Source organism: Scyliorhinus torazame, chromosome 10, assembly GCF_047496885.1.
Source record: "Scyliorhinus torazame isolate Kashiwa2021f chromosome 10, sScyTor2.1, whole genome shotgun sequence".
NCBI lineage: Eukaryota > Metazoa > Chordata > Chondrichthyes > Carcharhiniformes > Scyliorhinidae > Scyliorhinus > Scyliorhinus torazame.
In genome coordinates, this window is record NC_092716.1 from 126,236,158 (window position 1) to 126,521,569 (window position 285,412).

The 285,412-nt window shown below is 52.8% G+C and overlaps 1 protein-coding gene across 1 annotated transcript; it reads left to right on the forward strand.

Annotated features, from left to right (window-relative positions):
* The first annotated feature begins 59,123 nt into the window (after window positions 1–59,123).
* Window positions 59,124–191,811, forward strand: LOC140430248 (uncharacterized). Its single transcript, XM_072517675.1, has 8 exons — window positions 59,124–60,074; window positions 62,291–62,529; window positions 67,675–69,085; window positions 69,495–69,629; window positions 74,401–74,494; window positions 76,450–76,850; window positions 78,011–78,141; window positions 187,808–191,811. Exons 3-8 carry the CDS (start codon window positions 68,139–68,141, stop codon window positions 188,647–188,649), a joined length of 2,550 nt encoding a protein of 849 aa, XP_072373776.1. The 5' UTR covers window positions 59,124–60,074; window positions 62,291–62,529; window positions 67,675–68,138; the 3' UTR covers window positions 188,650–191,811.
* The last annotated feature ends 93,601 nt before the right edge of the window (window positions 191,812–285,412 follow it).

Genomic DNA, 285,412 nt, shown 5'->3' on the forward strand with positions numbered 1-285,412 from the left:
CCTTTCGGTGATGCCTAAATGCCCCAAAATCCTGAGTGTAATTTGAAGAGCCACCTCAAACAGGCGCAGTTGGTAGAAACTCACCACTGTCATTAATCCGATCTGGGGCCGTGGTAATTTCCATGGTTGGTACCAGCTTCCTGGCTGATGTTGAATAAACCAGTATAAAAGAGTACAAAAGTTAAATTTACACTTTGGGCGCAATTCTCCGGAAAGATTTCTAAGTGTGTTAGCAAGCAGGAATTGCCGCGAGCTTCCCGTCGCTCGGCCCAACGAGGCCAGCAACGCTTTTCAATGTTAATTGGTCCACTTAATGAGGTCCCACTGGCTTCTCAGCGCAAATGAAGGCTCGCCAGCTGATTTGCCAGCACCGTGCTCACCAGTCCCCCGCTAACAAGGTTGTGCCGCATTTAAGCTGCACTTGCTCAGCCAACACCAGTCAACTTGCAACTATGGTGCCGAGGAGATTGGCCCCAAGATTCGGCGATGCAGACCTGGGGAGGCTCCTGGATGCAATGGAGGTAAGGAGGGATGTCCTGTCCCCTCAAGGATCCGGAGGGTGAGCCACAGGGCAGGCAGTGCTGCCTGGGACGTGGTGGCAGCAGCTGTAAACTCTGGGAGAGTGACCAGGAGGACTGGCCACCAGTGCCAAAAAAAGGTCAACGCCTTTCCCTGGGCAGCACGAGTGAGTAGGCGCTAACACCTCCCCAAAGACCTTTCCGCCCCCACATGAACATCCACCCCCCCCCCAACTCTCCATGCTGCCCGGAACACTCCCTTCACCCCCCCCCCCCCCACTTCAACACCCCCCAACTCTTCCTTCCCACATCCCCCTCCCACCACTGTGAACCACACATGTGAAGAGGGATTCCCGAAGCTGATGGAGACATTAGTGTGCGGTCAGGGCATTCAAAGGACAGGGACACTCCAGCAGATCCATAGACGATTGGAGGAATCCCAGAGGCTACGGGCCCAGGTAATGTCGCCAGCAATGCATGGCACCGAGGCCAGCACTGCTGGGGTGGCAACCGCAGTGGAGAGCCTGGTGCACAATGTCAGCACCATTAGTAAAAGTGTCCAAGGCGTCGCGCAGTCAGTGACAGTCATAGCTGAGGGTCTCGGCAGAATGTCCAACTCGCTGGGGGACCCAGTACCAGTCTGACTTTCATGAGGTTCTGCGGGGCATGCCCTGCTCTCGGGTGGGCATTGTCGAGCCACTGCAGAGCATAGCCCAATCTCTGAGGAGCATCCCCGAGGATGCAATGGTGTTGCCACCAGGGCTGGCAGAGCCAGATGATGCAGGGACAGCCGGGGCTCAAACCAGCTGCCACTCTGTCCCAAGTGAACCCCAGGGCCCTATGGGCACTGACTGGGAGAAGAGGGCACTGGGTGCCAACCCGGACCCGTCCCATGGAGTGGCGACGGTGGGCACTAGTTCCTCTGAGTTCCACCTTCTGATGAAGTCAGAATTGTGCGAAAGGGACAGGACGGCATGGCCGTCAAGTGAGCCGGGGCCATCCGGCCTCAGAGCCCCCAGAGGATGCCCGCCAGTGGCATCGAAGGCCACGGGATGAGGAAGATTATTCTTGGGTAGGGTGTGTGGACAGTCTGGGTCATATTGACATCAAAAAGGAGGAGATATTGGATCTTTTAAAAGATATTAAGGTAGATAGGTCTCCTGGGCCGGATGGATTTACCCCATTGACCTGAGGGAATCAAGGGAGGAAATTGCTGGGGCCTTGACTGACATCTTTGTATCCTCATTGGCGAAGGTGATATCCCAGACGAGTGAAGAATAGCTAATGTGGTACCGCTGTTTAAGAAAGGTAGCAGGGATAATCTTTGCACTGTTCGGGTTCCCCGTTTACATACATAGTGATAGGGGGTCCTCCATTATGAGCGACGAACTACGTCAATTCCTGCTCAGCAAGGGCATCGCCTCGAGCAGGACGACCAGTTACAACCCCCTGGGTAACGGAGAGGTAGAGAGGAGAATGGAACGGTATGGAAGAACGTCCTACTGGCCCTATGGTCCAGGAATCTCCCAGTCTCCCACTGGCAGGAAGTCCTCCCGGATGCCCTCCACTCCATCCGGCCACTGCTTTGTACCACAACCAACCAAACACCTCACAAACGTCTCCTTGTCTTCCCCAAGATTTCCTCCTCTGGGACCTCACTCCCGATCTGGCTGGCAGCTCCCGGACCCATCCTGCTCCGAAAACACATGCGGGCACACAAGGCGGACCCGCTGGTCGAGAGGGTCCATCTTCTCCACACTAACCCCCAGTACCCCGACGGCCGACAAGATACGGTCTCCCTACGAGACCTGGCGCCCGCCGGAGCCCCACGCACACCCCAGCCACCAGTCCCACCCTCCCTCCCACCAGTGCATCTTACAGGAGGATCGGTCCTTCCGCCGGCCCCGTCTAGGCCCCCCCACCCACCGATGCACCCCGCAGAAGCTCCCTTCCCAGGTCAACCATTTTCCCCACCGTCTAGGGGTGTCGAAGCTGCCACAGAGATCGAGGCCACTCCCCCGGAGTCACAGATGCCCGAGCCTCCACCGGAGACACCACCGAAGCTTCGATGATCACAGAGGACCACCAGGGCCCCCGATCGACTAATTGCTTCATTTTAAAGTGTATAGTTAATTATGAATCATAAATTGTAGATAGTAAATAGAATTGTAAATAGTTACAAAACGATGTACGGAGGTATTACGGTACCTCCATAACTATCATTTCTACCACGTTACCTTGTTGTAATATCAGGCCACCACCCCCGCCGGACACTTTTTTAACAGGGGGTGAATGTGATAGTCTGTGTAGAGGTATTACGTGCCTGGTAATGCTGGAACACCATGGGTAGATATTGTATGTTTCCTATTGGTCAAGCTGTATGGTAGCTCTGCCCTGCAAGGCGGGGTATAAGAGCCCGTGCCGCCCCAGCAGCCTTCATTCTGTACCTGAGCTGCAGGGGAAACATCTAGCTTATTGAAGCCTTCAGTTGGACTACAACCTCGCTTTAGTGGTCATTGATCGTGCATCAGGTTGTATGCCAGGCGTGATAGGGGAAGATCAGACGCGGTTTGTGAAAGGGAGGCAGTTAACGGTGAATATTAGAAGGATTTTAAAGGTGATTATGATGCCCTCCGAGTGAAGGGAGGTAGCACGGTAGCACAGTGGTTATTACAGTTGCTTCACAGCTCCAGGGTCCCAGGTTCGATTCCCGGCTGGGTCACTGTCTGTGTGGAGTCTTCACGTTCTCCCCGTGTCTGCGTGGGTTTCCTCCGGGTGCTCCGGTTTCCACCCACAGTTCAGAGATGTGTAGGTTCGGTGGATTGGCCATACTAAATTGCCCTTAGTGTCCAAAAAAAGATTAGGTGGGGTTACGGGGATAGGTTGGAAGTCTAGGCTTAAGTGGGGTGCTCTTTCCAAGGCCCAGTGCAGACTCGATGGGCCGAATGGCCTCCTTCTGCACTGTAAATTCTATGAGTGAATTTCTATGAGGTGGAGGTGGTGGTCGCCATGGATGCGGAGAAGGCCTTTGATAGGGTGGAGTGAAAGTACCTGTGGGAGGGCCTGGGGCGGTTGGGTTTGGGCAGGGTTTTGTGGACTGGGTCCGGCTGCTGTACCAGGCTCCGGTAGCGAGCGTGCGGACAAACCGAGTGAGCTTGGATTACTTTAGACTGCACCAGGGGGCGAGGCACGGATGCCCACTCTCCCCACTGTTGCTTGCCTTGGCCATAGAGTCACTGGCGGTGCCACTGAGAGCGTCAAAGGGCTGACGGGTAGTGAGGGGGAGGGGGGGCTTGGTGGAGCACAGGGTTTTGTTATATGTGGACGACCTACTCATGTTTATTTCTGACCCGCTGGGGGGGGGTGATTAATCATAATAATAATAATCGCTTATTGTCACAAGTAGGCTTCAGTGAAGTTACTGTAAAAAGCAACGGTCTCGGCACTGATCCCTGCGGAACACCACTAGTCACAGCCCTCCAATCAGAAAAGCACCCTTCCATTGCTACTCTCTGCCTTCTATGCTCTAGCCAGTTCTGTATCTTGCCAGTTCACCTCTGATCTCGTGTGACTTCACCTTTTGTACCAGTCTGTCATGAGGGACCTTTTCAAAGGCCTTACTGAAGTCCATATCGACAACATCCACTGCCCTACCTGCATCAATCATCTTTGTGACCTCCTCGGAAAACTCTATCAAGTTAGTGAGACACAACCTCCCCTTCACAAAACCGTGCTGCCTCCCGCTAATACGTCCACTTGCTTCCAAATGGGAGTAGATCCTGTCTCGAAGAATTCTCTCTCGTAATTTCCCTACCACTGACGTAAGGCTCACCAGCCAGTAGTTCCCTGGATTATCCTTGCTCCCCTTCTTAAACAAAGGAACAACATTGGCTACTCTCCAGTCCTCCGGGACATCACCTGAAGACAGTGAGGATCCAAAGATTTCTGTCAAGGCCTCAGAAATTTTGTCTCTTGCCACCTTCAGCATTCTGGGGTAGATCCCATTAGGCCCTGGGGACTTATCCACCTTAATATTTTTCAAGACGCCCAACACCTCTTCTTTTTGGATCTCAATGTGACCCAGGCTATCTACACACCCTTCTCCAGACTCAACATCCACCAATTCCTTCTCTTTGGCGAATACTGATGCAAAATATTCATTTAGTACCTCGCCCATTTCCTCTGGCTCCACACATAGATTCCCTCCCCTGTCCTTCAGTGGGCCAACCCTTTCCCTGGCTACCCTCGTGTTTTTTATGTATGTGTAAAAAGCCTTGGGATTTTCCTTAACCCTATTTGCCAATGACTTTTCGTGACCGCTTTTAGCCCTCCTGACTCCTTGCTTAAGTTCCTTCCTACTTTTCTTATATTCCACACAGACTTTGTCTGTTCCCAGCCTTCTAGCCCTGACAAATGCCTTCTTTTTCTTTTTGACGAGGCCTACGATATCTCTCGTTATTCAAGGTTCCCAAAATTTGTCATATTTATCCTTTTTCCTCACAGGAACATGCCAGTCCTGAATTCCTTTCAACTGACATTTGAAAATCCTCCCACATGTCAGATGTTGATTTACCGTCAAACATTTGCCTCCAGTCTAGGTTCTTCAGTTCCTGCCTAATATTGTTACAATTAGCCTTACCCCAATTTAGCAGATTTGCCCTAGAACCACTCTTATCCTTGTCCACCAGCACTTTAAAACTTACTGAATTGTGGTCACATGGGATGGGATTTATCTCAGGTTACTGAGGGAAGGGAGAGAGGAAATAGCTGGGGCCTTAACAGATATCTTTGCAGCATTCTTGAACACAAGCGAGGTACCAGAGGACTGGAGAATTGCTAATGTTGTCTTCTTGTTTAAGAAGGGTAGCAGGGATAATTCAGTTAATTATAGACCGGTGAGTCTGACATCAGTGGTAGGGAAGCTGCTGGAGAAGATACTGAGGGATAGGATCTATTCCCATTTGGAAGAAAATGGGCTTATCTGTGATAGGCAACATGGTTTTGTGCAGGGAAGGTCATGTCTTACCAACTTAATAGAATTCTTTGAGGAAGTGACAACGTTAATTGATGAGGGAAGGGCTGTAAATGTCATATACATGGACTTCAGTAAGGCATTTGATAAGGTTCCCCATGGTAGGCTGATGGAGAAAGTGAAGTCTCATGGGGTCCAGGGTGTACGAGCTAGATGGATAAAGAACTGGCTGGGCAACAGGAGAAAGAGAGTAGTGGTGGAAGGAAGTGTCTCAAAATGGAGAAGGGTGACTAGTGGTGTTCCACAGGGATCCGTTGTTTGTGATATACATAAATGATCTGGAGGAAAGTATAGGTGGTCTGATTAGCAAGTTTGAAGATGAGACTAAGATTGGTGGAGTAGCAGATAGTGAAGGGGACTGTCAGAGAATACAGCAGAATGTAGATAGATTGGAGAGTTGAGCGGAGTATTGGCAGATGGAGTTCAATCCCGGCAAATGCGAGGTAATGCATTTTGGAAGATCCAATTCAAGAGCGAACTATACGGTAAATGAAAAAGCCCTGGGGAAAATTGATGTACAGTGAGATCATAGATTATCACAGATTATCATAGAATTTACAGTGCAGAAGGAGGCCATTCGGCCCATCGAGTCTGACCCGGCTCTTGGAAAGAGCACCCTACCCAAGGTCAACACCTCCACCCTATCCCCATAACGCAGTAACCCCACCCAACACGAGGGACAATTTTGGACACGAAGGGCAATTTATCATGGCCAATCCACCTAACCTGCACATCTTTGGATCTGGGTGTTCAGGTCCATTGTACCCTGAAGGTGGTTGCGCAAGTCGATGGAGTGGTCAAGAAGGCATACGGCATGCTTTCCTTCATTGGAAGGGGTATTGAGTACAAGAGTGGCAGGTCATGTTACAGTTTCATAGATTATCATAGAATTTACAAAGCAGAAGGAGGCCATTCAGCCCATCGAGTCTGCACCGGCTCTTTGAAAGAGCACCCTACCCAAGGTCAACACCGCCACCCTATCCCCATAACCCAGTAACCCCACCCAACACTAAGGGCAATTTTGGACACTAAGGGTAATTTATCATGGCCAATCCACCTAACCCGCACATCTTTGGACTGTGGGAGGAAACCGGAGCACCCGGAGGAAACCCACGCAGACACGGGGAGAACGTGCAGACTCCGCACAGACAGTGACCCAAGCCAGAATCGAACCTGGGACCCTGGAGCTGTGAAGCAATTGTGCTATCCACAAGGCTACCGTGCTGCCGTATAGGACTTTGGTTCGGCCACATTTGGAATACTTCGTACAGTTCTGGTTGCCACATTACCAAAAGGATGTGGATGCTTTGGAGAAGGTGCAGAGGAGGTTCACCAGGATGTTGCCTGGTATGGACGGAGCTAGCTATGAAGAGAGGTTGAGTAGATTAGGATTATTTTCATTAGAAAGACGGAGGTTGAGAGGGGACCTCAGTGAGGTCTACAAAATCATGAGAGGTATAGACAGGGTGGATAGCAAGAAGCTTTTTCCCAGAGTGGGGGACTCAATTACTAGGAGTCACGAGTTCAAGGTGAGAGGGGAAAGTTTAAGGGAGATATGTGTGGAAAGCTCTTTACGCAGAGGGCGGTGGGTGCCTGGAACGCATTGCCGGCGGAGGTGGTAGAGGCAGGCACGATAGCGTCATTTAAAGATGTATCTAGACAGATACATGAATGGGCAGGGAGCAGAGGGATACAGATCCTTAGGAAATAGGCGACAGTTTTAGATAGAGGATCTGGATCGGCGCAGGCTTGGAGGGCCGAAGGGCCTGGTCTTGTGCTGTAATTTTTCTTTGTTCTTTCTTTGTTTTTGTTTCCGAAATACTCCCCTACTGAAACTTCTATCACCTGGCTGGGCTCATTCCCAATACCAGTCCAGTACAGCCCCTTCCCTAGTTGGACTATCTCCATATTATCTTAAGAAGCCCTCCTCGATGCTCCTTACAAACTCAGCCCCGACCAAGCCCCCAGCACTAAGTGAGTCCCAGTCAATATTGGGGAAGTTGAAGTCTCTCATCACAACAACCCTGTTGCTTTAACTCCTTTGCAAAATCTGTCTACCTATCTGCTCCTCTATCTCCCGCTGGCTGTTGGAAGGCCTGTAGTAAACCCCCAACATTGTGACTGCACCTGATCTCTACCCATATAGATCCATATACCCATTCCTGGGGCGAAATTCTCCGTTATCGGCGGAAAGTCCGCCGATCGGCGCAAAAAACGGCGCAAATCCGACTTGCGTTGGAAAAACGGGTCGATAGTCTCCGGCCCGAAATGGGCTAGCAGCGACGTAACGGGATTTGCGCTTGCGCAGTGGTTCACGCCATGCAGCGTCATACGCGCTGCACGGCGTGACGGCACATAAGGCCGCGAAGCTCCCCCCCCACCCGACCGGAACACCCGACCGCAACACCCGACTGGATGGCTGGCCGTCGCTTCACGTTTCGAGTCACGCGATGTGGAGGCACTCCTGGACGCGGTGGAGCAGAGGAGGGACGCCCTGTATCCCGGGCACGGCCGCAGAGTTGCCCCACGCCACAGCCGGCGTCTGTGGAGGGAAGTGGCAGAGGCCGTCACCGCTGTGGCCCTGACACCACGGACAGGCACCCAGTGCCACAAGAAGGTGAACGACCTCGTCAGAGCAGGCAGGGTGAGCCTCCCCATATCCCCCCTCCCCCATATCCCCCCACCCCCATATCCACCCCTCCCCATATCCACCCCTCCCCATATCCCCCTCCCCCATATCCCCCTCCCCCATATCCCCCTCCCCCATATCCCCCTCCCCCATATCCCCCCTCCCCCATATCCCCCCTCCCCCATATCCCACCCTCCCCCATATCCCCCCTCCCCCATATCCCCCCTCCCCCATATCCCCCCACCCCCATATCCACCCCTCCCCCATATCCACCCCTCCCCCATATCCCCCTCCCCCATATCCCCCCCTCCCCCATATCCCCCCTCCCCCATATCCCCCCTCCCCCATATCCCCCCCTCCCCCATATCCCCCCTCCCCCATATCCCCCCTCCCCATATCCCCCCTCCCACATATCCCCCCTCCCCCATATCCCCCCTCCCCCATATCCCCCATATCCCCCCTCCCCCATATCCCCCCTCCCCCATATCCCCCCTCCCCATATCCCCCCTTCCCCATATCCCCCCCTCCCCCATATTCCCCCCTCCCCCATATTCCCCCCTCCCCCATATTCCCCCCCTCCCCCATATTCCCCCCTCCCCCATATTCCCCCCCTCCCCATATTCCCCCCTCCCCCATATTCCCCCCTCCCCCATATTCCCCCCTCCCCCATATTCCCCCCTCCCCCATATTCCCCCCTCCCCCATATCCCCCTCCCCCATATCCCCCCTCCCCCATATCCCCCCTCCCCCATATCCCCCCATCCCCAAGTGAATCCAGCCCTAACCTTAACCTCTGCAATGCACGCGCAACCGATGGCGTGCATTCATATACCTGCCTAACAGTGTTGCCTTTTACCCCTGCCCCCCCACCCACAGGAGAAGCGCGCAAACAATAGGGAGCATGTGAGGACTGGAGGAGGGCCCGCTGATGAGAGGCCACTGACCGTACACGAGGAAAGGGCCCTGGAACTGGCTGGTGGACCTGAGGACCGGGAGGTTGCTGATGCAGAGGTCGGGGGCGTACTAGCGAGGGAGCCACCGACAGCCTGTCCCCATATCCCCCCTCCCCTATATCCCTATATCACCTGATCACTGCCTGATGTCTAACCATGCATGCTTCATTGTGTATCGCAGGACCAAACGTCCAGGCACCCATCCCCGCAGATGCAGACCGCCCGCAGGATGCCCCTCGCACACCACGGGAGACGGAGAGACCCGGACCCTCCAGCATGCGACGCCCGCAGGATGCCCCTCGCACACCACGGGAGACGGAGAGACCCGGACCCTCCAGCATGCGACGCCCGCAGGATACCCCTCGGAGACCACGGGAGACGGAGAGACCCGGACCCTCCAGCATGCGACGCCCGCAGGATGCCCCTCGGAGACCACGGGAGACGGAGAGACCCGGACCCTCCAGCATGCGACGCCCGCAGGATGCCCCTCGCACACCACGGGAGACGGAGAGACCTGGACCCTCCAGCATGCGACGCCCGCAGGATGCCCCTCGGAGACCACGGGAGACGGAGAGACCCGGACCCTCCAGCATGCGACGCCCGCAGGATGCCCCTCGCACACCACGGGAGACGGAGAGATCCGGACCCTCCAGCATGCGACGCCCGCAGGATGCCCCTCGGAGACCACGGGAGACGGAGATACCCGGACCCTCCAGCATGCGACACCCACAGGATGCCCCTCGGAGACCACAGGAGACGGAGAGACCCGGACCCTCCAGCATGCGACGCCCGCAGGATGCCCCTCGCACACCACGGGAGACGGAGAGACCCGGACCCTCCAGCATGCGACGCCCGCAGGATGCCCCTCCCACACCACGGGAGACGGAGAGACCTGGAGCAACAGGGAGACGACACCCCCGTCACGTGCGGGAGCGACCACCCAGCGATGAGGGGGGCAGCCACAGGCCCCCGTCACATCCGAGCCAGGACACCCCTACCCGGGACACCCCTACCCGGGACACCCCTACCCGGGACACCCCTACCCGGGACAGCACTATCCAGGACACCCCTACCCGGGACAGCACTACCCAGGAAGACGAAATACCGGACAGTGACTCAGAGTGGATGGGTGGAGACGAACCCCCACCCCAAAGTGCCATGGACTCCGAGTGGGACGAAGAGCACGACACAACACCACTGCTGTCACCAACACCCTCCACCATCGCAGAAACACTCACCACGGTTGGGCACTTTAGTGATGAGGCGTCTGGTACACTCACTGGTGCGCACAACACAGCCGTCCCGGTACAGCAGGTGGAGGTAGGAGCAGCAGAGGGACCGGGCGGTCGGAGGGCAGCCCAGCCCAAGCGAACATCTGCCGCCCAGATGGATCCCGGGTTCCTGCAGTTACCACACCCACACATAGATCCGATGCAACCACCGACCCGGAGACGAGCGAAGAGGGTGACGGGCGGCTTGCGGCGGCTGCGGTCGCAGGTGGAGGAGTCCACCCACGTCCAGGAGCTGGGAGTGGTGCCGGTCATGCGTGCCACCCAGGCTGACACCGCACGGGTGGCGTCCGCGGTGGAGGCAATGGGTGCGACGGTGTCAGACATGGGGAACGGTTTGCGAGGCCTGGGGCTTTCCGTGCAGGCGGCGTCTGTGGCCCAGGAAATGGCTGCCCTCTCACAGGAGGCCATGAGCCAGTGCCAGCGCAAGATGGCAGAGGCGCTCAACGCCATAGCCTTGTCTCAGCAGGCCATGGCCCAGTCTCTGCAGGCCATGGCCCAGTCTCTGCAGGCCATGGCCCAGTCTCAGCAGGCCATGGCCCAGTCTCAGCAGGCCATGGCCCAGTCTCTGCAGGCCATCGCTGAGGGCATCGGCGCCAGTGGCCATGTGCGAGCCGGCGTCGCACTGTCACAGACAGGGTTTGCCAACCCTCTGGGCTCCATGGCTGCAAACCTGCAGACCCCTGTCGATACCAGCACGGGCCTCCAGGACTGGCAGCGCCAGATGTCGGGGGGGCGTCGGATGGCCAGTCCGTTCGCATCCCCCACCCATGTAGAGGCCTGGGGGCCATCGGGCACCCCGAGGGAGGAGGAGGTGGTGTGGTCCGTCCCGGCTCCTTCTGTAGGGGAGGTCCCGGTACACCGCGACACCTCGGACTCCCCCCCCCCCCCCCCCCCTTCCGTCCCAGGTGCATCGGGTGGGCAACGGGCAGGACAGGCTGGCAGCTCGCCATCCCAGTCGCCCGGGCCGCAGCCTGGCCCATCTAGGCCAGGACGCCCCAGGAAACGGCCGCCAAAGGGATCCAGTGTCAGAGGGCAGGAATCACAGGAGTCCACCTCCAGTTCTGCTGTACCGTCTGGGGAACCACGTAGACGTAGTCAAAGGGCCCGTAAGGCCAAACAATTAGACACTGAGTAAGTTGGCACGGGTGCAGGGCACAGATGAGTTTTAGGGGCTAGGGCACGTGCATGAACTCCTTTGGTTATTAAAGTCAATGTTACACCTACCGAAGCTGCCTTTGTGCTCTGTCCAAAGTGTGCGGGGGTGTCATGTACGTTGAGCGCAAGTGTGTGTGTGAGGGGTGGTCTTACCTCAGCCCCAGGTGAGTCTGCCCCCTTCCCCCTGGGCCGCCATCAACATCCCCCGGGCAGAGGACGAGACCGTGCGCTGCAGTGTCACAGCCGCATGCAGGGATGGTCCGGGTGGATGGTGGTACTGTGGCCATGGGTCAGACATAGTCCAACGATGTAGAGCCAGGAGCTCATCGCAGGGCGGGTTGTCATCATCCTCCATGGCCTGCGATAGACACGCGTCCACCCGCAACTGTGTGAGCCCGGCCCGTTGTGCCGCAGGTGGATCGGCAATGGGGGGGGGGATGTTGTGCATGCGGGTGGGGTGGGTGGGGTTGGGGAGGGGGGTGAGGGTGCTGGGTGGGTGGATGGGTGGTGGGTGTGGGTGGTCGGCTGTTGCCATGGTGTGCGGTCTGTGGCCATACTACCCGATTCCCACGCCCATCTAGTCAGTGAAGCGGGCGTCTATCAGTCTGTCCCGTGCCCGCTGGGCCAGCCGGTAACGGTGGACAGCCACCCGCCTGTGTCTACCCCGTCTGCCCTGACCATTGTCCCCATCCCCCTCATCTGGGGAGGACTGGGCCTCTTCCTGCTGCTCCTCCACTCCGCCCTCCTCTGCCTGCGGCACATCGCCCCTCTGCTGGGCTATGTTGTGCAGGACGCAGCACACCACAATGATGCGGTCGACCCTATCTGACCGATACTGGAGGGCGCCCCCAGAGAGGTCCAGGCACCTGAAACGCATCTTCAGCACACCAAAGCACCTCTCGATCACTCCCCTTGTCGCTACATGGGCATCATTGTAGCGGTTCTCCGCCTCATTGCGTGGCCTCCGTATAGGCGTCATCAGCCACGATCGCAATGGGTAGCCCCTGTCGCCCAGCAACCAGCCCCTCAGCCGGGGATGGCGTCCCTCGTACATGCCGGGGATGGATGACCGCGACAACACGAATGAGTCGTGTACACTGCCTGGGTGACGGGCGCAGACGTGCAGGATCATCATGCGGTGGTCGCAGACCACCTGTACGTTCATCGTACAGGTCCCCTTCCTATTAGTGAACACGGCCCTGTTATCTGCAGGTGGCCGCACGGCGACGTGCATCCCATCGATCGCGCCCTGGACCATGGGGGAACCCGGCCACGGCAGAGAAGCCCACGGCCCGGGGCATCTTGGCTGGCCCGGGTCCACGGGGAAGCGGATGTAGCGGTGCGCCATGGCATATAGGGCATCTGTCACTGCCCGGATGCACCGGTGCACCGATGTCTGCGATATGCCGGACAGGTCCCCACTCGGTGCCTGGAATGACCCCGTTGCATAAAGGTTCAGGGGCCACCGTTACCTTGATGGACACGGGGAGAGGGTGTCCCCCCGCCAGTGCCACGCGGTGACAGGTGTGCCAGCAGGTGGCAGATGTGTGCCACGGTTTCCCGGCTCATCCGGAGTCTCCTCCTGCATTCCCGGTCCGTGAGGTCCTGGTATGACTGCCGGGGCCGGTACACACGGGGCGCCCCTTGGGGTGGCCTCCGTTGCCGTGGGGCCGCGACGTCCTCCTCCCCCCTCCTCGTCCTGTCGGTCAGGTGTCCCTCCAGCCTGGGCGGATGCCGCCTGCCCCTCTGCGGCAGCCTGCGCCGCCTCTCTGGCACGCTCCTCCTCCTCCTCCTCCTCATCCAGGGCAACATAGTCATGAGTGGCTGCCACCACGGCGGCCAACATCGCTGGATGATCTGAAAAACATGACGGCCTGGTGGGGGGGGAGGGGGAACGACGACATGTCATCATTGCCCATATCCCCTCCTTCCCCCAGCCAGGTGGCATGGGACCGCATGGGTCCAACTGTTGGACGCTGGCACCTGGCCAGGTGGACCAACTCACTTGCCCTCCCATCCCCCTCCTCGGCACAGACCCCCCCCTAACCCCCCAACCTCCACCCCAGCACGGACCCCCCCCCAACCTCCACCCCAGCACGGACCCCCCCCCCCCAACCTCCACCCCAGCACGGACCCCCCCCCCCCAACCTCCACCCCGGCACAGCACGGACCCCCCCCCAACCTCCACCCCAGCACGGACCGCCCCCCAACCTCCACCCCGGCACGAACCCCCCCCCCAACCTCCACCCCGGCATGGACCCCCCCCAACCTCCACCCCAGCACGGACCCCCCCCCCAACCTCCACCCCGGCACGGCACGGACCCCCCCCCAACCTCCACCCCAGCACGGACCCCCTCCCCAACCTCCACCCCGGCACGGCACGGACCCCCCCCCCCCAACCTCCACCCCAGCACGGACCCCCCCCCCAACCTCCACCCCCGGCACGGACCCCCCCCCCCCAACCTCCACCCCGGCACGGACGCCCCCCAACCTCCACCCCAGCACGGACCCCCCCCAACCTCCACCCCGGCACGGCACGGGTCCCCCCCAACCTCCACCCCCAGCACGGACGCCCCCCCCCAACCTCCACCCCAGCACGGACCCCCCCCCAACCTCCACCCCAGCACGGACCGCCCCCCAACCTCCACCCCGGCACGAACCCCCCCCCCAACCTCCACCCCCGGCATGGACCCCCCCCCCAACCTCCACCCCAGCACGGACCCCCCCCAACCTCCACCCCGGCCACGGCACGGACCCCCCCCCAACCTCCACCCCAGCACGGACCCCCTCCCCAACCTCCACCCCGGCACGGCACGGACCCCCCCCCCCCAACCTCCACCCCAGCACGGACCCCCCCCCCCAACCTCCACCCCGGCACGGACCCCCCCCCCCAACCTCCACCCCGGCACGGACCCCCCCCCAACCTCCACCCCAGCACGGACCCCCCCCAACCTCCACCCCGGCACGGCACGGGTCCCCCCCAACCTCCACCCCAGCACGGACGCCCCCCCCCAACCTCCACCCCCAGCACGGACCCCCCCCCAACCTCCACCCCGGCACGGACCCCCCCCCCCCCCCCCCAACCTCCACCCCAGCAAGGACCCCCCCCCAACCTCCACCCCGGCACGGCACGGACCCCCTCCAACCTCCACCGCAGCACGGACCCCCCCCAACCTCCACCCCAGCACGGACCCCCCCCAACCTCCACCCCGGCACGGACCCCCTCCCGCACTCCCCCGGAGCCCAGCCTACTCTAACCACCCCCCCCCCCCCCCCCGCACACACACACACACACAACCCGAGACACATCTCTCCTCACGCATTCAGACTGCGGCCACGCCATCGCCTGCCCAGAGCCAACCCCCCCAGGCCGTCACTCACCTCCACGCTGGTCGGCGTGAGCCTGGAGCACCGGGTCACGCCGATGAAAAGGAGGTTTGATTCACGTCGACGTGAACGGTCGTCACGTCGACGGGACTTCGGCCCATCCGGAAGGGAGAATATCGGCAGGCCGAAAATCGGCTGCCTTGCGCAGACCCGTGACATTCTCCGCGGCAGCGGCGCCATTAACGCCCCGCCGACTTTTCTCCCTTCGGAGACTTCGGCAACCGGCGGGGGCGGGATTCACGGCGGCCAACGGCCATTCTCCGACCCTCTGGGGGGTCGGAGAATGACGCCCCAGATCTCTACCCATATAGCCTCGCTGCCCTCTGAGGTGTCCTCCCGCAATACAGCTCTGATATTCTCCCTAATCAATTGCGCAACTCCTCCACCCCTTTACATTCCCCTCTATCCCACCTGAAACATCTAAATCCTGGAACGTTTAGCTGCCAATCCTGTCCTTCCCTCAACCAGGTCTCTGTAATGGCAACAACATCATAGTTCCAAGTACTAATCCAAGCTCTAAGTTCATCTGCCTTACCTGTTATACTTCTTGCATTAAACATATGCACTTCAGGCCACCAGTCCCACTGTTTTCAGGAACATCTCCCTGTCTGCTCTTCCTCAGAGCCATACTGGCCATACTAGACAGGGCAGCGTTTGCAAGGAGCATCCAGGATGGCTTCTTAAAACAATATGTAGATAGTCCAACTAGGGAAGGGGCTGTACTGGACCTGGTATTGGGAAATGAACCAGGCCAGGTGGTAGGAGTTTCAGTAGGGGAGCATTTCGGGAACAGTGACCACAATTCAGTAAGTAAGTTTTAAAGCGCTGGTGGACAAGGATAAGAGTGGTCCTAGGGTGAATGTGCTAAATTGGGGAAGGCTAATTATAACAATATTAGGCAGGAACTGAAGAACCTAGATTGGGGCGGATGTTTGAGGGTAAATCAACATCTGACATGTGGGAGGCTTTCAAGTGTCAGTTGAAAGAAATTCAGGACCGGCATGTTCCTGTGAGGAAGAAGGATAAATATGACAAATTTTGGGAACCTTGGATAACGAGAGATATTGTAGGCCTCGTCAAAAAGGAAAAGGAGGCATTTGTCAGGGCTAGAATAATGGCAACAGACGAAGTCTGTGTGGAATGTAAGGAAAATAGGAAGGAACTTAAGCAAGGAGTCAGCAGGGCTAAAAGTGGTCACGAAAAGTCATTGGCAAATAGGGTTAAGGAAAATCCCAAGGCTTTTTACACGTACATAAAAAACATGAGGGTAGCCAGGGAAAGGGTTGGCCCACTGAAGGACAGGGGAGGGAATCTATGTGTGGAGCCAGAGGAAATGGGCGAGGTACGAAATGAATACTTTGCATCAGTATTCACCAAAGAGAAGGAATTGGTGGATGTTGAGTCTGGAGAAGGGTGTGTAGATAGCCTGGGTCACATTGAGATCCAAAAAGACGTCTTGAAAAATATTAAGGTAGGTAAGTCCCCAGGGCCTGATGGAATCTACCCCGGAATACTGAAGGAGGCGTGAGAGGAAATTGCTGAGGCCTTGACAGAAATCTTTGGATCCTCACTGTCTTCACGTGATGTCCCGGAGGACTGGAGAATAGCCAATGTTGTTCCTCTGTTGAAGAAGGGTAGCAAGGATAATCCAGGGAACTACAGGCCGGTGAACCTTACGTCAGTGGTAGGGAAATTACTGGAGAGAATTCTTCGAGACAGGATCTACTCCCATTTGGAAGCAAATGGACGTATTAGGGAGAGGCAGCACGGTTTTGTGAAGGGGAGGTCGTGTCTCACTAACTTGATAGAGTTTTTCGAAGAGGTCACAAAGATGATTGATGCAGGTAGGGCAGTGGATGTTGTCTGTATGGACTTCAGTAAGGCCTTTGAGAAGGTCCCTCATGTACAAAAGGTGAAGTCATACGGGATCAGTGGTGAGCTGGCAAGGTGGATACAGAACTGGCTAGGTCATAGAAGGCAGAGAGTAGCAATGGAAGGATGCTTTTCTAATTGGAGGGCTGTGAATAGTGGTGTTCCGCAGGGATCAGTGCTGGGACCTTTGCTGTTTGTAGTATATATAAATGATTTGGAGGAAAATGTAACTGGTCTGATTAGTAAGTTTGCAGACAACACAAAAGGTTGGTGGAATTGCGGATAGCGATGAGGACTGTCAGAGGATACAGCAGGATTTAGATTGTTTGGAGACTTGGGCAGAGAGATGGCAGATGGAGTTTAATCCGGACAAATGTGAGGTGATGCATTTTGGAAGGTCTAATGCAGGTAGGGAATATACAGTGAATGGTAGAACCCTCAAGAGTATTGACAGTCAGAGAGATCTATGTGTACAGGTCCACAGGTCACTGAAAGGGGCAACACAAGTGGAAAAGGTAGTCAAGAAGGCATACGGCATTGGCCGGGGCATTGAATATAAGAATTGGCTAGTCATGTTGCAGCTGTTTCGAACCTTAGTTAGGCCACGCTTGGAGTATAGTGTTCAATTCTGGTCGCCACACTACCAGAAGGATGTGGAGGCTTTAGAGAGGGTGCAGAAGAGATTTACCAGATTGTTACCTGGTATGCAGGGCATTAGCTATGAGGAGTGGTTGAAAAAACTCGGTTTGTTCTCACTGGAACGAAGGAGGTTGAGGGGTGACCTGATAGAGATCTACAAAATTATGAGGGGCACAGACAGAGTGGATAGTGAGAGGCTTTTCCCCAGGGTAGAGGGGTCAATTACTAGGGGGCATAGGTTTGAGGTGCGAGTGGCAAGGTTTAGAGTAGATGTACAAGGCAAGTTTTTTACACAGAGGGTAGTAGGTGCCTGGAACTCGGTGCCGGAGGAGGTGGTGGAAGCAGGGATGATAGTGACATTTAAGGGGCATCTTGACAAATACATGAATAGGATGGGAATAGAGGGATACGGACCCAGGAAGTGTAGAAGATTGTAGTTTAGTCGGGCAGCATGGTTGGCACCGGCTTGGAGGGCCGAAGGGCCTGTTCCTGTGCTGTACATTTCTTTCTTGTTTGTTCTTTGTTTTGTTTGTTCTTTATTACAACCCTCGAGGTCCTTTCTTTTAACTTTCTGCCTAGCTCTCTGAACTCCTGCTGCAGGACCTCATCCCCCTTTCTGACTATGTCGTTAGTACCAATATGTACCACGACCTCTGCCTGTTTGCCCTCCCCCTTCAGGATGCCCTCTACCCGTTCTGAGACATCCTGGACCCTGGCACCAGGGAGGCAACATACCATCCTGGAGTCTCTTTCATGTCCACAGAAGTGCCTATCTGTGCCCCTGACTATAGGGTCCCCAATGACTATTGCTCTTCTGCGCTTTGACCCTCCCTGCTGAATATCACAGCCAGGTGTGGTTCCACTGCTCTGGCTGCTGCTGTTTTTTCCTGATAGGCTATTCCCCCCAACAGTATCCAAAACTCACGGTGCCGAACACAGTGACGGACCCGGGCGCGTGGGGGTGGGGGCGGGGGGGGGGGGGGGGGGGGGATTTGTAGTGGTAAGCGGAACCCTGGAAGGGGCCGTGGTAGTCTTGGTAAATGTATACATCGTGAACTGGATCGACACAGAGTTGATGAAACAAACAATGACCAAGACACCCACCGACTCATGGGGGATAACTTTAACTGTCTGCAGGACCCGATGTAATGGACAAAGCCAATCCCAGGACAGGAAACGTGTCAGGTATGGGATGGGAATTTAACGCCTTCATGGAGCAGATGGGGTGGTAGACCCGCAGAGGTTCAATCACCCGAGAGAAAAATAATCCTTCTTCTCCCATGTGTACAAGGCCTACTCGCTTATAGAATTCGTTGTCACAGGGAATACGGTGCTTCCAAGGGTAACAAAGATGGAATACTCCACGATTGTAATCTCCGACCACGCATCACACTACATGATGTCACAACATCCTAGGTCAGTTCGCGCGCGGTCAATTCCAGCCCCCCTCAACCCGGGGTCCCAAAGTAAGTAAATTAACGAATATTTCTTATAAACCTGTCGAGACAATGGCCCTAGACTGCTCCAATGGGATGCAGACACCAGGGGCGACATTCTCCGACCCCCCGCCGGGTCGGAGAATCGCCGGGGGCTGGCGTGAATCCCGCCCCCGCCGGTTGCCGAAGTCTCCGGCACCGGATATTCGGCGGGGGCGGGAAACGCGCCGCGCCGGTTGGCGGCCCCCCCGCCCCCCGCGATTCTCCGGCCTGGATGGGCCGAAGTCCCGCCGCTAAAATGCCTGTCCCGCCGGCGTAGATTAAACCATCTACCTTACCGGCGGGACAAGGCGGCGCGGGTGGGCTCCGGGATCCTGGGGGGGGGGTGCGGTGCGATCTGGCCCCGGGGGGTGCCCCCACGGTGGCCTGGCCCGCGATCGGGGCCCGCCGATCCACGGGCGGGCCTATGCCGTGGGGGCACTCTTTCCCTTCCGCCTTCGCCACGGTCTCCACCATGGCGGAGGCGGAAGAGACTCCCTCCACTGCGCATGCGCGGGAATGCCGTCAGCGGCCGCTAACGATCCCACGCATGCGCCGCCCGGAGATGTCATTTCCGCGCCAGCTGGCGGGGCACCAAAGGCCTTTTCCGCCAGCTGGCGGGGCGGAAATTCGTCCGGCGCGGGCCTAGCCCCTTAAGGTTGGGGCTCGGCCCCCCAAGATGTGGAGCATTCCGCACCTTTGGGGCGGCGCGATGCCCGACTGATTTGCGCCGTTTTGGGTGCCAGTCGGCGGACATCGCGCCGATAACGGAGAATTTCGCCCCTGGTCCAAATTGCCTGCATTTGGCCCATTTCCCTCTATACCCATCTTTCCCATATAACTGTCTAACTATTTTAAAAGACAAAATTGTACCTGCCACTACTACTGCCTCTGTCAGCTCATTCCAGACACTCACCGCCCTCTCTGTGAAACAATTTTCCCTCTGGACCCTTTTGTATCTCTCCCCTCTCACCTTAAACCTATGCCCTCTAGTTTTAGACTCCCCTCCCTTTTGGAAAATATGTTGACTATCTACCTTATCTATGCCCCTCATTATTTTATAGACCTCTATAAGATCACCCCTAAGCCTCCTTTACTCCAAGGAAAAAAGTCCCAGTCAATCCAGTCTCTCATAATTCAAACCATCCTCGTAAATCTGTTCAGCACTCTTTCTAGTTTAATAATTTTGTTCTGAGTCAGAGCTCAGAAACTCCAAAGTGTATTATGGAGTTCACCTGACCTACAACCTTTATGTTGCATTTGGCTAGGAAAAGCACAAGAGCCTTCCCTTGAGGTATGATTCATCAGTCTCCCTGGACACTTTAAACAAAACAAGGTTTATTCTAAGAATATAGTTAACGTACATATATGTATATAAACACACAGCAAGAATTTTTATCAATTACAAATATAGAAACACTACACAGCTACAGTAATCTATGTATAACACCTTATGAATTCCCTCTTAATTGTTCCAATTCAATAACAAAATCCAATAAACCAAACCCCTATTCAAAGGCATGGTCCAGCACACTGAATTCTCACTTCAGGAACAGCTTTTAAAATGAAAAGAGAAAGACAGGGAAAAAAACACTTCTTTCTTCCTCTGCAGTTCAAAACAGTCCAAAATGAAACTGAAACCCAAACACCTCACAGTCACAGCCCAGCTCCACCCACAGAATGACATCTCTGAAGCCATGTGATAAGAGAAAACCCTTTCTAAAAGGGACATTCACATGACAATACCCTTTCTATAATAGGGTGGCAGGGAAAAGAGTGGCAGAGCTTTAGTGATAGGGAACTCAATGGTAAGGGGATTAGTCAGGCATTTTTGCAGCCGCAAATGAGACTCCAGGATGGTGTGTTGCCTCCCTGGTGCAAGGGTCAAGGCTGCCTCGGAGCGGCTACATGGCATTCTGCAGGGGGAGGGTGAACAGCCAGATAAAAATCGGGATGAGGTCCTACAAGCTGAATTTAGGGAGTCCGGAGTAAAATTAAAAAAGTAGGACCTCGACTTCCGGTAGCGGCTATGAAGGAGTAGGTCGCACATTTGGTGGCTCCCGCTCGGGTCGGACCTTCGGTCGACGGAGCTGCTGATGCAGTTTATTCAGGAGGGCTTCGCCAAGCAGAAACAGGAATGCTTGGACCCAATTAAAGAATCGATTGCGCATCTGGAACTTAGATTGGATGCCCAAGACCGGGCGATCCAGAAAGTATAGAAGGCGTTGGCTGAGCAGGAGAAAACTGCGGTAAAGTTGCAAGTGGGGATGCTGAGAGACCAGCAGAAAAGGCTCCTGGAGAAGGTGGAGGACCTAGCGAATAGGTCCCGCCGGCAGAGCCTGAGAATCGTCTGTCTCCAGGAGGGGTCCGAAGGAGCGGACGCTGGGGCATACATAGCAGGCATGTTCAAGAAGTTACTGTGGGTTGGGACGTTCTACCGACCCTTGGAGGTGGACAAGGCTCACAGAGCGCTCGCGAGGAAGTCGCGTGTAGAGGACCCCCCCCCCCCCGAGGGCAATGGTGGTGAGATTCCATAGGTACTTGGACAAGGAGCGTATCTTATGGTGGGCCAGGCAGAAAGGGAGTTGTAAATGGGAGAACAGTATCCTGCGGATCTATCAGGATCTGAGCACGTACGTAGCCAGGAGAAGGGCAGGGTTCAATCAGATAAAGTCGACCCTTTTAAAGAAAAAGGTGAAGTTTGGACTGCTGTATCCGGCCCGTCTTTGGGTCACGTATGAGGAGCAACATTTTTACTTTGAGTCGCCCGAGGAAGCGATGGACTTCGCTAGAAGGAAAGGACTGGTGGCGGACTGAGGTCTTTGAACTTTGCTGCAGCGCTCATGTTAAAAAAGTTTCTTGTTTTTTGGACGTTATCTGTAATACCTTCTGCATTGATTTGGGGCCTGTTGCAGAGCTGAGTGAGTTAAAGTTTACATTTGCACTGATGGGGGATGGAGGTGTGTTTGTTAGATGTTGGATCTTCCATTTGATCTTTTATTTGTTTTTCATGTTTTTTTTCAGGCAATTGTGTTGGGACTGCTTTTCTTTTGAATACGTGTGTCTGAGCGGGGGAGGGGGGAACAATTGGTGGGAGAATGTCTGGCACCATGGGCGGGGGTCACCAAGCTAGCTGGGCGGGCTAGCTCACGGAAGCGCAGTGAGGGGTGAGCAGATGTTATGCTTGTTGAAGGGGTTGGTTTACATAGTGCTGTTACTAGGGGGGGGAGGGAGAGAAAATGTTCTGCTGACGGAGGAGGTCAGGGGCGCAGGCTGCCTTGGGGCGGGCCGGCGGATGCGTGGGGCGCGAGCTGGAGACTGGCCCAAGAAAGGTGAAGGCTGATCGGCGAAGGGGCCCCCCAATTGGGCTGATCACATGGAATGTGAGAGGACTAAATGGGCCGGTTAAGATGGCACGTGTGTTCGCCCATTTGAGAGGACTGAAGGTGGACTTGGCAATGTTACAGGAGACGCACCTTTGAATAACTGATCAGATTAGATTCAGGAAGGGATGGGGCGGACAGGTTGTTCACTCGGGGCTGGACTCGAAGACTAGAGGGGTCGTGATCCTGATTAATAAGCGAGTTGTATTTGAGGCGGGAAGAATAGTTTCAGATGGGAAGGCCAGTGGGAAGCTGGAGGGGTTGCCGGTGGTGCTAGTGAATGTGTACGCGCCAAATTGGGGTGATGTGGAGTTTACAAAGAGGATGTTGTTGAAGATCCTGGACCTGGATTCGCATAAGTTGTCATGGGAGGGGACTTTAACACAGTTATTGACCCTGGGTTAGACCGGTCGAGCTCAAGGACGGACTGGGTGCCAGCAATGGCGAAGGAGCTAAAGGGGTTTATGGAGCAGATGGGGGTGGGTGGACCCATGGAGATTTGGGCAGCCGAGAGTGAAGGAATTCTCCCTCGACTCACACGTGCAGAAAGTGTACTCCCAGATTGGTTTTTAAATTTTGAACAGAGCTCTACTGAGGGGGGTAGTGGATATGGGGTATTCGGTGATCACAATCTCAGGTCTTGCACCGCATTGGGTTGACTTACAGGTTAGCAAGGAGAGTAGCCAGCGTCCGCACTGGAGGCTGGACGTGGGACTTTTAGCTGACGGAGAGGTGTGCGGGCGGCTGAGGAAATGTCTTCAGAACTACCTGGAAGTCAACGGCACGGGTGAAGTTTCAGTGGCGGCGGTCTGGGAGGTATTTAAGGCGGTGAGTAGAGGGGAGCTGATCTCGATACGGGTCCATTGGGCGAAGGCAGACAGAGCAGAGACGGACCGACTGATAAAGGAGATATTGCAGGTTGACAGGAGGTATGCGGAGACCCCAGTGGAAGGGCTTTTAAGGGAGCAACAGAGTTTGGCTTGTTAACTACAGGGTGGGCAGTGGAGCAGCTGAGGAACGCGAAGGGGTCGATTTATGAACATGGGGAGAAGGCCAGCAGAATGCTTGCGCAGCAGCTTAGAAAGAGGGAGGCAGCCAGGGAAATAGGGAAAGTAAAGGACGGAGACGAGAACCTGGTCGCAGATTTAGCAGGGGTGAATAAGGCGTTCAAGGAGTTTTACAGTAGGCTGTATGAGTCGCAACCCCCAGCTGGCCGGAGGGGGTGAGGCACTTTTTAGGGGGGCTGAATTTCCCGAAGGTGGACGGGGGTTGGTAGAAGGGCTGGGGGCCCCGATCGGGTTGGAGGAAATAGCAGAGGGTCTGAAGGCCATGCAGTCGGGTAAAGCCCCGGGGCCGGATGGGTACCCAGTGGAGTTCTATAAAAGGTTCTCTGGGATATTGAGGCCGCTGTTGATGAGGACATTCAATGAGGCAAGGGAACGTGGGGTGCTTCCCCCGACGATGTCACAGGCCACGATCTCATTGATCCTGAAGCGGGACAAGGACCCGGAGCTATGTGGGTCCTACAGGCCGATATCCCTATTGAATGTGGACGCCAAACTGCTGGCCAAATCTTATCCTCTAGGATTGAAGACCGTGTTCCGGACTTGATTGGGGAGGACCAGACAGGATTTGTTAAGGGTAGGCAGTTTGCGGCCAATGTAAGAAGGTTGTTAAATGTGATTATGGTGCCCCCAGAAGGCAGGGATGTGGAGGTAGTGGTCGCAATGGACGCACAGAAGGCTTTAGATCGGGTGGAATGGGAATATCTGTGGGAGGTACTGGGACGGTTCGGATTTGGGCGGGGCTTTATTGACTGGGTCAGGCTGTTGTATCAAGCTCCGGTCGCGAGCGTACGGATGAACAGGTAACCATCGGACTATTTCAGGCTGCATCGGGAGACGAGACAGGGATGCCCCCTCTCCCCACTACTGTTTGCGTTAGCCATAGAGCCGCTGGCAATTGCGCTGAGAGACTCAAGGGGCTGGTTCGTGGGGGGGAGTGGAACACAGAGTCTCGCTTTTCGTAGATAACCTGCTCCTGCATGTTTCGGACCCACTAGAATGGATGGAAGAAATTATGAGGATTTGAGGGGAATTTGGCTGGTTTTCGGGGTATAAACTAAATATGGGGAAAAGTGATATGTTTGCGATCCAGGTAAGGGGGTAGGAGAGCGATTGGGGGAGCTGCCGTTTAGGGTGGTAGGGGGAAGCTTTCGATACCTAGGCATCCAGGTGGCACGGGAATGGGAACGGCTACACAAGTTAAATTTGGCCTGATCAGTAGACCAAATGAAGGATGATTTTCGGAGGTGGGACGCGCTCCCATTGTCACGAGCTGGGAGGGTGCAGTGAAAATGACAGTCCTCCCGAGATTCCTGTTTGTATTTCAATGTCTCCCCATCTTTATTCCACGGTCCTTCTTTAAACGGGTCAATAAGTGATCACTGGCTTTGTATGGGCGGGTAAGACCTCGCGAGTAAAAAAGGAGATGCTTGAGCGGAGCCGGGGGAGGGCGGGCTAGCGCTGCCGAACTTTAGTAATTATTATTGGGCGGTGAATATAGCCATGATCAGGAAGTGGGTGGTGGAGGGAGTGTCAGTATGGGAGCATGTGGAGGTGGCATCATGCAAGGGCACCAGTTTGGGGGCATTGGTAATGGTGCCTCTGCCGTTCCCGCCGGCATGGTACTCCACCAGCCCTATGGTGGTGGCGGCGGCCCTGAGGGTCAGGGGGCAATGGAGGAGACATGTGGGAGTGGAGGGAGCTTCGGTGTGGTCGCCAATCTGTAATAATCACCGGTTTGCCCCAGGAAGGCTGGATGGAGGTTTCCAGAGATGGAAGAGAGCAGGGATTAAGAAGATGGGGGATATGTTTATGGAGGGGAGCTTTTCTAGACTGGGGGAGCTGGAGGAGAAATTTGGATTGGCATGGGGAATGAGTTTAGGTACCTGTAGGTGTGGGACTTCCTACGCAGGCAGGTTTCAACCTTCCCGCTCCTACTACCAAGGGGGATTCAGGACAGGGTAGTTTCTAGGGTGTAGGTGGGAGAAGGGAGGGTTTCTGACATTTACAAGGAACTCATGGGGTCAGAGGAGACGCAGAGTTAAAACGCAAGTGGGAAGAGGAGTTAGGAGGACAGATAGAGGATGGTCTCTGGGCGGACGCGTTGAGTAGAGTCAACGTGTCCACAACATGTGCCAGGCTCAGCCTGATACAATTTAAGGTCGTTCACCGGGCCCACATGACAGTGGCCCGGATGAGCAGGTTCTTTGGGGTAGAAGATAGGTGTGCAAGGTGTGCGGGAGGACTAGTGAACCATGTCCATATGTTCTGGGCATGCCCGAAGCTTAGGGGATTCTGGCAGGGGTTTGCGGAGGTCATGTCCAAGGTGTTAAAACAAGGGTGGCACCAAGTCCAGAGGTGCCAATTTTCGGGGTGTCAGAAGACCCGGGAATCCAGGAGGAGAAAGAGGCAAACGTTCTGGCCTTTGCTTCCCTGGTAGCCCGGGGACGGATATTATTAGCTTGGAGAGACTCAAAGCCCCCGAAGACGGAGACCTGGCTAACTGACATGGCTAGCTTTCTCTGTTTGGAGAAAATCAAGTTCGTCTTGAGAGGATCACTGTTCGGGTTCGCCCGGAGGTGGCAGCCGTTCGTCGACTACTTTGGGGAAAATTAACCGTGAGCAGAAGGGGATGGGTAGTTTGGGGGTTAGCTTAGTTTAGAGTAGGGGGTTCGAAAGGTGGGACCTGTAAGGGAGGAAGACGGCTTTTGCACTATGTTTATAAATTCATGTACATTGTTTATTTTGTTGTTGTAAAACCATAAATATCTCAATAAAATGTTTATTAAAAAAAAGTAGGACCTCGAAGGTAGTAATCTCAGGATTGCTGCCTGTGCCACATGCTAGTCACAGTAGGAATGTCAGGATAGATAAGATGAATATGTGGCTTGAGGGATGGTGGAAGAGGGAGGGATTCAAATTCCTGGGACATTCAAACTGGTTCTGGGGGAGGTGGGATCAGTACAAATTGGATTTTTCAACCAATATGACTGGAACCAATGTCCTCGGGGGAGTATTTGCCAGTGCTGTTAGGGAGGGTTTTTACTAATATGGCAGGGAGATGGGAACTGATGCAGGAGGTCGGAGGGAAGTAAGGTAGAAACAGAAACAAATGGTGGTAAAGGGAAAAGTGGAAGGCAGAGAAACCAAAGACAAAAATCAAAAGGGGCCACATTACATCATAATTCTAAAACGGCAATAAATGTAAAGAAAACAAGCCTGAAGGCACATTTGTTATGAGGTTGATGAATTAACTGCACTGACAATCATTGACGGATATGATGTAGTTGGGATCACGGAGACCTGGCTCCAGGGTGATCAAGGATGGGAACTCAAAACTCAGGGGTGTTCAATATTCAGGAAAGATAGAAGGAAAGGAAAGGGAGGTGGGGTAACATTGCTGGTTAACAAGGAGATTAGCGCAATAGTAAGGAAGGACATTAGCCTGGACAATGTGGGGTCTGTATGGGTGGAGCTGCGGAACACCAAAGGGCAAGAAACCTTAGTGGGAGTTGTGTACAGACTACCAAACAGTAGTTGTGAGGTTGGGGATGGAATCAAACAGGAATTTAGAGATGCGTGTAGTAAGGGTACAGCAGTTATTCTGGGTGACTTCAATCTGCATATTGATTGGGCTAATCAAACTAGTAGCAATGCAATGGAGGAGAATTTCCTGGAATGGAAAAGGGATAGTTTTCTCGACCGATATGGCGAGGGGCAGCACGGTAGCATTGTGGATAGCACAATTGCTTCACAGCTCCAGGGTCCCAGGTTCGATTCCGGCTTGGGTCACTGTCTGTGTGCAGTCTGCACATCCTCCCCGTGTGTGCGTGGGTTTCCTCCGGGTTCCTCCCACAGTCCAAAGATGTGCACGTTAGGTGGATTGGCCATGATAAATTGCCCTTAGTGTCCAAAATTGCCCTTAGTGTTGGGTGGGGTTACTGGGTTATGGGGTTTGGGTGGAGGTGTTGACCTTGGGTAGGGTGCTCTTTCCAAGAGCCGGTGCAGACTCGATGGGCTGAATGGCCTCCTTCTGCACTGTAAATGCTATGAATCAACTCAAGAGAAGGCCATCCTAGGCTGGGTATTTTGCAATGAGAGAGGATTAATTAGCCATGTTGTGGTGCAAGATCCATTAGGGAAGAGTGACCATAATATGGTAGAATTCTTCATTAAGATGGAGAGTGACACAGTGCAGTCTGAGACTAGGGTCCTGAACTTAAAGAAAGCTAACTTTGATGGTATGAGACATGCATTGGCTAAGAGAAGCTGGCAAAGGATACTTAAGGGGTTTACGGTGGATAGGCAATGACAGACATTTAAAGAAGACATGGATGAACTTCAAAAATTGTACATCCCTATCTGGCTCAAGAGTAAGACGGGTAAGGTGGCTCAACCATGGCTAACAAGGGAAATCAGGGATAGCGTTAAAGCCGAAAGGGAGGCATATAAATTGGCCAGAAAAAGCAGCAAGCCTGAGGACTGGGAGAGATTTAAAATTCAGCACTGGAGGACAAAGGGTTCAATTCAGAAGGGGAAAATAGAATACTAGAATAAGCTTTCAGAAAACATAAAAACTGACTGCAAAAGCTTTCATAGATATGTGAAGAGAAAAAGACTGGTGAAGACAAATGTAGGTCCTTACAGTGAGAATCAGGTGAATTCATAATGGGCAACGAAGAGATGGCGGACCAGTTGAACAAATACTTTGGGTCTATCTTCACTAAGGAGGACACAAATAACCTTCCGGTAATCTGAGGGGATAGAAGGTCTAGCATGAAGGAGGAACTGAAGGAAATCGTTGTTAATCAGGAAATTGTATTAGGGAAATTGATGAGATTAAAACCCGACACGTCCCCAGGGCCTGATGCTCTGCATCCCAGAGTAATTAAAGAAGTGGCCCAAGAAAATATTGAGCTCATTGGATTGGATTGGATTTGTTTACAGTGAAAAGTAGTTATCTGCGAGCAGCTAGAACAGATCATTTAGTACATGAAAAAAGAAAAGACATAATAGGGCAACACAGGGTACACAATGTAAATACTTTGACACCGGCATCGGGTGAAGCATACAGGAGTGTAGTATTAATCAGGTCAGTCCATAAAAGGGTTGTTTTGGAGTCTGGTAAGAAGCTGTTTTTGAATCTGTTTGTGCGTGTTCTCAGACTTTTATATCTCCTGCCCGATAGAAGAAGTTGGAAAAGTGAATTTTACCAGAATGTTGCCTGGTATGGAGGGCATAAGCTATGAGGAGCGATTGAATAAACTCGGTTTGTTCTCACTGGAACGAAGGAGGTTGAGGGGCGACCTGATAGAGGTATACAAAATTATGAGGGGCATAGACAGAGTGGATAGTCAGAGGCTTTTCCCCAGGGTAGAGGGGTCAATTACTAGGGGGCATAGGTTTAAGGTGAGAGGGGCAAAGTTTAGAGTAGATGTACGAGGCAAGTTTTTTACGCAGAGGGTAGTGGGTGCCTGGAACTCACTACCGGAGGAGGTAGTGGAGGCAGGGACGATAGGGACATTTAAGGGGCATCTTGACAAATATATGAATAGGATGGGAATAGAAGGATACGGACCCAGGAAGTGTAGAAGATTGTAGTTTAGTCGGGCAGTATGGTCGGCACGGGCTTGGAGGGCCGAAGGGCCTGTTCCTGTGCTGTACATTTCTTTGTTCTTTGTTCTTTGTTCTTTGAATAAGCCGGATGGAAGGGGTCTTTGATTATGCTGCCTGCTTTCGCAAGGCAGCGGGAGGTGTAGATGGAGTCAATGGATGGGAGGTAGGTTTGTGTGATGGACTGGGCTGTGTTCACGACTTTCTGAAGTTTCTTGCGGTCTTGGGCCGAGCAGTTGCCATACCAGGCTGTGATGCAGCCAGATATGATGCTTTCTATGGTGCATCTGTAAAGGTTGGTAAGAGTCAGTGTGGACATGCCGAATTTCCTTAGTTTTCTGAGAAAGTATAGGTGTTGTTGTGCTTTCTTGGTGGTCACGTTGACATGGGTGAACCAGGACAGAATTTTGGTGATGTGCACTCCTAGGAATTTGAAGTCATCTCCACCTCGGACCCATTGATGCAGACAGGGGTGTGTAGAGTACTTTGCATTCTGAAGTCAGTGACCAGCTCTTTAGTTTTGCTGGCTGTTATGGGCCAGGGTTTACAAACTCCAAAGTATATTATGAAGTTCACCTGACCTACAACCTTTATGTTGAATTTGGCTAGGATGAGATGTCTTTATGTTTTGATTAAAGTGTCTGGGAAGACTGATGAATCACACCTGAAGGGTTACATCCTCAAAAAATTCCAGAAGATTTGTCAAACATGATTTCCCTTTGGTGAATCCATGCTGACTTGGACCGATTCTGTCCCCACTTTCCAAATGCTCAATTATTTCATCCTTAATAATTGACTCCAGCATTTTCCCCACCACCGATGTCAAGCTAACCAATCAATCACCGGATGGTAGCCATTGAGGCACGTTGCCTGGTTTTTCTTTGGCACCGGGATGACGGTGGTCTTCTTGGTGATCACTTTACAGCATTCAAGAGAATCTGGAAGAGTTCTAATGAATCGGAAGGTAACTAATGTAACCCTACTTTTTTTAAAAAGGGGGAGAGAAAACGGGGAATTATAGATTGGTTAGCTTGACATCGGTGGTGGGGAAAATGCTGGAGTCAATTATTGAGGATGAAATAATTGAGCATTTGGAAAGTGGGGACAGAATCGGTCCAAGTCAGCATGGATTCACCAAAGGGAAATCATGTTTGACAAATCTTCTGGAATTTTTTGAGGATGTAACCAGTAGAGTGGACAAGGGTGAACCAGTGGATGTTGTGTATCTGGACTTTCAAACGGCTTTTGACAAGGTCCCAGACAAGAGATTAGTGAGCAAAATTAAAGGGATCACGGTATTGGGTGTAATGCACTAGCAGAATAGTGAATTGGTTGACAGATAGGAAGCAGAGAGTGGGAATAAACGGGTCCTTTTCAGAGTGGGAGGCAGTGACAAGTGGGGTATCGCAGGGTTCTGATTTAGCACAGTGGGCTAAATGGCTGGCTTGCAATGCAGAACAATGCCAGCAGCGCGGGTTCAATTCCCGTACCAGCCTCCCCGAACAGGCACCGGAATGTGGCGACTAGGGGCTTTTCACAGTAACTTAATTGAAGCCTACTTGTGACAAGAAGCGATTATTGTCAGCTGATCTCAGTATACATTATTGATATGTCTCACAACACCAGGTTAAAGTCCAACAGGTTTGTTTCAAAGCACTAGCTTTCGGAGCCCAGCTCCTTCCTCACTCACCTGATGAAGGAGCAGCGCTCCGAAAGCTAGGGATTCGAAACAAACCTGTTGGACTTTAACCTGATATTGTAAGACTTCTTACTGTGCCCACCCTAGTCCAACACCAGCATCTCCACATCATTAATGATTTGGACAAAGGAATTGAATGCAATATCTCCAAATGTGCAGACAACAGTAAACTGGATGGCAGTGTGTGCTGTGAGGAGGATGCAAAGAGGCTGAAGGGTGAGTTGGACAGGCTGGCTGAGTGGGAAAATACTTGGCAAATGCTATATAATGTGGGTAAATGTGAGGTTATCCACTTTGGTGGCAAAAAACAGGAAGGCAGGTTATTATTTGAATAGTGGTATTTTAGGAAAAGGGGAAGTGCAACGAGACCTGGTGTCATGGTGGAACAGCCGCTGAAAGTTGACATTCAGATACAGCAGGCAGTGAGGAAAGTTAATTGGCCATGCTGGCCTTCATAGTGAGAGGATTTGAGTATAGGAGTAGGGATGCCTTGCTGCAGTTATACAGTGCCTTGGTGAGACTACTCCTTGAGTATTGTGTGCAGTTTTGATCTCCTAGTTTGAGGAAGGACATTCTTGCTATTGAGGGTGTACAGTGAAGGTTCATCAGACTAATTCCCGGGATGACAGGACTGACATACGAAGAAAGACTGGATCACTGGGCTTGTACTCACTGGAGTTTAAAGAGTGAGAGGGGACATCATCGAAACATATAAAATCCTGATGGGACTGGACAGGCTAGATCAGTGTTTTTCAAAGTGGAAGTCGCGACTCGAGGGCGGGTCGTTAGATGATGTAATATGGGTCGCCGAAAGGTCTCCAAAAATCGTCTGACCTTTTTCCCCATTTTGTCCCTGGGTGAATTCTGGCTACAGTGCAGTGTGTGGTGACATGAGGCTGAGGTAGAGGTCAGGTGCCGTGGACATTCTGCCTCTCTGGGTCACTGTTACAGTCACCGCTGTAGTGATCTCTGTAATATCTTTTTTTTAAAAAATAATTTTTATTAAAGGTTTTCATGAAATATCAGTAACAAAATGAGAAAGAAAAAAAGAACCCAACAGGGTTAAGTACAAAAACAAAACACAATCTCAAAAAAGCAACCCCCCAAACCCCTCCCCCCTGTACCTAAATAATAAATTAACATTAACACCCCGACTTAACACAACAGGTGTATACACCCCCTCAGACCCTCCAGTATAAATAACATAAACAAAAATAAAGTAAACACCTCCCCCCCCCACACCCCCGAGCTGCTGCTGCCATTGACCAATGTCTATCGTTCTGCCAGAAAGTCTAAGAACGGTTGCCACCGCCTAAAGAACCCTTGTAACGACCCTCTCAAGGCGAATTTCACCCTCTCCAATTTAATGAATCCTGCCATATCGCTGATCCAGGATTCCACGCTTGGGGGCCTCGTATCTTTCCACTGAAGGAGAATCCTTCGCCGGGCTACCAGGAACGCAAAGGCGAGAATTCCGGCCTCTTTCGCCTCCTGCACTCCCGGCTCCTCTGCCACCCCAAATATTGCGAGCCCCCAGCCCGGTTTGATCCTGGATCCTACCACCCTCGACACCGTCCTCGCTACGCCCTTCCAAAATTCCTCCAGCGCTGGGCATGCCCAGAACATATGGGTGTGATTTGCTGGGCTCCCTGAGCACCTAACACACCTGTCCTCACCCCCAAAGAACCTGCTCATCCTTGTCCCGGTCATGTGTGCCCTGTGCAGCACCTTAAACTGTATGAGGCTGAGCCTCGCGCATAAAGAGGAAGAGTTCACCCTCCCTAGGGCATCTGCCCACGTCCCCTCTTCGATCTCCTCTCCCAACTCCTCCTCCCACTTACCTTTCAACTCCACCACCGAGGCCTCCTCCTCCTCCTGCATCACCTGGTAAGTTTCCGAGATCTTCCCCACTCCCACCCACCCCCCCGAGAGCACCCTGTCCTGTACTGTGTGTGGCAGTAGCCGTGGGAATTCCACCACCTGCCGTCTGGCAAACGCCCTTACCTGTAAGTACCTGAAGGTGTTGATCTCTGTAATATCAATATACATGATCAATATATGTCATGCTAGTACAAGCAATTGAACACTAGCTGTTTCACTATCAGGACCAATATTAATAGCCTTCCTGCTCTTTCGGTGAGTGCAGAGAGAACAGACATAGGAAAGCTAGAGAGAGAGGTTATTAGTTATCATTGTATTGTATAATTTAATTAGTTATCTCTACACTTGTTTCTTTGTTTTACTAGTTGAGTATTAAGAAAAAAGAACTCACAATATTTATTTATATTACTCAATAAATTTGTTCATCTTTATAAGAAGACTACTTCTCATTTCAACAACTCGGCTGGTTTAAAAGAATATATATATTACACAAAATAATATAACAACCGACACAGCCTCCAGCAGCCACTCCCGTTTCTACAACAGCTGATCATCCAGGTTAGTCAGCAGAGTTTAAAAGAAAAAAAATCAATTATCTTTTTTCGATGCCTGCATCTCCCAATCCACAAGTACCCCAGTCAGTAACTCATAGCCGGAGTTGTTCCTTATACAGGATCTAGCTCTAGCAGATATTTCCTGTGTGTCCTATGGGGATCTCCTCACCTTTCAATTGCTCCATTGTCACAAAGTGTTTGTCCCATTCTAAACTCAGCTCTGGGGTGACAGGTGTGGGTTTGGGAACTCCATCCCACCCAATCAGGGGGGAAATGCATCCGCTCAAGTACAGCTCACAGGAAGCAGGGAGTCAATGATTACACAAAGAGACCGACTTCAGGGTTATCATTTTCAATCCGTTGCATGTTTAATGTCTGTCATCAGCAATTAATCTTGAATTTCTATTACAATCAACGTTGTCAGTGTTGGTTCAATTTCTGCGACAGTTAATCTTGTTGATGTCTGTTGAGTTTCAGTTACTCTTAACCTTTTTAATCAGATCTATGTTTAAAGTTGCGCTGTGTGTGCATAAGGGGTTTGATCTATATTTAAAATGGGGAGCCACTCTTTGCTCAATTTCTGAGATCAGTCGCTCTCTCAGTGAGACTGACTTTGTAATCAATGCAAGACTCGTCCCTTCCCCATCAGTCCAAAATCTAGAGGTTTCAAGATTTCCCTGATTCCCCCTTCAAAAACCTCAGGAGACTGCAATCAAAATTCCCGCACACAGATCTGTGAAGAGACTTTTTCCCCAGGATAGAGGGGTCAATTACTAGGGGGCATAGGTTTGAGGTGCGAGGGGCAAGGTTTAGAGCAGATGTACGAGGCAAGTTTTTTACGCAGAGGGTAGTGGGTGCCTGGAACTCACTACCGGAGGAGGTGGTGGAAACAGAGACGATAGTGACATTTAAGGGGCATCTTCACAAATACATGAATAGGATGGGAATAACATAGAACAACATAGAATATACAGTGCAAAGGGATACGGACCCCGGAAGTGTGGAAGATTTTAGTTCAGGCGGGCAGCATGGTCGGCGCAGGCATGGAGGGCCGATGAGCCTGTTCCTGTGCTGTACTTTTCTTTGTTCTTTGTTCAGAGATTTAGAACATAGAACGATACAGCGCAGTACAGGCCCTTCGGCCCACGATGTTGAACAGAAACAAAAGCCATCTAACCTACACTATGCCATTATCATCCATATGTTTATCCAATAAACTTTTAAATGCCCTCAATGTTGGCGAGTTCACCACTGTAGCAGGTAGGGCATTCCACGGCCTCACCACTCTTTGCGTAAAGAACCTACTTCTGACCTCTGTCCTATATCTATTACCCCTCAGTTTAAAGCTATGTCCCCTCGTGCCAGCCATTTCCATCCGCGGGAGAAGGCTCTCACTGTCCACCCTATCTAACCCCCTGATCATTTTGTATGCCTCTATTAAGTCTCCTCTTAACCTCCTTCTCTCCAACGAAAACAACCTTTCCTCATAAGATTTTCCCTCCATGCCAGTTAATTTTTATTACAAGTTCTTTAGATTTCCAAATAACAACAAAAATAGTAAATATATTTTCATTTCCTTTTTTGCATTTAATAATACAAAATTTTCAACAATGAATGTGATGTTTTAAAAAGTAACTATGGAAAATAGTTAACTGTGGGGCAGCACGGTCGCATAGTGTTTATCACAGTTGCTTCACAGCTCCAGGGTCCCATATTCGATTCCCAGCTTGGGCCACTGTCTGTGCGGAGTCTTCACGTTCTCCCCATGTCTGCGTGGCTTCCTCCGGGTGCTCTGGTTTCCTCCCACAGTCCAAAGATATGCAGGTTAGGCCATGCTAAATTGCCCTTAGTGTCCAAAAAGGTTGGATGGGGTTACTGGGTTAAGGGGATAGGGTGGAAGTGTGGACTTGGGTAGGGTGCTCTTTCCAAGGGCCGGTGCAGACTCGATGGGCCGAATGGCCTCCTTCTGCACTGTAAATTCCATGAAAAAAAGTCTATTGTGAACGTGGTGTAGGTCGTGAAGGCGGCCTTTGTGTACAAATGGATCGCCTGGAAAAACGTTTGAAAATATAGTGGGCGCGATGCGGGAAGAATGTTTTCGATATTGGGGACGTCCAGACCAGGGGTCACAGCCTCAGAATAAGGGGTAAGCCATTCAGGACTGAGATGAGAAAGAACTTCTCTCAGAGAGTTGTGAACTTGTGAAATTCTCTACCACAGAAAGCTGTTGGGGCCAGTTTGTTGGATATATTCAAGAGGGAGCTGGACGTGGCCCTTGCCGCTAAAGGGATCAAGGAGTATGGAGAAAAAGCGGGAGTGGGATACTCAATTTTTGTGATCAGCATTGATCATATTGAATGGTCGTGGAGGACCGAATGGTCTACTCCTTCACCTATTTACAATGTTTCTAGTTTCTATGTTTTTCTTGTTCTTTGCTGCCGATGTAGCTCTTTGTAGCCAGCAGCCTCCTAATGGTATCTTCAACCAGAACCTGCAGACTTTAGAATGCTCTCTAAATCAACAGGCAGAGAGAGAGAGAGAGGGAGAGAGTTGTAAAACTGCCTCATGCCTGGTTGTATTCACAGAACAGACACAAAATGGAATTCTTCAAAAGACCCGCCTTTGTTCTGGAACATAGAACATAGAACAGTACAGCACAGAACAGGCCCTTCGGCCCTTGATGTTGTGCGGAGCATTGTCCGAAACCAAGATCAAGCTATCCCACTCCCTGTCATTCTGGTGTGCTCCATGTGCCTATCCAATAACCGCTTGAAAGTTCCTAAAGTGTCCGACTCCACTATCACAGCAGGCAGTCGATTCCACACCCTAACCACTCTCTGAGTAAAGAACCTACCTCGGACATACCTCCTATATCTCCCACCATTAACCTTATAGTTATACCCCCTTGTAACAGCTACATCCACCTGAGGAAACAGTCTCTGAACGTCCACTCTATCTATCCCCCTCGTCCACTCTATCTATCCCCCTTATCATCTTATAAACCTCTACTAAGTCGCCTCTCATCCTCCTTTGCTCCAAAGAGAAAAGCCCTAGCTCCCTCAACCTTTCCTCATATGACCTATCCTGCAAACCAGGCAGCATCCTAGTAAGTCTCCTTTGCACCCTTTCCAATGCTTCCACATCCTTCCTATAGTGAGGTGACCAGAACTGCACACACACTCCAAATGTGGTCCCACCAGGGTCATGTACGGTTGCAGCATAACCCCGCGGCTCTTAAACTCAAGTTTATGTCAATAAATGCTAACACACTATAGGCCTTCTTCACAGCTCTATCCACTTGAGTGGCAACCTTCAGAGATCTGTGGACATGAACCCCAAGATCTCTCTGTTCTTCCACATTCCTCAGAACCCTGCCGTTGACCCTATAATCCGCATTCAAATCTTTTCTTCCAAAATGATTCACCTCGCACTTATCAGGGTTAAACTCCATTTGCCATTTTTCAGCCCAGCTCTGCATCCTATCAATGTCTCTTTGCAGCCTAGAACAGCCCTTCCCCTCATCCACTACTCCACTAATCTTGGTGTCATCAACAAATTTACTGACCCACCCTTCCCCCCCCATCTCCAAGTCATTGATAAAAATCACAAATAGCAGAGGACCCAGCACTGATCCCTGTGGTACACCGCTGGTAACTGGTCTCCAGTCTGCAAATTTTCCATCCACCACCACCCTCTGTCTTCTATGTGATAGCCAGTTACTTATCCAATTGGCCAAATTTCCCTCTATCCCAAAGCTCCTTACTTTCTTCATAAGCCGACCATGGGGAACCTTATCAAACGCCTTACTAAAATCCATGTATACGACATCGACTGCTCGACCTTCATCGACACACTTAATTACCTCCTCAAAGAATTCAATCAAATTTGTGAGGCAAGACCTACCCTTCACGAATCCGTGTTGACTATCCCGGATTAAGCTGCATCTTTCCAAATGGTCATAAATCCTAGCCTTCAGGACCTTTTCCATTATCTTCACGACCACCGAAGTAAGACTAACCGGCCTATAATTACCAGGGTCATTTCTATTCCCTTTCTTGAACAGAGGAACAACGTTCGCCACTCTCCAGTCCTCTGCCACTATCCCCGTGGACAATGAGGACCCAAAGATCAAAGCCAAAGGCTCTGCAATTTCATCCCTTGCCTCCCAAAGAATCCTTGGATATATCCCATCTGGCCCAGGGGGCTTGTCGACCCTAAGGTTTTTCGAAATTGCTAATACATCCTTCCTCAGAACATCTACCTCCTCGAGCCTACCCGCCTGTATCACACTCTTTCTAACTGGCTCCACCAATCACAGGCACCAATAGGAGAAGGCTGCAAACTGTACATTTCCATTTGGCTGCTTGCCAAGTCTATCAAATTAACCTCACCGGTTCTACCACAGAACCTAATGGGGATGTCTTGGTCTGGTCCATCACGGAAGGGATGTTTGAACTCCCCCTAAAATCGGTAGGTTAAACAGAAATCCCAGATGGTGTAACAATGTTGCAGCAGTTAACCAGAAGACTAGATCAAAACAGGCAGCAGGACAGGGAAGACAGGACAGACAAAATGTCTCACAACAGTATCTTAACATACCTCCCCCCCACTTCTAAAAGAATGGAATGGCAGGACATGGATGTTTCATTCCGAGGTATGCAAGACACATAACCCCCATACATACCTGTCTAAACTAGCCCCAATACAATCTCCTGCCCATGTTTCTGCATTAATATCAATTTGGCTTTTACACACATGATAAAGTATTTGAAAACATATTGGGCGGGATTCTCCGAGCCAACGCCGGGTCGGAGAATTCAGGGGATGTGGGAAATTCCCTCCACGCCGCTCAGACGCCGGGACGCGATTCTCCACTGAAAGACTCCCCCACGGCGATTCTCCGCGGTCGACCAGCTGAACTCCCACCGAGTCACTCCGGGGTGGGTCCAACCTGGTACCACCCGGCGGGAGCTCGGACCAGCGGCCACGGTGGACATCCTGGTGGTGGGGGTCGGGGGGAACTGACTCCGGGGGGTGCCTCCATGGGGTCCAGGCCCGCGATCTGGGGCTTCCGATCGGCGGGCGCCCACGATCTGGAGGGGGCCTCTACCTCCTTACGCCCGGGTCCACTGTAGATCTCCGGCAAGTTGCGCTGCGCCAGCACGAAGACGGCAACCACGCAAATGCGCCGGCACGGAGATGATCGTCGCTTGCATGCGCAGACCAACGCCGGCTGTGCAGGGCCGCCTTCTGGCGCCGGAGCGGCATGCAGCACTCCGGCGCTGTGCTGACCCCCTGAGGACCGCTGAATTGCTGGGCCAGGAGTCCCATTGACGCCGGCATACACTACTCTGATGGTTTCGCCAGCGTCAACACTTGGCCGGGATTTTGGAGAATCCCGGACATTATCACTTGCAGAAAATATATATACAATCTTTACAGCAATCTATTCTAATAATGACTCTGACAAAAACATTTGCATTCTGAGGTTTAAATCTCTCTGCAAATGCAATGAGTCAGCAGTCCATAAATGTCTAGGGCGGCCAGCACCGATTCACCCTCCAACATGGCCATCGACTTCCCAGACACTCCTTGGAGTTCCGTGCACCATAACAGGGTTGCATGCCCCTCAGTTACCAACTGAGCCAATCTTTGTGGTTAAAGTCGAGAGAGATGGCTTTGTTGGTTCAAAATGTTGGAGGTCCTCACCATGGGTCATAAACAGAGTGCCCCCTAGTGCTTCCCTACAACCTCGTTCATACTCCTTTGGCACCTGCTCCAGACCTGTCTCTTGCTGTCCCTCAAGTAACACAAACAAGCCTCCCTGATTGTCTGGTGAATTACTGCACTAACTCGGATGGTTTCCGACAACAATACTGCGAGTAGAGTGGTCAATGTTGAATGAAGTATTGGGTTTACTCGTAACCAATATATTCTCTTTAACCCCACCAGCCTTACATTCTCGCTTGCCTTTCATAGGGCCACCGTCAGCAACAAGGGCCGTTGAGAGGTCGGTCCCCTCAAATTTGATTGACCCGACAGGCACTATTCTCAGGGTGGCAACTTTTACTTCCTTATCAGAGTTTTCGTAACCACCACCTGCTTCCCCATCATCAGAATCAGAGCATGGGACATTGCTGACTCCATGAGCAGTTTGGATATTCCTCCCCTCTGTGGTTGCAGAACCACCACAGGATTTTCCAACCACCTTCCCCATAACTCTCAAAAAGGATTGATGGCCAACTACCTCACCTGGCTATCAACTTCTGCTACCTCGAAGAGGAGTGGCAACCCTTGAAAAAGATGTGGGTCGACCAGCCACTCACTTGGGGTCACACCCTAGTCCCTACCATCCTCATCCTGACTAACTAATCATAGAATTTACAATGCAGAAGGAGGCCATTTGGCCCATCGAGTCTGCACTGGCCCTTAGGAAAGGGCACCCCATTTAGCCCATGCCTCCACCCTATTCCCGTAACCTAGCAACCCCACCTGACACTAAGGGCAATTTAGCAGTGGCCAATCCACCTAACCTGCACATCTTTGGACTGTGGGAGGAAACCGGAGCACCCGGAGGAAACCCACGCACACACGGGGAGAACGTGCAGACTCCGCACAGCCAGTGACCCAAGCCGGAATCAAACCTGGGACCCTGAAGCTGTGAAGCAATTGTGCCAACTACTGTGCTACTGTGCTGCCCAAATGCTGTGCAGTCAAGTATACTTTCCTTCAGACTCTCTGTAGCCATGGGTAAGGCTACAACCTTCACTCCCATTAAATAATTTCCCAAAACTAAGTTTATTCCTTCTACTGGGAATTCTTTAACCTCACCAACAACTACTGTACCTTACACAAAGTCACATTCCAGCTGCACTTTATACGATGTAATTGGGATACAACTTCCACCCATCCCATTCACTAATACCTCAGATTTCGCTGAGCTCTCTGGAGAAAAAATTCAAATTGTTCTCCAGCACAAGAGTTTGAGTAGCCCCTGTGCCTCTTAAAATCGTTACGGGTGAGGCTACTGTCGAAGAAAATGGGGTGACTTTCCCCTTGGACACAAAACCTCATCACTACACTGGCTCCCACTGCAGTGTTTACCTTGGGTCTCCTGTGTCTAGTTAACTCTAATGTCCACACCGAAAAGTTTCATTTTCAAACCTTTCTTAGAATCTTCCTTCCAAACCCCCACAAGGGCCATGGGCTTTCCCTGCAACTTCTATCATGCCGACTGAATGTGTCCCACCTTGCGACATTGGTAACACCTAGACTTCCAAGTTTCACTTCCACCCCGGTACCTTCCTTCCTGGTCCGAGGAAGAAATCTCACAGCCCTCCCAGCTATCCATTCTTTACCTTGGCTGCCTGCCTTCCTCTCACAATCCTTTTCAAAATTATGGGGCTAATGCAACAAAGGTTTAAAGTTATGGATTAGCTCATAATTGTCAGCAAGGGGTGCAGTTTATGAGCTTGTAGAGAAGGCAGGACAGCTCCTGAGGGAGATTGTCCAGGTGCGGGACATGGCAGGGAAGTTGGTTGTAGCTTCAGATCAGATTAACAAGGTCTTTGAGGAATTCTGGGAGGCGTTGTACAGGTCAGAGCCACCTGGGGGAGGCCGGGAGATGCAGGAATTTCTAGATGGGCTGGAGTAGTAATCCAGTAACCCCATCTCACCTAAGGGCAATTCAGCATGGCCAATCCACCTAACCTGCACATCTTTGGATTGTGGGAGAAAACCGGAGCACCCGGAGGAAACCCACGCAGACTCGTGGAGAACGTGCAGACTTCACAGAGACAGTGACCCAAGCTGGAAATATAACCTGTGACCCTGTGCTAACCACTGTGCTACCGTGCCGCCCCAGCGGGGACCTCCTCCCAGTTGGTCAGGCGTGCTGCCTCCCAGTGGCCAGAATGGAGGAGAGTTTGTGTAGGGGGTCGGGATTGAAGGCGCTCGCAATAACGCCACTCCCGACGGCCCCGGGGAAATACTGAGGGAGTTCAGTAGAAATAGCTTCATTGAGAATTTGAAGGCAGTTTCGTCAGCACTTAGAACATAGAACATAGAAAATACAGCACAGAACAGGCCCTTCGGCCCACGATGTTGTGCCGAACCTTTGTCCTAGATTAATCATAGATTATCATTGAATTTACAGTGCAGAAGGATGCCATTCGGCCCCCTGAGTCTGCACCTGCTCTTGGAAAGAGCACCCTACCCAAACTCAACACCTCCACCCAACACCAAGGACAATTTTGGACACTAAGGGCAATTTATCATGGCCAATCCACCTACCCTGCACATCTTTGGACTGTGGGAGGAAACCGGAGCACCCGGAGGAAACCCACTCAGACACGGGGAGGACGTGCAGACTCCGCACAGACAGTGACCCAAGCCGGAATCGAACCTGGGACCCTGGAGCTGTGAAGCAATTGTGCTATCCACAATGCTACCGTGCTGCCCTTAAGAACAAATAAATCTACACTATATCATTTTACCGTAATCCATGTACCTATCCAATAGCTGCTTGAAGGTCCCTAATGTTTCCGACTCAACTACTTCCACAGGCAGTGCATTCCATGCCCCCACTACTCTCTGGGTAAAGAACCTACCTCTGATATCCCTCCTATATCTTCCACCTTTCACCTTAAATTTATGTCCCCTTGTAATGGTTTGTTCCACCCAGGGAAAAAGTCTCTGACTGTCTACTCTATCTATTCCCCTGATCATCTTATAAACCTCTATCAAGTCGCCCCTCATCCTTCTCCGTTCTAATGAGAAAAGGTCTAGCACCCTCAACCTTTCCTCGTAAGACCTACTCTCCATTCCAGGTAACATCCTGGTAAATCTTCTTTGCACCTTTTCCAAAACTTCCACATCCTTCCTAAAATGAGGTGACCAGAACTGTACACTGTACTCCAAATGTGGCCTTACCAAAGTTTTGTACAGCTGCATCATCACCTCACGGCTCTTAAATTCAATCCCTCTGTTAATGAACACGAGCACACCATAGGCCTTCTTCACAGCTCTATCCACTTGAATGGCAACTTTCAAAGATGTATGAACATAGACCCCAAGATCTCTCTGCTCCTCCACATTGCCAAGAACTCTACCGTTAACCCTGTATTCCGTATTCATATTTGTCCTTCCAAAATGGACAACCTCACACTTTTCAGGGTTAAACTCCATCTGCCACTTCTCAGCCCAGCTCTGCATCCTATCTATGTCTCTTTGCAGCCGACAACAACCCTCCTTCCAACCACAACTCCACCAATCTTCGTATCGTCTGCAAATTTACTGACCCACCCTTCAACTCCCTCATCCAAGTCATGAATGAAAATCACAAACAGCAGAGGACCCAGAACTGATCCCTGCGGTACACCACTGGTAACTGGGATCCAGGCTGAATATTTGTCATCCACCACCACTCTCTGACTTCTAACGGTTAGCCAGCTCGTTATCCAACTGGCCAAATTTCCCACTATCCCATGCCTCCTTACTTTCTGCAGAAGCCTACCATGGGGAACCTTATCAAATGCCTTACTAAAATCTATGTACACTACATGTGGATGTAGTGGTGCTTTACCTTCATCCACATGCTTGGTCACCTCCTCAAAGAATTCAATAAGATTTGTAAGGCAAGACCTACCCCTCACAAATCCGTGCTGACTATCCCTAATCAAGCAGTGTCTTTCCAGATGCTCAGAAATCCTATCCTTCAGTACCCTTTCCATTACTTTGCCTACCACCGAAGTAAGACTAACTGGCCTGTAATTCCCAGGGTTATCGCTAGTCCCTTTTTTGAACAGGGGCACGACATTCGCCACTCTCCAATCCCCTGGTACCACCCCTGTTGACAGTGAGGACGAAAAGATCATTGCCAATGGCTCTGCAATTTCATCTCTTGATTCCCATAGAATCCTTGGATATATCCCGTCAGGCCCGGAGGACTTGTCTATCCTCAAGTTTTTCAAAATGCCCAACACATCTTCCTTCCTAACAAGTATTTCCTCGAACGACCAGGCTGTTTCACACTGTCCTCTCCAACAATATCGCCCCTCTCATTTGTAAATACAGAAGAAAAGTACTCGTTCAAGACCTCTCCTATCTCTTCAGACTCAATACACAATCTCCCGCTACTGTCCTTGATTGGACCTACCCTCGCTATAGTCATTCTCATATTTCTCACATATGTGTAAAAGGCGTTGGGGTTTTCCTTGATCCTACCTGCCAAAGATTGTTCATGCCCTCTCTTAGCTCTCCTAATCCCTTTCTTCAGTTCCCTCCTGGCTATCTTGTATCCCTCCAATGCCCTGTCTGAACCTTGTTTCCTCAGTCTTACATAAGTCTCCTTTTTCCTCTTAACAAGACATTCAATCTCTCTTGTCAACCATGGTTCCCTCACTCGACCATCTCTTCCCTGCCTGACAGGGACATACATATCAAGGACATGTAGTAGCTGTTCCTTGAACAAGTTCCACATTTCACTTGTGTCCTTCCCTGACAGCCTATGTTCCCAACTTATGCACTTCAATTCTTGTCTGACAACATTGTATTTACCCTTCCCCCAAATGTAAACCTTGCCCTGTTGCACGCACCTATCCCTCTCCATTACTAAAGTGAAAGTCACAGAATTGTGGTCACTATCTCCAAAATGCTCCCCCACTAACAAATCTATCACTTGCCCTGGTTCATTACCAGGTACTAAATCCAATATTGCCCCTCCTCTGGTCGGACAATCTACATACTGTGTTAGAAAAGCTTCCTGGACGCACTGCACAAACACCACCCTAACCAAACTATTTGATCTAAAGAGTTTCCACTCAATATTTGGGAAGTTAAAGTCACCCATGACTACTACCCTGTGACTTCTGCACCTTTCCAAAATCTGTTTCCCAATCTGTTCCTCCACATCTCTGCTACTATTGGGGGGCCTATAGAAAACTCCCAACAAGGTGACTGCTCCTTTCCTATTTCTGACTTCAACCCATACTACCTCAGTAGGCAGATCCTCCTCGAACTGCCTTTCTGCAGCTGTTATACTATCTCTAATTAACAATGCCACCCCCCCACCTCTTTTACCACCCTCCCTAATCTTATTGAAACATCTATAACCAGGGACCTCCAACAACCATTTCTGCCCCTCTTCTATCCAAGTTTCCGTGACGGCCACCACATCGTAGTCCCAAGTACCGATCCATGCCTTAAGTTCACCCAACTTATTCCTGATGCTTCTTGCGTTGAAGTATACACACTTCAACTCATCTCCGTGCCTGCAAGTCCTCTCCTTTGTCAGTGTTGCCTTCTCCACTGCCTCACTACACGCTTTGGCGTCCTGAATATCGGCTACCTTAGTTGCTGGACTACAAATCCGGTTCCCGTTCCCCTGCCAAATTAGGGTTGGGGGCAGGGTCAAGGGAAATGCCGATTCAGGGGAACCCCAGATTTGAGCCAGGGAAGTGGGATGGAAATTTTCCAGGGAAAAGATGGGAGGAGAAAGGAATTAGGACGCTAAAAGATTTGTTTCTTTGGGGTCGGTTTGCAGGATTGAGAGAGCGAAGTGTGGGGTGGAGCAGGGGGAAATGTTTAGATACATGCAGGTTCGAGACTTTGCCAGAAAGGAAACACAGAGTTTCCCAGTAGAGCCGGCTTCCGCATTGCCGGAGGAGGTGCTGGCGACAAGGGGACTGGAGAAGGGGGTAGTGTCAGCGGTTTACGGGGCTATTTTGGAAGAGGAGAAGGCGCCACTGGAAAGGATCAAAGCAAAGTGGGAGGAAGAGTTGGGAGAGGGTATGGAGGAGGGGGTTCTGGTGTGAGACAGTCCGGAGGGTGAACGCCGCCACCTCGTGCGCGGGGTTGGGGCTGATGCAGCTGAAGATGGTTTATAGAGCACACCTTACGAGGGCGAGGATGAGCCGATTCTTTGAGGGGGTAGAAGATGTGTGTGAACGTTGCAGGGGGCGCACTGCGAATCACATTCATATGTTTTGGCCCTGTCCAAAACTGGAGGATTACTGGAAGGAAGTTTTTAGGGTAATCTTAAAAGTGGTGCATGTGAAATTGGACCCGGGCGCTCAGGAGGCCATATTCGGGGCATCGGACCAGCCGGGGCTTGAGAGATGGTGCAGGAGGGAGGGGTTCAGATTTTTGGGACATTGGAACCGGTTCTGGGGGCGGTGGGACCATTACAAATCGGATGGTCCACACCTGGGCAGGACTGGAAACAATGTCCGCGGGGGTGCTTTTGCTAACACTGTTGGGGAGGTTTTAAACAAATGTGGCAGGGGGATGGGAACCAGATTAGGAAGTTAGAGGTCAGTAAAGAGGCAGCAACTAAAGCCAGTAAGGTACTAGATAATAAACTCAATGTGACTAAGGGGAAGAGTAGACAGGGAAGAGATGATGAACGCAAAGGGACAGGTGGTCTGAGGTACATTTGTTTTAATGCGAGAAGTGTAGCAGGTAAGGCAGATGAACTTAGGGCTTGGGTTAGTACCTGGGAATATGATGTTATTGGTATTACTGAGACTTGGGTGAGGGAAGGTCAAGACTGGCAACTAAATATCCCAGGGTATAGATGCTTCAGGAGGGATAGAGAGGGAGGTAAAAGGGGTGGAGGAGTTGCATTACTGGTCAGAGATGATATCACAGGAGGGCACGATGGAGGATTCGGGCACTGAGGCACTATGGGTAGAGCTAAGAAATAGGAAGGGTGCAGTAACGTTGTTGGGACTTTAACACAGGCCTCCCAAAAGCGAGCGTGAAGTAGAGGTACAAATATGTAGACAGATTATAGAAAAATGTAGGAGCAATAAGGTGGTCGTGATGGGAGACTTTAACTTCCCCAACATTGAATGGGACTCATGTAGTGTTGGAGGCGTAGATGGAGCAGAATTTGTAAGGAGCATCCAGGAGAGTTTTTTTAGAGCAGTATGTAAATAGTCCAATTCGGGAAGGGGCCATACTGGACCTTGTATTGGGGAATGATCCCGGTCAGGTGGTTGAAGTTTCAGTCGGTGATTACTTTGGGAATAGCGATCACAATTCCGTAAGTTTTAGAATACTCATGGACAAAGACGAGAGTGGTCCTAAAGGAAGAATGCTAAATTGGGGAAAGGCCAAGTATAACAAAATTCGGCAGGAGATAGGGAATGTGGATTGGGAGCAGCTGTTTAAGGGTAAATCCACATTTGAAATGTGGGAGTCTTTTGAGGAAAGGTTGATTAGAGTGCAGCAAGGTAGCATTGTGGATAGCACAATTGCTTCACAGCTCCAGGGTCCCAGGTTCGATTCCGGCTTGGGTCACTGTCTGTGCGGAGTCTGCACATCCTCCCCATGTGTGCGTGGGTTTCATCCGAGTGCTCCGGTTTCCTCCCACAGTCCAAAGATGTGCAGGTTAGTTGGATTGGCCATGATAAATTGCCCTTAGTGTCCAAAATTGCCCTTAGTGTTGGGTGGGATTACTGGGTTATGGGGATAGGGTGGAAGTGTTGACCTTGGGTAGGGTGCTCTTTCCAAGAGCCGGTGCAGACTCGATGGGCTGAATGGCCTCCTTCTGCACTGTAAATTCTATGATCTATGATCTCTGTCCCTGTGAAAATGAGGGATAGAAATGGCAAGATTAGGGAACCATGGATGACGGGTGGAATTGTGAGATTAGCTAATATGAAAAAAGAAGCATAGATAAGATCTAGGCGACTTAAAACTGATGAAGCTTTGGAGGAATAGCGGGGAAGTAGGACAAATCTCAAACGCGCAATAAAGAGGACTAAAAGGGGTCCTGAAATATCTTTGGCAAACAGGGTTAAGGAAAACCCCAAAGCCTTTTATTCGTATATAAGGAGCAAGAGGGTAACTAGAGAAAGGATTGGCCCACTCAAAGACAAAAGAGGGAATTTATGCGTGGAGTCAGAGGAAATGGGTGAGATTCTTAATGAGTACTTTGCATCGGTATTCATCAAGGAGAGGGACATGACGGATGTTGAGGCTAGGGATGGATGTTTAAATACTCTAGGTCAAGTCGGCATAAGGAAGGGGGAAGTTTTGGGTATTCCAGAAGGCATTAAGGTGGACAAGTCCCCAGGTCCGGATGGGATCTATCCCAGGTTACTGAGGGAAACGAGGGACGAAATAGCTGGGGCCTCAACAGATATCTTTGCAGCATCCTTGAGCACGGTTGAGGTCCCGGAGGACTGGAAAATTGCTAATGTTGTCCCTTTGTTTAAAAAGGGTAGCAGGGATAATCCAGGGAATTATAGACCTGTGATCTTGACGTCAGTGGTAGGCAAACTGTTGGAGAAGGTACTGAGGGATAGGATCTATTCACACTTGGAAGAAAATAGACTTATCAGTGATAGGCAGCATGATTTTGTGCAGGGAAAGTCATGTCTTACAAACCTAATAGAATTCTTTGAGGAAGTGACAACGTTAATTGATGAGGGAAGGGCTGTAGATGTCATATACATGGACTTCAGTAAGGCGTTTGATAAAGTTTCCCATGGCAGGTTGATGGAAAAAGTAAGGTCATATGGGGTTCAGGGTGTACTAGCTAGATGGATAAAGAACTGGCTGGGTAACTGGAGACAGAGAGTAGTGGTGGAAGGGAGTGTCTCAAAATGGAGAAAAGTGACTAGTGGGATCTGTGCTCGGACCACTGTTGTTTGTGATATACATAAATGATCTGGACAAAGTTATAGCTGGTCCGATTAGCAAGTTTGCAGATGATACTAAGATTGGTGGAGTTGCAGATAGCGAGGAGGACTGTCAGAGAATACAGCAAAATATAGATAGATTGGAGGGTTGGGCAGAGAAATGGCAGATGGAGTTCAATCCAGGCAAATGTGAGGTGATGCATTTTGGAAGATCTAATTCAAGAGCAGACTATACGGTCAATGGAAGAGTCCTGGGGAAAATTGATGTACAGAGAGATCTGGGAGTTCAGGTCCATTGTACCCTGAAGGTGGCAACGCAGGTCGTTAGAGTGGTCAAGAAGGCATACAGCATGCTTGCCTTCATCGGACAGGGTATTGAGTACAGGAGTCGGCAGGTCATGTTACAGTTATATAGGACTTTGGTTAGGCCACATTTGGAATACTGCGTGCAGTTCTGGTCGCCACATTACCAGAAGGATGTGGATGCTTTAGAGAGGGTGCAGAGGAGGTTCACCAGGATGTTGCCTGGTATGGAGGGTGCTAGCTATGAAGAAAGGTTGAGTGGATTAGGATTGTTTTCGTTGGAAAGACGGAGGTTGAGGGAGACCTGATTGAGGTCTACAAAATTATGAGAGGTATGGACAGGGTGTGAAAAAGGAGAATAAAAATATTTTTAAAATAAATAAATAATCGTCAGCCATAATTGCTACTTGCCTAGCAGTCTTCAACATGGGTTCTTACTATTGAAGGTAAGGAATTCTTAAACTCCTCTAAGTGAATGACCTCTCTAGAGCCTCATAGGAATTCGCAACTCCCAATGTTCTCTTCAAATTCTGGAATTTCCACCTATATGCTTTGGAAACCAATTTGTATGCATCCAGAATGGCCCTTTTTACTGTCATAATCCCTAGACTCCTGCTCTGACAAGGCAGCATAAACTTCCTGTGCCCTCCCTGTCAACTTACACTACACTTCTCTTTTGGCCACTCCAATTTCTGGTGCGGTGTGCCCCCTGTGGCTAACTTTTGGTTGGTTCAATTGGCTCTGTTTTATAACCTTTGCTCTCGAGTCGCCAGGTATCTTTGTGATACCGCCATGATGTTCAAGTTCAAGTAATGATCAATAACTCAATACACCGATTAGTAAGATTCAAATCAAAGCACATTTATTATACACAGTAATCGCTACTCATGCACAAATTTTACTTCTAAGCTACTTCTACAACTAACAGGCCTATACTTAGCTTCGGACTGGCCCACCGGGTCAGGGGAACAAGTGGCCTTTTGTTCGGGTTCTGAGTCTGCGAGACTCAAAGTTGGGACGGATTGGTAGCTAGTAGCGCCTATCTCGTAGCGAGCGGTGACTTCAGACTTACTGGATATCGGCGACAGCTGCACCGGTCACTGTCAAGGGTTGGTTCACGTTGCTGAGTGAGCCGGTCAAGAAGAACGATTTGAACTTGGGGGCTTAACTTTATAGTCCCCAGGGGCTCCCCGCCTTTCGGGGCGGACCCTGTACCTGGTTCCAAGTGATTGGACTTCGTTCCAATCGCTTGGTTCGATTTCTCCAATACTGGAGCGGTTCCCTGATCGATGGGCGGTCTTGAGGTGTCCGTTAATCTCTTTTGTGTTGGCTCCTGCTGGCGCCGGGGAGTCTGGCTTGGCTTTGTTTATCCCAAATGTTTCGATTGTTCCCGGGGATCGCTTATTAGTATGTAGATGGCTGCTACATTATTATGCAGATGGCTGCTTGTATCGATGCTGTCTGGGCTTTTGCAGAATTTAATACACAGTAACTTGCACCTGCTAGTTTCTGCCTGTGTTGGCTGAATTTCCCTTCAGCCTTTGCTGTTTTCCATTTTAAATCGGGACTTGGCCAACCCAGGTGGCTACACCCCGCCAGCCGGCCAATGGAGTTTCCCATTATGGCCACCCCCATGCCATCAGGAACTCCGCGGGCACAAATGCACTGCTGGCGAATCGGAGGATCCCGCTGACAGAGAATCCCACCCATGGTCTACAGTTTCTAGATGACTGCTGTGTCATTATTTATAAACCTCTCTCGATCTCTTCAATTCTGCTTGTGTTTGTTTGACAGAAACAAACTCCATTCCGTGTCACTGAGGTTCAGTGTCAATTCTGACCATCGGAATTGGGAGCCAGACTAAAGCAGTGGAATTTTAAAGAAACTTCTGTCCGTTATATAGAGAGATTTTAAATAAACTGTCTGTTGTATTCAGAGAGAGATTCCCCTGAAAATGAAATGAAATGAAATGAAATGAAAATGAACCTCACCCTGATGTGAGTGTGTGTGTGTTAGTGAAGTGAGCCAGCTCTCAGGAGTGGGTATGGGGTAGAATCGGACCCTGCTTTAGTTGGTGATGTGAATTATGGACAGATCCTCTTCAGGTGACGGGTGTTTGACTAATAACATGGGTAATGTTAGTACTCTCCTATCTGGGAGGACAACTATCCTGAGTATGGTGAGGGAGTGGGGTTGAGTCTCTACAGACCTGAGTTCCCTCAGCCCATCATACTGCAATGTAATAATGGTGTGATATGTTCACCTTGCACTCTTCCAAGATTCATTTCATTTTCTGGGAAAGATCTTGAATCATCATCAAATGTTTGGCTATTTTGGAATATGGTAGCCATCACAAAGGAGAAAGTGCTAGAGAAACTAAGAGGTCTAAAAATTGATAAATCTCCGGGCCCAGATGGACTACATCCTAGAGTTCTAAAGGAGATAGCTGAAGAAATAGTGGAGGCGTTAGTTATGATCTTTCAAAAGTCACTGGAGTCCGGGAAAGTCCCAGAGGATTGGAAAATCGCTGTTGTAACCCCCCTGTTCAAGAAGGGAACAAGGAAAAAGATGGAAAATTATAGGCCAATTAGCCTAACCTCGGTTGTTGGCAAGATTCTAGAATCCATTGTTAAGGATGAGATTTCTAAATTCTTGGAAGTGCAGGGTCAGATTAGGACAAGTCAGCATGGATTTAGTAAGGGAAGGTCGTGCCTGACAAACCTGTTAGAGTTCTTTGAAGAGATAACAAATAGGTTAGACCAAGGAGAGCCAATGGATGTTATCTATCTTGACTTCCAAAAGGCCTTTGATAAGGTGCCTCACGGGAGACTGCTGAGTAAAATAAGGGCCCATGGTATTCGAGGCAAGGTACTAAAATGGATTGACGATTGGCTGTCGGGCAGAAGGCAGAGAGTTGGGATAAAAGGTTCTTTTTCGGAATGGCAACCGGTGATGAGTGGTGTCCTGCAGGGTTCAGTGTTGGGTCCACAGCTGTTCTCTTTATATGTTAACGATCTAGATGACGGGACTGGGGACATTCTGGCTAAGTTTGCCGATGATACAAAGATAGGTGGAGGGGCAGGTAGTATGGAGGAGGTGGGGAGGCTGCAGAAAGATTTAGACAGTTTAGGAGAGTGGTCCAAGAAATGGCTGATGAAATTCAATGTGGGCAAGTGCGAGGTCTTGCACTTTGGAAAAAAGAATAGAGGCATGGACTATTTTCTAAACGGTGACAAAATTCATAATGCTGAAGTGCAAAGGGACTTGGGAGTCCTAGTCCAGGATTCTCTAAAGGTAAACTTGCAGGTTGAGTCTGTAATTAAGAAAGCAAATGTCATTCATCTCAAGAGGCTTGGAATATAAAAGCAAGGATGTACTTCTGAAGCTTTATAAAGCATTAGTTAGGCCCCATTTAGAATACTGTGAGCAATTTTGGGCCCCACAGCTCAGGAAGGACATACTGGCACTGGAGCGGGTCCAGCGGAGATTCACACGGATGATCCCAGGAATGGTAGGCCTAACATACGATGAACGTCTGAGGATCCTGGGATTATATTCATTGGAGTTTAGGAGGTTGAGGGGAGATCTAATAGAAACTTACAAGATAATGAATGGCTTAGATAGGGTGGATGTAGGGAAGTTGTTTCCATTAGCAGGGGAGAATAGGACCCGGGGGCACAGCCTTAGAATAAAAGGGAGTCACTTTAGAACAGAGATGAGGAGAAATTTCTTCAGCCAGAGAGTGGTGGGTCTGTGGAATTCATTGCCACAGAGGGCGGTGGAGGCCGGGACGTTGAGTGTCTTTAAGACAGAAGTTGATAAATTCTTGATTTCTCGAGGAATTAAGGGCTATGGAGAGAGAGAGCGGGTAAATGGAGTTGAAATCAGCCATGATTATGGCGGAGTGGACTCGATGGGCCGAATGGCCTTACTTCCACTCCTATGTCTTATGGTCTTATTTTGGTTGATTCAAAAGTTTGGTGCAAGCTGAATATCGTGCTGTTGTTTACCTGCTTTATCATGCTTCTGTGTAGATTTATAACTCAAAATAATTACACATTTTAGCTTAAATCAAACTACCTGATTTGTCACTTCATCTATCAATGTTCCTTTGTGACTTTCCTCTCCCATTCACATTACAGACTGTGTCGACTCACTTAGTGTTATCAACTAACTACCTCTGGCCACCCCTTCATCAAAGTCATCAATCAATATAACGAAAAGCTGAGTCTCCAGTCCGGATCCTTAGGGATCACCGCTGGGCACATCCTGACAATCAGAGAACATTCTCTTTACCCCGACTCTTTGTCTCCAATCTCCCAAACAAATTATCAACTCATGTCACAGGGTCTCTCCAATTCCACACACGTTCATCTTGGTGAATGTCCCCCTGTGCAGAGCATTATCAAAAACCTTCTGGAAGTCCATATAGACAAAACTTCATAGACCCTGTCCAGCTTGTTAATGATCTCCTCAAATTGTTTTATTAAATTGATCATGTCAGTTGCAATGATTTACTGCACAAGGATATAACAACTGGTGTAACCACCCAGAGAACACAGTGAACAGAAACTCATATGAAATAGGAGCAACAGTTGGCCATTCGGCCCCTACTGCATGTTAACTCATTCAATATGATCGAGCTTAATCTTCGACATCAATCCCACCTTCCCACACTATTTCCATATCCCTTATTCCCTCAACATCCAAAAATCCATCAATCTGGGCCTTGAGTCTATTCAATGACTGAACATCTCCCTGGGGGAGGGAATTCCAAAGATTCACAACGCTTTCAGTGAAGACATTTCTCATCTCAATCCTTATCGACTGACCTCCAATTCTGAAGCTTGAATGATAGCTCGAAACAAGCCTTCCGCAGCAACAAACTTCCGAGTGTCAGCGAGCGAGTGATATTTCCATTGCTACAGTCGGTGCAGTTTCCTTTCCTTCACTCAAACTGGCTGTGCTGTCACCTGCCTCAAATTGAGCCTGTTTGGAAATGGCTTTGATGTCTGATCTGTCTGGGATGTGCAGTGTGAGGCAAAAGCTTGTGCTGTGATCACACAGTTTGATCCAGTCCAGTTAAAGGGTCTTGATTAAACAGAGCTTGGGCTTCATTTCGGTGCCAATGCCTAATTGTGTTGGAATCCAATAACAGATTTCCACTCAGTTACATCCCAGAGAACAGGGATAAAGGGGGATTGTTATGACATCGTAGGTAAGTGCATGGTCAGTTCCAGCCCCTCAGACCCCAGAGTCTCAACATAAGTGAATGAACCAATAATTCATGTTTTCCTGAGATCTTTAACTCTCAGCTGCTCTAATGAGTTACATACATCAGATTTATAAGTAAACATTAAAAAACTGTTTATTAACAATAAGAGGAACAGATGAATATATAAAGGAATAACAGAACAATGGCCCACCAATCTACCTATTTCCACCAAGACACACAAAAGACATACACATGGTAAGGGTAGGAAAGGATCAAAATAGACAGGGATTAAAGGGAAAGGTGAAATTACTTGTTGCTGCTGCGATTGTGGCCTCTGGGGAATAGATTCATTCATGGGAGTTAGGGCAGCACGGTAGCACAAGTGGCTAGCACTGTGGCTTCACAGCGCCAGGGTCCCAGGTTTGATTCCCGGCTTGGGTCACTGTCTGTGCAGAGTCTGCACGTTCTCCCCGTGTCTGTGTGGGTTTCTTCCGGGTGCTCCGGTTTCCTCCCACAGTCCAAAGATGTGTAGGTTAGGTGGATTGGCCATGCTAAATTGCCCTTAGTGTCCAAAAAAAAGGTTAGGAGGGGTTATTGAGTTACGGGAATAGGGTGGAAGTGAGGGCTCAAGTGGGTCTGTGCAGACTCAATGGGCCAAATGGCCTCCTTCTGCACTCTATGTTCTATGGAACTGTTGGTGCGGTTCCATCCTTCAACTACCGGATGGTGTTTCACACGGCAGTTCCAGGTTGGTGCAATTCTGCGCTTCTACCACCAGAGGGAACTTTACACACGATTCAGGTCATGCACTTCTGCCCTACCACCTGATGGAGCTTTTGCCTCCTTGAGATATTATTGGGCTTTAAATATGAGCGTTTTCAGACTTTTGGTTTGCCTGATTTCTGTGTACCAAATTATGGCTGCATATTAAAGAATGCTCTCAGTACAAGCTCTTCCCAGCATTCTAGACAGAGGATTAAAAGGTTACAGACCCTGTGAGTGACTGTTTGTATTCTTACTCCAGAAGCTCTCCATAAACTTGGGTGCTGTCTGTCTTTGCACTAGGTGTGCCTTCACAGAACTTGGAGGTTTTAGATATTGCCTGGCCGAGGGGGAGAGAGCCTTCCAGCTGCAACTTGACTGAATCCTTTTCAGAACTGACAAAATAGCCCTGGCTTTTCCTGCTCAAGATGTTTCTGAAAAGCTTCACCACTCCCAGACAACCAAAAGAGGTGGCCGAGAAGTCTACATTCACTGATTGGCTGCTTTCCAAGTCTATCAAATCGACATCAGAGGTTCTGCCACATAACCCAAAAGGGACGTCTTGGCCTGGTCCATTTGATCAAGGGGTGTTTCAGTGTGCTCAAAATCTGTAGTTTAAACAGAAATCTCAGTTTTGCAGAAGCTAGCAAGAAATTTGTGGATTAAAGACAGTCAGGACAGGAACTGTAAAAGGAAAACACAGAGCAGCCAAAGGTTTCACAACTGTATCCTAACAGGATGGATAGGGAAGGGATTGTCTGTATCCTAACAATGATGTTGCACTGTTGTAAACATTTGCAGCAATAGATGGAGACCATTTAGCCCCTCAAACCCGCTCCCAATTTAATTCTATGATGGCTGATCCATATCTCAAATCCATTTCTCCGTCCTTTGATTGTGATCCCTGTGGTGAGCCACGTATGGCTACGTAAGGTTGTTGTATATATGTTCACTATTGTTCTACTGTTCTATTAGTATTGTTATCTCCACTGTTGTGTATACTTATTGTTATTGCTGTTCTGTTATTGGTTGTTGTACTGTTGGAATGTTGTTATTGGTACTGCTGTTGGCTCCGCCTGTGGCTCCGCCCAGCTGTGCAGGTATAAAGCCTGTTGACCTGGGTCAGCCCTGCAGTGCGGGAGCTACAGGTCGGCACATATTTAGTTTATTAAAGCATCGGTTCACTGCTTCTCAGTGTCTCGTCTGAATTGATGTCTATCAATCCCCTGATAAATTTAGGAACATGGGAACTAAAGTCAAAGCCCCATCCCCCACTTGATTTCTGTTAACTCTCTACTTTCTCGTGCCCCAAGTCCCAAATATTCTTTAACCATTGCCTTCATATCTGCCCCAAGCACGTTTCTCCTCCCCGATCGGGCGTTTTGAAATAGAAATCTTTTGAGTCAAACGTGACCCTTAATTTCGCTGGATACACAATCCCAAATTGTACTCTTCGATTAAACAGGACCGTCTTCGCCTTATTGAAAGCTGACCATTGTTTTGTCCGTGCCAGTGTCCTGGTAAATGCTTACCATGAAGCCGTCCCAGTTGATGTTCGAGCTTTCTTGGTTCATTCCAGGACTCGCTCCTGTCTCTGAAAACTATGGAACCGAATCGAGGTTGCTCAATTGGTCGCGGTGTCTGCCTCAAGGCCTGTGTACCCTGCAAGCCCCGCACAGCAAATACCTCATCACTGCTTAGCAATTGGTAAAACCTCACAGCAAAGTATTCGGTCGGCCATGTGCCCTCAACTCCCTCAGGAAGACCCACCAGCCACAGGTTCATGCATCTGGACCTACTTTCTAAATCATCCAGCTTTGTCATGAAGCCCTTGTTTCTGTCTCTGACCATCCCCATTTCAGCCAACAAGGGCGCAAGTGTGTCTTTCTTCGGGGATAAGGCCTCCTCCACATTTTCCTACTTCTCCAGCTGTGCGCTGTTGTTTTGTTCAGCTGCAACCTTACTGGGTCCAAAGCTTCTTCCACCGTGGCTTTAAATGAAGTCTTCAATTCCTGACCATGTTTCTTGAAGTGCTCATCCATTTCTCCACCAAAGTTATTTAACCCTCTGGCTACCACGCCGCCATTATGTCGAGGGTGATAGGCATGGCCGCTTCATCTGCCACCTTTGATGCTTCGTTGTTCAGGCACGAAGTTTGTAATTTCGACATCGCACTCTTTACGGTCAATTTCACTTCCGGGAAAGCCCGCCGTTTTTTAATTCTTCCGATTGGGCAGAGAAGCACAAAGTGCCAGAACCTGTACGGGAGCCACCTCAGTTCATGCCGCTGCACCAGAAGTCCTTTCTGAGTTCACCTTATCCATGAGACCCACCTCCTGTTCTCTCAACCCTATTCTCACTAAATTACTGATCACCCAAATTCTCACCCTGGCCTCCATGTTAGCTCATATTGTTCAGGGTTCTCTCTCTTCAGATGCTGCCCCTCTCTCCTTCAAATCTGCTCTATCACCCCTCTCCTCAGAAAAAGACCTTAATCCCTTTCTGCTTGCAAACCGACCAGCCAACCTCCATTTGCTCTCCAAAGTCCTTGGACATGTTGTCAACACCCAAATAATGGAAGGTGACATGGGGTGAGGGCTCAAATATTAAGCCCAGAAACAGATTCAAACTCCAAGTTACAGTCACTTCCCCAATCACAGAGTCAATCTTTTATTCCTTCTCTCCCGTGTCCCTCTCTCTCCCGTGTCCCTCTCCCTCCCGTGTCCCTCTCCCTCCCGTGTCCCGCTCTCCCCATGTCCCTCTCCTTCCCATTTCCCTCTCTCCCGTGTCCCTCTCTCTCCCGTGTACCTCTTCTTCCCGTGTCCCTCTCCTTCCCGTGTCCCTCTCCTTCCTGTGTCCCTCTCCTTCCCGTGTCCCTCTCCCTCCCGTGTCCCTCTCCCGTGTCCCTCTCTGTGTCCCTCTCCTTCCCGTGTCCCTCTCCTTCCCGTGTCCCTCTCCTTCCCGTGTCCCTCTCTCTCACGTGTCCCTCTCCCTCCCGTGTCCCTCTCCTTCCCGTGTACCTCTTCTTCCCGTGTCCCTCTCCTTCCTGTGTCCCTCTCCTTCCCGTGTCCCTCTCACTCCCGTGTCCCTCTCCTTCCCGTGTCCCTCTCCCTCCCGTGTCCCTCTCCCTCACGTGTCCCTCTCCCTCCCGTGTCCCTCTCCTCCCCGTGTCCCTCTCCTCCCCGTGTCCCTCTCCTTCCTGTGTCCCTCTCCCTCCCGTGTCCCTCTCCCTCCCGTGTCCCTCTCCCTCCCGTGTCCCTCTCCCTCCCGTGTCCCTCTCCTTCCCGTGTCCCTCTCCTTCCCGTGTCCCTCTCACTCCCGTGTCCCTCTCCTTCCTGTGTCCCTCTCCCTCACGTGTCCCTCTCCCTCATGTGTCCCTCTCCCTCCCGTGTCCCTCTCCCTCCCGTGTCCCTCTCCCTCCCGTGTCCCTCTCCTCCCCGTGTCCCTCTCCTTCCCGTGTCCCTCTCTCTCACGTGTCCCTCTCCCTCCCGTGTCCCTCTCCTTCCCGTGTCCCTCTCCTCCCCGTGTCCCTCTCCTTCCCGTGTCCCTCTCTCTCACGTGTCCCTCTCCCTCCCGTGTCCCTCTCCTTCCCGTGTCCCTCTCTCTCCCGTGTCCCTCTCCTTCCCGTGTCCCTCTCTCTCCCGTGTCCCTCTCACTCCCGTGTCCCTCTCCTTCCCGTGTCCCTCTCCTTCCCGTGTCCCTCTCCCTCCCGTGTCCCTCTCCCTCACGTGTCCCTCTCCCTCACGTGTCCCTCTCCCTCCCGTGTCCCTCTCCTTCCCGTGTCCCTCTCCCTCCCGTGTCCCTCTCCCTCCCGTGTCCCTCTCCCTCCCGTGTCCCTCTCCCTCCCGTGTCCCTCTCCCTCCCGTGTCCCTCTCCTTCCCGTGTCCCTCTCCCTCCCGTGGTCCTCTCTCTCCCGTGTCCCTCTCTGTGTCCTTCTCCTTCCCGTGTCCCTCTCTCTCACGTGTCCCTCTCCTTCCCGTGTCCCTCTCTCTCCCGTGTACCTCTCCTTCCCGTGTCCCTCTCCTTCCCGTGTCCCTCTCCTTCCCGTGTCCCTCTCCTTCCCGTGTCCCTCTCTCTCTCCCGTGTCCCTCTCCTTCTCGTGTCCCTCTCCCTCCCGTGTCCCTCTCCTTCCCGTGTCCCTCTCTCTCCCGTGTCCCTCTCCTTCCCGTGTCCCTCTCCTTCCCGTGTCCCTCTCCTTCCCGTGTCCCTCTCCTTCCCGTGTCCCTCTCCTTCCCGTGTCCCTCTCCTTCCCGTGTCCCTCTCCTTCCCGTGTCCCTCTCCTTCCCGTGTCCCTCTCCTTCCCGTGTCCCTCTCACTCCCGTGTCCCTCTCACTCCCGTGTCCCTCTCACTCCCGTGTCCCTCTCACTCCCGTGTCCCTCTCACTCCCGTGTCCCTCTCACTCCCGTGTCCCTCTCCTTCCCGTGTCCCTCTCCCTCCCGTGTCCCTCTCCTCCCCGTGTCCCTCTCCTCCCCGTGTCCCTCTCTCCTGTACACGTGCTGATCCCACCACTGGGCGTCATCACTGCCTTGGATACGGTGGTCTTGCTCTTCTGATCTCCGAGGTTTCACATGCCACACTGATGTTGTTAGTTTGAAAGCCTCCCAGGATGAAGAATGTTATTCCCACACCAGAAATCTCTGTCAAATGTTTACCGGGGGAACTGAGACAGAAGCTGCAATAAGTGAGGTTTTATTCAGATGGGACAATGACAAGTTGAAATTCCAACGAAAGAGAAAATGCTGGAAAATCCCAGCAGGTCTGGCAGCATCTGTAGGGAGAGAAAGGAGCAAACGTTTCGCGTCCAATGACTCTTGTCAAAGCTCTTGTTTAAATCCCCACCTGATCTGCTGATCAAAGTCGCCTCTGTTTCACGGTCAGTTTGCCAAGCTTCAGGAAACTCCTGTCACTCCAGAAATATTTGGATTGGCTGTGAGAGACGACAATCAGAGAGAGTCCACCCACTCTGCCCATTCTCTCCTCTTCCTCTTTCACAGCTGCTTCACATCCTGTAGGGACTGCAAACCAAGTGAGGAGATGGTGAGTGAAGGAGCAGAATTTGTAATAATTACATTGCACAATATCCACACGAATGTTCAGGCAGTCTGACTATCCTGTGGGGATCAGGTGTGGAAATGCTCCTTATGCTGTGTGAGAAGCTGCAGCTGAGAGACCTGGTTACTCGCTGCTTTGTGCTGAGCTGACTGATTGACTGTGTTGGATATTGAGTGTGTTTATTGGAAGCATTTCCCTTCTGATTTACAGCTGAGATTTGTTGATGGGTCATTACTGAATATGAGAAGGTGAGGTGTAATTATCTGGGAGGGGCAGAGACACATTTATTCAAATGTCTTTGTCAAAGATTTTATCTGAAGGCGTCGGCCTTTCCCAAAAGCCTGGGCTTGGATTTGATACCCAGTGCTGTGAGCTGAATTTGGGTTGTGCAGTCTTGAGTGAGGGCAGTGTGGTAAACCACTGTTGTACTTACATTAGAGGATGTACGGCAGAACAGTCCACCTGTAGTCCCTGCCTGCTGGCTCCGCCCAGGAGGCGGGTATAAATATGCGTGTCCTCAAGCTTGCAGCCATTTCGCCAGCTGCTGTGGGAGGCCACACATCTGATACCAATAAAGCCTCAGTTTGGATTCAACTTTTGTCTTTAGTCAAATTGATCGTGCCTCAATTTATTGGTATCAGTTTCGAAGGATGGACCTCCGTATTAAACCGGATCGCCTGCAGCTGGATCCGCACTCAAGCGACGCCATAAAGGACTTCCAGCACTGGCTAGCTTGCTTCGAAGCGTATATCAACGCGGCGCCGACGCCTGTTCCGGAGGCTCAGAAGATCCAGATCTTTTATTCCAGGCTGAGCTCCAAAGTCTTCCCACTAATCCAGGATGCGCCGAACTACGCCAAAGCCATGACTCGACTCAAGGACAGTTACGAGCAGAAGACAGACACGCTCTTCGGCAGGCACGCGCTCGCAACTCGTTCTCAACTACGTGGTGAGTCCATAGAAGACTTCTGGAGGGCCCAAATCCCACTAGTCCGGGACTGACTGCCAGGATGTTACAGATAAGGAACACTCAGACCTCCTTATGCGGGACGCTGTTGTGACGGGAATCGGGTCAGATATCACATGTCAGCGGCTCCTAGAAGGGGCCACGCGTGACCTCGCAGAGACTAAAACGCTAGCGCTCTCCATGACAGTCGGCCTGCGCAACGTCCAGTCCTACGCCCCCAACCGCCCGGCCTACCCCTCCTGCGCTTCATGGACCTCACAGGCAGCTGCCCCAGCGGCTGCCCACCCAATACGCCTGCGCTACACTCCAGCCAGCAAACCCCGGGGGGCCCCGATGCTACTTTTGCGGGCAGCAAAAGCACCCCCGCCAACTCTGCCCGGCCCGCGCTGCCCTTTGTAAAGCCTGCGGGAAGAAGGGCCACTTCGCCGCGGTGTGCCAGGCCCGCTCAGTGGCCGTGACCGCCCCCACCCCTCCCTCCAGTCACGGACCATGTGCGCCGCCATAGAACATAGAACATAGAATGATACAGCGCAGTACCGGCCCTTCGGCCCACGATGTTGCACCGAAACAAAAGCCATCTAACCTACACTATGCCATTATCATCCATATGTTTATCCAATAAACTTTTAAATGCCCTCAATGGCGAGTTCACTACTGTAGCAGGTAGGGCATTCCACGGCCTCACTACTCTTTGCGTAAAGAACCGACCTCTGACCTCTGTCCTATATCTATTACCCCTCAGTTTAAAGCTATGTCCCCTCATGCCAGCCATTTCCATCCGCGGGAGAAGGCTCTCACTGTCCACCCTATCTAACCCCCTGATCATTTTGTATGCCTCTATTAAGTCTCCTCTTAACCTTCTTCTCTCCAACGAAAACAACCTCAAGTCCATCAGCCTTTCCTCATAAGATTTTCCCTCCATACCAGGCATCATCCTGGTAAATCTCCTCTGCACCCGCTCCAAAGCCTCCACGTCCTTCCTATAATGCGGTGACCAGAACTGTACGCAATACTCCAAATGCGGCCGTACCAGAGTTCTGTACAGCTGCAACATGACCTCCTGACTCCGGAACTCAATCCCTCTACCAATAAAGGCCAACACTCCATAGGCCTTCTTCACAACCCTATCAACCTGGTGGCAACTTTCAGGGATCTATGTACATGGACACCTAGATCCCTCTGCTCATCCACACTTCCAAGAACTTTACCATTCGCCAAATATTCCGCATTCCTGTTATTCCTTCCAAAGTGAATCACCTCACAATTCTCTACATTAAACTCCATTTGCCACCTCTCAGCCCAGCTCTGCAGCTTATCTATATCCCTCTGTAACCTGCTACATCCTTCCACACTATCGACAACACCACCGACTTTAGTATCGTCTGCAAATATACTCACCCACCCTTCTGCGCCTTCCTCTAGGTCATTGATAAAAATGACAAACAGCAACGGCCCCAGAACAGATCCTTGTGGTACTCCACTTGTAACTGAACTCCATTCTGAACATTTCCCATCAACCACCACCCTCTGTCTTCTTTCAGCTAGCCAATTTATGATCCACATCTCTAAATCACCCTCAATCCCCAGCCTCCGTATTTTCTGCAATAGCCTACCATGGGGAACCTTATCAAACGCTTTGTTGAAATCCATATACACCACATTAACTGCTCTACCCTCGTCTACTTGTTCAGTCACCTTCTCAAAGAACTTGATAAGGTTTGTGAGGCATGACCTACCCTTCACAAAGCCATGCTGACTATCCCTGATCATATTATTCCTATCTAGATGATTATAAATCTTGTCTCTTATAATCCCCTCCAAGACTTTACCCACTACAGACGTGAGGCTCACCGGTCTATAGTTGCCGGGGTTGTCTCTGCTCCCCTTTTTGAACAAAGGGACCACATTTGCTATCCTCCAGTCCTCTGGCACTATTCCTGTAGCCAATGATGACATAAAAATCAAAGCCAAAGGTCCAGCAATCTCTTCCCTGGCCTCCCAGAGAATCCTAGGATAAATCCCATCAGGACCCGGGGACTTATCTATTTTCAGCCTGTCCAGAATTGCCAACACCTCTTCCCTACGTACCTCAATGCCATCTTCCCCTCCGCGCAACTCGAGCGTTTCATGGGCGCCGCCATCTTGCTCCACCCCCACAACGTGCGTTTCATGAGTGCCGCCATTTTGTAACCCCCAAGGTCTTCGGGCGCCGCCATCTTGTCTACCCCTCAGCACATGGACACCACCAGCGTTCCAGGATCTGAACTCAACGGCCGCCCCATCACCCGACGACCAACCAAGGCTCGTCTCCATGTCACTCGACCAGTCTCGCCCACATAACCTGGCCAATGCATCCACCAGAGTGAAAGTCGACGGCCATGTGACCTCTTCCCTGCTGGACTCCGGAATCACCGAGAGCTTTATACACCCGGATACGGTAAGGCACTGCTCCCTCACGATACACCCCGCCAGTCAAAAAATCTTCCTGGCCTCCGGATCCCACTGCGTTGCGATCCGGGGGTACTGTACGGTCACGCTCACGGTCCAGGGCGTAGATTTCCATGGCTTCTGCCTCTACGTTCTCCCTAACCTCTGCGCTGCACTCATCCTCGGCCTGGACTTCCAGTGCAACCTCCAGAGCCTAACCCTTAAATTCGGCGGACCCTTACCACCCCTTACTGTGTGCAGTCTCGCGACCCTAGAGGTCGACCCACCTTCCCTCTTTGCCAATCTAACTCCAGATTGCAAACCCGTTGCCACCAGGAGCAGACGGTACAGCACCCATGATAAGACCTTCATCAGGTCCAAAGTCCAGCGGTTGCTTCGGGAAGGCATCATTGAGGCCAGCAACAGCCCCAGGAGAGCTCAAATGGTAGTGGTTAAATCTGGGGAGAAACGCCGAATGGTCATGGACTACAGCCAGTCCATCAACAGGTACACGCAGCTCGACGCGTACCCCCTCCCACGCATATCTGACATGGTTAACCAGATTGCACAGTACCGGGTCTTCGCAACGGTGGACCTGAAATCCGCCTACCACCAGCTCACCATCTGTAAATCGGACCGTCCATACACCGCCTTCGAGGCAGACGGCTGTCGATATCACTTCCTTAGGGTCCCCTTTGGCGTCACTAACGGGGTCTCAGTCGTCCAAAGGGAGATGGACCGAATGGTCGACCGGTACGGTTTGAGGGCCACGTTTCCGTACCTAGACAATGTCACCATCTGCGGCCATGATCAGCAGGACCACGACGCGAACCTTGCTAAATTTCTCCACACCGCTACTCTCCTAAACCTCACTTGCAACAAGGAGAAGTGTGTGTTCAGCACAAACCGCTTAGCCATCCTCGACTATGTGGTCCAGAACGGAGTTCTGGGGCCCGATCCCGACCGCATGCGCCCCCTCATGGTGCTCCCCACTGCCCCAAGGCCCTCAAACGTTGCCTAGGGTTCTTTTCATATTACGCGCAGTGGGTCCCAAACTATGCGGACAAGGCCCGCCCACTCATACAGTCCACCCACTTTCCCCTGATGGCTGAGGCCCAACAGGCCTTCGCCCGGATCAGAGCTGATATTGCCAAAGCCGGGATGCATGCAGGAGACGAGACACTGCCCATCCAAGTAGAAAGCGACGCATCAGACGTCGCCCTTGCCGCCACCCTCAATCCGGCAGACAGGCCCGTGGCATTCTTTTCCCGCCCCCTCCATGCCTCTGAAATTCGGCACTCATCCGTCGAAAAAGAGGCCCAGGCTATCGTTGAAGCTGTGCGGCATTGGAGGCATTACCTGGCCGGCAGGAGATTCATTCTCCTCACTGACCACAGCGGGGCAAGATCAAAAATGATAAAATCTTGCGGTGGAGAATCGAGCTCTCCACCTATAATTACGAGCTTCTGTATCGCCCTGGCAAACTCAATGAGCCCCCAGACGCCCTATCCCGAGGTACATGTGCCAGCGCACGGGTAGACCGACTCCGGACCCTGCACAACAGCCTTTGTCACCCAGGGGTCACACAGTTGTATCACTTAATTAAGGCACAAAATTTGCCCTACTCCGTCGAGGAAGTAAGGACAATCACCAGGGACTGCCAGGTCTGTGCGGAGTGCAAGCCGCACTTCTACCGGCCGGACCGCACACGCCTGCTGAAGGCCTCCCACCCCTTTGAACGCCTCAGCGTGGACTTCACCCCCTCCACCGATCGTCACACACATTTCCTCAGTGTGATCGATGAATACACCCGGTTCCCCTTCGCCTGCTCTTGCCCCGACGTGACATCTGCCACCATCATTAAAGCCCTCAGTTCGATCTTCACTCTGTTCAGTTTCCCCGCCTACATCCACAGTGACAGGGGATCCTCATTCATGAGTGATGAGCTGCATCAGTTCCTGCTCAGCAGGGGTATCGCCTCCAGCAGAACAACAAGCTACAACCCCCAGGGAAATGGACAGGTAGAAAGGGAGAATGGGACGGTATGGAGGGCCGTCCAGCTGGCCCTACGGTCATGAAATCTCCCGGCCTCCCGCTGGCAAGAGGTCCTCCCGAATGCACTACATTCCATTCGCTCATTACTCTGCACTGCTACTAACAGTACACCGCATGAACGTCTTTTTGCCTTCCCCAGGAAGTCCACATCCGGGTGTCGCTCCCGACTTGAAATGAAATGGAAATGAAAATCGCTTATTGTCACAAGTAGGCTTCAAATGAAGTAACTGTGAAAAGCCCCTAGTCGCCACATTCCGGCACCTGTTCGGGGAGGCTGGTACGGGAATTGAACCGTGCTGCTGGCCTGCCTTGGTCTGCATTAAAAGCCAATTATTTAGCCCAGTGTGCTAAACCAGCCCCTTGTGACTTGGCTCACAGCTTCGGGAACCGTGCCTCTCCGTAAACATGTGTGACTCCACAAGGCGGACCCATTGGTAGAGAGGGTGCATTTGCTCCACGCAAACCCCCAGTACGCCTACGTGGCATTCCCCGACGGCCGCCAGGACACTGTCTTCCTCAGGGACCTGGCACCAACGGTTCACCGCCCCCGGCGCCACCCTCCCCTCCCCCGTCGCTCACAACACCACCACCCCCAGGACTGTCCGTCCTCCCCCTGCCCACGCCCGTCGATGAAGAGGATTTTGGCACGCTCCCGGAGTCACCTTCGACCAGGTCAGCACCAACATCGCCGTCACCATTTCGTCGCTCTCCAAGGGCCATCACGGCCCGGACCGACTGAACCTCTGACCGGTCCACCGGACGCCAAGAGACATTTGTTTTGCTCTGCAAATATTAAAATCATGATTGTATATAGTTATCCACCACCCCCGCTGGACTCAATTTTAACAGGGGGTGAATGTGGTAAACCACTGTTGTACCTCTCTTAGAGGATGTACGGTAGAACCTGCACTGTTAGACGTTTTAGTTGCTGTGAAATGAAGAGTCTAAAGTTCTTGTTCCTTTTCACCGAACACCATTTATTTAACTTCCACAGCCTCTGCACAAAACTCTTAACACACCATCTGACAGAGGCCACCTGAAGCCCCTTTACATATCAGTGTCAATTAATGGATACTTAACATAAATGAGACAACTAATTGCAATGTCTCTTAACCCAATACTCAACATGCACTACAGGTTCGCCTGTGGCCCCTGCCTGCTGGCTCCGCCCAGGAGACGGTGTATAAATATGCGTGTCCTCCAGTTCGCAGCCATTTCACCAGCTGCTGTGGGAGGCCACACATCTGCTAGCAATAAGCCTCAGTTTGGATTCAACTTTTGTCTTTAGTCAAATTGAACGTACCTCGGGCAGTGTATCTAATTTCCCAGGATGAACCAGAACCCTTCAATCAGCTTCACTGAAGCAATATTTTCCTCAGCTTCCAGCACTTCCTGACCAATTTCTTCAAATAATTTGGGAAAACAAGGGGAGAAATTTCAAAATTGCCATTGAATTAACATTTCTCCTGAGTGTTTTTTATATTCAACACATTGGCCACAGCAGCACGACTCAAGCTCATAGAGAATTGACAGCCCGTTTTATACTTCGCCCAACTGTCTTTTCCATTGTCCTCACGGTGCCTGGGAAGATGGGGTCTGGGTTGAGGAAAGAAAGTAGCCACGTTGTCTTCTGGTCACCATCCAGTGTCCCTGTTGGAAACAGTTGGTGTGACAGTCAAGTGAGGGAAAAGAAAGGACTTCTATCTGATCCCCACACAGGGGAACAGCAGACTGTTGGTGTCACTGCTCCCAATGTGGTCTCCTCGATATCGAAGAGACCAAACGCAGACTGGGTGATCGCTTTGCTGAGCATCTTCGGTCTGTGCGCATTCAGGACCCTGACCTTCCTGTTGCTTGCCATTTTAACAAAGGATCCTGCTCCCATACACTCATGTCTGTTCTTGGCCTGCTGCAATATTCCAGTGAAGCGCAACGCAAACTGGAGGAACAACATCTCATCTTCTGGTTCGGCACGCTACAGCCTTCCGGCCTCAACATCGAATTCAACAACTTCAGATGATCAGCCCCACCTCGACCCATTTGTTTTCATTTCATTTTAACTGTCTTTTACCATTTCTTTCTTAATATACATTTAATTCCCCCCCCAATCTTATCCACCTTTCCTTCACCTTTCTCCTCTTTGCTTCCCCCTTCCCCTCCCCCCCACATCTACAGTTCACCCTCTGATGTTAGTTTCCCTGCTGTTTGACCTTTCACATCTTTTGTCCTCTCTGGGGACTGCCATTAGCACTCTTTCCCTTGGTTTCTGTGGCTATTAGCACCCGGTTTCCCTGGGTTTCTGTGGCTATGACTCATCTTTCATTCTCACTCCACGGTATAAATATTTCCCACTTTCTATGTCTGTTAGCTTTGACAAAGAATCTTCGGACTCGAAATGTTAGCTCTTTTCTCTACCTGCAGATGCTGCCAGACCTGCTGAGATTTTCCAGCATTTTCCCTTTCGTATCTGCTGTTCTTGTCCTTCTAAATGGTAGTGGTCGTGGGTTTGAAAGGTGCTGTCGAAGGAACGTTAGTGAGTTACCGCAGTGCATCTTGTAGATGGTACACACAGCTGCTACTGTTCGTCGGTAGTGGAGGGTTTGAATGTTTGTGCAAGGAGGAACATTCAATCAAATGGGCTGCTTTGTCCTGGACGAAGGCAACTTACCACCTCCTTCTGAATGGCAACTAGGGATGGACAATAAATGCTGGCTTAACCAGCGACACCCACATCTCATAAATAAATAAAAGCTGTTCCACAGTGAGTGCCAGTCTGTTATTCCCTGTGTGTGTTTGGGGGGGGGGGGGGGGGGATCAGATACAAGTCGAGCTACTTGAGTGTAGTTGGAGTTGCACTTATCCAGGGAAATGGAGAGTATTGCATCACACTTCTGACGTGTGCCTTGGAGATGGTGGACAGGCTTTGGGGGGTCAGGAGGTGAGTTACTCACCGTAGGATTCCTAGCCTTTGACCTGCCCTGGTAACCACAGTATTAATATGGCTAGTCCAGTTCGCTAACTGCTAACTGACGAGTCAGTGCCTTCAGCAAAGGAGGAGAGGGAATTGGAGGAAATAATGTTTCCTTTTCCTGTTTTACAGAAGGATTGCACCGTACTACACCAGAGAATACAGAGAGGATAGACTCTGCAGATAGATCCTGACGATCACCCAACTGTGGGAAGACATCCAGTCCCTTCAGAGCATTGCTCAACACAGAGGCGGTTGGGCAATGAAACTATCATCTGGAAATGGGTCAGGTCAGGGGCACTTTGACATCTCATCAGATCTGAAACTGGTCAGTGGTGTGGAACCTGCCATCAAAACTAATCTTTCTGAAGGTCCGGCTGTGGGTGATTGGTCAGGGTGAAGCTGGGAAGAAGTGTGAGTGAGCTCCAAGTGTGGTGAGAGCTCCAATCATTCATCGAGCCTCATGAACCACCGATTCATTCCTGCAGACAAGAGGCTGTTCAGGTCAGGTGTGTGAGGTGGCATTCACAGACTCGTATGATCTTCTGACAAGCTACGTGTATTTGTTGTATAACTGTTAACAGAAGGACAGCTACATGGAAGAGAAACCATTCAAGTGTGAAGTGTGCAACCAAAACTTTGCGAAGTTATCAACGTTTGTGCAACATCACCGCATTCACACTCTGGGGAAACCGCTCACTTGTGAGGTGTGTGACAAATCATTCTCTTGTTCATCTCACTTGCATGTGCACCAACGCATTCACACAGGTGAGAAACCATTTGTATGTCAAGTTTGCAAAAAAGCATTCTCTCAGTCATCGCACCTGTGTGCACATCAACGCATTCACACAGGGGAGAAACCATTTCTATGCAATGTGTGTAACAAATCATTCTCTCATTCAACAAACCTCCAAGTACATCAACGCATTCACAGCAGAGAAAATCTGTTTACATGTGAGGCGTGCAACAAAGCCTTCACACAATTAGCAAACCTCCTGGTGCATCAGACAATTCACACAGGAGAGAAAGAATTCAAGTGTGAGGTCTGCGGTAAAGCTTTTGCGACATCTACAAAACTTCTGAGACATCAGAGCTTCCACACAGGGGAGAAACCCTTCAAGTGTGTGGTTTGTGAAATGGCTTTCACCCAATCATCTGATCTCCTGACGCACCAGAGGATTCACACAGGGGAGAAACCCTTCAAGTGTGAAGTGTGTGGCCGAACATTCACACAATCATCAACGCTCGTGCAACACCGACGTATTCACTCAGGGGAGAAACCGTTCAAGTGTGAGGTGTGCAAAAAATTATTCTCACGCTCATCTCACTTTCGTGTTCACCAACGCATCCACACTGGGGAGAAACCATTCACATGCGAAGTGTGTAAGAAATCATTCTCCCGGTCATCAACGCTTCAGGAACACTATCGCCTTCATACAGGGAAGAAACCTTTCACATGTGAAGTGTGTAATAAGGGATTTGCACAAGCATCAGGCCTATTAAATCATCGGCACATTCACACAGAGGAGCAAGCATTCAAATGAGAGGTGTGGGACTGAGCCTCACACAGTCAGCAACACTCATGCAACACTGACAGATCCACACTGAGGAAAACGATGTTTTAGTGTGAGGTGTGTGACAAAGACTTCACGAGGTTGACATCCTTGAATGGAGAAAACCATTTAATTGTGAGGTAAGTGACTGATCCTTCACACTGTCAGCGAAATCACAAACTATTCACAGATTGGGAGAATCTGTTCAATTGTGAGGGGTGTAAAGGGGGTTTTGCACAATCTTTGGGCCTGATGAATTAGCTACACATTCACATCAGAGGGAAACCATTACAAAGCCTTAACAAACTAAACAAACTAATCAACCTGCCTGAACCATCAAAGGATTCGCATTGGGGTGTGATTCTTCGTGTGAGATTTATGAATAAAATTTTCTTAAAGTCTTCAGACCTCCGAGAACACAGGCAAACTCACTCAGAGGGAGAAACCCCTGAGCTATGATGTTTTTGACAAGGTTGTCATCCATTTCTCTGATCTCCTAAAACACCATTGGATCCACACTGGGATCATTCAGATGTGAGGTGTGTGACAAGACTTTCACACAGTCAGACGAGAGGAGAGAGCAATCGAGAGAAATTTAATGAAAGTAAAAATTGGAGTCATATCTTGATCAATCAACCAGTTTTCAAATGTTCAATTGACCCCCAGTATCACAGATTTTTGTTTGGGGGGGCGGGGAGGGGGTTTCCAGATTTCCAGTCCCCTTTTTGTGAAGAAGTGACATCATCCCTGAACAGCCTTGCTTTAATTTTAATGCTATGTCCCCTTGTTCTGGACTTTCACACCAGAGGAATAATTTCTCCGTAACTACTCTATCAACTTGTTTGATTGTCTTATTCACCTCAATGAAATTACCCATTGATTTTCCATGTGACCACTGGGTCTCTGTAACTATTGGTGGGTTTATATCCTGTGTCAGTAAGGTTTGGTGTCATTTCTGACCATTGGAATTGGGAGGCAGACTAAAGCACAGGGGTGGGATTCTCCGTTGATCGACGGGGGAATCGCGAAACGCCATTGGGCGGAGAATCGGTTCTGACGCCAAAATCCCGGCGGGTGTCGTATTTACGCCGGGTGTCAAGGTGTTCCAAAACATGCGACCAGTAAACACTGTTTGCATATCATTAGCAGGTTCGACTCGGTATTCTCCGGGGTCTCCACGATTCTCCGCCTCCGATGGGCCGAGTTCCCGACGGCGAGGTTCATTTTGTGTGTTTCAAAATCATGCAACAGTTGTGGCTGCTGAGGGAGAGAGGGGATACGGAAAGTGTCCAACGTCGGCATAGTTTGCTGACATGTGCCACTGGGCGGGGGGAGGCTTCTGCCAGGGGTGGGGGAGTAGCAGGGGGGTGGCCAGGAGGTGGGCTGTGGGATTGGGGTGGACAGGCTTGGAGCACCATTGCTACTGACTGCTCACTGTCAACTTAGGGCTACAGGTCATATGGGTGTCCCCCAGGGCACCCCTCTCAGAGTCCTCTGGCTCCAGCCGACCCATCAACGGGATGGGTGCACTCCAATGCAACCAGTGCTATCTTGTTGACTGGGATGAGAATGTGTGGGTATTGTAATGTGTAAATGCGGCTGCAGGTTGTCAGCCTCCCAAGAGTTAATCACGTACCTGGCGAATCCTGCACCATTTCTCATTGGAATCAATTGTGTTCCACGTAGCGCCGGGACCAGCCCCTCCACAGTTGCTGAATCGATCCAGGTTCAGTGCAAGTTTTTCTGTTGTGGAAATCCACGAATCCTGCCCCGGCCGCAACACTTAGTTTCAGGAATGGAGAATCCCGCCCTGGAGATTTAAAAAAAACTTCTGTCTCGTATTCTGAGAGAGTGTCCCCTTGTAAGGGTCCTTGTTGTTTATTCCCTGTCTTTTTCCTTATTTCCCCCTTTCTTTTGCTTTTGCCATTACATTTTTGATCCATGGATGATTTATGGACATGTGTCTTTGAGACAGCCTGCCATTTTAATTCAAGCAGAAGAAAGTACTGGCCTGTGCCTTTCATTCAAAAAGAAAAATCCAGAAGATCTGTGCTGATCTTTATTGTGGACCTGAACCAATGACAGAGATTGGCTGGGCTCAGTTTGATTGATTTGGTGACCAGTGGATGAGCCCAGAAAGCTGGGCTCTTGCCGGTAATAGGTGGTGATTGGATAGTATTCCTCTGGAATGTTTATCAGGGACACGAGGTTCCATTTTAGTTTCACATTTGATTCTGGCAGCAGAGGTAAAAGATCCAGCAAAATCCTCTCCAGAAACTTCTGCTAAGCCTCTTCAAAAAATATCCAGCTAACTCTCTCCATTAAGACTGTGGGTGTTGGATTCCTGAAAACAGGGCTTGAAGGCAGGCCACGAACTAAGAGCAAAGTCTGATAAAACAGGGACACTATCTCTCCAGGAAAAGTGTGAGCAAAGGCTGCAAAACAAGGACTGCGATTCCCAAGCTCACTGTGGAGAAAGCCTGCAAGGAACCATCATTGTGGGCGGCATAGTAGCACAGTGATTAGCACAGTTGCTTCACAGCTCCAGGGTCCCAGGTTCGATTACTGGCTTGGGTCACTGTCTGTGTGGAGTTTGCACTTTCTCCCCATGTCTGTGCGGGTTTCCTCCAGGTGCTCCGGTTTCCTCCCACAGTCCAAAGATGTGCAGGTTAGGTGGATTAGCCACGCTAAATTCCCCTTAGTGCCCAAAAAGGTTAGGTGGCGTTATGGGAATGGGGCGGAGGCGTGGGCTTAAGTGGGGGAGCTCTTTCCAAGGGCCGGTGCAGACTCGATGGGCTGAATGGCCTCCTGCACTCTACATTCTATGCAACAAAAGCTCTTTTCTCTTTCATTTACATTTTCTCCCTTCCTGTGTTTGTCCGTCTTGTGTGTGTGTGTGTAGAGGGTGGGGAGGCAAGTTACAGTAAGAGTTAGGTACTTACTATTTTTGTACCAACTGTATCTTCTGCGTATTTTACCATTAATCTTGTTATAAATAAACAGTAATTGTGTTTCAACTTACAAATCTGGTGACTGTAATTATTGGGCAAAGATTTTGTATCAGAATTATTGGTTAATTCACTTGTGTTGTGACTTCGGGGCATGTTGGGGTGGAATTGACCGTGCATATTTTGGGGGCTCAGATGGGATTTTTGGAACGGTAGCCAATTTATCCCTGGTTTGCATAGAATTTACAGTGCAGCAGGAGGCCATTTGGCCCATCAACTCTGCACCGGTTCTTGGAAAGAGCACCCTTCATAAGCGCCTGCCTCCACCCTATCCCCGTAACCCAGTAACCCCACCTAACCTTTTTGATACTAAGGGGAAATTTATCATGGCCAATCCACCTAACCTGCACATCTTTGGACTGTGGGAGGAAACCGGAGCTCCCGGAGGAAACCCACACAGACACGGGGAGAACGTGCAGACTCCGCACAGGCAGCGACCCAAGCCGGGAATCAAACCTGGGACCCTGGAGCTGTGAAGCCATAATGCTAACCACTATGCTACCATGCTGCCCAATTTATTCAAATTCTTTAAAGGTTTTATCTGAAGACCTCGGCCTTTCCCAAAAGCCTGGGCTTGGATTTCATACTTTTGCCCAGTGCTGTGTGAGAGCTGAATTTGGGATGTGCAGCCTGAGTAAGGGCAGTGTATCTAATTTCCCAGGATAAACCAGAACCCTTCAATCAGCTTCACTGAAGCAATGTTTACCTCGGCTTCCAGCGCTTCCTGACCAGTGTGTTTTCTTCAAATATTTTGGGAAAACAAGGGGAGAAATTTAAAGATCTCTATTTAATTAACATTTCTCCTGAGTGTTTTTTATATCAAACACATTCTCTTAAGGATGCAACTGGTCTTCACCAGCACAACTCGATCTCATAGTGAATTGAAAGCCTGTTTTACATTCTGCCTGACTGTCTTTTCCATTGGCCTCACAGTCCCTGGGAAGATGGGGCTCTGGGCTGAGGAACGAAAGTAGCCACGTTTTCTGCTCCTGGTCATTATGCAGTGTCCCTGCTGGAAATGACAGTCAAGTGAGGAAAAATAAAGGACTTGATAGAGTTTTTCAAAGAGGTCACATGGATGATTGATGCAGGTAGGGCAGTGGATGTTGTCTATATGGACTTCAGTAAGGCCTTTGACAAGGTCCCTCATGGCAGACTGGTACAAAATGTGAAGTCACACGGGATTAGGGGTGAGCTGGCAAGATGGATACAGAACAGGCTAGGTCATGGAAGGCAGAGAGTAGCAATGGAAGGTGCTTTTCTGATTGGAAGGCTGTGACTAGTGGTGTTCCACAGGGATCAGTGCTGGGACCTTTGCTGTTCGTAGTATATATAAATGATTTGGAGGAAAATGTAACTGGTCTGATTAGTAAGTTTGCAGACGACACAAAGGTTGGTGGAATTGCGGATAGCGATGAGGACTGTCGGAGGATACAGCAGGATTTAGATCGTTTGGAGACTTGGGCGGAGAGATGGCAGATGGAGTTTAATCCGGACAAATGTGAGGTAATGCATTTTTGAAGGTCTAATGCAGGTAGGGAATATACAGTGAATGGTAGAACCCTCAAGAGTATTGAAAGTCAAAGAGATCTAGGAGTACAGGTCCACAGGTCATTGAAAGGGGCAACACAGGTGGAGAAGGTAGTCAAGAAGGCATACGGCATGCTTGCCTTCATTGGCCGGGGCATTGATTATAAGAATTGGCAAGTCATGTTGCAGCTGTATAGAATCTTAGTTAGGCCACACTTGGAGTATAGTGTTCAATTCTGGTCGCCACACTACCAGAAGGATGTGGAGGCTTTAGAGAGGGTGCAGAAGAGATTTACCAGAATGTTGCCTGGTATGGAGGGCATTAGCTATGAGGAGCGGTTGAATAAACTCGGTTTGTTCTCACTGGAACGAAGGAGGTTGAGGGGAGACCTGATAGAGGTACACAAAATTATGAGGGGCAGAGACAGAGTGGATAGTCAGAGGCTTTTCCCCAGGGTAGAGGGGTCAATTACTAGGGGGCATAGGTTTAAGGTGAGAGGGGCAAGGTTTAGAGTAGATGTACGAGGCAAGTTTTTTACGCAGAGGGTAGTGGGTGCCTGGAACTCGCTACCGCAGGAGGTGGTGGAAGCAGGGACGATAGTGACATTTAAGGGGCATCTTGACAAATACATGAATAGGATGGGAATAGAGGGATACGGACCCAGGAAGTGTAGAAGATTGTAGTTTAGTCGGGCAGCATGGTCGGCACAGGCTTGGAGTGCCGAAGGGCCTGTTCCTGTGCTGTACATTTCTTTGTTCTTTGACAGAAACACAAGGCCAGATAATAGCAGCATTAAGACTACAAGAAAGGATACAGAATCTCCCAAGACCCCAAATAAATGCACCTACTCCATAGATGGGGTAAGTTTCGCTCCATGGGATAGCCAAGTACCAATTGCAATATCCGATGAATACATAGAACCGATGGAAGATTTTGTACAACATGTTACCCCCTAACTTGAAGAAGAACCGGTACAACGACAAATAAATGTCTCAGACTATAGGGAACCAGATAGAAGTGCCCCTTTAAGAACATTGTGCCCCAGAAGTGAGAAAGTAGTTCAGTCATTTACCCCAGGCCCAGAAGAAGGACAGGGAGGTACGGTACCATATAAAATAGCAGCAGTAATGAAGACAGCAGGCCCAAAGAAAGATGGGGAGAGTAGAATTGAGTATTCATAGAGGCTAAAACAGTTAGCGAAGAAAATGGGGCATCAGGAGAATCCACCAAATTGATTGATTTACATATACGGTGGGAGAAATAGTTACAGGCGAAGTCTCAGATTTAATAAATTAATTAGATTTGGGAAATGAGAGAGCTAAATTAATGAAAGAAATGACAGAGGAGCATATGCAGGGGAACACCTCACAACATATGTCGACCAGATATATGAGGTTAATAAGGAAGAGGGGGCCGATGTAGTCAGATTCCTGAGGGAATTAGAACCCAAGATTCCAGGAGGGAATAGCTTCTCAACAATACTGCTAACAACCCCCAGAAAAGAAATAGGAAGAGAACTGGTCAAATTTGATTTGGCAGGGAAAGCATTTAAAGATAAACAAATAAAAGGGGAACAAAGAAGAGCAGCATCTGCCCAAGAGAATGTTTCAACACAAAATGCTCAGACCAGACCGCCGAACCGACAGATACCCGACAGAAAGGGACAAAATCTAGCCCAACTAGCAATGCCACAACACAGATATAATCTGCGGTCACAAGGACCACCCCCACCACAAAATCTAAATTATTTATCAAGAGAACAATTCCTAGCCCTCAGTCGGGAGGAAAGAGACAGATTCATTGAGGATAGGAGAAGAAGAGCAGCTGGTCAGGGGAGGATTGAGCAAGGTAGATATCAACCACCAGAGTGGTGTTTGGGACGCTCGAGAGGGGGATTCCGAGGAAGAGGCAGAGGAGGCCCCGGTATAAATTGAACGGATTTGGCTTCTCCCCTTAAACAGGCTATCCAAAATCAAACAACAGAAAATGAAAAGGGGGAATTAGAAGTAGAATACGGGGGAGAGAGATTTATAGTGGACACAGGGGCTGAGGTATCAATGACAAGGGAAGGAGCTGGAAATCTCACAGGAAAAGAATACATAGTAGAAGGAGCATTAGAGAATAAGGATATTAGATGAGAAATTAGATTAGGAGAATTACTTGCAGTATCAGGAAATGAGAATCTGATGACAGGAAAACATTTAATAAAAATAGATGCAGGAAAAATAAGGATATTAAAATCAATTGATAACACAGAGGAAATAAGGAAACAAAAATAAAAAATTATTTTAAATGGTGAGGCTTGGAAGAAGATGGAAGAAGTAATAATGGAAGCAAACGTATCGATAGGAAAGAATGACACAGGTTTAATTAGCAAGCGGTTCCAACACACGATTCAAGGAGGACAGCATAGGCCATAAAAACAGTGCCCTTTGACCCGAGGAGCCAAGGGCGAGCTGGAGATAACAATCAAGGAATTAGAGGAGCAGGGGATCATTCAAGAGGTCACATATGCCTCGCCAAATAGTCCATTCAAGTAGCAAGTAAACCAAATGGTACATTTAGCATGGTAACAAATTACAAAGCTCTAAATAAAGTCACAAAAAAGGATAAGAGATATTTGATAAATCCACAAACTACCTTAGAACAAGTAGCGGGAAAAACCTATTTAACTGGTATAGATTTGGCGAATGGATTCTGGAGTGTTCCATTAGACCCAGAAAGCAGGGAGAAAATAGCATTCACCTTCAGCACTAAGCATTACGTGTATTGTAGACTGCCACAGGGATATGTTAATTCTCTGAATCACTTTCAGGCAATAGTCAGGGGACTGATTAAAGACGATTTGGCTTTAGTATATATCGATGATGTATTCATTGGAGATGACGATCAGCAAAAACATGTGGAAAGAGTGGCCAGGATTATTAAGACACTTAGTGAAGCAGGGTTTAAAATAGAACTGAAGAAATGTCAAATTGGGAGAAGCGAAGTCGACTATTTATGTTATTCAGCATCGAAGGAAGGTCGGGAAGCCAGTATTGAAATAAGGGAGAAGATAGCTGTAATTACTGCGCCTGTTTTGAGAAAAGGGGTTCAAAAAATAATGGGAATATTGGGATATTTAAGGCCAGTAGTGAAGGACTTTAGTCCTTATGCTAAACCCATTTATGAAACGTTTAGAGGGGATTTTATTTGGACCAGCGAGGCCCAGGCAGGGTTAGATCAGTTAAAGACAGCAGTTGCAACATCGGGACCATTAGTTGGGAGACAAGAAGAGGATGATTTAAATTAGATCTGTATAAAAATGGATATGGTATGGTGCTTGCTAATCATAGCAATCAGACACCTATCAAACATCTGACAGGAAACTAGTTGAGAGCTGAAAAGAAATTTTCAGACATCGAGAAATGTCTGGCAGCTATAACAAAAAGAATAGCAGAAATAGAAAACTTGTCGGTCAGTAAGAAAATTTATGTCACACCTGAATTTTTGGAATTAGAAGAGCTATCCATGAGACAGATTTGCCAGCAAGGCGCGAATACAGCTCAATGAGAAAGATGGGAAACCATTCTTCGAAACCCTGACTTAATGTTTATTCGTAACATTAAAAAGGGACAGAAACTTAATGAACCAGTTAGAGAAACAGAGTTGGTAAATGCTTGGGTGTTATATACTGATGGTAGTAAAGTCAAGGAGGATGAAGAACAAGCCAGATGGGCATTCATTTTTTTAAAATTCAGGAAAGAAAGTAGTGGAGAAACAGGGAATAATCATTGGGTCAGCGCAGACAGCCGAGATAGAGGGAGTATTGCAAGGGTTAAAGGTGTGTCAGCAGAGAAGGCTGCAGGAAGTAACCGTAGTAACCGACAGCTTTTTCGTGCAGCAAGGATTGGAGAAAGAATTGAAGTTTTGGAAACTAAACGGTTGGACAAATGGTAGAAATAAAATACTGGAACAGAAAGAACTGGGAAGAGATAGACAAAGTTTTAGCAGATATGGAAATCTAGACTATTCATCAAAAAACACACACAAAAGGAACCGGGGAACTGTGAAAGGGGAATCAGGAAGTGGATGAATTAGCCAGACTTAGAACGATAATCTTGGGGACTCTTGGGAACACAGCGGCCGACCTTCAAATGGTAATTAAACAAATACATGAAGCCACAGGGCATGGAGGTCATGTTGTGTCGCAAGGGAGTTGAAAAAGTTAGGAATTAAAATAGCCTATTGGAGACAACACTTAACGGCAGTAAGGAGAAAATAAGAAAGATGTATGGCCTGTGGAGAACAGAGAGGGAATAAAACATATGGGAGCATAAAAACTGAGAACCAATGCAAGAATGGTAATTAGATTATGCAGGATCTCTTTTTCCTAGAAGCAGCAAAGGTCATCTGTATTTTCTAGTCAAAGCTGATAGCTGCACGGGAGAAATTGACCTCAGAGCAACCAGCAAAGCAAATGAAGCCACTACCAAAAAGTTATTGGCAGAAATGATGACCTCAAAAGGTAGACCAGAATCAATCCGGACGGACAATGTGTCGCACTTTAGAAATAATACTGTTATTAACTTTTGTGCTGACAGAGGAATAACAATCAATTGAGCCGTAAAATATGCGCCAGAGAGTAATGTAATGGCTGAGAGGTCTGTAAGAAAAGTAAAGGATTGGATAATAAGGAATCAGAATGATAAAGGCTGGGATAAAGACATTGAGAGTATAGTATTTGATCTTAATAGTAACCTCGAAACCTCTGTCTCCCAGGGAGAAGGGGACCCAAGTGAATCTGGAAATTATCAAGTAGGAGAGGAAGCGTGGGTGAAGCTACCAACTAAAACTGCAGGAAAAAATAATCCGTGAAGTTGTAAAATATAAAGACAAGATCGTTCAGAATCTGAGTAAACATACAGTTGAATTAGAGAAGCATGGTGTCTGGAGCAAAAGAAATTGTATCACAACTAAAACACATGACCCAATTGGTGGGAAGACAGTGAATTAAAACCAGTTAGCAGCATTGACGGGACAGATGATAACGTTTAAATGTCATGTTCGGAACTTAACTTTCATAAAGATCTGGTCATAATAAAAAAATAAAGAAATTGAAGTAAAAGCAGTAGCAATACCCGAAATGTATCAGCGTAGGGTTTCAACCAGATTGGATCACTGAGCGAGCAAAAGAGGTGGAGTTTGAGATTCTTCGAATCTCACTCAGGGGTGCAATGACAGAAGGAGGAGGCTTAACAGGCCTTAATTGTATGATGTACATAAATGACAAGGAAAACAAACCAGTCAAAAACAAAAAAGGAAAACACTGATGGCAAAGGAAATCCAGAAGTCCTGGAGAGGGCACTTCTGGAGTATCCAAACAAAAATAGAAAGTACAAATTAAAGAATAGGGTCCTCTCCACCCCTGACCTGTTCATTTGATTTTTCAGGTGGAAAAAAAAATAGACATACTTGTTTGGACGAAGAAAGAGGACTACACTCCAGAGAAAAATAAGGATCAAGTTTGAAGAAGAAAGGGAAAAAGCTACGACTAGGAGTAGGCTAGATGGGTTAAAATGTGGGGAGGACTTACAAGCAGCCTGGGCTACGTACTAAACTTATCAGATAAATTAAAGATTTTTAGACAGTATTCGGGGAAAACTAATGATACTCAATGGGACCCCGAGAAAGGGCAAGTTAAGATAGGAAATGCGTTACAAAACAAAACCATAAGTAGGAGTAATAGTCGCCGCATTGCTCTGAAAATTGGGAATTTTTAAATTAAGTCAAAACTTATGTTGCAAATGTTACAATAAAATTACTCAACGGAAAGAATGAAAAATGATACAATTGGCTACATATTTGAGAGAATTAAATGACAGTGCCCGGAGGAAAACTTTATGGGTTAGAAACAATTCAAAATATCAAATTATTACTGAGCAGTGAAACCTTTGGTCACACATCTCTGACTGGAGATGTGTCCTGGCCATCAGCTGATGGATGATCTGCGGTCTCCACGGGGCACATACTACGCGGTGGCGTTATTAAGGGTCTCGGCAGACAGCAGCGATGACGAGGGACCCCCACATGCTAAATGACAATAGTTTAAAATGTTTGCAGCATGATGCCATGGCGGGAAATTTGTAACCAATGCAGCAAACAATATTGCATTGGAGAGCTATAATAGTTACTAAGGAAGAAATATCATGTAAATTGTTAGGGACTGTTATGTATGTATGATAATGGGGGTATGTGTGCCGTTCAAGAACTTGATCAGCAATCACCAAGGGTGAGGAATTTTCTAAACTGTGTGAATGTTTTAATAGAGGGGGTAAACATGGGATAAATAAACAAAGTATAATAATGGTAGTTTAGTGTGTTTTCTTGATTTAACTACACGCAACATCATGAATAATATTGATGTTGTTAACACGCCATATTTTGGATGTAATAACTATTGGTCCCAAATGCTGGCTCATAAAGCACTTGGATAGAGCCACAAAGGGATTTGTCGATATTGTACTTTATCTTTTAGTGTTGAAATTGTGATAACTGCTGAAAATATGTAAAGTTGTAACACACAAACTATTTGTGTGGTTAGGTAATGAGCAACGTGTTAAGATAAGACTTTTTTTTTGACTGTGTATTTAACAATAGGGAGAATTTATTTGGAAGAAGAAAAAGTGATGGTTTGATGTGACGAAAGAGGATTCAATAGGGTTGTACCCCGAAAAGTTGAATGTACTAGATGTGCCTACCGATGTCCTAGGGGTGGTTTTGCGACTACTGTTGGCTTATTATGTTGCAAATGTTCTAATGGCAAACACTTCATGTTGTAAGGGAAATGATAATGGAAGAAAGGGATTTGAAGGAAACTTAGCAGAAAGTAAACCAGGGCTGGCAGACGTTCATGGTTCAGAATAATGTTAGACATCAATAAGAGTCAGGAATAGAAGCAGGATCGATTGAACCTTTTAAATTGTTGAAGCAAGGAAATCAGTGGATAGTACATGATATCATAATTTACCATTCCAATGAGAAACGGAAAGCAATTTGGATGACGGAAAAATGGGACACTAGACAGCCAGTGATGGACAAAAGACCTTTTTGGTTACTAATAGACTGAGTTGGGTGCTGTTTCTAAGGGACATGAGGAAGCTTCTACGGTGCTGCTACCCGAAGGAAGTAAAATGCTTTGGAGGTAGTGGAACACACGGATGTAGCCATTGCGTTACCTTCATGAGCAGCTACAGCTATGGTTCACGGTGATTGGACTTGAGGAAAGAACGAAAAATTAGTCTCTCGACACTGGTCTGAGATATGGATGAATTTACAATTGATTTCGGTGCACAATTTAAAATCACAACATGTACATACAAATGACAAAGATCGGGGATATATGTTAGTCAGTACAATTGGATGGGGGGATAATTGACCAAAAGATATAGTTATGTTTCGAATGCCAAGACGGGTGTAAAAGTAAATTTGGGAAAATATGTCATTTGAAACATGGAAGTCTGGCAATACTTGACAGAAGGGTACATGAGAACATGTAGGGGAAAATCCCCCAAAGGGTTAACAGTAGCTGCAAAAGAAGGTTTTGAAATGCAGATAGCCTTTATCAAACAGGCATTAAGAAAACAGCTTGTGACTATTCAAGCTGTAAAACTGATGCATGTCTTTTAAGTCACAGCAGATTGAACTTTTAGTTATATGGAAAAAAGCAATATTTTGCACCTTCTTTGAAGTTAAATATTTCAGTAAACAGCGAACAAAGAATTGCTAGGATCTTCAGTTGAATTGGGTGACAAATGTTTAGGTGTGAAATTCTGCTGACACCAGGTGAATATGGGAAGCTGGAGACAACGTGTCCACGGGAACACACGTTAGCCCCAAATTGGAGTCAGAGTTCTGAGCTAAGGACACTATTTGGTAATAAAGCAACTTTAAAAGTGATAGGAACCAGATATAACATCCCTCTGGGATCAAAGCACTTTTGAACATCACAAGGGAACCAATATAATCAGAGTTCGATGAGCTGAAGTCATGCTCAATATGAATACATAGTCGTGTTAGAAATAATTCAGATGAAAGGTACCTTGTACAATTAAGTGCAAAATAAAGTTACTTTACGATATCATATCAACTTAATAACTGCTAGAAGGGGAATATAACCCCTAAAAAAGGGGACAACCAGCAGAGTCAGCTCTCATAGCTCGGCACATGGGACGGATAGAACACAGAAACCGAGTGGAACAGCGAATCCATCTGAGGAAGATCAAACGTTACAGAAGAGAGATTGTCAAGGTAGACCTGAAGGCCATTTCAACTAACCAGGAGAATCCAGAAGCAAGATCTTTTTACTTTTCTGTAAAGACAGTGATTGCATCTTTTAAAAGACAAAATATAATAATAAAATAACTTAAAGTTTTAACCTGAAACAGTGGTTATTACAAAGTCTACTTTACTTACTTAGCAATGCGGAACCCAGGATAGATGCTACTAAGTGGTAAGTAGATAAAATTCTTCTATGAAGATATGGGTTATACCAGGGGATAACTTGAAAATATAGATTGACCTGAATAACACCCACCTAGTATCTTGAATGCTGTTGAAGATTGCAAATGTTACCAGCTTTTGGACATATTCTGTTTAAGTTCATGTCAATCCAATGTCAGGGAGTGAGAATCCCTGTTCACCATTTGGAATGTCTTATTGACCCTTTTTGGTACAGGGGGAATTCTAAAAATAGTGGTGAGTTTTTTTACTTCAGTTGTCAGTGTTTAAGGAATTCCCAGCGGAAGGAGTAGACTTTTGAGGAATGATTTGGCAGAGTGAAGGTTGTAGCTTCACCAGCAATTAGAGAGTCCGAGGGAGGTACTGCAGATAACACATGAGTTGCATGTCGGAGTTAGGTAAACTCATTGGGCAGTAAGTGATTGAAAGAAGGAAATGTTGGCAGAATTTGATCACATATCAAATGACAATGGGAGTGGACCTGATTCGGCTGATACTGATGAAATTATCTCTACAGGAATGATTCCTCATAGAGATTTGTCGAAGATAAAATCTAATAGAGAACCAATTCTGAGAACTCTTAAGACTGAAGGTGACCAGAAAAAGAGAGGAGTCCAAATCTAATAGCAGTGATGGTGATGAAGAGTCGGAATCATAGAATCATAGACGTTTACAGCATGGAAACAGGCCCTTCGGCCCAACCAGTCCATGCCGCCCAGTTTTTACCATTAAGCTAGTCCCAGTCGCACGCACGTGGCCCATAACCCTCTATACCCATCTTACCCATGTAACTATCTAAATGCTTTTTAAAAGACACAATTGTACCCGCCTCTACTACTACCTCTGGCAGCACATTCCAGACACTCACTACCCTCTGAGTGAAGAAATTGCCCCTCTGGGCCCTTCTGAATCTCTCCCCTCTCACCTTAAACCTATGCCCTAGACTCCCCTACCTTTGGGAAAAGATGTTGACTACCTTATCTATGCCCCTCATTATTTTATAGACCTCTATAAGATCACCCCTAAGCCGCCTACGCTCCAGGGAAAAAAGTCCCAGTCTATCCAGCCTCTCCTTATAACTCAAACCATCAAGTCCCGGTAACGCCCTAGTAAATCTTTTCTGCACTCTTTCCAGTTTAATAATATCCTTTCTATAATAGGATGACCAGAACTGCACACAGTATTCCAAGTGTGGCCGTACCAATGTATTGTACAACTTGAACAAGACGTCCCAACTCCTGTAATCAATGTTCTGACCAATGAAACCAAGCATGCCGAATGCCTTCTTCACCACCCTGTCCACCTGCGACTTCACCTTCAAGGAGCTATGAACCTGTACTAGATCGCTTTGTTCTATAACTCTCCCCAACGTCATACCATTAACTGAGTAGGTCCTGGCCTGATTCGATCTGCCAAAATGCATCACCTCACATTTATCTAAATTAAACTCCATCTGCCATTCGTCGGCCCACTGGCCTAATTGATCAAGATCCCGTTGCAATCCTAGATAACCTTCTTCACTATCCACTGTGCCACCAATCTTGGTGTCATCTGCAAACTTACTAACCATGCCTCCTAAATTCTCATCCAAATCATTAATATAAATCACAAATAACAGTGGACCCAGCACCGATCCCTGAGGCACACCACTGGTCACAGGCCTCCAGTTTGAAAAACAACCCTCTACAACCACCAGACGTTTTCTGTCGTCCAGCCAATTTTGAATCCAATTGGCAACCTCACCCTGGATCCCGTGAGCTTTAACCTTCTGCAACAACCTACCATGCGGTACCTTGTCAAAGGCTTTGCTAAAGTCCATGTAGACAACGTCTACTGCACTGCCCTCATCGACCTTCTTGGTCACCCCCTCAAAAAACTCAATCAAATTTGTGAGACATGATTTTCCACGCACAAAGCCATGCTGACTGCCCCGAATCAGTCCTTGCCTCTCTAAATGCTTGTAGATCCTGTCTCTCAGAATACCTTCCAGCAACATACCTACTACAGACGTTAGGCTCACCGGTCTGTAGTTCCCAGGCTTTTCCCTGCTGCCCTTAAACAAGGGCACAACATTCGCCACTCTCCAATCTTCAGGCACCTCACCTGTGGCTGCCGATGATTCAAATATCTCTGTTAGGGGACCCGCAATTTCCTCCCTAGCCTCCCTCAACATCCTGGGATACATTTCATCAGGTCCCGGGGATTTATCTACCTTGATGCGCTTTAAGACTTCCAGCAACTCCTCCTCTGTAATATGCACACTTCTCAAGACATCACTATTTATTTCCCTTAGTTTCCTAACATCCATGCCTTTCTCCACCATGAATACCGATGAGAAATATTCATTCAGGATCTCACCCAACTCTTGTGGCTCCTTGTTGATCCTTAAGAAGCCCTACTCTGTCCCTAGTTACTCTTTTTCCCTTTATGTATCTGTAGAAGCTCTTTGGATTCTCCTTTGCATTATTTGCCAAAGCAATTTCATGTCCCCTTTTTGCCCTCCTGATTTCCCTCTTAACTCTATTTCGACAATCTCTATACTCTTTAAGGGATCCACTTGATCCCAGTTGTTTATGTACGTCATATGCCTCCTTTTTTTTGACCAGAGTCTCAATATCTCGAGTCATCCAGGGTTCCCTACTTCTACCAGCCTTGCCCTTCACTCTAAAGCGAATGTGCTTACCCTGAACCCTGGTTAACACATTTTTAAAAGCCTCCCATTTACCAGCCGTCCCTTTGCCTGCCACAGGTCTGCCCTAACCTGTCGGTCCGTGCTGAGTGTGGTGGGATTGAACCAAAACTCGCCTACTGCGCTAATTTTGTTCATATATTAAGTGTTGTGGGAGCTCTAGCAGATTTCGCCATCTTCCAGACACACTGGTTGACTGGATCGAAAGAGAGGTGGTGAGAATTCATGAAGTCGATCCCCAAAATGTGCTCTGCTGTTGGGGGCAGGTCGACTAACACTACGGGGTGTTTTGTATTAATGGTTCCGATTTGGATGGGTACAGGGGTTGTGATGTGTCCCTGCTGTGAGTGGCCTGTGAAGCCGCTGAGGGTGATAGTGGCTGCAGTGGGCCACGTGTCCTTACCACGGGTGGAGGAATTTAAGGTTATGCGGGATCCTCCTGTGTCCCAGAGAAGCTCGATCGGCTGTCCCCTAACCTTTGCTGCGACTACGGGTCATCCTAACCTATCCCAAAGGGTATCGCAGACCCAACTGGGGGAGCCTGTACACCGTCAGTCCGTTCCTGTCAAGTCTGTCTGATCGGACTGGGCGCTAATGCTATGTATGGGCTCTGCCTTTTTCTTATTGAGAGTGCCTGTCTGTTGGGCTCTCTGTGGCTTTTTAGGGGCCTTGCATTCTTTGGCAAAATGTCCCAATTGTCCGCAATTGTAGCATTCTTGCGGTTTTGCTGGGGGGCTGCTCTTTCCCTCGTTTACCCAGACGGGGTTGTGAAGAGTGGTTCTTACTGCCTGCACGTCTGCGGCGGCTTGTTTTTCCTCAGGGGTTCTAGCTGCGGGTTTACTGTGAGCCGACTGTTCCCAAACGCGGGACAATCTTTTGACCACCCACTTCTCATTATGAGCCTCCTCCGAGGGGTCATAATTACTACAGGCATTCTGTCCTGCTTCCGTGACAGGGGTGATAAGGGTGCGGGTCCATTTGGCCATATTGTCTGCGGACAAATGGGCACGGTCTACGTTGCCGAAAACGGCTTCAAAGTAATCCACAAGCGTCCTGCGAACGCTGTGGGGTGTTCAGACTTTTTCTGTCTGCACTTATTTAGGCCATCTACGGGGTCGCCCCGGTTATACCCAATCGCATCCAGGATCGCGGTATGCATTTCTGCATGGGTGCCTCCTCCTACATTCTGTGGGTCGGGAAGGGCTGCTGCGACCGATGGGTCTAAGCTGAGGACCGTGAGCTTTACCTTCTCTTTCTCATCCAGGCCGTACAAGGTCGCCTGGTGTTTGACGGTGGCAAAGAAATGGTGTGGGACTGAAGCGGGGAGGAACGGTGTGATTTTAGCACACGCGTCCCGTAACTGGGTCACTGTGAGGGGGGTGGAATATAAGACTTCCACCTCGGCTGATGTGGCTGTGCGGTGGGTTGTTAAAGGGTTCATGGGAGCCTGTATTACCTGCTGTGTGGGAGGTGGGGGTGCTTTCCTCCTTTGGGGCTTTCCCTGCGCACATGTTCCCTGAACATATCTCTGCGCTGTCTCCTGCAATTCTTCCCAATCAGGGCCGTCTTCCTGTTCGAAACTTTCCCCAAAGGTGTCTTGGAATCCCTTTTGGACAGAAAGCATTGATTGCAGGTCTGCAATTTGCTTTCGGCACTTCGCGTGGTCTAAGGTACTCTGCCTTTGTTCCGTGGTTGCAGCGTGGAGCGCTCTCAAGGCTGCCTTGAGATCACTACATTGCTTCTGTAGCGTCTCCACCTGCTTCTCAGTCTCTTTCTTAACCAGGACTGCACGCTGCGTGTCCTGATAAGCCTTCTCATACTGGGATTGAAAACTGCTTAAATGCGCCAGACAAGACTGGTGACCCCGTTTGGCGTCAGCCACCTCTTCGTCCTTGGCTTCTAACTGTCTTTTCAATTCCAGGTTCTCTTTTTCCATCTCACATACATCGATTTTACTCATACGATGGATGCCTTCTATTTCTTTTCGGAGCGTCCTGACGACCTCCTCTGTGCCTCGCAATTGTGCCATACAGGACACGATTGCAATCGGCTTGCGCGCTTTTGCTAAGCTTTTCTTATGAATTTCACTCATGTTCTCCCACCAAGTATGCCCTATACTTCCGGGACCTGAGTCGTCATTATTACAGAAACCGCTCCACATGGGCCATCCTTTGCCCTGTAGAAATTTCCGAATTTCTGTTTCCCAAAGGGGACACTGTCCCACTTTAATGCTGCTGATCGGTGCGACCGCAAATTCTTTGGGGTTCATGAGGCGTTGCATTGCCTGCATGGCCACCTCTCTTATCTGCTTGCTACGTTCAAATTTGGAACAGGGGGCTAAGGTGGTGTCGTAGATGCGGGTACGGCTTGCGCTAATTTCCGAAAATACAGACTTCCGACAGTTTTAACGCAACAAAATCTATCAGTTTTACCTTATAACCCTGTTAGTCACGCATGCATACACACATTTCCGAATTGTGAATTATTAACCAGAACCGCTTGAACACTTGTGGTTTTTTTTTTTTTTTGTTTCCAATTGGATTCTATTCAGATTTCTGGGGTTCTCCCGGAGTGGATTTCCACTTCTATGTCGGGTCCCGGTGGAGTCGCCAATTATGTTGCTCTTTTTAGCCTTCGTTTTATTCACTCTGATTATGTCACCTTTGCTCACGAATCGCCCGGTATCTTTCTGATACCGCCACGTGGTTCAAGCTCGAGTTATGATTAATAAGTCAGCACACCATGTAGTAAGATTGAAATCAACGGTCATTTATTATGTACAGCAATCAATACTTACACAATAATCCTACTATCTATATCAAAACCTACCACTACTGGCCAATACTTAACTTTTGGGGATGGCCCACCAGGTCAGGGAAACAAATGGTTTATCGAATTGGATCTGGCCTGCGGGATTCAAAAGGCTGATACGGGTCAATGGCTAGGAATCTCTATCGGGTAGCGATCGCTGGAGTCAGACTTACTGTTTCTAGTCGATGTTCTTGCGAAGGTTGCGAGCAGGAGAAGAAGGGAGAGAGAGAGAGATCTGAACTTGGCCCCTCAATTTATAGGGCCCAGGGGCTTCCCGCCTCTCGGGGCGGCCCTTGACCTCAGGGTGTCAAGTGATTGGACTTGTTCCCAATCACTGGGTTCGATATGCTCCAATAATGGGGCGATTCCTCGATCGGGGGGTGGTCGTTCACCTGTCTTTGTTTCGGCCACTGCAGGCGCCGAGAGGTCTGGCCTGGCATTCAATTACTAATATGTTGCAATTGTTCCCGGGGATAGCCGATTAAACTGCAGATGTCTGTGTTGATGTGCTGCTAATAGTCGTAGGTATCGATCTGGGCCGACTTCCCCAGGGCCGAATACGCTATTCTGTCTGCAGCTGTCCGTTTGTGTCCTGTTGGCTGCTTTTCCCATCAGCCTTTTTGGTTAGCCATTTTAAATCGGGTTTTGGCCAAATTAATCGGGAATCAGCCATTTTAGGTGGCTACAGTACTAGGAGGAATTCTGCTAGTTACCCAGGATGTAGCCATAAGAAATTCTGAACCACTAACACCACATCCATCTCGACTTAAACCATGCAGCCTGGCTCAGTTAGAGACTGAAATACAATGCATATTGGACATATTGCTGAGACAAGTGAAAACGCTGTGGTCCACAGGGGAGGTTGTGGAAGCAGATACATTAATGACGTTCAAAATGCATCTTGACAAATACATGGATCGGATGGGTGCAGAGGAATACGGCACAAGGAAGTGCTGAGGGTTTGGTCCAAGGTTGGTATTATGACTGGTACAGGCTTGGAGGGCCAAAGGGCCTGTTCCTGTGCTGTATTGTTCTTTGTAATACCAAGAAAAGTTTGGGAGATTACGGCCATGTTGGAGGACGAACCGCTGCTGGCCGCCCCAGTCTTTTCAAGTCCATAATCCACTTGCATTTATAGAGAGGTTTAAAATGCGGAACACAAATTATTCCATTGGCGTTTATTATTACAACAGTTTAATGTTAGAATTGTACACATTCCCAGAAAAGATAATGTGATTGTGGATGCTTTGTCACGTGTTTAAGGGCTGACTAGTTACCACTGTATAGACTGGGAAGGGAACTTGTATACTCAGCATGGAAATGTGTTTGTGATTTATGTCTTGCATACCTCATAATGAAACGTCCATGCCTTGAAGTTTCATTCTTTTGAGGGGGGTGGTGGGGATGTAAGGGTCCTTCTTGTTTATTCCCTGCCTATTCCCTTATTTTCCCCTTTTGTTATTGTTATTACGTTTTTGATCCATGGGTGATTTATGGACATGTGTCCTTAAGACAGCCTACCATTTCATTAAAGCAAAAGAAAGCAGTGGCCTATGTCTTTAATTCAAATAGAAGAATCTAGAAGGCTGTGCAGATTTATATTGTGGACCTGCACCAATGACAGAGATTGGCTGGGAGTCGGTTAGATTGATTTGGCTGGTGACCAATGAATGAGACCAGAAAGCGGTGCTGTGCCGGTAACAGGTGGTGATTGGATACGATTCCTCTGGAATGTTTTACAGAACCACAAGTTTCCATTTTAGTTTCACATTTGATTCTGGCAGGAGAGGTAAAAGATCCAGCAAATTCCTCTCTAGAAAATTGCTGCGAAGTTTCTCCCAAAAAGATCCATCTCTCTCTCTCTCTCCAATACGCCTGTGGGCGTGGGGTTCCTGAAAACAAGGCCTGAAGGCAGGCCATAAACTGAGAGTAAAGTCTAATGGAATAGGGACACTGTCTAGGAAAATTGTGAGGATAGGTTACAAAACAAGGACTGTGATTCCCAAGCTTACTGTGGAGAAAGCCTGCAAGGACCCATCATCTGAAGCAAAGGCTCTTTTCTCTTTTGTTGACATTTTTTCCCCTCCCACTCTGAGTTTGTCTGTCTTGTGTTACTAATATTGAACCAACTGTATCTGATGCACATTTCACATTTAATCTTGTCATAAATACACAGTAATTGTGTTTCTTTTTTCCAAATTAAGGGGCAATTTAGCATGGCCAATCCAGCTATGCTGCACAACTTTGGAGTAATTGTGTTTCAACTTACAAACCTGGTGACTAATCATTGGGCAGCCAAGGGCCAAAGATTTCAGTAATTTAGAAATATTGGTTCATTCACATGCATTGTGATTCTGGGACAGGTGGAGCTAGAATTTACCGCTTCCTTGTCCAGGGTGGCATAACACCCTGTGTGTGAATGTGTATTAGTAAAGTGAGCCACCTCCCAGGAGTTGGTAGGGGGTAGAATTGGACTCTGCTTTATTTGGTGATGTGAATTATTGACAGATCCTGTTCTGGTGACAGGTGTTTGACTAATACCATGGGTAATGTTTGTACTCTCCTGTCTGGGAGGACGACTATCCTGAATATGGTGAGGGAGTGGGGTTGAGTCTCTACAGACCCGAGTTCCCTCAGCCCATCATACTGCAATGTAATAACAATGTGATATGTTCTTCCAAGGTCCATTTCATATTTTTGGAAAAATATTGGGCTGGATTCTTTGCCCCACCACGCCACTTTTGAGCCTCGACCAACCGGTGGGATTCTCCGTTAAGCCGGCCGGTCAATGGTGTTTCCCATTGTGGGGCAGCCCCACGCCGTCGGGAAACCCCCGGGCACCGGCAAAACGGAGAATCCCGCCGGCGGAGAATCCCGCCCATTGAATCACTTTCAAATGCTTTGTTATTTTAATTGATACGAAGTTTGATGGAAGATGAATATTATGTTGTTATTTCTCTGCTGTTTTATCAACCTTCTGTCTAGATTGAAACTCACAATGAATTCATGTATTTAAGCTGAGCTCAAAATATCTGACTTATCAGCATGGTGTGTTCCAATTCACTGAAACACTCAGGAACTCACAGTAAGAGTCCTACACACACTATATTGGTCAATGTCACTGTGGCTGGTATAGTTTCTCCATTAATGGGCTTAGAATTTCCAGTTCATAGGAAGCAGAACATTTCCCGACAAAAGAAAGACTTGTATTTTTATATCAGCTTTTACAAACTTAAGCCACCTGAAAGTATTTTTTTGGCCAATAGAGATTTTTGAACTGTTCTCACTGTGATAACGTGTGATGTGAACCTTTAGACTCAGAAACGAGAGTGCTGACCAAATGACGGCTGACGCTATCTTAGAAACGGAATCAAATACAACAGAAATATAGGGGGTTAAGTGTAGAGGACAGCTATAATCGCCAAAATTACAGAGACGGGTTGATGGAGTGGGTAATAAGGTTGCAGATGGAATTTAACACAGAGAAGTGTGAGGTCATGCATTTAGGGAGATCAAACAATTTAGGGTCTACACAATAAATGGTAATCTACGAAGAGACGTAGATGAAGTGAGAGATCTTGGCGTACAAGTACACAGGTCCTTAAAGGCAGCAGTTCAAGTAGAAAAGGCTGTTAAGAAATCATGTGAAATTCTCTCCTTCATTGGCAGAAGTATAAAATACAAAAGTAAGGAAATAATGTTGCAATTATATAAAACACTGGTGAGGCCACAACGGGAGTATTGTAAGCAGTTCCGGTCCAGAAAGGACGTTATTCTGGAGAGAGTGCAGAGGAGGTTTACAAGAATGTTGCCAGGGCTGGAAAAGTTTAGCTATGAGGAGAGATTGGATAGGTTGGGCTTATTTACCTTGGAACAAAGAAGATTGAGAGATTGAGGTGTACAAAATTATGGGGGGGGGGGGAAGAGATAGAGTAGACAGGATAAAATTGTTTACCTTGGTGGAGAAATCTAGAACCAGGGGACATAGATTCAAGATAAGTGGCAGAAGGTGTAGAGGGTCATGCCGCCAGAATCTCCATTTCGTGGGCCTACTGGAGGGTATCAAGGGCAGAAGGTGTTGCCCAGATCCTGGTCACCTGATCAGAAGGGAAGGCTTCCTCATACACCTGGAAATAGACAGAGCCCACAGGTCACTCGGCCGAAGCCTAAAGCGTGGGAGCAGCCAAGAACCGTAATAGCGAAGCTGCACCGATTCCAGGATCGGGAGAAGATCCTGAAATGAGCAAGACACACTAGGTCCTGCCATTGGGAAGGACATTCAATCTGAGTTTACCAAGACATTGGGGCAGACCTTTCCAAGCGCTGGATTTGATACAGCCAAGGTGGCCTTGTACCAGAATGGTTTGTGTGCAGACACAAGCTGGGAAGGCAGCGACAATGAACTGGTTTTAAATGAGAAACATTTGCGCAGGACAACTGCCTCGCTTTCAAACTAGCTTCAAGTACCAGGAATAAGGAGGTAAGAATGGAAAGGTTCAGAAACAGGTGCAGGGGGAGAGAGAGGAGGGGAGGGGAAGAACAACACTAGCCCAAGCCTCAATATCACTGATACCCAAAAAGGACAAAGACCCGACGGAGTGCGGCTCTTACAGGCCCATTTCACTCAACGCAGATGCAAAGATCCTGGCAAAGGTCCTGGAGAGCTGCCAGAGGTAGTCATGAAAGACCAGATGGGCTTTGTCAAAGGCAGGCAGCTAACATCGAACATCAGGCGCCTGCTGAATGTGAAAATGATCCTATTCAGGGAGGGCACACCAGAAGTGATCATCTCCCTGGACGCAGAAAAGGCCTTCGATTGGAGCAGCAATTGGATGCACTTAGGAGCATGCAGGTGGCGGAAAGCGTCATAGATCGCAGTTATATAAATGTGGTCACACCCAAGGCGCAGGCAGAGAAATGGGTGACCACCAGAAAGGGCAGGCAGTCAGTGCAGGAATCCCCTGTGGTTGTCCCCCTCTCGAACAGGCATACCCCTTTGGATAGCCTAGCAGGGGAAAACAGCAGCAGCCAGAGCAGTGGCACCACGGCTGGCTCTGATATTCAGAAGGGAGGGTCAAAGTGCAGAAGAGCAATAGTAATAGGGGACTCTATAGTCAGGGGCACAGATAGGCGCTTCTGTGGACGTGAAAGAGACTCCAGGATGGTATGTTGCCTCCCTGGTGCCAGGGTCCAGGATGTCTCCGAACGGGTAGAGGGCATCCTGAAGGGGGAGGGCAAACAGGCAGAGGTCGTTGTACATATTGGTACTAACGACATAGGCAGGAAGGGGCATGAGGTCCTGCAGCAGGAGTTCAGGGATCTAGGCAGAAAGTTAAAAGACAGGACCTCTAGGTTGTAATCTCGGGATTACTCCCTGTGCCACGTGCCAGTGAGGCTAGAAATAGGAAGATAGAACAGCTAAACACGTGGCTAAACAGCTGGTGTAGGAGGGAGGGTTTCCGTTATCTGGACCACTGGGAGCTCTTCCGGGGCAGGTGTGACCTATATAAGGACGGGTTGCATCTAAACTGGAGAGGCATAAATATCCTGGCCGCGAGGTTTGCTAGTGTCACACGGGAGGGTTTAAACTAGTATGGCAGGGGGGTGGGCACGGGAGCAATAGGTCAGAAGGTGAGAGCATTGAGGGAGAACTAGGGAATAGGGACAGTGGGGCTCTGAGGCAGAGCAGACAGGGAGAAGTTGCTGAACACAGCGGGTCTGGTGGCCTGAAGTGCATATGTTTTAATGCAAGGAGTATTACGGGTAAGGCAGATGAACTGAGAGCTTGGATTAATACTTGGAACTATGATGTTGTTGCCATTACAGAGAACTGGTTGAGGGAAGGGCAGGATTGGCAGCTAACCGTTCCAGGATTTAGATGTTTCAGGCGGGATAGAGGGGGATGTAAAAGGGGTGGCGGAGTTGCGCTACTGGTTAGGGAGAATATCACAGCTGTACTGCGGGAGGACACCTTAGAGGGCAGTGAGGCTATATGGGTAGAGATCAGGAATAAGAAGGGTGCAGTCACAATGTTGGGGGTTTACTACATGGCTCCCAACAGCCAGCGGGAGATAGAGGAGCAGATAGGTAGACAGATTTTGGAAAAGAGTAAAAACACCAGGGTTGTGGTGATGGGAGACTTCAACTTCCCCAATATTGACTGGGACTCACTTAGTGCCAGGGACTTAGATGGGGCGGAGTTTGTAAGGAGCATCCAGGAGGGCTTCTTAAAACAATATGTGGACAGTCCAACTAGGGTAGGGGCGGTACTGGACCTGGTATTGGGGAATGAGCCCGGTCAGGTGGTAGATGTTTCAGTAGGGGAGCATTTCGGTAACAGTGACCACAATTCAGTAAGTTTTAAAGTACTGGTGGACAAGGATAAGAGTGGTCCGAGGATGAATGTGCTAAATTGGGGGAAGGCTAATTATAACAATATTAGGCGGGAACTGAAGAACATAGATTGGGGGCGGATGTTTGAGGGCAAATCAACATCTGACATGTGGGAGGCTTTCAAGTGTCAGTTGAAAGGAATACAGGACAGGCATTTTCCTGTGAGGAAGAAAGATAAATACGGCAATTTTCGGGAACCTTGGATGACGAGTGATATTGTAGGCCTCGTCAAAAAGAAAAAGGAGGCATTTGTCAGGGCTAAAAGGCTGGGAACAGACGAAGCCTGTGTGGCATATAAGGAAAGTAGGAAGGAACTTAAGCAAGGAGTCAAGAGGGCTAGAAGGGGTCATGAAAAGTCATTGGCAAATAGGGTTAAGGAAAATCCCAAGGCTTTTTACACTTACATAAAAAGCAAGAGGGTAGCCAGGGAAAGGGTTGGCCCACTGAAGGATAGGCAAGGGAATCTATGTGTGGAGCCAGAGGAAATGGGCGAGGTACTAAATGAATACTTTGCATCAGTATTCACCAAAGAGAAGGAATTGGTAGATGTTGAGTCTGGAGAAGGGGGTGTAGATAGCCTGGGTCACATTGTGATCCAAAAAGACGAGGTGTTGGGTATCTTAAAAAATATTAAGGTAGATAAGTCCCCAGGGCCGGATGGGATCTACCCCAGAATACTGAAGGAGGCTGGAGAGGAAATTGCTGAGGCCTTGACAGAAATCTTTGGATCCTCGCTGTCTTCAGGGGATGTCCCGGAGGACTGGAGAATAGCCAATGTTGTTCCTCTGTTTAAGAAGGGTGGCAGGGATAATCCCGGGAACTACAGGCCGGTGAGCCTTACTTCAGTGGTAGGGAAATTACTGGAGAGAATTCTTCGAGACAGGATCTACTCCCATTTGGAAGCAAATGGACGTATTAGTGAGAGGCAGCACGGTTTTGTGAAGGGGAGGTCGTGTCTCACTAACTTGATAGAGTTTTTCGAGGAGGTCACTAAGATGATTGATGCAGGTAGGGCAGTGGATGTTGTCTATATGGACTTCAGTAAGGCCTTTGACAAGGTCCCTCATGGTAGACTAGTACAAAAGGTGAAGTCACACGGGATCAGGGGTGAACTGGCAAGGTGGATACAGAACTGGCTAGGCCATAGAAGGCAGAGGGTAGCAATGGAGGGATACTTTTCTAATTGGAGGGCTGTGACCAGTGGTGTTCCACAGGGATCAGTGCTGGGACCTTTGCTCTTTGTAGTATATATAAATGATTTGGAGGAAAATGTAACTGGTCTGATTAGTAAGTTTGCAGACGACACAAAGGTTGGTGGAATTGCGGATAGCGATGAGGACTGTCTGAGGATACAGCAGGATTTAGATTGTCTGGAGACTTGGGCGGAGAGATGGCAGATGGAGTTTAACCTGGACAAATGTGAGGTAATGCATTTTGGAAGGGCTAATGCAGGTAGGGAATATACAGTGAATGGTAGAACCCTCAAGAGTATTGAAAGTCAAAGAGATCTAGGAGTACAGGTCCACAGATCACTGAAAGGGGCTACACAGGTGGAGAAGGTAGTCAAGAAGGCATACGGCATGCTTGCCTTCATTGGCCGGGGCATTGAGTATAAGAATTGGCAAGTCATGTTGCAGCTGTATAGAACCTTAGTTAGGCCACACTTGGAGTATAGTGTTCAATTCTGGTCGCCACACTACCAGAAGGATGTGGAGGCTTTAGAGAGGGTGCAGAAGAGATTTACCAGAATGTTGCCTGGTATGGAGGGCATAAGCTATGAGGAGCGATTGAATAAACTCGGTTTGTTCTCACTGGAACGAAGGAGGTTGAGGGGCGACCTGATAGAGGTATACAAAATTATGAGGGGCATAGACGGAGTGGATAGTCAGAGGCTTTTCCCCAGGGTAGAGGGGTCAATTACTAGGGGGCATAGGTTTAAGGTGAGAGGGGCAAAGTTTAGAATAGATGTACGAGGCAAGTTTTTTACGCAGAGGGTAGTGGGTGCCTGGAACTCACTACCGGAGGAGGTAGTGGAGGCAGGGACGATAGGGACATTTAAGGGGCATCTTGACAAATATATGAATAGGATGGGAATAGAAGGATACGGACCCAGGAAGTGTAGAAGATTGTAGTTTAGTCAGGCAGTATGGTCGGCACGGGCTTGGAGGGCCGAAGGGCCTGTTCCTGTGCTGTACATTTCTTTGTTCTTTGTTCTTTGTTCTTTGACATTGAAAACAGCGCGGGAGCTGAGTGAGCCGGGACAGTGAAAACAGCGCGGGAGCTGAGTGAACCGGGACAGTGAAAACTGCGTGGGAGCTGAGTGAACCGGGACAGTGAAAACAGCGCAAGAGGTGAGTGAGCCGGGACAGTGAAAACAGCCCGAGATGTTAGTGAGCTGGGACAGTGAAAACAGCGCGGGAGGTGAGTGAGCCGGCACAGTGAAAACAGCGCGAGAGGTGAGTGAGCCGGGACAGTGAAAACAGCGCGGGAGCTGAGGGAGCCGGGACAGTGACAACAGCGCGGGAGGTGAGTGAGCCGGGACATTGAAAACAGCGCGGGAGCTGAGTGAGCCGGGACAGTGAAAACAGCGCGAGAGCTGAGTGAACCGGGACATTGAAAACAGCGCGGGAGCTGAGTGAGCCGGGACAGTGAAAACAGCGCGGGAGGTGAGTGAGCCGGGACATTGAAAACAGCGCGCGAGGTGAGTGAGCCGGGACAGTGAAAACAGCGCGGGAGCTGAGTGAGCCGGGACAGTGAAAACAGCGCGGCAGGTGAGTGAGCCGGGACATTGAAAACAGCGCGGGAGGTGAGTGAGCCGGGACAGCGAAAACAGCGCGGGAGGTGAGTGAGCCGGGACAGTGAAAACAGCGCGAGAGCTGAGTGAGCCGGGACAGTGAAAACAAAATGATCAGGGGGTTGGAAGGGTGGACAGTGAGAGCCTTCTCCCGCGGATGGAAATGGCTGGCACGAGGGGACATAGCTTTAAACTGAGGGGTAATAGATATAGGACAGAGGTCAGAGGTAGGTTCTGTACGCAAAGAGTAGTGAGGCCGTGGAATGCCCTACCTGCTACAGTAGTGTACTCGTCAACATTGAGGGCATTTAAAAATTTATTGGATAAACATATGGATGATAATGGCATAGTGTAGGTTAGATGGCTTTTGTTTTGGTGCAACATTGTGGGCCGAAGGGCCTTACTGCGCTGTATTGTTCTATGTTCTATATTCTAACAGCGCGGGAGCTGAGTGAACCGGGACAGTGAAAACAACGCGGGAGGTGAGTGAGCCGGGACAGTGAAAACAGCGCGGGAGCTGGGTGAGCCGGGACAGTGAAAACAGCGCGGGAGGTGAGTGAGCCGGGACAGTGAAAACAGCGCGGGAGCTGAGTGAACCGGGACAGTGAAAACAGTGCGGGAGGTGAGTGAGCCGGGACAGTGAAAACAGCGCGAGAGCTGAGTGAGCCGGGACAGTGAAAACAGCACGGGAGCTGAGTGAACCGAGACAGTGAAAACAGCGCCGTAGCTGAGTGAGCCGGGACATTGCAAACAGCGCGGGAGGTGAGTGTGCCGGGACAGTGAAAACAGCGCGGGAGCTGAGTGAGCAGGGACAGTGAAAACAGCGCGGGAGGTGAGTGTGCCGGCACAGTGAAAACAGCGCGGGAGCTGAGTGAGCCGGGACAGTGAAAACAGCCGGGAGGTGAGTGAGCCGGGACAGTGAAAACAGCGCGGGATCTGAGTGAGCTGGGAAAGTGAAAACAGCGCGAGAGGTGAGTGAGCCGGGACAGCGAAAACATCGCGGGAGGTGAGTGAGCCGGGACCGTGAAAACAGCACGGGAGCTGAGTGAGCCGGGACAGTGAAAACAGCGCGGGAGCTGAGTGAGCCAGGACAGTGAAAACAGCGCGAGAGGTGAGTGAACCGGGACAGTGAAAACAGCGCGGGAGCTGAGTGAGCCGGGACAGTGAAAACAGCGCGGGAGGTGAGTGAGCCGGGACAGTGAAAACAGCGCGAGATGTGAGTGAGCCGGGACATTGAAAACAGCGCGGGAGCTGAGTGAGCCGGGACAGGGAAAACAGCGCGGGAGCTGAGTGAGCCCGGACATTGAAAACACCGCGAGAGGTGATTGAACCGGAACAGTGAAAACAGCGCGGGAGCTGAGTGAGCCGGGACAGTGAAAACAGCGCGGGAGCTGAGTCAGCCGGGACAGTGTAAACAGCGCGGGAGCTGAGTGAGCCGGGACAGTGAAAACAGCGCGAGAGCTGAGTGAACCGGGACAGTGAAAACAGGGCGCGAGGTGAGTGAACCGGGACAGTGAAAACAGCGCGGGAGCTGAGTGAACCGGGACAGTGAAAACAGTGCGGGAGGTGAGTGAGCCGGGACAGTGAAAACAGCGCGGGAGCTGAGTGAACCGGGACAGTGAAAACAGCGCGAGAGTTGAGTGAGCCGGGACAGTGAAAACAGCGCGCGAGCTGAGTGAACCGGGACAGTGAAAACAGCGCGGGAGGAGAGTGAATCGGGACAGTGAAAACAGCGCGGGTGGTGAGTGAGCCGGGACAGTGAAAACAGCGCGGGAGGTGAGTGAACCGGAACAGTGAAAACAGCGCGGGAGGTGAGTGAGCGGGGACAGTGAAAACAGCGCGGGAGCTGAGTGAACCGGGACAGTGAAAACAGCGCGGGAGCAGAGTGAGCCGGGACAGTGAAAACAGCGCGGGAGCTGAGTGAGCCGGGACAGTGAAAACAGCACGGGAGCTGAGTGATCCGGGACAGTGAAACCAGCGCGAGAGCTGAATGAACCGGGACAGTGAAAACAGGGCGCGAGGTGAGTGAACCGGGACAGTGAAAACAGCGCGGGAGCTGAGTGAACAGGGACAGTGAAAACAGCGCGGGAGGTGAGTGAGCCGGTATCAGTGAAAACAGCGCAGGAGCTGAGTGAACCGGGACAGTGAAAACAGCGCGAGAGTTGAGTGAGCCGGGAGAGTGAAAACAGCGCGGGAGGTGAGTGAGCCGGGACAGTGAAAACAGCGCGAGAGCGGAGTGAGCCGGGACAGTGAAAACAGGGCGGGAGCTGAATGAACCGGGACCGTGAAAACAACGCGGGAGGAGAGTGAACCGGGACAGTGAAAACAGCGCGGGTGGTGAGTGAGCCGGGACAATGAAAACAGCGCGGGAACTGAGTGAACCGGGACAGTGAAAACAGCGCGGGAGCTGAGTGAGCCGGGACAGTGAAAACAGCGCGGGAGCTGAGTGAGCCGGGACAGTGAAAACAGCGCGAGAGGTGAGTGAGCCGGGACAGGGAAAACAGCGCGGGAGGTGAGTGTGCTGGGACATTGACAACAGCGTGGGAGCAGAGAGAGCCGGGACAGTGAAAACAGCGGGGGAGGTGAGTGAGCCGGGACATTGAAAACAGAGCGGGAGCAGAGTGAGCCGGGACATTGAAAACAGCGCGAGAGGTGAGTGAGCTGGGACAGTGAAAACAGCGCGAGAGGTGAGAGAGCCGGGACAGTGAAAACAGCGCGGGAGCTGAGTGAGCCGGGACAGTGAAAACAGCGCGAGAGCTGAGTGTGCTGGGACATTGAAAGCAGCGCGGGAGGTGAGTGAGCCGGGACATTGAAAACAGCGCGGGAGCTGAGTGAGCCGGGACAGTGAAAACAGCACGGGAGCTGAGTGAGCCGGGACAGTGAAAACAGCACGAGAGCTGAATGAACCGGGACAGTGAAAACAGGGCGGGAGGTGAGTGAACCGGGACAGTGAAAACAGCGCGGGAGCTGAGTGAACAGGGACAGTGAAAACAGCGCGGGAGGTGAGTGAGCCGGTATCAGTGAAAACAGCGCAGGAGCTGAGTGAACCGGGACAGTGAAAACAGCGCGAGAGTTGAGTGAGCCGGGACAGTGAAAACAGCGCGCGAGCTGAGTGTACCGGGACAGTGAAAACAGCGCGGGTGGTGAGTGAGCCGGGACAGTGAAAACAGCGCGGGAGGTGAGTGACCCGGGACAGTGAAAACAGCGCGAGAGCTGAGTGAGCCGGGACAGTGAAAACAGGGCGGGAGCTGAGTGAACCGGGACCGTGAAAACAACGCGGTAGGAGAGTGAACCGGGACAGTGAAAACAGCGCGGGTGGTGAGTGAGCCGGGACAGTGAAAACAGCGCGGGAGCTGAGTGAACCGGGACAGTGAAAACAGCGCGGGAGCTGAGTGAGCCGGGACAGTGAAAACAGCGCGGGAGCTGAGTGAGCCGGGACAGTGAAAACAGCGCGAGAGGTGAGTGAGCCGGGACAGGGAAAACAGCACGGGAGCTGAGTGAGCCGGGACAGTGAAAACAGCGCGAGAGGTGAGTGTGCTGGGACATTGACAACAGCGTGGGAGCAGAGAGAGTCGGGACAGTGAAAACAGCGGGGGAGGTGAGTGAGCCGGGACAGTGAAAACAGCGCGAGAGGTGAGAGAGCCGGGACAGTGAAAACAGCGCGAGAGGTGAGTGAGCCGGGACAGTGAAAACAGCGCGGGAGCTGAGTGAACAGGGACAGTGAAAACAGCGCGGGAGGTGAGTGAGCCGGTATCAGTGAAAACAGCGCAGGAGCTGAGTGAACCGGGACAGTGAAAACAGCGCGAGAGTTGAGTGAGCCGGGACAGTGAAAACAGCGCGCGAGCTGAGTGTACCGGGACAGTGAAAACAGCGCGGGTGGTGAGTGAGCCGGGAGAGTGAAAACAGCGCGGGAGGTGAGTGAGCCGGGACAGTGAAAACAGCGCGAGAGCGGAGTGAGCCGGGACAGTGAAAACAGGGCGGGAGCTGAGTGAACCGGGACCGTGAAAACAACGCGGGAGGAGAGTGAACCGGGACAGTGAAAACAGCGCGGGTGGTGAGTGAGCCGGGACAATGAAAACAGCGCGGGAACTGAGTGAACCGGGACAGTGAAAACAGCGCGGGAGCTGAGTGAGCCGGGACAGTGAAAACAGCGCGGGAGCTGAGTGAGCCGGGACAGTGAAAACAGCGCGAGAGGTGAGTGAGCCGGGACAGGGAAAACAGCGCGGGAGGTGAGTGTGCTGGGACATTGACAACAGCGTGGGAGCAGAGAGAGCCGGGACAGTGAAAACAGCGGGGGAGGTGAGTGAGCCGGGACATTGAAAACAGAGCGGGAGCAGAGTGAGCCGGGACATTGAAAACAGCGCGAGAGGTGAGTGAGCTGGGACAGTGAAAACAGCGCGAGAGGTGAGAGAGCCGGGACAGTGAAAACAGCGCGGGAACTGAGTGAGCCGGGACAGTGAAAACAGCACGGGAGCTGAGTGAGCCGGGACAGTGAAAACAGCGCGAGAGCTGAATGAACCGGGACAGTGAAAACAGGGCGGGAGGTGAGTGAACCGGGACAGTGAAAACAGCGCGGGAGCTGAGTGAACAGGGACAGTGAAAACAACGCGGGAGGTGAGTGAGCCGGTATCAGTGAAAACAGCGCTGGAGCTGAGTGAACCGGGACAGTGAATACAGCGCGAGAGTTGAGTGAGCCGGGACAGTGAAAACAGCGCGCGAGCTGAGTGTACCGGGACAGTGAAAACAGCGCGGGTGGTGAGTGAGCCGGGACAGTGAAAACAGCGCGGGGGGTGAGTGAGCCGGGACAGTGAAAACAGCGCGAGAGCTGAGTGAGCCGGGACAGTGAAAACAGGGCGGGAGCTGAGTGAACCGGGACCGTGAAAACAACGCGGGAGGAGAGTGAACCGGGACTGTGAAAACAGCGCGGGTGGTGAGTGAGCCGGGACAGTGAAAACAGCGCGGGAGCTGAGTGAACCGGGACAGTGAAAACAGCGCGGGAGCTGAGTGAGCCGGGAGAGTGAAAACTGCGCGGGAGGTGAGTGAGCCGGGACAGTGAAAACAGCGCGAGAGCGGAGTGAGCCGGGACAGTGAAAACAGCGCGCGAGCTGAGTGTACCGGGACAGTGAAAACAGCGCAGGTGGTGAGTGAGCCGGGAGAGTGAAAACAGCGCGGGAGGTGAGTGAGCCGGGACAGTGAAAACAGCGCGAGAGCGGAGTGAGCCGGGACAGTGAAAACAGGGCGGGAGCTGAGTGAACCGGGACCGTGAAAACAACGCGGGAGGAGAGTGAACCGGGACAGTGAAAACAGCGCGGGTGGTGAGTGAGCCGGGACAGTGAAAACAGCGCGGGAGCTGAGTGAGCCGGGACAGTGAAAACAGCGCGAGAGGTGAGTGAGCCGGGACAGGGAAAACAGCGCGGGAGGTGAGTGTGCTGGGACATTGACAACAGCGTGGGAGCAGAGAGAGCCGGGACAGTGAAAACAGCGGGGGAGGTGAGGTAGCCGGGACATTGAAAACAGAGCGGGAGCAGAGTGAGCCGGGACATTGAAAACAGCGCGAGAGGTGAGTGAGCTGGGACAGTGAAAACAGCGCGAGAGGTGAGAGAGCCGGGACAGTGAAAACAGCGCGGGAGCTGAGTGAGCCGGGACAGTGAAAACAGCGCGAGAGCTGAGTGTGCTGGGACATTGAAAGCAGCGCGGGAGGTGAGTGAGCCTGGACATTGAAAACAGCGCGGGAGCTGAGTGAGCCGGGACAGTGAAAACAGCACGGGAGCTGAGTGAGCCGGGACAGTGAAAACAGCGCGAGAGCTGAATGAACCGGGACAGTGAAAACAGGGCGGGAGGTGAGTGAACCGGGACAGTGAAAACAGCGCGGGAGCTGAGTGAACAGGGACAGTGAAAACAGCGCGGGAGGTGAGTGAGCCGGTATCAGTGAAAACAGCGCAGGAGCTGAGTGAACCGGGACAGTGAAAACAGCGCGAGAGTTGAGTGAGCCGGGACAGTGAAAACAGCGCGCGAGCTGAGTGTACCGGGACAGTGAAAACAGCGCGGGTGGTGAGTGAGCCGGGACAGTGAAAACAGCGCGGGAGGTGAGTGAGCCGGGACAGTGAAAACAGCGCGAGAGCTGAGTGAGCCGGGACAGTGAAAACAGGGCGGGAGCTGAGTGAACCGGGACCGTGAAAACAACGCGGGAGGAGAGTGAACCGGGACAGTGAAAACAGCGCGGGTGGTGAGTGAGCCGGGACAGTGAAAACAGCGCGGGAGCTGAGTGAACCGGGACAGTGAAAACAGCGCGGGAGCTGAGTGAGCCGGGACAGTGAAAACAGCGCGGGAGCTGAGTGAGCCGGGACAGTGAAAACAGCGCGAGAGGTGAGTGAGCCGGGACAGGGAAAACAGCACGGGAGCTGAGTGAGCCGGGACAGTGAAAACAGCGCGAGAGGTGAGTGTGCTGGGACATTGACAACAGCGTGGGAGCAGAGAGAGCCGGGACAGTGAAAACAGCGGGGGAGGTGAGTGAGCCAGGACATTGAAAACAGAGCGGGAGCAGAGTGAGCCGGGACATTGAAAACAGCGCGAGAGATGAGTGAGCTGGGACAGTGAAAACAGCGCGAGAGGTGAGAGAGCCGGACAGTGAAAACAGCGCGGGAGCTGAGTGAGCCGGGACAGTGAAAACAGCGCCGGGAGCTGAGTGAGCCGGGACAGTGAAAACAGCGCGAGAGCTGAGTGTGCTGGGACATTGAAAACAGCGCGGGAGGTGAGTGAGCCGGGACATTGAAAACAGCGCGGGAGCTGAGTGAGCCGGGACAGTGAAAACAGCGCGAGAGCTGAGTGAGCCGGGACAGTGAAAACAGCGCGGGAGCTGAGTGAGCCGGGACAGTTAAAACAGCGCGGGAGCTGAGTGAGCCGGGAGAGTGAAAACAGCGCGAGAGGTGAGTGAGCCGGGACAGTGAAAACAGCGCGGGAGGTGAGTGAGCCGAGACAGTGAAAACAGCGTGGGAGGTGAGTGAGCCGGAACATTGAAAACAGCGCGGGAGCTGAGTGAGCCGGGACAGTGAAAACAGCGCGGGAGGTGAGTGAGCCGGGACAGTGAAAATAGCTGAGAGCTGAGTGAGCCGGGACATTGAAAACAGCGCGGGAGCTGAGTGAGCCGGGACAGTGAAAACAGCGAGGGAGGTGAGTGAGCCGGGACAGTGAAAACAGCGCGGGAGCTGAGTGAACCGGGACAGTGAAAACAGCGCGGGAGCTGAGTGAACCGGGACAGTGAAAACAGCGCGGGAGCTGAGTGAGCCGGGACAGTGAAAACAGCGCGGGAGCTGTGTGAACCGAGACAGTGAAAACAGCACGGGAGCTGAGTGAACCGGGACAGTGAAAACAGCGCGAGAGGTGAGTGAGCCGGGACAGTGAAAACAGCGCGAGAGCTGTGTGAGCCGGGACAGTGAAAACAGCGCGGGAGGTTAGTGAGCCGGGACAGTGAAAACAGCGCGGGAGCTGAGTGAACCGGGACAGTGAAAACAGCGCGAGAGCTGAGTGAGCCGGGACAGAGAAAACAGCGCGGGAGGTGAGTGAGCCGGGACAGTGAAAACAGCGCGGGAGCTGAGTGAGCCGGGACAGTGAAAACAGCGCGGGAGCTGAGTGAGCCGGGACAGTGAAAACAGCGCGGGATCTTAGTGAGCCGGGACATTGAAAACAGCGCGAGAGGTAAGTGAGCCGGGACAGTGAAAACAGCGCGGGAGCTGAGTGAGCCGGGACAGCGAAAACAGCGCGGGAGGTGACTGAGCCGGGACACTGAAAACAGCGCGGGAGCTGAGTGAGCCGGGACAGTGAAAACAGCGCGGGAGGTGAGTGTGCCGGGACAGTGAAAACATCGCGGGAGTTGAGTGAGCCGGGACAGTGAAAACAGCGCGGGAGGTGAGTGAGCCGGGACAGTGAAAACAGCGCGAGAGCTGAGTGAGCCGGGACAGTGAAAACAGCGCGGGAGGTGACTGAGCCGGGACAGTGCAAACAGCGCGGGAGGTGAGTGAGCCGGGACAGTGAAAACTGCGCGGGAGCTGAGTGAGCCAGGACAGTGAAAACAGCGCGAGATGTGAGTGAGCCGGGACAGTGAAAACAGCGCGGGAGGTGAGTGAGCCGGGACATTGAAAACAGCGCGGGAGTTGAGTGAGCCGGGACAGTAAAAACAGCGCGGGAGCTGAGTAAGCCGGGACAGTGAAAACAGCGCGAGAGCTGAGTGAACCGGGACAATGAAAACAGCGCGGGAGCTGAGTGAGCCGGGACAGTGAAAACAGCGCGGGAGCTGAGTGAGCCGGGACAGTGAAAACAGCGCGAGAGCTGAGTGTGCTGGGACATTGAAAGCAGCGCGGGAGGTGAGTGAGCCTGGACATTGAAAACAGCGCGGGAGCTGAGTGAGCCGGGACAGTGAAAACAGCACGGGAGCTGAGTGAGCCGGGACAGTGAAAACAGCGCGAGAGCTGAATGAACCGGGACAGTGAAAACAGGGCGGGAGGTGAGTGAACCGGGACAGTGAAAACAGCGCGGGAGCTGAGTGAACAGGGACAGTGAAAACAGCGCGGGAGGTGAGTGAGCCGGTATCAGTGAAAACAGCGCAGGAGCTGAGTGAACCGGGACAGTGAAAACAGCGCGAGAGTTGAGTGAGCCGGGACAGTGAAAACAGCGCGCGAGCTGAGTGTACCGGGACAGTGAAAACAGCGCGGGTGGTGAGTGAGCCGGGACAGTGAAAACAGCGCGGGAGGTGAGTGAGCCGGGACAGTGAAAACAGCGCGAGAGCTGAGTGAGCCGGGACAGTGAAAACAGGGCGGGAGCTGAGTGAACCGGGACCGTGAAAACAACGCGGGAGGAGAGTGAACCGGGACAGTGAAAACAGCGCGGGTGGTGAGTGAGCCGGGACAGTGAAAACAGCGCGGGAGCTGAGTGAACCGGGACAGTGAAAACAGCGCGGGAGCTGAGTGAGCCGGGACAGTGAAAACAGCGCGGGAGCTGAGTGAGCCGGGACAGTGAAAACAGCGCGAGAGGTGAGTGAGCCGGGACAGGGAAAACAGCACGGGAGCTGAGTGAGCCAGGACAGTGAAAACAGCGCGAGAGGTGAGTGTGCTGGGACATTGACAACAGCGTGGGAGCAGAGAGAGCCGGGACAGTGAAAACAGCGGGGGAGGTGAGTGAGCCGGGACATTGAAAACAGAGCGGGAGCAGAGTGAGCCGGGACATTGAAAACAGCGCGAGAGATGAGTGAGCTGGGACAGTGAAAACAGCGCGAGAGGTGAGAGAGCCGGGACAGTGAAAACAGCGCGGGAGCTGAGTGAGCCGGGACAGTGAAAACAGCGCGGGAGCTGAGTGAGCCGGGACAGTGAAAACAGCGCGAGAGCTGAGTGTACCGGGACAGTGAAAACAGCGCGGGTGGTGAGTGAGCCGGGACAGTGAAAACAGCGCGGGAGGTGAGTGAGCCGGGACAGTGAAAACAGCGCGAGAGCTGAGTGAGCCGGGACAGTGAAAACAGGGCGGGAGCTGAGTGAACCGGGACCGTGAAAACAACGCGGGAGGAGAGTGAACCGGGACAGTGAAAACAGCGCGGGTGGTGAGTGAGCCGGGACAGTGAAAACAGCGCGGGAGCTGAGTGAACCGGGACAGTGAAAACAGCGCGGGAGCTGAGTGAGCCGGGACAGTGAAAACAGCGCGGGAGCTGAGTGAGCCGGGACAGTGAAAACAGCGCGAGAGGTGAGTGAGCCGGGACAGGGAAAACAGCACGGGAGCTGAGTGAGCCGGGACAGTGAAAACAGCGCGAGAGGTGAGTGTGCTGGGACATTGACAACAGCGTGGGAGCAGAGAGAGCCGGGACAGTGAAAACAGCGGGGGAGGTGAGTGAGCCGGGACATTGAAAACAGAGCGGGAGCAGAGTGAGCCGGGACATTGAAAACAGCGCGAGAGATGAGTGAGCTGGGACAGTGAAAACAGCGCGAGAGGTGAGAGAGCCGGGACAGTGAAAACAGCGCGGGAGCTGAGTGAGCCGGGACAGTGAAAACAGCACGGGAGCTGAGTGAGCCGGGACAGTGAAAACAGCGCAAGAGCTGAGTGTGCTGGGACATTGAAAACAGCGCGGGAGGTGAGTGAGCCGGGACATTGAAAACAGCGCGGGAGCTGAGTGAGCCGGGACAGTGAAAACAGCGCGAGAGCTGAGTGAGCCGGGACAGTGAAAACAGCGCGGGAGGTGACTGAGCCGGGACAGTGAAAAGAGAGCGGGAGGTGAGTGAGCCGGGACAGTGAAAACAGCGCGGGAGCTGAGTGAGCCGGGTCAGTGAAAACAGCGCGGGAGGTGAGTGAGCCGGGACTTTGAAAACAGCGCGGGAGCTGAGTGAGCCGGGACAGTGAAAACAGCGCGAGAGCTGAGTGAACCGGGACATTGAAACCAGCGCGGGAGCTGAGTGAGCCGGGATAGTGAAAACAGCGCGAGAGGTGAGTGAGCCGGGACAGTGAAAACAGCACGGGAGCTGGGTGAGCCGGGACAGTGAAAACAGCGCGAGAGGTGAGTGTGCTGGGACATTGACAACAGCGTGGGAGCAGAGAGAGCCGGGACAGTGAAAACAGCGGGGGAGGTGAGTGAGCCGGGAAGTTGAAAACAGCGCAGGAGGTGAGTGAGGCGGGACAGTGAAAACAGCGCGGGAGCTGAGTGAGCCGGGACAGTGAAAACAGCGCGAGAGGTGAGTGAGCCGGGACATTGAAAACAGCGCGGGAGGTGAGTGAGCCGGGACAGAGAAAACAGCGCGGGAGGTGAGTGAGCCGGGACAGTGAAAACAGCGCAGGAGCTGAGTGAGCCGGGACAGTGAAAACAGCGCAGGAGGTGAGTGACCCGGGACAGCGAAAACAACGCGGGAGGTGAGTCAGCTGGGACAGTGAAAACAGCGCGGGAGGTGAGTGAGCCGTGACAGTGAAAACAGCGCTAGAGCTGAGTGAGCCGGGACAGTGAAAACTAAATGATCAGGGGGTTGGATAGGGTGGACAGTGAGAGCCTTCTCCCGCGGATGGAAATGGCTGGCACGAGGGGACATAGCTTTAAACTGTGGGGTAATAGAAATAGGACAGAGGTCAGAGGTAGGTTCTTTACGCAAAGAGCAGTGAGGCCGTGGAATGCCCTACCTGCTACAGTAGTGAACTCGCCAACATTGAGGGCATTTAAAAGTTTATTGGATAAACATATGGATGATAATGGCATAGTGTAGGTTAGATGGCTTTTGTTTCGGTGCAACATTGTGGGCCGAAGGGCCTTACTGCGCTGTATTGTTCTATGTTCTAACAGCGCGGGAGCTGAGTGAACTGGGACAGTGAAAACAGCGCGGGAGGTGAGTGAGCCGGGACAGTGAAAACAGCGCGGGAGCTGAGTGAGCCGGGACAGTGAAAACAGCGCAGGAGGTGAGTGAACCGGGACAGTGAAAACAGCGCGGGAGGTGAGTGAGCCGGGACAGTGAAAACAGCGCGGGAGCTGAGTGAACCGGGACAGTGAAAACAGCGCGAGAGCTGAGTGAGCCGGGACAGAGAAAACAGCGCGGGAGGTGAGTGAGCCGGGACAGTGAAAACAGCGCGGGAGCTGAGTGAGCCGGGACAGTGAAAACAGCGCGGGAGCTGAGTGAGCCGGGACAGTGAAAACAGCGCGGGATCTTAGTGAGCCGGGACATTGAAAACAGCGCGAGAGGTGAGTGAGCCGGGACAGTGAAAACAGCGCGGGAAGTGAGTGAGCCGGGACAGCGAAAACAGCGCGGGAGGTGAGTGAGCCGGGACACTGAAAACAGCGCGGGAGCTGAGTGAGCCGGGACAGTGAAAACAGCGCGGGAGGTGAGTGAGCCGGGACAGTGAAAACAGCGCGGGAGCTGAGTGAACCGGGACAGCGAAAACAGTGCGAGAGCTGAGTGAGCTGGGACAGTGAAAACAGCGCGGGAGGTGACTGAGCCGGGACAGTGCAAACAGCGCGGGAGGTGAGTGAGCCGGGACAGTGAAAACTGCGCGGGAGCTGAGTGAGCCAGGACAGTGAAAACAGCGCGAGATGTGAGTGAGCCGGGACAGTGAAAACAGCGCGGCAGGTGAGTGAGCCGGGACATTGAAAACAGCGCGGGAGTTGAGTGAGCCGGGACAGTAAAAACAGCGCGGGAGCTGAGTGAGCCGGGACAGTGAAAACAGCGCGAGAGCTGAGTGAGCCGGGACAGTGAAAACAGCGCGGGAGCTGAGTGAACCGGGACAGTGAAAACAGCCCTGGAGCTGAGTGAACCGGGACAGTGAGAACAGCGCGAGAGGTGAGTGAGCCGGGACAGTGAAAACAGCGCGAGATGTGAGTGAGCCGGGACAGTTAAAACAGCGCGGGAGCTGAGTGAGCCGGGAGAGTGAAAACAGCGCGAGAGGTGATTGAGCCGGGACAGAGAAAACAGCGTGGGAGATGAGTGAGCCTGGACAGTGAAAACAGCACAGGAGGTGAGTGAGCCGGGACAGTGAAAACAGCGCGGGTGGTAAGTGAGCCGAGACAGTGAAAACAGCGCGGGAGGTGAGTGAGCCGGAACATTGAAAACAGCGCGGGAGCTGAGTGAGCCGGGACAGTGAAAACAGCGCGGGAGGTGAGTGAGCCGGGACAGTGAAAACAGCTGAGAGCTGAGTGAGCCGGGACATTGAAAACAGCGCGGGAGCTGAGTGAGCCGGGACAGTGAAAACAGCGAGGGAGGTGAGTGAGCCGGGACAGTGAAAACAGCGCGGGAGCTGAGTGAGCCGGGACAGTGAAAACAGCGCGAGAGCTGAGTGAACCGGGACAGTGAAAACAGCGCGGGAGCTGAGTGACCCGGGACAGTGAAAACAGCGCGGGAGCTGAGTGAACCGAGACAGTGAAAACAGCGCGGGAGCTGAGTGAGCCGGGACAGTGAAATCAGCGCGGGAGCTGAGTGAACCGGGACAGTGAAAACAGCGCGGGAGCTGAGTGAACCGGGACAGTGAGAACAGCGCGAGAGGTGAGTGAGCCGGGACAGTGAAAACAGCGCGAGATGTGAGTGAGCCGGGACAGTTAAAACAGCGCGGGAGCTGAGTGAGCCGGGAGAGTGAAAACAGCGCGAGAGGTGAGTGAGCCGGGACAGTGAAAACAGCGCGAGAGCTGAGTGAGCCTGGACAGTGAAAACAGCACAGGAGGTGAGTGAGCCGGGACAGTGAAAACAGCGCGGGAGCTGAGTGAACCGGGACAGTGAAAACAGCGCGGGAGCTGAGTGAACTGGGACAGTGAGAACAGCGCGAGAGGTGAGTGAGCCGGGACAGTGAAAACAGCGCGAGATGTGAGTGAGCCGGGACAGTTAAAACAGCGCGGGAGCTGAGTGAGCTGGGAGAGTGAAAACAGCGCGAGAGGTGAGTGAGCCGGGACAGTGAAAGCAGCGTGGGAGATGAGTGAGCCTGGACAGTGAAAACAGCACAGGAGGTGAGTGAGCCGGGACAGTGAAAACAGCGCGGGTGGTGAGTGAGCCGAGACAGTGAAAACAGCGCGGGAGATGAGTGAGCCGGAACATTGAAAACAGCGCGGGAGCTGAGTGATCCGGGACAGTGAAAACAGCGCGGGAGGTGAGTGAGCCGGGACAGTGAAAACAGCTGAGAGCTGAGTGAGCCGGGACATTGAAAACAGCGCGGGAGCTGAGTGAGCCGGGACAGTGAAAACAGCGAGGGAGGTGAGTGAGCCAGGACAGTGAAAACAGCGCGGGAGCTGAGTGAGCCGGGACAGTGAAAACAGCGCGAGAGCTGAGTGAACCGGGACAGTGAAAACAGCGCGGGAGCTGAGTGAGCCGGGACAGTGAAAACAGCGCGGGAGCTGAGTGAACCGAGACAGTGAAAACAGCGCGGGAGCTGAGTGAACCGGGACAGTGAAAACAGCGCGAGAGGTGAGTGAGCCGGGACAGTGAAAACAGCGCGAGAGCTGAGTGAGCCGGGACAGTGAAAACAGCGCGAGAGCTGAGTGAGCCGGGACAGTGAAAACAGCGCGAGAGGTGAGTGAGCCGGGACATTGAAAACAGCGCGGGAGCTGAGTGAGCCGGGACAGTGAAAACAGCGCGAGAGCTGAGTGAGCCGGGACAGTGAAAACAGCGCAAGAGCTGAGTGAGCCGGGACAGTGAAGACAGCGCGGGAGCTGAGTGAGCCGGGATAGTGAAAACAGCGCGGGAGGTGAGTGAACCGGGTGTGGCGCACAAAGACTCCGTGAGACGAATAGAGTGAAGTCGATGAGGCTTTATTAAGCGTGTCTGTTCCCCAGCAGCCGGCGCATTAACATGTCCGTATGTTCGTTTGCATTCACCGACGGGCAGCTGCAGGCTCGTCCCAAAATCAGCAGCGCGGCGTAGAACTCGTCCATCGATTCTCCGGGAGCTTGCCGTCTCGTCGCGAGCTGGTAGCGAGCGTAGATTTGGTTAACTGGGCGAACGTAGAGACTTCTCAGTGCTGCGAACGCCGTCTGGAAATCGCGGGTGTCTTCAATGAGGGTGAAAATCTCCGTGCTCACCCTCGAGTGCAGGACCTGCAGTTTTTGTTCATCTGAGACTCGGCCTGTGGTCGATGTGATGTAGGCCTCAAAGCAAGTCTGCCAGTGTTTGAAGGCTGCTGCCTCATTCACTGCGTGGGGGCTGATCCTCAGGCATTCTGGAATGATCCTGAGCTCCATAGTCCTTTTTAGGCACGCTTAATAAATTGTGGCGCACAAAGACTCCGTGAGACAAATAGAGTGAAGTCGATGAGGCTTTATTAAGCGTGTCTGTTCCCCAGCAGCCCGATAGTAAACTGGCCTGCGGGGGAAGGCACCGGCTTCTTATACTTCGCCTTCAGGGCGGAGTATGAGGTCAACGGCCAACCAGGACCCGGGATCTGTCAGCCAATGACATTAGGGCTTCCAGTCCCACATGACCCCCAATACATACTACCACAAGCTGAGTGAGCCGGGACAGTGAAAACAGCGCGGGAGCTGAGTGAGCCGGGACAGTGAAAACAGCGCGAGAGGTGAGTGAGCCGGGACAGTGAAAACGGCGCGAGAGGTGAGTGAGCCGGGACAGGGAAAACAGCGCGAGAGCTGAGTGAACCGGGACAGTGAAAACAGCGCGGGAGCTGAGTGAGCCGGGACAGTGAAAACAGCGCGAGAGCTGAGTGAACCGGGACAGTGAAAACAGCGCGGGAGCTGAGTGAGCCGGGACAGTGAAAACAGCGCGGGAGGTGAGTGAGCCGGGACAGTGAAAACAGCGCGGGAGCTGAGTGAGCCGGGACATTAAAAACAGCGACGGAGGTGAGTGAGCCGGGACATTAAAAACAGCGCGGGAGCTGAGTGAGCCGGGACAGTGAAAACAGCGTGGGAGATGAGTGAGCCTGGACAGTGAAAACAGCGCGGGAGGTGAGTGAGCCGGGACAGTGAAAACAGCGCGAGAGCTGAGTGAGCCGGGACAGTGAAAACAGCGCGAGAGGTGAGTGAGCCGGGACAGGGAAAACAGCGCGGGAGGTGACTGAGCCGGGACAGTGAAAACAGCGCGGGAGGTGAGTGAGCCGGGACAGTGAAAAGTGCGCGGGAGTTGAGTGAGCCGGGACAGTGAAAACAGCGCGAGATGTGAGTGAGCCGGGACAGTGAAAACAGCGCGGGAGTTGAGTGAGCCGGGACAGTGAAAGCGCGGGAGCTGAGTGAGCCGGGACAGTGAAAACAGCGCGAGAGCTGAGTGAACCGGGACATTGAAAACAGCGCGGGAGCTGAGTGAGCCGGGACAGTGAAAACAGCGCGGGAGCTGAGTAAACCGGGACAGTGAAAACAGCGCGGGAGCTGAGTGAACCGGGACAGTGAAAATAGCGCGAGAGGTGAGTGAGCCGGGACACTGAAAACAGCGCGAGATGTGAGTGAGCCGGGACAGTTAAAACAGCGCGGGAGGTGAGTGAGCCGGGACAGTGAAAACAGCGCGGGAGGTGAGTGAGCCGGGACAGTGAAAACAGCGCGGGAGCTGAGTGAGCCGGGACATTGAAAACAGCGCGGGAGCTGAGTGAGCCGGGACAGTGAAAACAGCGCGGGAGCTGAGTGAACCGGGACAGTGAAAACAGCGCGAGAGGTGAGTGAGCCGGGACAGTGAAAACAGCGCGGGAGCTGAGTGAACCGGGACAGTGAAAACAGCGCGGGAGGTGAGTGAGCCGGGACAGTGAAAACAGCGCGGGAGGTGAGTGAGCCGGGACAGTGAAAACAGCGCGGGAGCTGAGTGAGCCGGGACATTAAAAACAGCGACGGAGGTGAGTGAGCCGGGACATTAAAAACAGCGCGGGAGCTGAGTGAGCCGGGACAGTGAAAACAGCGTGGGAGATGAGTGAGCCTGGACAGTGAAAACAGCGCGGGAGGTGAGTGAGCCGGGACAGTGAAAACAGCGCGAGAGCTGAGTGAGCCGGGACAGTGAAAACAGCGCGAGAGGTGAGTGAGCCGGGACAGGGAAAACAGCGCGGGAGGTGACTGAGCCGGGACAGTGATAACAGCGCGGGAGGTGAGTGAGCCGGGACAGTGAAAAGTGCGCGGGAGTTGAGTGAGCCGGGACAGTGAAAACAGCGCGAGATGTGAGTGAGCCGGGACAGTGAAAACAGCGCGGGAGTTGAGTGAGCCGGGACAGTGAAAGCGCGGGAGCTGAGTGAGCCGGGACAGTGAAAACAGCGCGAGAGCTGAGTGAACCGGGACATTGAAAACAGCGCGGGAGCTGAGTGAGCCGGGACAGTGAAAACAGCGCGGGAGCTGAGTAAACCGGGACAGTGAAAACAGCGCGGGAGCTGAGTGAACCGGGACAGTGAAAATAGCGCGAGAGGTGAGTGAGCCGGGACACTGAAAACAGCGCGAGATGTGAGTGAGCCGGGACAGTTAAAACAGCGCGGGAGGTGAGTGAGCCGGGACAGTGAAAACAGCGCGGGAGGTGAGTGAGCCGGGACAGTGAAAACAGCGCGGGAGCTGAGTGAGCCGGGACATTGAAAACAGCGCGGGAGCTGAGTGAGCCGGGACAGTGAAAACAGCGCGGGAGCTGAGTGAACCGGGACAGTGAAAACAGCGCGAGAGGTGAGTGAGCCGGGACAGTGAAAACAGCGCGGGAGCTGAGTGAACCGGGACAGTGAAAACAGCGCGGGAGCTGAGTGAGCCGGGACAGTGAAAACAGCGCGGGAGCTGAGTGAACCGGGACAGTGAAAACAGCGCGGGAGCTGAGTGAGCCGGGACAGTGAAAATAGCGCGAGAGGTGAGTGAGCCGGGACAGTGAAAACAGCGCGGGAGGTGAGTGAGCCGGGACAGTGAAAACAGCGCGAGAGCTGTGTGAACCGGGACAGTGAAAACTGCGCGGGAGGTGAGTGAGCCGGGACAGTGAAAACAGCGCGGGAGCTGAGTGAGCCGGGACAGTGAAAACAGCGCGGGAGGTGAGTGAGCCGGGACAGTGAAAACAGCGCGGGAGCTGAGTGAGCCTGGACAGTGAAAACAGCGCGGGAGGTGAGTGAGCCGGGACAGTGAAAACAGCTGAGAGCGAGTGAGCCGGGACATTGAAAACAACGCGGGAGGTGAGTGAGCCGGGACATTGAAAACAGCGCGGGAGCTGAGTGAGCCGGGACAGTGAAAACAGCGCGGGAGGTGAGTGAGCCGGGACAGGGAAAACAGCGCGGGAGGTGACTGAGCCGGGACAGTGAAAACAGCGCGGGAGGTGAGTGAGCCGGGACAGTGAAAAGTGCGCGGGAGTTGAGTGAGCCGGGACAGTGAAAACAGCGCGAGATGTGAGTGAGCCGGGACAGTGAAAACAGCGCGGGAGGTGAGTGAGCCGGGACATTGAAAACAGCGCGGGAGTTGAGTGAGCCGGGACAGTGAAAACAGCGCGGGAGCTGAGTGAGCCGGGACAGTGAAAACAGCGCGAGAGCTGAGTGAACCGGGACATTGAAAACAGCGCGGGAGCTGAGTGAGCCGGGACAGTGAAAACAGCGCGAGAGCTGAGTGAACCGGGACAGTGAAAACAGCGCGGGAGCTGAGTGAGCCTGGACAGTGAAAACAGCGCGGGAGCTGAGTGAGCCGGGACAGTGAAAACAGCGCGGGAGGTGAGTGAGCCGAGACATTGAAAACAGCGCGGGAGCTGAGTGAGCCAGGACAGTGAAAACAGCGCGAGAGCTGAGTGAACCGGGACATTGAAAACAGCGCGGGAGCTGAGTGAGCCGGGACAGTGAAAACAGCGCGGGAGCTGAGTGAGCCTGGACAGTGAAAACAGCGCGGGAGCTGAGTGAGCCGGGACAGTGAAAACAGCGCGGGAGCTGAGTGAGCCGAGACATTGAAAACAGCGCGGGAGCTGAGTGAGCCGGGACAGTGAAAACAGCGCGAGAGCTGAGTGAACCGGGACATTGAAAACAGCGCGGGAGCTGAGTGAGCCGGGACAGTGAAAACAGCGCGGGAGCTGAGTGAACCGGGACAGTGAAAACAGCGCGAGAGCTGTGTGAACCGGGACAGTGAAAACAGCGCGGGAGGTGAGTGAGCCGGGACAGTGAAAACAGCGCGGGAGCTGAGTGAGCCGGGACAGTGAAAACAGCGCGGGAGCTGAGTGAGCCGGGACAGTGAAAACAGCGCGAGAGCTGAGTGAACCGGGACAGTGAAAACTGCGCGGGAGGTGAGTGAGCCGGGACAGTGAAAACAGCGCGGGAGCTGAGTGAGCCGGGACATTGAAAACAACGCGGGAGGTGAGTGAGCCGGGACATTGAAAACAACGCGGGAGGTGAGTGAGCCGGGACAGTGAAAACAGCGCGAGAGCTGAGTGAGCCGGGACAGTGAAAACAGCGCGAGAGCTGAGTGAGCCGGGACAGTGAAAACAGCGCGAGAGCTGAGTGAGCCGGGACATTGAAAACAGCGCGGGAGTTGAGTGAGCCGGGACAGTGAAAACAGCGCGGGAGCTGAGTGAGCCGGGACAGTGAAAACAGCGCGAGAGCTGAGTGAACCGGGACATTGAAAACAGCGCGGGAGCTGAGTGAGCCGGGACAGTGAAAACAGCGCGAGAGCTGAGTGAACCGGGACAGTGAAAACAGCGCGGGAGCTGAGTGAGCCGGGACAGTGAAAACAGCGCGAGAGCTGAGTGAGCCGGGACAGTGAAAACAGCGCGAGAGCTGAGTGAGCCGGGACATTGAAAACAGCGCGGGAGTTGAGTGAGCCGGGACAGTGAAAACAGCGCGGGAGCTGAGTGAGCCGGGACAGTGAAAACAGCGCGAGAGCTGAGTGAACCGGGACATTGAAAACAGCGCGGGAGCTGAGTGAGCCGGGACAGTGAAAACAGCGCGAGAGCTGAGTGAACCGGGACAGTGAAAACAGCGCGGGAGCTGAGTGAGCCTGGACAGTGAAAACAGCGCGGGAGCTGAGTGAGCCGGGACAGTGAAAACAGCGCGGGAGGTGAGTGAGCCGAGACATTGAAAACAGCGCGGGAGCTGAGTGAGCCAGGACAGTGAAAACAGCGCGAGAGCTGAGTGAACCGGGACATTGAAAACAGCGCGGGAGCTGAGTGAGCCGGGACAGTGAAAACAGCGCTGGAGCTGAGTGAGCCTGGACAGTGAAAACTGCGCGGGAGCTGAGTGAGCCGGGACAGTGAAAACAGCGCGGGAGCTGAGTGAGCCGAGACATTGAAAACAGCGCGGGAGCTGAGTGAGCCGGGACAGTGAAAACAGCGCGAGAGCTGAGTGAACCGGGACATTGAAAACAGCGCGGGAGCTGAGTGAGCCGGGACAGTGAAAACAGCGCGGGAGCTGAGTGAACCGGGACAGTGAAAACAGCGCGAGAGCTGTGTGAACCGGGACAGTGAAAACAGCGCGGGAGGTGAGTGAGCCGGGACAGTGAAAACAGCGCGGGAGCTGAGTGAGCCGGGACAGTGAAAACAGCGCGGGAGCTGAGTGAGCCGGGACAGTGAAAACAGCGCGAGAGCTGAGTGAACCGGGACAGTGAAAACTGCGCGGGAGGTGAGTGAGCCGGGACAGTGAAAACAGCGCGGGAGCTGAGTGAGCCGGGACATTGAAAACAACGCGGGAGGTGAGTGAGCCGGGACATTGAAAACAACGCGGGAGGTGAGTGAGCCGGGACAGTGAAAACAGCGCGAGAGCTGAGTGAGCCGGGACAGTGAAAACAGCGCGAGAGCTGAGTGAGCCGGGACAGTGAAAACAGCGCGAGAGCTGAGTGAGCCGGGACAGTGAAAACAGCGCGAGAGGTGAGTGAGCCGGGACACTGAAAACAGCGCGGGAGGTGACTGAGCCGGGACTGTGAAAACAGCGCGGGAGGTGAGTGAGCCGGGACAGTGAAAACTGCGCGGGAGTTGAGTGAGCCGGGACAGTGAAAACAGCGCGAGATGTGAGTGAGCCGGGACAGTGAAAACAGCGCGGGAGGTGAGTGAGCCGGGACATTGAAAACAGCGCGGGAGGTGAGTGAGCCGGGACAGTGAAAACAGCGCGGGAGGTGAGTGAGCCGGGACATTGAAAACAGCGCGGGAGTTGAGTGAGCCGGGACAGTGAAAACAGCGCGGAGGTGAGTGAGCTGGGACAGTGAAAACAGCGCGAGAGCTGAGTGAACCGGGACATTGAAAACAGCGCGGGAGCTGAGTGAGCCGGGACAGTGAAAACAGCGCGGGAGCTGAGTGAACCGGGACAGTGAAAACAGCGCGGGAGGTGAGTGAGCCGGGACAGTGAAAACAGCTGAGAGCTGAGTGAACCGGGACATTGAAAACAGCGCGGGAGCTGAGTGAGCCGGGACAGTGAAAACAGCGCGGGAGGTGAGTGAGCCGAGACATTGAAAACAGCGCGGGAGCTGAGTGAGCCAGGACAGTGAAAACAGCGCGAGAGCTGAGTGAACCGGGACATTGAAAACAGCGCGGGAGCTGAGTGAGCCGGGACAGTGAAAACAGCGCTGGAGCTGAGTGAGCCTGGACAGTGAAAACTGCGCGGGAGCTGAGTGAGCCGGAACTGTGAAAACAGCGCGGGAGCTGAGTGAGCCGAGACATTGAAAACAGCGCGGGAGCTGAGTGAGCCGGGACAGTGAAAACAGCGCGAGAGCTGAGTGAACCGGGACATTGAAAACAGCGCGGGAGCTGAGTGAGCCGGGACAGTGAAAACAGCGCGGGAGCTGAGTGAACCGGGACAGTGAAAACAGCGCGAGAGCTGTGTGAACCGGGACAGTGAAAACAGCGCGGGAGGTGAGTGAGCCGGGACAGTGAAAACAGCGCGGGAGCTGAGTGAGCCGGGACAGTGAAAACAGCGCGGGAGCTGAGTGAGCCGGGACAGTGAAAACAGCGCGAGAGCTGAGTGAACCGGGACAGTGAAAACTGCGCGGGAGGTGAGTGAGCCGGGACAGTGAAAACAGCGCGGGAGCTGAGTGAGCCGGGACATTGAAAACAACGCGGGAGGTGAGTGAGCCGGGACATTGAAAACAACGCGGGAGGTGAGTGAGCCGGGACAGTGAAAACAGCGCGAGAGCTGAGTGAGCCGGGACAGTGAAAACAGCGCGAGAGCTGAGTGAGCCGGGACAGTGAAAACAGCGCGAGAGCTGAGTGAGCCGGGACAGTGAAAACAGCGCGAGAGGTGAGTGAGCCGGGACACTGAAAACAGCGCGGGAGGTGACTGAGCCGGGACTGTGAAAACAGCGCGGGAGGTGAGTGAGCCGGGACAGTGAAAACTGCGCGGGAGTTGAGTGAGCCGGGACAGTGAAAACAGCGCGAGATGTGAGTGAGCCGGGACAGTGAAAACAGCGCGGGAGGTGAGTGAGCCGGGACATTGAAAACAGCGCGGGAGGTGAGTGAGCCGGGACAGTGAAAACAGCGCGGGAGGTGAGTGAGCCGGGACATTGAAAACAGCGCGGGAGTTGAGTGAGCCGGGACAGTGAAAACAGCGCGGAGGTGAGTGAGCTGGGACAGTGAAAACAGCGCGAGAGCTGAGTGAACCGGGACATTGAAAACAGCGCGGGAGCTGAGTGAGCCGGGACAGTGAAAACAGCGCGGGAGCTGAGTGAACCGGGACAGTGAAAACAGCGCGGGAGGTGAGTGAGCCGGGACAATGAAAACAGCTGAGAGCTGAGTGAACCGGGACAGTGAAAACAGCGCGGGAGCTGAGTGAGCCGGGACAGTGAAAACAGCGCGGGAGCTGAGTGAGCCGGGACAGTGAAAATAGCGCGAGAGGTGAGTGAGCCGGGACAGTGAAAACAGCGCGGGAGGTGAGTGAGCCGGGACAGTGAAAACAGCGCGAGAGCTGAGTGAACCGGGACAGTGAAAACTGCGCGGGAGGTGAGTGAGCCGGGACAGTGAAAACAGCGCGGGAGCTGAGTGAGCCGGGACAGTGAAAACAGCGCGGGAGGTGAGTGAGCCGGGACAGTGAAAACAGCGCGGGAGGTGAGTGAGCCGGGACAGTGAAAAGTGCGCGGGAGTTGAGTGAGCCGGGACAGTGAAAACAGCGCGAGATGTGAGTGAGCCGGGACAGTGAAAACAGCGCGGGAGGTGAGTGAGCCGAGAAATTGAAAACAGCGCGGGAGCTGAGTGAGCCGGGACAGTGAAAACAGCGCGGGAGGTGAGTGAGCCGAGACATTGAAAACAGCGCGGGAGCGGAGTGAACCGGGACATTGAAAACAGCGCGGGAGCTGAGTGAGCCGGGACAGTGAAAACAGCGCGGGAGCTGAGTGAACCGGGACAGTGAAAACAGCGCGAGAGCTGTGTGAACCGGGACAGTGAAAACAGCGCGGGAGGTGAGTGAGCCGGGACAGTGAAAACAGCGCGGGAGCTGAGTGAGCCGGGACAGTGAAAACAGCGCGGGAGCTGAGTGAGCCGGGACATTGAAAACAACGCGGGAGGTGAGTGAGCCGGGACATTGAAAACAACGCGGGAGGTGAGTGAGCCGGGACAGTAAAAACAGCGCGAGAGCTGAGTGAGCCGGGACAGTGAAAACAGCGCGAGAGCTGAGTGAGCCGGGACAGTGAAAACAGCGCGAGAGCTGAGTGAGCCGGGACAGTGAAAACAGTGCGAGAGGTGAGTGAGCCGGGACAGTGAAAACAGCGCGGGAGGTGACTGAGCCGGGACAGTGAAAACAGCGCGGGAGGTGAGTGAGCCGGGACAGTGAAAACTGCGCGGGAGTTGAGTGAGCCGGGACAGTGAAAACAGCGCGAGATGTGAGTGAGCCGGGACAGTGAAAACAGCGCGGGAGTTGAGTGAGCCGGGACAGTGAAAACAGCGCGGGAGCTGAGTGAGCCGGGACAGTGAAAACAGCGCGAGAGCTGAGTGAACCGGGACATTGAAAACAGCGCGGGAGCTGAGTGAGCTGGGACAGTGAAAACAGCGCGAGAGCTGAGTGAACCGGGACATTGAAAACAGCGCGGGAGCTGAGTGAGCCGGGACAGTGAAAACAGCGCGGGAGCTGAGTGAACCGGGACAGTGAAAACAGCGCGAGAGGTGAGTGAGCCGGGACACTGAAAACAGCGCGAGATGTGAGTGAGCCGGGACAGTTAAAACAGCGCGGGAGGTGAGTGAGCCGGGATAGTGAAAACAGCGCGGGAGTTGAGTGAGCCGGAACAGTGAAAACAGCGCGGGAGGTGAGTGAGCCGGGACAGTGAAAACAGCGCGGGAGCTGAGTGAGCCGGGACAGTGAAAACAGCGCAGGAGGTGAGTGGGCCGGGACATTGAAAACAGAGCGGGAGCTGAGTGAGCCGGGACATTGAAAACAGCGCGGGAGCTGAGAGAACCGGGACAGTGAAAACAACGCGGGAGGTGAGTGAGCCGTGACAGTGAAAACAGCGCGGGACCTGAGTGAGCCGGGACAGTGAAAACAGCGCGGGAGGTGAGTGAGCCGGCATATGGAAAACAGCGCGGGAGCTGTGTGAACCGGGACATTGAAAACAGCGCGGGAGCTGAGTGAGCCGGGACAGTGAAAACAGCGCGGGAGCTGAGTGAACCGGGACAGTGAAAACAGCGCGGGAGCTGAGTGAGCCGGGACAGTGAAAACAGCGCGGGGAGCTGAGTGAACCGGGACAGTGAAAACAGCGCGGGAGGTGAGTGAGCCGGGACAGTGAAAACAGCTGAGAGCTGAGTGAACCGGGACATTGAAAACAGCGCGGGAGCTGAGTGAGCCGGGACAGTGAAAACAGCGCGGGAGGTGAGTGAGCCGAGACAATGAAAACAGCGCGGGAGCTGAGTGAGCCAGGACAGTGAAAACAGCGCGAGAGCTGAGTGAACCGGGACATTGAAAACAGCGCGGGAGCTGAGTGAGCCGGGACAGTGAAAACAGCGCTGGAGCTGAGTGAGCCTGGACAGTGAAAACTGCGCGGGAGCTGAGTGAGCCGGAACTGTGAAAACAGCGCGGGAGCTGAGTGAGCCGAGACATTGAAAACAGCGCGGGAGCTGAGTGAGCCGGGACAGTGAAAACAGCGCGAGAGCTGAGTGAACCGGGACATTGAAAACAGCGCGGGAGCTGAGTGAGCCGGGACAGTGAAAACAGCGCGGGAGCTGAGTGAACCGGGACAGTGAAAACAGCGCGAGAGCTGTGTGAACCGGGACAGTGAAAACAGCGCGGGAGGTGAGTGAGCCGGGACAGTGAAAACAGCGCGGGAGCTGAGTGAGCCGGGACAGTGAAAACAGCGCGGGAGCTGAGTGAGCCGGGACAGTGAAAACAGCGCGAGAGCTGAGTGAACCGGGACAGTGAAAACTGCGCGGGAGGTGAGTGAGCCGGGACAGTGAAAACAGCGCGGGAGCTGAGTGAGCCGGGACATTGAAAACAACGCGGGAGGTGAGTGAGCCGGGACATTGAAAACAACGCGGGAGGTGAGTGAGCCGGGACAGTGAAAACAGCGCGAGAGCTGAGTGAGCCGGGACAGTGAAAACAGCGCGAGAGCTGAGTGAGCCGGGACAGTGAAAACAGCGCGAGAGCTGAGTGAGCCGGGACAGTGAAAACAGCGCGAGAGGTGAGTGAGCCGGGACACTGAAAACAGCGCGGGAGGTGACTGAGCCGGGACTGTGAAAACAGCGCGGGAGGTGAGTGAGCCGGGACAGTGAAAACTGCGCGGGAGTTGAGTGAGCCGGGACAGTGAAAACAGCGCGAGATGTGAGTGAGCCGGGACAGTGAAAACAGCGCGGGAGGTGAGTGAGCCGGGACATTGAAAACAGCGCGGGAGGTGAGTGAGCCGGGACAGTGAAAACAGCGCGGGAGGTGAGTGAGCCGGGACATTGAAAACAGCGCGGGAGTTGAGTGAGCCGGGACAGTGAAAACAGCGCGGAGGTGAGTGAGCTGGGACAGTGAAAACAGCGCGAGAGCTGAGTGAACCGGGACATTGAAAACAGCGCGGGAGCTGAGTGAGCCGGGACAGTGAAAACAGCGCGGGAGCTGAGTGAACCGGGACAGTGAAAACAGCGCGGGAGGTGAGTGAGCCGGGACAGTGAAAACAGCTGAGAGCTGAGTGAACCGGGACAGTGAAAACAGCGCGGGAGCTGAGTGAGCCGGGACAGTGAAAACAGCGCGGGAGCTGAGTGAGCCGGGACAGTGAAAATAGCGCGAGAGGTGAGTGAGCCGGGACAGTGAAAACAGCGCAGGAGGTGAGTGAGCCGGGACAGTGAAAACAGCGCGAGAGCTGAGTGAACCGGGACAGTGAAAACTGCGCGGGAGGTGAGTGAGCCGGGACAGTGAAAACAGCGCGGGAGCTGAGTGAGCCGGGACAGTGAAAACAGCGCGGGAGGTGAGTGAGCCGGGACAGTGAAAACAGCGCGGGAGGTGAGTGAGCCGGGACAGTGAAAAGTGCGCGGGAGTTGAGTGAGCCGGGACAGTGAAAACAGCGCGAGATGTGAGTGAGCCGGGACAGTGAAAACAGCGCGGGAGGTGAGTGAGCCGAGACATTGAAAACAGCGCGGGAGCTGAGTGAGCCGGGACAGTGAAAACAGCGCGGGAGGTGAGTGAGCCGAGACATTGAAAACAGCGCGGGAGCGGAGTGAACCGGGACATTGAAAACAGCGCGGGAGCTGAGTGAGCCGGGACAGTGAAAACAGCGCGGGAGCTGAGTGAACCGGGACAGTGAAAACAGCGCGAGAGCTGTGTGAACCGGGACAGTGAAAACAGCGCGGGAGGTGAGTGAGCCGGGACAGTGAAAACAGCGCGGGAGCTGAGTGAGCCGGGACAGTGAAAACAGCGCGGGAGCTGAGTGAGCCGGGACATTGAAAACAACGCGGGAGGTGAGTGAGCCGGGACATTGAAAACAACGCGGGAGGTGAGTGAGCCGGGACAGTAAAAACAGCGCGAGAGCTGAGTGAGCCGGGACAGTGAAAACAGCGCGAGAGCTGAGTGAGCCGGGACAGTGAAAACAGCGCGAGAGCTGAGTGAGCCGGGACAGTGAAAACAGTGCGAGAGGTGAGTGAGCCGGGACAGTGAAAACAGCGCGGGAGGTGACTGAGCCGGGACAGTGAAAACAGCGCGGGAGGTGAGTGAGCCGGGACAGTGAAAACTGCGCGGGAGTTGAGTGAGCCGGGACAGTGAAAACAGCGCGAGATGTGAGTGAGCCGGGACAGTGAAAACAGCGCGGGAGTTGAGTGAGCCGGGACAGTGAAAACAGCGCGGGAGCTGAGTGAGCCGGGACAGTGAAAACAGCGCGAGAGCTGAGTGAACCGGGACATTGAAAACAGCGCGGGAGCTGAGTGAGCTGGGACAGTGAAAACAGCGCGAGAGCTGAGTGAACCGGGACATTGAAAACAGCGCGGGAGCTGAGTGAGCCGGGACAGTGAAAACAGCGCGGGAGCTGAGTGAACCGGGACAGTGAAAACAGCGCGAGAGGTGAGTGAGCCGGGACACTGAAAACAGCACGAGATGTGAGTGAGCCGGGACAGTTAAAACAGCGCGGGAGGTGAGTGAGCCGGGATAGTGAAAACAGCGCGGGAGTTGAGTGAGCCGGAACAGTGAAAACAGCGCGGGAGGTGAGTGAGCCGGGACAGTGAAAACAGCGCGGGAGCTGAGTGAGCCGGGACAGTGAAAACAGCGCAGGAGGTGAGTGGGCCGGGACATTGAAAACAGAGCGGGAGCTGAGTGAGCCGGGACATTGAAAACAGCGCGGGAGCTGAGAGAACCGGGACAGTGAAAACAACGCGGGAGGTGAGTGAGCCGTGACAGTGAAAACAGCGCGGGACCTGAGTGAGCCGGGACAGTGAAAACAGCGCGGGAGGTGAGTGAGCCGGCATATGGAAAACAGCGCGGGAGCTGTGTGAACCGGGACATTGAAAACAGCGCGGGAGCTGAGTGAGCCGGGACAGTGAAAACAGCGCGGGAGCTGAGTGAACCGGGACAGTGAAAACAGCGCGGGAGCTGAGTGAGCCGGGACAGTGAAAACAGCGCGGGGAGCTGAGTGAACCGGGACAGTGAAAACAGCGCGGGAGCTGAGTGAACCGGGACAGTGAAAACAGCGCGGGAGCTGAGTGAGCCGGGACAGTGAAAACAGCGCGGGGAGCTGAGTGAACCGGGACAGTGAAAACAGCGCGAGAGCTGTGTGAACCGGGACATTGAAAACAGCGCGGGAGCTGAGTGAACCGGGACAGTGAAAACAGCGCGGGAGGTGAGTGAGCCGGGACAGTGAAAACAGCGCGGGAGCTGAGTGAGCCGGGACAGTGAAAACAGCGCGGGAGCTGAGTGAGCCGGGACATTGAAAACAACGCGGGAGGTGAGTGAGCCGGGACATTGAAAACAACGCGGGAGGTGAGTGAGCCGGGACAGTAAAAACAGCGCGAGAGCTGAGTGAGCCGGGACAGTGAAAACAGCGCGAGAGCTGAGTGAGCCGGGACAGTGAAAACAGCGCGAGAGCTGAGTGAGCCGGGACAGTGAAAACAGTGCGAGAGGTGAGTGAGCCGGGACAGTGAAAACAGCGCGGGAGGTGACTGAGCCGGGACAGTGAAAACAGCGCGGGAGGTGAGTGAGCCGGGACAGTGAAAACTGCGCGGGAGTTGAGTGAGCCGGGACAGTGAAAACAGCGCGAGATGTGAGTGAGCCGGGACAGTGAAAACAGCGCGGGAGTTGAGTGAGCCGGGACAGTGAAAACAGCGCGGGAGCTGAGTGAGCCGGGACAGTGAAAACAGCGCGAGAGCTGAGTGAACCGGGACATTGAAAACAGCGCGGGAGCTGAGTGAGCTGGGACAGTGAAAACAGCGCGAGAGCTGAGTGAACCGGGACATTGAAAACAGCGCGGGAGCTGAGTGAGCCGGGACAGTGAAAACAGCGCGGGAGCTGAGTGAACCGGGACAGTGAAAACAGCGCGAGAGGTGAGTGAGCCGGGACACTGAAAACAGCGCGAGATGTGAGTGAGCCGGGACAGTTAAAACAGCGCGGGAGGTGAGTGAGCCGGGATAGTGAAAACAGCGCGGGAGTTGAGTGAGCCGGAACAGTGAAAACAGCGCGGGAGGTGAGTGAGCCGGGACAGTGAAAACAGCGCGGGAGCTGAGTGAGCCGGGACAGTGAAAACAGCGCAGGAGGTGAGTGGGCCGGGACATTGAAAACAGAGCGGGAGCTGAGTGAGCCGGGACATTGAAAACAGCGCGGGAGCTGAGAGAACCGGGACAGTGAAAACAACGCGGGAGGTGAGTGAGCCGTGACAGTGAAAACAGCGCGGGACCTGAGTGAGCCGGGACAGTGAAAACAGCGCGGGAGGTGAGTGAGCCGGCATATGGAAAACAGCGCGGGAGCTGTGTGAACCGGGACATTGAAAACAGCGCGGGAGCTGAGTGAGCCGGGACAGTGAAAACAGCGCGGGAGCTGAGTGAACCGGGACAGTGAAAACAGCGCGGGAGCTGAGTGAGCCGGGACAGTGAAAACAGCGCGGGGAGCTGAGTGAACCGGGACAGTGAAAACAGCGCGGGAGCTGAGTGAACCGGGACAGTGAAAACAGCGCGGGAGCTGAGTGAGCCGGGACAGTGAAAACAGCGCGGGGAGCTGAGTGAACCGGGACAGTGAAAACAGCGCGAGAGCTGTGTGAACCGGGACATTGAAAACAGCGCGGGAGCTGAGTGAACCGGGACATTGAAAACAGCGCGGGAGCTGAGTGAGCCGGGACAGTGAAAACAGCGCGGGAGCTGTGTGAACCGGGACATTGAAAACAGCGCGGGAGCTGAGTGAGCCGGGACAGTGAAAACAGTGCGGGAGCTGAGTGATCCGGGACAGTGAAAACAGCGCGAGAGCTGAGTGAACCGGGACATTGAAAACAGCGCAGGAGCTGAGTGAGCTGGGACAGTGAAAACAGCGCGAGAGCTGAGTGAACCGGGACATTGAAAACAGCGCGGGAGCTGAGTGAGCCGGGACAGTGAAAACAGCGCGGGAGCTGAGTGAACCGGGACAGTGAAAACAGCGCGAGAGGTGAGTGAGCCGGGACACTGAAAACAGCACGAGATGTGAGTGAGCCGGGACAGTTAAAACAGCGCGGGAGGTGAGTGAGCCGGGATAGTGAAAACAGCGCGGGAGTTGAGTGAGCCGGAACAGTGAAAACAGCGCGGGAGGTGAGTGAGCCGGGACAGTGAAAACAGCGCGGGAGCTGAGTGAGCCGGGACAGTGAAAACAGCGCAGGAGGTGAGTGGGCCGGGACATTGAAAACAGAGCGGGAGCTGAGTGAGCCGGGACATTGAAAACAGCGCGGGAGCTGAGAGAACCGGGACAGTGAAAACAACGCGGGAGGTGAGTGAGCCGTGACAGTGAAAACAGCGCGGGACCTGAGTGAGCCGGGACAGTGAAAACAGCGCGGGAGGTGAGTGAGCCGGCATATGGAAAACAGCGCGGGAGCTGTGTGAACCGGGACATTGAAAACAGCGCGGGAGCTGAGTGAGCCGGGACAGTGAAAACAGCGCGGGAGCTGAGTGAACCGGGACAGTGAAAACAGCGCGGGAGCTGAGTGAGCCGGGACAGTGAAAACAGCGCGGGGAGCTGAGTGAACCGGGACAGTGAAAACAGCGCGGGAGCTGAGTGAACCGGGACAGTGAAAACAGCGCGGGAGCTGAGTGAGCCGGGACAGTGAAAACAGCGCGGGGAGCTGAGTGAACCGGGACAGTGAAAACAGCGCGAGAGCTGTGTGAACCGGGACATTGAAAACAGCGCGGGAGCTGAGTGAACCGGGACAGTGAAAACAGCGCGGGAGGTGAGTGAGCCGGGACAGTGAAAACAGCGCGGGAGCTGAGTGAGCCGGGACAGTGAAAACAGCGCGGGAGCTGAGTGAGCCGGGACATTGAAAACAACGCGGGAGGTGAGTGAGCCGGGACATTGAAAACAACGCGGGAGGTGAGTGAGCCGGGACAGTAAAAACAGCGCGAGAGCTGAGTGAGCCGGGACAGTGAAAACAGCGCGAGAGCTGAGTGAGCCGGGACAGTGAAAACAGCGCGAGAGCTGAGTGAGCCGGGACAGTGAAAACAGTGCGAGAGGTGAGTGAGCCGGGACAGTGAAAACAGCGCGGGAGGTGACTGAGCCGGGACAGTGAAAACAGCGCGGGAGGTGAGTGAGCCGGGACAGTGAAAACTGCGCGGGAGTTGAGTGAGCCGGGACAGTGAAAACAGCGCGAGATGTGAGTGAGCCGGGACAGTGAAAACAGCGCGGGAGTTGAGTGAGCCGGGACAGTGAAAACAGCGCGGGAGCTGAGTGAGCCGGGACAGTGAAAACAGCGCGAGAGCTGAGTGAACCGGGACATTGAAAACAGCGCGGGAGCTGAGTGAGCTGGGACAGTGAAAACAGCGCGAGAGCTGAGTGAACCGGGACATTGAAAACAGCGCGGGAGCTGAGTGAGCCGGGACAGTGAAAACAGCGCGGGAGCTGAGTGAACCGGGACAGTGAAAACAGCGCGAGAGGTGAGTGAGCCGGGACACTGAAAACAGCGCGAGATGTGAGTGAGCCGGGACAGTTAAAACAGCGCGGGAGGTGAGTGAGCCGGGATAGTGAAAACAGCGCGGGAGTTGAGTGAGCCGGAACAGTGAAAACAGCGCGGGAGGTGAGTGAGCCGGGACAGTGAAAACAGCGCGGGAGCTGAGTGAGCCGGGACAGTGAAAACAGCGCAGGAGGTGAGTGGGCCGGGACATTGAAAACAGAGCGGGAGCTGAGTGAGCCGGGACATTGAAAACAGCGCGGGAGCTGAGAGAACCGGGACAGTGAAAACAACGCGGGAGGTGAGTGAGCCGTGACAGTGAAAACAGCGCGGGACCTGAGTGAGCCGGGACAGTGAAAACAGCGCGGGAGGTGAGTGAGCCGGCATATGGAAAACAGCGCGGGAGCTGTGTGAACCGGGACATTGAAAACAGCGCGGGAGCTGAGTGAGCCGGGACAGTGAAAACAGCGCGGGAGCTGAGTGAACCGGGACAGTGAAAACAGCGCGGGAGCTGAGTGAGCCGGGACAGTGAAAACAGCGCGGGGAGCTGAGTGAACCGGGACAGTGAAAACAGCGCGGGAGCTGAGTGAACCGGGACAGTGAAAACAGCGCGGGAGCTGAGTGAGCCGGGACAGTGAAAACAGCGCGGGGAGCTGAGTGAACCGGGACAGTGAAAACAGCGCGAGAGCTGTGTGAACCGGGACATTGAAAACAGCGCGGGAGCTGAGTGAACCGGGACATTGAAAACAGCGCGGGAGCTGAGTGAGCCGGGACAGTGAAAACAGCGCGGGAGCTGTGTGAACCGGGACATTGAAAACAGCGCGGGAGCTGAGTGAGCCGGGACAGTGAAAACAGTGCGGGAGCTGAGTGATCCGGGACAGTGAAAACAGCGCGAGAGCTGAGTGAACCGGGACATTGAAAACAGCGCAGGAGCTGAGTGAGCCGGGACAGTGAAAACAGCGCGAGAGCTGAGTGAACCGGGACAGTGAAAACAGCGCGGGAGCTGAGTGAGCCGGGACAGTGAAAACAGCGCGAGAGCTGAGTGAGCCGGGACAGTGAAAACAGCGCGGGAGGTGAGTGAGCCGGGACATTGAAAACAGCGCGGGAGGTGAGTGAGCCAGGAAATTGAAAACAGCCCGGGAGCTGAGTGAGCCGGGACAGTGAAAACAGCGCGAGAGCTGAGTGAGCCGGGACAGTGAAAACAGCGCGGGAGGTGGGTGAGCCGGGACATTGAAAACAGCGCGGGAGCTGAGTGAGCCGGGACAGTGAAAACAGCGCGAGAGCTGAGTGAGCCAGGACAGTGAAAACAGCGCGAGAGGTGAGTGAGCCGGGTCAGTGAAAACAGCGCGGGAGGTGACTGAGCCGGGACACTGAAAACAGCGCGGGAGGTGAGTGAGCCGGGACAGTGAAAACAGCGCGGGTGCTGAGTGAGCCGGGACAGTGAAAACAGCGCGGGAGCTGAGTGAGCCGGGACAGTGAAAATAGCGCGGGAGCTGAGTGAACCGAGACAGTGAAAACAGCGCGAGAGCTGAGTGATCCGGGACATTGAAAACAGCGCGGGAGCTGAGTGAGCCGGGACAGTGAAAACAGCGCGGGTGCTGAGTGAGCCGGGACAGTGAAAACAGCGCGGGAGCTGAGTGAACCGAGACAGTGAAAACAGCGCGAGAGCTGAGTGAGCCGGGACAGTGAAAACAGCGCGAGAGCTGAGTGAGCCGGGACAGTGAAAACAGCGCGGGAGGTGAGTGAGCCGGGACATTGAAAACAGCGCGGGAGCTGAGTGAACCGGGACAGTGAAAACAGCGCGGGAGGTGAGTGAGCCGGGACAGTGAAAACAGCTGAGAGCTGAGTGAACCGGGACAGTGAAAACAGCGCGGGAGCTGAGTGAGCCGGGACAGTGAAAACAGCGCGGGAGCTGAGTGAGCCGGGACAGTGAAAATAGCGCGAGAGGTGAGTGAGCCGGGACAGTGAAAACAGCGCGGGAGGTGAGTGAGCCGGGACAGTGAAAACAGCGCGAGAGCTGAGTGAACCGGGACAGTGAAAACTGCGCGGGAGGTGAGTGAGCCGGGACAGTGAAAACAGCGCGGGAGCTGAGTGAGCCGGGACAGTGAAAACAGCGCGGGAGGTGAGTGAGCCGGGACAGTGAAAACAGCGCGGGAGGTGAGTGAGCCGGGACAGTGAAAAGTGCGTGGGAGTTGAGTGAGCCGGGACAGTGAAAACAGCGCGAGATGTGAGTGAGCCGGGACAGTGAAAACAGCGCGGGAGGTGAGTGAGCCGAGACATTGAAAACAGCGCGGGAGCTGAGTGAGCCGGGACAGTGAAAACAGCGCGGGAGGTGAGTGAGCCTGGACAGTGAAAACAGCGCGGGAGCTGAGTGAGCCGGGACAGTGAAAACAGCGCGGGAGGTGAGTGAGCCGAGACATTGAAAACAGCGCGGGAGCTGAGTGAACCGGGACATTGAAAACAGCGCGGGAGCTGAGTGAGCCGGGACAGTGAAAACAGCGCGGGAGCTGAGTGAACCGGGACAGTGAAAACAGCGCGGGAGCTGAGTGAGCCGGGACAGTGAAAACAGCGCGAGAGCTGAGTGAACCGGGACATTGAAAACAGCGCGGGAGCTGAGTGAGCTGGGACAGTGAAAACAGCGCGAGAGCTGAGTGAACCGGGACATTGAAAACAGCGCGGGAGCTGAGTGAGCCGGGACAGTGAAAACAGCGCGGGAGCTGAGTGAACCGGGACAGTGAAAACAGCGCGAGAGGTGAGTGAGCCGGGACACTGAAAACAGCGCGAGATGTGAGTGAGCCGGGACAGTTAAAACAGCGCGGGAGGTGAGTGAGCCGGGATAGTGAAAACAGCGCGGGAGTTGAGTGAGCCGGAACAGTGAAAACAGCGCGGGAGGTGAGTGAGCCGGGACAGTGAAAACAGCGCGGGAGCTGAGTGAGCCGGGACAGTGAAAACAGCGCAGGAGGTGAGTGGGCCGGGACATTGAAAACAGAGCGGGAGCTGAGTGAGCCGGGACATTGAAAACAGCGCGGGAGCTGAGAGAACCGGGACAGTGAAAACAACGCGGGAGGTGAGTGAGCCGTGACAGTGAAAACAGCGCGGGACCTGAGTGAGCCGGGACAGTGAAAACAGCGCGGGAGGTGAGTGAGCCGGGATATGGAAAACAGCGCGGGAGCTGTGTGAACCGGGACATTGAAAACAGCGCGGGAGCTGAGTGAGCCGGGACAGTGAAAACAGCGCGGGAGCTGAGTGAACCGGGACAGTGAAAACAGCGCGGGAGCTGAGTGAGCCGGGACAGTGAAAACAGCGCGGGGAGCTGAGTGAACCGGGACAGTGAAAACAGCGCGGGAGCTGAGTGAACCGGGACAGTGAAAACAGCGCGGGAGCTGAGTGAGCCGGGACAGTGAAAACAGCGCGGGGAGCTGAGTGAACCGGGACAGTGAAAACAGCGCGAGAGCTGTGTGAACCGGGACATTGAAAACAGCGCGGGAGCTGAGTGAACCGGGACATTGAAAACAGCGCGGGAGCTGAGTGAGCCGGGACAGTGAAAACAGCGCGGGAGCTGTGTGAACCGGGACATTGAAAACAGCGCGGGAGCTGAGTGAGCCGGGACAGTGAAAACAGTGCGGGAGCTGAGTGATCCGGGACAGTGAAAACAGCGCGAGAGCTGAGTGAACCGGGACATTGAAAACAGCGCAGGAGCTGAGTGAGCCGGGACAGTGAAAACAGCGCGAGAGCTGAGTGAACCGGGACAGTGAAAACAGCGTGGGAGCTGAGTGAGCCGGGACAGTGAAAACAGCGCGAGAGCTGAGTGAGCCGGGACAGTGAAAACAGCGCGGGAGGTGAGTGAGCCGGGACATTGAAAACAGCGCGGGAGGTGAGTGAGCCAGGAAATTGAAAACAGCCCGGGAGCTGAGTGAGCCGGGACAGTGAAAACAGCGCGAGAGCTGAGTGAGCCGGGACAGTGAAAACAGCGCGGGAGGTGGGTGAGCCGGGACATTGAAAACAGCGCGGGAGCTGAGTGAGCCGGGACAGTGAAAACAGCGCGAGAGCTGAGTGAGCCAGGACAGTGAAAACAGCGCGAGAGGTGAGTGAGCCGGGTCAGTGAAAACAGCGCGGGAGGTGACTGAGCCGGGACACTGAAAACAGCGCGGGAGGTGAGTGAGCCGGGACAGTGAAAACAGCGCGGGTGCTGAGTGAGCCGGGACAGTGAAAACAGCGCGGGAGCTGAGTGAGCCGGGACAGTGAAAACAGCGCGGGAGCTGAGTGAACCGAGACAGTGAAAACAGCGCGAGAGCTGAGTGATCCGGGACATTGAAAACAGCGCGGGAGCTGAGTGAGCCGGGACAGTGAAAACAGCGCGGGTGCTGAGTGAGCCGGGACAGTGAAAACAGCGCGGGAGCTGAGTGAACCGAGACAGTGAAAACAGCGCGAGAGCTGAGTGAGCCGGGACAGTGAAAACAGCGCGAGAGCTGAGTGAGCCGGGACAGTGAAAACAGCGCGGGAGGTGAGTGAGCCGGGACATTGAAAACAGCGCGGGAGCTGAGTGAACCGGGACAGTGAAAACAGCGCGGGAGGTGAGTGAGCCGGGACAGTGAAAACAGCTGAGAGCTGAGTGAACCGGGACAGTGAAAACAGCGCGGGAGCTGAGTGAGCCGGGACAGTGAAAACAGCGCGGGAGCTGAGTGAGCCGGGACAGTGAAAATAGCGCGAGAGGTGAGTGAGCCGGGACAGTGAAAACAGCGCGGGAGGTGAGTGAGCCGGGACAGTGAAAACAGCGCGACAGCTGAGTGAACCGGGACAGTGAAAACTGCGCGGGAGGTGAGTGAGCCGGGACAGTGAAAACAGCGCGGGAGCTGAGTGAGCCGGGACAGTGAAAACAGCGCGGGAGGTGAGTGAGCCGGGACAGTGAAAACAGCGCGGGAGGTGAGTGAGCCGGGACAGTGAAAAGTGCGCGGGAGTTGAGTGAGCCGGGACAGTGAAAACAGCGCGAGATGTGAGTGAGCCGGGACAGTGAAAACAGCTCGGGAGCTGAGTGAGCCGGGACAGTGAAAACAGCGCGAGAGCTGAGTGAACCGGGCCAGTGAAAACAGCGCGGGAGCTGAGTGAGCCGGGACCGTGAAAACAGCGCGAGAGCTGAGTGAACCGGGACAGTGAAAACAGCGCGGGAGCTGAGTGAGCCGGGACAGTGAAAACAGCGCGGGAGGTGAGTGAGCCGGGACAGTGAAAACAGCGCGGGAGGTGAGTGAGCCGGGACAGTGAAAACAGCGCGGGAGCTGAGTGAGCCGGGACATTGAAAACAGCGCGGGAGCTGAGTGAGCCGGGACAGTGAAAACAGCGCGGGAGCTGAGTGAGCCGGGACATTGAAAACAGCGAGGGTGGTGAATGAGCCGGGACAGTGAAAACAGCGTGGGAGATGAGTGAGCCTGGACAGTGAAAACAGCGCAGGAGGTGAGTGTGCCGGGAAAGTGAAAACAGCGCGGGTGGTGAGTGAGCCGAGACAGTGAAAACAGCGCGGGAGCTGAGTGAACCGGGACAGTGAAAACAGCGCGGGAGCTGAGTGAGCCGGGACAGTGAAAACAGCGCGGGGAGCTGAGTGAACCGGGACAGTGAAAACAGCGCGGGAGCTGAGTGAACCGGGACAGTGAAAACAGCGCGGGAGCTGAGTGAGCCGGGACAGTGAAAACAGCGCGGGGAGCTGAGTGAACCGGGACAGTGAAAACAGCGCGAGAGCTGTGTGAACCGGGACATTGAAAACAGCGCGGGAGCTGAGTGAACCGGGACATTGAAAACAGCGCGGGAGCTGAGTGAGCCGGGACAGTGAAAACAGCGCGGGAGCTGTGTGAACCGGGACATTGAAAACAGCGCGGGAGCTGAGTGAGCCGGGACAGTGAAAACAGTGCGGGAGCTGAGTGATCCGGGACAGTGAAAACAGCGCGAGAGCTGAGTGAACCGGGACATTGAAAACAGCGCAGGAGCTGAGTGAGCCGGGACAGTGAAAACAGCGCGAGAGCTGAGTGAACCGGGACAGTGAAAACAGCGTGGGAGCTGAGTGAGCCGGGACAGTGAAAACAGCGCGAGAGCTGAGTGAGCCGGGACAGTGAAAACAGCGCGGGAGGTGAGTGAGCCGGGACATTGAAAACAGCGCGGGAGGTGAGTGAGCCAGGAAATTGAAAACAGCCCGGGAGCTGAGTGAGCCGGGACAGTGAAAACAGCGCGAGAGCTGAGTGAGCCGGGACAGTGAAAACAGCGCGGGAGGTGGGTGAGCCGGGACATTGAAAACAGCGCGGGAGCTGAGTGAGCCGGGACAGTGAAAACAGCGCGAGAGCTGAGTGAGCCAGGACAGTGAAAACAGCGCGAGAGGTGAGTGAGCCGGGTCAGTGAAAACAGCGCGGGAGGTGACTGAGCCGGGACACTGAAAACAGCGCGGGAGGTGAGTGAGCCGGGACAGTGAAAACAGCGCGGGTGCTGAGTGAGCCGGGACAGTGAAAACAGCGCGGGAGCTGAGTGAGCCGGGACAGTGAAAACAGCGCGGGAGCTGAGTGAACCGAGACAGTGAAAACAGCGCGAGAGCTGAGTGATCCGGGACATTGAAAACAGCGCGGGAGCTGAGTGAGCCGGGACAGTGAAAACAGCGCGGGTGCTGAGTGAGCCGGGACAGTGAAAACAGCGCGGGAGCTGAGTGAACCGAGACAGTGAAAACAGCGCGAGAGCTGAGTGAGCCGGGACAGTGAAAACAGCGCGAGAGCTGAGTGAGCCGGGACAGTGAAAACAGCGCGGGAGGTGAGTGAGCCGGGACATTGAAAACAGCGCGGGAGCTGAGTGAACCGGGACAGTGAAAACAGCGCGGGAGGTGAGTGAGCCGGGACAGTGAAAACAGCTGAGAGCTGAGTGAACCGGGACAGTGAAAACAGCGCGGGAGCTGAGTGAGCCGGGACAGTGAAAACAGCGCGGGAGCTGAGTGAGCCGGGACAGTGAAAATAGCGCGAGAGGTGAGTGAGCCGGGACAGTGAAAACAGCGCGGGAGGTGAGTGAGCCGGGACAGTGAAAACAGCGCGACAGCTGAGTGAACCGGGACAGTGAAAACTGCGCGGGAGGTGAGTGAGCCGGGACAGTGAAAACAGCGCGGGAGCTGAGTGAGCCGGGACAGTGAAAACAGCGCGGGAGGTGAGTGAGCCGGAACAGTGAAAACAGCGCGGGAGGTGAGTGAGCCGGGACAGTGAAAAGTGCGCGGGAGTTGAGTGAGCCGGGACAGTGAAAACAGCGCGAGATGTGAGTGAGCCGGGACAGTGAAAACAGCTCGGGAGCTGAGTGAGCCGGGACAGTGAAAACAGCGCGAGAGCTGAGTGAACCGGGCCAGTGAAAACAGCGCGGGAGCTGAGTGAGCCGGGACCGTGAAAACAGCGCGAGAGCTGAGTGAACCGGGACAGTGAAAACAGCGCGGGAGCTGAGTGAGCCGGGACAGTGAAAACAGCGCGGGAGGTGAGTGAGCCGGGACAGTGAAAACAGCGCGGGAGGTGAGTGAGCCGGGACAGTGAAAACAGCGCGGGAGCTGAGTGAGCCGGGACATTGAAAACAGCGCGGGAGCTGAGTGAGCCGGGACAGTGAAAACAGCGCGGGAGCTGAGTGAGCCGGGACATTGAAAACAGCGAGGGTGGTGAATGAGCCGGGACAGTGAAAACAGCGTGGGAGATGAGTGAGCCTGGACAGTGAAAACAGCGCAGGAGGTGAGTGTGCCGGGACAGTGAAAACAGCGCGGGTGGTGAGTGAGCCGAGACAGTGAAAACAGCGCGGGAGGTGAGTGTGCCGGGACAGTGAAAACAGCGCGGGTGGTGAGTGAGCCGAGACAGTGAAAACAGCGCGGGAGGTGAGTGAGCCGGAACATTGAAAACAGCGCGGGAGCTGAGTGAGCCGGGACAGTGAAAACAGCGCGGGAGGTGAGTGAGCCGGGACAGTGAAAACAGCTGAGAGCTGAGTGAGCCGGGACATTGAAAACAGCGCGGGAGGTGAGTGAGCCGGGACAGTGAAAACAGCGCGGGAGCTGAGTGAGCCTGGACAGTGAAAACAGCGCGAGAGCTGAGTGAACCGGGACATTGAAAACAGCGCGGGAGCTGAGTGAGCCGGGACAGTGAAAACAGCGCGAGAGCTGAGTGAACCGGGACATTGAAAACAGCGCGGGAGCTGAGTAAGCCGGGACACTGAAAACAGCGCGGGAGCTGAGTGAACCGGGACAGTGAAAACAGCGCGGGAGCTGAGTGAACCGGGACAGTGAAAACAGCGCGGGAGGTGAGTGAACCGGGTGTGGTGCACAAAGACTCCGTGAGACGAATAGAGTGAAGTCGATGAGGCTTTATTAAGCGTGTCTGTTCCCCAGCAGCCGGCGCATTAACATGTCCGTATGTTCGTTTGCATTCACCGACGGGCAGCTGCAGGCTCTTCGCAAAATCAGCAGCGCGGCGTAGGACTCGTCCATCGATTCTCCGGGAGCTTGCCGTCTCGTCGCGAGCTGGTAGCGAGCGTAGATTTGGTTAACTGGGCGAACGTAGAGACTTCTCAGTGCTGTGAACGCCGTCTGGAAATCGCGGGTGTCTTCAATGAGGGTGAAAATCTCCGTGCTCACCCTCGAGTGCAGGACCTGCAGTTTTTGTTCGTCTGAGACTCGGCCTGTGGTCGATGTGATGTAGGCCTCAAAGCAAGTCTGCCAGTGTTTGAAGGCTGCTGCCGCATTCACTGCGTGGGGGCTGATCCTCAGGCATTCTGGAATGATCCTGAGCTCCATAGTCCTTTTTAGGCACGCTTAATAAATTGTGGCGCACAAAGACTCCGTGAGACGAATAGAGTGAAGTCGATGAGGCTTTACTAAGCGTGTCTGTTCCCCAGCAGCCCAATAGTAAACTGGCCTGCGGGGGAAGGCACCGGCTTCTTATACTTCGCCTTCAGGGCGGAGTATGAGGTCAACGGCCAACCAGGACCCGGGATCTGTCAGCCAATGACATGAGGGCTTCCAGTCCCACATGACCCCCAATACATACTACCACACCGGGACATTGAAAACAGCGCGGGAGGTGAGTGAGCCGGGACATTGAAAACAGCGCGAGAGCTGAGTGAGCCGGGACAGTGAAAACAGCGCGGGAGCTGAGTGAACCGGGACAGTGAAAACAGCGCGGGAGGTGAGTGAGCTGGGACAGTGAAAACAGCGCGGGAGCTGAGTGAGCCGGGACAGTGAAAACAGCGCGAGAGCTGAGTGAACCGGGACAGTGAAAACAGCGCGGGAGTTGAGTGAGCCGGGACAGTGAAAACAGCGCGAGAGGTGAGTGAGCCGGGACAGTGAAAACAGCGCGAGAGCTGAGTGAGCCGGGACAGTGAAAACAGCGCGGGAGCTGAGTGAGCCGGGACAGTGAAAACAGCGCGGGAGGTGAGTGAGCCGGGACAGTGAAAACAGCTGAGAGCTGAGTGAGCCGGGACATTGAAAACAGCGCGGGAGCTGAGTGAGCCGGGACAGTGAAAACAGCGAGGGAGGTGAGTGAGCCGGGACAGTGAAAACAGCGCGGGAGCTGAGTGAGCCGGGACAGTGAAAACAGCGCGAGAGCTGAGTGAGCCAGGACAGTGAAAACAGCGCGGGAGCTGAGTGAGCCGGGACAGTGAAAACAGCGCGGGAGCTGAGTGAACCGAGACAGTGAAAACAGCGCGGGAGCTGAGTGAACCGGGACAGTGAAAACAGCGCGAGAGGTGAGTGAGCCGGGACAGTGAAAACAGCGCGAGAGCTGAGTGAGCCGGGACAGTGAAAACAGCGCGGGAGGTGAGTGAGCCGGGACAGTGAAAACAGCGCGGGAGCTGAGTGAACCGGGACAGTGAAAACAGCGCGAGAGCTGAGTGAGCCGGGACAGAGAAAACAGCGCGGGAGGTGAGTGAGCCGGGACAGTGAAAACAGCGCGGGAGCTGAGTGAGCCGGGACAGTGAAAACAGCGCGGGATCTTAGTGAGCCGGGACATTGAAAACAGCGCGAGAGGTGATTGAGCCGGGAGAGTGAAAACAACGCGGGAGCTGAGTGAGCCGGGACAGCGAAAACAGCGCGGGAGGTGAGTGAGCCGGGACACTGAAAACAGCGCGGGAGCTGAGTGAGCCGGGACAGTGAAAACAGCGCGGGAGGTGAGTGAGCCGGGACAGTGAAAACAGCGCGGGACCTGAGTGAGCCGGGACAGTGAAAACAGCGCGGGAGGTGAGTGAGCCGGGATATGGAAAACAGCGCGGGAGCTGTGTGAACCGGGACATTGAAAACAGCGCGGGAGCTGAGTGAGCCGGGACAGTGAAAACAGCGCGAGAGCTGTGTGAACCGGGACATTGAAAACAGCGCGGGAGCTGAGTGAACCGAGACAGTGAAAACAGCGCGAGAGCTGAGTGAACCGGGACATTGAAAACAGCGCGGGAGCTGAGTGAGCCGGGACAGTGAAAACAGCGCGGGAGCTGAGTGAACCGGGACAGTGAAAACAGCGCGAGAGCTGTGTGAACCGGGACATTGAAAACAGCGCGGGACCTGAGTGAACCGAGACAGTGAAAACAGCGCGAGAGCTGAGTGAACCGGGACATTGAAAACAGCGCGGGAGCTGAGTGAGCCGGGACAGTGAAAACAGCGCGGGAGCTGAGTGAACCGGGACAGTGAAAACAGCGCGGGAGCTGAGTGAGCCGGGACAGTGAAAACAGCGCGGGAGCTGAGTGAGCCGGGACAGTGAAAACAGCGCGAGAGCTGAGTGAGCCGGGACAGTGAAAACAGCGCGGGAGGTGAGTGAGCCGGGACATTGAAAACAGCGCGGGAGGTGAGTGAGCCAGGAAATTGAAAATAGCCCGGGAGCTGAGTGAGCCGGGACAGTGAAAACAGCGCGAGAGCTGAGCGTGCTGGGACATTGAAAACAGCGCGGGAGGTGGGTGAGCCGGGACATTGAAAACAGCGCGGAGCTGAGTGAGCCGGGACAGTGAAAACAGCGCGAGAGCTGAGTGAGCCAGGACAGTGAAAACAGCGCGAGAGGTGAGTGAGCCGGGACAGTGAAAACAGCGCGGGAGGTGACTGAGCCGGGACACTGAAAACAGTGCGGGAGGTGAGTGAGCCGGGACAGTGAAAACAGCGCGGGAGCTGAGTGAGCCGGGACAGTGAAAACAGCGCGAGATGTGACTGAGCCGGGACAGTGAAAACAGCGCGGGAGGTGAGTGAGCCGGGACATTGAAAACAGCGCGGGAGCTGAGTGAGCCGGGACAGTGAAAACAGCGCGAGAGCTGAGTGAGCCGGGACAGTGAAAACAGCGCGGGAGCTGAGTGAGCCGGGACAGTGAAAACAGCGCGAGAGCTGAGTGAACCGGGCCAGTGAAAACAGCGCGGGAGCTGAGTGAGCCGGGACAGTGAAAACTAAATGATCAGGGGGTTGTATAGGGTGGACAGTGAGAGCCTTCTCCCGCGGATGGAAATGGCTGGCACGAGGGGACATAGCTTTAAACTGTGGGGTAATAGAAATAGGACAGAGGTCAGAGGTAGGTTCTTTACGCAAAGAGCAGTGAGGCCGTGGAATGCCCTACCTGCTACAGTAGTGAACTCGCCAACATTGAGGGCATTTAAAAGTTTATTGGATAAACATATGGATGATAATGGCATAGTGTAGGTTAGATGGCTTTTGTTTCGGTGCAACATTGTGGGCCGAAGGGCCTTACTGCGCTGTATTGTTCTATGTTCTAACAGCGCGGGAGCTGAGTGAACTGGGACAGTGAAAACAGCGCGGGAGGTGAGTGAGCCGGGACAGTGAAAACAGCGCGGGAGCTGAGTGAGCCGGGACAGTGAAAACAGCGCAGGAGGTGAGTGAACCGGGACAGTGAAAACAGCGCGGGAGGTGAGTGAGCCGGGACAGTGAAAACAGCGCGGGAGCTGAGTGAACCGGGACAGTGAAAACAGCGCGAGAGCTGAGTGAGCCGGGACAGAGAAAACAGCGCGGGAGGTGAGTGAGCCGGGACAGTGAAAACAGCGCGGGAGCTGAGTGAGCCGGGACAGTGAAAACAGCGCGGGATCTTAGTGAGCCGGGACATTGAAAACAGCGCGGGATCTTAGTGAGCCGGGACATTGAAAACAGCGCGAGAGGTGAGTGAGCCGGGACAGTGAAAACAGCGCGGGAAGTGAGTGAGCCGGGACAGCGAAAACAGCGCGGGAGGTGAGTGAGCCGGGACACTGAAAACAGCGCGGGAGCTGAGTGAGCCGGGACAGTGAAAACAGCGCGGGAGGTGAGTGAGCCGGGACAGTGAAAACAGCGCGGGAGCTGAGTGAACCGGGACAGTGAAAACAGCGCGAGAGCTGAGTGAGCCGGGACAGTGAAAACAGCGCGGGAGCTGAGTGAACCGAGACAGTGAAAACAGCGCGAGAGGTGAGTGAGCCGGGACAGTGAAAACAGCGCGGGAGGTGACTGAGCCGGGACAGTGAAAACAGCGCGGGAGGTGAGTGAGCCGGGACAGTGAAAACTGCGCGGGAGCTGAGTGAGCCAGGACAGTGAAAACAGCGCGAGATGTGAGTGAGCCGGGACATTGAAAACAGCGCGGGAGCTGAGTGAGCCGGGACAGTGAAAACAGCGCGGGAGCTGAGTGAGCCGGGACAGTGAAAACAGCGCGAGAGCTGAGTGAACCGGGACATTGAAAACAGCGCGGGAGCTGAGTGAGCCGGGACAGTGAAAACAGCGCGATAGCTGAGTGAACCGGGACATTGAAAACAGCGCGGGAGCTGAGTGAGCCGGGACAGTGAAAACAGCGCGGGAGCTGAGTGAGCCGGGACAGTTAAAACAGCGCGGGAGCTGAGTGAGCCGGGAGAGTGAAAACAGCGCGAGAGGTGAGTGAGCCGGGACAGTGAAAACAGCGCGGGTGGTGAGTGAGCCGAGACGGTGAAAACAGCGCGGGAGGTGAGTGAGCCGGAACATTGAAAACAGCGCGGGAGCTGAGTGAGCCGGGACAGTGAAAACAGCGCGGGAGGTGAGTGAGACGGGACAGTGAAAACAGCAGAGAGCTGAGTGAGCCGGGACATTGAAAACAGCGCGGGAGCTGAGTGAGCCGGGACAGTGAAAACAGCGAGGGAGGTGAGTGAGCCGGGACAGTGAAAACAGCGCGGGAGCTGAGTGAGCCGGGACAGTGAAAACAGCGCGAGAGCTGAGTGAACCGGGACAGTGAAAACAGCGCGGGAGCTGAGTGAGCCGGGACAGTGAAAACAGCGCGGGAGCTGAGTGAACCGAGACAGTGAAAACAGCACGGGAGCTGAGTGAACCGGGACAGTGAAAACAGCGCGAGAGGTGAGTGAGCCGGGACAGTGAAAACAGCGCGAGAGCTGTGTGAGCCGGGACAGTGAAAACAGCGCGGGAGGTTAGTGAGCCGGGACAGTGAAAACAGCGCGGGAGCTGAGTGAACCGGGACAGTGAAAACAGCGCGAGAGCTGAGTGAGCCGGGACAGAGAAAACAGCGCGGGAGGTGAGTGAGCCGGGACAGTGAAAACAGCGCGGGAGCTGAGTGAGCCGGGACAGTGAAAACAGCGCGGGAGCTGAGTGAGCCGGGACAGTGAAAACAGCGCGGGATCTTAGTGAGCCGGGACATTGAAAACAGCGCGAGAGGTAAGTGAGCCGGGACAGTGAAAACAGCGCGGGAGCTGAGTGAGCCGGGACAGCGAAAACAGCGCGGGAGGTGACTGAGCCGGGACACTGAAAACAGCGCGGGAGCTGAGTGAGCCGGGACAGTGAAAACAGCGCGGGAGGTGAGTGAGTCGGGACAGTGAAAACAGCGCGGGAGTTGAGTGAGCCGGGACAGTGAAAACAGCGCGGGAGGTGAGTGAGTCGGGACAGTGAAAACAGCGCGAGAGCTGAGTGAGCCGGGACAGTGAAAACAGCGCGGGAGGTGACTGAGCCGGGACAGTGCAAACAGCGCGGGAGGTGAGTGAGCCGGGACAGTGAAAACTGCGCGGGAGCTGAGTGAGCCAGGACAGTGAAAACAGCGCGAGATGTGAGTGAGCCGGGACAGTGAAAACAGCGCGGGAGTTGAGTGAGCCGGGACAGTAAAAACAGCGCGGGAGCTGAGTGAGCCGGGACAGTGAAAACAGCGCGAGAGCTGAGTGAACCGGGACATTGAAAACAGCGCGGGAGCTGAGTGAGCCGGGACAGTGAAAACAGCGCGGGAGCTGAGTGAACCGGGACAGTGAAAACAGCCCTGGAGCTGAGTGAACCGGGACAGTGAGAACAGCGCGAGAGGTGAGTGAGCCGGGACAGTGAAAACAGCGCGAGATGTGAGTGAGCCGGGTCAGTTAAAACAGCGCGGGAGCTGAGTGAGCCGGGAGAGTGAAAACAGCGCGAGAGGTGATTGAGCCGGGACAGAGAAAACAGCGCGGGAGATGAGTGAGCCTGGACAGTGAAAACAGCACAGGAGGTGAGTGAGCCGGGACAGTGAAAACAGCGCGGGTGGTGAGTGAGCCGAGACAGTGAAAACAGCGCGGGAGGTGAGTGAGCCGGAACATTGAAAACAGCGCGGGAGCTGAGTGAGCCGGGACAGTGAAAACAGCGCGGGAGGTGAGTGAGCCGGGACAGTGAAAACAGCTGAGAGCTGAGTGAGCCGGGACATTGAAAACAGCGCGGGAGCTGAGTGAGCCGGGACAGTGAAAACAGCGAGGGAGGTGAGTGAGCCGGGACAGTGAAAACAGCGCGGGAGCTGAGTGAGCCGGGACAGTGAAAACAGCGCGAGAGCTGAGTGAACCGGGACAGTGAAAACAGCGCGGGAGCTGAGTGACCCGGGACAGTGAAAACAGCGCGGGAGCTGAGTGAACCGAGACAGTGAAAACAGCGCGGGAGCTGAGTGAGCCGGGACAGTGAAATCAGCGCGGGAGCTGAGTGAACCGGGACAGTGAAAACAGCGCGGGAGCTGAGTGAACCGGGACAGTGAGAACAGCGCGAGAGGTGAGTGAGCCGGGACAGTGAAAACAGCGCGAGATGTGAGTGAGCCGGGACAGTTAAAACAGCGCGGGAGCTGAGTGAGCCGGGAGAGTGAAAACAGCGCGAGAGGTGAGTGAGCCGGGACAGTGAAAACAGCGCGGGTGGTGAGTGAGCCGAGACAGTGAAAACAGCGCGGGAGGTGAGTGAGCCGGAACATTGAAAACAGCGCGGGAGCTGAGTGAGCCGGGACAGTGAAAACAGCGTGGGAGGTGAGTGAGCCGGGACAGTGAAAACAGCTGAGAGCTGAGTGAGCCGGGACATTGAAAACAGCGCGGGAGCTGAGTGAGCCGGGACAGTGAAAAGAACGAGGGAGGTGAGTGAGCCGGGACAGTGAAAACAGCGCGGGAGCTGAGTGAGCCGGGACAGTGAAAACAGCGCGAGAGCTGAGTGAACCGGGACAGTGAAAACAGCGCGGGAGCTGAGTGAGCCAGGACAGTGAAAACAGCGCGGGAGCTGAGTGAACCGAGACAGTGAAAACAGCGCGGGAGCTGAGTGAACCGGGACAGTGAAAACAGCGCGAGAGGTGAGTGAGCCGGGACAGTGAAAACAGCGCGAGAGCGGAGTGAGCCGGGACAGTGAAAACAGCGCGAGAGCGGAGTGAGCCGGGACAGTGAAAACAGCGCGGGATCTTAGTGAGCCGGGACATTGAAAACAGCGCGAGAGGTGATTGAGCCGGGACAGTGAAAACAACGCGGGAGCTGAGTGAGCCGGGACAGCGAAAACAGCGCGGGAGGTGAGTGAGCCGGGACACTGAAAACAGCGTGGGAGCTGAGTGAGCCGGGACAGTGAAAACAGCGCGGGAGGTGAGTGAGCCGGGACAGTGAAAACAGCGCGGGAGCTGAGTGAACCGGGACAGCGAAAACAGCGCGAGAGCTGAGTGAGCCGGGACAGTGAAAACAGCGCGGGAGCTGAGTGAACCGGGACAGTGAAAACAGCGCGAGAGCTGAGTGAACCGGGACAGTGAAAACAGCGCGGGAGGTGAGTGAGCCGGGGACAGTGAAAACAGCGCGAGAGCTGAGTGAGCCGGGACAGTGAAAACAGCGCGGGAGCTGAGTGAACGGAGACAGTGAAAACAGCGCGAGAGGTGAGTGAGCCGGGACAGTGAAAACAGCGCGGGAGGTGACTGAGCCGGGACAGTGAAAACAGCGCAGGAGGTGAGTGAGCCGGGACAGTGAAAACTGCGCGGGAGCTGAGTGAGCCAGGACAGTGAAAACAGCGCGAGATGTGAGTGAGCCAGGACAGTGAAAACAGCGCGGGAGGTGAGTGAGCCGGGACATTGAAAACAGCGGGGGAGTTGAGTGAGCCGGGACAGTGAAAACAGCGCGGGAGCTGAGTGAGCCGGGACAGTGAAAACAGCGCGAGAGCTGAGTGAACCGGGACATTGAAAACAGCGCGGGAGCTGATTGAGCCGGGACAGTGAAAACAGCGCGAGAGCTGAGTGAACCGGGACATTGAAAACAGCGCGGGAGCTGAGTGAGCCGGGACAGTGAAAACAGCGCGAGAGCTGAGTGAACCGGGACATTGAAAACAGCGCGGGAGCTGAGTGAGCCGGGACAGTGAAAACAGCGCGGGAGCTGAGTGAACCGGGACAGTGAAAACAGCGCGAGAGCTGAGTGAGCCGGGACAGAGAAAACAGCGCGGGAGGTGAGTGAGCCGGGACAGTGAAAACAGCGCGGGAGCTGAGTGAGCCGGGACAGTGAAAACAGCGCGGGATCTTAGTGAGCCGCGACATTGAAAACAGCGCGGGATCTTAGTGAGCCGGGACAGTGAAAACTGCGCGGGAGCTGAGTGAGCCAGGACAGTGAAAACAGCGCGAGATGTGAGTGAGCCAGGACAGTGAAAACAGCGCGGGAGGTGAGTGAGCCGGGACATTGAAAACAGCGGGGGAGTTGAGTGAGCCGGGACAGTGAAAACAGCGCGGGAGCTGAGTGAGCCGGGACAGTGAAAACAGCGCGAGAGCTGAGTGAACCGGGACATTGAAAACAGCGCGGGAGCTGAGTGAGCCGGGACAGTGAAAACAGCGCGAGAGCTGAGTGAACCGGGACATTGAAAACAGCGCGGGAGCTGAGTGAGCCGGGACAGTGAAAACAGCGCGAGAGCTGAGTGAACCGGGACATTGAAAACAGCGCGGGAGCTGAGTGAGCCGGGACAGTGAAAACAGCGCGGGAGCTGAGTGAACCGGGACAGTGAAAACAGCGCGAGAGCTGAGTGAGCCGGGACAGAGAAAACAGCACGGGAGGTGAGTGAGCCGGGACAGTGAAAACAGCGCGGGAGCTGAGTGAGCCGGGACAGTGAAAACAGCGCGGGATCTTAGTGAGCCGGGACATTGAAAACAGCGCGGGATCTTAGTGAGCCGGGACAGTGAAAACAGCGCGGGAAGTGAGTGAGCCGGGACAGCGAAAACAGCGCGGGAGGTGAGTGAGCCGGGACACTGAAAACAGCGCGGGAGCTGAGTGAGCCGGGACAGTGAAAACAGCGCGGGAGGTGAGTGAGCCGGGACAGTGAAAACAGCGCGGGAGCTGAGTGAACCGGGACAGCGAAAACAGTGCGAGAGCTGAGTGAGCCGGGACAGTGAAAACAGCGCGGGAGCTGAGTGAACCGGGACAGTGAAAACAGCGCGAGAGCTGAGTGAACCGAGACAGTGAAAACAGCGCGAGAGTTGAGTGAGCCGGGACAGTGAAAACAGCGCGGGAGGTGACTGAGCCGGGACAGTGAAAACAGCGCGGGAGGTGAGTGAGCCGGGACAGTGAAAACAGCGCGGGAGCTGAGTGAGCCGGGACAGTGAAAACAGCGCGGGAGCTGAGTGAGCCGGGACAGTTAAAACAGCGCGGGAGCTGAGTGAGCCGGGAGAGTGAAAACAGCGCGAGAGGTGAGTGAGCCGGGACAGTGAAAACAGCGCGGGAGGTGAGTGAGCCGGGACAGTGAAAACAGCAGAGAGCTGAGTGAGCCGGGACATTGAAAACAGCGCGGGAGCTGAGTGAGCCGGGACAGTGAAAACAGCCGAGGGAGGTGAGTGAGCCGGGACAGTGAAAACAGCGCGGGAGCTGAGTGAGCCGGGACAGTGAAAACAGCGCGAGAGCTGAGTGAACCGGGACAGTGAAAACAGCGCGGGAGCTGAGTGAGCCGGGCCAGTGAAAACAGCGCGGGAGCTGAGTGAACCGAGACAGTGAAAACAGCACGGGAGCTGAGTGAACCGGGACAGTGAAAACAGCGCGGGAGCTGTGTGAGCCGGGACAGAGAAAACAGCGCGGGAGGTGAGTGAGCCGGGACAGTGAAAACAGCGCGAGAGCTGTGTGAGCCGGGACAGTGAAAACAGCGCGGGAGGTTAGTGAGCCGGGACAGTGAAAACAGCGCGGGAGCTGAGTGAACCGGGACAGTGAAAACAGCGCGAGAGCTGAGTGAGCCGGGACAGAGAAAACAGCGCGGGAGGTGAGTGAGCCGGGACAGTGAAAACAGCGCGGGAGCTGAGTGAGCCGGGACAGTGAAAACAGCGCGGGAGCTGAGTGAGCCGGGACAGTGAAAACAGCGCGGGATCTTAGTGAGCCGGGACATTGAAAACAGCGCGAGAGGTAAGTGAGCCGGGACAGTGAAAACAGCGCGGGAGCTGAGTGAGCCGGGACAGCGAAAACAGCGCGGGAGGTGACTGAGCCGGGACACTGAAAACAGCGCGGGAGCTGAGTGAGCCGGGACAGTGAAAACAGCGCGGGAGGTGAGTGAGCCGGGACAGTGAAAACAGCGCGGGAGTTGAGTGAGCCGGGACAGTGAAAACAGCGCGGGAGGTGAGTGAGCCGGGACAGTGAAAACAGCGCGAGAGCTGAGTGAGCCGGGACAGTGAAAACAGCGCGGGAGGTGACTGAGCCGGGACAGTGCAAACAGCGCGGGAGGTCAGTGAGCCGGGACAGTGAAAACTGCGCGGGAGCTGAGTGAGCCAGGACAGTGAAAACAGCGCGAGATGTGAGTGAGCCGGGACAGTGAAAACAGCGCGGGAGTTGAGTGAGCCGGGACAGTAAAAACAGCGCGGGAGCTGAGTGAGCCGGGACAGTGAAAACAGCGCGGGAGCTGAGTGAACCGGGACATTGAAAACAGCGCGGGAGCTGAGTGAGCCGGGACAGTGAAAACAGCGCGGGAGCTGAGTGAACCGGGACAGTGAAAACAGCCCTGGAGCTGAGTGAACCGGGACAGTGAGAACAGCGCGAGAGGTGAGTGAGCCGGGACAGTGAAAACAGCGCGAGATGTGAGTGAGCCGGGACAGTTAAAACAGCGCGGGAGCTGAGTGAGCCGGGAGAGTGAAAACAGCGCGAGAGGTGATTGAGCCGGGACAGAGAAAACAGCGTGGGAGATGAGTGAGCCTGGACAGTGAAAACAGCACAGGAGGTGAGTGAGCCGAGACAGTGAAAACAGCGCGGGTGGTGAGTGAGCCGAGACAGTGAAAACAGCGCGGGAGGTGAGTGAGCCGGAACATTGAAAACAGCGCGGGAGCTGAGTGAGCCGGGACAGTGAAAACAGCGCGGGAGGTGAGTGAGCCGGGACAGTGAAAACAGCTGAGAGCTGAGTGAGCCGGGACATTGAAAACAGCGCGGGAGCTGAGTGAGCCGGGACAGTGAAAACAGCGAGGGAGGTGAGTGAGCCGGGACAGTGAAAACAGCGCGGGAGCTGAGTGAGCCGGGACAGTGAAAACAGCGCGAGAGCTGAGTGAACCGGGACAGTGAAAACAGCGCGGGAGCTGAGTGACCCGGGACAGTGAAAACAGCGCGGGAGCTGAGTGAACCGAGACAGTGAAAACAGCGCGGGAGCTGAGTGAGCCGGGACAGTGAAATCAGCGCGGGAGCTGAGTGAACCGGGACAGTGAAAACAGCGCGGGAGCTGAGTGAACCGGGACAGTGAGAACAGCGCGAGAGGTGAGTGAGCCGGGACAGTGAAAACAGCGCGAGATGTGAGTGAGCCGGGACAGTTAAAACAGCGCGGGAGCTGAGTGAGCCGGGAGAGTGAAAACAGCGCGAGAGGTGAGTGAGCCGGGACAGTGAAAACAGCGTGGGAGATGAGTGAGCCTGGACAGTGAAAACAGCACAGGAGGTGAGTGAGCCGGGACAGTGAAAACAGCGCGGGTGGTGAGTGAGCCGAGACAGTGAAAACAGCGCGGGAGGTGAGTGAGCCGGAACATTGAAAACAGCGCGGGAGCTGAGTGAGCCGGGACAGTGAAAACAGCGCGGGAGGTGAGTGAGCCGGGACAGTGAAAACAGCTGAGAGCTGAGTGAGCCGGGACATTGAAAACAGCGCGGGAGCTGAGTGAGCCGGGACAGTGAAAAGAACGAGGGAGGTGAGTGAGCCGGGACAGTGAAAACAGCGCGGGAGCTGAGTGAGCCGGGACAGTGAAAACAGCGCGAGAGCTGAGTGAACCGGGACAGTGAAAACAGCGCGGGAGCTGAGTGAGCCAGGACAGTGAAAACAGCGCGGGAGCTGAGTGAACCGAGACAGTGAAAACAGCGCGGGAGCTGAGTGAACCGGGACAGTGAAAACAGCGCGAGAGGTGAGTGAGCCGGGACAGTGAAAACAGCGCGAGAGCGGAGTGAGCCGGGACAGTGAAAACAGCGCGAGAGCGGAGTGAGCCGGGACAGTGAAAACAGCGCGGGATCTTAGTGAGCCGGGACATTGAAAACAGCGCGAGAGGTGATTGAGCCGGGACAGTGAAAACAACGCGGGAGCTGAGTGAGCCGGGACAGCGAAAACAGCGCGGGAGGTGAGTGAGCCGGGACACTGAAAACAGCGCGGGAGCTGAGTGAGCCGGGACAGTGAAAACAGCGCGGGAGGTGAGTGAGCCGGGACAGTGAAAACAGCGCGGGAGCTGAGTGAACCGGGACAGCGAAAACAGCGCGAGAGCTGAGTGAGCCGGGACAGTGAAAACAGCGCGGGAGCTGAGTGAACCGGGACAGTGAAAACAGCGCGAGAGCTGAGTGAACCGGGACAGTGAAAACAGCGCGGGAGGTGAGTGAGCCGGGGACAGTGAAAACAGCGCGAGAGCTGAGTGAGCCGGGACAGTGAAAACAGCGCGGGAGCTGAGTGAACCGAGACAGTGAAAACAGCGCGAGAGGTGAGTGAGCCGGGACAGTGAAAACAGCGCGGGAGGTGACTGAGCCGGGACAGTGAAAACAGCGCAGGAGGTGAGTGAGCCGGGACAGTGAAAACTGCGCAGGAGCTGAGTGAGCCAGGACAGTGAAAACAGCGCGAGATGTGAGTGAGCCAGGACAGTGAAAACAGCGCGGGAGGTGAGTGAGCCGGGACATTGAAAACAGCGGGGGAGTTGAGTGAGCCGGGACAGTGAAAACAGCGCGGGAGCTGAGTGAGCCGGGACAGTGAAAACAGCGCGAGAGCTGAGTGAACCGGGACATTGAAAACAGCGCGGGAGCTGAGTGAGCCGGGACAGTGAAAACAGCGCGAGAGCTGAGTGAACCGGGACATTGAAAACAGCGCGGGAGCGGAGTGAGCCGGGACAGTGAAAACAGCGCGAGAGCTGAGTGAACCGGGACATTGAAAACAGCGCGGGAGCTGAGTGAGCCGGGACAGTGAAAACAGCGCGGGAGCTGAGTGAACCGGGACAGTGAAAACAGCGCGGGAGCTGAGTGAACAGGGACAGTGAGAACAGCGCGAGAGGTGAGTGAGCCGGGACAGTGAAAACAGCGCGAGATGTGAGTGAGCCGGGACAGTTAAAACAGCGCGGGAGCTGAGTGAGCTGGGAGAGTGAAAACAGCGCGAGAGGTGAGTGAGCCGGGACAGTGAAAACAGCGTGGGAGATGAGTGAGCCTGGACAGTGAAAACAGCACAGGAGGTGAGTGAGCCGGGACAGTGAAAACAGCGCGGGTGGTGAGTGAGCCGAGACAGTGAAAACAGCGCGGGAGGTGAGTGAGCCGGAACATTGAAAACAGCGCGGGAGCTGAGTGAGCCGGGACAGTGAAAACAGCGCGGGAGGTGAGTGAGCCGGGACAGTGAAAACAGCTGAGAGCTGAGTGAGCCGGGACATTGAAAACAGCGCGGGAGCTGAGTGAGCCGGGACAGTGAAAACAGCGAGGGAGGTGAGTGAGCCAGGACAGTGAAAACAGCGCGGGAGCTGAGTGAGCCGGGACAGTGAAAACAGCGCGAGAGCTGAGTAAACCGGGACAGTGAAAACAGCGCCGGAGCTGAGTGAGCCGGGACAGTGAAAACAGCGCGGGAGCTGAGTGAACCGAGACAGTGAAAACAGCGCGGGAGCTGAGTGAACCGGGACAGTGAAAACAGCGCGAGAGGTGAGTGAGCCGGGACAGTGAAAACAGCGCGAGAGCTGAGTGAGCCGGGACAGTGAAAACAGCGCGAGAGCTGAGTGAGCCGGGACAGTGAAAACAGCGCGAGAGGTGAGTGAGCCGGGACAGTGAAAACAGCGCAAGAGCTGAGTGAGCCGGGACAGTGAAGACAGCGCGGGAGCTGAGTGAGCCGGGACAGTGAAAACAGCGCGGGAGGTGAGTGAACCGGGTGTGGCGCACAAAGACTCCGTGAGACGAATAGAGTGAAGTCGATGAGGCTTTATTAAGCGTGTCTGTTCCCCAGCAGCCGGCGCATTAACATGTCCGTATGTTCGTTTGCATTCACCGACGGGCAGCTGCAGGCTCGTCCCAAAATCAGCAGCGCGGCGTAGAACTCGTCCATCGATTCTCCGGGAGCTTGCCGTCTCGTCGCGAGCTGGTAGCGAGCGTAGATTTGGTTAACTGGGCGAACGTAGAGACTTCTCAGTGCTGCGAACGCCGTCTGGAAATCGCGGGTGTCTTCAATGAGGGTGAAAATCTCCGTGCTCACCCTCGAGTGCAGGACCTGCAGTTTTTGTTCGTCTGAGACTCGGCCTGTGGTCGATGTGATGTAGGCCTCAAAGCAAGTCTGCCAGTGTTTGAAGGCTGCTGCCTCATTCACTGCGTGGGGGCTGATCCTCAGGCATTCTGGAATGATCCTGAGCTCCATAGTCCTTTTTAGGCACGCTTAATAAATTGTGGCGCACAAAGACTCCGTGAGACAAATAGAGTGAAGTCGATGAGGCTTTATTAAGCGTGTCTGTTCCCCAGCAGCCCGATAGTAAACTGGCCTGCGGGGGAAGGCACCGGCTTCTTATACTTCGCCTTCAGGGCGGAGTATGAGGTCAACGGCCAACCAGGACCCGGGATCTGTCAGCCAATGACATTAGGGCTTCCAGTCCCACATGACCCCCAATACATACTACCACAAGCTGAGTGAGCCGGGACAGTGAAAACAGCGCGAGAGCTGAGTGAGCCGGGACAGTGAAAAAGGCGCGAGAGGTGAGTGAGCCGGGACAGGGAAAACAGCGCGAGAGCTGAGTGAACCGGGACAGTGAAAACAGCGCGGGAGCTGAGTGAGCCGGGACAGTGAAAACAGCGCGAGAGCTGAGTGAACCGGGACAGTGAAAACAGCGCGGGAGGTGAGTGAGCCGGGACAGTGAAAACAGCGCGAGAGCTGAGTGAGCCGGGACATTGAAAACAGCGCGGGAGCTGAGTGAACCGGGACAGTGAAAACAGCGCGGGAGGTGAGTGAGCCGGGACAGTGAAAACAGCGCGGGAGCTGAGTGAGCCGGGACATTAAAAACAGCGACGGAGGTGAGTGAGCCGGGACAGTGAAAACAGCGTGGGAGATGAGTGAGCCTGGACAGTGAAAACAGCGCGGGAGGTGAGTGAGCCGGGACAGTGAAAACAGCTGAGAGCTGAGTGAACCGGGACATTGAAAACAGCGCGGGAGCTGAGTGAGCCGGGACAGTGAAAACAGCGCGAGAGCTGAGTGAGCCGGGACAGTGAAAACAGCTGAGAGCGAGTGAGCCGGGACATTGAAAACAACGCGGGAGGTGAGTGAGCCGGGACATTGAAAACAGCGCGGGAGGTGAGTGAGCCAGGACAGTGAAAACAGCGCGAGAGCTGAGTAAGCCGGGACAGTGACAACAGCGCGAGAGCTGAGTGAGCCGGGACAGTGAAAACAGCGCGAGAGGTGAGTGAGCCGGGACAGGGAAAACAGCGCAGGAGCTGAGTGAGCCGGGACAGTGAAAACAGCGCGAGAGCTGAGTGAACCGGGACATTGAAAACAGCGCGGGAGCTGAGTGAGCCGGGACAGTGAAAACAGCGCGGGAGCTGAGTGAGCCGGGACAGTGAAAACAGCGCGGGAGCTGAGTGAGCCGGGACAGTGAAAACAGCGCGGGAGCTGTGTGAACCGGGACATTGAAAACAGCGCGGGAGCTGAGTGAGCCGGGACAGTGAAAACAGCGCGGGAGCTGAGTAAACCGGGACAGTGAAAACAGCGCGGGAGCTGAGTGAACCGGGACAGTGAAAACAGCGCGAGAGGTGAGTGAGCCGGGACAGTGAAAACAGCGCGAGAGGTGAGTGAGCCTGGACAGTGAAAACAGCGTGAGAGGTGAGTGAGCCGGGATAGTGAAAACAGCGCGGGAGCTGAGTGAGCCGGGACAGTGAAAACAGCGCGAGAGCTGAGTGAACCGGGACATTGAAAACAGCGCGGGAGCTGAGTGAGCCGGGTCAGTGAAAACAGCGCGGGAGCTGAGTAAACCGGGACAGTGAAAACAGCGCGAGAGCTGAGTGAACCGGGACAGTGAAAACAGCGCGAGAGGTGAGTGAGCCGGGACAGTGAAAACAGCGCGAGAGGTGAGTGAGCCTGGACAGTGAAAACAGCGTGAGAGGTGAGTGAGCCGGGATAGTGAAAACAGCGCGGGAGCTGAGTGAGCCGGGACAGTGAAAACAGCGCGGGAGCTGAGTGAGCCGGGACATTGGAAACAGCGCGGGAGCTGAGTGAGCCGGGACAGTGAAAACAGCGAGGGAGGTGAGTGAGCCTGGACAGTGAAAACAGCGCGGGAGGTGAGTGAACCGGTACATTGAAAACAGCGCGGGAGCTGAGTGAGCCGGGACAGTGAAAACAGCGCGGGAGCTGAGTGAGCCGAGACATTGAAAACAGCGCGGGAGCTGAGTGAACCGGGACAGTGAAAACAGCGCGAGAGGTGAGTGAGCCGGGACAGTGAAAACAGCGCGGGAGCTGAGTGAGCCGGGACAGTGAAAACAGCGCGAGAGCTGAGTGAGCCGGGACAGTGAAAACAGCGCGAGAGCTGAGTGAACCGGGACAGTGAAAACAGCGACGGAGGTGAGTGAGCCGGGACAGCGAAAACAGCGTGGGAGATGAGTGAGCCTGGACAGTGAAAACAGCGCGGGAGGTGAGTGAGCCGGGACAGTGAAAACAGCTGAGAGCTGAGTGAACCGGGACATTGAAAACAGCGCGGGAGCTGAGTGAGCCGGGACAGTGAAAACAGCGCGAGAGCTGAGTGAGCCGGGACAGTGAAAACAGCTGAGAGCGAGTGAGCCGGGACATTGAAAACAACGCGGGAGGTGAGTGAGCCGGGACATTGAAAACAGCGCGGGAGGTGAGTGAGCCAGGACAGTGAAAACAGCGCGAGAGCTGAGTAAGCCGGGACAGTGACAACAGCGCGAGAGCTGAGTGAGCCGGGACAGTGAAAACAGCGCGAGAGGTGAGTGAGCCGGGACAGGGAAAACAGCGCAGGAGCTGAGTGAGCCGGGACAGTGAAAACAGCGCGAGAGCTGAGTGAACCGGGACATTGAAAACAGCGCGGGAGCTGAGTGAGCCGGGACAGTGAAAACAGCGCGGGAGCTGAGTGAGCCGGGACAGTGAAAACAGCGCGGGAGCTGAGTGAGCCGGGACAGTGAAAACAGCGCGGGAGCTGAGTGAACCGGGACAGTGAAAACAGCGCGAGAGGTGAGTGAGCCGGGACAGTGAAAACAGCGCGAGAGGTGAGTGAGCCTGGACAGTGAAAACAGCGTGAGAGGTGAGTGAGCCGGGATAGTGAAAACAGCGCGGGAGCTGAGTGAGCCGGGACAGTGAAAACAGCGCGAGAGCTGAGTGAACCGGGACATTGAAAACAGCGCGGGAGCTGAGTGAGCCGGGTCAGTGAAAACAGCGCGGGAGCTGAGTAAACCGGGACAGTGAAAACAGCGCGAGAGCTGAGTGAACCGGGACAGTGAAAACAGCGCGAGAGGTGAGTGAGCCGGGACAGTGAAAACAGCGCGAGAGGTGAGTGAGCCTGGACAGTGAAAACAGCGTGAGAGGTGAGTGAGCCGGGATAGTGAAAACAGCGCGGGAGCTGAGTGAGCCGGGACAGTGAAAACAGCGCGGGAGCTGAGTGAGCCGGGACATTGGAAACAGCGCGGGAGCTGAGTGAGCCGGGACAGTGAAAACAGCGAGGGAGGTGAGTGAGCCTGGACAGTGAAAACAGCGCGGGAGGTGAGTGAACCGGTACATTGAAAACAGCGCGGGAGCTGAGTGAGCCGGGACAGTGAAAACAGCGCGGGAGCTGAGTGAGCCGAGACATTGAAAACAGCGCGGGAGCTGAGTGAACCGGGACAGTGAAAACAGCGCGAGAGGTGAGTGAGCCGGGACAGTGAAAACAGCGCGGGAGCTGAGTGAGCCGGGACAGTGAAAACAGCGCGAGAGCTGAGTGAACCGGGACAGTGAAAACAGCGCGGGAGCTGAGTGAGCCGGGACAGTGAAAACAGCGCGAGAGCTGAGTGAACCGGGACAGTGAAAGCAGCGCGGGAGCTGAGTGAGCCGGGACAGTGAAAACAGCGCGAGAGCTGAGTGAACCGGGACAGTGAAAGCAGCGCGGGAGCTGAGTGAGCCGGGACAGTGAAAACAGCGCGGGAGCTGAGTGAGCCGGGACAGTGAAAACAGCGCGGGAGCTGAGTGAACCGGGACAGTGAAAACAGCGCGAGAGGTGAGTGAGCCGGGACAGTGAAAACAGCGCGAGAGCTGAGTGAACCGGGACAGTGAAAACTGTGCGGGAGGTGAGTGAGCCGGGACAGTGAAAACAGCGCGAGAGCTGAGTGAGCCGGGACAGTGAAAGCAGCGCGGGAGCTGAGTGAGCCGGGACAGTGAAAACAGCGCGGGAGCTGAGTGAGCCTGGACAGTGAAAACAGCGCGGGAGGTGAGTGAGCCGGGACAGTGAAAACAGCGCGGGAGGTGAGTGAGCCGGGACAGTGAAAACAGCGCGGGAGGTGAGTGAGCCGGGACAGGGAAAACAGCGCGGGAGGTGACTGAGCCGGGACAGTGAAAACAGCGCGAGAGCTGAGTTAACCGGGACAGTGAAAAGTGCGCGGGAGTTGAGTGAGCCGGGACAGTGAAAACAGCGCGAGATGTGAGTGAGCCGGGACAGTGAAAACAGCGCGGGAGGTGAGTGAGCCGGGACATTGAAAACAGCGCGGGAGTTGAGTGAGCCGGGACAGTGAAAACAGCGCGGGAGCTGAGTGAGCCGGGACAGTGAAAACAGCGCGAGAGCTGAGTGAACCGGGACATTGAAAACAGCGCGGGAGCTGAGTGAGCCGGGACAGTGAAAACAGCGCGAGAGCTGAGTGAACCGGGACAGTGAAAACTGCGCGGGAGCTGAGTGAGCCGGGACAGTGAAAACAGCGCGGGAGCTGAGTGAACCGGGACATTGAAAACAGCGCGGGAGCTGAGTGAGCCGGGACAGTGAAAACAGCGTGGGAGGTGAGTGAGCCGGGACAGTGAAAACAGCGCGGGAGCTGAGTGAACCGGGACATTGAAAACAGCGCGGGAGCTGAGTGAGCCGGGACAGTGAAAACAGCGCGGGAGCTGAGTGAACCGGGACAGTGAAAACAGCGCGAGAGCTGTGCGAACCGGGACAGTGAAAACAGCGCGGGAGATGAGTGAGCCGGGACAGTGAAAACAGCGCGGGAGGTGAGTGAGCCGGGACAGTGAAAATAGCGCGAGAGGTGAGTGAGCCGGGACAGTGAAAACAGCGCGGGAGCTGAGTGAGCCAGGACAGTGAAAACAGCGCGGGAGCTGAGTGAACCGGGACAGTGAAAACAGCGCGAAAGCTGAGTGAGCCGGGACAGTGAAAACAGCGCGGGAGGTGAGTGAGCCGGGACAGTGAAAACAGCGCAGGAGGTGAGTGAGCCGGGACAGTGAAAACAGCGCGAGAGGTGAGTGAGCCGGGACAGTGAAAACAGCGCGGGAGGAGAGAGAGCCGGGACATTGAAAACAGCGCGGGAGGTGAGTGAGCCGGGACAGTGAAAACAGCGCGGGAGGTGAGTGAGCCGGGACAGTGAAAATAGCGCGAGAGGTGAGTGAGCCGGGACAGTGAAAACTGCGCGAGAGGTGAGTGAGCCGGGACAGTGAAAACAGCGCGGGAGCTGAGTGAGCCGGGACAGTGAAAACAGCTGAGAGCTGAGTGAGCCGGGACATTGAAAACAACGCGGGAGGTGAGTGAGCCGGGACAGTGAAAACAGCGCGAGAGCTGAGTGAGCCGGGACAGTGAAAACAGCGCGGGAGCTGAGTGAGCCGGGACAGTGAAAACAGCGCGAGAGCTGAGTGAGCCGGGACAGTGAAAACAGCGCGAGAGGTGAGTGAGCCGGGACAGTGAAAACAGCGCGGGAGCTGAGTGAGCCGGAACAGTGAAAACAGCGCGGGAGGTGAGTGAGCCTGGACAGTGAAAACTGCGCGGGAGTTGAGTGAGCCGGGACAGTGAAAACAGCGCGAGATGTGAGTGAGCCGGGACAGTGAAAACAGCGCGGGAGGTGACTGAGCCGGGACAGTCAAAACAGCGCGGGAGGTGACTGAGCCGGGACAGTGAAAACAGCGCGGGAGCTGAGTGAGCCGGGACAGTGAAAACAGCGCGGGAGCTGAGTGAGCCGGGACAGTGAAAACAGCGCGAGAGCTGAGTGAACCGGGACATTGAAAACAGCGCGGGAGGTGAGTGAGCCGGGACATTGAAAACAGCGCGAGAGCTGCGTGACCTGGGACAGTGAAAACAGCGCGAGAGCTGAGTGAGCTGGGACAGTGAAAACAGCGCGAGAGCTGAGTGAACCGGGACAGTGAAAACAGCGCGAGAGCTGAGTGAACCGGGACATTGAAAACCGCGGGAGCTGAGTGAGCTGGGACAGTGAAAACAGCGCGGGAGCTGAGTGAACCGGGACATTGAAAACAGCGCGGGAGCTGAGTGAACCGGGACAGTGAAAACAGCGCGAGAGGTGAGTGAGCCGGGACATTGAAAACAGCGCGGGAGCTGAGTGAGCCGGGACATTGAAAACAGCGCGGGAGCTGAGTGAACCGGGACAGTGAAAACAGCGCGGGAGCTGAGTGAACCGGGACAGTGAAAACAGCGCGAGTGGTGAGTGAGCCGGGACAGTGAAAACAGCGCGAGATGTGAGTGAGCCGGGACAGTTAAAACAGCGCGGGAGCTGAGTGAGCCGGGACAGTTAAAACAGCGCGGGAGCTGAGTGAGCCGGGACAGTGAAAACAGCGCGGGAGGTGAGTGAGCCGGGACAGTGAAAACAGCGCGGGAGCTGAGTGAGCCGGGACAGTGAAAACAGCGCAGGAGGTGAGTGGGCCGGGACATTGAAAACAGAGCGGGAGCTGAGTGAGCCGGGACATTGAAAACAGCGCGGGAGCTGAGAGAACCGGGACAGTGAAAACAACGCGGGAGGTGAGTGAGCCGTGACAGTGAAAACAGCGCGGGACCTGAGTGAGCCGGGACAGTGAAAACAGCGCGGGAGGTGAGTGAGCCGGGATATGGAAAACAGCGCGGGAGCTGTGTGAACCGGGACATTGAAAACAGCGCGGGAGCTGAGTGAGCCGGGACAGTGAAAACAGCGCGGGAGCTGTGTGAACCGGGACATTGAAAACAGCGCGGGAGCTGAGTGAGCCGGGACAGTGAAAACAGTGCGGGAGCTGAGTGAGCCGGGACAGTGAAAACAGCGCGGGAGCTGAGTGAGCCGGGACAGTGAAAACAGCGCGGGAGCTGAGTGAACCGGGACATTGAAAACAGCGCAGGAGCTGAGTGAGCCGGGACAGTGAAAACAGCGCGGGAGCTGAGTGAGCCGGGACAGTGAAAACAGCGCGGGAGCTGAGTGAACCGGGACAGTGAAAACAGCGCGAGAGCTGAGTGAGCCGGGACAGTGAAAACAGCGTGGGAGCTGAGTGAGCCGGGACAGTGAAAACAGCGCGGGAGCTGAGTGAGCCAGGACAGTGAAAACAGCGCGAGAGCTGAGTGAGCCGGGACAGTGAAAACAGCGCGAGAGCTGAGTGAGCCGGGACAGTGAAAACAGCGCGAGATGTGAGTGAGCCGGGACAGTGAAAACAGCGCGGGAGGTGACTGAGCCGGGACAGTCAAAACAGCGCGGGAGGTGACTGAGCCGGGACAGTGAAAACAGCGCGGGAGCTGAGTGAGCCGGGACAGTGAAAACAGCGCGGGAGCTGAGTGAGCCGGGACAGTGAAAACAGCGCGAGAGCTGAGTGAACCGGGACATTGAAAACAGCGCGGGAGGTGAGTGAGCCGGGACATTGAAAACAGCGCGAGAGCTGCGTGAGCTGGGACAGTGAAAACAGCGCGAGAGCTGAGTGAGCTGGGACAGTGAAAACAGCGCGAGAGCTGAGTGAACCGGGACAGTGAAAACAGCGCGAGAGCTGAGTGAACCGGGACATTGAAAACCGCGGGAGCTGAGTGAGCTGGGACAGTGAAAACAGCGCGGGAGCTGAGTGAACCGGGACATTGAAAACAGCGCGGGAGCTGAGTGAACCGGGACAGTGAAAACAGCGCGAGAGGTGAGTGAGCCGGGACATTGAAAACAGCGCGGGAGCTGAGTGAGCCGGGACATTGAAAACAGCGCGGGAGCTGAGTGAACCGGGACAGTGAAAACAGCGCGGGAGCTGAGTGAACCGGGACAGTGAAAACAGCGCGAGTGGTGAGTGAGCCGGGACAGTGAAAACAGCGCGAGATGTGAGTGAGCCGGGACAGTTAAAACAGCGCGGGAGGTGAGTGAGCCGGGACAGTTAAAACAGCGCGGGAGCTGAGTGAGCCGGGACAGTGAAAACAGCGCGGGAGCTGAGTGAGCCGGGACAGTGAAAACAGCGCAGGAGGTGAGTGGGCCGGGACATTGAAAACAGAGCGGGAGCTGAGTGAGCCGGGACATTGAAAACAGCGCGGGAGCTGAGAGAACCGGGACAGTGAAAACAACGCGGGAGGTGAGTGAGCCGTGACAGTGAAAACAGCGCGGGACCTGAGTGAGCCGGGACAGTGAAAACAGCGCGGGAGGTGAGTGAGCCGGGATATGGAAAACAGCGCGGGAGCTGTGTGAACCGGGACATTGAAAACAGCGCGGGAGCTGAGTGAGCCGGGACAGTGAAAACAGCGCGGGAGCTGTGTGAACCGGGACATTGAAAACAGCGCGGGAGCTGAGTGAGCCGGGACAGTGAAAACAGTGCGGGAGCTGAGTGAGCCGGGACAGTGAAAACAGCGCGGGAGCTGAGTGAGCCGGGACAGTGAAAACAGCGCGGGAGCTGAGTGAACCGGGACATTGAAAACAGCGCAGGAGCTGAGTGAGCCGGGACAGTGAAAACAGCGCGGGAGCTGAGTGAGCCGGGACAGTGAAAACAGCGCGGGAGCTGAGTGAACCGGGACAGTGAAAACAGCGCGAGAGCTGAGTGAGCCGGGACAGTGAAAACAGCGTGGGAGCTGAGTGAGCCGGGACAGTGAAAACAGCGCGGGAGCTGAGTGAGCCAGGACAGTGAAAACAGCGCGAGAGCTGAGTGAGCCGGGACAGTGAAAACAGCGCGAGAGCTGAGTGAGCCGGGACAGTGAAAACAGCGCGGGAGGTGAGTGAGCCGGGACATTGAAAACAGCGCGGGAGGTGAGTGAGCCAGGAAATTGAAAATAGACCGGGAGCTGAGTGAGCCGGTACAGTGAAAACAGCGCGAGAGCTGAGTGTGCTGGGACATTGAAAACAGCGCGGGAGGTGGGTGAGCCGGGACATTGAAAACAGCGCGGGAGCTGAGTGAGCCGGGACAGTGAAAACAGCGCGGGAGCTGAGTGAACCGAGACAGTGAAAACAGCGCGAGAGCTGAGTGAGCCAGGACAGTGAAAACAGCGCGAGAGCTGAGTGAACCGGGACAGTGAAAACAGCGCGACAGCTGAGTGAACCGGGACAGTGAAAACAGCGCGGGAGGTGAGTGAGCCGTGACAGTGAAAACAGCGCGAGAGCTGAGTGAGCCGGGACAGTGAAAACAGCGCGGGAGGTGAGTGAGCCGGGACAGCGAAAACAGCGCGAGAGCTGAGTGAGCCGGGACAGTGAAAACAGCGCGGGAGCTGAGTGAGCCGGGACAGTGAAAACAGCGCGAGAGCTGAGTGAGCCAGGAGAGTGAAAACAGCGCGAGAGCTGAGTGAGCCAGGACAGTGAAAACAGCGCGAGAGGTAAGTGAGCCGGGACAGTGAAAACAGCGCGGGAGGTGACTGAGCCGGGACAGTGAAAACAGCGCGGGAGCTGAGTGAGCCGGGAAGTGAAAACGGCGCGAGATGTGAGTGAGCCGGGACAGTGAAAACAGCGCGGGAGGTGAGTGAGCCGTGACATTGAAAACAGCGCGGGAGCTGAGTGAGCCGGGACAGTGAAAACTGCGCGGGTGCTGAGTGAGCCGGGACAGTGAAAACAGCGCGAGAGCTGAGTGAGCCGGGACAGTGAAAACAGCGCGAGAGCTGAGTGAGCCGGGACAGTGAAAACAGCGCAGGAGCTGAATGAACCGGGACAGTGAAAACAGCGCGGGAGCTGAGTGAGCCGGGACAGTGAAAACAGCGCGAGATGTGAGTGAGCCGGGACAGTGAAAACAGCGCGAGAGCGGAGTGAGCCGAGACAGTGAAAACAGCGCGGGAGCTGAGTGAATCGGGACATTGAAAACAGCGCGGGAGGTGAGGGAGCCGGGACACTGAAAACAGCGCGGGAGCTGAGTGAACTGGGACAGTGAAAACAGCGCGAGAGCTGAGTGAACCGGGACAGTGAAAACAGCGCGAGAGCTGAGTGAACCGGGACAGTGAAAACAGCGTGGGAGGTGAGTGAGCCGGGACAGCGAAAACAGCGCGAGAGCTGAGTGAGCCTGGACAGTGAAAACTGCGCGGGAGTTGAGTGAGCCGGGACAGTGAAAACAGCGCGAGATGTGAGTGAGCCGGGACAGTGAAAACAGCGCGGGAGGTGACTGAGCCGGGACAGTCAAAACAGCGCGGGAGGTGACTGAGCCGGGACAGTGAAAACAGCGCGGGAGCTGAGTGAGCCGGGACAGTGAAAACAGCGCGGGAGCTGAGTGAGCCGGGACAGTGAAAACAGCGCGAGAGCTGAGTGAACCGGGACATTGAAAACAGCGCGGGAGGTGAGTGAGCCGGGACATTGAAAACAGCGCGAGAGCTGCGTGAGCTGGGACAGTGAAAACAGCGCGAGAGCTGAGTGAGCTGGGACAGTGAAAACAGCGCGAGAGCTGAGTGAACCGGGACAGTGAAAACAGCGCGAGAGCTGAGTGAACCGGGACATTGAAAACCGCGGGAGCTGAGTGAGCTGGGACAGTGAAAACAGCGCGGGAGCTGAGTGAACCGGGACATTGAAAACAGCGCGGGAGCTGAGTGAACCGGGACAGTGAAAACAGCGCGAGAGGTGAGTGAGCCGGGACATTGAAAACAGCGCGGGAGCTGAGTGAGCCGGGACATTGAAAACAGCGCGGGAGCTGAGTGAACCGGGACAGTGAAAACAGCGCGGGAGCTGAGTGAACCGGGACAGTGAAAACAGCGCGAGATGTTTTGAGTGACTGAGCCGGGACAGTGAAAACAGCGCGAGATGTGAGTGAGCCGGGACAGTTAAAACAGCGCGGGAGGTGAGTGAGCCGGGACAGTTAAAACAGCGCGGGAGCTGAGTGAGCCGGGACAGTGAAAACAGCGCGGGAGGTGAGTGAGCCGGGACAGTGAAAACAGCGCGGGAGCTGAGTGAGCCGGGACAGTGAAAACAGCGCAGGAGGTGAGTGGGCCGGGACATTGAAAACAGAGCGGGAGCTGAGTGAGCCGGGACATTGAAAACAGCGCGGGAGCTGAGAGAACCGGGACAGTGAAAACAACGCGGGAGGTGAGTGAGCCGTGACAGTGAAAACAGCGCGGGACCTGAGTGAGCCGGGACAGTGAAAACAGCGCGGGAGGTGAGTGAGCCGGGATATGGAAAACAGCGCGGGAGCTGTGTGAACCGGGACATTGAAAACAGCGCGGGAGCTGAGTGAGCCGGGACAGTGAAAACAGCGCGGGAGCTGTGTGAACCGGGACATTGAAAACAGCGCGGGAGCTGAGTGAGCCGGGACAGTGAAAACAGTGCGGGAGCTGAGTGAGCCGGGACAGTGAAAACAGCGCGGGAGCTGAGTGAGCCGGGACAGTGAAAACAGCGCGGGAGCTGAGTGAACCGGGATATTGAAAACAGCGCAGGAGCTGAGTGAGCCGGGACAGTGAAAACAGCGCGGGAGCTGAGTGAGCCGGGACAGTGAAAACAGCGCGGGAGCTGAGTGAACCGGGACAGTGAAAACAGCGCGAGAGCTGAGTGAGCCGGGACAGTGAAAACAGCGTGGGAGCTGAGTGAGCCGGGACAGTGAAAACAGCGCGGGAGCTGAGTGAGCCAGGACAGTGAAAACAGCGCGAGAGCTGAGTGAGCCGGGACAGTGAAAACAGCGCGAGAGCTGAGTGAACCGGGACAGTGAAAACAGCGCGAGAGCTGAGTGAACCGGGACATTGAAAACCGCGGGAGCTGAGTGAGCTGGGACAGTGAAAACAGCGCGGGAGCTGAGTGAACCGGGACATTGAAAACAGCGCGGGAGCTGAGTGAACCGGGACAGTGAAAACAGCGCGAGAGGTGAGTGAGCCGGGACATTGAAAACAGCGCGGGAGCGGAGTGAGCCGGGACATTGAAAACAGCGCGGGAGCTGAGTGAACCGGGACAGTGAAAACAGCGCGGGAGCTGAGTGAACCGGGACAGTGAAAACAGCGCGAGTGGTGAGTGAGCCGGGACAGTGAAAACAGCGCGAGATGTGAGTGAGCCGGGACAGTTAAAACAGCGCGGGAGGTGAGTGAGCCGGGACAGTTAAAACAGCGCGGGAGCTGAGTGAGCCGGGACAGTGAAAACAGCGCGGGAGGTGAGTGAGCCGGGACAGTGAAAACAGCGCGGGAGCTGAGTGAGCCGGGACAGTGAAAACAGCGCAGGAGGTGAGTGGGCCGGGACATTGAAAACAGAGCGGGAGCTGAGTGAGCCGGGACATTGAAAACAGCGCGGGAGCTGAGAGAACCGGGATAGTGAAAACAACGCGGGAGGTGAGTGAGCCGTGACAGTGAAAACAGCGCGGGACCTGAGAGAGCCGGGACAGTGAAAACAGCGCGGGAGGTGAGTGAGCCGGGATATGGAAAACAGCGCGGGAGCTGTGTGAACCGGGACATTGAAAACAGCGCGGGAGCTGAGTGAGCCGGGACAGTGAAAACAGCGCGGGAGCTGTGTGAACCGGGACATTGAAAACAGCGCGGGAGCTGAGTGAGCCGGGACAGTGAAAACAGTGCGGGAGCTGAGTGAGCCGGGACAGTGAAAACAGCGCGGGAGCTGAGTGAGCCGGGACAGTGAAAACAGCGCGGGAGCTGAGTGAACCGGGACATTGAAAACAGCGCAGGAGCTGAGTGAGCCGGGACAGTGAAAACAGCGCGGGAGCTGAGTGAGCCGGGACAGTGAAAACAGCGCGGGAGCTGAGTGAACCGGGACAGTGAAAACAGCGCGAGAGCTGAGTGAGCCGGGACAGTGAAAACAGCGTGGGAGCTGAGTGAGCCGGGACAGTGAAAACAGCGCGGGAGCTGAGTGAGCCAGGACAGTGAAAACAGCGCGAGAGCTGAGTGAGCCGGGACAGTGAAAACAGCGCGAGAGCTGAGTGAGCCGGGACAGTGAAAACAGCGCGGGAGGTGAGTGAGCCGGGACATTGAAAACAGCGCGGGAGGTGAGTGAGCCAGGAAATTGAAAATAGACCGGGAGCTGAGTGAGCCGGTACAGTGAAAACAGCGCGAGAGCTGAGTGTGCTGGGACATTGAAAACAGCGCGGGAGGTGGGTGAGCCGGGACATTGAAAACAGCGCGGGAGCTGAGTGAGCCGGGACAGTGAAAACAGCGCGGGAGCTGAGTGAACCGAGACAGTGAAAACAGCGCGAGAGCTGAGTGAGCCAGGACAGTGAAAACAGCGCGAGAGCTGAGTGAACCGGGACAGTGAAAACAGCGCGAGAGCTGAGTGAACCGGGACAGTGAAAACAGCGCGGGAGGTGAGTGAGCCGTGACAGTGAAAACAGCGCGAGAGCTGAGTGAGCCGGGACAGTGAAAACAGCGCGGGAGGTGAGTGAGCCGGGACAGCGAAAACAGCGCGAGAGCTGAGTGAGCCGGGACAGTGAAAACAGCGCGGGAGCTGAGTGAGCCGGGACAGTGAAAACAGCGCGAGAGCTGAGTGAGCCAGGAGAGTGAAAACAGCGCGAGAGCTGAGTGAGCCAGGACAGTGAAAACAGCGCGAGAGGTAAGTGAGCCGGGACAGTGAAAACAGCGCGGGAGGTGACTGAGCCGGGACAGTGAAAACAGCGCGGGAGCTGAGTGAGCCGGGAAGTGAAAACGGCGCGAGATGTGAGTGAGCCGGGACAGTGAAAACAGCGCGGGAGGTGAGTGAGCCGTGACATTGAAAACAGCGCGGGAGCTGAGTGAGCCGGGACAGTGAAAACTGCGCGGGTGCTGAGTGAGCCGGGACAGTGAAAACAGCGCAGGAGCTGAATGAACCGGGACAGTGAAAACAGCGCGGGAGCTGAGTGAGCCGGGACAGTGAAAACAGCGCGAGATGTGAGTGAGCCGGGACAGTGAAAACAGCGCGAGAGCGGAGTGAGCCGAGACAGTGAAAACAGCGCGGGAGCTGAGTGAACCGGGACATTGAAAACAGCGCGGGAGGTGAGTGAGCCGGGACACTGAAAACAGCGCGGGAGCTGAGTGAACTGGGACAGTGAAAACAGCGCGAGAGCTGAGTGAACCGGGACAGTGAAAACAGCGCGAGAGCTGAGTGAACCGGGACAGTGAAAACAGCGTGGGAGGTGAGTGAGCCGGGACAGCGAAAACAGCGCGAGAGCTGAGTGAGCCGGGACAGTGAAAACAGCGCGGGAGCTGAGTGAGCCGGGACAGTGAAAACAGCGCGAGAGCTGAGTGAGCCAGGAGAGTGAAAACAGCGCGAGAGCTGAGTGAGCCAGGACAGTGAAAACAGCGCGAGAGCTGAGTGAACCGGGACATTGAAAACAGAGCGGGAGCTGAGTGAGCCGGGACATTGAAAACAGCGCGGGAGCTGAGAGAACCGGGATAGTGAAAACAACGCGGGAGGTGAGTGAGCCGTGACAGTGAAAACAGCGCGGGACCTGAGAGAGCCGGGACAGTGAAAACAGCGCGGGAGGTGAGTGAGCCGGGATATGGAAAACAGCGCGGGAGCTGTGTGAACCGGGACATTGAAAACAGCGCGGGAGCTGAGTGAGCCGGGACAGTGAAAACAGCGCGGGAGCTGTGTGAACCGGGACATTGAAAACAGCGCGGGAGCTGAGTGAGCCGGGACAGTGAAAACAGTGCGGGAGCTGAGTGAGCCGGGACAGTGAAAACAGCGCGGGAGCTGAGTGAGCCGGGACAGTGAAAACAGCGCGGGAGCTGAGTGAACCGGGACATTGAAAACAGCGCAGGAGCTGAGTGAGCCGGGACAGTGAAAACAGCGCGGGAGCTGAGTGAGCCGGGACAGTGAAAACAGCGCGGGAGCTGAGTGAACCGGGACAGTGAAAACAGCGCGAGAGCTGAGTGAGCCGGGACAGTGAAAACAGCGTGGGAGCTGAGTGAGCCGGGACAGTGAAAACAGCGCGGGAGCTGAGTGAGCCAGGACAGTGAAAACAGCGCGAGAGCTGAGTGAGCCGGGACAGTGAAAACAGCGCGAGAGCTGAGTGAGCCGGGACAGTGAAAACAGCGCGGGAGGTGAGTGAGCCGGGACATTGAAAACAGCGCGGGAGGTGAGTGAGCCAGGAAATTGAAAATAGACCGGGAGCTGAGTGAGCCGGTACAGTGAAAACAGCGCGAGAGCTGAGTGTGCTGGGACATTGAAAACAGCGCGGGAGGTGGGTGAGCCGGGACATTGAAAACAGCGCGGGAGCTGAGTGAGCCGGGACAGTGAAAACAGCGCGGGAGCTGAGTGAACCGAGACAGTGAAAACAGCGCGAGAGCTGAGTGAGCCAGGACAGTGAAAACAGCGCGAGAGCTGAGTGAACCGGGACAGTGAAAACAGCGCGAGAGCTGAGTGAACCGGGACAGTGAAAACAGCGCGGGAGGTGAGTGAGCCGTGACAGTGAAAACAGCGCGAGAGCTGAGTGAGCCGGGACAGTGAAAACAGCGCGGGAGGTGAGTGAGCCGGGACAGCGAAAACAGCGCGAGAGCTGAGTGAGCCGGGACAGTGAAAACAGCGCGGAAGCTGAGTGAGCCGGGACAGTGAAAACAGCGCGAGAGCTGAGTGAGCCAGGAGAGTGAAAACAGCGCGAGAGCTGAGTGAGCCAGGACAGTGAAAACAGCGCGAGAGGTAAGTGAGCCGGGACAGTGAAAACAGCGCGGGAGGTGACTGAGCCGGGACAGTGAAAACAGCGCGGGAGCTGAGTGAGCCGGGAAGTGAAAACGGCGCGAGATGTGAGTGAGCCGGGACAGTGAAAACAGCGCGGGAGGTGAGTGAGCCGTGACATTGAAAACAGCGCGGGAGCTGAGTGAGCCGGGACAGTGAAAACTGCGCGGGTGCTGAGTGAGCCGGGACAGTGAAAACAGCGCGAGAGCTGAGTGAGCCGGGACAGTGAAAACAGCGCGAGAGCTGAGTGAGCCGGGACAGTGAAAACAGCGCAGGAGCTGAATGAACCGGGACAGTGAAAACAGCGCGGGAGCTGAGTGAGCCGGGACAGTGAAAACAGCGCGAGATGTGAGTGAGCCGGGACAGTGAAAACAGCGCGAGAGCGGAGTGAGCCGAGACAGTGAAAACAGCGCGGGAGCTGAGTGAACCGGGACATTGAAAACAGCGCGGGAGGTGAGTGAGCCGGGACACTGAAAACAGCGCGGGAGCTGAGTGAACTGGGACAGTGAAAACAGCGCGAGAGCTGAGTGAACCGGGACAGTGAAAACAGCGCGAGAGCTGAGTGAACCGGGACAGTGAAAACAGCGTGGGAGGTGAGTGAGCCGGGACAGCGAAAACAGCGCGAGAGCTGAGTGAGCCGGGACAGTGAAAACAGCGCGGGAGCTGAGTGAGCCGGGACAGTGAAAACAGCGCGAGAGCTGAGTGAGCCAGGAGAGTGAAAACAGCGCGAGAGCTGAGTGAGCCAGGACAGTGAAAACAGCGCGAGAGCTGAGTGAACCGGGACAGTGAAAGCAGCGCGGGAGCTGAGTGAGCCGGGACAGTGAAAACAGCGCGAGAGCTGAGTGAACCGGGACAGTGAAAGCAGCGCGGGAGCTGAGTGAGCCGGGACAGTGAAAACAGCGCGGGAGCTGAGTGAGCCGGGACAGTGAAAACAGCGCGGGAGCTGAGTGAACCGGGACAGTGAAAACAGCGCGAGAGGTGAGTGAGCCGGGACAGTGAAAACAGCGCGAGAGCTGAGTGAACCGGGACAGTGAAAACTGCGCGGGAGGTGAGTGAGCCGGGACAGTGAAAACAGCGCGAGAGCTGAGTGAGCCGGGACAGTGAAAGCAGCGCGGGAGCTGAGTGAGCCGGGACAGTGAAAACAGCGCGGGAGCTGAGTGAGCCTGGACAGTGAAAACAGCGCGGGAGGTGAGTGAGCCGGGACAGTGAAAACAGCGCGGGAGGTGAGTGAGCCGGGACAGTGAAAACAGCGCGGGAGGTGAGTGAGCCGGGACAGGGAAAACAGCGCGGGAGGTGACTGAGCCGGGACAGTGAAAACAGCGCGAGAGCTGAGTTAACCGGGACAGTGAAAAGTGCGCGGGAGTTGAGTGAGCCGGGACAGTGAAAACAGCGCGAGATGTGAGTGAGCCGGGACAGTGAAAACAGCGCGGGAGGTGAGTGAGCCGGGACATTGATAACAGCGCGGGAGTTGAGTGAGCCGGGACAGTGAAAACAGCGCGGGAGCTGAGTGAGCCGGGACAGTGAAAACAGCGCGAGAGCTGAGTGAACCGGGACATTGAAAACAGCGCGGGAGCTGAGTGAGCCGGGACAGTGAAAACAGCGCGAGAGCTGAGTGAACCGGGACAGTGAAAACTGCGCGGGAGCTGAGTGAGCCGGGACAGTGAAAACAGCGCGGGAGCTGAGTGAACCGGGACATTGAAAACAGCGCGGGAGCTGAGTGAGCCGGGACAGTGAAAACAGCGTGGGAGGTGAGTGAGCCGGGACAGTGAAAACAGCGCGGGAGCTGAGTGAACCGGGACATTGAAAACAGCGCGGGAGCTGAGTGAGCCGGGACAGTGAAAACAGCGCGGGAGCGGAGTGAACCGGGACAGTGAAAACAGCGCGAGAGCTGTGCGAACCGGGACAGTGAAAACAGCGCGGGAGATGAGTGAGCCGGGACAGTGAAAACAGCGCGGGAGGTGAGTGAGCCGGGACAGTGAAAATAGCGCGAGAGGTGAGTGAGCCGGGACAGTGAAAACAGCGCGGGAGCTGAGTGAGCCGGGACAGTGAAAACAGCGCGGGAGCTGAGTGAACCGGGACAGTGAAAACAGCGCGAGAGCTGAGTGAGCCGGGACAGTGAAAACAGCGCGGGAGGTGAGTGAGCCGGGACAGTGAAAACAGCGCGGGAGGTGAGTGAGCCGGGACAGTGAAAACAGCGCGAGAGGTGAGTGAGCCGGGACAGTGAAAACAGCGCGGGAGGAGAGAGAGCCGGGACATTGAAAACAGCGCGGGAGGTGAGTGAGCCGGGACAGTGAAAACAGCGCGGGAGGTGAGTGAGCCGGGACAGTGAAAATAGCGCGAGAGGTGAGTGAGCCGGGACAGTGAAAACTGCGCGAGAGGTGAGTGAGCCGGGACAGTGAAAACAGCGCGGGAGCTGAGTGAGCCGGGACAGTGAAAACAGCTGAGAGCTGAGTGAGCCGGGACATTGAAAACAACGCGGGAGGTGAGTGAGCCGGGACAGTGAAAACAGCGCGAGAGCTGAGTGAGCCGGGACAGTGAAAACAGCGCGGGAGCTGAGTGAGCCGGGACAGTGAAAACAGCGCGAGAGCTGAGTGAGCCGGGACAGTGAAAACAGCGCGAGAGGTGAGTGAGCCGGGACAGTGAAAACAGCGCGGGAGCTGAGTGAGCCGGGACAGTGAAAACAGCGCGGGAGGTGAGTGAGCCTGGACAGTGAAAACTGCGCGGGAGTTGAGTGAGCCGGGACAGTGAAAACAGCGCGAGATGTGAGTGAGCCGGGACAGTGAAAACAGCGCGGGAGGTGACTGAGCCGGGACAGTCAAAACAGCGCGGGAGGTGACTGAGCCGGGACAGTGAAAACAGCGCGGGAGCTGAGTGAGCCGGGACAGTGAAAACAGCGCGGGAGCTGAGTGAGCCGGGACAGTGAAAACAGCGCGAGAGCTGAGTGAACCGGGACATTGAAAACAGCGCGGGAGGTGAGTGAGCCGGGACATTGAAAACAGCGCGAGAGCTGCGTGAGCTGGGACAGTGAAAACAGCGCGAGAGCTGAGTGAGCTGGGACAGTGAAAACAGCGCGAGAGCTGAGTGAACCGGGACAGTGAAAACAGCGCGAGAGCTGAGTGAACCGGGACATTGAAAACCGCGGGAGCTGAGTGAGCTGGGACAGTGAAAACAGCGCGGGAGCTGAGTGAACCGGGACATTGAAAACAGCGCGGGAGCTGAGTGAACCGGGACAGTGAAAACAGCGCGAGAGGTGAGTGAGCCGGGACATTGAAAACAGCGCGGGAGCTGAGTGAGCCGGGACATTGAAAACAGCGCGGGAGCTGAGTGAACCGGGACAGTGAAAACAGCGCGGGAGCTGAGTGAACCGGGACAGTGAAAACAGCGCGAGTGGTGAGTGAGCCGGGACAGTGAAAACAGCGCGAGATGTGAGTGAGCCGGGACAGTTAAAACAGCGCGGGAGGTGAGTGAGCCGGGACAGTTAAAACAGCGCGGGAGCTGAGTGAGCCGGGACAGTGAAAACAGCGCGGGAGGTGAGTGAGCCGGGACAGTGAAAACAGCGCGGGAGCTGAGTGAGCCGGGACAGTGAAAACAGCGCAGGAGGTGAGTGGGCCGGGACATTGAAAACAGAGCGGGAGCTGAGTGAGCCGGGACATTGAAAACAGCGCGGGAGCTGAGAGAACCGGGACAGTGAAAACAACGCGGGAGGTGAGTGAGCCGTGACAGTGAAAACAGCGCGGGACCTGAGTGAGCCGGGACAGTGAAAACAGCGCGGGAGGTGAGTGAGACGGGATATGGAAAACAGCGCGGGAGCTGTGTGAACCGGGACATTGAAAACAGCGCGGGAGCTGAGTGAGCCGGGACAGTGAAAACAGCGCGGGAGCTGTGTGAACCGGGACATTGAAAACAGCGCGGGAGCTGAGTGAGCCGGGACAGTGAAAACAGTGCGGGAGCTGAGTGAGCCGGGACAGTGAAAACAGCGCGGGAGCTGAGTGAGCCGGGACAGTGAAAACAGCGCGGGAGCTGAGTGAACCGGGACATTGAAAACAGCGCAGGAGCTGAGTGAGCCGGGACAGTGAAAACAGCGCGGGAGCTGAGTGAGCCGGGACAGTGAAAACAGCGCGGGAGTTGAGTGAGCCGGGACAGTGAAAACAGCGCGGGAGCTGAGTGAGCCGGGACAGTGAAAACAGCGCGAGAGCTGAGTGAACCGGGACATTGAAAACAGCGCGGGAGCTGAGTGAGCCGGGACAGTGAAAACAGCGCGAGAGCTGAGTGAACCGGGACAGTGAAAACTGCGCGGGAGCTGAGTGAGCCGGGACAGTGAAAACAGCGCGGGAGCTGAGTGAACCGGGACATTGAAAACAGCGCGGGAGCTGAGTGAGCCGGGACAGTGAAAACAGCGTGGGAGGTGAGTGAGCCGGGACAGTGAAAACAGCGCGGGAGCTGAGTGAACCGGGACATTGAAAACAGCGCGGGAGCTGAGTGAGCCGGGACAGTGAAAACAGCGCGGGAGCGGAGTGAACCGGGACAGTGAAAACAGCGCGAGAGCTGTGCGAACCGGGACAGTGAAAACAGCGCGGGAGATGAGTGAGCCGGGACAGTGAAAACAGCGCGGGAGGTGAGTGAGCCGGGACAGTGAAAATAGCGCGAGAGGTGAGTGAGCCGGGACAGTGAAAACAGCGCGGGAGCTGAGTGAGCCGGGACAGTGAAAACAGCGCGGGAGCTGAGTGAACCGGGACAGTGAAAACAGCGCGAGAGCTGAGTGAGCCGGGACAGTGAAAACAGCGCGGGAGGTGAGTGAGCCGGGACAGTGAAAACAGCGCGGGAGGTGAGTGAGCCGGGACAGTGAAAATAGCGCGAGAGGTGAGTGAGCCGGGACAGTGAAAACAGCGCGGGAGGAGAGAGAGCCGGGACATTGAAAACAGCGCGGGAGGTGAGTGAGCCGGGACAGTGAAAACAGCGCGGGAGGTGAGTGAGCCGGGACAGTGAAAATAGCGCGAGAGGTGAGTGAGCCGGGACAGTGAAAACTGCGCGAGAGGTGAGTGAGCCGGGACAGTGAAAACAGCGCGGGAGCTGAGTGAGCCGGGACAGTGAAAACAGCTGAGAGCTGAGTGAGCCGGGACATTGAAAACAACGCGGGAGGTGAGTGAGCCGGGACAGTGAAAACAGCGCGAGAGCTGAGTGAGCCGGGACAGTGAAAACAGCGCGGGAGCTGAGTGAGCCGGGACAGTGAAAACAGCGCGAGAGCTCAGTGAGCCGGGACAGTGAAAACAGCGCGAGAGGTGAGTGAGCCGGGACAGTGAAAACAGCGCGGGAGCTGAGTGAGCCGGGACAGTGAAAACAGCGCGGGAGGTGAGTGAGCCTGGACATTGAAAACTGCGCGGGAGTTGAGTGAGCCGGGACAGTGAAAACAGCGCGAGATGTGAGTGAGCCGGGACAGTGAAAACAGCGCGGGAGGTGACTGAGCCGGGACAGTCAAAACAGCGCGGGAGGTGACTGAGCCGGGACAGTGAAAACAGCGCGGGAGCTGAGTGAGCCGGGACAGTGAAAACAGCGCGGGAGCTGAGTGAGCCGGGACAGTGAAAACAGCGCGAGAGCTGAGTGAACCGGGACATTGAAAACAGCGCGGGAGGTGAGTGAGCCGGGACATTGAAAACAGCGCGAGAGCTGCGTGAGCTGGGACAGTGAAAACAGCGCGAGAGCTGAGTGAGCTGGGACAGTGAAAACAGCGCGAGAGCTGAGTGAACCGGGACAGTGAAAACAGCGCGAGAGCTGAGTGAACCGGGACATTGAAAACCGCGGGAGCTGAGTGAGCTGGGACAGTGAAAACAGCGCGGGAGCTGAGTGAACCGGGACATTGAAAACAGCGCGGGAGCTGAGTGAACCGGGACAGTGAAAACAGCGCGAGAGGTGAGTGAGCCGGGACATTGAAAACAGCGCGGGAGCTGAGTGAGCCGGGACATTGAAAACAGCGCGGGAGCTGAGTGAACCGGGACAGTGAAAACAGCGCGAGTGGTGAGTGAGCCGGGACAGTGAAAACAGCGCAAGATGTGAGTGAGCCGGGACAGTTAAAACAGCGCGGGAGGTGAGTGAGCCGGGACAGTTAAAACAGCGCGGGAGCTGAGTGAGCCGGGACAGTGAAAACAGCGCGGGAGGTGAGTGAGCCGGGACAGTGAAAACAGCGCGGGAGCTGAGTGAGCCGGGACAGTGAAAACAGCGCAGGAGGTGAGTGGGCCGGGACATTGAAAACAGAGCGGGAGCTGAGTGAGCCGGGACATTGAAAACAGCGCGGGAGCTGAGAGAACCGGGACAGTGAAAACAACGCGGGAGGTGAGTGAGCCGTGACAGTGAAAACAGCGCGGGACCTGAGTGAGCCGGGACAGTGAAAACAGCGCGGGAGGTGAGTGAGACGGGATATGGAAAACAGCGCGGGAGCTGTGTGAACCGGGACATTGAAAACAGCGCGGGAGCTGAGTGAGCCGGGACAGTGAAAACAGCGCGGGAGCTGTGTGAACCGGGAAATTGAAAACAGCGCGGGAGCTGAGTGAGCCGGGACAGTGAAAACAGTGCGGGAGCTGAGTGAGCCGGGACAGTGAAAACAGCGCGGGAGCTGAGTGAGCCGGGACAGTGAAAACAGCGCGGGAGCTGAGTGAACCGGGACATTGAAAACAGCGCGGGAGCTGTGTGAACCGGGACATTGAAAACAGCGCGGGAGCTGAGTGAGCCGGGACAGTGAAAACAGCGCGGGAGCTGTGTGAACCGGGAAATTGAAAACAGCGCGGGAGCTGAGTGAGCCGGGACAGTGAAAACAGTGCGGGAGCTGAGTGAGCCGGGACAGTGAAAACAGCGCGGGAGCTGAGTGAGCCGGGACAGTGAAAACAGCGCGGGAGCTGAGTGAGCCGGGACAGTGAAAACAGCGCGGGAGCTGAGTGAACCGGGACAGTGAAAACAGCGCGAGAGCTGAGTGAGCCGGGACAGTGAAAACAGCGTGGGACCTGAGTGAGCCGGGACAGTGAAAACAGCGCGGGAGCTGAGTGAGCCAGGACAGTGAAAACAGCGCGAGAGCTGAGTGAGCCGGGACAGTGAAAACAGCGCGAGAGCTGAGTGAGCCGGGACAGTGAAAACAGCGCGGGAGGTGAGTGAGCCGGGACATTGAAAACAGCGCGGGAGGTGAGTGAGCCAGGAAATTGAAAATAGCCCGGGAGCTGAGTGAGCCGGGACAGTGAAAACAGCGCGAGAGCTGAGTGTGCTGGGACATTGAAAACAGCGCGGGAGGTGGGTGAGCCGGGACATTGAAAACAGCGCGGGAGCTGAGTGAGCCGGGACAGTGAAAACAGCGCGGGAGCTGAGTGAACCGAGACAGTGAAAACAGCGCGAGAGCTGAGTGAGCCAGGACAGTGAAAACAGCGCGAGAGCTGAGTGAACCGGGACAGTGAAAACAGCGCGAGAGCTGAGTGAACCGGGACAGTGAAAACAGCGCGGGAGGTGAGTGAGCCGTGACAGTGAAAACAGCGCGAGAGCTGAGTGAGCCGGGACAGTGAAAACAGCGCGGGAGGTGAGTGAGCCGGGACAGCGAAAACAGCGCGAGAGCTGAGTGAGCCGGGACAGTGAAAACAGCGCGGGAGCTGAGTGAGCCGGGACAGTGAAAACAGCGCGAGAGCTGAGTGAGCCAGGAGAGTGAAAACAGCGCGAGAGCTGAGTGAGCCAGGACAGTGAAAACAGCGCGAGAGGTAAGTGAGCCGGGACAGTGAAAACAGCGCGGGAGGTGACTGAGCCGGGACAGTGAAAACAGCGCGGGAGCTGAGTGAGCCGGGAAGTGAAAACGGCGCGAGATGTGAGTGAGCCGGGACAGTGAAAACAGCGCGGGAGGTGAGTGAGCCTTGACATTGAAAACAGCGCGGGAGCTGAGTGAGCCGGGACAGTGAAAACTGCGCGGGTGCTGAGTGAGCCGGGACAGTGAAAACAGCGCGAGAGCTGAGTGAGCCGGGACAGTGAAAACAGCGCGAGAGCTGAGTGAGCCGGGACAGTGAAAACAGCGCAGGAGCTGAATGAACCGGGACAGTGAAAACAGCGCGGGAGCTGAGTGAGCCGGGACAGTGAAAACAGCGCGAGATGTGAGTGAGCCGGGACAGTGAAAACAGCGCGAGAGCGGAGTGAGCCGAGACAGTGAAAACAGCGCGGGAGCTGAGTGAACCGGGACATTGAAAACAGCGCGGGAGGTGAGTGAGCCGGGACACTGAAAACAGCGCGGGAGCTGAGTGAACTGGGACAGTGAAAACAGCGCGAGAGCTGAGTGAACCGGGACAGTGAAAACAGCGCGAGAGCTGAGTGAACCGGGACAGTGAAAACAGCGTGGGAGGTGAGTGAGCCGGGACAGCGAAAACAGCGCGAGAGCTGAGTGAGCCGGGACAGTGAAAACAGCGCGGGAGCTGAGTGAGCCGGGACAGTGAAAACAGCGCGAGAGCTGAGTGAGCCAGGAGAGTGAAAACAGCGCGAGAGCTGAGTGAGCCAGGACAGTGAAAACAGCGCGAGAGGTGAGTGAGCCGGGACAGTGAAAACAGCGCGGGAGGTGACTGAGCCGGGACAGTGAAAACAGCGCGGGAGGTGAGTGAGCCGGGACAGTGAAAACAGCGCGGGAGCTGAGTGAGCCGGGAAGTGAAAACGGCGCGAGATGTGAGTGAGCCGGGACAGTGAAAACAGCGCGGGAGTTGAGTGAGCCGTGACATTGAAAACAGCGCGGGAGCTGAGTGAGCCGGGACAGTGAAAACTGCGCGGGTGCTGAGTGAGCCGGGACAGTGAAAACAGCGCGAGAGCTGAGTGAACCGGGACATTGAAAACAGCGCGGGAGCTGAGTGAGCCGGGACAGTGAAAACAGCGCAGGAGCTGAGTGAACCGGGACAGTGAAAACAGCGCGGGAGCTGAGTGAGCCCGGATAGTGAAAACAGCGCGAGATGTGAGTGAGCCGGGACAGTGAAAACAGCGCGAGAGCTGAGTGAGCCGAGACAGTGAAAACAGCGCGGGAGCTGAGTGATCCGGGACAGTGAAAACAGCGCGGGAGCTGAGTGAACCGGGACAGTGAAAACAGCGCGTGAGCTGAGTGAGCCGGGACAGTGAAAACAGCGCGAGAGGTGAGTGAGCCGGGACAGTGAAAAGGACTGACAGCGATGAGGACTGTCAGAGGATACAGCCGGATTTAGATTGTTTGGAAACTTGGGCGGAGAGATGGCAGATGGAGTTTAATCCGGACATATGTGAGGTGATGCATTTTGGAAGGTCGAATGCAGGTAGGGAATATACAGTGAATGGTAGAATCCTCAAGAGTATTGAAAGTCAAAGAGATCTAGGAGTACAGGTCCACAGGTCACTGAAAGGGGCAACACAGATGGAGAAGGTAATCAAGAAGGCATACGGCATGCTTGCCTTCATTGGCCGGGGCATTGAGTATAAGAATTGGCAAGTCATGTTGCAGCTGTATAGAACCTTAGTTAGGCCACACTTGGAGTATAGTGTTCAATTCTGGTCGCCACACTACCAGAAGGATGTGGAGGCTTTAGAGAGGGTGCAGAAGAGATTTACCAGAATGTTGCCTGGTATGGAGGGCATTAGCTATGAGGAGCGGTTGAATAAACTCGGTTTGTTCTCACTGGAATGAAGGAGGTTGAGGGGCGAGCTGATAGAGGTCTACAAAATTTTGAGGGGCATAGACAGAGTGGATAGTCAGAGGCTTTTCCCCGGGGTAGAGGGGTCAATTACTAGGGGGCATAGGTTTAAGGTGAGAGGGGCAAGGTTTAGAGTAGATGTACGAGGCAAGTTTTGTACGCAGAGGGTAGTGGGTGCCTGGAACTCGCTACCGGAGGAGGTGGTGGAAGCAGGGACGATAGGGACATTTAAGGGGCATCTTGACAAATACATGAATAGGATGGGAATAGAGGGAAACGGACCCAGGAAGTGTAGAAGATTGTAGTTTAGTCGGGCAGCATGGTCGGCACGGGCTTGGAGGGCCGAAGGGCCTGTTCCTGTGCTGTACATTTCTTTTTCTTTGTTGTTGTTCTTCCTTTAATGAGGTGACCAGAACTGGACACAATATTCCAAGTGTGGTCTAACCAGGGTTTTATAAAGCTGCAGCAAAACCTCACGGCTCTTAAACTCAATCCCCCTGTAATGAAAGCCAACACACCCTACGCCTTCTTAACAACCCTATCAACCTGGGTGGTAACTTTGAGGTGTCTATGTACATGGACCCCAAGATCCCTCTGTTCCTCCACACTTCCAAGGATCCTGCCTTTAACCCTGTATTCAGTATTCAAATTCGACCTTCCAAAATGAATCACTTCACATTCATCAAGGTTGAACTCCATCTGCCATTTCTCAGCCCAGCTCTGCATCCTGTCAATGTCCTGTTGTAACCTGCAACAATCCTCAACACTATCTACAACTCCACCAACCTTCATGTCATCAGCAAACTTACTAACCCACCCTTTCACTTCCTCATCCAAGTCATTTATAAAAACCACAAAGAGCAGAGGTCCCAGAACAGATCCTTGCGGGACACCATTGGTCACCGACCTCCAGGCGGGATACTTTCCATCCACTACCACTCGCTGTCTTCTTTCGGCCAGCCAATTCAGTATCCAGACAGCCAGATTTCCCTGTATCCCATACCCCCTAACTTTCTGAATGAGCCTACCATGGGGAACCTTATCAAATGCCTTACTGAAATCCATATACACCATATCCACTGCCCGATCTTCATCAATGTGTTTCGTCACATCCTCAAAGAATTCAATGAGGCTTGTGAGGCATGACCTGCCCGTCACAAAGGCATGCTGACTATCTTTAATCAAACTATATTTTTCTAAATAATCATAAATCCTATCTCTCAGAATCCTTTCCAATATTTTGCTCACCACAGACGTAAGACTGATGGGTCTGTAATTCCCAGGGATTTCCCTATTCCCTTTCTTGAATAGAGGAACAACATTTTCCTCCCTCCAATCATTCAGTGCTACTCCAGTGGAGTGTGAGGACGCAAATATCATCGCCAACGGAGCAGCAATCTCCTCCCTCACTTCCCGTAGCAACCTTGGGTATATCCTGTCAGGCCCAGGGGATTTTTCTATCCTGATGCTTTTCAAAATTTCCAGCACATCCTCCTTCTTAATATCAACATGTTCCAGTCTATTAACTTGGTTCACACTGTTCTCATGGGCAACAAGGTCCCTCTCTCCAGTGAATACTGAAGCAAAGTATTCATTTAGGGCCTCCCCCATCTCTTCAGACTCTAGGCACAAGTTCCCTCCACTATCCTTGATCGGCCCTACTCTCACTATGATCATCCTCTTATTTCTCACATAAGTGTAGAAAGTGTAGGGTTTTCCCTAATCCTTCCCGCCAGGGGTTTTTCATGCCCCCTTCTAGCTCTCCTCAGTCCATTTTTGAGTTCCTTCCTGGCTACCTTGTAACCCTCTAGAGCCGAGTCATATCCTTGCTTCCTCAACCTCACATAAGCTTCCTTCTTCCCATTGACTAGAAGCTCCATTTCTCTTGTCATCCAAGGCTCCTTCACCTTACCATTCCTTCCTCGTCTCAGTGGGACAAAACAATTCAGCACTCCCAGCATGTGCTCCTTAAACAATCTCCACATTACTGTTGTGCATTTCCCCAAGAACAATTGTTCCCACTTTATGCTCCTCAGCTCCTGTCTAATAGCAATATAATTTCCACTTCCCCAATTAAATACCTTCCCATACTGCGTGTCCCTATCCCTCTCCATGACTATGGTAAAGGTCAGGGAGTTGTGGTCACTGGCACCGAAATGCTCTCCCACCGAGACATTTAACACCTGGCCTGGTTCATTGCCGAGCACCAAGTCCAATGTCTATTCCCTTCATAATTTTATATGTTTCTATAAGTTCCCCCCGCATCTTTCTAAATTCCAATGAGTTCAGTCCCAGTCTACTCAACCTCTCCTCGTAATCGAACCCCTTCAGCTCTGGGATTAACCTAATGAATCTCCTCTGCACACCCTCCAGCGCCAAAAAGTCCTTTCTCAGGTTAGGAGACCAAAACTGAACACAACACTCCAGGTGTGGCCTCACTAACACCGTATACAATTGCAGCATAACCTCCCTAGTCTTAAACTCCATCCCTCTAGCAATGAAGGACAAGATTCCATTTGCCTTCTTAATCACATGTTGCACCTGTAAACCAACTTTTTGTGACTCATGCACTAGCACACCCAGATCTCTTTGCACAGCAGCATGTTTTAATATTTTATCATTTAAATAATATTCCCTTTTGCTGTTATGCCTACCAAAATGGATAACCTCACATTTGTCAACATTGTATTCCATCTGCCAGACCCTAGCCCATTCACTTAACCTCCAAATCCCTCTGCAGACTTCCAGTATCCTCTGCACTTTTTGCTTTACCACTCATCTTAGTGTCGTCTGCAAACTTGGACACATTGCCCTTGGTCCCCAACTCCAAATCATCTATGTAAATTGTGAACAGTTGTGGGCCCAACACTGATCACTGAGGGACACCACTAGCTACTGATTGCCAACCAGAGAAACACCCATTAATCCCCACTCTTTGCTTTCTATTAATTAACCAATCCTCTATCCATGCTACTACTTTACCTTAATGCCATGCATCTTTATCTTATGCAGCAACCTTTTGAGTGGCACCTTGTCAAAAGCTTTCTGGAAATCCAGATATACCACATCCATTGCTCCCCGTTATCTACCGCACTGGTAATGTCCTCAAACAATTCTACTAAATTAGTTAGGCACGGCCTGCCCTTTACGAACCCATGCTGCGCCTGCCCAATGGGACAATTTCCATCCAGATGCCTCGCTATTTCTTCCTTGATGATAGATTCCAGTATCTTCCCTACTACCGAAATTGAGCTAACTGGCCTATAATTACCCGCTTTATGCCTACCTCCTTTTTAAACAGTGGTGTCACGTTTGCTAATTTCCAATCCGCCGGACCACCCCAGAGTCTAGTGAATTTTGGGAATTATCACTAGTGCATTTGCAACTTTTTGACTACAGCTCCGCCTTCAACACCATAATCCCAGCCAAGGTCATATCAAAGCTCCAAAACCTAGGACTTGGCTCCCCACTCTGCAACTGGATCCTCGATCTTCTGACCAACAGACCACAATCAGTAAGAATGAACAACAACTCCTCCTCCACAATAGTCCTCAACACCGACGCCCCGCAAGGCTGCGTACTTAGCCCCCTACTCTACTCCCTGTACACACACGACTGCGTGACAAAACTTGGTTCCAACTCCATCTACAAGTTTGCTGACGATACGACCATAGTGGGCCGGATCTCGAATCACGATGAGTCCGAATACAGGAGGGAGATAGAGAACCTAGTGGAGTGGTGTAGCGACAACAATCTCTCCCTCAATGCCAGCAAAACTAAAGAGCTGGTAATTGACTTCAAGAAGCAAAGTACTGAACACACCCCTGTCAGCATCTACGGGGCCGAGGTGGAGATGGTTAGCAGTTTCAAATTCCTAGCGGTGCACATCTCCAAAAATCTGTCCTGGTCCACCCACGTCGACGCTACCACCAAGAAAGCACAACAGCGCCTATACTTCCTCAGGAAACAAAGGAAATTTGGCATGTCCACATTGACTCTTACCAACTTTTACAGATGCACCATAGAAAGCATCCTATCAGGCTGCATCACAGCCTGGTATGGCAACTGCTCGGCCCAGGACTGCAAGAAACTTCAGAGAGTCGTGAACACCGCCCAGTCCATCACACGAACCTGCCTCCCATCCATTGACTCCATCTACACCTCCCGCTGCCTGGGGAAAGCGGGCAGTATAATCAAAGATCCCTCCCACCCGGCTTACTCACTCTTCCAACTTCTTCCATCGGGCAGGAGATACAGAAGTCTGAGAACACGCACGAACAGACTCAAAAACAGCTTCTTCCCCTCTGTCACCAGACTCCTAAATGACCCTCGTATGGACTGATTTCATCAACACTACACCCTGTATGCTTCATCCGATGCCAGTGCTTATGTAGTTACATTGTATATGTTCTGTTGCCCTATTATATATTTTCTTTTATTCCCTTTTCTTCTCATGTACTTAATGATCTGTTGAGCTGCTCGCAGAAAAATACTTTTCACTGTACCTCGATACACGTGACAATAAACAAATCCAATCCAATCCAATTTCCCTAGCCATCTCTTTTAGCACTCTGGGATGCATTCCATCTGGGCCAGGAGACTTGTCTACCTTTAGCCCCATTAGCTTGCCCATCACTACCTCCTTAGTGATAACAAGCATCCTCACCTGTCATAGCCTCATTTCCATCAGTCACTGACATGTTATTTGTGTCTTCCACTGTGAAGACCCACCCAAAAAACCTGTTCAGTTCCTCAGCCATTTCCTCATCTCCCATTATTAAATCTCCCTTCTCATCCTCTAAAGGGCCAATATTTACCTTAGCCACTCTTTTTTTGTTTTATATATTTATAGAAACTTTTACTATCTGTTTTTAAATTCTGAGCAGGTTTACTCTCATAATCTATCTTCCCCTTCTTTATAGCTTTTTTTAGTAGCTTTCTGTTGCTCCCCAAAGATTTCCCAGTCCTCCAGTCGCCGACTAATCTTTACCACTTTGTATGCTTTTTCCTTCAATTTGATACTCTCCCTTATTTCCTTAGGTATCCAAGGTCGATTTTCCCTCTTTCTACCGTCCTTCCTTTTTGTTGGTATAAACCTTTGCTGAGCACTGTGAAAAATCGCTTGGAAGGTTCTCCACTGTTCCTCAACTGTCTTTGCTCCCAGTCTACCTTAGCTAGTTCTTCTCTCATCCCATAGTAATCTCCTTTAAGCACAAAACACTAGTGTTTGATTTTACCTTCTCACCCTCCATCTGCATTTTAAATTCCAGCATATTGTGATCGCTCCTTCCGAGAGGATCCCTAACAGTGAGATCATTAATCAATCCTGTCTCATGACACAGGTCCAGATCTAGAACTGCTTGTTCCCTCGTAGGTTCCATTATATACTGTTCTAGGACACTATTGCAGATACATTCTATAAACTCCTCATCAAGGCTGCCTTGACCGACCTGCTTAACCAATCGACATGTACATTAAAATTCCCCATGATAACTGCTATACCATTTCTACATGCATCAATTATTTCTTTGTTTATTGCCTGCCCCACCATAACGTTACTATTTGGTGGCCTCTAGGCTACTCCTATCAGTGACTTTTTCACCTTACTATTCCTGATTTCCACCCAAATGGATTCAACCTTATCCTTCATAGCACCGATGTCATCCCTTACTATTGCCCGGATGTCATCCTTAAATAACAGAGCTACACCACCTCCCTTACCATCCACTCTGTCCTTCCGAATAGTTTGATACCCTCGGATATTTAACTCCCAGTCGTGACCATCCTTTAACCATGCTTCAATAATGGCCAATAAATCATAGTAATTCACGATGATTTGCGCCATCAACTCATTTACATTATTCCGAATACTACGAGCATTCAGGTAAAGTACACTTATGTTGGCTTTTATACCTCTGTTTTGAATATTAACACCTTGATCTGTAACCTCTCCGAAGTTATTTTCCTCTTAACTTTTCTCCTCATTTTCCTTCTCGTTGAACCCATATCTTCATGTAACAACCTGCCGCGTTGCTTTCCATTCATGCTTTTACTTCCCGTTTTATTCCTTTTAGTATTACTGAGCCTATTCACTGAGCTCCCCTCAGTCACTGTACCTTGTACTGTCGCCCTTTTTGATTTTTGACTATGGCTTCTCTGCCTTACACTTTCCCCCTTTCCCCCTTACTGCCTCTTGTTTCTGTCCCTGTTTTACTTCCTTCCGACTTCCTGCATCGGTTCCCACCCCCCTGCCACATTAGTTGAAACACTCCCCAACCACTCTAGCAAATAGCCCCCCGAGGACATCAGTTCCAGTCCTGCCCAGGTGTAACCTGTCCAGTTTGTACAGGTCCCACCTCCCCCAGAGCCGCTCCCAATGCCCCAGGAATCTGAAACCCTCCCCCTGACACCATTCCTTCAGCCATGTATTCATCCTGTCATTTCTACTCTGACGAGCACGTGGCACCGGTAGCATAGAACATAGAACATAGAACAATACAGCGCAGTACAGACCCTTCGGCCCACGATGTTGCACCGAAACAAAAGCCATCTAACCTACACTATGCCATTATCATCCATATGTTTATCCAATAAACCTTTAAATGCCCTCAATGTTGGTGAGTTCACTACTGTAGCAGGTAGGGCATTCCACGGCCTCACTACTCTTTGCGTAAAGAACCTACCTCTGACCTCTGTCCTATATCTATTACCCCTCAGTTTAAAGCTATGACCCCTCGTGCCAGCCATTTCCATCCGCGGGAGAAGGCTCTCACTGTACACCCTATCCAACCCCCTGATCATTTTGTATGCCTCTATTAAGTCTCCTCTTAACCTTCTTCTCTCCAACGAAAACAACCTCAAGTCCTTTCCTCATAAGATTTTCCCTCCATACCAGGCAACATCCTGGTAAATCTCCTCTGCACCCGCTCCAAAGCCTCCACGTCCATCCTATAATGCGGTGACCAGAACTGTACGCAATACTCCAAATGCGGCCGTACCAGAGTTCTGTACAGCTGCAACATGACCTCCCGACTCCGGAACTCAATCCCTCTACCAATAAAGGCCAACACTCCATAGGCCTTCTTCACAACCCTATCAACCTGGGTGGCAACTTTCAGGGATCTATGTACATGGACACCTAGATCCCTCTGCTCATCCACACTTTCAAGAACTTTACCATTAGCCAAATATTCCGCATTCCTGTTATTCCTTCCAAAGTGAATCACCTCACTCTTCTCTACATTAAACTCCATTTGCCACCTCTCAGCCCAGCTCTGCAGCTTATCTATATCCCTCTGTAACCTGCTACATCCTTCCACACTATCGACAACACCACCGACTTTAGTATCGTCTGCAAATTTACTCACCCACCCTCTGCGCCTTCCTCTAGGTCATTGATAAAAATGACAAACAGCAACGGCCCCAGAACAGATCCTTGTGGTACTCCACTTGTGACTGTACTCCATTCTGAACATTTCCCATCAACCACCACCCTGTCTTCTTTCAGCTAGCCAATTTCTGATCCACATCTCTAAATCACCCTCAATCCCCAGCCTCCGTATTTTTTGCAATAGCCTACCGTGGGGAACCTTATCAAACGCTTTGCTGAAATCCATATACACCAATCCTGAGACCACTACCTTCGAGATCCGATTTCTTAACTTCCTTCCTAGCTCCTTGTATTCTGCTTTTCGGACCTCATCCCTTTTTTTCCCTATGTCGTTTGTACCGATGTGTACCACGACCAGTGGCTGTTCACCCTCCCCCTCCAGAATGTCCTGTACCCGCTCCGAGACATCCTTGACCCTAGCACCAGGGAGGCAACATACCATCCAGGAGTCTCGTTTGCAGCCTGTCTGTTCCACAATTGAATCCCCTATAACTATTGCACTGTCACATTTATCACCCCTCCCCTCTGCAGCAGAACCAACCGTGGTGCCACGAGTTTGGCGGTTTCTGTTTTCCCGAGAGGCCATTCCCCTCAACAGTATCCAAAGCGGTATATCTGTTCTGCAGGGGAATGGCCACAGGAGATTCCTGCACTACCTGTCTCGCGCTCTTGCTTTGTCCGATGGTCACCCATTCCCTTCCTGCCTGCGGAGTCTGAGCCTGCGGTGTGACCACCTCTCTATACGTGCTATCCACGATGCTCTCCACTGCTCCACAGTGTCTCCAGCCGCCGCTCCAGCTCTGAAACTCGAGCTTCCAGGAGCTGTAATTGGAGACACTTCCTGCACACATGCTGACCCTGGGGACTGGAACTGTCCCCAGCCTGCCACATGGGGCAAGAGGAACAGACCACACCTTGGAGCTGTCCTGCCATCATCTATTCCTTTAAATTAAACTTTTGAAATTAAACTTTAGAAAGATGTCTTTGTGTCGGATTATATCCAATCTCCAGTATACTATTTAATTAGCTTTATCCCGGAGTATTTATCTTGCTTGATCTGACGACAAATTAAATAGTGATTTCATTGAAATTAAAAAAGTTATTTAATTAAAATTTAAAAAGTTATTTAAACCAACTTAAAAACAGTAATTTAAATCAACCCAAAATAGTTATTTCAGTGATATTTAAAAATTAAAAGATAGTAATTCAAATCAACTTAAAAATAGTAATCCAAGTCAAATTTTAAAAATAGTAATTTAAATCAAATTAAAACTAGTAACTCTACCAGTTCTTCACAACTGACTGGTCAGACTGCACACGCGCAAGATGGCTGCCATTCAAAACTGCCGTCTTCTTCTGTTTCAACCCTACCTCTGCCTCGTGGTGAGTATTCGCGCCATTTTTACCGATTCCGTTCGTGTCCATCAATGGCTGTCGAATTTGTCCAGGATGGTCTGGTATTTTGTTTTTTCTAGCCCTTCTGAGTATTGAAACGAGTTGAAGATCTCTATCGCATGTTCACCCGCAATGGTGAGTAGAAGAGCTATCTTCAGATCATCGGTCGAGCCATTCAGGTCAGATGCTTCCATGTATCGTTGGAATTTTTGTTTGAACGAATGCCAGCTAGCACTAAGATTACCGGTGGTCCCGAGTTGATGAGGAGCCTGAATCTTGTTCATTGTGCCTGGATTTGGTTGCTGGTTGTCTCTAACCTTGCTGAGTTGAACTAGAGAGATTGAGCAGTCACTCCTGTACCATGTTGTGTTATGTTATTGCGAGTAACATAAGCTGCCACTTGATGTAGGCTCCGCTGAAAGATGCCCCAGACTCGGAGATAAGTTTAACGTGTTTATTGAACGATTAACAATGCTCTTAAATGAGTTTGACACTCTACTAATCTGCCTCTAGTAACTCAGTCTATTCTGCTAACCATACAAGCTTGCTCTTGACCATGTGCTAGGGTGTGATGTTGCTGATAATCACCCCTGTCCTGCTCTCTTGGTTTCTGCCGGTGGAAGAGGCAGAGCCTGTGTGCCTTGTCCTTTTTATATGGGTCGTGTAGTGCCCCATTGGTTGTGTCCTGTTCTAATGACTCATTGGTTCCGTGTCTGCATGTCATGACATCTCTGGTGCTCCCTCTAGTGGTTACTTAGTTGTAGTGTGTATATACAGTGATGTATATCACTACAATGGGGAGAAGGCAGGAGAATGGGGATGAGAAGAATATCAGCCATGATTAAGCCGAGTGGCCTAATTCTGCTCCTATGTCTTATGGTTTTAGTGAAAAGACCGGGATAGCCCAGGAGAGGTGAAAAGACTGGGACATCCCAGGAGAGGTGAATGGACCACGACATCTCAGGAAAATAACCAGAAGGACTGAATAAGGCTCAGAAATTGGAGCTGAAGGAAGTTGAACCTCCACAGCAGGCGATCCCTGGACAGGGCAGGGCTGTAAGATATCAGACCATGGGACATTTACTCACACAATGAGCTTCAGAATACTCCCTGAGTCACCAAGTCACTCTCCCAGGAATAGAGATACTCGCCGATCACTGGGTCAACCTCCTCTCTCTATCTCTCCTGTGTCCCTCTCTCCTGTACATGTGCTGATCCCACCACTGGATGTCATCACTGCTTTGGATGATGTGAGTGTTCCTCTTCTGATCTGCTATCAAACACATCTGAGGTTTCACATGCAACACTGATGTTGTCAGTTTGAAAGCCTCCCAGGATATTCCCACACTAGAAATCTTTGTCAAGTGTTTACCGGGGGAACTGAGACAGAACAACGAACAAAGAAAAGTACAGCACAGGAACAGGCCCTTCGGCCCTCCAAGCCCGTGCCGACCATGCTGCCCGACTTAACTAAAATCTTCTACACTTCCTGGGTCCGTATCCCTCTATTCCCATCATATTCATGTCTTTGTCAAGATGCCCCTTAAATGTCACTATCGTAGAAGCTGCAATAAGTGAGGTTTTATTCAGATAGGACAATGACAAATTTATACAAGTTTAAATCCCCACCTGATCTGCTGATCAAAGTCGCCTCTGTTTCACGGTCAGTTTGCCAAGCTGCAGGAAACTCCTGTCACTCCAGAAATATTTAGATTGGCTGTGAGAGACGACAATCAGAGAGAGTCCACCCACTCTGCCCATTCTCTCCTCTTCCTCTTTCACAGCTGCTTCACATCCTGTAGGGACTGAAAACCAAGTGAGGAGATGGTGAGTGAAGGAGCAGAATTTATAATAATTACATTGCACAATGTCCACACGAATGTTCAGGCAGTCTGACTATCCTGTGGGGGATCAGGTGTGGAAATGCTCCTTATGCTGTGTGAGAAGCTGCAGCTGAGAGACCTGTTTACTCGCTGCTTTGTGCTGAGCTGACTGATTGACTGTGTTGGATATTGAGTGTGTTTATTGGAAGCATTTCCCTTCTGATTTACAGGCTGAGTTTTGTTGATGGGTCATTACTGAATATGAGAAGGTGAGGTGTAATTATCTGGGAGGGGTAGAGACACATTTATTCAAATGTCTTTTAATGTCTTTGTTAAAGATTTTACCTGAAGACCTCGGCCTTTCCCAAAAGCCTGGGTTTGGATTTGATACTTTTACCCGGTGCTGAGAGCTGAATTTGGGATGTGCAGTCTGAGTGAGTGCAGTGTATCTAATTTCCCAGAATAAACCAGAACCCTTCAATCAGCTTCACTGGAGTAATGTTTACCTCAGCTTCCAGCACTTTCTGACCAATGTGTTTTCTTGAAATAAGTTGGGAAAACAAGGGGGAAAATTTCTAAATCTCCATTAAATTAACATTTCTCCTGAGTGTTTTTGTACTAAACACATTCTCTAAGCGTAAAACTGGTCTTCACCAGCACCACTTGAGCTGATAGTGAATTAAAAGCCCTTTTTACTTTCCGCCCCAGTGTCTTTTCCATTGTCCTCACGGCATCTGGGAAGATGGGGGGGTCTGGGCTGAGGAAAGAAAGTAGCCACGTTGTCACTATCCATAGTCCCTGCTGGAAACAGAGGGTGTGACAGTCAAGTGAGGGAAAAGAAAGAACTTGTATCTGATCCCATTCAGGGGAATAGCAGACTGACACTCACTGTGGAACAGTCTCTAACTGAGGAGGCAGCCCCTTCAGCAACGGAGGAGAGGGAGTTGGAGGAAATCATGTTTCCTTTTCCTGTTTTACAGAAGGATTGCACCGTACTACATCAGAGAATACAGAGAAGATAGACTCCACAGATAGATCCTGACCATACACCACGGAACAACTGCATAACTATGGGAAGACACCCAGTCCCTTCACAGCATTGCTCAACACAGAGACGGTTAGACAGTGAAACCATCATCTGGAAATTGGTTGGGTCTGGGGAGCTTTGACATCTCATCAGATCTGAAACTGGTCAATGGTGTGGAACCTTCCATCAGAACCAACCTTTCCAAAGATCCGGCTGTGGGTGATTGGTCAGGGTGAGGCTGGGAAGAAGTGTGAGTGGGCTCCAAGTGTGGTGAGAGCTTCAATCATTCATTGAGCCTCATCAACCACTGACTCATTCCTACAGGTGAGAGGCTGTTCCAGTGTGAGGTGTGTGAGGAGGCATCCACATATTCAGTGCTGCCAGCCGTAACCTCGGGGACAGCCACATGGAAGAGGAGCTGTTGAAGTGTGAGTTGTGTGACAAATCATTCACGTGCTTATCTCACTTTCATAACCACCAACTCACTCACACTGGAGGTAAACCATTTACGTGTGAGGTTTGCAACAAATCATTCTCGAAGTCATCACATCTCCACATACATAAACGCATTCACACAGGGGAAAAGCCATTCCGCTGTGACGTGTGTGAGAAAGCCTTCACACAATTATCGAACTTCCAGGTCCATCAGACAATCCACACAGGAGAGAAACGCTTCAAATGTGCATTTTGTGATAAAGCGTTTGCAACATCTACAGAGTTCCTGATACACCAGAGCATTCACACAGGGGAGAATCCCTTCAGGTGTGAGTTGTGTGACCGAGCTTTCACACGTTCATCGGCGGTCGCGCAACATCGACGCAGTCACACCGGGGAGAAACCATTCACCTGCGAAGTGTGCAATAAATCATTCTCCCAGTCGTCAAACTTCCGTGAACACCAACGCATTCACACTGGGGAGAAACCTTTCAAGTGTAAAGTGTGCAAGAAATCCTTCTCCCGGCCATCGAGACTCCGTGAACACCAACGCCTTCACACTGGGGAGAAGCCGTTCAAGTGTGAGGTGTGTAACCGGGACTTTACACAGTTATCAGGCCTAATGAAGCACCGGCGTATTCACACAGGAGAGAAGAAAACATTCACGTGTGAGGTGTGTAATAAGGACTTTGAACAATTATGGGGCATGTTGGCTCACCGTCGCATTCACACAGTGGGGAAGACAAGCGGGGTGTGTGACTGAGCCTCACATAGACAGCCACGCTTATGAAACACTGACACATCCATACTGAGGGAAAGGTGTTTCATTGTGAAGTGTGTGACAAAGACTTCACAAAGTCAACATAGACGAGGATTTCAACAGCAGATGGACTAATGTGGGAGTGGGTGGGGAATGTTGGATATGGACAATGTTACAGAGGGGGAAGGAGGTGATGTTTGTGATGGGGATGGAAGCTCAACTGGAAGTTGAAGAGGATGACACTGACCAATTGTTGGAGATGAGAGAGGGAAGGGCAATCAAGAAAAATTTAAGGAGTAACACATAAGAACATAAGAACTAGGAGCAGGAGTAGGCCATCTGGCCCCTCGAGCCTGCTCCGCCATTCAATGAGATCATGGCTGATCTTTTGTGGACTCAGCTCCACTTTCTGGCCCGAACACCATAACCCTTAATCCCTTTATTCTTCAAAAAACTATCTATCTTTATCTTAAAAACATTTAATGAAGGAGCCTCTACTGCTTCACTGGGCAAGGAATTCCATAGATTCACAACCCTTTGGGTGAAGAAGTTCCTCCTAAACTCAGTCCTAAATCTAATTCCCCTTATTTTGAGTTCTGCTTTCACCCGCCAGTGGAAACAACCTGCCCGCATCTATCTTATCTATTCCCTTCATAATCTTATATGTTTCTATAAGATCCCCCCTCATCCTTCTAAATTCCAACGAGTACAGTCCCAGTCTACTCAACCTCTCCTCGTAATCCAACCCCTTCAACTCTGGGATTAACCTAGTGAATCTCCTCTGCACACCCTCCAGTGCCAGTACGTCCTTTCTCAAGTAAGGAGACCAAAACTGAACACAATACTCCAGGTGTGGCCTCACTAACACCTTATACAATTGCAGCATAACCTCCCTAGTCTTAAACTCCATCCCTCTAGCAATGAAGGACAAAATTCCATTTGCCTTCTTAATCACCTGTTGCACCTGAAAACCAACTTTCTGCGACTCATGCAGACCCAGATCTCTCTGCACGGCAGCATGTTTTAATTTTTTATCATTTAAATAATAATCCCTTTTGCCGTTATTCTTACCAAAATGGATAACCTCACATTTGTCAACATTGTATTCCATCTGCCAGACCCTAGCCCATTCACTTAGCCTGTCCAAATCCCTCTGCAGACTTCCAGTATCCTCTGCACTTTTTGCTTTACCACTTATCTTGGTGTCGTCTGCAAACTTGGACACATTGCCCTTGGTCCCCAACTCCAAATCATCTATGTAAATTGTGAACAGTTGTGGGCCCAACACTGATCCCTGAGGGACACCACTAGCTACTGATTGCCAACCAGAGAAACACCCATTAATCCTCACTCTTTGCTTTCTATTAATTAACCAATCCTCTATCCATGCTCCTACTTTCCCTTAATGCCATGCATCTTTATCTTATGCAACAACCTTTTGTGTGGCACCTTGTCAAAGGCTTTCTGGAAATCCAGATATACCACATCCATTGGCTCCCCGTTATCTACCACACTGTTAATGTCCTCAAAATTCCACTAAGTAATTTTGGGAACAAGGATGTAGAAGGTTAAACCAGGATAAGCCTGTTGCACCATTCCGTTAGATCATTGCTGATCTGTCTTAACTCTTATCTACCTGCCTTGGCTCTGTAACCCTTAATCCCCTTTGTCTAACACTAAACCCATTAATCTAAGTTTTGAAATGTTCAGTTGACCCCCAGTATCACAGATTTTTATGGGGGGTGTGTTCCAGATTTCCGGCCTCTTTTTTTGTGAAGAAGTATTTGTTGACATCACCCTGAACAGCCTCGCTCCAATTTTAATGCGATGTCCCCTTGTTCTGGACTCTCCCACCAGAGGAATAGTTCCTCTAACTATTCTATCAACTTGTTCAATCAACTTAAATACCTCTATTAAATTACCCCTTAATCTTCTAGATTCAATAGAATGCAAGCTGAGCCTGTACAACCTGTCGTCATAATTTCACCCTTTTACCCCCAGGAACATTCTGTTGAATCTTCACTGCATTCCCTCCAAGGCCAATACAGCCTTCCGGAGGTGTGGTTCCCAGAACTGAACACAGTTCTCTAGCTAGGGTCTAAAAAGAGCTCCATACAGCTGGAACAGAACTACCACAAGGACGCAGTTGGTTTTGGTGAGAAGTTGTGGGTTATCTTTTCTCTCCAGGGAGGCCCTGGAGTAATGAGCAGTTTTGACAGGAAAGCAGGATCTTGATATGGTCCAGTCAGATCTGCCGATGAACAGTTGAACCAACTGTGTACCAAAACCTTTAAATCTTCACCCCTTGGACTTGAGAAACAGGGAGATCAACCAGGAACGAAGGGAGTAAAAGTAATTTTGGGAACAAGGATGTAGAAGGTTAAACCAGATTGATGGTTACAGAAGCATTATTGTGAATGGAGTGTCAAAGGGCAGAGAGAGTTGGGAATTAGAAAGCGGTGTCCCAACTCACCGGGGCAAAGTGTCTTTCAGGAACGGAAACTAATTGGTCCTTGAACCCATGTAACCACTGGATCTCTGTGACCATTGGTGGGTTTGTTTGATGGAAACAAGCTCCATCCTGTGTCTTTAAAGTTCGGTGTCAATTCTGATCATTGGAATTGGGAGCCAGACTAAAGCACAGAAATTTTAAAGACACATCTGTCTGTTATGTAGAGAGATTTTAAAGAAACTTCTGTCTGTTGTATTCAGAGAGAGATTCCCCTGATGTGAGTGTGTGTGTGTTAGTAAAGTGAGCCAGCTCTCAGGAATGGGTATGGGGTAGAATCGGATCCTGCTTTAGTTGATGATGTGAATTATAGACAGATCCTCTTCAGGTGACGGGTGTTTGACTAATACCATGGGTAATGTTTGTACTCTCCTGTCTGGGTGAACTACTATCCTGAGTATGGTGAGGGAGTGGGGTTGAGACTCTACAGACCTGGGTTCCCTCAGCCCACCATACCGCATTGTAATAACGGTGTAATATGTTCACCGACCCTCTTCCAAGATTCCTTTCATGTCCTGGGAATGATCTTGGGTCATTTTCAAATCCTTATTTTGGTTGATTTAAATTTTGGTGTAAACTGAATAGATGTAGATGTTCATCAATCTCCTGTATAGATTTAAACTCGGAATAAATTAATTATTTTAGCTTCCCTCAAACCAACTGACTTATCAACATGGTGTATTCGTATTCACTGAAACACTCAGGAACCTAAAATAAGAGTCCCGTACACAGTATATTGATCAATGTCACTGTGGCTGGTATGCTTTCTCCACCCATGGGTTCATCATTTCCAGCTCAATGGAAGAATGTTTCCCTGAGAAAGGAAGTTTTGCATTTTATATCAATTTTCACAAACTCACCGTGTCCAGAAACACTTTACAGCTAATCAGGTGCCTTTTGAAGTGTGGTCACTGTTGTAAAGAAGGAAACATGACAGTCAATTAGTGCACAGCAAGATCCCACAAACAGCAATGTGATAATGGACAGACAATTCATTTTTGCGACTGATTTTTGTTTTATTCGTTCATGTGGGCATCGCTGGCTGGGATTGCGTTTATTGCCCTTGAAGGGACATTTAAAAGTCAACCACATTGCTGTGTGTCTGGAGTCACATGTGGGCCAGACCAGGTAAGGACAGCAGATTTCCTTCCATAAAGAACATAGTGAACCAGATGGATTTTTACGACTATTGACAATGGTTTCATGATCATCATTCGACTTTTAATTCCGGATTTTTATTGAATTCAGATTTCACCATCTGCTGTGGTGGGATTTGAACCCAGGTCCCCAGAGCATTACTCTGGGTCTCTGGTTTACTAGTCCAGTGACAATACCACTACTCCACCGCCTCTCCTTGTGGGATCTATATTGACCAGGACATCAGAGATAACTCTTGTACAGCATAGTGTCCTGGGATCTTTTACATTCACCTGTGAGGGCAGACTGGGCCTTTGTTTCACTGATTTGATAGTTGGAACCTCTGACAGTGCAGCACTCCCAGAGTACTGCACTGGAGTACGTTACCAACAACCAGATTGGGAGGTCTCACCCTCCACGTGATGGGAGGCACTGAAAGTAGTGATAAGGGAAGAAATTATTGCATCCAAAGCTGGTCGACTCCATACGGGAAGTAGTCTGGTGAGACCCCGACCGTCGAGATACTGGCAGAGAGGAAAAAGCGACAAATGGACTTTGACCTGCTCTCCCCGTGGAAAGCAGTGCACCAGCTCCGCCAGACACTGGGGACCTTTTATGAAAATGGAGACAAACCCAGCCACCTGCTGAGAAAGCAGGCAGCTAAAAGAGAAATAGCGCAGGTTAGAGACAACAACTGCAGGCTAGTGGCCGCGTCGGAAAAGGTCAACGAGCTTTTGAGATCTTCTACCGGGGCTGTACACCTCCCAGCCCCCCGAGGGGGATGATGAAGCAGCTCCTCAACAGACTGGACATGCTGGTCGTGGAGGTGGGGCCTGGAACCACCATTAGAACTGTGAGAGGTCGTGGAGAGTATCGACTCCATGCAGGCAGGGAAGGCGTGGATGGATTCCCGGTCGACTTTTACAAAAAATTTACAACAGCCCCGCACTTGCGGGAGATGTTTGCAGACTCGCTGGAAAGTGGTTCCCTAACACCAAGCCTCAATATCGCTGATACCCAAAAAGGCCAAGGACCCGACTGAATGTGGGTCCTACAGGTCCATCTCACTTCTCAATGTAGATGCAAAAATCCTGGCAAAAACCCTGGCTAAATGGCTGGAAAGTTGCCAGAGGTCGTCGTGGAAGACCAGACGGACTTTGTCAAAGGCAGGCAACTAATCGAACATTAGGCACCTGTTGAACGTGATAATGACCTCATCCAAGGAGAGAACACCAAAAGTGATCATCTCCCTGGATGCAGAAAAGGCCTTTGACAGAGTGGAGTAGAAGTATCTTAGAGGTACTGGAACGGTTTGACTTGGGAAAGTGTTCACCTCTTGGGTGACACTACTGTACAATTCTCCCATGGTGAGCGTATGGACAAACACTACCAGCTCTAAATACCTCTAGCTGCACAGAGGCACGAGGCAGGAATGCCCGCTGTCCCCGCTGCTGTTCGCTCTGGCAATCGAACCGCTACCGATTGCCCTCAAAATGGCGAGGGGCTGGAGATTATCCAGAAGTGGGACAGAGAGCTTAGAATTTCACAAATTGAACCCCGAGGCCAGCATGGAAGGGATCATGTGGCCACAGCAGGAGAGTGAGGGGATGAGTAAAGGAACAGAAGTGGAATGGAGGAGAGTTCTGCATAGGGACATCAGGAGGAGAGTTCTGCATAGGGACATCACTCTTGAGCCCTAGTCATAACCTCACTCCCATCCCCACCGACCAAGTGCTCAAGAAGCCCAGTGGGGGTAGCCATGCTCCCAACGTGGTTTAAGATGAGACAACACATCAGCCTAACGAAAATGTCCACTATGGTTCCCATCTGTAACAACCACAGGTTCGCGCCCGCAACAATGGACGTCACCTTCAAAGGTGGAAACAAGACGTTAGCAACATGTACACAGATGATAGAATAGCGACCCTGAAGGAACTCACAGAGAGGTTCCAACTACCAAAAAGCAACAAAATTAGACATGTACTGATCAAAAGCTTCCTCCACAGGGAAACAATGACGTACCCCCAGATACGAGGACATTTTCTCATTGAGGAACTGTTAGATATAGGTGACCTAGGGAAGGGAAACCTGTACGGGATTGTTGGAGGAGGTACACTCCCCTTGGACAAGGCAAGGGAAAAATGGGAAGAGGAACTAGGCATAGAAGTAGGGAGGGGACTCTGGATCGAAGCAGTACCCAGGATGAACACTACCTCCTCATGTGCAGGGCTGAGCGTAATACAGTTAAACATGTTGCACAGAGCGTACCTAACCAGAACCAGAAGGAGCAGGTTCTTCCTGGGCATGGAGGACAAATGCAAACGGTGCCAGGGAGGCCCAGCGAAACACACCAACATGTTCTGGACCTTCTCCAGTCTTGTCGGGTTCTGAATGACCTTCTTTGAGGTGACATGCAAGGTTGTGGGGCTGAGGGTGGAGCCATACCCAAAAGTGGCAATATTTGGAGTCTCGGGAGGAGCCAGGACTCTTCATGGAGCGGGAAGCTGGCGCCGTACCCTTTGCCTGTATAATCGACCACTGAAGAACCCTTCTCGGATAGCGATGAGCAGAACCACACAAAGCTGCAGACTGGCTGTCTTCCAACTGCATAAGATAAAATTTGCAATCTGAGGGTCGGCAGAGGGCTTCCACAACATGGGGAAACCATTCACCAACTTCTTCCAAGACCTGTTCATACCCAGCAACCAATAGAGCGAGGGGAGAGAGGGCCAATCTCCAAGTCGCCATCACTCCCCAGATACAGAGTCAATCTCCCAGTCCAGAGTCAATCTACCAGTCACAGAGTCAGTCTCCCAGTCACAGAGTCAATCTCCCAGTCACAGAGTCAATCTCCCAGTCACAGAGTCAATCCCCCAGTCACAGATTCAGTCTCCCAGTCACAGAGTCTATCTCCCAGTCACAGAGTCTATCTCCCAGTCACAGAGTCAATCTCCCAGTCACAGAGTCAATCTCCCAGTCACAGAGTCAATCCCCCAGTCACAGATTCAGTCTCCCAGTCACAGAGTCAGTCTCCCAGTCACAGAGTCAATCTCCCAGTCACAGAGTCAATCTCCCAGTCACAGAGTCAATCTCCCAGTCACAGATTCAATCTCCCAGTCACAGTGTCAATCAAGAACAAACAAAGAACAAAGAAATGTACAGCACAGGAACAGGCCCTTCGGCCCTCCAAGCCCGTGCCGTCCATGCTGCCGACTAAACTACAATCTACACTTCCTGGGTCCGTAGCCCTCTATTCCCATCCTATTCATGTATTTGTCAAGATGCCCCTTAAATGTCACTATCGTCCCTGCTTCCACCACCTCCTCCGGTAGCGAGTTCCAGGCACCCACTACCCTCTGCGTAAAAAACTTGCCTCGTACATCTACCCTAAACCTTGCCCCTCTCACCTTAAACCTATGCCCCCTAGTGATTGACCCCTCTACCCCGTGGAAAAGCATCTGACTATCCACTCTGTCTATGCCCCTCATTTTGTAGACCTCTATCAGGTCGCCCCTCAACCTCCTTCGTTCCAGTGAGGACAAACCGAGTTTATTCAACCGCTCCTCATAGCTAATGCCCTCCATACCAGGCAACATTCTGGTAAATCTCTTCTGCACCCTCTCCAAAGCCTTCTGGTAGTGTGGTGACCAGAATTGAACACTATACTCCAAGTGTGGCCTAACTAAGGTTCTATACAGCTGCAACATGACTTGCCAATTCTTATACTCAATGCCCCGGCCAATGAAGGCAAGCATGCCATATGCCTTCTTGACTACCTTCTCCACCTGTGTTGCCCCTTTCAGTGACCTGTGGACCTGTACTCCTAGATCTCTTTGACTTTCAATACTCTTGAGGGTTCTACCATTCACTGTATATTCCCTACCTGCATTCGACCTTCCAAAATGCATTACCTCACATTTGTCCGGATTAAACTCCATCTGCCATCTCTCCGCCCAAGTCTCCAAACAATCTAAATCCTGCTGTAACCTCTGACAGTCCTCATCGCTATCCGCAATTCCACCAACCTTTGTGTCGTCTGCAAACTTACTAATCAGACCAGTTACATTTTCCTCCAAATCATTTACATATACTACAAACAGCAAAAGTCCCAGCACTGATCCCTGTGGAACACCACTGGTCACAGCCCTCCAATTAGAAAAGCATCCCTCCATTGCTACTCTCTGCCTTCTATGACCTAGCCAGTGCTGTATCTACCTTGCCAGCTCACCCCTGATCCCGTGTGACTTCACCTTTTGTACTAGTCTACCATGAGGGACCTTGTCAAAGGCCTTACTGAAGTCCATATAGACAACATCCAATGCCCTACCTGCATCAATCATCTTAGTGACCTCCTCGAAAAACTCTATCAAGTTAGTGAGACACGACCTCCCCATCACAAAACCATGCTGCCTCTCACTAATACGTCCATTTGCTTCCAAATGGGAGTAGATCCTGTCTCGAAGAATTCTCTCCAGTAATTTCCCTACCACTGAAGTAAGGCTCACCGGCCTGTAGTTCCCTTGGTTATCCTTGCTACCCTTCTCAAACAGAGGAACAACATTGGCTATTCTCCAGTCCTCCGGGACATCACCTGAAGACAGTGAGGATCCAAAGATTTCTGTCAAGGCCTCAGCAATTTCCTCTCCAGCCTCCTTCAGTATTCTGGGGTAGATCCCATCAGGCCCTGGGGACTTATCTACCTTAAAAAATTTTAAGACACCCAACACCTCGTCTTTTTGGATCTCAATGTGACCCAGGCTATCTACACACCCTTCTCCAGACTCAACATCTACCAATTTCTTCTCTTTGGTGAATACTGATGCAAAGTATTCATTTAGTACCTTGCCCATTTCCTCTGGCTCCACACGTAGATTCCCTTGCCTATCCTTCAGTGGGCCAACCATTTCCCTGGCTACCCTCTTGCTTTTTATGTACGTATAAAAAGCCTTGGGATTTTCCTTAACCGTATTTGCCAATGACTTTTCGTGACCCCTTCTAGCCCTCCTTACTCCTTGCTTAAGTTCCTTCCTACTTTCCTTATATTCCACACAGGCTTCGTCTGTTCCCAGCCTTTTAGCCCTGACAAATGCCTCCTTTTTCTTTTTGACGAGGCCCACAATATCTCTCGTTATCCAAGGTTCCCGAAAATTGCCGTATTTATCCTTCTTCCTCACAGGAACATGCCGGTCCTGAATTCCTTTCAACTGACACTTGAAAGCCTCCCACATGTCAGATGTTGATTTGCCCTCAAACATCCGCCCCCAATCTATGTTCTTCAGTTCCCGCCTAATATTGTTATAATTAGCCTTCCTCCAATTTAGCACATTCATCCGAGGACCACTCTTATCCTTGTCCACCAGCACTTTAAAACTTACTGAATTGTGGTCACTGTTCCCGAAATGCTCCCTTACTGAAACATCTACCACCTGGCCGTGCTCATTCCCCAATACCAGGTCCAGTACCGCCCCTTCCCTAGTTCGACTGTCCACATATTGTTTTAGAAAGCCCTCCTGGATGCTCCTTACAAACTCCGCCCCGTCTAAGCCCCTGGCACTAAGTGAGTCCCAGTCAATATTGGGGAAGTTGAAGTCTCCCATCACCACAACGCTGTTGTTTTTACTCTTCCAAAATCTGTCTACCTATCTGCTCCTCTATCTCCCGCTGGCTGTTGGGAGGTCTGTAGTAAACCCCCAATATTGTGACTACACCCTTCTTATTCCTGATCTCTACCCATTTAGCCTCACTGCCCTCTGAGGTGTCCTCCCGCAGTACAGCTGTGATATTCTCCCAAACCAGTAGCGCAACTTCGCCACCCCTTTTACATCCCCCTCTATCCCGCCTGAAACATCTAAATCCTGGAACGTTTAGCTGCCAATCCTGCCCTTCCCTCAACCAGGTCTCTGTAATGGCAAAAACATCATAGTTCCAAGTACTAATCCAAGCTCGCCTTACCTGTAATACTTAACATAGAACAGAGAAAATACAGCACAGAACAGGCCCTTCGGCCCACGATGTTGTGCCGAACCTTTGTCCTAGATTAATCATATATTATCATTGAATTTACAGTGCAGAAGGAGGCCATTCGGCCCTTTGAGTCTGCACCGGCTCTTGGAAAGAGCCCCCTACCCAAACTCAACACCTCCACCCAACACCAAGGGCAATTTTGGACACTAAGGGCAATTTATCATTGCCAATCCACCTAACCTGCACATCTTTGGACTGTGGGAGGAAACTGGAGCACCCGGAGGAAACCCACGCAGACACGGGGAGGATGTGCAGACTCCGCACAGACAGTGATCCAAGTCGGAATCAAACCTGGGACCCTGGAGCTGTGAAGCAATTGTGCTATCTACAATGCTACCGTGCTGCCCTTAAGAACAAATAAATCTACACTGTAACATTTTACCGTAATCCATGTACCTATCCAACAGCTGCTTGAAGGTCCCTCATGTTTCTGACTCAACTATTTCCACAGGCAGTGCATTCCATGCCCCCACTACTCTCTGGGTAAAGAACCTACCTCTGATATCCCTCCTATATCTTCCACCTTTCACCTTAAATTTATGTCCCCTTGTAATGGTTTGTTCCACCCGGGGAAAAAGTCTCTGACTGTCTACTCAATCTATTCCCCTGATCATCTAATAAACCTCTATCAAGTCGCCCCTCATCCTTCTCCGTTCTAATGAGAAAAGGCCTAGCACCCTCAACCTTTCCTCGTAAGACCTAGTCTCCATTCCAGGCAACATCCTGGTAAATCTCCTTTGCACCTTTTCCAAAGCTTCCACATCCTTCCTAAAATGAGGCGACCAGAACTGTACACAGTACTCCAAATGTGGCCTTACCAAAGTTTTGTACAGCTGCATCATCACCTCACGGCTCTTAAATTCAATCCCTCTGTTAGTGAACGCGAGCACACCATAGGCCTTCTTCACAGCTCTATCCACTTGAGTGCCAACTTTCAAAGATGAATGAACATAGACCCCAAGATCTCTCTGCTCCTCCACATTGCCAAGAACTCTACCGTTAACCGTGTATTCCGCATTCATATTTGTCCTTCCAAAATGGACAACCTCACACTTTTCAGGGTTAAACTCCATCTGCCACTTCTCAGCCCAGCTCTGCATCCTATCTATGTCTCTTTGCAGCCGACAACAGCCCTCCTTACTATCCACAACTCCACCAATCTTCGTATCGTCTGCAAATTTACTGACCCACCCTTCAACTCCCTCATCCAAGTCATTAATGAAAATCACAAACAGCAGAGGACCCAGAACTGATCCCTGCGGTACGCCACTGGTAACTGGGATCCAGGCTGAATATTTGCCATCCACCACCACTCTCTGACTTCTATCGGTTAGCCAGTTTGTTATCCAACTGGCCAAATTTCCCACTATCCCATGCCTCCTTACTTTCTGCAGAAGCCTACCATGGGGAACCTTATCAAATGCCTTACTAAAATCCATGTACACTACATCCACTGCTTTACCTTCATCCACATGCTTGGTCACCTCCTCAAAGAATTCAATAAGACTTGTAAGGCAAGACCTACCCCTCACAAATCCATGCTGACTATCTCTAATCAAGCAGTGTCTTTCCAGATGCTCAGAAATCCTATCCTTCAGTACCCTTTCCATTACTTTGCCTACCACCGAAGTAAGACTAACTGGCCTGTAATTCCCAGGGTTATCCCAAGTCCCTTTTTTGAACAGGGGCACGACATTCGCCACTCTCCAATCCCCTGGTACCACCCCTGTTGACAGGACGAAAAGATAATTGCCAACGTCTCTGCAATTTCATCTCTTGCTTCCCATAGAATCCTTGGATATATCCTGTCAGGCCCGGGGGACTTGTCTATCCTCAAGTTTTTCAAAATGCCCAACACATCTTCCTTCCTAACAAGTATTTCCTCGAGCTTACCAATCTGTTTCACACTGTCCTCTCCAACAATATCGTCCCTCTCATTTGTAAATACAGAAGAAAAGTACTCGTTCAAGACCTCTCCTATCTCTTCAGACTCAATACACAATCTCCCGCTACTGTCCTTGATCGGACCTACCCTCGCTCTAGTCATTCTCATATTTCTCACATATGTGTAAAAGGCCTTCGGGTTTTCCTTGATCCTACCCGCCAAAGATTCTTCATGCCCTCTCTTAGCTCTCCTAATCCCTTTCTTCAGTTCCCTCCTGGCTATCTTGTATCCCTCCAATGCCCTGTCTGAACCTTGTTTCCTCAGCCTTACATAAGTCTCCTTTTTCCTCTTAACAAGACATTCAACCTCTCTTGTCAACCATGGTTCCCTCACTAGACCATCTCTTCCCTGCCTGACAGGGACATACATATCAAGGACACGTAGTACCTGTTCCTTGAACAAGTTCCACATTTCACTTGTGTCCTTCCCTGACAGCCTATGTTCCCAACTTATGCACTTCAATTCTTGTCTGACAACATCATATTTACCCTTCCCCCAATTGTAAACCTTGCCCTGTTGCACGCACCTATCCCTCTCCATTACTAAAGTGAAAGTCACAGAATTCTGGTCACTATCACCAAAATGCTCCCCCACTAACAAATCTATCACTTGCCCTGGTTCATTACCAAGTACTAAATCCAATATTGCCCTTCCTCTGGTCGGACAATCTACATACTGTGTTAGAAAAGCTTCCTGGACACACTGCACAAACACCACCCCATCCAAACTATTTGATCTAAAGAGTTTCCACTCAATATTTGGGAAGTTAAAGTCACCCATGACTACTACCCTGTGACTTCTGCACCTTTCCAAAATCTGTTTCCCAATCTGTTCCTCCACATCTCTGCTACTATTGGGGGGGCCAATAGAAAACTCCTAACAAGGTGACTGCTCCTTTCCTATTTCTGGCTTCAACCCACACTACCTCAGTAGGGTGATACTCCTCGAACTGCCTTTCTGCAGCTGTTATACTATCTCTAATTAACAATGCCACCCCCCCCTCCCCCCACCACCTCTATAACCACCCTCCCTAATCTTATTGAAACATCTATAACCAGGGACCTCCAACAACCATTTCTGCCCCTCTTCCATCCAAGTTTCCGTGATGGCCACCACATCGTAGTCCCAAGTACCGATCCATGCCTTAAGTTCACCCACCTTATTCCTGATGCTTCTTGCGTTGAAGTATACACATTTCAACCCATCTCCGTGCCTGCAAGTACTTTCCTTTGTCAGTGTTCCCTTCCCCACTGCCTCATTACACGCTTTGGCGTCCTGAATATCGGCTACCTTAGTTGCTGGACTACAAATCCGGTTCCCATTCCCCTGCCAAATTAGTTTAAACCCTCCCGAAGAGTACTAGAAAACCTCCCTCCCAGGATATTGGTGCCCCTCTGGTTCAGATGCAACCCGTCCTGCTTGTACAGGTCCCACCTTCCCCAGAATGCGCTCCAATTATCCAAATACCTGAAGCCCTCCCTCCGTCACCATTCCTGCAGTCACGTGTTCAGCTGCACTCTCTCCCTATTCCTAGCCTCGCTATCACGTGGCACCGGCAACAAACCAGAGATGACAACTCTGTCTGGCCTGGCTTTTAACTTCCAGCCTAACTCTCTGAACTTGATTATTACCTCCACACCCCTTTTCCTACCTATGTCGTTGGTACCAATGTGCACCGCAATTTCTGGCTGCTCCCCCTCCCCCTTAAGGATCCTGAAGACACTTCTTGCATTAAAACATCTGCACTTCAGGCCACCACACCCGCTGTGTTCAGCAACTTCTCCCTGTCTGCTCTGCCTCAGAGCCCCACTGTCCCTATTCCCTAGTTCTCCCTCAATGCTCTCACCTTCTGACCTATTGCTCCCGTGCCCACCCCCCTGCCATACTAGTTTAAACCCTCCCGTGTGACACTAGCAAACCTCGCGGCCAGGATATTTATGCCTCTCCAGTTTAGATGCAACCCTCACTTCTTATATAGGTCACACCTGCCCCGGAAGAGCTCCCAGTGGTCCAGATAACGTAAACTCTCCCTCCTACACCAGCTGTTTAGCCACGTGTTTAGCTGTTCTATCTCCCTATTTCTAGCCTTACTGGCACGTGGCACAGGGAGTAATCCCGAGATTACAACCCTAGAGGTCCTGTCTTTTAACTTTCTGCCTAGCTCCCTGAACTCCTGCTGCAGGACCTCATGCCCCTTCCTGCCTATGTCGTTAGTACCAATATGTACAACGACCTCTGCCTGTTTGCCCTCCCCCTTCAGGATGCCCTCTACCCGTTCGGAGACACCCTGACACCAGGGAGGCAACATACCATTCTGGAGTCTCTTTCACGTCCACAGAAGCGCCTATCTGTGCCCCTGACTATAGAGTCCCCTATTACTATTGCTCTTCTGCGCTTTGACCCTCCCTTCTGAACATCAGAGCCAGCCGTGGTGCCACTGCTCTGGCTGCTGCTGTTTTCCCCTGATAGGCTATCCCCCCCGACAGTATCCAAAGGGGTATACCTGTTCGAGAGGGGGACAACCACAGGGGATTCCTGCACTGACTGCCTGCCCCTTTCTGGTGGTCACCCATTTCTCTGCCTGCACCTTGGGTGTGACCACATTTATATAACTGCAATCTATGACGCTTTCCGCCACCTGCATGCTCCTAAGTGCATTCAATTGCTGCTCCAACCGAACCATGCGGTCTGTGAGGAGCTCCAGTTGGGTGCACTTTCTGCAGATGAAGCCATCCGGGATGCTGGAAGCCTCCCGGGCCTGCCACATCTCACACTCAGAGCACTGCACCCCTCTAACTGACATTGCGTCAATTAATTAAAATTAAAAGTTTTTAAAAATTTTTAAATATTTTATTAAATTTTTTAAAAAGTTACTGTTAACTATGTGTTTCCTAGCACTAGATTTCTAATATAAATGCGAAAGCCTATAATACTCTCTGATCTCTGGCTTAGACACCCCTCTAAATTATAATTAAGTAGTTATGTTTAATTAGTTAACAATGCTTAATTTTTTTAATTTAGTGTAGATTCCGAACCAGCCACTCAGGTCACAGCTTTTCTGTGATGTCACTTCAGTTTCCCCCCGACACACGCAATTTGAAAAAGGTATAAAAGTAAAAATGAGTAAAAATCAATTACTTACCTTCTTACCTTCTGAGTGTCTTAGATGTTCTCAGGTTCTCTCCCTGACAGAGACTGCTCCTCCTCCTCCGAACGGCTCCCGAAACTAGGCCGCGATCTTTTAAAATCTCCGCTCTGACTCGCAGCTCACGCGCTTTTTAAATCTCCCGGCTGTTTCTCCTCTCGCGCTGTTTTCAATGTCCCGGCTCTTTCCTTCCGCGCTTTTTAAATCTCCCGCGCTTTTTAAATCTCCCGGCTTTCTCTCCTCTCGCGCTGTTTTCACATCCCGGCTTTCTCTCCTCTCGCGCTGTTTTCACTGTCCCGGCTTTCTCTGGCAATCTCTCAGTCACAGAGTCAATCTCCCAGTCACAGTGTCAGTCTCCCAGTCACAGAGTCAATCTCCCGCCCACAGAGTCGATCCCCCGGTCACAGAGTCAATCCCCCGGTCACAGAGTCAGTCTCCAGTCTCAGAGTCAATCCCCCAGTCACAAAGTCAATCTCCCAGTCACAGAGTCAATCTTCCAGTCACAGAGTCAATCTCCCAGTCACAGAGTCAATCTCCCAGTCACAAAGTCAATCCCCCAGTCACAGAGTCAATCCCCCAGTCACAGAGTCAATCCCCCAGTCACAGAGTCAATCCCCCAGTCACAGAGTCAATCCCCCAGTCACAGAGTCAATCCCCCAGTCGCAGAGTCAATCTCCCCGTCACAGTGACAGTCTCCCAGTCCAGAGTCAATCTGCCAGTCACAGTGTCAATCTCCCAGTCACAGAGTCAATCCCCCGGTCACAGAGTCAATCTCCCAGTCACAGAGTCAATCTCCCAGTCACAGAGTCAATCTCCCGGTCACAGAGTCAATCTCCCGGTCACACAGTCAATCTCCAAGTCACAGAGTCAATCCCCCAGTCAGAGAGTCAATCCCCCAGTCACAGAGTCAATCACCCAGTCACAGAGTCAATCACCCAGTCACAGAGTCAATCTCCCAGTCACAGAGTCAATCCCCCTGTCAGAGAGTCAATCCCCCTGTCAGAGAGTCAATCCCCCAGTCACAGAGTCAATCCCCCAGTCAGAGAGTCAATCCCCCAGTCAGAGAGTCAATCCCCCAGTCAGAGAGTCAGTCTCCCAGTCACAAAGTCAATCCCCCAGTCACAGAGTCAATCCCCCAGTCACAGAGTCAATCCCCCAGTCACAGAGTCAATCCCCCAGTCACAGAGTCAATCCCCCAGTCACAGAGTCAATCCCCCAGTCACAGAGTCAATCCCCCAGTCACAGAGTCAATCCCCCAGTCACAGAGTCAATCCCCCAGTCACAGAGTCAATCCCCCAGTCACAGAGTCAATCCCCCAGTCACAGAGTCAATCCCCCAGTCACAGAGTCAATCCCCCAGTCACAGAGTCAATCCCCCAGTCACAGAGTCAATCCCCCAGTCACAGAGACAGTCTCCCAGTCACAGAGTCAATCCCCCAGTCAGAGAGTTAGTCTCTGAAGGGCCTGTACTGCGCTGTATTGTTAAAAAAAAAGAGTGAATCTCCCAGTCACAGGGTCAATCTCCCAGTCACAGGGTCAATCTCCCAGTCACAGACTCAATCTCCCAGTCACAGAGTCAATCTCCCAGTCACAGAGTCAATCTCCCAGTCACAGAGTCAATCTCCCAGTCACAGAGTCAACCTCCAAGTCACAGAGTCAATCTCCGAGTCACAGAGTCAATCTCCCGGTCACAGAGTCAGTCTCCCAGTCCAGAGTCAATCTGCCAGTCACAGTGTCAATCCCCCAGTCACAGAGTCAATCTCCGAGACACAGAGTCAATCTCCCGGTCACAGAGTCAGTCTCCCAGTCCAGAGTCAATCTGCCAGTCACAGTGTCAATCCCCCAGTCACAGAGTCAATCTCCCGGTCACAGTGTCAATCTCCCAGTCACAGAGTCAATCCCCCGGTCACAGAGTCAGTCTCCAGTCTCAGAGTCAATCCCCCAGTCACAGAGTCAATCCCCCAGTCACAGAGTCAATCTCCCAGTCACAGTGTCAATCTCGCAGTCACAGTGTCAATCTCCCAGTCACATTGTCAATCTCCCAGTCACAGAGTCAATCTCCCAGTCACAGAGTCAATCTCCCAGTCACAGAGTGAATCTCCTAGTCACAGAGTCAATCTCCCAGTCACAGAGTCAATCTCCCAGTCACAGAGTCAAACTCCAAGTCACAGAGTCAAACTCCGAGTCACAGAGTCAAACTCCGAGTCACAGAGTCAAACTCCGAGTCACAAAGTCAAACTCCGAGTCACAGAGTCAATCTCCGAGTCACAGAGTCAATCTCCGAGTCACAGAGTCAATCTCCCGGTCACAGAGTCAATCTCCCAGTCACACAGTCAATCTCCCAGTCACAGAGTCAATCTGCCAGTGGCAGAGTCAATCTCCCAGTCACAGAGTCAATCTCCCAGTCACAGAGTCAATCTCCCAGTCACAGAGTCAATCCCTCTGTCAGAGTGTCAATCTCCCAGTCACAGAGTCAATCTCCCAGTCACAGATTCAATCCCCCAGTCACAGAGTCAATCCCCCAGTCACAGAGTCAATCCCCCTGTCAGAGAGTCAATCCACCTGTCAGAGAGTCAATCCCCCTGTCAGAGAGTCAATCTCCCAGTCAGAGAGTCAATCCCCCAGTCAGAGAGTCAGTCCCCCAGTCAGAGAGTCAGTCCCCCAGTCAGAGAGTCAATCCCCCAGTCAGAGGATCAATCCCCCATTCAGAGAGTCAATCTCCCAGTCACAGAGTCAATCCCCCAGTCACAGTGTCAATCCCTCTGTCAGAGAGTCAATCCCCCAGTCACAGAGTCAATGCCCCAGTCACAGAGTCAATCACCCAGTCACAGAGTCAATCTCCCAGTCACAGAGTCAATCCCCCTGTCAGAGAGTCAATCTCCCAGTCACAGAGTCAATCCCCCAGTCAGAGAGTCAATCCCCCAGTCAGAGAGTCAATCCCCCAGTCAGAGAGTCAATCCCCCAGTCAGAGAGTCAGTCTCCCAGTCAGAGAGTCAATCCCCCAGTCACAGAGTCAATCCCCCAGTCACAGAGTCAATCCCCCAGTCACAGAGTCAATCCCCCAGTCACAGAGTCAATCCCCCAGTCACAGAGTCAATCCCCCAGTCACAGAGTCAATCCCCCAGTCACAGAGTCAATCCCCCAGTCACAGAGTCAATCCCCCAGTCACAGAGTCAATCCCCCAGTCACAGAGTCAATCCCCCAGTCAGAGAGTCAATCCCCCAGTCAGAGAGTCAATCCCCCAGTCAGAGAGTCAATCTCCCAGTCAGAGAGTCAATCTCCCAGTCACAGAGTCAATCTCCCACTCACAGAGTCAATCTCCCAGACAGTGTCAATCTCCCAGTCACATTGTCAATCTCCCAGTCACAGTGTCAATCTCCCAGTCACAGAGTCAGTCTCACGGTCACAGAGACAGTCTCCCAGTCACAGAGTCAATTCCCCAGTCAGAGAGTTAGTCTCTGAAGGGCCTGTACTGCGCTGTATTGTTTTAAAAAAAAGAGTGAATCTCCCAGTCACAGGGTCAATCTCCCAGTCACAGAGTCAATCCCCCAGTCACAGACTCAATCTCCCAGTCACAGAGTCAATCTCCCAGTCACAGAGTCAATCTCCCAGTCACAGAGTCAACCTCCGAGTCACAGAGTCAATCTCCGAGTCACAGAGTCAATCTCCGAGTCACAGAGTCAATCTCCCGGTCACAGAGTCAATCTCCCGGTCACAGAGTCAGTCTCCCAGTCCAGAGTCAATCTGCCAGTCACAGTGTCAATCTCCCAGTCACAGAGTCAATCCCCCGGTCACAGAGTCAGTCTCCAGTCTCAGAGTCAATCCCCCAGTCACAAAGTCAGTCTCCCAGTCACAGAGTCAATCCCCCAGTCACAGAGTCAATCTCCCAGTCACAGAGTCAATCCCCCAGTCACTGAGTGAATCTCGCACTCACAGAGTCAATCTCCCAGTCTCAGTGTCAATCTCCCAGTCACATTGTCAATCTCCCAGTCACAGAGTCAATCTCCCAGTCACAGAGTCAAACTCCAAGTCACAGAGTCAATCTCCGAGTCACAGAGTCAATCTCCGAGTCACAGAGTCAATCTCCCCGTCACAGTGACAACTCCCAGTCCAGAGTCAATCTGCCAGTCAGTGAGTCAGTCTCCCAGCCACAGAGTCAATCTCCCAGTCACAGAGTCAATCCCCTAGTCAGAGAGTCAATCCCCCAGTCAGAGAGTCAATCTCCCAGTCAGAGAGTCAATCTCCCAGTCACAGAGTCAATCTCCAGTCACAGAGTCAATCTCCCAGTCAGAGAGTCAATCCCCCAGTCAGAGAGTCAATCCCCCAGTCAGAGAGTCAATCTCCCAGTCACAGTGTCAATCCCCCGGTCACAGAGTCAATCTCCCAGTCACAGTGTCAATCCCCCGGTCACAGAGTCAATCTCCCAGTCACAGAGTCAATCCCCCAGTCAGAGATTCAGTCTCCCAGTCAGAGATTCAGTCTCCCAGTCACAGAGTCAATCCCCCAGTCAGAGAGTCAATCCCCCAGTCAGAGTGTCAATCTCCCAGTCAGAGAGTCAATCTCCCAGTTTTCGAGTCAATCTCCCAGTCACAGAGTCAATCTCACGGTCACAGAGTCAATCTCCCAGTCACAGAGTCAGTCACACGGTCACAGAGACAGTCTCCCAGTCAGAGAGTCAATCCCCCAGTCAGAGAGTCAGTCTCCCAGTCACAGAGTCAATCTCCCAGTCACAGAGTCAATCTCCCGGTCACAGAGTCAATCTCCCAGTCACAGTGTCAATCCCCCAGTCAGAGAGTCAATCCCCCAGTCAGAGAGTCAATCCCCCAGTCAGAGAGTCAATCCCCCAGTCAGAGAGTCAATCCCCCAGTCAGAGAGTCAATCTCCCAGTCACAGAGTCAATCTCCCAGTCACAGAGTCAATCTCCCAGTCACAGAGTCAATCTCCCAGTCACAGAGTCAATCCCCCAGTCACAGAGTCAATCTCCCAGTCAGAGAGTCAATCCCCCGGTCACAGAGTCAATCTCCCGGTCACAGAGTCAATCTCCCGGTCACAGAGTCAATCTCCCGGTCACAGAGTCAATCTCCCAGTCACACAGTCAATCTCCCAGTCACAGAGTCAATCTGCCAGTGGCAGAGTCAATCTCCCAGTCACAGAGTCAATCTCCCAGTCACAGAGTCAATCCCCCTGTCAGAGAGTCAATCTGCCAGTCACATTGTCAATCTCCCAGTCACAGAGTCAATCTCCCAGTCACCGAGTCAATCTCCCAGTCACCGAGTCAATCTCCCAGTCACAGAGTCAATCTCCCAGTCACAGAGTCAATCTCCCGGTCACAGAGTAAATCTCCCAGTCACAGAGTCAATCTCCCAGTCACAGAGTCAATCCCCCAGTCAGAGAGTCAATCCCCCAGTCAGAGAGTCAATCTCCCAGTCACAGAGTCAATCCCCCGGTCACAGAGTCAATCCCCCAGTCAGAGAGTCAATCCCCCAGTCAGAGAGTCAATCCCCCAGTCAGAGAGTCAATCTCCCAGTCACAGAGTCAATCTCCCAGTCACAGAGTCAATCTCCCAGTCACAGAGTCAATCTCCCAGTCACAGTGTCAATCTCCCAGTCACAGAGTCAATCTCACGGTCACAGAGTCATTCTCCCAGTCACAGAGTCAGTCTCACGGTCACAGAGACAGTCTCCCAGTCACAGAGTCAATCCCCCAGTCAGAGAGTTAGTCTCTGAAGGGCCTGTACTGCGCTGTATTGTTTAAAAAAAAAGAGTTAATCTCCCAGTCACAGACACAATCTCCCAGTCACAGAGTCAATCTCCCAGTCACAGACTCAATCTCCCAGTCACAGACTCAATCTCCCAGTCACAGAGTCAATCTCCCAGTCACAGAGTCAATCTCCCAGTCACAGAGTCAACCTCCGAGTCACAGAGTCAACCTCCGAGTCACAGAGTCAACCTCCGAGTCACAGAGTCAACCTCCGAGTCACAGAGTCAACCTCCGAGTCACAGAGTCAACCTCCGAGTCACAGAGTCAACCTCCGAGTCACAGAGTCAATCTCCGAGTCACAGAGTCAATCTCCCGGTCACAGAGTCAGTCTCCCAGTCCAGAGTCAATCTGCCAGTCACAGTGTCAATCTCCCAGTCACAGAGTCAATCCCCCGGTCACAGAGTCAGTCTCCAGTCTCAGAGTCAATCCCCCAGTCACAAAGTCAGTCTCCCAGTCACAGAGTCAATCCCCCAGTCACAGAGTCAATCTCCCAGTCACAGTGTCAATCACCCAGTCACAGAGTCAATCTCCCAGTCACAGAGTCAATCTCCCAGTCACAGAGTCAATCTCCCCGTCACAGAATCAATCTCCCAGTCACAAAGTCAGTCTCCCAGTCACAGAGTCAATCTCCCAGTCACAGAGTCAATCTCCCAGTCACAGAGTCAGTCTCACGGTCACAGAGACAGTCTCCCAGTCACAGAGTCAATCCCCCAGTCAGAGAGTCAATCCCCCAGTCAGAGAGTCAATCCCCCAGTCAGAGAGTCAATCCCCCAGTCAGAGAGTCAATCCCCCAGTCAGAGAGTCAATCTCCCAGTCACAGAGTCAATCTCCCAGTCACAGAGTCAATCTCCCGGTCACAGAGTCAATCTCCCGGTCACAGAGTCAATCTCCCAGTCACAGAGTCAATCTCCCAGTCACAGAGTCAATCTGCCAGTGGCAGAGTCAATCTCCCAGTCACAGAGTCAATCCCCCTGTCAGAGTGTCAATCTCCCAGTCAGAGTGTCAATCTCCCAGTCACAGAGTCAATCCCCCAGTCACAGAGTCAATCCCCCAGTCACAGAGTCAATCCCCCAGTCACAGAGTCAATCCCCCTGTCAGAGAGTCAATCTCCCAGTCTCAGAGTCAATCCCCCAGTCAGAGAGTCAATCCCCCAGTCAGAGAGTCAGTCTCCCAGTCACAGAGTCAATCCCCCAGTCACAGAGTCAATCTCCCAGTCAGAGAGTCAATCTCCCGGTCACAGAGTCAATCTCCCGGTCACAGAGTCAATCTCCCGGTCACAGAGTCAATCTCCCAGTCACAGAGTCAATCTCCCAGTCACAGAGTCAATCTGCCAGTGGCAGAGTCAATCTCCCAGTCACAGAGTCAATCCCCCTGTCAGAGTGTCAATCTCCCAGTCAGAGTGTCAATCTCCCAGTCACAGAGTCAATCCCCCAGTCACAGAGTCAATCCCCCAGTCACAGAGTCAATCCCCCAGTCACAGAGTCAATCCCCCAGTCACAGAGTCAATCCCCCTGTCAGAGAGTCAATCTCCCAGTCACAGAGTCAATCCCCCAGTCACAGAGTCAATCCCCCAGTCACAGAGTCAATCCCCCAGTCACAGAGTCAATCCCCCAGTCACAGAGTCAATCCCCCTGTCAGAGAGTCAATCTCCCAGTCACAGAGTCAATCCCCCAGTCACAGAGTCAATGTCCCAGTCACAGAGTCAATGTCCCAGTCACAGAGTCAATGTCCCAGTCACAGAGTCAATCTCCCAGTCACAGAGTCAATCTCCCAGTCACAGAGTCAATCTCCCAGTCACAGAGTCAATCTCCGAGTCACAGAGTCAATCTCCCGGTCACAGAGTCAATCTCCCGGTCACAGAGTCAATCTCCCAGTCACAGAGTCAATCTCCCAGTCACAGAGTCAATCTGCCAGTGGCAGAGTCAATCTCCCAGTCACAGAGTCAATCCCCCTGTCAGAGTGTCAATCTCCCAGTCAGAGTGTCAATCTCCCAGTCACAGAGTCAATCCCCCAGTCACAGAGTCAATCCCCCAGTCACAGAGTCAATCCCCCAGTCACAGAGTCAATCCCCCTGTCAGAGAGTCAATCTCCCAGTCTCAGAGTCAATCCCCCAGTCAGAGAGTCAATCCCCCAGTCAGAGAGTCAGTCTCCCAGTCACAGAGTCAATCCCCCAGTCACAGAGTCAATCTCCCAGTCAGAGAGTCAATCTCCCGGTCACAGAGTCAATCTCCCGGTCACAGAGTCAATCTCCCGGTCACAGAGTCAATCTCCCAGTCACAGAGTCAATCTCCCAGTCACAGAGTCAATCTGCCAGTGGCAGAGTCAATCTCCCAGTCACAGAGTCAATCCCCCTGTCAGAGTGTCAATCTCCCAGTCAGAGTGTCAATCTCCCAGTCACAGAGTCAATCCCCCAGTCACAGAGTCAATCCCCCAGTCACAGAGTCAATCCCCCAGTCACAGAGTCAATCCCCCAGTCACAGAGTCAATCCCCCTGTCAGAGAGTCAATCTCCCAGTCACAGAGTCAATCCCCCAGTCACAGAGTCAATCCCCCAGTCACAGAGTCAATCCCCCAGTCACAGAGTCAATCCCCCAGTCACAGAGTCAATCCCCCTGTCAGAGAGTCAATCTCCCAGTCACAGAGTCAATCCCCCAGTCACAGAGTCAATCCCCCAGTCACAGAGTCAATGTCCCAGTCACAGAGTCAATGTCCCAGTCACAGAGTCAATCTCCCAGTCACAGAGTCAATCTCCCAGTCACAGAGTCAATCTCCCAGTCACAGAGTCAATCTCCCAGTCACAGAGTCAATCTCCCAGTCACAGAGTCAATCTCCCAGTCACAGAGTCAATCTCCCAGTCACAGAGTCAATCTCCCAGTCACAGAGTCAATCTCCCAGTCACAGAGTCAATCTCCCAGTCACAGAGTCAATTTCCCAGTCACAGAGTCAATTTCCCAGTCAGAGAGTCAATCTCCCAGTCACAGAGTCAATCTCCAGTCACAGAGTCAATCTCCAGTCACAGAGTCAATCTCCCAGTCACAGCGTCAATCCCCCAGTCAGAGAGTCAATCCCCCAGTCAGAGAGTCAATCCCCCAGTCAGAGAGTCAATCTCCCAGTCACAGTGTCAATCCCCCGGTCAGAGAGTCAGTCTCCCAGTCACAGAGTCAATCCCCCAGTCAGAGAGTCAATCTCCCGGTCACAGAGTCAATCCCCCGGTCACAGAGTCAATCTCCCGGTCACAGAGTCAATCTCACGGTCACAGAGTCAATCTCACGGTCACAGAGTCAATCTCCCGGTCACAGAGTCAATCTCCCGGTCACAGAGTCAGTCACACGGTCACAGAGACAGTCTCCCAGTCAGAGAGTCAATCCCCCAGTCAGAGAGTCAGTCTCCCAGTCACAGAGTCAGTCTCCCAGTCACAGAGTCAATCTCCCAGTCACAGAGTCAATCCCCCAGTCAGAGAGTCAATCCCCCAGTCAGAGAGTCAGTCCCCCAGTCAGAGAGTCAATCCCCCAGTCAGAGAGTCAATCCCCCAGTCAGAGAGTCAATCCCCCAGTCAGAGAGTCAATCTCCCAGTCACAAAGTCAATCTCCCAGTCACAGAGTCAATCTCCCAGTCACAGAGTCAATCCCCCAGTCACAGAGTCAATCTCCCAGTCAGAGAGTCAATCTCCCGTTCACAGAGTCAATCTCCCAGTCACAGAGTCAATCTCCCAGTCACAGAGTCAATCTGCCAGTGGCAGAGTCAATCTCCCAGTCACAGAGTCAATCCCCCTGTCAGAGTGTCAATCTCCCAGTCAGAGTGTCAATCTCCCAGTCAGAGTGTCAATCTCCCAGTCAGAGTGTCAATCTCCCAGTCAGAGTGTCAATCTCCCAGTCACAGAGTCAATCCCCCAGTCACAGAGTCAATCCCCCAGTCACAGAGTCAATCCCCCAGTCACAGAGTCAATCCCCCTGTCAGAGAGTCAATCTCCCAGTCAGAGAGTCAATCCCCCTGTCAGAGTGTCAATCCCCCTGTCAGAGTGTGAATCTCCCAGTCAGAGTGTCAATCTCCCAGTCAGAGTGTCAATCTCCCAGTCACAGAGTCAATCCCCCAGTCACAGAGTCAATCCCCCAGTCACAGAGTCAATCCCCCTGTCAGAGAGTCAATCCCCCTGTCAGAGAGTCAATCTCCCAGTCACAGAGTCAATCCCCAGTCAGAGAGTCAGTCTCCCAGTCACAGAGTCAATCCCCCAGTCACAGAGTCAATCTCCCAGTCAGAGAGTCAATCTCCCGGTCACAGAGTCAATCTCCCAGTCACAGAGTCAATCTCCCAGTCACAGAGTCAATCTGCCAGTGGCAGAGTCAATCTCCCAGTCACAGAGTCAATCCCCCTGTCAGAGTGTCAATCTCCCAGTCAGAGTGTCAATCTCCCAGTCACAGAGTCAATCCCCCAGTCACAGAGTCAATCCCCCAGTCACAGAGTCAATCCCCCTGTCAGAGAGTCAATCCCCCTGTCAGAGAGTCAATCTCCCAGTCACAGAGTCAATCCCCCAGTCAGAGAGTCAATCCCCCAGTCAGAGAGTCAATCCCCCAGTCAGAGAGTCAGTCTCCCAGTCACAGAGTCAATCCCCCAGTCACAGAGTCAATCTCCCAGTCAGAGAGTCAATCTCCCGGTCACAGAGTCAATCTCCCAGTCACAGAGTCAATCTCCCAGTCACAGAGTCAATCTGCCAGTGGCAGAGTCAAGATCCCAGTCACAGAGTCAATCCCCCTGTCAGAGTGTCAATCTCCCAGTCAGAGTGTCAATCTCCCAGTCAGAGTGTCAATCTCCCAGTCAGAGTGTCAATCTCCCAGTCACAGAGTCAATCCCCCAGTCACAGAGTCAATCCCCCAGTCACAGAGTCAATCCCCCAGTCACAGAGTCAATCCCCCTGTCAGAGAGTCAATCCCCCAGTCACAGAGTCAATCCCCCAGTCAGAGAGTCAATCCCCCAGTCAGAGAGTCAGTCTCCCAGTCACAGAGTCAATCCCCCAGTCACAGAGTCAATCCCCCTGTCAGAGAGTCAATCCCCCAGTCAGAGAGTCAATCCCCCAGTCACAGAGTCAGTCTCCCAGTCACAGAGTCAATCCCCCAGTCACAGAGTCAATCCCCCAGTCACAGAGTCAATCCCCCAGTCACAGAGTCAATCCCCCAGTCACGGAGTCAATCCCCCAGTCACAGAGTCAATCCCCCAGTCACAGAGTCAATCCCCCAGTCACAGAGTCAATCCCCCAGTCACAGAGTCAATCCCCCAGTCACAGAGTCAATCCCCCAGTCACAGAGTCAATCCCCCAGTCACAGAGTCAATCCCCCAGTCACAGAGTCAATCCCCCAGTCACAGAGTCAATCCCCCAGTCACAGAGTCAATCCCCCTGTCAGAGTGTCAATCTCCCAGTCAGAGTGTCAATCTCCCAGTCAGAGTGTCAATCTCCCAGTCACAGAGTCAATCCCCCAGTCACAGAGTCAATCCCCCAGTCACAGAGTCAATCCCCCAGTCACAGAGTCAATCCCCCAGTCACAGAGTCAATCTCCCAGTCACAGAGTCAATCCCCCAGTCAGAGAGTCAATCCCCCAGTCAGAGAGTCAGTCTCCCAGTCACAGAGTCAATCCCCCAGTCACAGAGTCAATCCCCCTGTCAGAGAGTCAATCTCCCAGTCACAGAGTCAATCCCCCAGTCACAGAGTCAATCCCCCAGTCACAGAGTCAATCCCCCTGTCAGAGAGTCAATCCCCCAGTCAGAGTCAGTCTCCCAGTCACAGAGTCAATCCCCCAGTCACAGAGTCAATCCCCCAGTCACAGAGTCAATCTCCCAGTCACAGAGTCAATCCCCCAGTCAGAGAGTCAATCCCCCAGTCAGAGAGTCAATCCCCCAGTCAGAGAGTCAATCCCCCAGTCAGAGAGTCAATCCCCCAGTCAGAGAGTCAATCCCCCAGTCAGAGAGTCAATCCCCCAGTCAGAGAGTCAATCTCCCAGTCACAAAGTCAATCTCCCAGTCACAGAGTCAATCTCCCAGTCACAGAGTCAATCCCCCAGTCACAGAGTCAATCTCCCAGTCAGAGAGTCAACCTCCCGGTCACAGAGTCAATCTCCCAGTCACAGAGTCAATCTCCCAGTCACAGAGTCAATCTCCCAGTCACAGAGTCAATCTCCCAGTCACAGAGTCAATCTCCCAGTCACAGAGTCAATCTCCCAGTCACAGAGTCAATCTCCCAGTCACAGAGTCAATCTCCCAGTCACAGAGTCAATCTCCCAGTCACAGAGTCAATCTCCCAGTCACAGAGTCAATTTCCCAGTCACAGAGTCAATTTCCCAGTCAGAGAGTCAATCTCCCAGTCACAGAGTCAATCTCCAGTCACAGAGTCAATCTCCAGTCACAGAGTCAATCTCCCAGTCACAGCGTCAATCCCCCAGTCAGAGAGTCAATCCCCCAGTCAGAGAGTCAATCCCCCAGTCAGAGAGTCAATCTCCCAGTCACAGTGTCAATCCCCCGGTCAGAGAGTCAGTCTCCCAGTCACAGAGTCAATCCCCCAGTCAGAGAGTCAATCTCCCGGTCACAGAGTCAATCCCCCGGTCACAGAGTCAATCTCCCGGTCACAGAGTCAATCTCACGGTCACAGAGTCAATCTCACGGTCACAGAGTCAATCTCCCGGTCACAGAGTCAATCTCCCGGTCACAGAGTCAGTCACACGGTCACAGAGACAGTCTCCCAGTCAGAGAGTCAATCCCCCAGTCAGAGAGTCAGTCTCCCAGTCACAGAGTCAGTCTCCCAGTCACAGAGTCAATCTCCCAGTCACAGAGTCAATCCCCCAGTCAGAGAGTCAATCCCCCAGTCAGAGAGTCAGTCCCCCAGTCAGAGAGTCAATCCCCCAGTCAGAGAGTCAATCCCCCAGTCAGAGAGTCAATCCCCCAGTCAGAGAGTCAATCTCCCAGTCACAAAGTCAATCTCCCAGTCACAGAGTCAATCTCCCAGTCACAGAGTCAATCCCCCAGTCACAGAGTCAATCTCCCAGTCAGAGAGTCAATCTCCCGTTCACAGAGTCAATCTCCCAGTCACAGAGTCAATCTCCCAGTCACAGAGTCAATCTGCCAGTGGCAGAGTCAATCTCCCAGTCACAGAGTCAATCCCCCTGTCAGAGTGTCAATCTCCCAGTCAGAGTGTCAATCTCCCAGTCAGAGTGTCAATCTCCCAGTCAGAGTGTCAATCTCCCAGTCAGAGTGTCAATCTCCCAGTCACAGAGTCAATCCCCCAGTCACAGAGTCAATCCCCCAGTCACAGAGTCAATCCCCCAGTCACAGAGTCAATCCCCCTGTCAGAGAGTCAATCTCCCAGTCACAGAGTCAATCCCCCAGTCAGAGAGTCAATCCCCCAGTCAGAGAGTCAGTCTCCCAGTCACAGAGTCAATCCCCCAGTCACAGAGTCAATCCCCCTGTCAGAGAGTCAATCTCCCAGTCACAGAGTCAATCCCCCAGTCACAGAGTCAATCTCCCAGTCACAGAGTCAATCCCCCTGTCAGAGTGTCAATCCCCCTGTCAGAGTGTGAATCTCCCAGTCAGAGTGTCAATCTCCCAGTCAGAGTGTCAATCTCCCAGTCACAGAGTCAATCCCCCAGTCACAGAGTCAATCCCCCAGTCACAGAGTCAATCCCCCTGTCAGAGAGTCAATCTCCCAGTCACAGAGTCAATCCCCCAGTCAGAGAGTCAATCCCCAGTCAGAGAGTCAGTCTCCCAGTCACAGAGTCAATCCCCCAGTCACAGAGTCAATCTCCCAGTCAGAGAGTCAATCTCCCGGTCACAGAGTCAATCTCCCAGTCACAGAGTCAATCTCCCAGTCACAGAGTCAATCTGCCAGTGGCAGAGTCAATCTCCCAGTCACAGAGTCAATCCCCCTGTCAGAGTGTCAATCTCCCAGTCAGAGTGTCAATCTCCCAGTCACAGAGTCAATCCCCCAGTCACAGAGTCAATCCCCCAGTCACAGAGTCAATCCCCCTGTCAGAGAGTCAATCCCCCTGTCAGAGAGTCAATCTCCCAGTCACAGAGTCAATCCCCCAGTCAGAGAGTCAATCCCCCAGTCAGAGAGTCAATCCCCCAGTCAGAGAGTCAGTCTCCCAGTCACAGAGTCAATCCCCCAGTCACAGAGTCAATCTCCCAGTCAGAGAGTCAATCTCCCGGTCACAGAGTCAATCTCCCAGTCACAGAGTCAATCTCCCAGTCACAGAGTCAATCTGCCAGTGGCAGAGTCAAGATCCCAGTCACAGAGTCAATCCCCCTGTCAGAGTGTCAATCTCCCAGTCAGAGTGTCAATCTCCCAGTCAGAGTGTCAATCTCCCAGTCAGAGTGTCAATCTCCCAGTCACAGAGTCAATCCCCCAGTCACAGAGTCAATCCCCCAGTCACAGAGTCAATCCCCCAGTCACAGAGTCAATCCCCCTGTCAGAGAGTCAATCTCCCAGTCACAGAGTCAATCCCCCAGTCAGAGAGTCAATCCCCCAGTCAGAGAGTCAGTCTCCCAGTCACAGAGTCAATCCCCCAGTCACAGAGTCAATCCCCCTGTCAGAGAGTCAATCTCCCAGTCACAGAGTCAATCCCCCAGTCACAGAGTCAATCCCCCAGTCACAGAGTCAATCCCCCAGTCAGAGAGTCAATCCCCCAGTCACAGAGTCAGTCTCCCAGTCACAGAGTCAATCCCCCAGTCACAGAGTCAATCCCCCAGTCACAGAGTCAATCCCCCAGTCACAGAGTCAATCCCCCAGTCACGGAGTCAATCCCCCAGTCACAGAGTCAATCCCCCAGTCACAGAGTCAATCCCCCAGTCACAGAGTCAATCCCCCAGTCACAGAGTCAATCCCCCAGTCACAGAGTCAATCCCCCAGTCACAGAGTCAATCCCCCAGTCACAGAGTCAATCCCCCAGTCACAGAGTCAATCCCCCAGTCACAGAGTCAATCCCCCAGTCACAGAGTCAATCCCCCAGTCACAGAGTCAATCCCCCTGTCAGAGTGTCAATCTCCCAGTCAGAGTGTCAATCTCCCAGTCAGAGTGTCAATCTCCCAGTCACAGAGTCAATCCCCCAGTCACAGAGTCAATCCCCCAGTCACAGAGTCAATCCCCCAGTCACAGAGTCAATCCCCCAGTCACAGAGTCAATCTCCCAGTCACAGAGTCAATCCCCCAGTCAGAGAGTCAATCCCCCAGTCAGAGAGTCAGTCTCCCAGTCACAGAGTCAATCCCCCAGTCACAGAGTCAATCCCCCTGTCAGAGAGTCAATCTCCCAGTCACAGAGTCAATCCCCCAGTCACAGAGTCAATCCCCCAGTCACAGAGTCAATCCCCCTGTCAGAGAGTCAATCCCCCAGTCAGAGTCAGTCTCCCAGTCACAGAGTCAATCCCCCAGTCACAGAGTCAATCCCCCAGTCACAGAGTCAATCTCCCAGTCACAGAGTCAATCCCCCAGTCAGAGAGTCAATCCCCCAGTCAGAGAGTCAATCCCCCAGTCAGAGAGTCAATCCCCCAGTCAGAGAGTCAATCCCCCAGTCAGAGAGTCAATCCCCCAGTCAGAGAGTCAATCCCCCAGTCAGAGAGTCAATCTCCCAGTCACAAAGTCAATCTCCCAGTCACAGAGTCAATCTCCCAGTCACAGAGTCAATCCCCCAGTCACAGAGTCAATCTCCCAGTCAGAGAGTCAATCTCCCGGTCACAGAGTCAATCTCCCAGTCACAGAGTCAATCTCCCAGTCACAGAGTCAATCTGCCAGTGGCAGAGTCAATCTCCCAGTCACAGAGTCAATCCCCCTGTCAGAGTGTCAATCCCCCTGTCAGAGTGTCAATCTCCCAGTCAGAGTGTCAATCTCCCAGTCAGAGTGTCAATCTCCCAGTCACAGAGTCAATCCCCCAGTCACAGAGTCAATCCCCCAGTCACAGAGTCAATCCCCCTGTCAGAGAGTCAATCTCGCAGTCACAGAGTCAATCCCCCAGTCAGAGAGTCAATCCCCCAGTCTGAGAGTCAGTCTCCCAGTCACAGAGTCAATCCCCCAGTCACAGAGTCAATCTCCCAGTCAGAGAGTCAATCTCCCGGTCACAGAGTCAATCTCCCAGTCACAGAGTCAATCTCCCAGTCACAGAGTCAATCTGCCAGTGGCAGAGTCAATCTCCCAGTCACAGAGTCAATCCCCCTGTCAGAGTGTCAATCTCCCAGTCAGAGTGTCAATCTCCCAGTCAGAGTGTCAATCTCCCAGTCAGAGTGTCAATCCCCCAGTCACAGAGTCAATCCCCCAGTCAGAGAGTCAATCCCCCAGTCACAGAGTCAGTCTCCCAGTCACAGAGTCAATCCCCCAATCACAGAGTCAATCCCCCAGTCACAGAGTCAATCCCCCAGTCACAGAGTCAATCCCCCAGTCACGGAGTCAATCCCCCAGTCACAGAGTCAATCCCCCAGTCACAGAGTCAATCCCCCAGTCACAGAGTCAATCCCCCAGTCACAGAGTCAATCCCCCAGTCACAGAGTCAATCCCCCAGTCACAGAGTCAATCCCCCAGTCACAGAGTCAATCCCCCAGTCACAGAGTCAATCCCCCAGTCACAGAGTCAATCCCCCAGTCACAGAGTCAATCCCCCTGTCAGAGTGTCAATCTCCCAGTCAGAGTGTCAATCTCCCAGTCAGAGTGTCAATCTCCCAGTCACAGAGTCAATCCCCCAGTCACAGAGTCAATCCCCCAGTCACAGAGTCAATCCCCCAGTCACAGAGTCAATCCCCCAGTCACAGAGTCAATCTCCCAGTCACAGAGTCAATCCCCCAGTCAGAGAGTCAATCCCCCAGTCAGAGAGTCAGTCTCCCAGTCACAGAGTCAATCCCCCAGTCACAGAGTCAATCCCCCTGTCAGAGAGTCAATCTCCCAGTCACAGAGTCAATCCCCCAGTCACAGAGTCAATCCCCCAGTCACAGAGTCAATCCCCCAGTCACAGAGTCAATCCCCCTGTCAGAGAGTCAATCCCCCAGTCAGAGTCAGTCTCCCAGTCACAGAGTCAATCCCCCAGTCACAGAGTCAATCCCCCAGTCACAGAGTCAATCTCCCAGTCACAGAGTCAATCCCCCAGTCAGAGAGTCAATCCCCCAGTCAGAGAGTCAATCCCCCAGTCAGAGAGTCAATCCCCCAGTCAGAGAGTCAATCCCCCAGTCAGAGAGTCAATCCCCCAGTCAGAGAGTCAATCCCCCAGTCAGAGAGTCAATCCCCCAGTCAGAGAGTCAATCTCCCAGTCACAAAGTCAATCTCCCAGTCACAGAGTCAATCTCCCAGTCACAGAGTCAATCCCCCAGTCACAGAATCAATCTCCCAGTCAGAGAGTCAATCTCCCGGTCACAGAGTCAATCTCCCAGTCACAGAGTCAATCTCCCAGTCACAGAGTCAATCTGCCAGTGGCAGAGTCAATCTCCCAGTCACAGAGTCAATCCCCCTGTCAGAGTGTCAATCCCCCTGTCAGAGTGTCAATCTCCCAGTCAGAGTGTCAATCTCCCAGTCAGAGTGTCAATCTCCCAGTCACAGAGTCAATCCCCCAGTCACAGAGTCAATCCCCCAGTCACAGAGTCAATCCCCCTGTCAGAGAGTCAATCTCGCAGTCACAGAGTCAATCCCCCAGTCAGAGAGTCAATCCCCCAGTCTGAGAGTCAGTCTCCCAGTCACAGAGTCAATCCCCCAGTCACAGAGTCAATCTCCCAGTCAGAGAGTCAATCTCCCAGTCAGAGAGTCAATCTCCCGGTCACAGAGTCAATCTCCCAGTCACAGAGTCAATCTCCCAGTCACAGAGTCAATCTGCCAGTAGCAGAGTCAATCTCCCAGTCACAGAGTCAATCCCCCTGTCAGAGTGTCAATCTCCCAGTCAGAGTGTCAATCTCCCAGTCAGAGTGTCAATCTCCCAGTCAGAGTGTCAATCTCCCAGTCACAGAGTCAATCCCCCAGTCACAGAGTCAATCCCCCAGTCACAGAGTCAATCCCCCAGTCACAGAGTCAATCCCCCTGTCAGAGAGTCAATCTCCCAGTCACAGAGTCAATCCCCCAGTCAGAGAGTCAATCCCCCAGTCAGAGAGTCAGTCTCCCAGTCACAGAGTCAATCCCCCAGTCACAGAGTCAATCCCCCTGTCAGAGAGTCAATCTCCCAGTCACAGAGTCAATCCCCCAGTCACAGAGTCAATCCCCCAGTCACAGAGTCAATCCCCCAGTCACAGAGTCAATCCCCCAGTCAGAGAGTCAATCCCCCAGTCAGAGAGTCAGTCTCCCAGTCACAGAGTCAATCCCCCAGTCACAGAGTCAATCCCCCAGTCACAGAGTCAATCCCCCAGTCACAGAGTCAATCCCCCAGTCACAGAGTCAATCCCCCAGTCACAGAGTCAATCCCCCAGTCACAGAGTCAATCCCCCAGTCACAGAGTCAATCCCCCAGTCACAGAGTCAATCCCCCAGTCACAGAGTCAATCCCCCAGTCACAGAGTCAATCCCCCAGTCACAGAGTCAATCCCCCTGTCAGAGTGTCAATCTCCCAGTCAGAGTGTCAATCTCCCAGTCAGAGTGTCAATCTCCCAGTCAGAGTGTCAATCTCCCAGTCAGAGTGTCAATCTCCCAGTCACAGAGTCAATCCCCCAGTCACAGAGTCAATCCCCCAGTCACAGAGTCAATCCCCCAGTCACAGAGTCAATCCCCCAGTCACAGAGTCAATCCCCCAGTCACAGAGTCAATCCCCCAGTCACAGAGTCAATCCCCCAGTCACAGAGTCAATCCCCCTGTCAGAGAGTCAATCTCCCAGTCACAGAGTCAATCCCCCAGTCAGAGAGTCAATCCCCCAGTCAGAGAGTCAGTCTCCCAGTCACAGAGTCAATCCCCCAGTCACAGAGTCAATCCCCCTGTCAGAGAGTCAATCTCCCAGTCACAGAGTCAATCCCCCAGTCACAGAGTCAATCCCCCAGTCAGAGAGTCAATCCCCCAGTCAGAGAGTCAATCCCCCAGTCAGAGAGTCAGTCTCCCAGTCACAGAGTCAATCCCCCAGTCACAGAGTCAATCCCCCAGTCACAGAGTCAATCCCCCAGTCACAGAGTCAATCCCCCAGTCACAGAGTCAATCCCCCAGTCACAGAGTCAATCCCCCAATCACAGAGTCAATCCCCCAATCACAGAGTCAATCCCCCAGTCACAGAGTCAATCCCCCAGTCACAGAGTCAATCCCCCAGTCACAGAGTCAATCCCCCAGTCACAGAGTCAATCCCCCAGTCACAGAGTCAATCCCCCAGTCACAGAGTCAATCCCCCAGTCACAGAGTCAATCCCCCAGTCACAGAGTCAATCCCCCACTCACAGAGTCAATCCCCCAGTCACAGAGTCAATCCCCCAGTCACAGAGTCAATCCCCCAGTCACAGAGTCAATCCCCCAGTCACAGAGTCAATTCCCCAGTCACAGAGTCAATCCCCCAGTCAGAGAGTCAATCCCCCAGTCAGAGAGTCAATCCCCCAGTCAGAGAGTCAATCCCCCAGTCAGAGAGTCAATCCCCCAGTCAGAGAGTCAATCCCCCAGTCAGAGAGTCAATCCCCCAGTCAGAGAGTCAATCCCCCAGTCAGAGAGTCAATCCCCCAGTCAGAGAGTCAATCTCCCAGTCAGAGAGTCAATCTCCCAGTCAGAGAGTCAATCTCCCAGTCAGAGAGTCAATCTCCCAGTCAGAGAGTCAATCTCCCAGTCAGAGAGTCAATCTCCCAGTCACAGTGTCAATCTCCCAGTCAGTGTCAATCTCCCAGTCACATTGTCAATCTCCCAGTCACAGTGTCAATCTCCCAGTCACAGAGTCAATCTCACGGTCACAGAGTCAATCTCCCAGTCACAGAGTCAGTCTCCCAGTCACAGAGTCAATCCCCCAGTCAGAGAGTTAGTCTCTGAAGGGCCTGTACTGCGCTGTATTGTTTAAAAAAAAAGAGTGAATCTCCCAGTCACAGGGTCAATCTCCCAGTCACAGGGTCAATCTCCCAGTCACAGAGTCACTCTCCCAGTCACAGACTCAATCTCCCAGTCACAGAGTCAATCTCCCAGTCACAGAGTCAACCTCCGAGTCACAGAGTCAATCTCCGAGTCACAGAGTCAATCTCCCGGTCACAGAGTCAATCTCCCGGTCACAGAGTCAGTCTCCCAGTCCAGAGTCAATCTGCCAGTCACAGAGTCAATCTCCCGGTCACAGAGTCAATCTCCCGGTCACAGAGTCAGTCTCCCAGTCCAGAGTCAGTCTCCCAGTCACAGAGTCAATCTCCCAGTCACAGAATCAATCCCCCAGTCACAGAGTCAATCCCCCAGTCACAGAGTCAATCTCCCAGTCACAGTGTCAATCAACCAGTCACAGAGTCAATCTCCCAGTCACAGAGTCAATCCCCCAGTCACTGAGTGAATCTCGCACTCACAGAGTCAATCTCCCAGTCACAGTGTCAATCTCCCAGTCACAGAGTCAGTCACACGGTCACAGAGACAGTCTCCCAGTCAGAGAGTCAATCCCCCAGTCAGAGAGTCAGTCTCCCAGTCACAGAGTCAGTCTCCCAGTCACAGAGTCAGTCTCCCAGTCACAGAGTCATTCTCCCAGTCACAGAGTCAATCCCCCAGTCAGAGAGTCAATCCCCCAGTCAGAGAGTCAATCCCCCAGTCAGAGAGTCAATCCCCCAGTCAGAGAGTCAATCCCCCAGTCAGAGAGTCAATCCCCCAGTCAGAGAGTCAATCCCCCAGTCAGAGAGTCAATCTCCCAGTCACAAAGTCAATCTCCCAGTCACAGAGTCAATCTCCCAGTCACAGAGTCAATCCCCCAGTCACAGAGTCAATCTCCCAGTCAGAGAGTCAATCTCCCGGTCACAGAGTCAATCTCCCAGTCACAGAGTCAATCTCCCAGTCACAGAGTCAATCTGCCAGTGGCAGAGTCAATCCCCCTGTCAGAGAGTTAGTCTCTGAAGGGCCTGTACTGCGCTGTATTGTTTAAAAAAAAAGAGTCAATCCCCCAGTCAGAGAGTCAATCCCCCAGTCAGAGAGTCAATCCCCCAGTCAGAGAGTCAATCCCCCAGTCAGAGAGTCAATCTCCCAGTCAGAGAGTCAATCTCCCAGTCAGAGAGTCAATCTCCCAGTCAGAGAGTCAATCTCCCAGTCAGAGAGTCAATCTCCCAGTCAGAGAGTCAATCTCCCAGTCACAGTGTCAATCTCCCAGTCAGTGTCAATCTCCCAGTCACATTGTCAATCTCCCAGTCACAGTGTCAATCTCCCAGTCACAGAGTCAATCTCACGGTCACAGAGTCAATCTCCCAGTCACAGAGTCAGTCTCCCAGTCACAGAGTCAATCCCCCAGTCAGAGAGTTAGTCTCTGAAGGGCCTGTACTGCGCTGTATTGTTTAAAAAAAAAGAGTGAATCTCCCAGTCACAGGGTCAATCTCCCAGTCACAGGGTCAATCTCCCAGTCACAGAGTCACTCTCCCAGTCACAGACTCAATCTCCCAGTCACAGAGTCAATCTCCCAGTCACAGAGTCAACCTCCGAGTCACAGAGTCAATCTCCGAGTCACAGAGTCAATCTCCGAGTCACAGAGTCAATCTCCCGGTCACAGAGTCAATCTCCCGGTCACAGAGTCAATCTCCCGGTCACAGAGTCAGTCTCCCAGTCCAGAGTCAATCTGCCAGTCACAGAGTCAATCTCCCGGTCACAGAGTCAATCTCCCGGTCACAGAGTCAGTCTCCCAGTCCAGAGTCAGTCTCCCAGTCACAGAGTCAATCTCCCAGTCACAGAATCAATCCCCCAGTCACAGAGTCAATCCCCCAGTCACAGAGTCAATCTCCCAGTCACAGTGTCAATCAACCAGTCACAGAGTCAATCTCCCAGTCACAGAGTCAATCCCCCAGTCACTGAGTGAATCTCGCACTCACAGAGTCAATCTCCCAGTCACAGTGTCAATCTCCCAGTCACAGAGTCAGTCACACGGTCACAGAGACAGTCTCCCAGTCAGAGAGTCAATCCCCCAGTCACAGAGTCAATCCCCCAGTCACAGAGTCAATCCCCCAGTCACAGAGTCAATCCCCCAGTCACAGAGTCAATCCCCCAGTCACAGAGTCAATCCCCCAGTCACAGAGTCAATCCCCCAGTCACAGAGTCAATCCCCCAGTCACAGAGTCAATCCCCCAGTCACAGAGTCAATCCCCCAGTCACAGAGTCAATCCCCCTGTCAGAGTGTCAATCTCCCAGTCAGAGTGTCAATCTCCCAGTCAGAGTGTCAATCTCCCAGTCAGAGTGTCAATCTCCCAGTCAGAGTGTCAATCTCCCAGTCACAGAGTCAATCCCCCAGTCACAGAGTCAATCCCCCAGTCACAGAGTCAATCCCCCAGTCACAGAGTCAATCCCCCAGTCACAGATTCAATCCCCCAGTCACAGAGTCAATCCCCCAGTCACAGAGTCAATCCCCCAGTCACAGAGTCAATCCCCCTGTCAGAGAGTCAATCCCCCAGTCAGAGAGTCAATCCCCCAGTCAGAGAGTCAGTCTCCCAGTCACAGAGTCAATCCCCCAGTCACAGAGTCAATCCCCCTGTCAGAGAGTCAATCTCCCAGTCACAGAGTCAATCCCCCAGTCACAGAGTCAATCCCCCAGTCAGAGAGTCAATCCCCCAGTCAGAGAGTCAGTCTCCCAGTCACAGAGTCAATCCCCCAGTCACAGAGTCAATCCCCCAGTCACAGAGTCAATCCCCCAGTCACAGAGTCAATCCCCCAGTCACAGAGTCAATCCCCCAGTCACAGAGTCAATCCCCCAGTCACAGAGTCAATCCCCCAATCACAGAGTCAATCCCCCAATCACAGAGTCAATCCCCCAGTCACAGAGTCAATACCCCAGTCACAGAGTCAATCCCCCAGTCACAGAGTCAATCCCCCAGTCACAGAGTCAATCCCCCAGTCACAGAGTCAATCCCCCAGTCACAGAGTCAATCCCCCAGTCACAGAGTCAATCCCCCAGTCACAGAGTCAATCCCCCAGTCACAGAGTCAATCCCCCAGTCACAGAGTCAATCCCCCAGTCACAGAGTCAATCCCCCAGTCACAGAGTCAATTCCCCAGTCACAGAGTCAATCCCCCAGTCAGAGAGTCAATCCCCCAGTCAGAGAGTCAATCCCCCAGTCAGAGAGTCAATCCCCCAGTCAGAGAGTCAATCCCCCAGTCAGAGAGTCAATCCCCCAGTCAGAGAGTCAATCCCCCAGTCAGAGAGTCAATCTCCCAGTCAGAGAGTCAATCTCCCAGTCAGAGAGTCAATCTCCCAGTCAGAGAGTCAATCTCCCAGTCAGAGAGTCAATCTCCCAGTCAGAGAGTCAATCTCCCAGTCAGAGAGTCAATCTCCCAGTCACAGTGTCAATCTCCCAGTCAGTGTCAATCTCCCAGTCACATTGTCAATCTCCCAGTCACAGTGTCAATCTCCCAGTCACAGAGTCAATCTCACGGTCACAGAGTCAATCTCCCAGTCACAGAGTCAGTCTCCCAGTCACAGAGTCAATCCCCCAGTCAGAGAGTTAGTCTCTGAAGGGCCTGTACTGCGCTGTATTGTTTAAAAAAAAAGAGTGAATCTCCCAGTCACAGGGTCAATCTCCCAGTCACAGGGTCAATCTCCCAGTCACAGAGTCACTCTCCCAGTCACAGACTCAATCTCCCAGTCACAGAGTCAATCTCCCAGTCACAGAGTCAACCTCCGAGTCACAGAGTCAATCTCCGAGTCACAGAGTCAATCTCCCGGTCACAGAGTCAATCTCCCGGTCACAGAGTCAGTCTCCCAGTCCAGAGTCAATCTGCCAGTCACAGAGTCAATCTCCCGGTCACAGAGTCAATCACCCGGTCACAGAGTCAGTCTCCCAGTCCAGAGTCAGTCTCCCAGTCACAGAGTCAATCTCCCAGTCACAGAATCAATCCCCCAGTCACAGAGTCAATCCCCCAGTCACAGAGTCAATCCCCCAGTCAGAGAGTCAATCCCCCAGTCAGAGAGTCAGTCTCCCAGTCACAGAGTCAATCCCCCAGTCACAGAGTCAATCCCCCAGTCACAGAGTCAATCCCCCAGTCACAGAGTCAATCCCCCAGTCACAGAGTCAATCCCCCAGTCACAGAGTCAATCCCCCAGTCACAGAGTCAATCCCCCAGTCACAGAGTCAATCCCCCAGTCACAGAGTCAATCCCCCAGTCACAGAGTCAATCCCCCAGTCACAGAGTCAATCCCCCAGTCACAGAGTCAATCCCCCAGTCACAGAGTCAATCCCCCAGTCACAGAGTCAATCCCCCAGTCACAGAGTCAATCCCCCAGTCACAGAGTCAATCCCCCAGTCACAGAGTCAATCCCCCAGTCACAGAGTCAATCCCCCAGTCACAGAGTCAATCCCCCAGTCACAGAGTCAATCCCCCAGTCACAGAGTCAATCCCCCAGTCACAGAGTCAATCCCCCAGTCAGAGAGTCAATCCCCCAGTCAGAGAGTCAGTCTCCCAGTCACAGAGTCAATCCCCCAGTCACAGAGTCAATCCCCCAGTCACAGAGTCAATCCCCCAGTCACAGAGTCAATCCCCCAGTCACAGAGTCAATCCCCCAGTCACAGAGTCAATCCCCCAATCACAGAGTCAATCCCCCAATCACAGAGTCAATCCCCCAGTCACAGAGTCAATCCCCCAGTCACAGAGTCAATCCCCCAGTCACAGAGTCAATCCCCCAGTCACAGAGTCAATCCCCCAGTCACAGAGTCAATCCCCCAGTCACAGAGTCAATCCCCCAGTCACAGAGTCAATCCCCCAGTCACAGAGTCAATCCCCCAGTCACAGAGTCAATCCCCCAGTCACAGAGTCAATCCCCCAGTCACAGAGTCAATCCCCCAGTCACAGAGTCAATCCCCCAGTCACAGAGTCAATTCCCCAGTCACAGAGTCAATCCCCCAGTCAGAGAGTCAATCCCCCAGTCAGAGAGTCAATCCCCCAGTCAGAGAGTCAATCCCCCAGTCAGAGAGTCAATCCCCCAGTCAGAGAGTCAATCCCCCAGTCAGAGAGTCAATCCCCCAGTCAGAGAGTCAATCTCCCAGTCAGAGAGTCAATCTCCCAGTCAGAGAGTCAATCTCCCAGTCAGAGAGTCAATCTCCCAGTCAGAGAGTCAATCTCCCAGTCAGACAGTCAATCTCCCAGTCACAGTGTCAATCTCCCAGTCAGTGTCAATCTCCCAGTCACATTGTCAATCTCCCAGTCACAGTGTCAATCTCCCAGTCACAGAGTCAATCTCACGGTCACAGAGTCAATCTCCCAGTCACAGAGTCAGTCTCCCAGTCACAGAGTCAATCCCCCAGTCAGAGAGTTAGTCTCTGAAGGGCCTGTACTGCGCTGTATTGTTTAAAAAAAAAGAGTGAATCTCCCAGTCACAGGGTCAATCTCCCAGTCACAGGGTCAATCTCCCAGTCACAGAGTCACTCTCCCAGTCACAGACTCAATCTCCCAGTCACAGAGTCAATCTCCCAGTCACAGAGTCAACCTCCGAGTCACAGAGTCAATCTCCGAGTCACAGAGTCAATCTCCCGGTCACAGAGTCAATCTCCCGGTCACAGAGTCAGTCTCCCAGTCCAGAGTCAATCTGCCAGTCACAGAGTCAATCTCCCGGTCACAGAGTCAATCTCCCGGTCACAGAGTCAGTCTCCCAGTCCAGAGTCAGTCTCCCAGTCACAGAGTCAATCTCCCAGTCACAGAATCAATCCCCCAGTCACAGAGTCAATCCCCCAGTCACAGAGTCAATCCCCCAGTCACAGAGTCAATCCCCCAGTCAGAGAGTCAATCCCCCAGTCAGAGAGTCAGTCTCCCAGTCACAGAGTCAATCCCCCAGTCACAGAGTCAATCCCCCAGTCACAGAGTCAATCCCCCAGTCACAGAGTCAATCCCCCAGTCACAGAGTCAATCCCCCAGTCACAGAGTCAATCCCCCAGTCACAGAGTCAATCCCCCAGTCACAGAGTCAATCCCCCAGTCACAGAGTCAATCCCCCAGTCACAGAGTCAATCCCCCAGTCACAGAGTCAATCCCCCAGTCACAGAGTCAATCCCCCAGTCACAGAGTCAATCCCCCAGTCACAGAGTCAATCCCCCAGTCACAGAGTCAATCCCCCAGTCACAGAGTCAATCCCCCAGTCACAGAGTCAATCCCCCAGTCACAGAGTCAATCCCCCAGTCACAGAGTCAATCCCCCAGTCACAGAGTCAATCCCCCAGTCACAGAGTCAATCCCCCAGTCACAGAGTCAATCCCCCAGTCAGAGAGTCAATCCCCCAGTCAGAGAGTCAATCCCCCAGTCACAGAGTCAATCCCCCAGTCAGAGAGTCAATCCCCCAGTCAGAGAGTCAATCCCCCAGTCAGAGAGTCAATCCCCCAGTCAGAGAGTCAATCCCCCAGTCAGAGAGTCAATCCCCCAGTCAGAGAGTCAATCCCCCAGTCAGAGAGTCAATCCCCCAGTCAGAGAGTCAATCCCCCAGTCAGAGAGTCAATCTCCCAGTCAGAGAGTCAATCTCCCAGTCAGAGAGTCAATCTCCCAGTCAGAGAGTCAATCTCCCAGTCAGAGAGTCAATCTCCTAGTCAGAGAGTCAATCTCCCAGTCACAGAGTCAATCTCCCAGTCAGTGTCAATCTCCCAGTCACATTGTCAATCTCCCAGTCACAGTGTCAATCTCCCAGTCACAGAGTCAATCTCACGGTCACAGAGTCAATCTCCCAGTCACAGAGTCAGTCTCCCAGTCACAGAGTCAATCCCCCAGTCAGAGAGTTAGTCTCTGAAGGGCCTGTACTGCGCTGTATTGTTTAAAAAAAAAGAGTGAATCTCCCAGTCACAGGGTCAATCTCCCAGTCACAGGGTCAATCTCCCAGTCACAGAGTCAATCTCCCAGTCACAGACTCAATCTCCCAGTCACAGAGTCAACCTCCGAGTCACAGAGTCAATCTCCGAGTCACAGAGTCAATTTCCCGGTCACAGAGTCAGTCTCCCAGTCCAGAGTCAATCTGCCAGTCACAGAGTCAATCTCCCGGTCACAGAGTCAATCCCCCAGTCACAGAGTCAATCCCCCAGTCAGAGAGTCAATCCCCCAGTCAGAGAGTCAGTCTCCCAGTCACAGAGTCAATCCCCCAGTCACAGAGTCAATCCCCCAGTCACAGAGTCAATCCCCCAGTCACAGAGTCAATCCCCCAGTCACAGAGTCAATCCCCCAGTCACAGAGTCAATCCCCCAGTCACAGAGTCAATCCCCCAGTCACAGAGTCAATCCCCCAGTCACAGAGTCAATCCCCCAGTCACAGAGTCAATCCCCCAGTCACAGAGTCAATCCCCCAGTCACAGAGTCAATCCCCCAGTCACAGAGTCAATCCCCCAGTCACAGAGTCAATCCCCCAGTCACAGAGTCAATCCCCCTGTCAGAGTGTCAATCTCCCAGTCAGAGTGTCAATCTCCCAGTCAGAGTGTCAATCTCCCAGTCAGAGTGTCAATCTCCCAGTCACAGAGTCAATCCCCCAGTCAGAGAGTCAATCCCCCAGTCACAGAGTCAATCCCCCAGTCACAGAGTCAATCCCCCAGTCACAGAGTCAATCCCCCATTCACAGAGTCAATCCCCCAGTCACAGAGTCAATCCCCCAGTCAGAGAGTCAATCACCCAGTCAGAGAGTCAGTCTCCCAGTCACAGAGTCAATCCCCCAGTCACAGAGTCAATCTCCCAGTCAGAGAGTCAATCTCCCAGTCACAGAGTCAATCCCCCAGTCACAGAGTCAATCCCCCAGTCACAGAGTCAATCCCCCAGTCACAGAGTCAATCCCCCAGTCACAGAGTCAATCCCCCAGTCACAGAGTCAATCCCCCAGTCACAGAGTCAATCCCCCAGTCACAGAGTCAATCCCCCAGTCACAGAGTCAATCCCCCAGTCACAGAGTCAATCCCCCAGTCACAGAGTCAATCCCCCAGTCACAGAGTCAATCCCCCAGTCAGAGAGTCAATCCCCCAGTCAGAGAGTCAGTCTCCCAGTCACAGAGTCAATCCCCCAGTCACAGAGTCAATCCCCCAGTCACAGAGTCAATCCCCCAGTCACAGAGTCAATCCCCCAGTCACAGAGTCAATCCCCCAGTCACAGAGTCAATCCCCCAATCACAGAGTCAATCCCCCAATCACAGAGTCAATCCCCCAGTCACAGAGTCAATCCCCCAGTCACAGAGTCAATCCCCCAGTCACAGAGTCAATCCCCCAGTCACAGAGTCAATCCCCCAGTCACAGAGTCAATCCCCCAGTCACAGAGTCAATCCCCCAGTCACAGAGTCAATCCCCCAGTCACAGAGTCAATCCCCCAGTCACAGAGTCAATCCCCCAGTCACAGAGTCAATCCCCCAGTCACAGAGTCAATCCCCCAGTCACAGAGTCAATCCCCCAGTCACAGAGTCAATTCCCCAGTCACAGAGTCAATCCCCCAGTCAGAGAGTCAATCCCCCAGTCAGAGAGTCAATCCCCCAGTCAGAGAGTCAATCCCCCAGTCAGAGAGTCAATCCCCCAGTCAGAGAGTCAATCCCCCAGTCAGAGAGTCAATCCCCCAGTCAGAGAGTCAATCTCCCAGTCAGAGAGTCAATCTCCCAGTCAGAGAGTCAATCTCCCAGTCAGAGAGTCAATCTCCCAGTCAGAGAGTCAATCTCCCAGTCAGACAGTCAATCTCCCAGTCACAGTGTCAATCTCCCAGTCAGTGTCAATCTCCCAGTCACATTGTCAATCTCCCAGTCACAGTGTCAATCTCCCAGTCACAGAGTCAATCTCACGGTCACAGAGTCAATCTCCCAGTCACAGAGTCAGTCTCCCAGTCACAGAGTCAATCCCCCAGTCAGAGAGTTAGTCTCTGAAGGGCCTGTACTGCGCTGTATTGTTTAAAAAAAAAGAGTGAATCTCCCAGTCACAGGGTCAATCTCCCAGTCACAGGGTCAATCTCCCAGTCACAGAGTCACTCTCCCAGTCACAGACTCAATCTCCCAGTCACAGAGTCAATCTCCCAGTCACAGAGTCAACCTCCGAGTCACAGAGTCAATCTCCGAGTCACAGAGTCAATCTCCCGGTCACAGAGTCAATCTCCCGGTCACAGAGTCAGTCTCCCAGTCCAGAGTCAATCTGCCAGTCACAGAGTCAATCTCCCGGTCACAGAGTCAATCTCCCGGTCACAGAGTCAGTCTCCCAGTCACAGAGTCAATCTCCCAGTCACAGAATCAATCCCCCAGTCACAGAGTCAATCCCCCAGTCACAGAGTCAATCCCCCAGTCACAGAGTCAATCCCCCAGTCAGAGAGTCAATCCCCCAGTCAGAGAGTCAGTCTCCCAGTCACAGAGTCAATCCCCCAGTCACAGAGTCAATCCCCCAGTCACAGAGTCAATCCCCCAGTCACAGAGTCAATCCCCCAGTCACAGAGTCAATCCCCCAGTCACAGAGTCAATCCCCCAGTCACAGAGTCAATCCCCCAGTCACAGAGTCAATCCCCCAGTCACAGAGTCAATCCCCCAGTCACAGAGTCAATCCCCCAGTCACAGAGTCAATCCCCCAGTCACAGAGTCAATCCCCCAGTCACAGAGTCAATCCCCCAGTCACAGAGTCAATCCCCCAGTCACAGAGTCAATCCCCCAGTCACAGAGTCAATCCCCCAGTCACAGAGTCAATCCCCCAGTCACAGAGTCAATCCCCCAGTCACAGAGTCAATCCCCCAGTCACAGAGTCAATCCCCCAGTCACAGAGTCAATCCCCCAGTCACAGAGTCAATCCCCCAGTCACAGAGTCAATCCCCCAGTCAGAGAGTCAATCCCCCAGTCAGAGAGTCAATCCCCCAGTCACAGAGTCAATCCCCCAGTCAGAGAGTCAATCCCCCAGTCAGAGAGTCAATCCCCCAGTCAGAGAGTCAATCCCCCAGTCAGAGAGTCAATCCCCCAGTCAGAGAGTCAATCCCCCAGTCAGAGAGTCAATCCCCCAGTCAGAGAGTCAATCCCCCAGTCAGAGAGTCAATCCCCCAGTCAGAGAGTCAATCTCCCAGTCAGAGAGTCAATCTCCCAGTCAGAGAGTCAATCTCCCAGTCAGAGAGTCAATCTCCCAGTCAGAGAGTCAATCTCCTAGTCAGAGAGTCAATCTCCCAGTCACAGAGTCAATCTCCCAGTCAGTGTCAATCTCCCAGTCACATTGTCAATCTCCCAGTCACAGTGTCAATCTCCCAGTCACAGAGTCAATCTCACGGTCACAGAGTCAATCTCCCAGTCACAGAGTCAGTCTCCCAGTCACAGAGTCAATCCCCCAGTCAGAGAGTTAGTCTCTGAAGGGCCTGTACTGCGCTGTATTGTTTAAAAAAAAAGAGTGAATCTCCCAGTCACAGGGTCAATCTCCCAGTCACAGGGTCAATCTCCCAGTCACAGAGTCAATCTCCCAGTCACAGACTCAATCTCCCAGTCACAGAGTCAACCTCCGAGTCACAGAGTCAATCTCCGAGTCACAGAGTCAATTTCCCGGTCACAGAGTCAGTCTCCCAGTCCAGAGTCAATCTGCCAGTCACAGAGTCAATCTCCCGGTCACAGAGTCAATCCCCCAGTCACAGAGTCAATCCCCCAGTCAGAGAGTCAATCCCCCAGTCAGAGAGTCAGTCTCCCAGTCACAGAGTCAATCCCCCAGTCACAGAGTCAATCCCCCAGTCACAGAGTCAATCCCCCAGTCACAGAGTCAATCCCCCAGTCACAGAGTCAATCCCCCAGTCACAGAGTCAATCCCCCAGTCACAGAGTCAATCCCCCAGTCACAGAGTCAATCCCCCAGTCACAGAGTCAATCCCCCAGTCACAGAGTCAATCCCCCAGTCACAGAGTCAATCCCCCAGTCACAGAGTCAATCCCCCAGTCACAGAGTCAATCCCCCAGTCACAGAGTCAATCCCCCAGTCACAGAGTCAATCCCCCTGTCAGAGTGTCAATCTCCCAGTCAGAGTGTCAATCTCCCAGTCAGAGTGTCAATCTCCCAGTCAGAGTGTCAATCTCCCAGTCACAGAGTCAATCCCCCAGTCAGAGAGTCAATCCCCCAGTCACAGAGTCAATCCCCCAGTCACAGAGTCAATCCCCCAGTCACAGAGTCAATCCCCCATTCACAGAGTCAATCCCCCAGTCACAGAGTCAATCCCCCAGTCAGAGAGTCAATCACCCAGTCAGAGAGTCAGTCTCCCAGTCACAGAGTCAATCCCCCAGTCACAGAGTCAATCTCCCAGTCAGAGAGTCAATCTCCCAGTCACAGAGTCAATCCCCCAGTCACAGAGTCAATCCCCCAGTCAGAGAGTCAATCACCCAGTCACAGAGTCAATCTCCCAGTCAGTGTCAATCTCCCAGTCACATTGTCAATCTCCCAGTCACAGTGTCAATCTCCCAGTCACAGAGTCAATCTCACGGTCACAGAGACAGTCTCCCAGTCACAGAGTCAATCCCCCAGTCAGAGAGTTAGTCTCTGAAGGGCCTGTACTGCGCTGTATTGTTTAAAAAAAAAGAGTGAATCTCCCAGTCACAGGGTCAATCTCCCAGTCACAGGGTCAATCTCCCAGTCACAGAGTCAATCTCCCAGTCACAGTGTCAATCCCCCGGTCAGAGAGTCAGTCTCCCAGTCACAGAGTCAATCCCCCAGTCAGAGAGTCAATCTCCCAGTCACAGTGTCAATCCCCCGGTCACAGAGTCAATCTCCCAGTCACAGAGTCAATCCCCCAGTCAGAGAGTCTATCTCCCAGTCAGAGAGTCAATCTCCCGATTACAGAGTCAATCTCACGGTCACAGAGTCAATCTCACGGTCACAGAGTCAATCTCACGGTCACAGAGTCAATCTCCCAGTCACAGAGTCAGTCACACGGTCACAGAGACAGTCTCCCAGTCAGAGAGTCAATCCCCCAGTCAGAGAGTCAGTCTCCCAGTCACAGAGTCAACCTCCCAGTCACAGAGTCAATCTCCCAGTCACAGAGTCAATCCCCCAGTCAGAGAGTCAATCCCCCAGTCAGAGAGTCAATCCCCCAGTCAGAGAGTCAATCCCCCAGTCAGAGAGTGAATCTCCCAGTCACAGAGTCAATCTCCCAGTCACAGAATCAATCTCCCAGTCACAGAGTCAATCCCCCAGTCACAGAGTCAATCTCCCGGTCAGAGAGTCAATCTCCCGGTCACAGAGTCAATCTCCCGGTCACAGAGTCAATCTCCCAGTCACAGAGTCAATCTCCCAGTCACAGAGTCAATCTGCCAGTGGCAGAGTCAATCTCCCAGTCACAGAGTCAATCTCCCTGTCAGAGTGTCAATCTCCCAGTCAGAGTGTCAATCTCCCAGTCACAGAGTCAATCCCCCAGTCACAGAGTCAATCCCCCAGTCACAGAGTCAATCCCCCAGTCACAGAGTCAATCCCCCAGTCACAGAGTCAATCCCCCAGTCACAGAGTCAATCCCCCTGTCAGAGAGTCAATCTCCCAGTCACAGAGTCAATCCCCCAGTCAGAGAGTCAATCCCCCAGTCACAGAGTCAGTCTCCCAGTCACAGAGTCAATCCCCCAGTCACAGAGTCAATCCCCCAGTCACAGAGTCAATCCCCCAGTCAGAGAGTCAATCACCCAGTCAGAGAGTCAGTCTCCCAGTCACAGAGTCAATCTCCCAGTCACAGAGTCAATCTCCCAGTCACAGAGTCAATCTCCCAGTCACAGAGTCAATCTGCCAGTGGCAGAGTCAATCTCCCAGTCACAGAGTCAATCCCCCTGTCAGAGTGTCAATCTCCCAGTCAGAGTGTCAATCTCCCAGTCACAGAGTCAATCCCCCAGTCACAGAGTCAATCCCCCAGTCACAGAGTCAATCCCCCAGTCACAGAGTCAATCCCCCTGTCAGAGAGTCAATCTCCCAGTCACAGAGTCAATCCCCCAGTCAGAGAGTCAATCCCCCAGTCAGAGAGTCAGTCTCCCAGTCACAGAGTCAATCCCCCAGTCAGAGAATCAATCCCCCAGTCAGAGAGTCAATCTCCCAGTCACAGAGTCAATCCCCCAGTCACAGAGTCAATCTCCCAGTCACAGTGTCAATCCCCCGGTCAGAGAGTCAGTCTCCCAGTCACAGAGTCAATCCCCCAGTCAGAGAGTCAATCTCCCAGTCACAATGTCAATCCCCCGGTCACAGAGTCAATCTCCCAGTCACAGAGTCAATCCCCCAGTCAGAGAGTCGGTCTCCCAGTCACAGAGTCAATCCCCCAGTCAGAGAGTCAATCTCCCAGTCAGAGAGTCAATCTCCCAGTCACAGAGTCAATCTCCCAGTCACAGAGTCAATCTCCCAGTCACAGAGTCAATCTCACGGTCACAGAGTCAATCTCACGGTCACAGAGTCAATCTCACGGTCACAGAGTCAATCTCCCAGTCACAGAGTCAGTCACACGGTCACAGAGACAGTCTCCCAGTCAGAGAGTCAATCCCCCAGTCAGAGAGTCAATCTCCCAGTCACAGAGTCAATCCCCCAGTCAGAGAGTCAATCCCCCAGTCAGAGAGTCAATCCCCCAGTCAGAGAGTCAATCCCCCAGTCACAGAGTCAATCTCCCAGTCACAGAGTCAATCTCCCAGTCACAGAGTCAATCCGCCAGTCACAGAGTCAATCTCCCGGTCAGAGAGTCAATCTCCCGGTCACAGAGTCAATCTCCCAGTCACAGAGTCAATCTCCCAGTCACAGAGTCAATCTCCCAGTCACAGAGTCAATCTGCCAGTGGCAGAGTCAATCTCCCAGTCACAGAGTCAATCCCCCTGTCAGAGTGTCAATCTCCCAGTCAGAGTGTCAATCTCCCAGTCACAGAGTCAATCCCCCAGTCACAGAGTCAATCTCCCAGTCACAGAGTCAATCCCCCAGTCACAGAGTCAATCCCCCAGTCACAGAGTCAATCCCCCTGTCAGAGAGTCAATCTCCCAGTCACAGAGTCAATCCCCCAGTCAGAGAGTCAATCCCCCAGTCAGAGAGTCAGTCTCCCAGTCACAGAGTCAATCCCCCAGTCACAGAGTCAATCCCCCAGTCACAGAGTCAATCCCCCAGTCAGAGAGTCAATCACCCAGTCAGAGAGTCAGTCTCCCAGTCACAGAGTCAATCCCCCAGTCACAGAGTCAATCTCCCAGTCACAGAGTCAATCTGCCAGTGGCAGAGTCAATCTCCCAGTCACAGAGTCAATCCCCCTGTCAGAGTGTCAATCTCCCAGTCAGAGTGTCAATCTCCCAGTCACAGAGTCAATCCCCCAGTCACAGAGTCAATCCCCCAGTCACAGAGTCAATCCCCCAGTCACAGAGTCAATCCCCCTGTCAGAGAGTCAATCTCCCAGTCACAGAGTCAATCCCCCAGTCAGAGAGTCAATCCCCCAGTCAGAGAGTCAGTCTCCCAGTCACAGAGTCAATCCCCCAGTCAGAGAATCAATCCCCCAGTCAGAGAGTCAATCTCCCAGTCACAGAGTCAATCCCCCAGTCACAGAGTCAATCCCCCAGTCACAGAGTCAATCCCCCAGTCAGAGAGTCAATCCCCCAGTCAGAGAGTCAGTCTCCCAGTCACAGAGTCAATCCCCCAGTCACAGAGTCAATCCCCCAGTCACAGAGTCAATCCCCCAGTCACAGAGTCAATCCCCCAGTCACAGAGTCAATCTCCCAGTCACAGAGTCAATCCCCCAGTCACAGAGTCAATCCCCCAGTCACAGAGTCAATCCCCCAGTCACAGAGTCAATCCCCCAGTCACAGAGTCAATCCCCCAGTCACAGAGTCAATCCCCCAGTCAGAGAGTCATTCTCCCAGTCAGACAGTCAATCTCCCGGTCACAGAGTCAATGTCACGGTCACAGAGTCAATCTCACGGTCACAGAGTCAATCTCACGGTCACAGAGTCAATCTCCCAGTCACAGAGTCAGTCACACGGTCACAGAGACAGTCTCCCAGTCAGAGAGTCAATCCCCCAGTCAGAGAGTCAGTCTCCCAGTCACAGAGTCAACCTCCCAGTCACAGAGTCAATCTCCCAGTCACAGAGTCAATCCCCCAGTCACAGAGTCAATCCCCCAGTCAGAGAGTCAATCTCCCGGTCAGAGAGTCAATCTCCCGGTCACAGAGTCAATCTCCCAGTCACAGAGTCAATCTCCCAGTCACAGAGTCAATCTCCCAGTCACAGAGTCAATCTGCCAGTGGCAGAGTCAATCTCCCAGTCACAGAGTCAATCCCCCTGTCAGAGTGTCAATCTCCCAGTCAGAGTGTCAATCTCCCAGTCACAGAGTCAATCCCCCAGTCACAGAGTCAATCCACCAGTCACAGAGTCAATCCCCCTGTCAGAGAGCCAATCTCCCAGTCACAGAGTCAATCCCCCAGTCAGAGAGACAATCCCCCTGTCAGAGTGTCAATCTCCCAGTCAGAGTGTCAATCTCCCAGTCACAGAGTCAATCTCCCGGTCAGAGAGTCAATCTCCCGGTCAGAGAGTCAATCTCCCGGTCACAGAGTCAATCTCCCAGTCACAGAGTCAATCTCCCAGTCACAGAGTCAATCTGCCAGTGGCAGAGTCAATCTCCCAGTCACAGAGTCAATCCCCCTGTCAGAGTGTCAATCTCCCAGTCAGAGTGTCAATCTCCCAGTCAGAGTGTCAATCTCCCAGTCACAGAGTCAATCCCCCAGTCACAGAGTCAATCCCCCAGTCACAGAGTCAATCCCCCTGTCAGAGAGTCAATCTCCCAGTCACAGAGTCAATCCCCCAGTCAGAGAGTCAATCCCCCTGTCAGAGTGTCAATCTCCCAGTCAGAGTGTCAATCTCCCAGTCACAGAGTCAATCCCCCTGTCAGAGAGTCAATCTCCCAGTCACAGAGTCAATCCCCCAGTCAGAGAGTCAATCCCCCAGTCAGAGAGTCAGTCTCCCAGTCACAGAGTCAATCCCCCAGTCACAGAGTCAATCCCCCAGTCAGAGAGTCAATCACCCATTCAGAGAGTCAGTCTCCCAGTCACAGAGTCAATCCCCCAGTCACAGAGTCAATCTCCCAGTCAGAGAGTCAATCTCCCAGTCACAGAGTCAATCCCCCAGTCACAGAGTCAATCCCCCGGTCAGAGAGTCAATCACCCAGTCACAGAGTCAATCTCCCAGTCAGTGTCAATCTCCCAGTCACATTGTCAATCTCCCAGTCACATTGTCAATCTCCCAGTCACAGTGTCAATCTCCCAGTCACAGAGTCAATCTCACGGTCACAGAGACAGTCTCCCAGTCACAGAGTCAATCCCCCAGTCAGAGAGTTAGTCTCTGAAGGGCCTGTACTGCGCTGTATTGTTGAAAAAAAAAGAGTGAATCTCCCAGTCACAGAGTCAATCTCCCAGTCACAGAGTCAATCTGCCAGTGGCATAGTCAATCTCCCAGTCACAGAGTCAATCCCCCTGTCAGAGTGTCAATCTCCCAGTCAGAGTGTCAATCCCCCAGTCACAGAGTCAATCCCCCAGTCACAGAGTCAATCCCCCAGTCACAGAGTCAATCCCCCTGTCAGAGAGTCAATCTCCCAGTCACAGAGTCAATCCCCCTGTCAGAGTGTCAATCTCCCAGTCAGAGTGTCAATCCCCCAGTCACAGAGTCAATCCCCCAGTCACAGAGTCAATCCCCCAGTCACTGAGTCAATCCCCCAGTCAGAGAGTCAATCCCCCAGTCAGAGAGTCAATCCCCCAGTCAGAGAGTCAATCCCCCGGTCAGAGAGTCAATCCCCCAGTCAGAGAGTCAATCCCCCAGTCAGAGAGTCAATCTCCCAGTCAGAGAGTCAATCTCCCAGTCAGAGAGTCAATCTCCCAGTCAGAGAGTCAATCTCCCAGTCACAGAGTCAATCTCCCAGTCAGTGTCAATTTCCCAGTCACATTGTCAATCTCCCAGTCACAGTGTCAATCCCCCAGTCAGAGAGTCAATCTCACGGTCACAGAGACAGTCTCCCAGTCACAGAGTCAATCCCCCAGTCACAGAGTCAATCCCCCTGTCAGAGAGTCAATCTCCCAGTCACAGAGTCAATCCCCCAGTCAGAGAGTCAATCCCCCAGTCAGAGAGTCAGTCTCCCAGTCACAGAGTCAATCCCCCAGTCACAGAGTCAATCCCCCAGTCACAGAGTCAATCCCCCAGTCAGAGAGTCAATCACCCAGTCAGAGAGTCAGTCTCCCAGTCACAGAGTCAATCCCCCAGTCACAGAGTCAATCTCCCAGTCACAGAGTCAATCTCCCAGTCACAGAGTCAATCTGCCAGTGGCAGAGTCAATCTCCCAGTCACAGAGTCAATCCCCCTGTCAGAGTGTCAATCTCCCAGTCAGAGTGTCAATCTCCCAGTCACAGAGTCAATCCCCCAGTCACAGAGTCAATCCCCCAGTCACAGAGTCAATCCCCCAGTCACAGAGTCAATCCCCCTGTCAGAGAGTCAATCTCCCAGTCACAGAGTCAATCCCCCAGTCAGAGAGTCAATCCCCCAGTCAGAGAGTCAGTCTCCCAGTCACAGAGTCAATCCCCCAGTCAGAGAATCAATCCCCCAGTCAGAGAGTCAATCTCCCAGTCACAGAGTCAATCCCCCAGTCACAGAGTCAATCCCCCAGTCACAGAGTCAATCCCCCAGTCAGAGAGTCAATCCCCCAGTCAGAGAGTCAGTCTCCCAGTCACAGAGTCAATCCCCCAGTCACAGAGTCAATCCCCCAGTCACAGAGTCAATCCCCCAGTCACAGAGTCAATCCCCCAGTCACAGAGTCAATCTCCCAGTCACAGAGTCAATCCCCCAGTCACAGAGTCAATCCCCCAGTCACAGAGTCAATCCCCCAGTCACAGAGTCAATCCCCCAGTCACAGAGTCAATCCCCCAGTCACAGAGTCAATCCCCCAGTCAGAGAGTCATTCTCCCAGTCAGACAGTCAATCTCCCGGTCACAGAGTCAATCTCCCGGACACAGAGTCAATCTCCCGGTCACAGAGTCAATGTCACGGTCACAGAGTCAATCTCACGGTCACAGAGTCAATCTCACGGTCACAGAGTCAATCTCCCAGTCACAGAGTCAGTCACACGGTCACAGAGACAGTCTCCCAGTCAGAGAGTCAATCCCCCAGTCAGAGAGTCAGTCTCCCAGTCACAGAGTCAACCTCCCAGTCACAGAGTCAATCTCCCAGTCACAGAGTCAATCCCCCAGTCACAGAGTCAATCCCCCAGTCAGAGAGTCAATCTCCCGGTCAGAGAGTCAATCTCCCGGTCACAGAGTCAATCTCCCAGTCACAGAGTCAATCTCCCAGTCACAGAGTCAATCTCCCAGTCACAGAGTCAATCTGCCAGTGGCAGAGTCAATCTCCCAGTCACAGAGTCAATCCCCCTGTCAGAGTGTCAATCTCCCAGTCAGAGTGTCAATCTCCCAGTCACAGAGTCAATCCCCCAGTCACAGAGTCAATCCCCCAGTCACAGAGTCAATCCCCCTGTCAGAGAGTCAATCTCCCAGTCACAGAGTCAATCCCCCAGTCAGAGAGACAATCCCCCTGTCAGAGTGTCAATCTCCCAGTCAGAGTGTCAATCTCCCAGTCACAGAGTCAATCTCCCGGTCAGAGAGTCAATCTCCCGGTCACAGAGTCAATCTCCCAGTCACAGAGTCAATCTCCCAGTCACAGAGTCAATCTCCCAGTCACAGAGTCAATCTGCCAGTGGCAGAGTCAATCTCCCAGTCACAGAGTCAATCCCCCTGTCAGAGTGTCAATCTCCCAGTCAGAGTGTCAATCTCCCAGTCACAGAGTCAATCCCCCAGTCACAGAGTCAATCCCCCAGTCACAGAGTCAATCCCCCAGTCACAGAGTCAATCCCCCTGTCAGAGAGTCAATCTCCCAGTCACAGAGTCAATCACCCAGTCAGAGAGTCAATCCCCCTGTCAGAGTGTCAATCTCCCAGTCAGAGTGTCAATCTCCCAGTCACAGAGTCAATCCCCCAGTCAGAGAGTCAATCCCCCAGTCAGAGAGTCAGTCTCCCAGTCACAGAGTCAATCCCCCAGTCACAGAGTCAATCCCCCAGTCAGAGAGTCAATCACCCATTCAGAGAGTCAGTCTCCCAGTCACAGAGTCAATCCCCCAGTCACAGAGTCAATCTCCCAGTCAGAGAGTCAATCTCCCAGTCACAGAGTCAATCCCCCAGTCACAGAGTCAATCCCCCGGTCAGAGAGTCAATCACCCAGTCACAGAGTCAATCTCCCAGTCAGTGTCAATCTCCCAGTCACATTGTCAATCTCCCAGTCACAGTGTCAATCTCCCAGTCACAGAGTCAATCTCACGGTCACAGAGACAGTCTCCCAGTCACAGAGTCAATCCCCCAGTCAGAGAGTTAGTCTCTGAAGGGCCTGTACTGCGCTGTATTGTTGAAAAAAAAAGAGTGAATCTCCCAGTCACAGAGTCAATCTCCCAGTCACAGAGTCAATCTGCCAGTGGCATAGTCAATCTCCCAGTCACAGAGTCAATCCCCCTGTCAGAGTGTCAATCTCCCAGTCAGAGTGTCAATCCCCCAGTCACAGAGTCAATCCCCCAGTCACAGAGTCAATCCCCCAGTCACAGAGTCAATCCCCCTGTCAGAGAGTCAATCTCCCAGTCACAGAGTCAATCCCCCTGTCAGAGTGTCAATCTCCCAGTCAGAGTGTCAATCCCCCAGTCACAGAGTCAATCCCCCAGTCACAGAGTCAATCCCCCAGTCACTGAGTCAATCCCCCAGTCAGAGAGTCAATCCCCCAGTCAGAGAGTCAATCCCCCAGTCAGAGAGTCAATCCCCCGGTCAGAGAGTCAATCCCCCAGTCAGAGAGTCAATCCCCCAGTCAGAGAGTCAATCTCCCAGTCAGAGAGTCAATCTCCCAGTCAGAGAGTCAATCTCCCAGTCAGAGAGTCAATCTCCCAGTCACAGAGTCAATCTCCCAGTCAGTGTCAATTTCCCAGTCACATTGTCAATCTCCCAGTCACAGTGTCAATCCCCCAGTCAGAGAGTCAATCTCACGGTCACAGAGACAGTCTCCCAGTCACAGAGTCAATCCCCCAGTCAGAGAGTTAGTCTCTGAAGGGCCTGTACTGCGCTGTATTGTTTAAAATAAAAGAGTGAATATCCCAGTCACAGGGTCAATCTCCCAGTCACAGGGTCAATCTCCCAGTCACAGAGTCAATCTCCCAGTCACAGTGTCAATCCCCCGGTCAGAGAGTCAGTCTCCCAGTCACAGAGTCAATCCCCCAGTCAGAGAGTCAATCTCCCAGTCACAGTGTCAATCCCCCGGTCACAGAGTCAATCTCCCAGTCACAGAGTCAATCCCCCAGTCAGAGAGTCAGTCTCCCAGTCACAGAGTCAATCCCCCAGTCAGAGAGTCAATCTCCCAGTCAGAGAGTCAATCTCCCAGTCACAGAGTCAATCTCCCAGTCACAGAGTCAATCTCCCGGTCACAGAGTCAATCTCACGGTCACAGAGTCAATCTCACGGTCACCGAGTCAATCTCACGGTCACAGAGTCAATCTCACGGTCACAGAGTCAATCTCCCAGTCACAGAGTCAGTCACACGGTCACAGAGACAGTCTCCCAGTCAGAGAGTCAATCCCCCAGTCAGAGAGTCAGTCTCCCAGTCACAGAGTCAACTTCCCAGTCACAGAGTCAACTTCCCAGTCACAGAGTCAATCTCCCAGTCACAGAGTCAATCCCCCAGTCACAGAGTCAATCCCCCAGTCAGAGAGTCAATCCCCCAGTCAGAGAGTCAATCCCCCAGTCAGAGAGTCAATCTCCCAGTCACAGAGTCAATCTCCCAGTCACAGAGTCAATCCCCCAGTCACAGAGTCAATCTCCCGGTCAGAGAGTCAATCTCCCGGTCACAGAGTCAATCTCCCAGTCACAGAGTCAATCCCCCTGTCAGAGAGTCAATCTCCCAGTCACAGAGTCAATCCCCCAGTCAGAGAGTCAATCCCCCAGTCAGAGAGTCAGTCTCCCAGTCACAGACTCAATCCCCCAGTCACAGAGTCAATCCCCCAGTCACAGAGTCAATCCCCCAGTCACAGAGTCAATCCCCCAGTCAGAGAGTCAATCACCCAGTCAGAGAGTCAGTCTCCCAGTCACAGAGTCAATCCCCCAGTCACAGAGTCAATCTCCCAGTCAGAGAGTCAATCTCCCAGTCACAGAGTCAATCCCCCAGTCACAGAGTCAATCCCCCAGTCAGAGAGTCAATCACCCAGTCACAGAGTCAATCTCCCAGTCAGTGTCAATCTCCCAGTCACATTGTCAATCTCCCAGTCACAGTGTCAATCTCCCAGTCACAGAGTCAATCTCACGGTCACAGAGACAGTCTCCCAGTCACAGAGTCAATCCCCCAGTCAGAGAGTTAGTCTCTGAAGGGCCTGTACTGCGCTGTATTGTTTAAAAAAAAAGAGTGAATCTCCCAGTCACAGGGTCAATCTCCCAGTCACAGGGTCAATCTCCCAGTCACAGAGTCAATCTCCCAGTCACAGTGTCAATCCCCCGGTCAGAGAGTCAGTCTCCCAGTCACAGAGTCAATCCCCCAGTCAGAGAGTCAATCTCCCAGTCACAGTGTCAATCCCCCGGTCACAGAGTCAATCTCCCAGTCACAGAGTCAATCCCCCAGTCAGAGAGTCAGTCTCCCAGTCACAGAGTCAATCCCCCAGTCAGAGAGTCTATCTCCCAGTCAGAGAGTCAATCTCCCGGTTACAGAGTCAATCTCACGGTCACAGAGTCAATCTCACGGTCACAGAGTCAATCTCACGGTCACAGAGTCAATCTCACGGTCACAGAGTCAATCTCCCAGTCACAGAGTCAGTCACACGGTCACAGAGACAGTCTCCCAGTCAGAGAGTCAATCCCCCAGTCAGAGAGTCAGTCTCCCAGTCACAGAGTCAACCTCCCAGTCACAGAGTCAATCTCCCAGTCACAGAGTCAATCCCCCAGTCAGAGAGTCAATCCCCCAGTCAGAGAGTCAATCCCCCAGTCAGAGAGTCAATCCCCCAGTCAGAGAGTGAATCTCCCAGTCACAGAGTCAATCTCCCAGTCACAGAGTCAATCCCCCAGTCACAGAGTCAATCTCCCAGTCAGAGAGTCAATCTCCCAGTCACAGAGTCAATCCCCCAGTCACAGAGTCAATCCCCCATCCAAAAAGTCAATCACCCAGTCACAGAGTCAATCTCCCAGTCAGTGTCAATCTCCCAGTCACATTGTCAATCTCCCAGTCACAGTGTCAATCTCCCAGTCACAGAGTCAATCTCACGGTCACAGAGACAGTCTCCCAGTCACAGAGTCAATCCCCCAGTCAGAGAGTTAGTCTCTGAAGGGCCTGTACTGCGCTGTATTGTTTAAAAAAAAAGAGTGAATCTCCCAGTCACAGGGTCAATCTCCCAGTCACAGGGTCAATCTCCCAGTCACAGAGTCAATCTCCCAGTCACAGTGTCAATCCCCCGGTCAGAGAGTCAGTCTCCCAGTCACAGAGTCAATCCCCCAGTCAGAGAGTCAATCTCCCAGTCACAGTGTCAATCCCCCGGTCACAGAGTCAATCTCCCAGTCACAGAGTCAATCCCCCAGTCAGAGAGTCAGTCTCCCAGTCACAGAGTCAATCCCCCAGTCAGAGAGTCTATCTCCCAGTCAGAGAGTCAATCTCCCGGTTACAGAGTCAATCTCACGGTCACAGAGTCAATCTCACGGTCACAGAGTCAATCTCACGGTCACAGAGTCAATCTCACGGTCACAGAGTCAATCTCCCAGTCACAGAGTCAGTCACACGGTCACAGAGACAGTCTCCCAGTCAGAGAGTCAATCCCCCAGTCAGAGAGTCAGTCTCCCAGTCACAGAGTCAACCTCCCAGTCACAGAGTCAATCTCCCAGTCACAGAGTCAATCCCCCAGTCAGAGAGTCAATCCCCCAGTCAGAGAGTCAATCCCCCAGTCAGAGAGTCAATCCCCCAGTCAGAGAGTGAATCTCCCAGTCACAGAGTCAATCTCCCAGTCACAGAGTCAATCTCCCAGTCACAGAGTCAATCCCCCAGTCACAGAGTCAATCTCCCGGTCAGAGAGTCAATCTCCCGGTCACAGAGTCAATCTCCCAGTCACAGAGTCAATCTCCCAGTCACAGAGTCAATCTCCCAGTCACAGAGTCAATCTGCCAGTGGCAGAGTCAATCTCCCAGTCACAGAGTCAATCTCCCTGTCAGAGTGTCAATCTCCCAGTCAGAGTGTCAATCTCCCAGTCACAGAGTCAATCCCCCAGTCACAGAGTCAATCCCCCAGTCACAGAGTCAATCCCCCAGTCACAGAGTCAATCCCCCAGTCACAGACTCAATCCCCCAGTCACAGAGTCAATCCCCCAGTCACAGAGCCATTCCCCCTGTCAGAGAGTCAGTCTCCCAGTCACAGAGTCAGTCTCCCAGTCACAGAGTCAATCCCCCAGTCAGAGAATCAATCCCCCAGTCACAGAGTCAATCCCCCAGTCACAGAGTCAATCCCCCAGTCACAGAGTCAATCTCCCAGTCACAGTGTCAATCCCCCGGTCAGAGAGTCAGTCTCCCAGTCACAGAGTCAATCCCCCAGTCAGAGAGTCAATCTCCCAGTCACAATGTCAATCCCCCGGTCACAGAGTCAATCTCCCAGTCACAGAGTCAATCCCCCTGTCAGAGAGTCAGTCTCCCAGTCACAGAGTCAATCCCCCAGTCAGAGAGTCAATCTCCCAGTCAGAGAGTCAATCTCCCAGTCACAGAGTCAATCTCCCAGTCACAGAGTCAATCTCCCGGTCACAGAGTCAATCTCACGGTCACAGAGTCAATCTCACGGTCACAGAGTCAATCTCCCAGTCACAGAGTCAGTCACACGGTCACAGAGACAGTCTCCCAGTCAGAGAGTCAATCCCCCAGTCAGAGAGTCAATCCCCCAGTCAGAGAGTCAATCCCCCAGTCAGAGAGTCAATCCCCCAGTCAGAGAGTCAATCCCCCAGTCAGAGAGTCAATCCCCCAGTCACAGAGTCAATCTCCCAGTCACAGAGTCAATCTCCCAGTCACAGAGTCAATCCCCCAGTCACAGAGTCAATCTCCCGGTCAGAGAGTCAATCTCCCGGTCACAGAGTCAATCTCCCAGTCACAGAGTCAATCTCCCAGTCACAGAGTCAATCTGCCAGTGGCAGAGTCAATCTCCCAGTCACAGAGTCAATCCCCCTGTCAGAGTGTCAATCTCCCAGTCAGAGTGTCAACCTCCCAGTCACAGAGTCAATCCCCCAGTCACAGAGTCAATCTCCCAGTCACAGAGTCAATCCCCCAGTCACAGAGTCAATCCCCCAGTCACAGAGTCAATCCCCCTGTCAGAGAGTCAATCCCCCAGTCAGAGAGTCAATCCCCCAGTCAGAGAGTCAATCCCCCAGTCAGAGAGTCAGTCTCCCAGTCACAGAGTCAATCCCCCAGTCACAGAGTCAATCCCCCAGTCACAGAGTCAATCCCCCAGTTAGAGAGTCAATCACCCAGTCAGAGAGTCAGTCTCCCAGTCACAGAGTCAATCCCCCAGTCACAGAGTCAATCTCCCAGTCACAGAGTCAATCTCCCAGTCACAGAGTCAATCTGCCAGTGGCAGAGTCAATCTCCCAGTCACAGAGTCAATCCCCCTGTCAGAGTGTCAATCTCCCAGTCAGAGTGTCAATCTCCCAGTCACAGAGTCAATCCCCCAGTCACAGAGTCAATCTCCCGGTCACAGAGTCAATCTCACGGTCACACAGTCAATCTCACGGTCACAGAGTCAATCTCACGGTCACAGAGTCAATCTCCCAGTCAGAGAGTCAATCCCCCAGTCAGAGAGTCAGTCTCCCAGTCACAGAGTCAACCTCCCAGTCACAGAGTCAATCTCCCAGTCACAGAGTCAATCCCCCAGTCAGAGAGTCAATCCCCCAGTCAGAGAGTCAATCTCCCAGTCACAGAGTCAATCTCCCAGTCAGAGTCAATCTGCCAGTGGCAGAGTCAATCTCCCAGTCACAGAGTCAATCCCCCTGTCAGAGTGTCAATCTCCCAGTCAGAGTGTCAATCTCCCAGTCACAGAGTCAATCCCCCAGTCACAGAGTCAATCCCCCAGTCACAGAGTCAATCCCCCAGTCACAGAGTCAATCCCCCTGTCAGAGAGTCAATCTCCCAGTCACAGAGTCAATCCCCCAGTCAGAGAGTCAATCCCCCAGTCAGAGAGTCAGTCTCCCAGTCAGAGAGTCAGTCTCCCAGTCACAGAATCAATCCCCCAGTCACAGAGTCAATCCCCCAGTCACAGAGTCAATCCCCCAGTCAGAGAGTCAATCCCCCAGTCAGAGAGTCAGTCTCCCAGTCACAGAGTCAATCTCCCAGTCACAGAGTCAATCTCCCAGTCACAGAGTCAATCTCCCAGTCACAGAGTCAATCTGCCAGTGGCAGAGTCAATCTCCCAGTCACAGAGTCAATCCCCCTGTCAGAGTGTCAATCTCCCAGTCAGAGTGTCAATCTCCCAGTCACAGAGTCAATCCCCCAGTCACAGAGTCAATCCCCCAGTCACAGAGTCAATCCCCCAGTCACAGAGTCAATCCCCCAGTCACAGAGTCAATCCCCCTGTCAGAGAGTCAATCTCCCAGTCACAGAGTCAATCCCCCAGTCAGAGAGTCAATCCCCCAGTCAGAGAGTCAGTCTCCCAGTCACAGAGTCAATCCCCCAGTCAGAGAATCAATCCCCCAGTCAGAGAGTCAATCTCCCAGTCACAGAGTCAATCCCCCAGTCACAGAGTCAATCTCCCAGTCACAGTGTCAATCCCCCGGTCAGAGAGTCAGTCTCCCAGTCACAGAGTCAATCCCCCAGTCAGAGAGTCAATCTCCCAGTCACAGTGTCAATCCCCCGGTCACAGAGTCAATCTCCCAGTCACAGAGTCAATCCCCCAGTCAGAGAGTCAGTCTCCCAGTCACAGAGTCAATCCCCCAGTCAGAGAGTCAATCTCCCAGTCACAGAGTCAATCTCCCAGTCACAGAGTCAATCTCCCGGTCACAGAGTCAATCTCCCGGTCACAGAGTCAATCTCCCGGTCACAGAGTCAATCTCCCGGTCACAGAGTCAATCTCCCGGTCACAGAGTCAATCTCACGGTCACAGAGTCAATCTCACGGTCACAGAGTCAATCTCCCAGTCACAGAGTCAGTCACACGGTCACAGAGACAGTCTCCCAGTCAGAGAGTCAATCCCCCAGTCAGAGAGTCAGTCTCCCAGTCACAGAGTCAACCTCCCAGTCACAGAGTCAATCTCCCAGTCACAGAGTCAATCCCCCAGTCAGAGAGTCAATCCCCCAGTCAGAGAGTCAATCCCCCAGTCAGAGAGTCAGTCTCCCAGTCACAGAGTCAATCCCCCAGTCACAGAGTCAATCTCCCAGTCAGAGAGTCAATCTCCCGGTCACAGAGTCAATCTCCCGGTCACAGAGTCAATCTCCCGGTCACAGAGTCAATCTCCCGGTCACAGAGTCAATCTCCCAGTCACAGAGTCAATCTCCCACTAGCAGAGTCAATCTGCCAGTGGCAGAGTCAATCTCCCAGTCACAGAGTCAATTCCCCTGTCAGAGTGTCAATCTCCCAGTCAGAGTGTCAATCTCCCAGTCAGAGTGTCAATCTCCCAGTCACAGAGTCAATCCCCCAGTCACAGAGTCAATCCCCCAGTCACAGAGTCAATCCCCCAGTCACAGAGTCAATCCCCCAGTCACAGAGTCAATCCCCCTGTCAGAGAGTCAATCTCCCAGTCACAGAGTCAATCCCCCAGTCACAGAGTCAATCCCCCAGTCACAGAGTCAATCCCCCAGTCACAGAGTCAATCCCCCAGTCACAGAGTCAATCCCCCAGTCACAGAGTCAATCCCCCTGTCAGAGAGTCAATCTCCCAGTCACAGAGTCAATCCCCCAGTCACAGAGTCAATGTCCCAGTCACAGAGTCAATGTCCCAGTCACAGAGTCAATGTCCCAGTCACAGAGTCAATCTCCCAGTCACAGAGTCAATCTCCCAGTCACAGAGTCAATCTCCCAGTCACAGAGTCAATCTCCCAGTCACAGAGTCAATCTCCCAGTCACAGAGTCAATCTCCCAGTCACAGAGTCAATCTCCCAGTCACAGAGTCAATCTCCCAGTCACAGAGTCAATCTCCCAGTCACAGAGTCAATCTCCCAGTCACAGAGTCAATTTCCCAGTCACAGAGTCAATTTCCCAGTCAGAGAGTCAATCTCCCAGTCAGAGAGTCAATCTCCCAGTCACAGAGTCAATCTCCAGTCACAGAGTCAATCTCCAGTCACAGAGTCAATCTCCCAGTCACAGCGTCAATCCCCCAGTCAGAGAGTCAATCCCCCAGTCAGAGAGTCAATCCCCCAGTCAGAGAGTCAATCTCCCAGTCACAGTGTCAATCCCCCGGTCAGAGAGTCAGTCTCCCAGTCACAGAGTCAATCTCCCGGTCACAGAGTCAATCCCCCGGTCACAGAGTCAATCCCCCTGTCAGAGTGTCAATCTCCCAGTCAGAGTGTCAATCTCCCAGTCAGAGTGTCAATCTCCCAGTCAGAGTGTCAATCTCCCAGTCAGAGTGTCAATCTCCCAGTCACAGAGTCAATCCCCCAGTCACAGAGTCAATCCCCCAGTCACAGAGTCAATCCCCCAGTCACAGAGTCAATCCCCCTGTCAGAGAGTCAATCTCCCAGTCACAGAGTCAATCCCCCAGTCAGAGAGTCAATCCCCCAGTCAGAGAGTCAGTCTCCCAGTCACAGAGTCAATCCCCCAGTCACAGAGTCAATCCCCCTGTCAGAGAGTCAATCTCCCAGTCACAGAGTCAATCCCCCAGTCACAGAGTCAATCTCCCAGTCACAGAGTCAATCCCCCTGTCAGAGTGTCAATCCCCCTGTCAGAGTGTCAATCTCCCAGTCAGAGTATCAATCTCCCAGTCAGAGTGTCAATCTCCCAGTCACAGAGTCAATCCCCCAGTCACAGAGTCAATCCCCCAGTCACAGAGTCAATCCCCCTGTCAGAGAGTCAATCTCCCAGTCACAGAGTCAATCCCCCAGTCAGAGAGTCAATCCCCCAGTCAGAGAGTCAGTCTCCCAGTCACAGAGTCAATCCCCCAGTCACAGAGTCAATCTCCCAGTCAGAGAGTCAATCTCCCGGTCACAGAGTCAATCTCCCAGTCACAGAGTCAATCTCCCAGTCACAGAGTCAATCTGCCAGTGGCAGAGTCAATCTCCCAGTCACAGAGTCAATCCCCCTGTCAGAGTGTCAATCTCCCAGTCAGAGTGTCAATCTCCCAGTCACAGAGTCAATCCCCCAGTCACAGAGTCAATCCCCCAGTCACAGAGTCAATCCCCCTGTCAGAGAGTCAATCCCCCTGTCAGAGAGTCAATCTCCCAGTCACAGAGTCAATCCCCCAGTCAGAGAGTCAATCCCCCAGTCAGAGAGTCAATCCCCCAGTCAGAGAGTCAGTCTCCCAGTCACAGAGTCAATCCCCCAGTCACAGAGTCAATCTCCCAGTCAGAGAGTCAATCTCCCGGTCACAGAGTCAATCTCCCAGTCACAGAGTCAATCTCCCAGTCACAGAGTCAATCTGCCAGTGGCAGAGTCAAGATCCCAGTCACAGAGTCAATCCCCCTGTCAGAGTGTCAATCTCCCAGTCAGAGTGTCAATCTCCCAGTCAGAGTGTCAATCTCCCAGTCAGAGTGTCAATCTCCCAGTCACAGAGTCAATCCCCCAGTCACAGAGTCAATCCCCCAGTCACAGAGTCAATCCCCCAGTCACAGAGTCAATCCCCCTGTCAGAGAGTCAATCTCCCAGTCACAGAGTCAATCCCCCAGTCAGAGAGTCAATCCCCCAGTCAGAGAGTCAGTCTCCCAGTCACAGAGTCAATCCCCCAGTCACAGAGTCAATCCCCCTGTCAGAGAGTCAATCTCCCAGTCACAGAGTCAATCCCCCAGTCACAGAGTCAATCCCCCAGTCACAGAGTCAATCCCCCAGTCAGAGAGTCAATCCCCCAGTCACAGAGTCAGTCTCCCAGTCACAGAGTCAATCCCCCAGTCACAGAGTCAATCCCCCAGTCACAGAGTCAATCCCCCAGTCACAGAGTCAATCCCCCAGTCACGGAGTCAATCCCCCAGTCACAGAGTCAATCCCCCAGTCACAGAGTCAATCCCCCAGTCACAGAGTCAATCCCCCAGTCACAGAGTCAATCCCCCAGTCACAGAGTCAATCCCCCAGTCACAGAGTCAATCCCCCAGTCACAGAGTCAATCCCCCAGTCACAGAGTCAATCCCCCAGTCACAGAGTCAATCCCCCTGTCAGAGTGTCAATCTCCCAGTCAGAGTGTCAATCTCCCAGTCAGAGTGTCAATCTCCCAGTCACAGAGTCAATCCCCCAGTCACAGAGTCAATCCCCCAGTCACAGAGTCAAACCCCCAGTCACAGAGTCAATCCCCCAGTCACAGAGTCAATCTCCCAGTCACAGAGTCAATCCCCCAGTCAGAGAGTCAATCCCCCAGTCAGAGAGTCAGTCTCCCAGTCACAGAGTCAATCCCCCAGTCACAGAGTCAATCCCCCTGTCAGAGAGTCAATCTCCCAGTCACAGAGTCAATCCCCCAGTCACAGAGTCAATCCCCCAGTCACAGAGTCAATCCCCCTGTCAGAGAGTCAATCCCCCAGTCAGAGAGTCAGTCTCCCAGTCACAGAGTCAATCCCCCAGTCACAGAGTCAATCCCCCAGTCACAGAGTCAATCTCCCAGTCACAGAGTCAATCCCCCAGTCAGAGAGTCAATCCCCCAGTCAGAGAGTCAATCCCCCAGTCAGAGAGTCAATCCCCCAGTCAGAGAGTCAATCCCCCAGTCAGAGAGTCAATCCCCCAGTCAGAGAGTCAATCCCCCAGTCAGAGAGTCAATCTCCCAGTCACAAAGTCAATCTCCCAGTCACAGAGTCAATCTCCCAGTCACAGAGTCAATCCCCCAGTCACAGAGTCAATCTCCCAGTCAGAGAGTCAATCTCCCGGTCACAGAGTCAATCTCCCAGTCACAGAGTCAATCTCCCAGTCACAGAGTCAATCTGCCAGTGGCAGAGTCAATCTCCCAGTCACAGAGTCAATCCCCCTGTCAGAGTGTCAATCCCCCTGTCAGAGTGTCAATCTCCCAGTCAGAGTGTCAATCTCCCAGTCAGAGTGTCAATCTCCCAGTCACAGAGTCAATCCCCCAGTCACAGAGTCAATCCCCCAGTCACAGAGTCAATCCCCCTGTCAGAGAGTCAATCTCGCAGTCACAGAGTCAATCCCCCAGTCTGAGAGTCAATCCCCCAGTCTGAGAGTCAGTCTCCCAGTCACAGAGTCAATCCCCCAGTCACAGAGTCAATCTCCCAGTCAGAGAGTCAATCTCCCGGTCACAGAGTCAATCTCCCAGTCACAGAGTCAATCTCCCAGTCAGAGAGTCAATCTGCCAGTGGCAGAGTCAATCTCCCAGTCACAGAGTCAATCCCCCTGTCAGAGTGTCAATCTCCCAGTCAGAGTGTCAATCTCCCAGTCAGAGTGTCAATCTCCCAGTCAGAGTGTCAATCTCCCAGTCACAGAGTCAATCCCCCAGTCACAGAGTCAATCCCCCAGTCACAGAGTCAATCCCCCAGTCACAGAGTCAATCCCCCTGTCAGAGAGTCAATCTCCCAGTCACAGAGTCAATCCCCCAGTCAGAGAGTCAATCCCCCAGTCAGAGAGTCAGTCTCCCAGTCACAGAGTCAATCCCCCAGTCACAGAGTCAATCCCCCTGTCAGAGAGTCAATCTCCCAGTCACAGAGTCAATCCCCCAGTCACAGAGTCAATCCCCCAGTCACAGAGTCAATCCCCCAGTCAGAGAGTCAATCCCCCAGTCAGAGAGTCAGTCTCCCAGTCACAGAGTCAATCCCCCAGTCACAGAGTCAATCCCCCAGTCACAGAGTCAATCCCCCAGTCACAGAGTCAATCCCCCAGTCACAGAGTCAATCCCCCAGTCACAGAGTCAATCCCCCAGTCACAGAGTCAATCCCCCAGTCACAGAGTCAATCCCCCAGTCACAGAGTCAATCCCCCAGTCACAGAGTCAATCCCCCAGTCACAGAGTCAATCCCCCAGTCACAGAGTCAATCCCCCAGTCACAGAGTCAATCCCCCTGTCAGAGTGTCAATCTCCCAGTCAGAGTGTCAATCTCCCAGTCAGAGTGTCAATCTCCCAGTCAGAGTGTCAATCTCCCAGTCACAGAGTCAATCCCCCAGTCACAGAGTCAATCCCCCAGTCACAGAGTCAATCCCCCAGTCACAGAGTCAATCCCCCAGTCACAGAGTCAATCCCCCAGTCACAGAGTCAATCCCCCTGTCAGAGAGTCAATCTCCCAGTCACAGAGTCAATCCCCCAGTCAGAGAGTCAATCCCCCAGTCAGAGAGTCAGTCTCCCAGTCACAGAGTCAATCCCCCAGTCACAGAGTCAATCCCCCTGTCAGAGAGTCAATCTCCCAGTCACAGAGTCAATCCCCCAGTCACAGAGTCAATCCCCCAGTCACAGAGTCAATCCCCCAGTCAGAGAGTCAATCCCCCAGTCAGAGAGTCAGTCTCCCAGTCACAGAGTCAATCCCCCAGTCACAGAGTCAATCCCCCAGTCACAGAGTCAATCCCCCAGTCACAGAGTCAATCCCCCAGTCACAGAGTCAATCCCCCAGTCACAGAGTCAATCTCCCAGTCACAGAGTCAATCCCCCAGTCAGAGAGTCAATCCCCCAGTCAGAGAGTCAGTCTCCCAGTCAGAGAGTCAGTCTCCCAGTCACAGAATCAATCCCCCAGTCACAGAGTCAATCCCCCAGTCACAGAGTCAATCCCCCAGTCAGAGAGTCAATCCCCCAGTCAGAGAGTCAGTCTCCCAGTCACAGAGTCAATCTCCCAGTCACAGAGTCAATCTCCCAGTCACAGAGTCAATCTCCCAGTCACAGAGTCAATCTGCCAGTGGCAGAGTCAATCTCCCAGTCACAGAGTCAATCCCCCTGTCAGAGTGTCAATCTCCCAGTCAGAGTGTCAATCTCCCAGTCACAGAGTCAATCCCCCAGTCACAGAGTCAATCCCCCAGTCACAGAGTCAATCCCCCAGTCACAGAGTCAATCCCCCAGTCACAGAGTCAATCCCCCTGTCAGAGAGTCAATCTCCCAGTCACAGAGTCAATCCCCCAGTCAGAGAGTCAATCCCCCAGTCAGAGAGTCAGTCTCCCAGTCACAGAGTCAATCCCCCAGTCAGAGAATCAATCCCCCAGTCAGAGAGTCAATCTCCCAGTCACAGAGTCAATCCCCCAGTCACAGAGTCAATCTCCCAGTCACAGTGTCAATCCCCCGGTCAGAGAGTCAGTCTCCCAGTCACAGAGTCAATCCCCCAGTCAGAGAGTCAATCTCCCAGTCACAGTGTCAATCCCCCGGTCACAGAGTCAATCTCCCAGTCACAGAGTCAATCCCCCAGTCAGAGAGTCAGTCTCCCAGTCACAGAGTCAATCCCCCAGTCAGAGAGTCAATCTCCCAGTCACAGAGTCAATCTCCCGGTCACAGAGTCAATCTCCCGGTCACAGAGTCAATCTCCCGGTCACAGAATCAATCTCCCGGTCACAGAGTCAATCTCCCGGTCACAGAGTCAATCTCCCGGTCACAGAGTCAATCTCACGGTCACAGAGTCAATCTCACGGTCACAGAGTCAATCTCCCAGTCACAGAGTCAGTCACACGGTCACAGAGACAGTCTCCCAGTCAGAGAGTCAATCCCCCAGTCAGAGAGTCAGTCTCCCAGTCACAGAGTCAACCTCCCAGTCACAGAGTCAATCTCCCAGTCACAGAGTCAATCCCCCAGTCAGAGAGTCAATCCCCCAGTCAGAGAGTCAATCCCCCAGTCAGAGAGTCAGTCTCCCAGTCACAGAGTCAATCCCCCAGTCACAGAGTCAATCTCCCAGTCAGAGAGTCAATCTCCCGGTCACAGAGTCAATCTCCCGGTCACAGAGTCAATCTCCCGGTCACAGAGTCAATCTCCCAGTCACAGAGTCAATCTCCCACTAGCAGAGTCAATCTGCCAGTGGCAGAGTCAATCTCCCAGTCACAGAGTCAATTCCCCTGTCAGAGTGTCAATCTCCCAGTCAGAGTGTCAATCTCCCAGTCACAGAGTCAATCCCCCAGTCACAGAGTCAATCCCCCAGTCACAGAGTCAATCCCCCAGTCACAGAGTCAATCCCCCAGTCACAGAGTCAATCCCCCTGTCAGAGAGTCAATCTCCCAGTCACAGAGTCAATCCCCCAGTCACAGAGTCAATCCCCCAGTCACAGAGTCAATCCCCCAGTCACAGAGTCAATCCCCCAGTCACAGAGTCAATCCCCCAGTCACAGAGTCAATCCCCCTGTCAGAGAGTCAATCTCCCAGTCACAGAGTCAATCCCCCAGTCACAGAGTCAATGTCCCAGTCACAGAGTCAATGTCCCAGTCACAGAGTCAATGTCCCAGTCACAGAGTCAATCTCCCAGTCACAGAGTCAATCTCCCAGTCACAGAGTCAATCTCCCAGTCACAGAGTCAATCTCCCAGTCACAGAGTCAATCTCCCAGTCACAGAGTCAATCTCCCAGTCACAGAGTCAATCTCCCAGTCACAGAGTCAATCTCCCAGTCACAGAGTCAATCTCCCAGTCACAGAGTCAATCTCCCAGTCACAGAGTCAATCTCCCAGTCACAGAGTCAATCTCCCAGTCACAGAGTCAATTTCCCAGTCAGAGAGTCAATCTCCCAGTCAGAGAGTCAATCTCCCAGTCACAGAGTCAATCTCCAGTCACAGAGTCAATCTCCAGTCACAGAGTCAATCTCCCAGTCACAGCGTCAATCCCCCAGTCAGAGAGTCAATCCCCCAGTCAGAGAGTCAATCCCCCAGTCAGAGAGTCAATCTCCCAGTCACAGTGTCAATCCCCCGGTCAGAGAGTCAGTCTCCCAGTCACAGAGTCAATCCCCCAGTCAGAGAGTCAATCTCCCGGTCACAGAGTCAATCCCCCGGTCACAGAGTCAATCCCCCTGTCAGAGTGTCAATCTCCCAGTCAGAGTGTCAATCTCCCAGTCAGAGTGTCAATCTCCCAGTCAGAGTGTCAATCTCCCAGTCAGAGTGTCAATCTCCCAGTCACAGAGTCAATCCCCCAGTCACAGAGTCAATCCCCCAGTCACAGAGTCAATCCCCCAGTCACAGAGTCAATCCCCCTGTCAGAGAGTCAATCTCCCAGTCACAGAGTCAATCCCCCAGTCAGAGAGTCAATCCCCCAGTCAGAGAGTCAGTCTCCCAGTCACAGAGTCAATCCCCCAGTCACAGAGTCAATCCCCCTGTCAGAGAGTCAATCTCCCAGTCACAGAGTCAATCCCCCAGTCACAGAGTCAATCTCCCAGTCACAGAGTCAATCCCCCTGTCAGAGTGTCAATCCCCCTGTCAGAGTGTCAATCTCCCAGTCAGAGTATCAATCTCCCAGTCAGAGTGTCAATCTCCCAGTCACAGAGTCAATCCCCCAGTCACAGAGTCAATCCCCCAATCACAGAGTCAATCCCCCTGTCAGAGAGTCAATCTCCCAGTCACAGAGTCAATCCCCCAGTCAGAGAGTCAATCCCCCAGTCAGAGAGTCAGTCTCCCAGTCACAGAGTCAATCCCCCAGTCACAGAGTCAATCTCCCAGTCAGAGAGTCAATCTCCCGGTCAGAGAGTCAATCTCCCAGTCACAGAGTCAATCTCCCAGTCACAGAGTCAATCTGCCAGTGGCAGAGTCAATCTCCCAGTCACAGAGTCAATCCCCCTGTCAGAGTGTCAATCTCCCAGTCAGAGTGTCAATCTCCCAGTCACAGAGTCAATCCCCCAGTCACAGAGTCAATCCCCCAGTCACAGAGTCAATCCCCCTGTCAGAGAGTCAATCCCCCTGTCAGAGAGTCAATCTCCCAGTCACAGAGTCAATCCCCCAGTCAGAGAGTCAATCCCCCAGTCAGAGAGTCAATCCCCCAGTCAGAGAGTCAGTCTCCCAGTCACAGAGTCAATCCCCCAGTCACAGAGTCAATCTCCCAGTCAGAGAGTCAATCTCCCGGTCACAGAGTCAATCTCCCAGTCACAGAGTCAATCTCCCAGTCACAGAGTCAATCTGCCAGTGGCAGAGTCAAGATCCCAGTCACAGAGTCAATCCCCCTGTCAGAGTGTCAATCTCCCAGTCAGAGTGTCAATCTCCCAGTCAGAGTGTCAATCTCCCAGTCAGAGTGTCAATCTCCCAGTCACAGAGTCAATCCCCCAGTCACAGAGTCAATCCCCCAGTCACAGAGTCAATCCCCCAGTCACAGAGTCAATCCCCCTGTCAGAGAGTCAATCTCCCAGTCACAGAGTCAATCCCCCAGTCAGAGAGTCAATCCCCCAGTCAGAGAGTCAATCCCCCAGTCAGAGAGTCAGTCTCCCAGTCACAGAGTCAATCCCCCAGTCACAGAGTCAATCCCCCTGTCAGAGAGTCAATCTCCCAGTCACAGAGTCAATCCCCCAGTCACAGAGTCAATCCCCCAGTCACAGAGTCAATCCCCCAGTCAGAGAGTCAATCCCCCAGTCACAGAGTCAGTCTCCCAGTCACAGAGTCAATCCCCCAGTCACAGAGTCAATCCCCCAGTCACAGAGTCAATCCCCCAGTCACAGAGTCAATCCCCCAGTCACGGAGTCAATCCCCCAGTCACAGAGTCAATCCCCCAGTCACAGAGTCAATCCCCCAGTCACAGAGTCAATCCCCCAGTCACAGAGTCAATCCCCCAGTCACAGAGTCAATCCCCCAGTCACAGAGTCAATCCCCCAGTCACAGAGTCAATCCCCCAGTCACAGAGTCAATCCCCCAGTCACAGAGTCAATCCCCCTGTCAGAGTGTCAATCTCCCAGTCAGAGTGTCAATCTCCCAGTCAGAGTGTCAATCTCCCAGTCACAGAGTCAATCCCCCAGTCACAGAGTCAATCCCCCAGTCACAGAGTCAAACCCCCAGTCACAGAGTCAATCCCCCAGTCACAGAGTCAATCTCCCAGTCACAGAGTCAATCCCCCAGTCAGAGAGTCAATCCCCCAGTCAGAGAGTCAGTCTCCCAGTCACAGAGTCAATCCCCCAGTCACAGAGTCAATCCCCCTGTCAGAGAGTCAATCTCCCAGTCACAGAGTCAATCCCCCAGTCACAGAGTCAATCCCCCAGTCACAGAGTCAATCCCCCTGTCAGAGAGTCAATCCCCCAGTCAGAGAGTCAGTCTCCCAGTCACAGAGTCAATCCCCCAGTCACAGAGTCAATCCCCCAGTCACAGAGTCAATCTCCCAGTCACAGAGTCAATCCCCCAGTCAGAGAGTCAATCCCCCAGTCAGAGAGTCAATCCCCCAGTCAGAGAGTCAATCCCCCAGTCAGAGAGTCAATCCCCCAGTCAGAGAGTCAATCCCCCAGTCAGAGAGTCAATCTCCCAGTCACAAAGTCAATCTCCCAGTCACAGAGTCAATCTCCCAGTCACAGAGTCAATCCCCCAGTCACAGAGTCAATCTCCCAGTCAGAGAGTCAATCTCCCGGTCACAGAGTCAATCTCCCAGTCACAGAGTCAATCTCCCAGTCACAGAGTCAATCTGCCAGTGGCAGAGTCAATCTCCCAGTCACAGAGTCAATCCCCCTGTCAGAGTGTCAATCCCCCTGTCAGAGTGTCAATCTCCCAGTCAGAGTGTCAATCTCCCAGTCAGAGTGTCAATCTCCCAGTCACAGAGTCAATCCCCCAGTCACAGAGTCAATCCCCCAGTCACAGAGTCAATCCCCCTGTCAGAGAGTCAATCTCGCAGTCACAGAGTCAATCCCCCAGTCAGAGAGTCAATCCCCCAGTCTGAGAGTCAGTCTCCCAGTCACAGAGTCAATCCCCCAGTCACAGAGTCAATCTCCCAGTCAGAGAGTCAATCTCCCGGTCACAGAGTCAATCTCCCAGTCACAGAGTCAATCTCCCAGTCAGAGAGTCAATCTGCCAGTGGCAGAGTCAATCTCCCAGTCACAGAGTCAATCCCCCTGTCAGAGTGTCAATCTCCCAGTCAGAGTGTCAATCTCCCAGTCAGAGTGTCAATCTCCCAGTCAGAGTGTCAATCTCCCAGTCACAGAGTCAATCCCCCAGTCACAGAGTCAATCCCCCAGTCACAGAGTCAATCCCCCAGTCACAGAGTCAATCCCCCAGTCAGAGAGTCAGTCTCCCAGTCACAGAGTCAATCCCCCAGTCACAGAGTCAATCCCCCTGTCAGAGAGTCAATCTCCCAGTCACAGAGTCAATCCCCCAGTCACAGAGTCAATCCCCCAGTCACAGAGTCAATCCCCCAGTCAGAGAGTCAATCCCCCAGTCAGAGAGTCAGTCTCCCAGTCACAGAGTCAATCCCCCAGTCACAGAGTCAATCCCCCAGTCACAGAGTCAATCCCCCAGTCACAGAGTCAATCCCCCAGTCACAGAGTCAATCCCCCAGTCACAGAGTCAATCCCCCAGTCACAGAGTCAATCCCCCAGTCACAGAGTCAATCCCCCAGTCACAGAGTCAATCCCCCAGTCACAGAGTCAATCCCCCAGTCACAGAGTCAATCCCCCTGTCAGAGTGTCAATCTCCCAGTCAGAGTGTCAATCTCCCAGTCAGAGTGTCAATCTCCCAGTCAGAGTGTCAATCTCCCAGTCACAGAGTCAATCCCCCAGTCACAGAGTCAATCCCCCAGTCACAGAGTCAATCCCCCAGTCACAGAGTCAATCCCCCAGTCACAGAGTCAATCCCCCAGTCACAGAGTCAATCCCCCTGTCAGAGAGTCAATCTCCCAGTCACAGAGTCAATCCCCCAGTCAGAGAGTCAATCCCCCAGTCAGAGAGTCAGTCTCCCAGTCACAGAGTCAATCCCCCAGTCACAGAGTCAATCCCCCTGTCAGAGAGTCAATCTCCCAGTCACAGAGTCAATCCCCCAGTCACAGAGTCAATCCCCCAGTCACAGAGTCAATCCCCCAGTCAGAGAGTCAATCCCCCAGTCAGAGAGTCAGTCTCCCAGTCACAGAGTCAATCCCCCAGTCACAGAGTCAATCCCCCAGTCACAGAGTCAATCCCCCAGTCACAGAGTCAATCCCCCAGTCACAGAGTCAATCCCCCAGTCACAGAGTCAATCCCCCAGTCACAGAGTCAATCCCCCAATCACAGAGTCAATCCCCCAGTCACAGAGTCAATCCCCCAATCACAGAGTCAATACCCCAGTCACAGAGTCAATCCCCCAGTCACAGAGTCAATCCCCCAGTCACAGAGTCAATCCCCCAGTCACAGAGTCAATCCCCCAGTCACAGAGTCAATCCCCCAGTCACAGAGTCAATCCCCCAGTCACAGAGTCAATCCCCCAGTCACAGAGTCAATTCCCCAGTCACAGAGTCAATCCCCCAGTCAGAGAGTCAATCCCCCAGTCAGAGAGTCAATCCCCCAGTCAGAGAGTCAATCCCCCAGTCAGAGAGTCAATCCCCCAGTCAGAGAGTCAATCCCCCAGTCAGAGAGTCAATCTCCCAGTCAGAGAGTCAATCTCCCAGTCAGAGAGTCAATCTCCCAGTCAGAGAGTCAATCTCCCAGTCAGAGAGTCAATCTCCCAGTCAGAGAGTCAATCTCCCAGTCAGAGAGTCAATCTCCCAGTCACAGTGTCAATCTCCCAGTCAGTGTCAATCTCCCAGTCACATTGTCAATCTCCCAGTCACAGTGTCAATCTCCCAGTCACATTGTCAATCTCCCAGTCACAGAGTCAGTCTCCCAGTCACAGAGTCAATCCCCCAGTCAGAGAGTTAGTCTCTGAAGGGCCTGTACTGCGCTGTATTGTTTAAAAAAAAAGAGTGAATCTCCCAGTCACAGGGTCAATCTCCCAGTCACAGGGTCAATCTCCCAGTCACAGAGTCACTCTCCCAGTCACAGACTCAATCTCCCAGTCACAGAGTCAATCTCCCAGTCACAGAGTCAACCTCCGAGTCACAGAGTCAATCTCCGAGTCACAGAGTCAATCTCCCGGTCACAGAGTCAATCTCCCGGTCACAGAGTCAGTCTCCCAGTCCAGAGTCAATCTGCCAGTCACAGAGTCAATCTCCCGGTCACAGAGTCAATCTCCCGGTCACAGAGTCAGTCTCCCAGTCCAGAGTCAGTCTCCCAGTCACAGAGTCAATCTCCCAGTCACAGAATCAATCCCCCAGTCACAGAGTCAATCCCCCAGTCACAGAGTCAATCTCCCAGTCACAGTGTCAATCAACCATTCACAGAGTCAATCTCCCAGTCACAGAGTCAATCCCCCAGTCACTGAGTGAATCTCGCACTCACAGAGTCAATCTCCCAGTCACAGTGTCAATCTCCCAGTCACAGAGTCAGTCACACGGTCACAGAGACAGTCTCCCAGTCAGAGAGTCAATCCCCCAGTCAAAGAGTCAGTCTCCCAGTCACAGAGTCAGTCTCCCAGTCACAGAGTCAGTCTCCCAGTCACAGAGTCAATCTCCCAGTCACAGAGTCAATCCCCCAGTCACAGAGTCAATCCCCCAGTCAGAGAGTCAATCCCCCAGTCAGAGAGTCAATCCCCCAGTCAGAGAGTCAATCCCCCAGTCAGAGAGTCAATCCCCCAGTCAGAGAGTCAATCCCCCAGTCAGAGAGTCAATCTCCCAGTCACAAAGTCAATCTCCCAGTCACAGAGTCAATCTCCCAGTCACAGAGTCAATCCCCCAGTCACAGAGTCAATCTCCCAGTCAGAGAGTCAATCTCCCGGTCACAGAGTCAATCTCCCAGTCACAGAGTCAATCTCCCAGTCACAGAGTCAATCTGCCAGTGGCAGAGTCAATCCCCCTGTCAGAGAGTTAGTCTCTGAAGGGCCTGTACTGCGCTGTATTGTTTAAAAAAAAAGAGTCAATCCCCCAGTCAGAGAGTCAATCCCCCAGTCAGAGAGTCAATCCCCCAGTCAGAGAGTCAATCTCCCAGTCAGAGAGTCAATCTCCCAGTCAGAGAGTCAATCTCCCAGTCAGAGAGTCAATCTCCCAGTCAGAGAGTCAATCTCCCAGTCAGAGAGTCAATCTCCCAGTCAGAGAGTCAATCTCCCAGTCACAGTGTCAATCTCCCAGTCAGTGTCAATCTCCCAGTCACATTGTCAATCTCCCAGTCACAGTGTCAATCTCCCAGTCACAGAGTCAATCTCACGGTCACAGAGTCAATCTCCCAGTCACAGAGTCAGTCTCCCAGTCACAGAGTCAATCCCCCAGTCAGAGAGTTAGTCTCTGAAGGGCCTGTACTGCGCTGTATTGTTTTAAAAAAAAGAGTGAATCTCCCAGTCACAGGGTCAATCTCCCAGTCACAGGGTCAATCTCCCAGTCACAGAGTCACTCTCCCAGTCACAGACTCAATCTCCCAGTCACAGAGTCAATCTCCCAGTCACAGAGTCAACCTCCGAGTCACAGAGTCAATCTCCGAGTCACAGAGTCAATCTCCCGGTCACAGAGTCAATCTCCCGGTCACAGAGTCAATCTCCCGGTCACAGAGTCAGTCTCCCAGTCCAGAGTCAATCTGCCAGTCACAGAGTCAATCTCCCGGTCACAGAGTCAATCTCCCGGTCACAGAGTCAGTCTCCCAGTCCAGAGTCAGTCTCCCAGTCACAGAGTCAATCTCCCAGTCACAGAATCAATCCCCCAGTCACAGAGTCAATCCCCCAGTCACAGAGTCAATCTCCCAGTCACAGTGTCAATCAACCAGTCACAGAGTCAATCTCCCAGTCACAGAGTCAATCCCCCAGTCACTGAGTGAATCTCGCACTCACAGAGTCAATCTCCCAGTCACAGTGTCAATCTCCCAGTCACAGAGTCAGTCACACGGTCACAGAGACAGTCTCCCAGTCAGAGAGTCAATCCCCCAGTCACAGAGTCAATCACCCAGTCACAGAGTCAATCCCCCAGTCACAGAGTCAATCCCCCAGTCACAGAGTCAATCCCCCAGTCACAGAGTCAATCCCCCAGTCACAGAGTCAATCCCCCAGTCACAGAGTCAATCCCCCAGTCACAGAGTCAATCCCCCAGTCACAGAGTCAATCCCCCAGTCACAGAGTCAATCCCCCTGTCAGAGTGTCAATCTCCCAGTCAGAGTGTCAATCTCCCAGTCAGAGTGTCAATCTCCCAGTCAGAGTGTCAATCTCCCAGTCACAGAGTCAATCCCCCAGTCACAGAGTCAATCCCCCAGTCACAGAGTCAATCCCCCAGTCACAGAGTCAATCCCCCAGTCACAGAGTCAATCCCCCAGTCACAGAGTCAATCCCCCAGTCACAGAGTCAATCCCCCAGTCACAGAGTCAATCCCCCTGTCAGAGTCAATCTCCCAGTCACAGAGTCAATCCCCCAGTCAGAGAGTCAATCCCCCAGTCAGAGAGTCAGTCTCCCAGTCACAGAGTCAATCCCCCAGTCACAGAGTCAATCCCCCTGTCAGAGAGTCAATCTCCCAGTCACAGAGTCAATCCCCCAGTCACAGAGTCAATCCCCCAGTCACAGAGTCAATCCCCCAGTCAGAGAGTCAATCCCCCAGTCAGAGAGTCAGTCTCCCAGTCACAGAGTCAATCCCCCAGTCACAGAGTCAATCCCCCAGTCACAGAGTCAATCCCCCAGTCACAGAGTCAATCCCCCAGTCACAGAGTCAATCCCCCAGTCACAGAGTCAATCCCCCAGTCACAGAGTCAATCCCCCAATCAGAGAGTCAATCCCCCAATCACAGAGTCAATCCCCCAGTCACAGAGTCAATACCCCAGTCACAGAGTCAATCCCCTAGTCACAGAGTCAATCCCCCAGTCACAGAGTCAATCCCCCAGTCACAGAGTCAATCCCCCAGTCACAGAGTCAATCCCCCAGTCACAGAGTCAATCCCCCAGTCACAGAGTCAATCCCCCAGTCACAGAGTCAATCCCCCAGTCACAGAGTCAATCCCCCAGTCACAGAGTCAATCCCCCAGTCACAGAGTCAATTCCCCAGTCACAGAGTCAATCCCCCAGTCAGAGAGTCAATCCCCCAGTCAGAGAGTCAATCCCCCAGTCAGAGAGTCAATCCCCCAGTCAGAGAGTCAATCCCCCAGTCAGAGAGTCAATCCCCCAGTCAGAGAGTCAATCCCCCAGTCAGAGAGTCAATCCCCCAGTCAGAGAGTCAATCTCCCAGTCAGAGAGTCAATCTCCCAGTCAGAGAGTCAATCTCCCAGTCAGAGAGTCAATCTCCCAGTCAGAGAGTCAATCTCCCAGTCAGAGAGTCAATCTCCCAGTCACAGTGTCAATCTCCCAGTCAGTGTCAATCTCCCAGTCACATTGTCAATCTCCCAGTCACAGTGTCAATCTCCCAGTCACAGAGTCAATCTCACGGTCACAGAGTCAATCTCCCAGTCACAGAGTCAGTCTCCCAGTCACAGAGTCAATCCCCCAGTCAGAGAGTTAGTCTCTGAAGGGCCTGTACTGCGCTGTATTGTTTAAAAAAAAAGAGTGAATCTCCCAGTCACAGGGTCAATCTCCCAGTCACAGGGTCAATCTCCCAGTCACAGACTCAATCTCCCAGTCACAGAGTCAATCTCCCAGTCACAGAGTCAACCTCCGAGTCACAGAGTCAATCTCCGAGTCACAGAGTCAATCTCCCGGTCACAGAGTCAATCTCCCGGTCACAGAGTCAGTCTCCCAGTCCAGAGTCAATCTGCCAGTCACAGAGTCAATCTCCCGGTCACAGAGTCAATCTCCCGGTCACAGAGTCAGTCCCCAGTCCAGAGTCAGTCTCCCAGTCACAGAGTCAATCTCCCAGTCACAGAATCAATCCCCCAGTCACAGAGTCAATCCCCCAGTCACAGAGTCAATCTCCCAGTCACAGTGTCAATCAACCAGTCACAGAGTCAATCTCCCAGTCACAGTGTCAATCCCCCAGTCACTGAGTGAATCTCGCACTCACAGAGTCAATCTCCCAGTCACAGTGTCAATCTCCCAGTCACAGAGTCAGTCACACGGTCACAGAGACAGTCTCCCAGTCAGAGAGTCAATCCCCCAGTCAGAGAGTCAGTCTCCCAGTCACAGAGTCAGTCTCCCAGTCACAGAGTCAGTCTCCCAGTCACAGAGTCAATCTCCCAGTCACAGAGTCAATCCCCCAGTCACAGAGTCAATCCCCCAGTCAGAGAGTCAATCCCCCAGTCAGAGAGTCAATCCCCCAGTCAGAGAGTCAATCCCCCAGTCAGAGAGTCAATCCCCCAGTCAGAGAGTCAATCTCCCAGTCACAAAGTCAATCTCCCAGTCACAGAGTCAATCTCCCAGTCACAGAGTCAATCCCCCAGTCACAGAGTCAATCTCCCAGTCAGAGAGTCAATCTCCCGGTCACAGAGTCAATCTCCCAGTCACAGAGTCAATCTCCCAGTCACAGAGTCAATCTGCCAGTGGCAGAGTCAATCCCCCTGTCAGAGAGTTAGTCTCTGAAGGGCCTGTACTGCGCTGTATTGTTTAAAAAAAAAGAGTCAATCCCCCAGTCAGAGAGTCAATCCCCCAGTCAGAGAGTCAATCCCCCAGTCAGAGAGTCAATCCCCCAGTCAGAGAGTCAATCTCCCAGTCAGAGAGTCAATCTCCCAGTCAGAGAGTCAATCTCCCAGTCAGAGAGTCAATCTCCCAGTCAGAGAGTCAATCTCCCAGTCAGAGAGTCAATCTCCCAGTCACAGTGTCAATCTCCCAGTCAGTGTCAATCTCCCAGTCACATTGTCAATCTCCCAGTCACAGTGTCAATCTCCCAGTCACAGAGTCAATCTCACGGTCACAGAGTCAATCTCCCAGTCACAGAGTCAGTCTCCCAGTCACAGAGTCAATCCCCCAGTCACAGAGTCAATCCCCCAGTCAGAGAGTTAGTCTCTGAAGGGCCTGTACTGCACTGTATTGTTTAAAAAAAAAGAGTGAATCTCCCAGTCACAGGGTCAATCTCCCAGTCACAGGGTCAATCTCCCAGTCACAGAGTCACTCTCCCAGTCACAGACTCAATCTCCCAGTCACAGAGTCAATCTCCCAGTCACAGAGTCAACCTCCGAGTCACAGAGTCAATCTCCGAGTCACAGAGTCAATCTCCCGGTCACAGAGTCAATCTCCCGGTCACAGAGTCAATCTCCCGGTCACAGAGTCAATCTCCCGGTCACAGAGTCAGTCTCCCAGTCCAGAGTCAATCTCCCAGTCCAGAGTCAGTCTCCCAGTCACAGAGTCAATCTCCCGGTCACAGAGTCAGTCTCCCAGTCCAGAGTCAGTCTCCCAGTCACAGAGTCAATCTCCCAGTCACAGAATCAATCCCCCAGTCACAGAGTCAATCCCCCAGTCACAGAGTCAATCTCCCAGTCACAGTGTCAATCAACCAGTCACAGAGTCAATCTCCCAGTCACAGAGTCAATCCCCCAGTCACTGAGTGAATCTCGCACTCACAGAGTCAATCTCCCAGTCACAGTGTCAATCTCCCAGTCACAGAGTCAGTCACACGGTCACAGAGACAGTCTCCCAGTCAGAGAGTCAATCCCCCAGTCAGAGAGTCAGTCTCCCAGTCACAGAGTCAGTCTCCCAGTCACAGAGTCAGTCTCCCAGTCACAGAGTCAATCTCCCAGTCACAGAGTCAATCCCCCAGTCACAGAGTCAATCCCCCAGTCAGAGAGTCAATCCCCCAGTCAGAGAGTCAATCCCCCAGTCAGAGAGTCAATCCCCCAGTCAGAGAGTCAATCCCCCAGTCAGAGAGTCAATCCCCCAGTCAGAGAGTCAATCTCCCAGTCACAAAGTCAATCTCCCAGTCACAGAGTCAATCTCCCAGTCACAGAGTCAATCCCCCAGTCACAGAGTCAATCTCCCAGTCAGAGAGTCAATCTCCCGGTCACAGAGTCAATCTCCCAGTCACAGAGTCAATCTCCCAGTCACAGAGTCAATCTGCCAGTGGCAGAGTCAATCCCCCTGTCAGAGTGTCAATCCCCCTGTCAGAGTGTCAATCTCCCAGTCAGAGTGTCAATCTCCCAGTCAGAGTGTCAATCTCCCAGTCACAGAGTCAATCCCCCAGTCACAGAGTCAATCCCCCAGTCACAGAGTCAATCCCCCAGTCACAGAGTCAATCCCCCAGTCACAGAGTCAATCTCCCAGTCACAGAGTCAATCCCCCTGTCAGAGAGTCAATCTCCCAGTCACAGAGTGAATCCCCCAGTCAGAGAGTCAATCCCCCAGTCAGAGAGTCAGTCTCCCAGTCACAGAGTCAATCCCCCAGTCACAGAGTCAATCTCCCAGTCACAGAGTCAATCTCCCAGTCACAGAGTCAATCTCCCAGTCACAGATTCAATCTCCCAGTCACAGAGTCAATCTGCCAGTGGCAGAGTCAATCTCCCAGTCACAGAGTCAATCTCCCAGTCACAGAGTCAATCCCCCTGTCAGAGTGTCAATCTCCCAGTCAGAGTGTCAATCTCCCAGTCAGAGTGTCAATCTCCCAGTCACAGAGTCAATCCCCCAGTCACAGAGTCAATCCCCCAGTCACAGAGTCAATCCCCCAGTCACAGAGTCAATCCCCCTGTCAGAGAGTCAATCTCCCAGTCACAGAGTCAATCCCCCAGTCAGAGAGTCAATCCCCCAGTCAGAGAGTCAGTCTCCCAGTCACAGAGTCAATCCCCCAGTCACAGAGTCAATACCCCTGTCAGAGAGTCAATCCCCCTGTCAGAGAGTCAATCTCCCAGTCACAGAGTCAATCCCCCAGTCACAGAGTCAATCCCCCAGTCACAGAGTCAATCCCCCAGTCAGAGAGTCAATCCCCCAGTCAGAGAGTCAGTCTCCCAGTCACAGAGTCAATCCCCCAGTCACAGAGTCAATCCCCCAGTCACAGAGTCAATCCCCCAGTCACAGAGTCAATCCCCCAGTCACAGAGTCAATCCCCCAGTCACAGAGTCAATCCCCCAGTCACAGAGTCAATCCCCCAGTCACAGAGTCAATCCCCCAGTCACAGAGTCAATCCCCCAGTCACAGAGTCAATCCCCCAGTCACAGAGTCAATCCCCCAGTCACAGAGTCAATCCCCCAGTCACAGAGTCAATCCCCCAGTCACAGAGTCAATCCCCCAGTCACAGAGTCAATCCCCCAGTCACAGAGTCAATCCCCCAGTCACAGAGTCAATCCCCCAGTCAGAGAGTCAATCCCCCAGTCAGAGAGTCAATCCCCCAGTCAGAGAGTCAATCCCCCAGTCAGAGAGTCAATCCCCCAGTCAGAGAGTCAATCCCCCAGTCAGAGAGTCAATCCCCCAGTCAGAGAGTCAATCCCCCAGTCAGAGAGTCAATCCCCCAGTCAGAGAGTCAATCCCCCAGTCAGAGAGTCAATCCCCCAGTCAGAGAGTCAATCCCCCAGTCAGAGAGTCAATCTCCCAGTCAGAGAGTCAATCTCCCAGTCAGAGAGTCAATCTCCCAGTCAGAGAGTCAATCTCCCAGTCAGAGAGTCAATCTCCTAGTCAGAGAGTCAATCTCCCAGTCACAGAGTCAATCTCCCAGTCAGTGTCAATCTCCCAGTCACATTGTCAATCTCCCAGTCACAGTGTCAATCTCCCAGTCACAGAGTCAATCTCACGGTCACAGAGTCAATCTCCCAGTCACAGAGTCAGTCTCCCAGTCACAGAGTCAATCCCCCAGTCAGAGAGTTAGTCTCTGAAGGGCCTGTACTGCGCTGTATTGTTTAAAAAAAAAGAGTGAATCTCCCAGTCACAGGGTCAATCTCCCAGTCACAGGGTCAATCTCCCAGTCACAGAGTCAATCTCCCAGTCACAGACTCAATCTCCCAGTCACAGAGTCAATCTCCCAGTCACAGAGTCAACCTCCGAGTCACAGAGTCAATCTCCGAGTCACAGAGTCAATTTCCCGGTCACAGAGTCAGTCTCCCAGTCCAGAGTCAATCTGCCAGTCACAGAGTCAATCTCCCGGTCACAGAGTCAATCCCCCAGTCACAGAGTCAATCCCCCAGTCAGAGAGTCAATCCCCCAGTCAGAGAGTCAGTCTCCCAGTCACAGAGTCAATCCCCCAGTCACAGAGTCAATCCCCCAGTCACAGAGTCAATCCCCCAGTCACAGAGTCAATCCCCCAGTCACAGAGTCAATCCCCCAGTCACAGAGTCAATCCCCCAGTCACAGAGTCAATCCCCCAGTCACAGAGTCAATCCCCCAGTCACAGAGTCAATCCCCCAGTCACAGAGTCAATCCCCCAGTCACAGAGTCAATCCCCCAGTCACAGAGTCAATCCCCCAGTCACAGAGTCAATCCCCCAGTCACAGAGTCAATCCCCCAGTCACAGAGTCAATCCCCCAGTCACAGAGTCAATCCCCCTGTCAGAGTGTCAATCTCCCAGTCAGAGTGTCAATCTCCCAGTCAGAGTGTCAATCTCCCAGTCAGAGTGTCAATCTCCCAGTCAGAGTGTCAATCTCCCAGTCACAGAGTCAATCCCCCAGTCACAGAGTCAATCCCCCAGTCACAGAGTCAATCCCCCAGTCACAGAGTCAATCCCCCAGTCACAGTCAATCCCCCAGTCACAGAGTCAATCCCCCAGTCACAGAGTCAATCCCCCAGTCAGAGAGTCAATCACCCAGTCAGAGAGTCAGTCTCCCAGTCACAGAGTCAATCCCCCAGTCACAGAGTCAATCTCCCAGTCAGAGAGTCAATCTCCCAGTCACAGAGTCAATCCCCCAGTCACAGAGTCAATCCCCCAGTCAGAGAGTCAATCTCCCAGTCACATTGTCAATCTCCCAGTCACAGTGTCAATCTCCCAGTCACAGAGTCAATCTCACGGTCACAGAGACAGTCTCCCAGTCACAGAGTCAATCCCCCAGTCAGAGAGTTAGTCTCTGAAGGGCCTGTACTGCGCTGTATTGTTTAAAAAAAAAAGAGTGAATCTCCCAGTCACAGGGTCAATCTCCCAGTCACAGGGTCAATCTCCCAGTCACAGAGTCAATCTCCCAGTCACAGTGTCAATCCCCCGGTCAGAGAGTCAGTCTCCCAGTCACAGAGTCAATCCCCCAGTCAGAGAGTCAATCTCCCAGTCACAGTGTCAATCCCCCGGTCACAGAGTCAATCTCCCAGTCACAGAGTCAATCCCCCAGTCAGAGAGTCTATCTCCCAGTCAGAGAGTCAATCTCCCGATTACAGAGTCAATCTCACGGTCACAGAGTCAATCTCACGGTCACAGAGTCAATCTCACGGTCACAGAGTCAATCTCCCAGTCACAGAGTCAGTCACACGGTCACAGAGACAGTCTCCCAGTCAGAGAGTCAATCCCCCAGTCAGAGAGTCAGTCTCCCAGTCACAGAGTCAACCTCCCAGTCACAGAGTCAATCTCCCAGTCACAGAGTCAATCCCCCAGTCAGAGAGTCAATCCCCCAGTCAGAGAGTCAATCCCCCAGTCAGAGAGTCAATCCCCCAGTCAGAGAGTGAATCTCCCAGTCACAGAGTCAATCTCCCAGTCACAGAATCAATCTCCCAGTCACAGAGTCAATCCCCCAGTCACAGAGTCAATCTCCCGGTCAGAGAGTCAATCTCCCGGTCACAGAGTCAATCTCCCGGTCACAGAGTCAATCTCCCAGTCACAGAGTCAATCTCCCAGTCACAGAGTCAATCTGCCAGTGGCAGAGTCAATCTCCCAGTCACAGAGTCAATCTCCCTGTCAGAGTGTCAATCTCCCAGTCAGAGTGTCAATCTCCCAGTCACAGAGTCAATCCCCCAGTCACAGAGTCAATCCCCCAGTCACAGAGTCAATCCCCCAGTCACAGAGTCAATCCCCCAGTCACAGAGTCAATCCCCCAGTCACAGAGTCAATCCCCCTGTCAGAGAGTCAATCTCCCAGTCACAGAGTCAATCCCCCAGTCAGAGAGTCAATCCCCCAGTCACAGAGTCAGTCTCCCAGTCACAGAGTCAATCCCCCAGTCACAGAGTCAATCCCCCAGTCACAGAGTCAATCCCCCAGTCAGAGAGTCAATCACCCAGTCAGAGAGTCAGTCTCCCAGTCACAGAGTCAATCTCCCAGTCACAGAGTCAATCTCCCAGTCACAGAGTCAATCTCCCAGTCACAGAGTCAATCTGCCAGTGGCAGAGTCAATCTCCCAGTCACAGAGTCAATCCCCCTGTCAGAGTGTCAATCTCCCAGTCAGAGTGTCAATCTCCCAGTCACAGAGTCAATCCCCCAGTCACAGAGTCAATCCCCCAGTCACAGAGTCAATCCCCCAGTCACAGAGTCAATCCCCCTGTCAGAGAGTCAATCTCCCAGTCACAGAGTCAATCCCCCAGTCAGAGAGTCAATCCCCCAGTCAGAGAGTCAGTCTCCCAGTCACAGAGTCAATCCCCCAGTCAGAGAATCAATCCCCCAGTCAGAGAGTCAATCTCCCAGTCACAGAGTCAATCCCCCAGTCACAGAGTCAATCTCCCAGTCACAGTGTCAATCCCCCGGTCAGAGAGTCAGTCTCCCAGTCACAGAGTCAATCCCCCAGTCAGAGAGTCAATCTCCCAGTCACAATGTCAATCCCCCGGTCACAGAGTCAATCTCCCAGTCACAGAGTCAATCCCCCAGTCAGAGAGTCGGTCTCCCTGTCACAGAGTCAATCCCCCAGTCAGAGAGTCAATCTCCCAGTCACAGAGTCAATCTCCCAGTCACAGAGTCAATCTCCCGGTCACAGAGTCAATCTCACGGTCACAGAGTCAATCTCACGGTCACAGAGTCAATCTCCCAGTCACAGAGTCAGTCACACGGTCACAGAGACAGTCTCCCAGTCAGAGAGTCAATCCCCCAGTCAGAGAGTCAATCTCCCAGTCACAGAGTCAATCCCCCAGTCAGAGAGTCAATCCCCCAGTCAGAGAGTCAATCCCCCAGTCAGAGAGTCAATCCCCCAGTCACAGAGTCAATCTCCCAGTCACAGAGTCAATCTCCCAGTCACAGAGTCAATCCCCCAGTCACAGAGTCAATCTCCCGGTCAGAGAGTCAATCTCCCGGTCACAGAGTCAATCTCCCAGTCACAGAGTCAATCTCCCAGTCACAGAGTCAATCTGCCAGTGGCAGAGTCAATCTCCCAGTCACAGAGTCAATCCCCCTGTCAGAGTGTCAATCTCCCAGTCAGAGTGTCAATCTCCCAGTCACAGAGTCAATCCCCCAGTCACAGAGTCAATCTCCCAGTCACAGAGTCAATCCCCCAGTCACAGAGTCAATCCCCCAGTCACAGAGTCAATCCCCCTGTCAGAGAGTCAATCTCCCAGTCACAGAGTCAATCCCCCAGTCAGAGAGTCAATCCCCCAGTCAGAGAGTCAGTCTCCCAGTCACAGAGTCAATCCCCCAGTCACAGAGTCAATCCCCCAGTCACAGAGTCAATCCCCCAGTCAGAGAGTCAATCACCCAGTCAGAGAGTCAGTCTCCCAGTCACAGAGTCAATCCCCCAGTCACAGAGTCAATCTCCCAGTCACAGAGTCAATCTGCCAGTGGCAGAGTCAATCTCCCAGTCACAGAGTCAATCCCCCTGTCAGAGTGTCAATCTCCCAGTCAGAGTGTCAATCTCCCAGTCACAGAGTCAATCCCCCAGTCACAGAGTCAATCCCCCAGTCACAGAGTCAATCCCCCAGTCACAGAGTCAATCCCCCTGTCAGAGAGTCAATCTCCCAGTCACAGAGTCAATCCCCCAGTCAGAGAGTCAATCCCCCAGTCAGAGAGTCAGTCTCCCAGTCACAGAGTCAATCCCCCAGTCAGAGAATCAATCCCCCAGTCAGAGAGTCAATCTCCCAGTCACAGAGTCAATCCCCCAGTCACAGAGTCAATCCCCCAGTCACAGAGTCAATCCCCCAGTCAGAGAGTCAATCCCCCAGTCAGAGAGTCAGTCTCCCAGTCACAGAGTCAATCCCCCAGTCACAGAGTCAATCCCCCAGTCACAGAGTCAATCCCCCAGTCACAGAGTCAATCCCCCAGTCACAGAGTCAATCTCCCAGTCACAGAGTCAATCCCCCAGTCACAGAGTCAATCCCCCAGTCACAGAGTCAATCCCCCAGTCACAGAGTCAATCCCCCAGTCACAGAGTCAATCCCCCAGTCACAGAGTCAATCCCCCAGTCAGAGAGTCATTCTCCCAGTCAGACAGTCAATCTCCCGGTCACAGAGTCAATCTCCCGGACACAGAGTCAATCTCCCGGTCACAGAGTCAATGTCACGGTCACAGAGTCAATTTCACGGTCACAGAGTCAATCTCACGGTCACAGAGTCAATCTCCCAGTCACAGAGTCAGTCACACGGTCACAGAGACAGTCTCCCAGTCAGAGAGTCAATCCCCCAGTCAGAGAGTCAGTCTCCCAGTCACAGAGTCAACCTCCCAGTCACAGAGTCAATCTCCCAGTCACAGAGTCAATCCCCCAGTCACAGAGTCAATCCCCCAGTCAGAGAGTCAATCTCCCGGTCAGAGAGTCAATCTCCCGGTCACAGAGTCAATCTCCCAGTCACAGAGTCAATCTCCCAGTCACAGAGTCAATCTCCCAGTCACAGAGTCAATCTGCCAGTGGCAGAGTCAATCTCCCAGTCACAGAGTCAATCCCCCTGTCAGAGTGTCAATCTCCCAGTCAGAGTGTCAATCTCCCAGTCACAGAGTCAATCCCCCAGTCACAGAGTCAATCCCCCAGTCACAGAGTCAATCCCCCTGTCAGAGAGTCAATCTCCCAGTCACAGAGTCAATCCCCCAGTCAGAGAGACAATCCCCCTGTCAGAGTGTCAATCTCCCAGTCAGAGTGTCAATCTCCCAGTCACAGAGTCAATCTCCCGGTCAGAGAGTCAATCTCCCGGTCACAGAGTCAATCTCCCAGTCACAGAGTCAATCTCCCAGTCACAGAGTCAATCTCCCAGTCACAGAGTCAATCTGCCAGTGGCAGAGTCAATCTCCCAGTCACAGAGTCAATCCCCCTGTCAGAGTGTCAATCTCCCAGTCAGAGTGTCAATCTCCCAGTCACAGAGTCAATCCCCCAGTCACAGAGTCAATCCCCCAGTCACAGAGTCAATCCCCCTGTCAGAGAGTCAATCTCCCAGTCACAGAGTCAATCCCCCAGTCAGAGAGTCAATCCCCCTGTCAGAGTGTCAATCTCCCAGTCAGAGTGTCAATCTCCCAGTCACAGAGTCAATCCCCCTGTCAGAGAGTCAATCTCCCAGTCACAGAGTCAATCCCCCAGTCAGAGAGTCAATCCCCCAGTCAGAGAGTCAGTCTCCCAGTCACAGAGTCAATCCCCCAGTCACAGAGTCAATCCCCCAGTCAGAGAGTCAATCACCCATTCAGAGAGTCAGTCTCCCAGTCACAGAGTCAATCCCCCAGTCACAGAGTCAATCTCCCAGTCAGAGAGTCAATCTCCCAGTCACAGAGTCAATCCCCCAGTCACAGAGTCAATCCCCCGGTCAGAGAGTCAATCACCCAGTCACAGAGTCAATCTCCCAGTCAGTGTCAATCTCCCAGTCACATTGTCAATCTCCCAGTCACAGTGTCAATCTCCCAGTCACAGAGTCAATCTCACGGTCACAGAGACAGTCTCCCAGTCACAGAGTCAATCCCCCAGTCAGAGAGTTAGTCTCTGAAGGGCCTGTACTGCGCTGTATTGTTGAAAAAAAAAGAGTGAATCTCCCAGTCACAGAGTCAATCTCCCAGTCACAGAGTCAATCTGCCAGTGGCATAGTCAATCTCCCAGTCACAGAGTCAATCCCCCTGTCAGAGTGTCAATCTCCCAGTCAGAGTGTCAATCCCCCAGTCACAGAGTCAATCCCCCAGTCACAGAGTCAATCCCCCAGTCACAGAGTCAATCCCCCTGTCAGAGAGTCAATCTCCCAGTCACAGAGTCAATCCACCTGTCAGAGTGTCAATCTCCCAGTCAGAGTGTCAATCCCCCAGTCACAGAGTCAATCCCCCAGTCACAGAGTCAATCCCCCAGTCACTGAGTCAATCCCCCAGTCAGAGAGTCAATCCCCCAGTCAGAGAGTCAATCCCCCAGTCAGAGAGTCAATCCCCCGGTCAGAGAGTCAATCCCCCAGTCAGAGAGTCAATCCCCCAGTCAGAGAGTCAATCTCCCAGTCAGAGAGTCAATCTCCCAGTCAGAGAGTCAATCTCCCAGTCAGAGAGTCAATCTCCCAGTCACAGAGTCAATCTCCCAGTCAGTGTCAATTTCCCAGTCACATTGTCAATCTCCCAGTCACAGTGTCAATCCCCCAGTCAGAGAGTCAATCTCACGGTCACAGAGACAGTCTCCCAGTCACAGAGTCAATCCCCCAGTCACAGAGTCAATCCCCCTGTCAGAGAGTCAATCTCCCAGTCACAGAGTCAATCCCCCAGTCAGAGAGTCAATCCCCCAGTCAGAGAGTCAGTCTCCCAGTCACAGAGTCAATCCCCCAGTCACAGAGTCAATCCCCCAGTCACAGAGTCAATCCCCCAGTCAGAGAGTCAATCACCCAGTCAGAGAGTCAGTCTCCCAGTCACAGAGTCAATCCCCCAGTCACAGAGTCAATCTCCCAGTCACAGAGTCAATCTCCCAGTCACAGAGTCAATCTGCCAGTGGCAGAGTCAATCTCCCAGTCACAGAGTCAATCCCCCTGTCAGAGTGTCAATCTCCCAGTCAGAGTGTCAATCTCCCAGTCACAGAGTCAATCCCCCAGTCACAGAGTCAATCCCCCAGTCACAGAGTCAATCCCCCAGTCACAGAGTCAATCCCCCTGTCAGAGAGTCAATCTCCCAGTCACAGAGTCAATCCCCCAGTCAGAGAGTCAATCCCCCAGTCAGAGAGTCAGTCTCCCAGTCACAGAGTCAATCCCCCAGTCAGAGAATCAATCCCCCAGTCAGAGAGTCAATCTCCCAGTCACAGAGTCAATCCCCCAGTCACAGAGTCAATCCCCCAGTCACAGAGTCAATCCCCCAGTCAGAGAGTCAATCCCCCAGTCAGAGAGTCAGTCTCCCAGTCACAGAGTCAATCCCCCAGTCACAGAGTCAATCCCCCAGTCACAGAGTCAATCCCCCAGTCACAGAGTCAATCCCCCAGTCACAGAGTCAATCTCCCAGTCACAGAGTCAATCCCCCAGTCACAGAGTCAATCCCCCAGTCACAGAGTCAATCCCCCAGTCACAGAGTCAATCCCCCAGTCACAGAGTCAATCCCCCAGTCAGAGAGTCATTCTCCCAGTCAGACAGTCAATCTCCCGGTCACAGAGTCAATCTCCCGGACACAGAGTCCATCTCCCGGTCACAGAGTCAATGTCACGGTCACAGAGTCAATCTCACGGTCACAGAGTCAATCTCACGGTCACAGAGTCAATCTCCCAGTCACAGAGTCAGTCACACGGTCACAGAGACAGTCTCCCAGTCAGAGAGTCAATCCCCCAGTCAGAGAGTCAGTCTCCCAGTCACAGAGTCAACCTCCCAGTCACAGAGTCAATCTCCCAGTCACAGAGTCAATCCCCCAGTCACAGAGTCAATCCCCCAGTCAGAGAGTCAATCTCCCGGTCAGAGAGTCAATCTCCCGGTCACAGAGTCAATCTCCCAGTCACAGAGTCAATCTCCCAGTCACAGAGTCAATCTCCCAGTCACAGAGTCAATCTGCCAGTGGCAGAGTCAATCTCCCAGTCACAGAGTCAATCCCCCTGTCAGAGTGTCAATCTCCCAGTCAGAGTGTCAATCTCCCAGTCACAGAGTCAATCCCCCAGTCACAGAGTCAATCCCCCAGTCACAGAGTCAATCCCCCTGTCAGAGAGTCAATCTCCCAGTCACAGAGTCAATCCCCCAGTCGGAGAGTCAATCCCCCTGTCAGAGTGTCAATCTCCCAGTCAGAGTGTCAATCTCCCAGTCACAGAGTCAATCCCCCTGTCAGAGAGTCAATCTCCCAGTCACAGAGTCAATCCCCCAGTCAGAGAGTCAATCCCCCAGTCAGAGAGTCAGTCTCCCAGTCACAGAGTCAATCCCCCAGTCACAGAGTCAATCCCCCAGTCAGAGAGTCAATCACCCATTCAGAGAGTCAGTCTCCCAGTTACAGAGTCAATCCCCCAGTCACAGAGTCAATCTCCCAGTCAGAGAGTCAATCTCCCAGTCACAGAGTCAATCCCCCAGTCACAGAGTCAATCCCCCGGTCAGAGAGTCAATCACCCAGTCACAGAGTCAATCTCCCAGTCAGTGTCAATCTCCCAGTCACATTGTCAATCTCCCAGTCACAGTGTCAATCTCCCAGTCACAGAGTCAATCTCACGGTCACAGAGACAGTCTCCCAGTCACAGAGTCAATCCCCCAGTCAGAGAGTTAGTCTCTGAAGGGCCTGTACTGCGCTGTATTGTTGAAAAAAAAAGAGTGAATCTCCCAGTCACAGAGTCAATCTCCCAGTCACAGAGTCAATCTGCCAGTGGCATAGTCAATCTCCCAGTCACAGAGTCAATCCCCCTGTCAGAGTGTCAATCTCCCAGTCAGAGTGTCAATCCCCCAGTCACAGAGTCAATCCCCCAGTCACAGAGTCAATCCCCCAGTCACAGAGTCAATCCCCCTGTCAGAGAGTCAATCTCCCAGTCACAGAGTCAATCCCCCTGTCAGAGTGTCAATCTCCCAGTCAGAGTGTCAATCCCCCAGTCACAGAGTCAATCCCCCAGTCACAGAGTCAATCCCCCAGTCACTGAGTCAATCCCCCAGTCAGAGAGTCAATCCCCCAGTCAGAGAGTCAATCCCCCAGTCAGAGAGTCAATCCCCCGGTCAGAGAGTCAATCCCCCAGTCAGAGAGTCAATCCCCCAGTCAGAGAGTCAATCTCCCAGTCAGAGAGTCAATCTCCCAGTCAGAGAGTCAATCTCCCAGTCAGAGAGTCAATCTCCCAGTCAGAGAGTCAATCTCCCAGTCACAGAGTCAATCTCCCAGTCAGTGTCAATTTCCCAGTCACATTGTCAATCTCCCAGTCACAGTGTCAATCCCCCAGTCAGAGAGTCAATCTCACGGTCACAGAGACAGTCTCCCAGTCACAGAGTCAATCCCCCAGTCAGAGAGTTAGTCTCTGAAGGGCCTGTACTGCGCTGTATTGTTTAAAATAAAAGAGTGAATATCCCAGTCACAGGGTCAATCTCCCAGTCACAGGGTCAATCTCCCAGTCACAGAGTCAATCTCCCAGTCACAGTGTCAATCCCCCGGTCAGAGAGTCAGTCTCCCAGTCACAGAGTCAATCCCCCAGTCAGAGAGTCAATCTCCCAGTCACAGTGTCAATCCCCCGGTCACAGAGTCAATCTCCCAGTCACAGAGTCAATCCCCCAGTCAGAGAGTCAGTCTCCCAGTCACAGAGTCAATCCCCCAGTCAGAGAGTCAATCTCCCAGTCACAGAGTCAATCTCCCAGTCACAGAGTCAATCTCCCAGTCACAGAGTCAATCTCCCGGTCACAGAGTCAATCTCCCGGTCACAGAGTCAATCTCACGGTCACAGAGTCAATCTCACGGTCACAGAGTCAATCCCCCAGTCAGAGAGTCATTCTCCCAGTCAGACAGTCAATCTCCCGGTCACAGAGTCAATCTCCCGGACACAGAGTCAATCTCCCGGTCACAGAGTCAATGTCACGGTCACAGAGTCAATCTCACGGTCACAGAGTCAATCTCACGGTCACAGAGTCAATCTCCCAGTCACAGAGTCAGTCACACGGTCACAGAGACAGTCTCCCAGTCAGAGAGTCAATCCCCCAGTCAGAGAGTCAGTCTCCCAGTCACAGAGTCAACCTCCCAGTCACAGAGTCAATCTCCCAGTCACAGAGTCAATCCCCCAGTCACAGAGTCAATCCCCCAGTCAGAGAGTCAATCTCCCGGTCAGAGAGTCAATCTCCCGGTCACAGAGTCAATCTCCCAGTCACAGAGTCAATCTCCCAGTCACAGAGTCAATCTCCCAGTCACAGAGTCAATCTGCCAGTGGCAGAGTCAATCTCCCAGTCACAGAGTCAATCCCCCTGTCAGAGTGTCAATCTCCCAGTCAGAGTGTCAATCTCCCAGTCACAGAGTCAATCCCCCAGTCACAGAGTCAATCCCCCAGTCACAGAGTCAATCCCCCTGTCAGAGAGTCAATCTCCCAGTCACAGAGTCAATCCCCCAGTCAGAGAGACAATCCCCCTGTCAGAGTGTCAATCTCCCAGTCAGAGTGTCAATCTCCCAGTCACAGAGTCAATCTCCCGGTCAGAGAGTCAATCTCCCGGTCACAGAGTCAATCTCCCAGTCACAGAGTCAATCTCCCAGTCACAGAGTCAATCTCCCAGTCACAGAGTCAATCTGCCAGTGGCAGAGTCAATCTCCCAGTCACAGAGTCAATCCCCCTGTCAGAGTGTCAATCTCCCAGTCAGAGTGTCAATCTCCCAGTCACAGAGTCAATCCCCCAGTCACAGAGTCAATCCCCCAGTCACAGACTCAATCCCCCTGTCAGAGAGTCAATCTCCCAGTCACAGAGTCAATCCCCCAGTCGGAGAGTCAATCCCCCTGTCAGAGTGTCAATCTCCCAGTCAGAGTGTCAATCTCCCAGTCACAGAGTCAATCCCCCTGTCAGAGAGTCAATCTCCCAGTCACAGAGTCAATCCCCCAGTCAGAGAGTCAATCCCCCAGTCAGAGAGTCAGTCTCCCAGTCACAGAGTCAATCCCCCAGTCACAGAGTCAATCCCCCAGTCAGAGAGTCAATCACCCATTCAGAGAGTCAGTCTCCCAGTCACAGAGTCAATCCCCCAGTCACAGAGTCAATCTCCCAGTCAGAGAGTCAATCTCCCAGTCACAGAGTCAATCCCCCAGTCACAGAGTCAATCCCCCGGTCAGAGAGTCAATCACCCAGTCACAGAGTCAATCTCCCAGTCAGTGTCAATCTCCCAGTCACATTGTCAATCTCCCAGTCACAGTGTCAATCTCCCAGTCACAGAGTCAATCTCACGGTCACAGAGACAGTCTCCCAGTCACAGAGTCAATCCCCCAGTCAGAGAGTTAGTCTCTGAAGGGCCTGTACTGCGCTGTATTGTTGAAAAAAAAAGTGTGAATCTCCCAGTCACAGAGTCAATCTCCCAGTCACAGAGTCAATCTGCCAGTGGCATAGTCAATCTCCCAGTCACAGAGTCAATCCCCCTGTCAGAGTGTCAATCTCCCAGTCAGAGTGTCAATCCCCCAGTCACAGAGTCAATCCCCCAGTCACAGAGTCAATCCCCCAGTCACAGAGTCAATCCCCCTGTCAGAGAGTCAATCTCCCAGTCACAGAGTCAATCCCCCTGTCAGAGTGTCAATCTCCCAGTCAGAGTGTCAATCCCCCAGTCACAGAGTCAATCCCCCAGTCACAGAGTCAATCCCCCAGTCACTGAGTCAATCCCCCAGTCAGAGAGTCAATCCCCCAGTCAGAGAGTCAATCCCCCAGTCAGAGAGTCAATCCCCCGGTCAGAGAGTCAATCCCCCAGTCAGAGAGTCAATCCCCCAGTCAGAGAGTCAATCTCCCAGTCAGAGAGTCAATCTCCCAGTCAGAGAGTCAATCTCCCAGTCAGAGAGTCAATCTCCCAGTCACAGAGTCAATCTCCCAGTCAGTGTCAATTTCCCAGTCACATTGTCAATCTCCCAGTCACAGTGTCAATCCCCCAGTCAGAGAGTCAATCTCACGGTCACAGAGACAGTCTCCCAGTCACAGAGTCAATCCCCCAGTCAGAGAGTTAGTCTCTGAAGGGCCTGTACTGCGCTGTATTGTTTAAAATAAAAGAGTGAATATCCCAGTCACAGGGTCAATCTCCCAGTCACAGGGTCAATCTCCCAGTCACAGAGTCAATCTCCCAGTCACAGTGTCAATCCCCCGGTCAGAGAGTCAGTCTCCCAGTCACAGAGTCAATCCCCCAGTCAGAGAGTCAATCTCCCAGTCACAGTGTCAATCCCCCGGTCACAGAGTCAATCTCCCAGTCACAGAGTCAATCCCCCAGTCAGAGAGTCAGTCTCCCAGTCACAGAGTCAATCCCCCAGTCAGAGAGTCAATCTCCCAGTCAGAGAGTCAATCTCCCAGTCACAGAGTCAATCTCCCAGTCACAGAGTCAATCTCCCGGTCACAGAGTCAATCTCCCGGTCACAGAGTCAATCTCCCGGTCACAGAGTCAATCTCACGGTCACAGAGTCAATCTCACGGTCACAGAGTCAATCTCACGGTCACAGAGTCAATCTCCCAGTCACAGAGTCAGTCACACGGTCACAGAGACAGTCTCCCAGTCAGAGAGTCAATCCCCCAGTCAGAGAGTCAGTCTCCCAGTCACAGAGTCAACCTCCCAGTCACAGAGTCAATCTCCCAGTCACAGAGTCAATCCCCCAGTCACAGAGTCAATCCCCCAGTCAGAGAGTCAATCCCCCAGTCAGAGAGTCAATCCCCCAGTCAGAGAGTCAATCTCCCAGTCACAGAGTCAATCTCCCAGTCACAGAGTCAATCCCCCAGTCACAGAGTCAATCTCCCGGTCAGAGAGTCAATCTCCCGGTCACAGAGTCAATCTCCCAGTCACAGAGTCAATCCCCCTGTCAGAGAGTCAATCTCCCAGTCACAGAGTCAATCCCCCAGTCAGAGAGTCAATCCCCCAGTCAGAGAGTCAGTCTCCCAGTCACAGACTCAATCCCCCAGTCACAGAGTCAATCCCCCAGTCACAGAGTCAATCCCCCAGTCACAGAGTCAATCCCCCAGTCAGAGAGTCAATCACCCAGTCAGAGAGTCAGTCTCCCAGTCACAGAGTCAATCCCCCAGTCACAGAGTCAATCTCCCAGTCAGAGAGTCAATCTCCCAGTCACAGAGTCAATCCCCCAGTCACAGAGTCAATCCCCCAGTCAGAGAGTCAATCACCCAGTCACAGAGTCAATCTCCCAGTCAGTGTCAATCTCCCAGTCACATTGTCAATCTCCCAGTCACAGTGTCAATCTCCCAGTCACAGAGTCAATCTCACGGTCACAGAGACAGTCTCCCAGTCACAGAGTCAATCCCCCAGTCAGAGAGTTAGTCTCTGAAGGGCCTGTACTGCGCTGTATTGTTTAAAAAAAAAGAGTGAATCTCCCAGTCACAGGGTCAATCTCCCAGTCACAGGGTCAATCTCCCAGTCACAGAGTCAATCTCCCAGTCACAGTGTCAATCCCCCGGTCAGAGAGTCAGTCTCCCAGTCACAGAGTCAATCCCCCAGTCAGAGAGTCAATCTCCCAGTCACAGTGTCAATCCCCCGGTCACAGAGTCAATCTCCCAGTCACAGAGTCAATCCCCCAGTCAGAGAGTCAGTCTCCCAGTCACAGAGTCAATCCCCCAGTCAGAGAGTCTATCTCCCAGTCAGAGAGTCAATCTCCCGGTTACAGAGTCAATCTCACGGTCACAGAGTCAATCTCACGGTCACAGAGTCAATCTCACGGTCACAGAGTCAATCTCACGGTCACAGAGTCAATCTCCCAGTCACAGAGTCAGTCACACGGTCACAGAGACAGTCTCCCAGTCAGAGAGTCAATCCCCCAGTCAGAGAGTCAGTCTCCCAGTCACAGAGTCAACCTCCCAGTCACAGAGTCAATCTCCCAGTCACAGAGTCAATCCCCCAGTCAGAGAGTCAATCCCCCAGTCAGAGAGTCAATCCCCCAGTCAGAGAGTCAATCCCCCAGTCAGAGAGTCAATCCCCCTGTCAGAGAGTGAATCTCCCAGTCACAGAGTCAATCTCCCAGTCACAGAGTCAATCTCCCAGTCACAGAGTCAATCCCCCAGTCACAGAGTCAATCTCCCGGTCAGAGAGTCAATCTCCCGGTCACAGAGTCAATCTCCCAGTCACAGAGTCAATCTCCCAGTCACAGAGTCAATCTCCCAGTCACAGAGTCAATCTGCCAGTGGCAGAGTCAATCTCCCAGTCACAGAGTCAATCTCCCTGTCAGAGTGTCAATCTCCCAGTCAGAGTGTCAATCTCCCAGTCACAGAGTCAATCCCCCAGTCACAGAGTCAATCCCCCAGTCACAGAGTCAATCCCCCAGTCACAGAGTCAATCCCCCAGTCACAGAGCCATTCCCCCTGTCAGAGAGTCAATCTCCCAGTCACAGAGTCAATCCCCCAGTCAGAGAGTCAGTCTCCCAGTCACAGAGTCAATCCCCCAGTCAGAGAATCAATCCCCCAGTCACAGAGTCAATCCCCCAGTCACAGAGTCAATCCCCCAGTCACAGAGTCAATCTCCCAGTCACAGTGTCAATCCCCCGGTCAGAGAGTCAGTCTCCCAGTCACAGAGTCAATCCCCCAGTCAGAGAGTCAATCTCCCAGTCACAATGTCAATCCCCCGGTCACAGAGTCAATCTCCCAGTCACAGAGTCAATCCCCCTGTCAGAGAGTCAGTCTCCCAGTCACAGAGTCAATCCCCCAGTCAGAGAGTCAATCTCCCAGTCAGAGAGTCAATCTCCCAGTCACAGAGTCAATCTCCCAGTCACAGAGTCAATCCCCCTGTCAGAGTGTCAATCTCCCAGTCAGAGTGTCAATCTCCCAGTCACAGAGTCAATCTCCCGGTCAGAGAGTCAATCTCCCGGTCACAGAGTCAATCTCACGGTCTCAGAGTCAATCTCACGGTCACAGAGTCAATCTCCCAGTCACAGAGTCAGTCACACGGTCACAGAGACAGTCTCCCAGTCAGAGAGTCAATCCCCCAGTCAGAGAGTCAATCCCCCAGTCAGAGAGTCAATCCCCCAGTCAGAGAGTCAATCCCCCAGTCAGAGAGTCAATCCCCCAGTCAGAGAGTCAATCCCCCAGTCACAGAGTCAATCTCCCAGTCACAGAGTCAATCTCCCAGTCACAGAGTCAATCCCCCAGTCACAGAGTCAATCTCCCGGTCAGAGAGTCAATCTCCCGGTCAGAGAGTCAATCTGCCAGTCACAGAGTCAATCTGCCAGTGGCAGAGTCAATCTCCCAGTCACAGAGTCAATCCCCCTGTCAGAGTGTCAATCTCCCAGTCAGAGTGTCAACCTCCCAGTCACAGAGTCAATCCCCCAGTCACAGAGTCAATCTCCCAGTCACAGAGTCAATCCCCCAGTCACAGAGTCAATCCCCCAGTCACAGAGTCAATCCCCCTGTCAGAGAGTCAATCTCCCAGTCACAGAGTCAATCCCCCAGTCAGAGAGTCAATCCCCCAGTCAGAGAGTCAGTCTCCCAGTCACAGAGTCAATCCCCCAGTCACAGAGTCAATCCCCCAGTCACAGAGTCAATCCCCCAGTCAGAGAGTCAATCACCCAGTCAGAGAGTCAGTCTCCCAGTCACAGAGTCAATCCC

Bases quoted from the DNA above. Each gene is read 5' to 3' on its own strand.
- LOC140430248 (XM_072517675.1), top strand. From the start codon at position 68,139: ATGGAAGAGAAACCATTCAAGTGTGAAGTGTGCAACCAAAACTTTGCG. The intron at 69,086-69,494 runs AGAGGTGTGGGA...ATTTTCTTAAAG, and splicing joins GAGGAGCAAGCATTCAAATG to TCTTCAGACCTCCGAGAACA. The intron at 76,851-78,010 runs GTTAGATCAGTT...TCTTTTTCCTAG, and splicing joins ACCAGCGAGGCCCAGGCAGG to AAGCAGCAAAGGTCATCTGT.